Raw genomic sequence first — 288,358 nt, 5'->3', positions numbered from 1 at the left:
CCTCTCCACTGATGTCACAGCATTCCAGGGAGCGGATAAATGAGTTAGTGTTAGGGCAGATGAGCAGCATCGTGAATGCTGCTGGTAATAGTGGGTCGAAGGGCACAAATATAGCAGTGTAACTGTGCAAACACACTCGGCAACACTCTCTAGAACACCTACGCGCCCTCTCCAAGCTCTTTGTTCAGTCTGTGTGAAATATGACACCTTAAAAACGTGATAGCATGTAGATCAGGATTGGATTGTTTTGCACCTCCAGGGTGGTGGGTATGCTTATATTGACACATCATTAGATGACCACAGATAATAATTGGGTGTCTAGTGTTTTATCTAAGCTATACTTTTGTCCTGCCCCTCATATTTGCTATGGAGTTTAAATGGTCATCTAAGCCTGTTTCCTGACCAAGACCATCTCTGTCTGTGTCGATGAATGTGGACCTTGGTGTTAGGAGGACTCACCAAGATATCTCACTTCATTTGTCCTGGGGCAGGAGAAAGGACTATCTTGGCTTACTTAAGATGTTAAGATTGATTTCTCATGACTCATTCTCCCTCATACACTATTCATTTTTTGTCAATGTTTTCCATCATTGGCCTTTAGGTTGCTTGTTAGGTCATCTGCTTGTTGTTCCTCATTGAAATGCATCAGAGACTGGAAGGAAGAGAGTAAAGTTAGAAAATTTAAAGATATTTCAACAAGCCACACTGTAAAGTCTGATTTGTTAGAGTTAGACACACCCGACTCCTAAACCCGCATCAAGAGTTAAATGACCAATTGTAATTAGATAGGGTTTCTCTGAATTTTCAACTGCTCTGCAGCTTTTAGGTCGTTGTTTTCATCGTACAACCCAAATATAGACTGTTCTCATCAAACCCCAATAAATGGCTGTACCCAGCAGAGGCAAGCTGAGTGTACGTTGTCTGCCTGAGAAAAAACGGATGTGGCCGCTGAAGACATTTGAACATCTTGCAAGCTTAAGGCAGATGTTTATTTCGCTGTTGGCGGACAGAGTCAGAGAGAATATTGGACTTGAAATTAAAATTTGTCATTTCGCTAGCAACATGTCTCTCGGTGTTGCTGGTTGGTATTTGCACTTTCATTTTACTACAGTTATTTTTCTTCAACTCAGACCAAAGTTAACTATGTGTCATTGACACATATATTGGCCATGAAGAAGGAACAGAAAGTGCACAGTGATTTAAAACGAGCAGATTTAAGTTGCAACGCATGTGGTCAAAAGCAACAGCAGAACATGTGACTAATGACTAGACAGAAATAACAGCAACAGTAGGAAGGGGCAGCAAATATAAGTTTCCAGTCATTTCTATCTTCTCTGCATTTCTGTTTTTTTACTGGAGGGTGGTACTCTTCAGAATTTTACCAATGACAGAGCCATACAGCGTGACCAATATGGCTCGAATGGAATAGTAATAATCAGCATAGTAAGTGTTATAAAGCTTTTACCGTTTCTTTACAGGTTGTCAACATGCTGCAGTAGAGTGATGCATCGAGTGTTGATATTAATAATGGCCATCTGGGGAGTGGAAGGATGCTCCAATTCGGAGAGCTGCCCGACGCCCACGCCCAATTCCACCAAGGACTACTGTTACTCAGCCCGAATTCGCAGTACTGTACTCCAGGGCTTGCCTTTTGGAGGGGTACCAACCGTCCTTGCCCTTGATTTTATGTGCTTCTTGGTGAGTCTTTGTCTGTGCCCAATGGAGTGCCGAGTTACTCCAGCTGAGGAGTAAATTTTTGCACCATTCATCAAAATATCCTATTCATGATGCAGTGCTAGCCCTTCATTGTTTTGTGTTTTGTGTTATCTTCATTACTCATAGAACTGAGGTGAAATACTTCCAGGAATGTGTTCTTAATTGATAAACACCTTCAAGCAGTTATGTAACCTTTGTTCAGTAGGTTTCTGTAATGTAAATAAAGGAACTGGAGATGTTGACAGCCCTTGTTCTGTACTTATAGGGGCTGCTGTTTGTGTTCTCCATCTTGAGAAAAGTAGCATGGGACTACGGGCGCCTTGCTTTGGTGACCGATGCTGACAGGTAATTAGAACACATTGGTCCAGACTGGAAGGTCCAGTACCAAGGTTTTTTGCCATGTAACAATATGTATGACATGTAACATTATGGCCAACATGCACTGATATATCAATTATGGCTGAAATTTGATATGTTAACATCACAATTTCTTTGTACAAGTAACAAATGTTGAATTCACAGTGATGGTTAATGGTTAGTATTTGGTAGATATCTTTGTCCAAAGTTAATTGTTTGGCTCACAGGCCAAGAGATGCTAACCTAAATTACCTTCCAAAAATATTAATCTGCTAAAATAATCAATTGTAAAGTGTCAATCAGTTATTTGTACTTTGTGTTAACTTAAACTCCAGATGATGTATTAAGGCAAAACAATTCTTTTTAGCAGAGGAAATTACTGTTCAATATAATTGATTACCTCAGCAAGCAGATTGTCCACTCTCCAGTTGGTTAGTTGCAGAAAATATTACGAACAGGGAACAGCAAAGAAGAATTTAACTACACAACAGCTTCTAGCAAAGACAACATTGTCAGTAAGGCTTGAAATTTGTTATCCACGTTGCATTCACCACTGGTGGTTGTGACTAAAAAGACCCAATCAAGAGGCGATATTTCTTTGTCATCGTCTCCAAAAGTCTCCGTCCAGACTAAAATGCAATCCCAGAGTTTTCAAACAGGGTTTCCAGAAGTCTCAGTTTTAGGGGCTGAAAACACCACAGTTGTGTGGATGCCAGGAGTAAACGTAGGAGAGGTGAGAATTTGTAAAACAAAAATGCATTAGCGTGGATGAAACTTTGGAATTTAATGTGATTTGTCTATAGTTATAGAGTGTATGGTGGTCAGTAGGGGCAAAAAACAGCTTACACTAAAGGGTGGCTATGGCAGCCTTGTCAGCATTCAAATGGTAGTGTCTCAGAAGGTACAAGCCATTGTGGCTGTTGACCCTTATTGATTTATCTGCCAAAGATAAGTTTTATCAGTGTCTGGCACTTGGTGGCTGTTCATTCTGGATGTTAGTTAACACTGAAAAAAATCCTGTATTCTTGTTCTGTGGGTGTGTTTCAACAGAAGTAGACATCACAAGGATGGAGCACCAGACAGGAAGTCAGCGTCAGCAGTTTTCCTTTAAATAGCAATAAAGCATACTGACATTTTCATGCATTGTCACAATTGTTTATTCACTTTGAAATAGAAAGGCCAGGCTGCTGTTGGAATAAGTCTGAAATGGAGGAAGAAATGAAGAATGATTAGTAACTTATCAATTATAAATAAAAACCCCATTAGATCCATTTCCCAGACCACTTTAAAACCACTGTCTGCATCTAAACCCCATGCACTGTAGTTCCCCACTAATGTGTGATGATATCCTGCCAGATATATTGGGATAATTTGTGACTGACTACACACTGATCGAATTAAGAGAAAATTTTGGGAGCAGCCCGTTAACAAGGGCTGATTCTTCTGCTCCGTTTTAAAGTGCTACATCATGAGATGAAACAAAAGGACTGATCAAAATTGGGAGAGAGGGAGATGAGACATCGCTACAGACCTATTTGACTGTGAACCCTGAAAAGTACATGACACGGTGCTCCATCACCTACATCCCCCTGCTGTGCTTGTGTGATGTTGCAGCTACACTATTTTTGCAGCTGCATGTGAGCAGAGAGTGGGGTTGCAGCATGGTGGGAGGATGGGAGGGGGGTGGCAGCATGGGACACTTTTGTAACACACAGGAAATGTAGTTTGTTGTCTCATGACCCTGTGCTGACTCGAGATCATTGTCTGTCTTTTAAATTCTTGTAAATTCTGATATGTGAATGTTTCCTTATTTGGAAACACAGTTAATCATCTGAAAATGGGATAAAACTTTGATATGTGTGTGGCTCCAGCTTCATAAGCTTTGACTCTCAACTCAAATGAATAAAGGGGTTATTATCAAATCATAGGCCATAAATGCAATTATCTGGCAGGATAATGTATACCAGAAAGAACAGAAACCTTCATTGGTATGCCTGTAGTGTAATATGCCTCCCCAGATTTTCTTTGAAACAGCACCCGTACTGGCCGACAGGGCCATTTCCTCTTAACTGAGCTGAATGGCTTTGTTTTGCTTCTCTTTTTACCAGACGAATGGATCAACGGTACAGTCGCCTGGATGATCGGGAATAGTATGTTATATCTCCATATTGTAGACTCACTGCCTTTTTCTTCTCTCCTTTCCTCTCTGTAGTTAAGCTAACTCATAACTCTTGTCCACTCTGCCCAGGCCACCATGGTTCTCAGTCTGTTTTTCACTCTTGATGGTTTAGGGTTTTTTTTTCTTCCTTCTCCAGGCGTTTCCCAGTGCCAGACTCCTAATTATTCTCCCTCTCATTGCCACTCTTGTACTTCTGCTGTTGGGTGTCCCTGTCCTCTCTCACTATCCTAATCAGATCTGTGTGTGCTAATCTGTGTATTGACCTCTTTATGAAGCACAGACTTCTTCTTCTGTCTGAGCGCACCCCATGAGCCGCACAGACAGGATGCTTACAGGGAGAGGTAATACTTCCCTGATCTGTGGTTGTTCATAGACAGGCCCTTACATGGTGCACCTACAGTATATCCTGTCTACTAGAGCTGAGATGAGCCCTTCCTCCCCACAGCAATGTGGGAGAGGAGGACTGATGGTGGCTTAGAACCGCAGGTTCTCTCCTCATTCCAGTAAAGATCTCTTAGAGCCCTGGCTGACATCATCCTTTCATGTAGTGTTCAACACTGAACCAATGTTCGAATTCCAGCAGAGCACGGGCCTCTTCATATTTTCCAGTTATGTAGAAATTGAACCGACATGATCTCCCTGAGGTCAAATGTGTATACAGTAAATGATAAGGGCTTGAAGCTGTATTATGTCCAGGAGAACCTGTGGCTCTGCTGGACATTCTCCATAAATCTGCCTCTTGATGACCACTGGGTTTGTGTTGTTTTCTTGGTGAATACTCTTTTGACTAGAGCGCTACCTTCTATCTTTATCACAACCTTTCCCCTGACAGTGATGGTGTAAAGTAGACTCCTTACTCCTAACGCTGCATGAAATGTGGCTGCAGAGAGTGTTCCTACGGTTGACTGGTTTACCAAATCAAATCCTGTGTGGAGCCCACGCCGGGTAAACAGGGGTGACTCTCTTCAGTCCATTTCAGGGCGTGTGTTTGTGTGTGTTTTGTCTTGTCAACTTTCCATACTGTTGGTAATCCCACTGTCATGAAGGGCAAAGAACTAACATCCCCTTGTGGTTCATTCTGATGTTTGGTAGTTGTGTAACATCATGCAAATACAATGTGTTGTGTTTTCTACACACAGTGTGGCCTCTGCCATGACATCAGAGACACCTGAACGCTATGAAAGGCTCACCTCAGTCTCAAGCTCTGTGGACATTGATCAGAGAGACACCGTAAGTGTGTTATTGTTCTTATAGGATAAAATAAGATGTTCTGTCGTGCAGGACATACTGTATGTTGCATGTGAAAACTGGAACAGCACCTTAAGCTCTCTGCTGTCTTCTTTCTCAGGGTTTCTGCTCCTGGCTAACTGCTATCTTCCGCATCAAGTGAGTCAAGTTACTTACACCATGTTGGAAGAAAAGAGAAATTGGTGTAACACTGATTAAAATGGATATTACACTTTTTCTGCTTTGAATTGCTCTTAAATCAGTGACTTTGTTGGTGTGTTCTCTCTGTAGGGATGAGGAGATAAGGGAGAAGTGTGGTGAGGATGCAGTGCATTATTTGTCCTTTCAGCGACACATCATTGGCCTGCTGGTAGTGGTGGGCGTGCTCTCTGTGGGCATCATCTTGCCCGTTAACTTCTCGGGAAACCTGCTTGGTGAGTTGATTGGAATGAACTACCAGTGGATCCTTGTATGTTTGTTTTAGCTTGTTTATATTTTCTTTTTGATGGTCTCTTTTCTTCTTCCTCTTTCCTTCTAATCTGTCTTTGTGCTTTTTCTGTCGGATGAAGAAATCTGCCTTCCCATGTACAGATAATACAAAACTTTGCCATCTACTCTAGCACAAAAAACAGACAAAAAAACATATTATTTATATTATATATAAATTACATATTTATATTATGTACACAACTGTACAGCACCATGCTTTTATTCTGTAAAATAATAAGAACACCAAATAAATATGTTGTAAGAAATATACTTGGATTCAGACAAATCTGAGAATTTTCAAATACAAAGAATTTTCAATTTCCTTTTTTTTTTCCTGTGTGACTAAATGGTTCAACATGGAGCCTGGGTGCCGAACTCCTTCCTGCAGCTGTAATCGAGTTTTTTACTTCCATATAAAATTACCTGCCCTTAAAATGCATAATTTATCATGCCTCTATCATTTATCAGGAATTTATTATTCCTGTCTTTTTTTCTTCGTCTCTTATCTTTTGTCACGAGTTTGCTCTGCCTTCTATGAAAGCATACTTTTCATTTTGTGTAGTTAATGGGGAAATTACTCTACTCTAACAAAATGTCCTTTTACTTCTGTACCAAAATAAACCATGTCCCACATTCCTTGCTGTATTATTTGGAGTGCAGTACAATATAATACGTGGCAATGAATTATTATTAATATTATTATTATTATTATTTTTATACAGAAAACAATGCCTATAGTTTTGGACGAACCACTATAGCAAATTTGAATGCTGAGTAAGTAGCTCTTTTACCTTCACTTTATTTAGCATATACTCTGTTGCTCTGTTGTACTTTCTAATCCTCTGATGAAATTCTGTTTACCCTTTATTTCTCCAGTAATACACTACTGTGGCTACACACCACCTTTGCATTTCTCTACCTGTTACTGACGGTGTATAGCATGAGACGGCACACCTCCAAGATGCACTACAAAGAGGATGACCTGGTGGGTGGCATGCTTTCAGAAAATCCTCCTTTTGGACACATAGTTCTGAATGTTGTTGCTAATTACTTCCCTTTCTTTACTTCCATGCAGGTAAAACGCACTTTATTTGTCAATGGGATCTCCAAATACGCAGAGGAGACTGAGATAAAGCAACACTTTGAGTAAGCACTTGTCACTGGGGTCCTGGCTCCACAGATAATATCTCTCAATGCTTAAATCTGTCTTCTTATAAAAAGGTTACACCGCACTGTCGTCATGGGTTTTAGCTGTGCAGTAACTGTATTAAGGCGTATGAGAGCCATGCCTTTTCTTGTTAAAAGCAGCTGGTTTGTCCTCTTCCTTATGGCTGGGATCAGACAATGACAGGCCTATATGTGTAATTGTCCATAATAGAAGCCAGATGAGCAGGGTTATGCAAGTCATGTGTCGAGACCGAGGAGGGGGTGCTTGGCTCAACTCCTACTCGGCCAAATAGTGTTAACCAAAACCTTATCTTTGGTCCACTGCAAAAGCCCCTCCACGGTTGAGCAACACCCCCTCCACCCACTTCACCATTTTTGGTCTTGCTAATGTTATTATAATATAGTACAGAGATGTCAACTACTGTAAATACACTGCCCTTGATGTCAACAATGTGTAAGTATTGCACTGTACATTTGTACTTCTGTAAATGTATCCGGTCTTTCACCTTCTCCCTCCCTGTCCTTCTCTCAAAGGCATGCATATGAAAACTGTGTTGTACTGGAAGCTCGGATCTGTTACGATGTGGCCAGGCTGATGTATCTTAACTCTGAAAGGTAACAATGTTTCAACCATTAGTGTGTGAATGTGATGTCTTAATGGCTCCAGGACCTGAGCCTGTTTCACTGAAATAGTCCTCCTTCAGTTTGACACAGCTAATGTTTTGTATGCAGGAAGAAAGCAGAGCGCAACAAGAAATTCTTCCTTGACCTTCAGGCCAAGGAGCATATTACCACCATGATCAATCCAAAGCCCTGTGGACACCTCTGCTGTTGCGTCATCAAAGGCTGCGAGCGGGTCAGACTAACATCGTAACTTTATCTCAGAATTACACACTCCTAAAACTTGTTTACAAGCTGATACTAACAGCAAGATAAGGAAGACATCTAGCTGAGTTTTGATTCGTGGAGAAGCAGGGCTAAGCAGGAAAAACAACTGCTCCTACAATAGCCACAAAGATAACATATTTTCAGTAGTAAATATATTTGAAAATGCCAATGCTTACGGGTGTATTAAAAAAAAGAAACATAGGGTAAGGTAATTACCTATGAACAACTGTAACATTAATATAAGTGGTAAATATAATTATTACTCCTATATCAAAATGTTAGTAGCAGATAGTGACAGCCAGGGCAAGTACAACTAAGCTTATGGGTTCTACTCACACCTCCAGTACTAATAACATGTAAGCTGTTAGATTCCTATCATTCCTGTTTAAATAACTCTGGCCATCTCTCCCATATACTGATAACACCCTATTGGGCAAACAACAGCATCATTCAGTTTGACATAAAATATAGGCCATCTCTCTCAAAAACCTTGATGGTAACATCTTACATACATTAACATTGTCAACTTCTCCTTGTTTAGCCATTCAGTATTGTATTCATGTAGGGACCCCATATTTTCCAAAATACAGACTGCCTTTTGTTCAATTTAAAAAATAAATGTTGGTCAATTGTCTCCACCACTGGTTAAATTATATATATGTGTGTATATATATATATATATATATATATATATCATTATACTAACCCTGTGTATTAACTGATATTCACTATAACTGTAATCTAAGGTGATGGCAATGAGGATAAAGTAAAATAAAAACAAACATCACAGAATGATTAAATGTTAATGTCCTTCACAGGAGGAGGCAGTGGGTTACTACACCAAGTTGGATGGACAGCTGAAAGAGGACTACAGGAAAGAGAGAGAGAAGGTCAACAGGAAACCTTTAGGAATGGCCTTTGTCACCTTTCAGAATGAGTCCATTACTGCCATGTAAGTTCATTTACACATGGTAAAATAAGTGAATGTGTGTCCGTGGTATTATTTTTAAATTGACATATTACATTCCTCTTGACCCACCTCAACATGTGTCGTTTGCGTTGATATCTGTTCTCAGAATTTTGAAGGACTTTAATGCTTGCAAGTGTCAGGGTTGTCACTGTCGTCGGGAGCCCAAGAGCTCTCAGTTCAGCACCAAACTGCACACACACAACTGGACTGTCAGCTACGCCCCTGATCCACAAAATGTCTACTGGTAAGAACACATTCAAGTCACATTTTCTTTACTACGTTCTTAATATCACGCTGAGTTATAATTGAACTTCAGTTCACTTTGAAGAGATTTTCTCACACCAGATGAAAAACCGGTTTTTGAGCTGCAGTATCAGTTTACTGGCCAGCTGTATCCATAACTGTGGGTCATCACCCAGTGTCAGTCTAACCGCTACATAACCTTTATCCCACAGGGAGCATCTGTCAGTGGGAGGATTTTCCTGGTGGATCCGCTGCTTGATCATCAACTGTGTCCTGTTCATCCTCCTGTTCTTCCTCACCACCCCAGCCATCATCATCTCCACCATGGACAAGTTCAATGTTACCAAACCAGTGGAGTACCTCAATGTGAGTGTTCAAAGTTCAGTTCAGGCATCTCTGTCATTACCATAATGAAACAGAGGAATTATTTCAAGAGACACTGAAGGAGAAGAACAAAATAAGCTCTAACAGCATTTAAGTCAGAGCTGTCACAAGTCAGCAGGAATTCACCACTCTTGTTTCTTGACACAACATGTCCATGTCTTTCTGATCTGTCCTCCAGAATCCAATCATCACCCAGTTCTTCCCCACCCTCCTTCTGTGGTCCTTTTCTGCCTTACTTCCTACTATTGTCTACTACTCTGCCTTCTTCGAAGCCCACTGGACCCGGTATGAGTCACACTTTCTGCAATCAGTCAGTCACTTTAGCATATTCAGAGTCCTATTGTCTTTATTCCCATTTGATGTTGAGGTTGTTCGAGTGTGTTGTGTCTGTTGTAATGTGTAAATTTCATTTGGTCTTATAGCTCAGGAGAGAACAGGACCACAATGCATAAGTGTTATACTTTCTTGATCTTCATGGTCCTGTTGCTGCCCTCCCTAGGACTCAGCAGGTATAGCACATTTTTTAAATATTACTTTCAATACAATTAAATGTAAATGTATACATCACTTCATTTTCGTCACCCTAAATATACTAGGTGATTCCTCTCTTTTCTTGTATCCTTGCAGTTTGGATGTTTTCTTCCGCTGGCTGTTTGACAAAAGATTCTTGGCAGATGCTAAAGTGAGATTTGAGTAAGTAGCAGATTTTTATGGATGTTGAATACAACTCCATAGCACTTAGCACAAAGCAGAACAGGCTGTAAATATACAGCATTTAAAGTCCAGTTTGTTTGGGACATTATTATAATCAACTCATTTAGAAATACCGCAGCTAGGTCTCATATAGTTAATTTAATGTGGAATTAAATTAGTTTCTGCAGTAATGTGTTTACTTCAGTTTGAGCCTGTCCTTTTCAGTCTCTAGTGATATAGACCTTTTTCTTTGCTCTTTAGGTGTGTGTTCCTTCCTGACAATGGAGCCTTCTTTGTGAACTATGTCATTGCGTCTGCATTCATTGGAAATGCCATGGACCTGCTGAGGATCCCGGGTCTGCTCATGTACATGATCCGCCTCTGCCTGGCTCGCTCTGCAGCTGAGCGGAGGAACGTCAAAAGGGTTAGTCCCTGTTCTTTGCCAAGTTCAAATTATTCATGGGTCCATGTGAAACACATTAGTTCAAAACTTAATAGCAGAATAAGTGATCTCTTACATGAACATCTACTCTGAAACTGAATGAGAAAGTAATGGTTTCGTTGTTGTGTATATGAACATGACAATTAAGCAGATAAAATCACAAAGCCAAGACTTTAATGTCATACAATACATAATAAATGAGAATCTCTGCTGTGATTTTAAGGTGGACTTGTTTTTTACTATGTTAATCAATAGATTTAGAATTTTCTTTAATATCTTGTCATCGTGTCTCCATAGCACCAAGCCTATGAGTTCCAGTTCGGGGCAGCTTATGCTTGGATGATGTGTGTCTTCACTGTGGTTATGACCTATAGCATCACCTGCCCAATCATCGTCCCTTTTGGTGAGTGCTACCATTTAGTATCCCTGCTGGGTTACTGCTGTTTCACATCTTGATAGTGCGCTGATTAAATGACTGCAGGAGGAACATACAGAGGGCAGGCAGTATAGAGTGGTTCTGTTCTTTATACGGAAGCTTATCAGCAGGCCTAATTGGATTACTTCCACTGATTGTCCTGTGTCTGTGCAGGGCTGATGTACATGCTGCTGAAACACCTAGCAGACAGGTACAACATGTACTACGCCTATCTGCCATCCAAACTGGACAAGAAGATCCATTCTGGAGCTGTCAACCAAGTGGTGGCTGCTCCTATTCTCTGTCTCTTTTGGCTTCTGTTCTTCTCCACTGTTCGCTCGGGTAAGAAGAGGACTCCATCTGCAGGCCACTACTGTCCTAACACATGCCCACATTTATTTACAGTATACAAGCCACTCCGACATAAACCACATGTTAAACAAGTGTCCCTCCACTTTTTTTCCCCCAGGGTTTTCAGCCGCAACGTCCATGTTCACGTTCGTAGTTTTGATCATCACAATCATTGTCTGCCTCTCTCACGTCTGCTTTGGACATTTTAAATATCTCAGTGCTCACAACTACAAGGTAATCAAGTATTCATCACTTTTTGTTTTCTGAATTCTTAATGCCAGTATTTCACACAGGCTTTATATTCAGCTGCTTGTGTTAAATGTGTGTTTTCTGTCTCAGATTGACACCCAGGAGATTGATGGATTGGAGAATGGACGTCCAGTGTGCGCTTCTGCCGCTAACAGGGCAGCAGTATGTATTCAGTCATGTTTATATAATATCAGCATGTGCCTCAGCATCAAACAGTGAAAAGAAACATGGCCATGGGGGGGGTGACCATGGGGTCAAAAAGAAAGGAAAACATGGGTTACACACTTTTAGTTCCTATGCAAAAGTGACTTAATTTATCCAAAGTTTTGACTTGAGCTATGTCACAAGGCATGAAGTACAAAGTCAATCAGATGTTCCATATGTACACAAGAACACAAAAACTCTACTAAGACCAAAGATTTGACAGAACAAAGAGATAAACAACCTTTTTTGTAATATGAACTTGCATTCAGACTTTAACATTGTGTTTTATTTCATTTTCTCCCCTACAGCAAATGTACATTGCTCAGGTACTTCAAGACCCAAATTCAGAGGAGGCTGGCTCAGGCAGTGGCGAGGACGATGGCCAGGGGTCCTCGCAGGACGAGGAAATAATCAATGTTGAAAATGGCCTGAATGAGGACTTCCAGTCTGGTGAGGACAGCCTCATTGATAATGAAGTGCATCAGTGATACTGTCCGGACTTTAAAAAATCCCCTAAGTTAACTTGAGGAGTGCACTGAACATGTGAATTAAACTAGGAACTGAACCAACAGTTCTCCAAAGCATCTCAACCTCCATCGAGGGACTTCACACTAACATAAGCACACTGTCTACTAAGGATTTAATGGATTGTTGCTCAAGGACTCTTGCGTTTCCTACACTGGGTCTCATCAAACCACATCTTCTGTGCACCTGCAGAAGGGATGTACTCTTGACAGTGTAAGGGCAGCAACGTCTTTCTGCTCCGATGTAGCTGAGGCACATCCTGAAACACTACACATGGACCCGTGAAAGAAAGACACTAATGCACAAATGAATATTTTTGCCTTGTCATGTAAGGGGAGTATTCTGTCTGTATTTCCTTAACATATTGCACTTCAAAGAGAGGACCTGTCCGATAAGCTCGAGTTTCACCATGGTACTGTAGTACAGCATGCCTTCAATTGCAAAGGGTGGAGGGATTTTCCCATAATCCTTTTGCCAGTATCTCTAATTGTCTGCACTAGATGCTTCCCCTGAATAAGCAGCTTATAAGAGAGGAGAGCAAGAGAAGAGTTTTCCACACGAGCAGGTAGCTTGTTCTGTGCAGATATGGTGGTCTCAAAACTTCTTCCAATTCCATAGAAGCCTTTCAGAAAAAAAAGAAAAAAAATCATTGCTACTAACACTCCTGGACGCTTTGACACTACTGCTACAAAACTCTAGATTTGTGAAATAACCTTGTTTGACATGGTATTTATTTGTAGGCATGGAATTTTAAATGTTAATAAGCTTGATACATCCCTAAACTGTGGAAGAGGCTAATTCATCTCTTGGTACACTACATTGATAATGATAATTTTTGGCATTCAGTCCCTGAGCCTTTGTTGGTACTGCTGTAGGACTGCTGCTACTGATGCTGCCCCCATTAGGGGACAATCCTTGCACGGCTGCTGCAGAAGGACAGGAGGCCAAGACCCTGCTGATTCTTTTGTGTGGCTCAGAGGATGGAGAGAAAGGCCTTTTGGGGGGGTTTTCTGAGTCAGTTTCAGAGATACTCATTGTGACTAGTTCTCTTTATATGTTGTTCTCATTGTTATCTTTTTTTCCCATGTTTACATATGTATGTAGAGATTTTCGAATTAGCATTCAGTTTAGGTGGCTACTGCTAGTTTTATGAATGAGGTAATCCATATCTTACCACTCAGCCCTCTGTCAGGTCCTCTTCAATGTTTTGTGTAGATGCGTCATGGTGTAGGTAGCATACTGTAAGTTCCAGCTGTCATTGAGCATTGTTACGTTTTCCCATTTTGCCAGTACTCAGTGCCGAGTTTTAGATTGGTGAACTCAGCTGCGCCGTTTTTGGGATAACATATCAAATCTTGGGCAAGACCACACAAGAAAGTTTAGCAGTTACACCAGTGGTCCAGTTCTATTTATTGTCATACTCATGTTCAAACCTTAACTGTATGATATTGAACACTGTCGCCACCCCCACTCCCAATCACCCATTGATAACAAAATAGAAAATATATTCATTATGTTGTTTTTATGAAGTACTTACATATCCCCCCACAATTGTACATTCCATTTGCAGATCCACCGACCAGCTCTGTAAGGCCTCTGGCAGAGAAATAGGGATGCACTACAACATTTTCCTGATCTGCCTCAGCCATGTGAAGCAGCTTCTTTTCAGGTTCAACAACATTCAGACACAAATATCTGCTTTAACAGAGCAAACACCAAGTAACAAATTCTCATGTGAAACACAGTGCCCATGCAGTTATTACCTTACTCAGGATTTAAGAAGCCTCTTTTTTCTGTACACTGTGAGCTGCCCCATTAAACATAAAGACGATTGTTGAAAAAGCAAGGCAAAGTGCTGCAGACAAAGAACCACTACAGTCTGTCACTATGGGCCAATTATTATCATTGGTCCATAATATTAAAAAAATGTATTATCCAGCTGCTCAGAGAGCCATTGTGGGAAATGTGCACTAATCTTACTTTCACTTATATGACTGACAGAGAAGGGCACACCCCATATGGGTGTGACAACGACAACGGTGAACCTAAACTGTTTCCATAATTTGTCCATGGGTATTTTAGCACTACATATGGGTATATTATTATGGTAAAAACAAGAGAATTGTCAGACACCATTGACTCTGGTGCTCTTCTGGTCATGATAAGGTGATTTTATTTTTTATACCTCTTCATTTTTATACCTCTGAGATATCTTGAAATCTCTGAATGTGTTCTGTCAAAATAACACATACTGTCCAGCTCCGAGGGAGATGCTTAAAAATCTCATCTTGTCTAACAACTTCAGTTTTTAAAACACTGAATGTACATTAATTCCACAACTTTTTTGGTAAGTTGAAAGTGGCTAAAGTAATAAAAGTGTGATGGCTGTATTTAAACAGCTTCGAAAGGATGGTTCACTAAGATAACCAGAACTTGTTTTATACTACAACAAAACTAACTGGTGTCCTGTCCCATGTTATGGCTTTTCATTTGAGTACAGATCTTCATTTGTCAGTCTGATGGTTGCAATGATTTCCAGGTAGCAGTCTTTTGCTAGTTACGATCCTCGTGATGGATTTTATATTATCTTCATAAGATCTGTATAGACAGCGGGACTAACTGGAAATAGATGCATTGTTTTTTGTCACCAACAGTCAAAGACTATTAATAGAAGTTATCAGCTTGTTTCTACTTTGTGTTAAAAATGGGCAGTAAAACGTTTCTGTGTCTCAAAACTGTGCACAGCTAGAATGTGTTTTTGTGAGCTTTGCTTTTTTTAGTTTTACATTTTTCTAGATAGGAAGAGTAACAATAGCAGATCTCAGCATTTGACTGTCTCATTTTTTCATCCTTTTCAAAGGGCCGTCTGTACAACAGATATATATATGTATATACATATATACTGTATATCTGCTTCCCCCCAGCTCTTTGAACAATAAATCTGTATTTAATCAAGTCTGTCCACTTGAAGAGTTTCAATTCAACAGCAACAACACATTTTCCTTCCCACACACGAAACGTGAAATGAATATATGGAGTAAAAGCTTGTACTGTTGAGTTCAGTACACCCAGAGGTTGTGCAGCTGCAGCCTTACTTGGTCTGGGTTTACTTGGTGCTGCAGATCGGAGGTAGATGATTGGAGGGCCGGAGGCTGGCAGGGGCGGGGATGCAGTTCTCGGTGTCGGACACTGGGTGCTGCTTGGGAGGGAAGTGCAGCTGTGGTGCAGAAGAGCCGAGAGAGCGAGGTGCGACGTGGAAAAGCAGAATGGCTCTTATCTCGTCTATAATCCAACACATAAAACCCACAGTGTCCATGAGAGCAGACTGTCAGATTTCAGCAGGATACAACACTAACATGTAGCACATCGGCAAACCGAGTCACCACTTGTGTTACAAACAGAAGTCGTCGTCATGGACGGAGGGCTGGCTGTTACTTTTATATCGGTTGCGATGTTTGTTGGTTGTTTTTTACTCGGATTCATCCCACTGTTGTTCAGACTGTCTGAGGTAAGAGTCTGCTTTCTTTCATTTCAACTCCTCCTTGCGGAAACGGTCCTGAAATGATTCAGTCTCGATGTCACAGTGACTGGAGGCATCAAACTTTATTTTAATCTGCAGTGTTGATCTTCATGTGTGGCCCCCGATACACCGCAGAATATTATTATTTATATAAAAGAATATACATTTGTTTTTCCTTTATTTTTACCAGGAAGTTCCATTGAGATAAAAAAAAAAAGAGAGACCTGGCCAGGATAGCAGCATAGAACATAAAATACCACATAGATGACATTTGCCTCTTTTCATGGAAATCTGAGAAACGGTTTTGTCTGTGAAATAAATCACTGGTTCACTCTGATCAGCTGGAGTCATGTGTGAATTCTCTAGAAAAGCCTGCAGTTTGTCTCCATCCTGGGGGCAGGACTCCTGTGTGGGACCGCGCTGGCTATCACCATCCCAGAGGGAGTGGGCTTACTGGAGGAGTCATGGAGAGGTGAGCAAATACAAACATGAACATGAGCTGAACCAGGACCCGGCAGCCCCTTTCCTTGGTCGTCTTGCCAACTGATCAATCCACGCCATCCTCATCCACAACATTTACATCCGTGTTTGATTGTAACCCTTTGAAAAGAGTGATGAGGCGTATGGGGATCAAAGGGGCTCACTCATTTAAATGCATGCCTCTCTACCTTGTACTCTTTTATGTGGGGTGAGATCAAATAGCTCACCCTGTCCTTCATCTTCTTTCTGCAGCATCCTCCAACTCCGATGTGCCGCCTGGTCTGAATGGCAGTGAGAAAAATGCAACCTCCACAGAGAGAGGCCTTCCATCCCGCTTCTTCATCGGAGTGGCTTTAACCTTCGGCTTCACATTCATGTTTGTGGTGGATCAGATCGGAAGTTACATCTCCATGCGTGGCAAGTTGGCAGAACTCTAGTACCAGCTTCATTTTTGCAGAATGTCAACTCCACATGTAGACCACCTCCATCTTTCCAGTTATTACTAATGTGTGAGTGTTTCTGAAATTAAAGCACACAACAAGAGAAGGATAAAGATTTTGATGAGGTCATCAACCTGTGTACCTAGCATTCATTTCAAGGCCTCATTTGCCTCCATTGCTGCAGGAAAGCTGTAAATAAACCAATGTCTTAATCCCTGGAAAACATTTTTCAGTTTTGTGGGACCTAAACCTCTTTATATATTTTTTATCTTTTTAGCTAACAGTTTACCTTTGTACCATTTAACGTTATTCACTGGACTTGAACTGTTTAAATTCCTATACAAACTGGAAAAATGTGGGTGTTCTGAAGCTTTTCACTGGTAGTGTTTCGTTATCACCACAACATGTGCAATGTCTCATTTCAGACCAAACGACTCGTTTGCCGAACAGTGCGGGCATCACAGCCACTTTGGGACTGGTTATACACGCTGCAGGTATTTATACAGCAAAATATTTACTTTACATTTTTATAGACTTGTATTTTCCCAAGGTAAACAAAATGTTTCAAGGAATGCCATGCCACAAGCATGGAAAATTCCCAACAAAGCAGTGGAGTTTGTTAAAGTCCTCATGTGACTCAGCATGTGATTCCTTCACTGTTTGAGTCTTTTATGTTTCCAGTGACATGATTTGAGTTGAAATCGTAGCTTGGAGGCTTTTGGAGGCACAGACACCCATGGAGGAAGCAGATTGTTGTGACCACTAACAATGTTTTCATTTACATATAGCTGATGGCTTTGCTCTGGGTGCTGCTGTGGCCACGGGTCAAGTGACAGTGCAAGTCATAGTATTTTTTGCTGTGATTCTACACAAGGTGAGTTTCCCTGAGAGAACGCTGCAGTGAAACATCCAGCAATACTGCTCACAAACAAAATGTAGCAGAGCTGACAAACGTCTTTTCTCCTAGGCGCCTGCAGCTTTCGGTTTGGTCTCCTTTCTGATGCATGCAGGCCTTGAAAAGAAGTACATTCAGGGACATTTGCTGGCCTTTTCAGCCGCATCACCTGTTGTTGCCATCACCACTTACTTCATATTACATGCAGTAAGAGAGCAGCTAAGTATTATACAGTTTCAGTCCAATGGTTTGTTTGGTGTTATTTGATTTGATGTGTTTGTATCTGCAGTCCGGCAGCTCATCTCAGAACCAGCTCAGTGCAACAGGTGTGGGGATGCTCTTCTCAGCTGGGACTTTCCTCTACGTGGCCACAGTGCACGTTCTCCCAGAGATCAGCAGCAGCAGCAGCAGCAGCAGCAGCAGCAGCAGACCAGGCCAGCCATCCTCTGACCTCCAGCAGCACACTGGAGCTGAGACCCACCAGCAGCGACACCTGGGGCTCCTGGAGAGCCTCACTCTCATCCTCGGGGTCGGGCTCCCGATGGTGCTGGCTCTCGGCCTGCATGACGACTGAGAGAGGAACGTCAGGGAAGTTAAATAACTGTGCAAAGATCACGGTGCCACCACACCTGAAAGGACAACTGTGAGCACCTGTATAATACACTCTACAGTGTAAACTACTTGTATGGCACAATGTTTGGAGAGGACAAAAAAAAGCCTTGGAAGAGCAGTTAGCGTGGTGTGTTTTCAGTGAAACTTCCTTTGAATCTAACTATCGTTAGTGTATTAAAAGAGCTTGGCAGGAGGTAAGAATCTGATAGCTAATTTATTGTCCTCAGCGGAGTTTGGCATGGACAGCGGTGAAATCCCTGTAACTGGATAGATTTACAGGAACAGGTTATTCAAACAATAAGAGATCTAGGTCATGCATTTTTTTTGTATAGTCAGGAGCTTGAAAACGGGTCCAGACTTTCAGCTTATTAATGTGCAATAGAACAAATTACCTAGAGAGAGGATGTGAAATATTTGTGTATGACTGGTTTTATAGGTTCGCAGGTGAGACTTTTTACCAGTACAACTGACGAAGCCTCTCGGGTGTGTGGTGGAAGATCTGTAAGAATCCAGCAGCTCTTTACATCTGTTAGATGTTATGTGAGTCAGACAGAAACAAGTACTGTACATAACTGGGATGATCAAGCGGGTTCCTCCAATCACAAATGTCTCACTGAATTTTTGTCATTTCAAAAATTAGGGTAATCTACATTTTGATGATTCCTGTCTGTTCGTTCTTTAGTGATTGCGAATGTTTATATGAAATAAAAACATGTCTGCTCATGTTCTGATGGCTGTTTGCTTAATGTTGTGCTCTTTTCAGTTTTCCCCACACAACACATTTTTTGATGCAGACGTAAACTATCTGATGCTAATCCATATTTAATGGTGAAGTGTCATGTTGCACCTGCCTTTTATCAACCACCTGCCTAGCAGGACTTAGAAGATCCATCAGAGTTAAATACAGACACAGAAACAAAATGTCAAGATTAAGACGTTTTGCACTTTGAAGTTTAATTTATTAAATACTATTAAGTTATAAGAAATAAAGAAATATACATAAAACATCATCTATTCTATACATCATCACACCACTAATGCTTAATTTAATTTCTCTCCATTTGTCATGGTCCAGAACAGAAGAGATTTGAAATCAGGTGCTGAAGCAGTAACAGCTGTTTATATTCTACATTTACAAATATCATTCTACTACAAATCCATCCAGATTCATATGCAAAGTTTGTTTTAAAAAGCTTCTAGTGAGACGTGATATGAATGGACACTGACACAAGTCAGCACAATGGTGAGGAGCTGAACATTAACCAGTGTTGTGGCCTCTTACACCCGCAGCTCGTCCACAGCGCTGCAGCTTGGCTCATCTTCAACCTCCCGAAATTCTTCCATAGGCCCTGCTCTCTTATCTGCACTCCACTGGCTGCTAATGGCTGTTATATCAAACTCAAAACACTGATGTCAGCCCACAAGCACCCCAATGGCTACAGACCACAACTTAACCCCTCGCTCTCTGGTCTGGAGGCTTCACCTGCACTGCTCAGCTTTCCACAGGCTAAAAACTCGACCTTTCCCCCCTGACTACCTGTTGACCTAATAAACCACATCTCACCTGTAAGATAGGACTGTAATACTGCACAGTGTCATGTTGGGTCACTCAATACGAACGGCAGTTAATGGAAAATATAAGGCACAATCGCACTGATTTTGTGAGTCATTACACTCCTAAAATCACTGCTGTTATTCTGCACGTCCCTCATTGAGCTAGAGATGTTGAGCCCTGTGAAAACAGCTCTGACACGATAATGATCCACAGCATGTTGCAGAGCCCCCTGTGCAGCTCGGGGCCCCAACATTTATTCATAGGACCCCGGTTATAACAAATTAACTCGTATGGCACATCCTTCTCACAGTTTTTGCCTGCTGATGTGATGTGATGCTTTAAGTCTTTCTGAAGTCAGAATGGGAGGAAATCTTTCATAGTTTCATGCGGATCATGGAGGCAGCCAGCTGAGCCTCCAGAGCCATCTGATCAAAGGTCCGTCTGTGTATCTGCTGTCTCACTCGCTCCCTCATGTGAAAGGAGGCCCGAGCCAGCGTCTGCGCCTCCTCCTGTATTCTCTCTCGCTGTCTCCGCAGCCTCTCCCTCCTCCACTCCTTCAGGAAGATGCAGCTCTCTCGGACCTTCCTCAATTCTTCCTCCTCTCTCTGCATCCTCTCTCTGAGCCTCTGGTGGCAGATCTGCCTGTGTGTGTTGCGTTGATGTGTCCGCTGAACCCTGTTCCTGAGCTGGGCCGAGGCGTTCAGGGCGGCTCTCTCCATGCGACGCTGGCTCAGCTGGACCAGCATCTGTTTGTGTGTGAGCTGCTGGACGCTCTGCAGCTCGGCCTTCAGCTGCGCTCTCTGAATCTGCTCCCCCTCCCGGGCCCCCCGCTCATGCAGCTCCCTCATCCAATCCTCTACAGCCTGGGCACGCTTCTCACAGGAGTGCTGCAGCTTCTTCTCAAGGGTGCTCTTCATCTGTGCCTCCTCGTCCTCCACCTGCTGCTCCACCTGCTGTTTCAGCAGGATGTGTCGTAGAAGCTCCCTGTGGTTTTCCTCCTGCAGCCTCTTCCTCTCCTTCTTCTCCAGCAGCACTTTGCTCCTCCTGGCCTTCTGCTCCTTATCCACTGCTACCTCTCTCTCCTTCTCTTGCTCCCTTCTCTGCACCTCCTGCCTCTCTCTCAGCAGCTTCTCCTGGTAGCGTTTGCGCCCCTCTGCCTCTTTCTGTGCAGCTTCCATCTTTTCTCTGCGCTGTGCCTCCACCTCCTCTTTCAGCCTCCTCCAGCGGTCTTCTTGCAGCAGCACCTCCTGCTTGAGTTGCCCCACTTTCTCTTCCTCTTGATGCTCCCTCAGCCTCCTGCGGGCCTCCAGCTCTTCATGCCAGTGCTTCATACTCTGTTTCAGTCGTTTCCTCCTCCTTTTCTCTGCCTGAGCCCGCTGGTCCTCTTCCTGTTTTCGGGCCTCCTCTCGTTGCTCTTCCTCCTGCTGACAGAGCTTGAGGCGAGTCTGCTCCTCCTGGTGCTTCACGAGCATGAGAGCTGCTATCTTGCGGTCTCTCTCTGACACTGTGACACACATCTCCTTCTTGATGTCCTTGGTGAGCTTGTCCAGTTTCCTCTCAGTAGCTGAGGAGTGTGTGAGCTCTCCCAGACTGAAGCTGCAGACCGTGCTCCTGTCTGGGTCTCTGTGACTAGCAGCAGAACAGGAGGACATGCTAACAGGTTTCCCTTGAAGGCACAGATCTGCATATGGGATGGACTGTCTCTGCACGGAGTGATCCTTCAGTTTGACTTCCAGGCCTGAGACTTTGTTTCTGCCTGGCCACCTGTCCCCTGTCACCTGGATAATCCTCTCCCTTTCCTCTCGGCACATTTGTAGAAGCTTCATTCTCTCCCTTTCGTAGGATTCATGCATAACTCTCACCGCCTCAAAGGGCGAGTCCTTCTGCTCAGCAATCAACTCGTTTAGTGATTTAATCAGAAGTTGAACAGGTTTGATACCGAGCCGCGCACAGGACTCCAGGGAGCGCGGACTGGTTAACACATACCGACTCCTCTCTGCTTGGGCCAGGTCAAAGTTGTTCAGGTCCAAACGGACCACAGGGGGGGTGGTCCTCGGCTCCGCCATGATCAAACACCGGTTCAATCACCTGTAGAATTCAGGTGCTCAAAGTTTCTCCAGCTCCCGAGCTCCTGCGCAGTCCTTCAGCTTTCCAGCACAGAGAGGTCATGAGGGGATTAAAGCTGCGTCTCAGCTGTGACAGACAGGGAAACCCAGACTTGAAACGTGTCCTTTAATATTATTATTATATTTATACCAACTTGAGACAACGTGAAAGAATTTATAGCAACGTAGAATCCGAACAACTGACTGACCTCATTTGTACTCGTAGCTAAATATGAATTATACTATACTATACTATACTTATATAATTATTATAGCCTACTTTTATAAGTAACTTTGCCATTGGAGCAGCTCTACATGTAGCATATTATAATGCGTAAAATAACAAATACGTATAATAAGATGGGTAATAAATCATATGATGATAGGCTACATAAACAGGAAACCTAAAACAAATGAGACCCCACTAAAAGGGGAAAGTTCAGCAATTTTTACTATGTTAATCTTTAACTTTATAACTTTAATGCAATTTTTTAAATGAAATAATCTCTGTCTGGGTGTGAAAAGTTGTGTTATACTTTCAAGTAATCATGTTTTAACTGCCCTCAATAAAAAAAAATAAATAAATAAAAACGTGGAAAACAAAACAAACAAAAATAAACTACAAAACAACATTAACCATTTTAACCGTGTGCCGATTAAAACGAATCAAAACAGCTGGTATTGACGGGGGGGGGGGGGGGGGGCGCTTCTGATTACCATGACAACAAAACAACGAATATAAACTACAGAGCGGCTCTCCCACGTCATATACTTTCAAACAGTCTTTAGCGCGCCCTCTACCTGTGGGATGATCGTGTCCGCAGCTGACACGCCCTACAGGCTGAGGATGACGACCATCGCTGAAGTTAGTTCCACCTTCGTCAGACGTTTGTAACGGAAGTTCAGAGAAGAAATTTAGATTCGAAGCTTATTAATAAAAAACGAAACAAATAACTAAATAATGCATGTGGTGAGTTGCGATTTTCTGTGTACAAAAGGCAATACATCTTCAGTTGAATATTTACTCTTAGATCATTTGTATTTCAGTTGTCAGTATCTAATAATATGTAGCAAACATTTTAGGCTGGTTCCTATAAATCGGCTATTATTTGAAGGCAGTTTTGTGAGGCAGAGGGATTTAATTATTTCCAAAGACTGACAACATTTTACAGTAACGTACAGTAATGCTGCAAATTTGATTTTAAGAGTGTAAACAGTTCTGTTTGTTTTGTTTTTTTAAATTTATTTTAAAGCACACTAACCCTAATCTGACATGTATTAGCCTACTAAGGGCCCCAAGAAGCCTCTTTAATAAAACAAAAGTATGCCCAACTTTATTGTAAACTATAGTTTAGCTGGTATAATAGGACAAAGACCACACATTATTAAATAATTCCAGATTAGCAGCATATGATACACTACTTAGCTAAACAAAACTATATAGACTTTTTACAATGATCTATTCAGTGTAATAACTGGATGCTTAGCTTTTCTGTGGTGATATATTCATAGTTAATATCCTTACCTTAACAATATAAAACTGTATTTTTTGTAGCACATACTGCCATTTTTTTATTGAGGTTCAGGACATCTTATATTATTATCTGATATACATTTCATTTAACAGTGAGCTTTTAGATAATAATGTCACTTTTTTTTTCTCTTGAAAGTAAAATGAAAGTAAAACAAAACAAAATGTTTATTTCTCATCCAGTAGTGGTTTTATAGGCTCCCAGTTGCCGATTGATACAGTAGTTACTTTAAACGTTTATCTAATTGTCTAGAAATGTGGCAATATAATGACAGTGTTCATCAAACAAGTACTCTGTTGTTTATTCCTTGTTTCTCTTTGCTTATGTTGAATTCATACTTCTGTAATATTTCAATATTCGTTTTATGTATGCATTTTGTTTTTTTATGTATGTTTGTGTGCGTAAGTAACTTGTTTTTTAAAGTATATAATAATAATGAACAACAACAACAACAACAACAACAACAATAATAACAATAATGACAATAACAACTACTCCTACTATTATTATTGTTGTTGTTATCAGTAGTTGTAGAATTGCTGTTGTTGTTATTATTACAATTATTACTATTACAGCTCAGTGGAACTTTCAGTGTCAGTTTACTTTCTCTTCCAAAAGAACGTACCAATACAAAACTAACTTCGTTTTCAACACTTCAACATAAATGAAATCCTCCTGGCGCCTTGTGTTTGTGTGTGAAGCAGGTACGTTAAAGTTACTTGAAGAAAATGCTTAGACTTAGTAGAACAACAATCGGAGCGTACTGTGAGTTTCCTTTAACGTGGCCTTTGCTATGACACGTTCGTAAAAAGTCTTAACGCTCGGTTAGGTTACTAACACAACTGATTTTGCTAGCTAACAGCAGCTAGGTTTAGCTCGGACCAAGGATGCAGGCAACAGAAACGAGATGGTAAACTGTTCAGTACCTCCGTTTCTGTGTTAGCTGCCGGACCCGCAGACGTTTGCTTCTGGTTTTTCTGGTTTGTTATATTTTGTCTATTCTGTTTAGATAGCCTAGCTGCTTTGCAGTGTTTGTTAGCCGCATACTTATGTATTTGCAGTAACCTCAAAGCTGTTGGTTTGAGAATTGATGTAACATCAGCTGAACAGTTAACACTAGCTAAATAGCAACACCGTTTTGCAGTGGCTGTTCTTAGCTGTGGTTAGTTCTCATTTAGCACATATGCAGCAGGACACCAGTAAGTCTAATGCATTATATTTATCGCACTCCGTTACTCGACATTCACTTAATCAGACACGAGCAACAATTTGCGCTTGCCCTGACCTGTAAATGAGCTAGAGTGGCGGATTTTTAGCTTGACTTTTCTAACGTCTTTGGCTAAATTTTAAACAAAACGGGCTGCTAATATTTCAAAATGCAAAATAACGTTCAACAACTTGACAGCTTCATTCAGTATCAGCTTGTATTTATACTCGATGTTGGAGAACAGTTTTGAGGAGGTAGTTAATTAGCTATAACACTGACAAACAGAAACAGACCTTGTTTATATTGGACCTGTTTTGCGTCAGCGTGTTTCCCTCTCACTACACACAGCTCATCCACTCACTGAAGAAAGATGAAAAGAGCCAGAGGCGGCGGTGACGAGGAGGCTCCCCGGCAGAATGGCTCTGCTGGCCGCAGGAAAGGAGACCAACAGCAGAGTGATGGGGACGACGGTGACTCTACCTTCGGGCCAGCTGACCTGCAAGACGATGACAATGACCCGGGCCTCAGGAGAGAAATACGGAGCAAGTACAGAGACCTGATCAACTCCGTGCAACGTGAGTAAGATGGACAGGCAGGGTGAGGTTGTTATTGTTGTCGATTTGTTGACAAGTCTCTGATGTATGTGCTTCTTGTGTGTTTTTCAGAGAATAGAGAAGATATGCTGAGTCCCTCCAACAACAAACTCACAGAAGTTTTAGAACAGGCAAACAAGCTTTTTAAAGATGGTATGTATATTGCAAAAAAAAAAAAATATCACTTTTAATGTGCAGAGCAGCAAATATGAATATAAACACCTTTCAGCTCTAGGCCTTCCTTAACCTTTCTGAAACACATTTGGGTGTGCCATCCTTATTAAACAACGATCACAGACCTGCCTGTGATAAATGATCAGCTGATACAAATCATCCTCATAAGATAAATATTAATGAAGAAAAAAATACAGAAGGACATCAGAAGAGCAAGAGAAAACATGTCACAATATGTTCTTGACACAACCAAATTGATCCAGCTTATGCGCATCTTAATATATGGAAACATATACTTCAATAGTACTTGTGTGTATTCATAAAAAACAAGATATAGACAGCTCTTGATTATAGACCCTATAATGAAGATTTGTCCCAATTTCAGATACTGATCTTATGCTCAGAGTTCAGAAAGGACATTTCAATGGGTAGACCATGTGTGATGCAACCACAGAAATTTTGCATATTGGCTGCAGTCCTGTGATTATGTTTGTAAAGAAGTATAGACAGACCGCAGAGTTCTTCATTCATAGTATACATTCAAGCCATAGTGCTGCACTGCACAGCAAGATATATTTTCTTAAGAAGAGCAGATTCTAAACACCAACATCTCCATTGAAATAAGTATTCTTAGGAGTGGGTATTTGCATGTTCTCCCCATGCCTCCGTTTCCCCTGGGTGCTCTGGTTTTCCTCCCACAGTCCAAAGATATGCAAGTTAGGTTATTAGAGACTTTTATTTGCAAGTTTAAATTGCTAATTTATCGATAGTGTAATTTAGTATTTGTAGTATCCAGAGTAAAGAAATCATACATGAATCACATGAGTCAGTTTGATTTCAATGTGATCCCTTGCAGTCCGGCAGGCGAGGGAAGCAGCTCTGGACGCTCAGCTTCTGGTTGTGGCCACAGACCTGGGAAAGGAGAAAGCGAGCCAACTGTTTGCAGAGGGCACCGCTTTCGATCCCACCGCTTTCGCTGAACATCTTGTGAGTATATTTATCGTGTATACACATTATGTCCATGTGCGTAAAATGTTTCACATTAGCACACAAACATGCTCTATTGAGGTGGCCCAGTGACTGGGGAAGGGGTCCTGTAACTGGAATGAAGACAACCAAGTCATAACAGCTTAGAGTGTATAATATCCAAACTAATATAATAGCTTCACAGTGATTGTTACTCTTATCCTGTATTTTTATCTAAACCAAGGACCATCAATGTGCAAACAGTATAACAGGCAGAGATATTCTCTTAAATAAACAAGAGTCATACAATGTTATAATATTGTAGCTAAAAACACCAAAATAAAAAATATGGCATCAGCACTGTATCATTAGAAGGTATCTCTTTGTTCTAACTTGGGCCTTGGGCCATCTTATTACTTAAAAGAATTGCTTTAATGTCAATTTCCTGAATAATAATTTAAGATATCTTAGAGTATAGGCTTTGTTTCATAGTTACTGTATCTCTTAAATTAGATTTTTGTTGGCTGTTTATATAACCAGATTTGTCTTTATCATATTATACAATGTAATAAAAAATCAGAGTGCATTTGTAATACAAGCACCAGGCCAGCATGTGAAGATGTCTCTGCTTCTCTTGGACAGTTGTCCTTCATGGGTCTCAACCGACTAGAAGACGGGGAGGACGAGCAGAACGGCGTTGACGGCTACCTGCCCCAGGATGCCTGGCACAGAGTGGCCAGGAGGGCAGAGTGCTGCTTCAGGACGGCACCCTCCTTCCATTACATGTGAGTGTCTCAGCACGTTGTAGGCACAGCCACTTAAGATGTTGGCGTCATGATGTCTCCAAGAAAAAACAGCATATTGTTTGTTAATCAAATTCCACAGTTAAGAATCTCAAGAGTGAGTTCACATAAAACTTAAAATTAAAAACTCTTAATCTGTAACAGGTTTATTATTACTATTATTATTTTTAGCTAAATTATTGCATCTTCCCTGCTTCGCTGTCCCTCGGCAGTAATTTCTGTCTCTGATTTATTTTGATCAGGATGGGCTCGTTCCATGCAGAGCCGCCTCCTCCAAAGCAAAGGATTGAACGACAAAGGAAAGCACCCAGCAAGGAAGCCAAGAGGATAATGCCCACTCAGGTACCTAAACTTACACTACCATGCATGTGACTGTGACTTAGCAAACAGTTATGAAGGTGAGCAAAGTCTAATCTAAGATACACTTACATACTGCATCATGCTCATGTTGTCTGTCAGCTGAAGAAAATGGAAGAGTCCCATCAAGAAGCAACGGAGAAAGAGGTGGAAAGGATCCTAGGATACCTGAAGAGTTATTACCAAGATGATCGTGAGTTTAAAGCTGACCTGACAGACATGAACATGTCATAATTGTGTTGTTATTATTATTATTATTATTATTATTATTATTATTTGCTCATGTGTCTCTGTTTTCTACTTCAGCAACATCACCGATATCGTATTACGAGTTTGTCATCGACCCCACCTCGTTTTCCCGGACAGTAGAGAACATTTTCCACACGTCTTTTCTAATCAGGGTGAGCTGCCTCTGCAGTTTGTTTAAACTGAGCTTGTCTGCCCTCTGGTGGCTGTGAGCAGGTATGACAACATTGTCTTTGTGTTTTAGGATGGTTTGGCACGGATGTACTTGGATAATGCGAAACTGCCTTGTATAGGTGAGAAGATGTAACATTTAGGTGAATTATTCTGGCTGGGGAATAACAAGGAAAATGTCTCCATGTAAATTGTTGTGTGTGTTTGTGTCTCAGCACCTGTAGAGGAGGGGGAGGTGGAGGCTGGAGGATCATGCACCCGGAAACAGTGCATCATCTCTATCAGCCCAAAGACATGGAAGGTTAGCAAGTTTGGGCGTGATCACAGAAATCCTAATCTAGCAAGAATACAAGATCTGCTATAAATATTTTTGTTTTATCTCTTTGGTCATTTTATTTTTGTAACTGTTCTTTCCCAGGAGCTCATAGACGCCTTCGACATCAGAGACACAATGATTCACCCTCCAAACACAGAATGAGAGAGGGGCTGCGCCACTTTCTGTTAGCTGAAACTGAAAATTGTTTTTAGGTGTGTCGCTGTTTTATTAACATTTCTAAATAATAAAAACAAATTCTTAGAAATTTTCAAAGAATTTTTGATGTATGTCACCCTTGAGATCATAATTACTCAATTGCACATTTTGTTTTAATTTTTTTTCTACTGTTTTTAATAAGTTTGAATAATAAAAATCAAAGAAAAGAAAGTTGGTACTGTTTTAATTTATTTTAAACATGAATAAATAACAGGAGTTGAATATTATTGATTAATTTCAACATGATATACTGCTTATATTTCTGATATTCTGACTTTAACCTATTGTGTTTTTTAATTGTTAGTAGAAACTGAGTGAATCCTGTCATTGGAATAGTTTCATATGTAGGTAATCGAAGTTACCCAAACTACTGGGTTAACTTGACCTTGTGCATTAAATACAATATTTAAAAGTGATGCATGGTTCAGCTGAAAGACATAGAACAAACAGCATCTGTGTGCATATTAAGTTCATGACTCATGACAGATAGTTAGTGCTGTAATATATAATATTTCTACTTTTAACTTGAGTAAATGACTTACAGAATGACTTTTCTAATCGGTACTATACTTCATTGATAAGCACCATAGGATTTTAAGAGAACAGTTAGAAACTTTATTACATTGGTCATGATTAATCATTTTTAATTGCACACTAAAATCTTACAGCAATGGTCTGATAACTGAGGAGCAGTGAGATGATGAACTGGACAGGAAGGCAGGTAAAATAAATGTACTCTACAGAAGATCATCATTTTAAGGTTTCTCTAACATTTCCTTTTTTCTTAGAAATTACTTGACAATTTACCTCTTCAGATTGCAGGAATGATACAAATAGAGCAGGAGAGGAAAAAATCGCTCTGTGGTTGACCTAGTCATAACATGTATAGCTTTATGTAACTGATGACAGTGGGTAAAGATTGCTTCATTTTACAGGCCCATGGGCATAAAAAATTGGGAACCCCTGCCTTACAGCAACAGCGAGGCACAACTTTAACCATGAGGTTGATTTGAGAGTAGATGATCATAAAATAGCTGCAGCCTGGACTTGACAATGAGTGTGTTTGTGTTCTCGAAACTCTCTGTGTCTTTACCCTAGTTACTGTATGCACTGCAGCATGTTCTGCTCAGGTCTGGGCTTTCTGTTTGGCAGCAGTTTTGTCATTTTTCTGCTCATGAATGGTAATGACAAATAGGTGGGGGGGAGTTTGAAATTATTCATGGTTTCATTTTCATTTCATGATCATGTTTCATTGTTGTAATTTTCCCCTCTGCTCTATTTTGGCTGAGTGAACTTTGATCAGATGTAGTTGGATGAACACACTGGTATCTTGGTGTGTTCTCATCATGACGATGTACCACCATCCTCCATCCTCGCTGTCTCCTTGGTCTTTTAAAGACACAGGCACCCTCTCTGCTGCCTCCCATCTCTTCCTCTCTCTCTCCGAGCATTTCTTCCCTCCGCAGCGCTGCTTCAGTCTGCTCAGCCGTGCAGTGGTCTGAGTCCCAGCTCCCTTTTTTTCCTCTCTCATTTGATTAGGTTGGATTTCTTATGTAATGAAGATTTTTATATAACAATGCCTTGAAAATATATGTCACAGGCGCACCACAGGCAATGCAGTGCAGAGCGTTTGTTAGTCACTGAGGCACACACTCACACAGACACAGAGGCGTGCACACACTCTCTCTGTAGCTCCAGCAGAGATCTGCCTGCTTTGGCGATGCTGAGTCTGACTGATAACGATGCAGTTCTGCAGAAAGGTGCTCTGCCAGCCGTGTAGTGCCAGAGTCACTTCACCAGAGGAGGACATGGAATACAAGATGGGGAGCTGCATCGGAATCTCACACAGCCAGGTAAACAGAGGAGAGGGAGTGTGCTGAACAGAGGCTGTCTGCGGCGTTGCATCAATGCCTGTCTGCCTGAGGGGGGGAGAGTGTGCAGGATAGAGCAGGCTGAGTAGATTTTACTGGTCAAGAGCTCGCAGTGAGAGAGAAGGTGTACTCCAGTGTTTGAGGAGGGGTGACGTCAGCAGGGAGAAGGAGCTGAGGAGAAGCAAAGCAGGGGGTGAGGAAGGGAGGAGCTGAGTATAAAGGGGTGAGAGGGTGACACTGATTGCAGTGGAGGAAGATGGAAGCCACGTTGACAAATCCTGAAGAGAATGGAGAATGCACATGTATTAGATTCATTTAGACAAAAGCCCTGAGTGGCAGCTGAGGAAGGAGGAGGGATGTTTCTGCTGAGAGTGTGCTGTGATGTGTGTCAGAAACAGAGCTGATCAGATCAGTGTTATTTATAGGGATGATAAGCCAGCTCTCTCCTCAGACTCGGCACTCAGCTGAAGGTGGCCTGTGATGATGGCAGATAACAGAGGATCCAAAATACATCTTAAATCTGCAGATTGTGTTCCTGTTTGTGTGGCTGCTTTGTTATTCTATTGTTACAGCAGGTGTGTGCTGAGAGTGCGAGTGTGTTTCTGCCAAATCTACAGAGAAAAAGGGAGGAGGGAGACTTCCCCCATGATGAAGATGAGATGATGAATGCATGTGAAAGGTCTGGAGAGATGTAAAGAAAAAGCTACAGGTGGGATGAATATTAGAACAGAGTGTGCAGCCTTTTCCAGGAGCTAAGAGGCCTGACACCTGGTCCTCCTGTCCATGCAGCGTGCCTGTTTGTTTACAGTGTTGCCTTAGAACTACTGCCCCCTCCAGCTGATTGGCGGGCCTGTCAGAGCAGGTGAAACACCCCCCCCCCCCCACCCCCCCAAACACACACACACACACACACACACACTACGGTACCACCCTGAAACAGACATGGCTTCCCCAGCTCCAGTTCAGTCTCCACCCCTCCCCTCGGTCCTGTCCCCCACTTCTGTTCCTGTCCGGTGTCCACCCGCCGTCCTCTCCTCCCACCCAACGTGCAACGCAAAAATAGCTACAGAGAGACCGGGGCTCCTCAGAAGAGAGAGGACAGAAACAAACATTGGCCTTGGGTCCGACAGTAAACAGATTGGAGGGGGTTTGTCAAAAGCTTGAGGCAGACACTGTGTGTGGAAAAGTCTCTTGTTTGCAGTGGTGAGTAGTTCATGAGCTGCAGCACAGATTTTGGATTGTTTGTTTGGTTTGTAGTCGCCCTTCAGATGGAGGAGAGTCAATTTATGAAAATGGAGGGTAAAAGGTTAAATTGTGGTGACTGTTAAAGCTTGTATTGAAATTTGTCTGACTGTGTTTCGCTTTTGTTAACATTTTGTTTCAATGTAGTGTGACGATTTCAATGTATTTACTATGGTTACCTCGGCCAGGGGGATTCATCCACTGCACAGTATGTTCACCTGCTTTCCTTGCTCTCTTACCCTGCTGAATTATATAATCTATATTATAACTATATTAATGCTATTAAAATTTACATTAAAAATGCAGCATTCGTTTTAGTTTGGAGGTTGTGTTCCTGCTGGGTTCTCATGCCAGTGCAGGGGTCAGATCCCGGGCAGGAAACAGTAACCTCATCCTGTAGGTGTCCAAGCAAAGACACACAGTGCTCATCCAAACCCCAAGGGCTTAAAAGATGGATCATGTTGAGTGATGGACGGGCTGATGATGAGGTGAGAAGAGACCTGGCAACAGTCTAATCATATGATTTGCCCCAGTGCGTTGACTGCTGCCAGTTAAAGTGCACACTCGTCCACAGTGTGCAGGCTGAAATTACACCCCATTCACACAAATAGCAAGCAGGCAGGCACGGGAGATGAGCCGACACACTACAGAATATAAGAGGAAAAACAGATATTTGTTTTCTAATGACCCGACCGTTGAAAATCCTCACAATCTAAAGATAATTCAAGAGTCAAAAAAAAATAAATAAATAAATAATTAGTGGTTCATAAATGGAATATACAGCCTCTACATTTGAAATGAAGTTTGAATGACAAATTGTGCACAACACTGGAATAAAGTCTAACAGCAGTGGACCAGCTAGATCTCTATTTATAAAGTCTCACATATTCAGGTCAGTGCTTTCTGACTAAACACAGTCCCTACAGTCATATGAGGAATGCACACACAGCCTCTCTATGGCGCTGTATGTTTACTGCTCAGCTGCACTGCATTCAAGAAAGAATTGTTCATATGAGAGTTAGAAAGCAGGCTGTTAGTGGTAGGGTCATAAAAGCTGCTGTGCTGTTCTTCAACATCTTTCTAAAATATATATAGAGATGACAAATTGGATTAATTTTATTTTCCCCTGACCCTTCCTCGTGTTCAATAACAGACTGAACACTGCTGGAAGCCAAAAGATACCACAATCTGTCATTTACCCCACGAGGATTATGTTACGGGATTACCCAGCCTCAGTCACTGTGTCAGTATGCTGCAGTCACATCACATGCACAAGCACAAAGTGTCAGACTTCAGGTGTAGATCTTCTTATTCTAGGCCATTCAGACCAGAGGGAGGGTCAGGGGTGGTCATGGTTATGTATGTATTTCAGCAGGAGTTGAATTTATTTAATGTATCATTAAAGTAAACTGCAGAATCCACTTTTATAATCACATATTAGTTATTCTGAAGATGCTGTTTTTCCTGCTTTTAATCCCCAATCAGCAGAGGTACAGCCTGCACTTTGGTCTTGGGGGGGAGGAGGGGGTCTTGCCTCACAGGTCCCTAATCTCCACAACAACACGCACACTTACCATTCTCTCTCCCTGCTAGTTCAACCTCATACCAAAGACCTGTAATCCTGTGGAGCATGAGTCTGTGACTACTGAGGGACCACGGCTCCCCTATTCACTCTGCCCCTCTCTCTCTCTCTGTCTCTCTTTTGTTAAACCCGGGGATGGCTGAATGCTGATGGTCCTTCTGTGCTGGTGTCTTTCAGCCAGCTGATGTGAGGGCCTGTTGCTTTGGGCAGTTGTGGCCCTGCAGGTGTCTGAGCCATGGGGAACGAGAACAGCACGACTGACGCGTTGGTAAGGCCAAGCTTGCTGGCACTGGATTGCTGGGACTGCTACTTGCGGCCCCCCTTGTGTTGCTACGCTCTACATCCCTTGAACTCTTTCATGCACGGACGACTAACAAAACTAACACTTACTCGCATGATTACAAAACTGCTGGCTTCAGTAAAACACATGGGAGCTGCAGACTTTGTGTACATTCCTATGCTTAATTGAGGCTTGTCTAATAAGCATTCAGATAACATGCTTTGTTCTTTTTTATGGTTAATCTGTGTAGACCAGAGTTCAGCATTACATGTTTATGCCATGACTGTGCCACGATCTGTGTTTACTACTCCACACTCTGATACTCCTAAACTTGATTTGTTGCAGCTTATAAAATCCATCATTCCTATGATGGTTGGATGGTCATTCTGTACGCCTCCAGTTTACATGTACAGCGATTGTTGCAATTAACTTGTTTGAAGAATCTTTTTTTTTCTTAAAAAAAAAAGACTTCTATAGAAAACAGTCCACATGTGACTGCAGCAGTGGAATTCAGGATTATCTTAATAGGATTAACATAAACATATGTCTCATGAGCTATACACTCCACAGACCATGCACACTAGAACTCATAAGACATGTTTGCAGTGTGAGGTTTAACATTGTTGCTTTTGCCTCAAAATACAATGGTGATTTGTTTTCAGTTCATTAGTGCATACCACTGCAGGTATATACTTCATGTACAAGAGGTATTTACCCTATAAAGAGCTGTTGTTGAACTCTGTCACTCCCCATCGCAGCCAGAAGAGGGCGCTCCTGAAAATGTTGTTCTATTTCCACCGCAGGAAAATCAAAATGACTCCTTACAGGTACAATATCTGTGTGTGTGCATATGTGTGAGAGTGTGAAAGCTTTTCATAGAAATTATGAAAATACCAAAACTTCCTCCCTGCTTGCTGTTGGTTTTTTGAATCAGAAAATGTGTCTTTAAACTTGTGCAGTGTGGCTGAGGGGCAAAGCGTTATACAGTCAAAATGGACAAATTTCACCTCCACGTTTATCATTATCCCTTCAGGAAACACATTTGTTTGGCTGTAGAGGTGACCAGTTAGATGTGGTTTATTTTTATTCCATTTGACATCATCATCATCATCATCATCAAAAAAAAAAAAATCCATAGAAGATAATGCTAATAAAGTGGATAGTTTAATATCGTGTGAAAATCAGCCACAGATGAACAGTTATGCTTGAGTTTCTTGACTTAGAGCCAGTTAAGAGTAAAGCTGGTTGTTGGAGCTGTCATGTCCATGTGTAGGGTAGAGCTGGGATGGTTGTATCATTGCTCAGTTGTATCTCCAATTTCTCCAATTAGGACCAAGTTATGAATCACCTGATTCACTCTATAGATACTCAATTTAGTCCTTATTCTACATGTGAGGAAGTATAGCACCCTGTGGCAGACAGACAATTTTAGAAGGAAAAAACTAATTTTGAGGTAAGACAGTTTATTTTTTACTTTATATTTTATATTTATTTTTGTAACAGCACTGCCTGCTAGGTCGTTAAACTCCTCAAACTTACACCATGTTTATTGTGCGTCTATGTAGATATCTTTCATGCTAGTTGCCAGTGCTAATGTTTTAGCTGTAAGCTGTAAAGTAAGCTAGGTCGTGGCTACGCGAGTCTGTTTAGTTGTAACAACAATACACACACACACACACACACACACACAAACACATTCACAAATCTGCAATTGTTGAAGCTGGTGCACATTTGCACATTTTGTTCAGCTTTATTATTAAGTTCAAATGTCTTATCACTACTATGACTGACAGTAGCTAACGTACTTGGCTCACACACATATACACACACTATTTATGTTAAAAAGTCAAATAAGTGATGAATTTAAAGCTTTCAATATTAGGTCATAATCCTAAATCATAATGTTGCATGTCACACCAGTGTTTATTATAATGTTACATTTCAGCCCAGGATATGTTAAAGCTAACCTGGAGTGTGCGGTGAGACTAAACCATGCATTTTCTGTTTGTGTTGCAGAGATAACACCTACACCATTTAATAGCACACTTAACTAGTTTAAATTACATTTTGAACACACTGGCTTAAAAAAGCTCAAAGATAGAAACAGAAACGTCAAAAATGTTATGACCATCCCCGGTCTCCCCTGCTGATGAAGACAGTAATGATGTCACACCTCAGTAACAGAGGTCAGAGTCAGATGAGGAAGGTACTTCAATGTTGCAGGAGGATGTTGTGTATCTCTGTGTGCATGTGCCCACGTGTGCCTGTAACCAAAGCTTCCTGGAGTGTAATCTGATCCTCTCTGAGGGGGTCACTGCAGGTCCGACCCTTGGCCTAATTCCCAGCATTCACCTGCAGAGGCACTGTCAGTCAGTGAGTGCGTGCAACCAGGCCAGAAGGCACAGCAGCAAGGGAAGGGGGGAGGAGGCTGGAGCAGAGGTGGATAGGGAAGGGCTGAAGAAAGAAAAGAGGGAAGGGAGATAGAGGAGGAGGAGGAGGAGGGAATAGGGAGAGAGCTGAGTGGAAAGAGTTTACAGGAGAGGGGGAGGAGAATTGTCAGCACTTCCCTGTGGCCAGCCCAGTCAAGTCAGTCAGTCTCAGCAGCACACTGTGTTTGTTAGTGCGTGGTAGTGTAGTGTTTCTAGACTCTACACACACACACACATACACACACACACACACACACACTGCAAAAAACAGGAGGTTCATGGAAATTTAACAGGGGAGCGGCAGCAGCAGAGGACAGGACAGGACTGTGAAGAGGAGGAGGAGGAGGAGGAACTTAGCTGAGTCAGTACAGGAGAGGACGAGGAGCGTCAGCAGCATGTGTTGCAGCATGTTTGTGTCGTCGTCTGCCCCCTTCAAAACACAGAGGCTTCCCGTACACTGAGCAAGGTAGGAGGGTAGCAGAGGAGCTGCAGTGCACTGTGGAGTCACCTTCAGCACAGTGGAGCACACTGCCGGGTAAGTGCAGCACAGAGATGGTGGGACGGAACTTGTAGGGTAGAGATGTGTATTATTTTACACAGGGTAGAGAGAGTGTTTAATGTTTGTGTGTATGTGAGGGCCTGCTCCTGCTTAGCACCGTCCTCTCTCTGTTTACAACGGTCATGTGTAAAGCATTAGAGCTTTGTTAGCACAGTGATACTGACACGTTCAATTAACAGTAAGTATTACTCACTGACAGTTTCCAGGCAACCTCAGTTTGCTTTCTGTTTTGTTCTCGCGGGTTAATTAATAACAGACATTGCTTTCTGTGTGAGGGTCAGAATAACTGAGAAGAAGCCTGAGCTTTTCCACCTCCACATGGTTTTTACAATGACCCTGCTAATGACCTTTTAAAGGGCCAATAATGTGGTGAATGAGTGTTGGCTGTGAACTTGGGCCATGCTTTGCTTACTGTTGTTGCTCCTCATTGTGTAGTGTAGAATTTAGTCTGTTTGCTGTCTGCATCATATTTTTATTCTTTCCTCTCTGACAATGTGAGAGTTCAGGCAGGAAACAGGAAACCTAGATCACGTCTACATACAGCCTTCGTATGATACAACTGCGTTCATCTCTGCATGCATAACTGCTGAGGTGTGGAGGGATTTTTTTTATCTGATTGTGTAACATTAATAGAGAAAATAAACAGTAGGTAGATCACAGGCATCAGAGTGACACTCTTACCTGCAGAAGTTATTTTTTATTGGGTTCTGTTTCTTTCTCTCTGTGGTTCTTAAATGTTTTATGTTTTTTTTTTTCCGCAACCAAATGTGTTGGCAGGTTTCCTTTGAAAGGAAGAATAGCACTAAAATAGTGCCTTTAAAAATAACTTCATGTGGCTTGAGCTTTACAGATGTGAGGAGGGAAGCTGCACATCATTGGCCAACATTTTTTGTAAAGTCAGTCTTGAAGGCCGAGCACACAGTCAAGATGTGAACTGTTTGTTAGTCTTGTGCTCGTGAGAGCAAATGTTCATGTTTGTGAGAAATCAGAGGGAACCTCCATCTGTGTTGAGTGTGTCACACAAAGGAAGCTCTTTGTAGTGGTGACACAGGTGAAGCCAGTGACTCGGAGCCTCCCTGTTATACACACACACACACACACACACACACACACACACACACACACATACACATACACAGCTGTACCTGTTAATCTGCACTCAGTAACTGCACCCTGTAACCACATCACTGAGGTGAAACTGGAGCAAGAGGGGACTATTTGTAGTGACTCCACCATGAGGGAAGAGTAGCTACAACATTTGATTGTTTTTTTCATTTTATCAGTGTGATGCAAATTTGACTTTAAAATATTTTTGTTGCATTAATATAAGAATAATGACTTTAAAATATAAAAATAATATATTAATATATATAAATACATATATTTGATATCTGAGTTAATATTACTATCCACTGGTCATGATAGTCAGCTCTGTATGTGCGCAGCCATGCTGTCTACTACTGGCTCATAAATAATGAATGAACAGATTCAATTCTGAATCTCAGCAGACTCTTGATGGACAACACAGCCGTGTTATATCCCTCTGTGCTCACACACCGCGATTCACTAAAAGCAGGCTCTCTCAGGGCAAAGCAGCTCATACACACATGTTCCAGATGTAATGAATGTTAAAGGGCTGCACGTCTGCATGTGTCCTCACACGTGCAGATGTTTTTGCCCTGCACCTGACACACCTAGGTTTTGTATCTGAGTGGGTGAGTGAGGGTGAAATAAGGGGAAACTTTCCTCCTCTGTAAACTGAGGCAGATCTACAGGTATGTGGAAGAAATTCCATCACATAGAGGGTCCGTGATTGAATGTTGTGTGTTGCTGCAAGATGATGCTTTGGTTTGTTTCGACAGTGAAACAGAAAGAAAAACATGAGATTTTTAGATAGATGAAATCATCTTTTGTGTTTGTTCTTTTCAGGTTGTTTATGAAAGCGACTGAAATAAAGAGCCATGTTATTTATTTAATCCAGATAAAGAAAAGAATTAAAAGACTTAGAATGCCATCAGAATGATCTACTCTAGACAATTATTAAACCACAAGTCTGATTATGCTTGTCACAGTCTGGCAGGACTGGTTTTTCTGTAATGGTTATTTTTACTCGCTGGGTAAAAATGTTTTGACACCCTGACAAGAAACATGATCGCAGAAGTTTCAGGTGGAAAACACCAAAGGGTTGAATTAATTAGCTGCTTTTTTCCCTTCAGAATAGTAGTTATGTGATTCTCAAGGGTAGAGTGCGAACAAAGCTGCAGAGATCAGGCTCATGCAGTGAGCCTGGCATGAATTCTATACGCTGGAAGTAATCCTTTAATTTCAATAACAACATAAGAAAAACAAGTTGAGAGACAGTGATAAGGTGTTTGAGTGGAAGATGCACACTCCAGTCTATATGAGCTATGCATTATAATACAAACAATACTTGACTTGATAGTTGAACACACGGGTGGAGTTATTTTTTCATGATGTTTGGCTTTGACCTTAAAATCTGTCGGTGTTCCCGTGTTTGCCTGCAACATGTCCACACTTGTTTTTAATACACACTCTACCATGCACAGCACAGCAGAGGTTCCCGGCATGTAGCTCACTGTGTTTCACTGTCCCACAGGCTGAAGCTCACGCTGAGAGCTTGACCCAGAGGGACGACAGAGCGCTGCTGACTGCTGACACCTCGACCAGCCAGCAGACTCTGTCGACACAACCGGTTCTCCCAGATGTGCCAGTCATCACGGGAGTGGAGGAGAGCAAAGGTGCAGCTGGAGACCAGGAGGACAAGGAGGAGCTTGAGTTTCCCCATGACCTGCTGCCCAGTCTAGACTTCAGCAGTGAGCTCAACATCTGGGAGTCCTCGCTAGGGTAAGTTTAGAGGTTACACACACACACACACACACACACACACACACACACACATACACACATACGCATGCATTCACAATTGTGCAGGTAATGACAAGTCAAGATGAAACCAACTCGATATCACAGACAGAGGAAAGATGAGTTACTATTTGTCTTTTGGTGGCTCTTAGAGTTCTGAGGAAGTGTGAATCATCTAAACAGCTACAGTTGTTTGCATTCCTTGTCTACTTCCTGAGAAAAGATATAAACAAGGGAGATAAAAACCAGTGTGTTCTTGGATTCTCTATGGTAGATACATAATAAATTTGCTGTCACTGTGTAGCATGACTAATTTGGCTTTGAAAACAAATGTTCTCAATCAGCTTCCTATTATGAGCAATGAGGTTCAACACGAGCCCGCAGTCTCATGAAGGATATCTACGTTTGATTTGTTTGTCCTTGATTTTCTGACTGTTTTAAAGTGGGCAGGGTTCAGCAGGAAAAAAGTGACATTACATAAGTTTAGCGACATATAAATCAAAATGTGATGACAGTTGTCGGGGTTGTTGATTTTTTTGAGTACTAAACTCTTAATAATATCCACAGGGCTTTAACTTTTATTTAATTTAATTTAGTAGAAAATATTAATGTTATAGAGAAATACTCAAGATTTGAAACTGACTGTGGCCTTTGAGTTACAATGTGTCAGAAATCTGTCAGTCAGGCAGATGAATATTTATATTCCCTTTGAAGATTATGGTGGGACTGGAGCCTATTCCAGCATGCATTGGGTGAGAGGCATAATTACAGTGTGATTGTAGCTGTAGTTTCAACTGGCATTCAGAAGTCTAACTTTATTTGATCACATTAAGCACTGTATTATTCTTAATGTTTATATTATCATGTTGGTTATTTTCCAATGTAAAAATTATACTGTAGTAATTAGACACACCATCCATCCATAGCGTTTCATACCAGTATTGCATTACTGTAAAATAATGTCTTGTGTATTTATTTTGTTTGATTTATGACTGTAAGGGAACAGATTTGTACCAGTTACTCAGTCAGGGTGAAAGTGAATCTGATATTGATTTGTTGCATTGTGTGTGAATGTGTGCAGAGCTAAGACTAGCTCAGGTGAGAGGAAATGTGAGCAGGTGAACCCCCTGCTGGCGGGCCTGCAGCATCACATGGAAGTCGGTCGGCCACTGGTGGTCCTAGAGACAAGGTACCACGTGGACTCAGGCCCAGAGCATGGTGGGGGCTGGGGGAACAGCAGGGCGTCTGCTGTGGGCATGTGGTCAGCAGTAGACTGCTCGATAAAGATTAAAACCAGGGAGCATGGAGTGGAACAAAAACCTGACAGGATGATCGAGTGTTTCTAACTTATCCTTGAGTGGGATGAATTTGGAGAAGTTTGGGTGTTGTCTGTCTGAGCACACCTGGCTTGGTCTTTTTGTTTTGTTTGGTTTCATGCTTGGGTGAATTATCTGCAGATTTGCTCTATGTTCTGATGCAAGTGTTGCCTTGTCTTCTGCTTTGTGCGTGTGCTGAGGTTAATTTGTTCTGACATCCTGACTCAGTGCAGACATATAATTATTATTGCTTGTTGTGTAAAACTATGAATTTAAAACAAGTCTTGTAAAAACTTTCACTGCACACATACACTGTCTGCGGTAGATATGATAGGCAACAGCTGGCTGCATAACAAAACTTGCCAGCTTCAAACAGTTAAATCTATTTACTGCTCCACCCTTCAGTAGGGAGTGCCAAGTGAATTAAACACTGCACAGGCTTGAGTGGCAGGTTGGTGAGGTGATAGGTGTAGGTGTTGTAGGTGGAGTTTGTACTTAAAAGGAAATGACAGAGCTTTTATGGAGCAGTCATGTAAGGTCTTTATAAGCCAATCACATGCAGCAATGTTTGTAAAGAGATATTATTTATTTATTTACATCTGGACATGAATCATGACTTTTGTCATAGTGGTTGCTGCATGTATTAGAAAAACAGATGAGGAGATGTGGGTTCCAGATACCAGCTGGTGACTTGAGTAAGAGTGTAGGTTATAAACCTAAATAATGATGATGGATCTATACACTTAATGGGACTTAATGGTTAAGATCACCCCACTTCGTTTCCTGTACTGCAAGCTAATGGCTTAGCAGTGACTCAGCTGAAACGTGAAGAGCTAGCCTGATTGTTAAAGGCATTTATTCCAAGCACTCTAACATTGTGATGCTAACTGTGCACTTCAGGGAGTGTCGTGCAGGGTGATGTCACTGCTTTGATGTCTGATTGTGACGCAGCATTTGTATATTGGGAAAAACAATAAGGCTGTAATTATTTAAACAACGCAGTTCATTTAGCATACACAGTTACAGTTTAATAATCACTATCCTTTAGATCAAATCTGTATTGTAGAATTAAAACCAAAAGAGAATTCATTACTGTGATCAGGATGAAAGAGACAGTATTCTGTATACTGTATACATAATCAGTCAAGACTCTTCATAGCGTGTACTATGTCCATACATACTACAAAGCATAGTTCAGATACATCATTAATCAATCAAATAATTTTAATCAAACTACTTTTTATGGTTTAGCTTTTGGTAGAAATTTAAATTAGAAAGCCTTTATTGTTATTGTAAGCTCTGCATACAATGAAATTAGGAGCGCTGCACCTCATTGATGCATAGGAAAAAAAAACAGACAAGCAACATAAAAAAAACACAAGACACAGATCCTTTATGATAATAAACGTAAGATGAATAATGGTGAAAAATATATTCAAAACACTGAAATATGAGGTTGAGTGTAAAATTATAAATTCAGGCAGTCACATCAAAATGGGGAAATAATATTTCAAGCCTTGTTGCTGAGGAGTTTGCAATAAAAGCTTGAAACTGCAATGTATTGGAAAGATGCATAGGTGCTATAATATGTAGATTAATGCCTTAATAAACCGTGTGTTTTGTTGTGTATGAACAGGCTTGCATGTTCATTAACAACCATATGCTTGGAAACAGCTGGTATTATTTCTTGTAAGGGGGTGCACCCCTCAGAATAGGCATGCTGAGTACAGTTGTGTGATTGCAGTGTGTGGAGCATGGGCCTCTGCTCTGCCAAAGCAGCGCTCTGCGGCATCGTGGAATGACCAGCTGTCTGCCTGCCAGGCCTAACTCCTTTACTCTGTCACCCTACCCTCGTCTCAGGCCTCATGAGACTGACCCAGTTCTCACAGATGCCCGGCCCTCACCTCAGCCCGATGCCACACCTTACCCGGGTGTCCGACCCCTGACGCCTACCCCACTAGGGGTCATAGACCGGGAGCTCCAAGAGGCCTTCCAGGAATGTGAAGAGCAAATGGCCTCATTGGGGATTCTTACTCCCACAGAGAACCACAGCAACAGACACGACATGGTTCATAATGTAGGGAAGAAAACTGGGGATGTGATGGTTAACAAGCCCAGTGAGTCATTGTCACTGCCTCCAGTCGTAGTCCAGCCAGGACATAGCAACGGGGGCCATGGAAACAAGAGTACACACGGAAAGAGTGAGGCAGCAAACAGTCAGAAGGATACAGTTGTGTTTAGTTTCAGGAATTACATACTGGGAAATGAAAATAGTGCCAGAGCAACAGAGAGTGAAATAAAAGCAACACAGAGTCCGGATGAATGTCCAGAGAAGAAGCCAGGGACAGAGACAGATGAACAGAAGGAAACACCCATGCATACAGAATTAGAAACTGCCACAAAGACAGTTTCACCTACAGAAACCTCAAAAGATGCTGCGTTCACCAAACACAAACACAGTCTAAGAGAGGAACATGTTGAATCTCAGGCAGCCTCTGGGGAAAATGGCAGACTAGATTGTAATACAGTTATTAGAGATAAAGGCGGAGAGGCAATAACAGAGACGGCAGACATAAAGAGAGAAAATTATAGTGATGAGTGCAGTATTAATGTTTGCATAGCTGAAACTGAAAAGAAAGGTGATTCAGTTAATGAAGTATCAGGGTGTAATAATGTTCAGTTAAAGGATAAAGATGCATTATCAGAGCCGCAGTCAGGAGCACAGGCAGAAACCGGCAAACACACTGAGGAGAATCAGTCAAAAACAGACAAAGAGATGAATTCAGCAAGTGACAGACAGGCCGGGCAGGACAAAGAGGCAAAGAGGAAAGAAAAAAAGAAACAAAGGAAAAAGAAAAAGATGGAGAGGAAGGCAGAGGCTGAACAGAGAGCGAAGACAGTGGTACAGTCTGAAAGTGATTTACAGGCTGAGTCACTCATAAATGCAGGCATTCACGCAGACTCAGAGGCAAATGTACAATCAGCGTCACAGGCAGACAATCATGCTGTGATTTGTGGGGAACAGCCTGATAATGGGTTCGATTACAAGCGACAGCTGAGTCCCGCGGGAAAGCCCAGCTCCAGCCCCCCGCTATCATCCTCTCAGAGCGGGCAGGATCATCTTACTGCCTCTGCCTGTTCACCTGCGTCCAGCCAGACTCCTACGCAGGGGGCTCATCAGTCAGATAACCACAACCATACAGATGCCCCATGTGGCACGAATGAGCGGAAGCAACAAGCAACCGGAGATGTCATCAATAACCAAAATACACCCATGACATATGTTCAAACTGCAGTTATCAATCCACTTGCTTGTGGTGATCAGAGATCAGATGCACAAACACAGGAGGCTATAGTTACCACAGAGGCAGAGATAAGCACACAGGAGAATCGGAGCCCACTCACCAACAGCCAAACTTGTGTGGGAGAGAGTTGCGTGGAGAGTGCCCTTGAAGAGGCTTTAGTGGTGGTTGCTGTGTTGCCACTGACAACACCCACGATGCCAGAAGTGATAGAAAGCAACGGAGAGGGAGAAAGCGTGAGGTGTGATTCACTGAAGAGAGTAGCTACTGTAGAAACTGAAGAGAGCGAGGAAGCAGCAGGGGAGAAGGGATTGGGAGGAATAGACAAGTGCCTCGGCTCTGCAGACAGAGGGAGAGAAGGACTCCTGGACAGCCCTCCTCAGCTCTCATTAATCTGTTCACAGGGAAAATGCTCACTTGCATTCTCAGCCAAAGAGGGACAGGCTGCGTCTGAGAAAAGCTGCAGCAGCAAAATGCCACACAACTCGGCTGAGACTGAAATGAAGGGACAGAGAGAAACAAGCGTTCACAGTACAAACGCAGAGATCTCACCAGCTGAGGAGGGAGACAGAGAAAAGGAACCACTCCGGTTAGAAGCTTACATCAATACTTCTCCCCTTGGGCTACTCACTGGTCCAGATTGTCAGGCTCATAGTGCTGTGGGATTGGAGGGAGCCGGAGAGGGAGGAGGAGGAGGAGGAGGAGGAGGAGGAGGAGAGGAGGTGGGAGAGAAAGGAAGGCTGGCTACAGAACACAGTTCATTCAGCCAGCCAGAAGGCTCTGTTAGCGGGGTGTCATCAGCTGAGACTGAGACGTGTCCGCCCACCGATGTTGCCGAGTCACAGCTGAAGTCACAGAGCTGGAGTGAGCCGACTGCTACCATCACTGAGAGCATCTGCACTGAACAGGACCGTCTCTCTCACCCCTGCCAGGAGCAGCATGGCGCAGCAATTTCACCTCTCCCCACTCACCCTGAGCAGAGCTCCAGCAATACAAATGGAGGGGTAAGGGCTGATCTCAAACAGAATTTGATTGCAGAGGAGGCACTGTCTCTGGTACACGCTTGCGAGGAGTCATCTATCACAGAGACGGAGAGAAACTACGGCCAAGTCTTGCAGTCTTTAATCAAACCGCAGCCTTTGACTACTTCGCAACAAATCCCAGTCGAGCGACAAGCGAGCAACAATCAACAGGTCCAGCCTGAAAGTAGCACAACAGAAGCCAGGACAGCCGCAAGTGCAGCTGAGATCCAAGTCCAAGCTAAGGCCCAGAGCAACAGTGGTAGCCCTACTATGTCTGGAGTGGGTGTGTATGTACGTGCCAGCAGTGGAGGCAGCAACAGAGTTCACTTTGCAGACACTGTGAAACAAGAGGGCAGTTCCTCTGTGGATCTCAGGAACAGGTCAGTGTCGGCCATGGACTGCGCCTCTTTGCCTCCGCTGATCGTACATGAGAGTTTGCATTATCCTGTTGTTGAGGCCAGCTTCATCTTCCCGGACTTCCTCGGCTCAAAGAAGCTAGGAATCCTCACAAATTCAGCTTCTACCAAGGATGAACCAGCGAAACAGAGCCCAGCTGACTTTCCAAAACCACAGAAAGATGTCCAGGTGGATAGAGGTTTGGAGACTAAGGACACCAAGGAGAACTTTGCCATAGATGAGTCAGGTAATGACAAGTTGGTGACAAACGCTGTGGATTTGCAGCTGGTGAGCGAGGCCTGCACGAACCAGCTTCCCTGTCCCACAGAGAAGAATGAGACTGGTAACAAAGAATGTTTTGACCTTTTACAAACATCAGGAAGTGCCATTTCTGAGGCTGATCGCGCCACAGTTGAACAGGTTGAGCAGGTGATAAAGCAAGAAGAGGCAGAAACAGAGAAGGCTCCCATAAATGTATATTTGGCAAAGGAGGAAGAACTAAATAAGATCCATGCTGAGTCTACAGACTCGGTCAAGTGTGACCAGCCTCAGGAGTCACCTTTAATAAGTGTCGTTCCTGAAGAAAAAGAAGGTAACCAACATCCTCTGTCTTCATCCTCTGTGCCTCCAGCTGATCATGTCACCTGCGAGCCTTTAAGTGATGTCACTGAGTTGCCTGTTGGGCAGCTCTCTGCTGACCTTGACCCCAGTTCAAAACCTGAAACTGTCAACTTGACCCGTACAGCCTCTCTTCAGACAAAGCCTAGTGACCCCGGTTTTCAGCCTCCCACCCAATCAGATCAAACGCTTCCTTGTGGATTAGTTATCACAGATCCCATGAAAGATAGTGAAGAGCCTGGGTCCACAATTCACTCTGCTGATCAGACAGAGGATGAATCAGTGACTTCAGAAGTGACAGCCTCTGACCAGTCGATTCCTGTTATCGAGCAATTTGCCAGTAATCCTACTTTTGTACTGCAGCTTCCTGGACCAATGTTGAGTCACTTGGAGTTCATTACTGACTCTGATATCTCCCCTCCTGAGCAGACAGATAAGCGCTGTGCTGATAGTGATGGCACCAAAGGCTCCGGAGAGCTGGATGGCAACAAGAGCAGGGAAATGACTCAAGTGTTTTCAGCACAGGATCTGGAGCACATTGATGTCAGCGTTAAAGCAGACAAGACCGATCCAAAACGGGAGGAAAGAAATTATGCTAAAGAGTCTGTCATTGAGCTCGAGAAATCTGCGAATAAGAATGAAAATATTACATTTTTACAAGAGGAAAATCTGTCTCCTCCAATTCAGCCTCCTGCTGCGGTGGGTTCACTGGCAAAGGATGAATCCGATGATGCAATTTCCCTATCTCAAACAGAGCCAGACTCTATTACCATTAAACCTGTTATTTGTGAAGCATCCATTAGGGATGGCCTCATAAATGTTAGCTGCCCAGTTAGTTCTGACCTGACTAGCAATGAGGCTTATGATGAAATCAAAAAAGACAATATGACAGAGAAACACAAAACAGAAGATGAGACCTGCATGCAGTTTGAAGAGGATAAGGAACAAGGTGGAGAGGCAACAGTGGATAATGAAAAGAAAACAGCAATCAGCAGCAAGCTGCAGAAAGGAGAGACAGGCACAACACTACAACAGAGTAATGGGCCAGATAAAGTGGCCGTAGGGGAAATTGGAGACCAATCGCAGCCACCACACAAACATAAAGTACAAAAGAGTGAATCACCAACAAGGGATATAAAGGAGGAAGGAGAGAGGAAGAGTGAGATTGCATCTAAAAGTGAGACAGAGACTTCCTCCTTATCTCCCGACAGACCTGCCGGGTCATCTGAGGACATGCTACGCACTGAGTCTGGTACTGAACCTCAGACTGTTTATAATCAGAGTTTGAGCCAAACTTCGACAGCAACATTGGAACGCAGCTCTGACAGCAACACGGCACAAGATTTGAGTGCAGCTCTCAGCCAATCGCTGTCCACACCGGATCCAAACTGTTTTGCTCAGCAACAGGAGCAACAGCAGCAACAGCAGCAGCGTCTGGGATCCAGACATCCCACAGAGGAACTGTCAGGTGGTTGTCTAGAGGGGGTAGAAAAGACCAAAGCACTGGTTCCAGGGGTAAAAGGGGTAGCAGAGGAAGGAGACGGCTCCGTTGGGAGTTTGTGTCAGTCAGCAAGCAGGGATGAGTTGACATGTGATGACAGTGGAGGCAGTGAACGAGTGATAGGTCTGGAGAGAGGAGAGGGAGAGGGAGCACGAGCTGTGAAAGGGGCTGACGGGGTTTATGTGCCGTTTCACTGTGGCACTGATTTAAATGAGAGTGGAAAGGCTGCTGAGAAAAATGCCTCCACTGACATAGTAACAGCTAGCTCTCATGTAGGTGAGACTGGACAGGCGATGGATGAGAATAAAAGCCCCAGGTTAGGGTTTGACGGTTCAGATGCAGATTTAATGCCAGGCACTGAGTTTGCGAGTGATCTAGGTGGTAAAGGTCAGCAAAAAAGCAATCTGTCAGCTGCACGTCAAGACCAACGTGGACAGCAGGAGACGTCAGCGAACACTGCTGCATCTGTTGAGTCGGCATCACAGGAGCATGAGACTTCACCCTCCCAAATCTCTGTTTCATCAAAGGTCAGCACAGATAGTCATGACATTCATACAGAAGTTGTTCCAAGTGCAAACCAGGCTGAAAAAATCCATACAGAAAGAATCAGTACCCTGCCAGATCACATTGGGCAAGCAGACACTGTGGAAAAGGATTTCAGTGCTGCCATGGCTGTGAAAAGCAACAGTAGTGAAACTGAGGAGTGTGAAATTCTGGATACAGTGTGCGAGCCTCTTGAGCTACAAATCCCCAATAAAACCTCAGCCACACAAAGCGGCCCAGCAGTTCATACAGCCATAAAAGGCTCTGATGTAGAGGAGATCACAAGGGAAGATAAAGCAGCTTTAGACCAAGAGAAAGCTAGCAGCCAGGGGAAGGGACAAAGTGAGATAAAAGCGATAAACAGTGAAGCAACAGAAAAGCAGGGGGTTGAAAATCAAACTCTCAGTGGTAAAGACAGTGAAAGCGTTGTGTCACACAGCAGCACTGAGCCGACAGTTGCTCTGTTCAAGGCAACAGACAATGACAGTGATGTAACAGATAGAACAACTCCTGATGTTATCACAGTCCCAGCAGTCGTTTCCTCTACGTTCCCTGAAGATTCAGCATCGCTAGAGAAGCCACATGATGAGGCGTCGTTGTCACAGCCCCTAGATGTTATTGTGGTAAACCCCATTGTTGCTGCTTCCCAGTGTGAAGGGAAACCACTTGATGAAGCTCCTGCCTGCGTCACAGAGAGTCCTGCTCCTGGACTAACAGAACCAGAACCACATACAAACTGGATAAAAGCTCTAAAAGAAGCTGCGTCCCATTCGCAGCGTGATCAAGTGCAGGCAGTGGAGACCTTAAGGTAAACACAAGAGCATGTGTTTGAAGTTATCATATGAGCAAAATGCCTAAAGAACTGTAGATTAGAGGAGCACACACATGCACACGCACGCACACACACACACACACACACACACACACACACACACACACACACACACACACACCACACACACACACACACACACCACACACACACACACACACAAACACATTAAACACAAGACTTCACTGTGATGAAACTATGTTAATGGTAAATAAATGCCTTGCATATGCGTGACTAAAAGGTCAGTGGAGTCATCATGGGCCGCCACCCCTCCTTGTTAATGTGTTTCACAAATTAGCATGTTAGCATGCTGTCACATATTATCTGCTCATAGTAAGTCACATTGAGAGAGTCTCTTGTGTAATCTTCTGTTGTTGTTCTAGGTTCATGTCACCAGCCACAGCAGCCAGAACCACGACTAAGGAATAATGAATAGTGTAGATGAATATCATCGTTTTCATTAGTATTCTAATGGGTTGTGTATCTGTAATGTTCGGCCTATTTACCAGTCGTTTGGTATTCATGGATTTCTACTTACTTTCAACGTAGCTTTCCAGTAACACCGTGTTCAAGACTTGCTAGGAGTGATATTACAGAGAGCTGTGTGACAATGAATATGAATGAGGTAAACACAGAGCTGCACTTTGTATTGACTCGAGCTCTGGTCACATGGCTGTGCCTGTTGAAGTCTAATGGAAGTAATGCAGCCCTTTATATTCAAAGGATGACATCAGCTGTGACATCGTCTCTGCTCTCCAGGGCAAGAATGAGCCTTTTCTTACACAAAACACACAGCTCAACACAATGCAACGACAACACAAACACACACACACACACACACATACAGTACCTACAGTACTTCTACACACAATCACACCTTCTTGTAGGGGGACACAAGCTGCCCTAGCCACAGCAACACAAACATTTGTCATTTGTCAGTCATTCTTGTGCATGTGCTGTAAACTAAACAACAACCCCCTCTTCTCCTGTATTGTTTTTCCAGAGCCTTCCCCTCTCTGGAGTCTCCTCAGCTAGAGTTTCATACTCCGACTGAGGAGATAGCTGCTCCTCTGACACAGGAGGAGATCCCACCAGTGGAGCAGGCAGCAGAGAAGACAACAGAGATCCCAACTCTAAATCTTCTGAAAAAGCCAGTGGATCTTCCTGAACCTTTAAAGAAGTCAGCAGACCTCCCAGAACCAAAGCAGCAGGCGGTAGAGCTTTCCGAACCAACACAGAGCACAAAGGAAGAGCTCTCAGAACCAACCAAGGAAGAGGAAGAGTCTCCAGGAGAACTCCCAGAACCCAAAGGGGAGCCGGTAACTTCTCCAGAGATAGTAGAGGAGCCAGCTGAGCTCCTAGATGCAGCAAAAAGCACAGAAGAGCTCCAAGAAGCGCCGAAACATGAAGAACCAGAACCAACAAAGGTGACAACTGAGCCCCTAGAACCAGCGAAGAAGCTGATCAGTGAGGAGCTGCCGGAAAAACCTGCAGAGACCACACCTGAGGAGCCGTTTAAAGAGCCAGCTGAAGAATTAGTCCAGGATCCTGCTGAGGAGCTACAGGACAGCAGGTGAGTGTCTGTGAAATCATAGGATTCATACGTAATCAATTGCAATGAGTTTTTTTTTTTTTTGATCTGTGAAATAATTACCACAGCAAGCAAGACAAACAAGACCAGCTTCCACTCAGCACTCTGATGGATCATTTGTTATTGTCTTATGGTCAAGGTTGTGACTTAATATCTTTAGTTTCCAGTGAAAGCCTACTTTACCTTTGTGGATGAAGTAAGGTTTCCCTATTAGGCTGCTGCCAAGGGTCTGTTCTCCCTCAGCGCTCAGCCAGAGTCTGGATTAAAAAACATGTCTTTTTAATCCTGAATCCACTAAAATCTAAGGATTATAGCCTTTTACCCTTAAGAACAACAGGTTTACAGGGAGACCGGTAATTTCGTGGCCGATTGGTTTTCCAACAGGAAACCAGACATCAGAATGATTTGTATATGACCTCTTAGACCTGATAGTTTCCTAAAACCTATCATAACATTTCCATTACGGTGATCCATCAGAGACATTTTATTGCAGCTTAGTTATTTGGGGGAATCTCAGGGCAGTGGGGGGGTGGGGGTGGGGGTGGGGGTGGGGTGGGGGGTGGTGGTGGTGGTGGCATGTGCTTTACAGCTCAGCCACTCACACACTGCCCGCCTGACTCACATTTAAAATGGATTTCCATGCACTTAGAGAGTCTCCTTGGTGGCTTTGTTTGCCTTTCAGACACCTCGAGGGCGTCTGGTAGGTTGTTGCTGTCTACAGTGGTTTAACGGTGTCTCATCGGACGAATGAGAAGGAGTCTCACAGATTTGTACCGGTTGATGTAATGGCAGTGAACCCTCTATGTTGTTAAAACTCCCGACTAAGTTAAATACACATAGTAAAGCAGTGTGCAGTTCAGTTCGACCTCCGTGTGGGCATTCAGTGTTTATTTAAGCATTTTAACAGCTTTTTCCACGTATGTCATTCTTTTAGCTTCATATGTCACTGTGTGTCCAAGGATGTGTTGTGAAAGTACGGCGAGTCTCTCCAGACTCTCTCCTGCCGTTTGCCGCATGCCCAGGAGCCATCCCGCATGCCAGAGTAGCACTTGCTGCCTGTCAGTCACAACACTTGTCCCATCACTGCTGTTAGGGACATAAAGGTTTGTTCAGAGTGGGAGAGAGGAGGAGTGACGGTGCTATTTCCACTGTAGGTTTCATCAATAGATAAAATTACACTTGCATATGTGTGGCAGAGACAGAAATGTAGACTGCATGGTCAGTGATGTGTGTGTGTGTATATGTATGTGTGTGTGTGTGTGTGTGTGTGTGTGTGTGTGTTTGTGTGTGTGTACATGTGGTTTTTTCCCCGCCCCCAGAGGCTGTCCTAGCTGTCAGTCCGGCTCAGTCTATGCGGCTTTGTGAACTGAAGCCTGTAGTGGGAGGAATTTGGGCAGGCACTCAGCCCCACTGAAGTCATTTGCACAGACCAGACAGAGTGGAACAAAAGCCAGAGTTCAGAGAAAGACTTGAGCATGTGCTGCGGTGTGTGGAGTGTGTATGACAGAATCAGTAACAGAGAAGGACCGGGACGTACAGTCATTGGCTCTGGTGTTTTTGGATTGCAGCAGTCGCTCATCAGAAGTCATTTCCATCACTTATTGTAGTCACCTCTGAAGTTGTGTGATGGATTCCTCCACGGCTGAAATCTGGGTGAGTTGGCAAGAAGGAGCTGCACTGTTTTGTTTCTGCGTGTCCACAGTAGGTGTTTGTGTTTAAGTCCCTCCAGGTGGATGCAGCAGATGGTCCGTAGGTAACTAGTACTTATTACACTCTGCCTGTGCTGACCTCACCAGATGGGCAGAGGGGAGGGACAGACAGACAGATGAAGGGACAGAAGGTGGAAAATAAGGAGCAAAGTTGCGAAATCAGTAGTGTACTTAAAAAAATGTAACATGTTAGAGCATGTTGAGCTGCCGTCCTCTGTCTGATTGACAAAAACTCTCAGCAGCTGTACAACTAAAGTTAAACTACTGTCCTATAGTTATTTCAAAAATCTTGTTGGCGTGGTAGACTTTAAAAAATAAGGACGTGAATTAATAAATGGGTTGAGGCCTAGCAGGAAATGTAAAGGTCCCCTGACTGACTTGCTATATGAGAGCATATGAGCGTAAACTTGCCATGAAAAATATGTTTTTGAAAATGTTTCACGGCAAGTTTTAATTTAAAAAATCTTGTGTGAAGCCATTTTAGCTCTTAAAGCTTTATGGGAATGACTGTGACTCTTTAGCTTGGTATGTAGGATATTTCTCATGCATGTTTTCAGAGTAAAAGTGAAGCAGGATGTACTATAACCCACATTGTACTGTAAATAGACTAGTTGCCATGGTGATTGTAGTCTCATATGCCTTTGCTGGCTTGAGTGAAGTGGATAATCTCATGTCTGTCATTTATTCAACCACACAACACTGCCTTTAAATAACGATTTGATCTCAGTGGTGGCAGACACAAATGAGTGGGTAATTTATGATGGCTGTGTTTGTAATATATACAAACAATGTTCTTGAATGTGCAGCACATTCACAGCGTGTGTGTCAGGACAGTATAAGTGTGCAGCTGGCTGAGAGACAGAAATGATCCTCTCATCATTACAGCATTTATAAAAAAAACTCTTTCCTCAGTACCTTCAGCTGGTTTTTATTTACCGCTCTCTGTTTATCATTTGACACCCTGCCTGGACTTTCTGTCTTTTGCATCCAGCTGTTTCCTGTAGATTACACTAAGTGTGTGTGTGTGCATGGCTTGATTACAGTTCAGGCAAAGTCACTTTTGTTTACTTAAGACTCAGTCATGAAAGATGAGGTTTGAGAATCAGGTTTGTTATCTTGACTGTGACAGAAAATGACTACTCTGTATCTCTGACTGGCCTTGTAAAATCTGGCTTCGCTCTCTCAAGAACTGCTGCTGAGGTTCCCTTCAGCAATGCCCTGAACTCTGCCGAATTACCAGCAGTAAAACACTGAACTGGACAGCCTCCAGGTGTTAAATAAAAAGTAAAGCTACACTGACATGAGGAGGTGTGTTGCTGAAAATGAACACATGTGCTCACTCCAACTTGCTGCATTCGTCCTGTTATGGTAATAAAGCCTGTGCTAGTTCATACACATCATATCTGGAGGCAGGCAGGAAAGCTCCAGCTGTTAACCTGAGTGGGTCAGCTGACATTAATTCCACAATAAAGGCCACTACACTAGAAAACAGTCTACACTTCCCCAGTGTTTAGGCTAATCTTATTTCCTGCCAATTGTCTCTTCCCTCTTAGCTTGTTTTTGTCCATCTTTGGAGGCAGCACTCAGTCTTCTGACAGTTTCCTCAGACTATGTTGTGACTTGGCTGTTTCTATTTCTAGGCTGCATGTGCCAACTTTGCCACAGATGCTGACATGTGTATAGCTCCGGCCTGCTGGTTTAACTGACTCACTTACTCATTTGTAATGAGAGTAAAGGAAACCAAATAAAAATTCATGTTATTGTGGGATGTTTCTTCTTCATGCACCCACACTGCATCGAAACAATTCTGTAACTTTTATAAAGGAATGGTAGGAACCGGACCCGTGTTAGATGTAAACTAGAACTTGTGACGCCCCTAAGAAAAGCACACGCCCTCATTAAAGGTTATTAAGTTCTGACTTTACTGGAAAGAGAGCGGTGGAGAACAACAGAGCTGACTTTCAGTCTGAAATGAGTTGGAAGAGACGTTTGGAAAGTGCAGATCAGCGGTCAGTTGACTTGATGCTTGACTATTATGAACGTGCTTTAATTGACGCTGGTATTGTAGAAGCTCTGTTCTGCAGAAGAGGCTGCTGGGGTATTTTTAGAGCTAAACAGGAGGCATGCCCCAAGTGGGGAACAGCTGCATGGGCGTCCATCGCATTGCCTGTCAGATTAGAGAGCCTACCACTCCTGATAAGACTGGCCTGGATCGGGGCCAAATCCACTCCACCAGGTGGCCAATGATGACAGAGCCAGACAGCCTCAGACTGGCTACTCCACTGCAGAGGACAAGTAGAGCAAGTCAGGGAAACATGGACTGTCATGTGAGGGGACTGAAGAGTAGAGTGACATTTTCAGTTTTGTGTAATTTAAATGACAAAGCGTTCTTAGGATGGTTGAAGTGAGCATTTTATTTTTCAAGTCACTGCTAGGTTTAGGCTTAGAGCAGAGCGATCCATCCCTCTCTGATCTGAGGTAAGTTTCCTTCATGGTTCATCTGTATTGAGGGAAGTGGATTGTGCCCCCAGAGGGCTTTCTAAATCGCTGTACTTGGCTGCCTTGTTTTCGGTCTGTCTGTTGATGTTCTGCGTTCCCTCCCCTGCAGGCCCCTCCTCGCTGAGCAGGCACAGAGAGGTGACCGTCCCCCTGCCTCTCCCCTACCTCCTACTTCCGAACACCATCTCCTGCCTGCCCCCATTCCTCACCTCCACGAGAGCGTCGAGTTCCCCACTCCTCCTCCCACACCCCCGGAGAGGCACGCACCTGAAGTTCTACCAACCCCACCTGCATCCCCACCCCTTCCTCCACCTCCTCCAGCCCCTACCTCCCCTCCTGCACCTCCTGCTAACCACTGTGAGGACCCCTGCCCTGCTTCTGCACCCCGTCACCCTGCCTTAAGGTATGAACATGAACTCTGTCTGACTGTCTGTGTCTGTTCGATATGTCATTTCCCATTTCACTGTGAAGTGCTCATCATTTGTTATGTTAAAAAACGTGATGTGAATGTGTGTGTACATGTTTGTGATTGTATTGTTGTGTGTCTCTGCTTCATTTGTAAGACCGTACAGTAGATTTATCCAGGGCTGACACTAGTCCTTTTAGCCTCCTTGACGAAAAGTAGCCATGTCTTTATCCTTTCAACCCTAGTTCAGGTCCAATTAAAGCATTAAATTGACATCTGGCACACTGAACTAACCTGTACATGTTGATTCTCAGAGCTACTACTGTACATGTAGTCGTCCATACTGTTTCTTTGTTCTAACTTAAAGGAATAGTTTGATATCTTGGGAAATGAACCCGTTCTCTTTCTTGCTGAGAGTTACATGAGAAGATTGTCACCACTCTCGTTTCTGCACTGTAAATATATAGTTGGGGCAGGCAGGTGGTTAGCTTAGCTTAGCATAAATACTGGAAACAAGGGGAAACAGCTAGCCTGGCTCTGCACCTCCTCACCCTGCACCCTTCATATTTGACATGAGAGTGGTGAATAAGCATATTGTTGAATTATTCCTAATAGGGAATTGTGAAATATAATTCTGACAGTACATCATACAGCTTTCCTGCCACAGTGAAATCCAGAGCAAATGTCTCTGCAGCAGCCCCTCCTATTACCCCACTCACAAAATTACAGATTAGCATTGCTATGTGTGTCTACCACATGAACTCAAAGGAAACAGGATTTGCTAATGTATGAACTTAGTGGTCATGGAAACTCAAGTGTATACTGTATAATTGTGGCTTGTTAATGGTGGATGTAGCAAAAGCATAAGGGTCAAATGTTTATGTGGATCTTTTAGAGGATAAAGTCGAGCACTTACACACCACGCTTTCTCACAAGTACAATCTGCCCTATCATAACCACTTGACATATTATAGCTGTTCGTGCAGCACTCTAATGATGGAGCCACTGTTTCACACAATGATTTTCATTCACAAACTGATGCTGATTACATTTAAATGCTCCTCATTATTTCTGCTATCAGCACAGTTTAACCACTTTTACTACTAAGCTTTCCTCTGCAGTGCTTTTTTGGCTTTGCATTTTATTTCACAGACTTTATTTTATAGGAGGGAATGACTCAGCCACTTTCACAGTGCAGTACTGTGTAAGACCAGCAGAGGGTGTTTTCCCTTTGCAGAGTCCAGTGTTCATGTTTTGCCGTCAGCCCTTGTCTGCGCTCAGCTGTCTGAATGCTGCAGTCACCTGGTGCACACATGAATGAGCACAGGGAGACACACCAGCTCCATTGTAGCACTCTGCATGTATACAGACTCTGTATTGTTTTCTATGTAAAATGAAACATATTTACTTATGACTTGATGCTGTTTGTCTTTCTAACCACCTCCCTTGCTCAGAGAAGACCAGAATTTAGAGAGGGCTTGGCAGTATAGTGGTGTTATATTATTTATGATATCTGAGAGGACTGTCAGACAGCACTGGAGAGGAGTGAAGCAACAACACAGTAACACGGACTGAATGTTCTGATTGGATGTCACAGATTGCCTGCAGACACACGGAGGCTCAACTATATGTGCAGGTAAAAGCTAATACTTTTGATAGTACATTAGTTTGAGTGCGAAGGTCATATGCAATATTAAGAACACTATCAGTCTTTACTGATAATAAAGTGATGATATATATCAGTCCTTGTTGGGACTGAGTAACTCCCTTAAAGCTGTTGGATATTTATGATCTTGCTCAAAGGTGCTTCAGGTTGGCCAAGTCTTGAACGTACCTCCACCAGCTGAGAATTGGCTTCCATCACCATGTGATAATCTCAGTTAGTCATCCAAAGACAAACATGTTTTATGTGTTTTTTCCTGAATGATTCATTGAGAGTTGGATGAGTAATAATTAAATCCTTCTGTGAAAAAAAGAGAGACACAAGGCCGCCTTCCTTTTCTGAATAAATATTTGTTCAAAATAATGAACCCATCAGTGACTCCCACACATTTTTACACTTGCTTTCTGTCACATAGACAATCCCTGACAGCTGAAAAGTGAGGAGTCTTTTGTTAATTTGGATTCCCATAAAAACTGTCAAAGCCATCAGCTCCTGCCCTGTCTACTTAAATTGTGATTATGCTAAGAGCACAGTCTTCCTTCTATTTGAGACTGTAGAGGGAGCCAGATATGAGGCTCTGCATTTTACAAGCTACAGTACTTTAACAGCTCAGCCTTCTCATTCACCTGTGTTTGTGACAATTGTGTTCTCACCACTTTCTTATGCGACCACTACGCTCCTCTGCAGCAGAGATAATGGACCGATAAGCTTTCATTTCACTGGATCTTAATTGTTGAGGTGTCCCATTGGAGTGCTGTGGTTACACCAACCATTGCTTTTGTCATTTTCTTTGACGACAGAAAGAGAAGGGATGCCCCTTAATCTCAAAATATGTTGTAAGAATATATATTATAAATGCAAATTAAATGGGGGAGTAGAGGTTTTGTAGACACTGCCTCAGGAAATCAATTCCATTAGTGATTGTTCATGGGAGCAATGCAGTTTTTTCTTGGCACATGAAAAATAAAAGCTCTAGGCTCTTAACCTGCCTGATCAGCAGCTGTTCAGCAGGATGATCAGAGGAGCTGCACAGATGTCTAAAACCAGGATTCCCCAAAACATGTCTTTGAGCTCCTTATTGAGTATTTCCACCCTGTCGTGTATTTGAACCTTTTTACACACAGGACCAAAGTCTGTTTTTATGTAATTTTATTCTTGAACTCAGAAATAGAGCCACATTTTTAGAACTTTTAAACATCTATTGCATGTTTTTAGTGGCTGTGCTCATCAGAAACTCTCTGTCTTTACACTGTATTTTTCATGAATCATTGTTGTAGTGCATTATTTGCTACTTTGTTATCACCCACTGGGTCAGCACCTATAATTTGCTATAGATGGGGTCCTTCCTGAGATCTTGGGTTGTTAGGAAAAACAAATTATATTGTGTGTTTCCTGTAACAATCTTTGAGACTCTCTGTGATCACACTTACATTGAATTTGCTCGACAATCACAACCCAATTTTTTTCACTTCAACCCTTCTAAAGATTCGTATGAGGCTCCTGTTTGAATTTTGAAATCAAGGCCAGAACAGTTTTGATGAATCTGTGACTGACAACAGCAGAAAGAATTTAAAAAAAAGTCATATTTAAATCTGACCTAACTGTATGTTTTAGATTTGTTAAGCCCAACTAAAACCCGTTTGACACGCAACAAGAGGTTTTCTGTTTTCTACTATTGTCTTCTTAAGTAAAAAGAGGTCTGCAGGCTGCACGTCTGTGGATCGTAGTGACTCTCGAGCGCCGTTATGAATCTTTCAGAAAAACTGCCACAACCATTTCTTCCAGTGCCAGTGCTGAATTTTTTATTTCTTCCGTTTTCTTCAGTCGAGAGTTGAAGCTGCAGTGCAAAGACCAGACTTTAAAGCTGCAACAAAGAGAGGATGTTTATGTTGGTCACTCAATAGAATAGGAACTTGTACTGAACGTGCTTTGCTGCCCTAGATACATCTTTGAGCTGGTATGGAGGGTCTGGACGGTCACAGCAATCAATATTTTTGCTTTAGCAGAGGTCTGTGTCAGGGGGGTGGTGAGTGGGCACATCGATAATTCTTTGTGAACATCAGTTAATGGACTTCATGTTTACATGCAAACACTCCCCCTTTTTAAATGTGGTGTTCGGTTGCACTTGAACAATGGCTTTTGTGGTTTACATTTTGCAGTGGAACTACATTTCATTCAGTCGTTTTGGTCCTTTTAGGCAGAGGTGCGACACCTGAACCCTGCACACAGCGACTTTGTGACCACCAGCGCTGCAGGCTGCAGGAGTGTCTATTGTAGTGACTCCTCATTTCCTCACTTTCCCATGAGTCTACAATAGATTTATTCTTCTCATATTTCCAACAGGGCTCTTTCCCATTGCTCCTTGACAATCAATGGGAAATTTGTAGAACCTGTTCCTGCTCATATTTCCTTCCCACAGGACACATTCTCTGCGTATGTCACACACAGATGACTAAAAAAGAAAAGAGCAAAATTGGAGGACACAGCTAGACAGAATATCATTATTGCTCTTCCGGTATTTGATGCAATTCACGGTTTAGTGAGGGTGCCAGTAAAATACATCACCAGCCCAGTGTGCTGCCAGGGATTCGACACTTCTCATTTGGAAATGTAGAGGAAGAGTATATCCCTGCCTCTTTGTCTCCGAGTCTGAAAAGGGTTTTAAATGTTATGTTTCCTTCTAATTACCGAGAACCATCTTACGATATGCAATGCAACATTTTAAAAGTGTGATTTTTGCCTTTTTTGGTCTTATCGGTTTTGTTAATGCGTGCTGGTGCAGAATGGCTTGACAGAAAGTGAATACAATAGGGTCAGAGTTGAATAATACACAAACATACTAGTTTCTCAGAGTCTATTGTTTACCTTAGACAACACTCTGGTTGGCCACGCTGAGTGCTGGGAGCTTCCATTGTGGGAAACGGAGGCACAAAAAATTACATTTTCACTGTGCAACACGCAGAGTAAGAGAGGGGGGATCCTGGCAGGACAAAGGCAAAGTCGAGAGATACGGTTACTGTGGAAGGGAGGAAGAAGGACACTGACAGAGTGAAAGAGAAAGAGCCTGTTCATCAGTGTGGTTTTGGGGGTCTGCTATTGTTTGGCTCCCCTGCATAGTCGCAGTAGCCGAGAAAAAAGCTGCTTGTCTTTTTAAAGGCGCAGGAGGCTGGTGTCAGGGGAGAGAGTAGAGGAGAGAGGGGGGAGGAGGCAGCGAGAGCAGCAACACAGCTCAGCGATCTCAGCAACCAAACAGAGAGGAGGCACCTCAGACACTCATGCAAGAAAACAAGGAGGCAGGATTATTGTTTCACCCCGCTTGTTTTGGATTATTCTCTTCTTGTCTTGCTCTTGGAGATTTTGTTCCTCCTGGTGTTGCATCATTTTACCACCAGATGAGAGGCAGGAATATTCACAGTCTGGAGAGGAGCGAGAATCAGGGATGCTCTGCATAAAGTGAGGAGCCCTGAATCATCCACAGCTTTGCTCCTGATGCGAGCAGGGCTCGCTCATCCTCTGCACTGCAGCACAGAAAGCTAAGCTCAGCCGCTGGTGCTCACCTCCTCTGACACAGGCTGCCTCCTCTGCAAGGATCAAACCGAAAGGAGAAGCAGCTTTTTGGGGGGAGCAGGTGGATGTGGAGGGTGGCTGGAGAGCAGGAGCAGGCAGGGGGGGCAGGGGGGGCAGATTTAGCTGAGGATGGGAGCCAACGAGTCCATGGAGCAAGGACAGACCCCCTGTCCCTCTCAAGAGCACATGTGAGTTTGACTTAAGCTGCATTCCTGCTCCGTGTTCTGTGTGGAAATGTTCAGAGGTATGATTGAGCAAATTCTGAAGCAGAAGAAAATTACTTTATTAAAAGCTGAAGGTCTGGAGAGAAGCTCTAGCTGCTTCTGCTTTGCTGTTGTATGAGGTGTTTTATTTATTCATGGCTTTCAATTGGCCTCCCATGCAACATAAATGTTTATTATGTGTGCAGGGTGATATATTATGCAGAATGTAATCACCTGTCAGTAATATTATGGGCATGCTTGGCATTTGTGACGCCAGTTCTAAATCCTTACAAACATCTCTGTGAGACATTGTGTTCTATTCTTGCTCGATTTTTGATGCTTTCTTTCTTCTTCGTATTCCGTCTTCATGTCTACTGTCATGAAACCTTTTCACACTATATAATCCAATGCAAGCAACTGAGCACGTCATCTTTGTTGTTTGCTTTTGTGATGTAAATAAGGATGAGAGAATCAGCGCATGTGCGCACATGTGCATCAGTGTGCCTCAACTACAGTACACTACGTATGGATAAACCATAATAGTGCTTCAGGAGAGCCTGTGGGAACCAGAATTAGGCAATGAGTGCAGTAGGTGCCGCTGGGAGGCTGGTGGGGTGATGTTTTGTTCCTGCATGAAGGAGAACGCGTCTGCCGCGCTGGGAGCAGGAGCTGGTGATGGAATCGAAATAGAACACGCTGTGTGGGGGTGGAAGAACATAACTTAGGAATATCAGTAGATGACAGAGAAAGAGAGAGAGAGTTAGAGAGGGGGAGAGATGGAGCAAGAGTGCTCCACTTTACTGTGTTTTATTTATATCTCAGACACACCACTGCACAGGGGAAGAGGGGCCAGGGGAGAAACAGAGGAGAGGGATCAGGGAAATGGAATAAATGCGTGTGTGTATGTGCTGTGTGTAATGCAGAAATGAATGATTTATAGCATAATACAGTCGTTTTTCTTCTCAAAGCTCCACTAAATTCAGAGCTCAGAGGGACTGAATACTTATAAAAATGTCAGCACAGTAAAGGCTCTTATTGCAGGAGGGCTGAGTTAGCAGCTGTTTTCCTACAGGTGTGCAGGACAGAGGCACCGTGCCCACCATTACTAATAAGGCTTTTACCGAGTTCACTCCCACAGTTGTGTAACACAGAAGCACTTACAGTGTAGAAAGCATTCACACCTCGGAGCATCACAGGGCATCTGGAAGTGTTAAGTGTTATAATGGATCAAAATTGTGTTTACACTCGAGGGAATTCTTATTATTTTTCGTTCTCATTTTGTTTCAGTGTGGTCAGTGTGTGTTGTCGTCTGCATTTTTGGGGTGGGGGGGTGGGGATGTCCTTCCTGCAGCGATTTGAATTAACCTAGCGTCTGATCTCATCATCAACACAGAGAGACATTTTAACCCCCGCTCCGCTGGGGCTCTGACTCACAGACCTGGCCTGTTGTTGTTTAATGTGCCATCTGCCTGCAGTCAGATTAGGCTCGATGAGGTATTACACATAGAGATTATCTTAGTCTGACACTCTTATGTCTTTTGTGTCAGTGGCTTCTTTGTTTTGGAGCTGGACTGAGCAGATTTCTTGGACAAAAAGGGATACCAGACTCCAGAGGGGGAGGTGTCTCACTGATTGAAGTTGACATCAGTCTGGATGGAGATGAGAGACGGACTCAGCAAGACATCTGAGGAGAAAAACACAGGTTCTGTTTATATGACCTGCAGAGAGTGCAGAGTAATTCTCCATAAGATTTAATTTCCTGAGATTGAAGAATCATATGCAGAGGACAGAGCTGCTTTGTGCTCTTTCCCCATTACAAAGCCTCTACAAGCTGCTCCCTGCTCACCACATAACATCTGTGTAGGAACTAGTGAGGCTCTTGTAAAATCATAATAGGCTGTTGTGGTGATTCGGGTGATTCACAGGGTGTACAGTGGCTATGATGTAATACTTAATATCCTGACTCTCATTCTTCAGGGGGATAGCAGCACAGGAGCTCCCTCTGTTGGTCCCTTCGGCTCTACCTCATAGAAAACTATAGATTCTATAGAGTGTAATGAAAAACAGACAGAGTACAGCTCTCTCCCCTCTTTTCACAATACCGAACAAAACAGACATTTACCCTCATAAAAAAACATGTATTAATGCAAAGGATGCGACGCAGCATGAAAGCCTATCTTTTCTTTTCTACCTATTCTTTAACAGCAGATCACAGATCAACCTGAAGCCGAAAGCTCTAAAGCAGCTGAGGGAAAAAGGGATCGCTGCATGAGGAGAAGATAAAAAAAAGGGATGATGATGAACTGTAGAGGTATAGCAGGAGATGAGGGAAAGCTAAGGATTTTAAAGGTAAAGGAGGAGTGGGATGGTAAAGAGATAGATGACGGCCGCAGTGTCCAGACAGAGAAGGGTGTTTAAAGCCGTTTGACAGCTGAGAGACGATGGAGACGGAGTGTGCAGCAGCTAATCCATTGAGGCTAATCACACAGCTGCTTGGAGACCAGCAGCCAGCCGCCATTCATCCATCCCTTCTTCATCTTTTTTTCCATCAGCTCTCATTTAATCACAGTCACCTCCGGACCACTCTGTAGAGGTGACGTCAAATTTAGCTTTTTTTTTTTTTTTTTTTTGCAAAGAACAGATCTTGATTTGCAATGCCAACATTTTTTGGACAGGTGGTGTTGGGTTTACATGTCAGTGTAGCCCAGTTTCCCCCTCTTCCCTGTGGCTGGCGGTGGCTCTCCCTCCAGCGCTGTAAAAGCTGTTTATACAGGCTGAGTTGGACTTGGCTTTGGGAACAGAGACATGTCTGGCTGTCTGAAAAGCAGCATCTCCCTGCCTCGCGCTGCAGAGTTCCTGTCTCCAGGCAGTCATTTCAGCCAGTGATAGGCTGCTATTAACTGCTGCTCCCTTTGTTTCTATTCCCCCCCGTACCCCGACTGCTCACCCACACGCTAATTTTCCTCTTTCTATGTTTTGTCTGCTGTGAGGTAACTTACAGTAAGAGCTCCTGACGATGCGACTGCATTTTACACAGAAGCAGCAGATAGATTTTTGTTCACCTTATTCATTTGTTTCATGTCTACTTTCAATTACAATGCTCCATTTAGTGTATGGTTTCATGTCTGTTCACCGTTTGAATTCTGCTTACTTCATTCTGGGAGGATTAAAAGTGTTGAATAAACTAAAAATTATGCTGTTTTTATTTTTGTATTTAAGCCAGTTGTGGAGATGTAAGCAGAATGATGCTGATGCTGCAGCTGCCCGCCTCATGAATTTGCAGTGTGCCTTTATTTGTCCTCTATATCATATAATACACTTCACAGCCTCAGTTGTGTGTGTGTGTGTGTGTATGTGTGTGTTGGACTGTCTGCATCCAGCCACTCCGTTGTTTTTCTTTTTCATCCACCGTAACATATGGTTGGGACAACCTCCAGTTACCATAGCAACATAGTGTTTGCAGTTGCATGAAGAATGTCCTAAACAGAGCACTGATATGAGCCCTAATTATCTTATGTCACTCTTTTTAGAGATTTTTCCATCCATTCTCAAAGAAGCTGCTAATTTGTACGCTTAACACCATAACCATTTATACGCAGCTTTTTTCTTCATAGAATTTGTTGAGTAGTTTAATTTCCACACATTTGCCTTGGCGTGGTTGATGCTTATTTGCTATCCATGTATTACACTATGTGTGAGGGTTCTGTCATTGGAGTAGTGGTCTTACCATCTGACAATATGATCCTGGTACCCGGTGACTGATCCAGATGGATCTCCAGGCAGACCAGTCTTATCCTGCTGGGACACGCAGGGTCCTCACAGAGATTACAGCTCTGGCTCCCTCCTCAGCCATGTGCTGTCTCATCACGCATCACAGCACCCTGAAAGCAATGGGGGTGCTTTTAAGGCTTTTGATCTGAGCACGTAAAACGTAACAAACAGGTATTGCTTATCATTTTATAGCCTATTGGAGCTTTAACATGCTGTCAAATGTTTATGTGTAGCCTGATTTATCAGATTCATCAGTGGAGCAAATTGCTGTGCGAGTAGAGAATGTTACTCCTGCCATATTGTTGGTTTAAAAGACCCTCCCATCTCTGCTGTGATTTAACCCCAGGGACAGTGGACATATTGTTCATCACAGCAAAAAACATTTATTGCCAGTCCCCTCATACTATCTCTGCTCTGAATTTTTGTTGCGTTGGCCATATTGTCTGTATTGATGATACTATATTTTGTGCGTGTCTGTGACAAAGGAGCCCCACAAGATGCTGAATGGCCTCAACATTGCCTTGAGGTGAAGCCCTATAGATTAGCTAGATCAATAAAGTGTATAGACATGGAGTTGTCATTTAACTGTGGGGGTCCACAATAATGGCAGCATTTTCTCATGGCATTGCGTTTTTCCAACACCATTCTTCATTTGACTCATTTCATGATACTGTCCAAAGATGTGTTGTAGAGGCCATATCCTGCACCTGCACACAACCATATCTTTGCATGTATTAGCAAAAGATACTGCATGTTTTTTTCAGTTTCTGTGTGTGTGTGTGTGTGTGTGTGTGTGTGTGTGTGGGGATGTACTTGCGTGCGTGTGTGTGTGCATGTGAATATGACCTGGATATGAGAGCTAAACCTGGGTGTGTCTTTGCATTGACCAAGAAGTGTGTCAGTGATAAGTAATTTATGCAGAGAAGGACGCTACAGTGGAGATTAAGAGGCAGGAAATATATATCAGATGCATTGGTGGTGTGTGTAATGAGTGAGCTTTATGAGCACAGGTTTGGCTTGTGGGCAGCAGACAGATTTTTCTTCGGTGTGGATACAGCAAACTGGTTCAGAAGCAAGGGAGAGAGAGAGAGAGAGGAAGGTAGAGGGAGGGAGAAGAGTAGAGAGAGTAAGGCTGGCAGAGAGAGAGAGAGTGAGGCAGAGTCAGAATATACAGTATGCAGGCGGTGGGCTTCTGCAGCCGGTCTTATTTAGATTGGGAGACATCATTTCCTACTGGGGAGGAGTGGAGACATACTGATATGGATACAGATAACAAAGAGGAGCAGCGGGAAAGGACTGTATATTGGAAACAAAGAGAGCTGGATATTAGGCAGTAGAAAAAGGCGGAGAGAAGGCAGAGGAAAGGAGGGAAGGTTAGATCCCGTGGTCTTAGTCATCAGCTGAGAAAGAGGCGGTGGGCGTCTACCTGTGTGTCAGGCAGTAGCATTGTGGTGCGGAGAGGTGCAGCCCGCCGGCAGCCATGGCAGTGAGTGCGTGGCAGGCGCTGTCTCCACTGCAGTGGGCTCGCTGGGGCTGGGACACACTGCTGGGAGGGGCAGGAGATGGGGACAGCCCAGGCTCGGATCCGGCTCTGGGCCTCCTCCGGCGTCTCTCCTGGGGCTCACGTCATGACAGCATGATCAAGGCTGCCGGGGAGCCGCTCAGACAGAGGTGAGATGGGACGGGGAGTCTGGAGCGACACCGTCACGTAATACACCAATCAATGGAGCGTGGAGCTCTGTGGTCAATCTGTGTGATGAGCTTTGCTACCATATGTATATGTGTGTGCGTATGGCGCTGAGGAAGACAAATCAATATTGTCTCGCTTAGGACGATAACCCTGGGATTTTTATTGCAGCCTGTTGTCATGCAGTAATCAGGCATTTCTCCATTTGTGGCTTGATGTTTTCCGCGGTCAACCTCTGTCTATTTGATGGCTGTGACATCTTTGGATCTTAAGGTGCTCTTGTATAGTGTGTGTATAGGTGTTGGATGTGTGTATGAGTTTTGCAGGGGGATACTGTGTCTCAGATGTGCTGTTATCTGTCACCTCACTGCAGAGCCATTGAAGTCCACTAGAAAATGGAAACCGAAATGCACACACATTAAAAGAAATAGATCTCGTTGCCATTCATACTTGATGTACTGTATACACGTAGCAAAATATTGAGTCATATGATTGATGATGCGATTGATATTTGACGCGCTTACTTGGGAAATAAATGTGTCGTTTGTGAAATGATGTGGAGAGAAGTTCAGCTCAGCTTCATGTGACGTCAGTGACTCTTGCAACTGATTCAGTTGGATTACAAGGTGATGTCAGTCTGATTCACAGCAGCATTGATTTAAGTGTGCCCTTCTCTTTTGTTAAAGGAGCTCAGACTCTGATGGAGCGTTTGAGACCCCTGAATCTACAACTCCAGTGAAGGCTGTTTCTCCTACAGATCCCCAGATCCAGCAACTGACGTCTGAAGACACAGGTACAGTAAGAAGTAGGTCTTCCATGATGTGTGCTTAGCTCAGTATATTACTCTGATACACTATTGTAAGCTGAGCAGTAAGGTATAAAAAAGAACAGGTAAAACAAAGTCTTGCTGTGCCATCTAGTGGAAAGAAGCAGTATTTCACATCTGGCTTTGTTTGCTGAGACAAGCATCTTAACCGCACAAAACTGAGGCTTTTGGGATATCTAGGAAAGGCCGACCAGTCAGTATAGTCCCTCTCTCTCATGTGGTTGTTTTTCAGGAGTTGCTGTCCAGCCGAGATATTCACTGAATTATTTATTGCACATTCATCTCTATAATTGGATCTGTCAGAAACCAGCTGCAGCTTTTATCTCCATACGGGCTTTTTTGTTCACACCCAGACCCACCTTCAAAACAGCTAAAACATATGATCAGTTTCATTTCAGATTTAATTTTGCTTTGATATTGCCTCTTTAACAGCTGGACAAAACTTCTTTACATGTCGTATGTCTCTCCATCCTTTGCAGTAGCAGACATCTCAGTCAGTGATCCTGCCTCTGATTCGACTTCAACTGATCCACCACGCCATTCTCCGTCCGGTACTTTTGATGAAAACAAGCCCATTGCAGCCAGTGGTACATACAACATTGAGCTTTTTGCTCCAGATTCAGCGAGTCACACACTGACTCGTTCCCTCAGCCTCCAGGGAGGAGAACTAGACAGTTCCGGTCTATTAGACGGATCCACAACAGGAGGTTTCCGACCACATTCTGAATCCTTCAGCGTAGGCACTGAGAGTGCCCCAGGCACACTCCACAGGCCCAAGAAAGTCCGTCCAGGGTCTCTGAAGAAGAAACCTCTTCTCAGACAGAACTCCAACCCAGAGAGTCCAAGGCCAGCCTCATCCAGCAGCACCCCGGAGATCAAGAAGCGGGCAAAGCCTCGAACTGGCAGTCCTCTCCAGGCTCAGGAGGAAGCAGAAGCAGGATCTGCAACCCCGAGCCCTGGAGGAACTCTCCGAAGGACCCGGAAGAGCCGTGTCGAAACTCCACCTCCTCTCCCAGAGGAAACCAATCATACCTGCCAAGAGGAGAGCCTTGTTATCGCTGCTTTACCCTTGTGCCACGAGGAGACACCTCTCCCTGGTAGTCCAACTGGCAAAGACGAATCCCCCATCCCTCCTAGTGCCTCCTACAAATGGGATCCAGATAATTTTGAGAATATCGACCCTTTCAAAACTGGAGGTAGTAAAATTGCCAACTCCCCTGTTCTGGGTCGTAAAGATCCTGTATGCGACCCCATTGCTACCCCCATAGAGAGTACACCGGTCCCTGCTGTGGAACCAAGTCACCCCAGTCCTACAGCTCCTCTTGATGAGCCAATCACAGACCCTGAAGAGCAACCGATCATCCCCAAGCGTCAGTCAGTAAGGCTGGAGTTTGACTACTCTGAGGAGAGCAGCGAGGCATCACACCAGGCCTCTCCCCCACCCAAGAAAGTGGGCAAGAAGCCCGGTGCCAAGATGCCTCTGAGGAAACCAAAGCTGGGGCTGAAGAAGGCCCCTCCAGCGCAGACGCAGCAGCTGGACAATGACCCTCCAGCAACCCATAATGGCAACGAGGATGAAATCCCTGTTCCTAAAGTAAACTACAACTTTGAAGCAGACAAGTGGGATGATCCAAATTTCAACCCATTTACTTCTAAGAAAACAATGGCCAGCTCCCCTAAACTGTCCAGGCCGTCTTATAGCTTTGACCCCAATAACTTTGATGACTCCATAGACCCTTTCAAGTCCTCCAATAAGATGGCCAATTCTCCTCCTAAGGCCTCTGCCTCCTTTGATCTGTCATCTAATGACTATGACAATGACAATGACAATGACAACATCGGGGAACTGGAGGACCAAAATCAGAACAAACCTGCCAAGAAGAAGAAAACACCTATCAAATCGTAAGTTGACACAGTATTACCACAGCACCATACCTTTGTGGGAGAGTCGACACGCACTTAAAGGACGGATGTGTAGGAATGTCTGAATCTCTGTCCGTGTGATTTCTTGTGGCTAGTCTGTGTGTTTGTGGTCTACTTGTCTTCTATGCCAGTGTCCTCTGTCTGTCTCTCTGTCACCCGTGTCTGTGTATTCTCGTATGTCACAGGAAGTCCAGGGGTGTGTCCTCTCTTTGTTGTCTGTTGTAAGTACAGGGGCAACACAACCATCCACCCTTTTTGATGACCCTTAACCCATGTGGCTCCTTTTCAGTTGGCATGTTGCCCTGTTGTCCCTCTTCCTATTAACAGAAACATCGCAATCCCTTATACCCACTATCAAACAACGCCATTTAAACTTTCTTAATTCTGGTCAACAGGAGGGCAAATGTGTTATGTACAGTATAATCCTATCTATGAGGGTCCTGAGAAACATTAGTTATTATAGCTATATAATGGTCAGCAGAATGCGAATTATACAATGACAATTGGGGGGGGTTGATTTTTTCTCCAGGGTAAAAGAGAACCCAATACAGTCCAGACAGGTGCTTTGGTGAACTTAAGTGTTACAGTCCTTACAGTAGTCAAGTCAAGTCAGTTTTTATTTGTATAGCGCCAATTCACAAAATAAGTTATCTCAAGGCACTAGACTTCCTCTTTGTATTTACAGAGACCCAACAATTCCCACAAAGAGCAAGCGCTAGGCGACAGGGGCAAGGAAAAACTTCCTTTTAAGCAGAACTGGAGTCAGGGTGGGCGGCCATCTGCCTCGACCGGTTGGGTTGGGAGAGAGAGCGAGAGAGAGAGAGAGACAGCAAGAGAGAGCACAGAGGAAAAGAACAACAACGTGCAATGATAGCAATGATATCTTGCATCTTGCTTACAAATTAAAGTCCAATACATGTAGGAAGTAGGAAGTACAATATTTCCCTAATACTTTGTACTTAATGGCTTTCCACCACTGCTAATTATTTATCCTTCAGCACACATGGATTTTAGTATTGTTCAATGACCCGACCGGGTAAAACTCCTGAATTCCAGAGTGAAAACAGAAGGGGTCACTATTATGGAAGCTATAATCAAACAGGTAAAAGACTAACTAAACCACCACAGCCACACAAAAAACTATTAAAATGAAATAACAAACTCTACATTGATGTCAAAACGTATCTCTATACTATACTATAATTTTAAAAAGGGCTGGAAATTCTACATGTGGAGTCATCTACAGTATACCACACAATATATACATACAGTATACCATCTGCAATACACCACACACATTACATCATGGTTTATATGGTGAGCAGTCTTTAAGACTTAAAACCTTTAACCACTAGAGGTCAGTGCAGCAGTGCTCAATGAGGTGCTGTTGAATGACGAAGAAATTAATGCCAATATGGAGATTGTGTTTGTTGTGTTGTGTTTATGGTTTCTGCCTGAAGTAGTCACTCTTTAGACCATTTTCAGTAGTTTTGTATCAGCATTTTTTCTTTCAAAACAAAAGTATAAATTCTGTTATGGCAACAATATCCCATTAACTTTTCAACTGAAACAGACAAAAAAATCTTTCTTTGTGATAGATGTATTTATTGACATGCCAGTGTATAACAAAGCAGGTGTTTGTATTCCCTCTTGTGCTCATTGTTGGCTATTATTTAAAGAACTAAAGCTTTCTAATAATGGTCATATCTTTATAGAGATATGTAGTTTTCTGGTTGTTGTCCAATTATGTTCATCCAAAATTAATTAAACATTACAACCATGAAACACTTATTTATCAGATATGTCTTTAAGATTAGATTCACAGGATAAAAAAGGATGATTCATCCTTGAAGTTGTTGTGAATTACTATCCAAGGTCTTCCTAACTTATAGAAACACCCACTGAGAATTCATGCATCAAGGGATCTATAAACTGAAAACTGAGGTAATAAAAGTAAATGCCTGCCATTAACAGTTTATCTACAGTAATAGATTATGTTTTTATCAGTGTCCTAACTAACACAGTACATTTCTAAACACATTCCTGCCTGGGATCAGTATTTGTGGAAAGTAAACTATTCACAACATGACATTAATTTACCGCTTCTCTCTGCTCTTCAGTTACTAAACACATTAAACCCTCTTTACAAGCATTTCACTGTTTGGTCATTTCAGCAACACAGACTACAGTAAGTTGTACTATTACACATATGGTAATGCTGCTCTAAGCAAATTAAGCCTTTCATTTTATCCAGAAGTATTCATGTCATTTATAGATGTAACCAACCAGTTTCACATTTTAGAATTTGTGACTATACAAATGTTAGCAAATACAATATACTTGCAGTTAGAGACTGAATATTGTGCACTGAAGATGCTGAGTGACTCTGGATCTTGACTGGAAATTTTTCCTTTTTTCAGTAATACTTTCAGAGTGAAGAGGTCGCCAAAGAAATCACCATTGTCTGACCCATCCCAGGTGCGTATCTAATGCTCCATATGTGTACTCACTCATTTTTTTCCTACTTGTATTTCCTCTTCCCTCACTGCCTCCTCCTTTGTGTTGCAGGATCCTACACCTGCAGATGAACCTCCCTCCCTCCACCCACAGGATGACCACGCCACAGACGAGGAGAAGCTGGCCTCCTCCACCAGTCATAAGTGGGCAGCTCTGCACGACACTGATGCAGATTTAAACTCTGACCAACAAGAATTCCCTCAGCCATGTGACCTGACGTCCTTCGTCAATGAGAACAGTCTTCCTCATCAGACTTTAGGTGAGGCATTACTGTCTGACTTTCGTGGATCCCTCTTTGTGTCTCCAGCCACCTGTGCCCAAGCAAATGCCGACAGAGATCAAAGCATAGCATAGAGAGGCTGTGCTGAAAGGAAATTCAAAGCGTATGTTTGGATAACGCCTCATGTACAGCAATCAGCCACTTTACTCTTTATTCATCTGGCAACATTATTGATTTTTCTCATAGCTGCTGGCCCAGTTCTCTACTGCCCTCTGACCTCTAGAATTACCTCCTCTTCCCAGAGGCTGTCTGGCTCAACCCATCTGGGTCAGAGATGAAAGAGAACAGACAGCCGTGCCTTATCCTCCAATAAAAGCAGTCCAGAGCTCAGCACGGGCTGAAATGTCTCTCCATTTGTTCCTCTGCATCTAAAACTTTGTTTTGTCTCTCTGCTTCAGTGCAAGACTATGAAATTGAGTACATGGAGAAGATTGGCTCCTCTTCACCTGTGAGTATTTGGTATTATTCTGAGATTTTGATTGTTTATCTAATCTTTATTGCTTTGCTTTCTTCACTCATAGCAGCATGTTTTATATGTGGTATGTGATTTTGTTTTACAGCCACTGTCTGTGAAGAAGCCGTCTTTGTATCTGAAGCTGGATTCAGTATCTGACAGTTTAACCAAGAATTCGTGTGCACATGGATCTGAGCCCAGCTCCCCCTGCACAGGGTACAACTCACTCTACTACTACTCTAAGTATTTCATGTGTTGTATGTCCACCGTATAGAAAGACTTACAGAGCAGTCGTCAGAACTTTACCGGTATATCTAGTTTGCTAAGTATAAAGCACAATGATTTAATTACATAATGCATGCAGCTCACTAACCCTGTATTAACATGTGATCTGCCTCTTTCTCCCTCTCTCTCTCCTCTCTCTCGCTCGTTCTGTGCAGGAGTTTCGAGGAGATGGAGGCCCAGATAACTGCAGGTATGAAGACACCAGTGCTGAGCTCTCGGCCTGGTCCTGAGGGCTCAGCTGGGGACAAGGGCAGGAAGAGAGAAAGCGAGTCACTCAGCCGAACACAGAGCACAGAGAGGGACGAGCAGGTGAGCCAAATGCCTTTTTTACAAAGATTCACACCCAGTGGGCAGTTTTCACGTATGTCATTCCTGTGTCTCGTCGCCATCATGTGAAGAGAATCTGTCAATTTTGATTTACATTTACACCATGTCATTGTTTAGTCACAAGGGGGAGACAGAGTGCCACACTACACATGCTTCAATGTAGGCCAAGTCTCCAACATGAACCATGACCATCAGTCATGATTCTCATTAAAGCCACGTCACTGATGACAAATAGCCACACTAAGTCTCCAGCTTGAATTCAGTGACTCAGCTCCCAATGCTGCCACTCAACAAACACTCAACGCTTGCTTTGCCATCCCAACCCCTGCCCTCCTCCCTGCCCTCTGCCTACGCCTCCTGGTGCCCTTGTAGTCCCCTAGCCAGGGCCCCATGGAGGCCCCTGCTCCTGCCCTGGCCATGCCCCTGTTAGACAGGCTGTCTGAGTGTGATGACCCCCTGCAGTACCTGGAGCCTGACCTGGCTGAGACCAACCCCACCGCATTCGCCCAAAAACTACAGGTGTGTTGACAGACCACACATGACCTCTCTTGATAAACCTCATAGGTCTCGCCTTTAGTGGCCCATTCGTGGCCCAGATGTGTGATGGTGTGTGTTTTTGCATGAACATTATTCCCGTTGTGTCACCTTATTACATCCTTCGTATTCATTTTCCCATGTTTTCTCCACCCACAAGTTCTTTAGTGTGTGAAATAGATTGATGGTGTGTGAAATATAGACAGCAGCAAGTGTGTGTGCTCAACTTTCTATATGTTTTCCCTTTGCTCTCTCATCCTTGGGCCGCAACCCCCCTCCCTTACCCCTGAATTCCATCAATACCCCCAACCCCCCATGAATGCGGCCCAGGAGGAGCTGGTACTTGCCGCCCTGAGGATAGAGGCTCTGCAGGTAGCCAAAAACATCTCTCAGTGCCCCTCCCTCTCCACTGTAACCCCCCAGGTACTGCGCTGAGTCAGCCTGCACCTGCTGTATTTGCGTGTGCGTGCCTGTATGTGTGTGAGCGTGTCTGCAAAATCCGAAAGACGCATCTTGAATGAGCGGTTGCATAATAGCAGGTGTGTGTAAAGGCACATGTGTGTGTGGCTGCAGAGTGTGTGCATGAGTGTGTCTCAGCCTGCCTATCCCCTTCCCTAAACATACCATTCTGAGTGTGACTGTGAACCCATGGCCTTATCAACATGGTGGCTGCGCCACTACATCCGCAGTCACTTCTTCAGTCCCTACATGTGAAATCTCTAACATGGCTTAACGCGTCCAGCTCCCATCCCCGACTAGCAGCGAGCTCCCCCAGGTTGACTCCTCAGGAACAGAGTGCTGTGCATTCTTAGTCCCTTGCCTTTATTATGCATGTTGGGCAACATCCATGTTGTCTGTTCATGAGAAACGTACATGAGCATGACTGTGACTGGGAATGTCTCACAGTAGAGTTAATGTTAGCAGGAGTTATACAGATGTAACTCCTCCAGATGTATTTGTTGATGCTTTGCTATCATCACCTTAAATCCCAGTCACATTCTTGCTCTGTGATTGGTTCCTTTTCCCAGACTAACAGCACTAACAAACAGTTACATCAGGTAGGTGCCAGTGTTCATTTTAGATAGAACTTGGGAATTTGCTGGTTGGAAGGTTTGTGTTGAAACAGCATATGTCTGGATATAAGAATAGTGAGAGGTGAGAGTTTTCTTCTTTTCTTTTTGCTTTGCTTACTGATCAGTGGGGAATCTGCAGTATATGGTCAGTGGAAAAACTCTCGTAAGAGCTGGAGCAGGGCAGGCGCTTCCCACTCCTCTTTCCCTCCATGTCTCATGCTGCTGTCCCACACATTTTACAGTCTCGACTCAAGAAACCCAGTACTCGGCGGTGGAATATCAACGGTTCGCCCCTATTCAAAGTAAGAGGAACGTTATACCCGTGTGATCTGTCCGCCTTTTCATCCGATTACAGTGCAGTCCAATAAATTGGTCATGAACACATTTTTCGTTGTTTGTGGCTCAGAGCACACTGGATTTGAAACAACCCTGAGGTTAAAGTTCTGACTTTCAGCTTTAAAGGTGACTGAAGGTGTTCACATCTACACTGGTTAAGAGTGTGAGGATCAGAGCTCTTTAATAGAAAATACCCCCAATTCCTGTACAGTCCAGCAAGTGATAGGGCTCCTTTCCTGCTCTGTTTACCCAGTTTAGATATAAACGTGCAAAAATTAAAGGTGAAATTCAGCACTTTACCCTCCTAGTGCTGGAGTAAAGAGCCAAAGCAACTGTCCAGATACCTACAGACTGCACTGTATACTCTAGCTCCTGTAGACCCCAGACATCCATCATACAGAGAGTCTGAGACCTTTTTTACGGTCTCCCTCCATCTGTTGCCCACCATAGCTGTCCTTTGTCCCTGTGAGCAAGTGTATCCGAGTTGTGTTTCCTGCAGTTGCATTTAGTGTCTCTATTGTAGTGTTTATACATCTACTGGGTTATTTTGATGTTTTGTTTTTGATGTAGTTTTTGTCTTTCTGACATTAAGTAGTTTTTCCTCAAGTCTGTGTGATTTTTCTCTATAGCACTCCTGAAAGTGACGCTAAAATGTTTGCAGTTTACTAGACATGTGATGGGTGCTTTTTGTACAAGGCTTTATCACTAACTGGGCTAAGTACGGAACTGCCCCCAGGGACCAAAGACTCTCAGGTTGTGTCGCAGTTACTTTGTGGTGATTTCATGCATTACAAATTTGTTTGGCAGTATGGCACCACGAAAGCACAGTTCCCCATTGCTCATAGATACGTCTTTGGGATTGTCTCTTTTAAGACGGCGAGTAAACAAGTTATGATTTGCTTAAAGTTTCTTTTTAAACCTCACTGAACTGGGAAGGTAAGCCCAATCAGTACCTGACTTAAAGCAAAAGAGGTCCATGGTTACCTGAACTTGACCAGTGTTTACCCACGGTGGAATAATGGAATTATTGCCCTAGACAGAACAAACACTTCACTCTCTTTTCCACGTATTAGTGGATCTCAATCTCCTTGTCCCCTCTGAGCCCCAACCATTTCATCAAATCCTCCCATAATCCGGCTCTCCCAAGGATGACTAAATCCCTTTCAGAGCAGAGTTTGAGGGGACCGGAAATGGCACCAGAACGAGGATTGTTTTTGCGTTTTGGCATGATGTTTTGTGTGAGGAGCTGTTGACAAGTTGCAACGGTCACATGAACACATGCATATATACGTACATTGGTCTGTAGTGTCTCTCAGTATGCTTCAACAATATATCCAAAGTCTTTCTAATGATAAATCCTGTGAATTCCCTGGTTCACCTCACACCATAGTTATATGTAAAAGAATCAGGCAATGATTCTAACCCCAACAGGTAAGACCAGTTTAGTATGGTGGTGTTTGCTTTAACATGAGACTAACATCTATTTCCCATGCTGCCCAGTTTGCTACCCTATCCACCCTGTCCTGTTTATGATGCAGTCCTTTGCTGTATCAGCTGCTGCCCTCCTTCCCCTCTGCCTTGCCTAGACCCAATCACATTCAAGTTACTGTGATGAGCAGGTAATCATGGCCGCTCAGCTGGGGGCAGCATCAGCCAATCACTTGGCTAATACTGTGGCTATGAAGACTGTTTCATCCAATCATGTGGCAGCTGACCAAGTCTTCAGGAACATCACTACCCTGCCTCATTTACATATTGATTTTGCTGTGTGGTACATTTTAATATAGTTTGTTGCTGCCTTGCGGTTTGGTTCAGGAATCCTGTTGAGAATGTGCGTGGGGGCTCTAGGGTGAGGGTGTCCCGTCTGCAGCTCCGTCCGGTTTGTAACTGGTTATGTTTCCTTTCCTCTCCTTCCTCTCCTTTGCTTCCTGGAAGCAGCACAGAGACCTGTCATCTCCAGTAGAGAGTGCTGTGTCCAAGAGCTCCTTGTACGCCAGGACCACCACCACCAACACCAGCTACATCGAAGGGGAGAGTCCCCACCTGCCCAGGGATCTGGACCACTCGTTGGGAATTGCACGAGAAGAGGTGCCCTTAAAATTCAGTTTATTCTAGAGGTCATAAATACTGTATATGTACTTCAACTTAACATGTCGCACTTGGCTTGATGCTTTTATTACCCTCCTCAGATTGTTTCAAAGGAGAAAGAGGTGCTGGAGTGGCAGAGGAAGTATGAAGACAGCCGACAGGAAGTGGTGGAGATGAGGTAAGAGGTAGCGCCTTGGGTTGTCATTTCCTACATCATAATGAGGTCCCACCCATATAGTACACAGCAGCATGGATTAACACCTTTCTGTGTTTCTGTTAAATGGTACCATGTCATGGCACTTAGTGTCTTTATCCATTATAATCATTTAACTCGTCAATTGGTTTATATGCTTACACTGACAAACAAAGCCATGTTTAACCGCAGAGTGGTGAGCCAGTCAAAGAAGTCCATCTTATTATCGGTATTAGGGGTAGTGGTGGAGAATACAGAAATAGATGTGGTTGATATCTTTTATAGTTTAGTATAGTTTTAAAGAGTTAAAACTTTGATCTCAATGGGATAATATGTTAAGGGGCTTTAAATTGCTGTTGTTTGGATTATACAGCATCAACTGCCTGACAACAGCTCATAACTGGGATTAAATAGACTCACATTTATGACTACAGATGATCTGTCTGACAAATGGCTGTTAGTGACTAATGGGGAATCAAGGAGATATAGATATGCAGCACTGAAACCATGTTCTCTATCAGCAGGTGGTGGGTGCGGGTCCAGCTGGCCACAGCTCAGTTACTGTGGATAAGACAGAGCTTACTTCATTTGACTGATTGGGCTCAGGATAAGGAGGGGCTAAGAGGCTAAGGGGAAGGCATGGCTAATCAATCCTCTTACCTCTGGCAACCCGCTTTTCCCAAAACAAGGCTCCTTATTGGGCCCTGCTGGTCCTTGGCTTGGAGGGGAACAACACAGTGCAGATAAATAAAAGAAAAACAAACAAACTGAAGGCCAATTTTTCACTGAACTTGGACCTTTTGAAGCCTGCAGCATATAAGTGCAATATAAAAATGATGACCAAAAGCATAAATTGTCTGTCTGTTGTGCCACATCCACAGCTATCTGACCAATATCCACCCAATTCTAGCTAAATGTTTTTATTTAGACATCCTGCTAATGAGCAGACAGGCAGACAGACAGATCTCTATACTCATTGGTGTAGGCAAATATATGAATTGCATGATTGTATATTTATACTGATAAAAACCCCTCCATGTACTGATGATGTACAATTTCTCATCCGTAGGAGAATTGTTGCTGAGTATGAGAAGACAATTGCACAGATGATAGGTGAGTTCAACTTTAAAATACAAGTTTTCAGTAGCTTTAAAGACCTAACTACTGATCACAGGTTACTCCACCCTCTGTCTTTTCAGTGCACATAAATTTTATTTTAAATCAATTACTTTTGGTCCCCAACCTCTGCCACAACTTTTTGCTGCACTTGTTTATTTGCAACCTGAGCAAAATATATTTTTAAGAGAGCAAGGAATTTTTTTTAATCCTCTAACACAAGCTAGCTTTGCCGTTTGCTTGCTTTCATGTTTGACTGATGTGAACTGAATCCTGATGTCATTGGAGGGTGAAGTGCTCACCTCTGCCCACTCGTGTCCAGCTTCTCTGGACTCATTAAATTCCACTGCAGGCTGACGTCCCTGCTTTATTCACCTACATCTTCCTCGCCACCTCTGGACATTCTTGAAAATTTGATTTTTGCTGCTGTCTAATTTCATTTTCTATTCTCATTAAAACACTGTCACGAAAAAAGGGAACAATCTGTCTCTGCTCGTGTCTAACACTCGGCTCTGTCACGTGTCTTGCCCTCCCAGCTTGACTTAACACAGTCCCTTCTTTTCTGTTCTGCTCCCATCTTTGCCCCTTACTGTTTGATAACCCTGACAGGCATGCCAGGTGAGTAACAAGGACTTGATCTTCACTTCTTTGTGTCAGCTCACATCTCTCCATCCGTCCGTCAAAGAGGGGGAGCAGCTGTGCTCACTTTCTTCATCTCATCCAGTGACATTTGTTTGTCCATTTTGTTGCATTTCATCCTGTATGTTGAGACATAGTTTTTTTTAATGGGTAAAAAGGACAGAATCCTTTGGCATTTTCTGTTCAGCCAACCTTTACGTGATCTCTCAGCTGCTTATATTCAGTGCAACTTTATACAAAATGTGATCAAAACCTTTAATATTCCCACTGGAAACCTTTACGTGCACGTCTGCACTTGGTTTATCTACTACGGAGGGTTGCGTCATTCATGCAGAATTAGTGAGTTAAGCAGGTTGGACATCTAAGCTTGTCATAGGAAAGGAAAGGGAAAGCTTGGAGGGGGTCGAAATACTGTGGGAGCTTTGTCATATAATACTGAAGGGCGTAGAAGCCGCTCAAAGGAAACCAGCCCCCTGCTCTGTCCCTATAGTCTCTTTAATTCACACATTGATCAGTGTTTTTGTTTGCATGCTACACTGGTTTATCAGAAATACTCATATAGTGTAGTATAAAATGCTATTAAGCCATTTCAATTCACAAATCCATTTTGATATATCATCAAAAATAAAGTGTTTGTTTGTACGTATGTGTTGGTTTTGGTCTTTAAACGGTATATGTGCCCATTACAGTAGACTCTTCAGTTCATAGAAATAATGACCTGATCTACAGTGTGTCTGTGTGTGTCCATCAGAGGATGACCAGAAAGAGAAGTCTCTCTCTCACCACACCATCCAGCAGCTGATCATGGAGAAGGACCAGGCCTTGGCTGACCTCAACTCCGTGGAAAAGTCTCTGGCCGACCTCTTCCGACGTTACGAGAAGATGAAAGATGTGCTGGAGGGCTTCCGCAAGGTGACTACTACACACACACTCACACACACACACACACACACACACACATACACACACTCACACAACTAATTCACAACTAATGAGTGTTTTCAGCATGACCGGCCTTGTAAGTCATCTAAAATTTAGCTTGACAGCCCTATGGCAAGCAATTAAATGATTTCTCACTCTGGTCAGAATGAAGAGGTGCTGAAGAAGTGCGCTCAGGAGTATCTGTCGAGAGTCCATAAGGAGGAACAGCGCTACCAAGCCCTGAAGATTCATGCAGAGGAGAAACTAGACAAGTGAGTCTGTGCATACTCTCTTTATCTCAAGTTTGTTTTACTCTGACTGTGTAGTTTCACCACAGTACGATTCCTACACAATAACTCGATGCCCAGCTGAAATGTTTGGATATAGACCAGTAATGTAAGTAGCTGTTTCTATAGATTGAACAGTATATATTTGAAATTTGTACAGATCGATTCTGTATTGGCTTTACAGATGTGAGGTTGTGCTTTTATAAGACTTCCTAAGCTGATGGGAGTTATGGAAAGGTGCCTTGATTCTCATCATATTACTTGTGTGTTTCCAGGGCCAATGCAGAAATAGCTCAGGTGCGAGCGAAGGCCAGGCAGGAGCAGGCCGCCTACCAGGCCAGTCTGAGGAAGGAGCAGATGAAAGTGGACTCTCTGGAGCGCACTTTGGAGCAAAAGGTCAGTGGTGCGATGAGATGTGAAAAGATATGAAATCAGGGGAAAAAATCCATGTGAACAAGTATATAAACTGTAAAATGAACTTTTGTTTTACAGAACAAAGAGATCGAGGAGTTGACAAAGATCTGTGATGAGCTGATCGCCAAGATGGGGAGGAGTTAGCGGCCACGCCACACCCAGGCCAAATCTGAAAGAAAAGATTTTGTGTTTATAGAAGAACTACTTGGAAAATGAAGCAGATCAGTAATATTTATCACTCTTTCAAGGACTGACGGACATCTGAGGCCAAAGTGGCCTTGGGACTATATTTCCTACTGACTTTGTGTATACAGGATCCACAGGAATGGCTTCCTCTTAATCACTCTGTACATTTTTGATGTGTCAGTGTATCGTACTGTATCGGGGGGGTCTGGTTTAAAGTTTTAGAGAATTTACCATATCACTAATGAGTGTGTCTGTGTGTGTGTGTGTGTGTGTGTGTGGGTGTGTGTATGATAATGAGAAAGTGAGCGCATTGTTAAATTATCTATAATGTTTTTGCCATGACAGCCATTGAGGGAGAAGACTGTTTAACCACTCCTGTTGTTGTCTCCTCTTTATACAAGAGAATGATAGACTTTGAAAAAGAGAACCAGAGAGTTAGATTCATTCATGAAATGTTGATACACCACTAAGAGAACACAAACTTATCACAATAGCTTACTGCATGTGAGAGAGAGAGAAAAGTTGTAATGTTAATGTTTGTATATACTGTAGGAAACTCCAAGTATCTGCATTTTTGATAGTTATTCCGTCATCCTCAGTCCGCTTCCCTCATGTAACCTTGTAGATATTTGTCATACTTGTCATAGCTTTCTCGATGAAATCGTGGGACTTTATTTTTTGGATTTTATTTTGATATAAAGCAAACTAATCGTGACTGTATTCAGTTGTGACTAGGAGTAATTTCATTTTGGATGGATATGTCCTGGTCCTGCTATGGTCGTTGTGTCACACTGAGGAATAACTTCTCTGCACAGCTACTGTACAGCATCTGCTTACAAAGTGCAATAAAAGATGGCAATACAGCAGTCTGGCTTTACTCTGCTTCTTAACCCGCACAACATGTTTTCCCACAATGAGCCCCCATTTGAAACATCACACTCCATGAATTAATGGCATGACCACTGATTAATTGGGATTAAGAGGTGATTATGATTATTTGACAATATCCTGCTTCCAGTCAGTGTCAGGAAACCAGATGCACAAGCACAGGTGATCCTGCTTATGTGTAAATGATGCATCACAAACTTTTATTTTTTAGTTTTTCTTTTCCTCTTCTCTTACTTACTTTCTCCAGTCAGGGGTAGATATACCACAGGAAGTACATTGCAGTTGCCAGATAGTAAAGATGCTAATTTGAAAGAACAGACATGATGATTTAGTAAAATGTACATATTTATCCACATTTTGATGTTCAGGAGGAAATACAAATTGCTGTGAGGCTGATCTTTAGGATATTATATTATAGCCCAGCTACAATAACCCAACTGCACAGGATGTACCTTCACACCAAGTTTTGTGATCGAGAGTGTGTGAAAACTAGTTAGAAAGCAAGAGGATGGAGACATTTTTGTGGAAGTAGCATGAATGCAAACTTCCAGATCAAACCTAAACCAACAATTCCAGGATCACACAGTCTTATATGAAAAAAATTACTGAACGTGTTTCCACTTTTGAATAATAAATAGTGTTAAATGACGTGCAGTTTGAAATCCATCGGACAGAACATATTTAGAACAGGATGAGTGGTGATGAGTGGCATGGATGCCGGGGTACGTTGGCCAAAAAAAAGGTTACGAACCAAAGAAAAATACTTAGAAAAGCAGTATCATTTGGAAAGATGACAGCCATACTGAGATGATTTATTGCAATTCTTGAAACTGTAATGCACAGTCTGATTTGTATCTCTAGATAAAAAAGAGTTAACCTTTCCAAAATCAGACTGAAGTAGCTGCAACATATACCAAGAACATCCCTCTGGAATAATGGCATATCTACATAATTAGCAACAAAATACTGATACAAAATCAAAGGACAGTCATCCTTTGCCAAATGAACGTGGCGCTGAAGAAACTAAATGGACACCTGTGGGGCCAAAGTGTCAGTTAAGTTCAGAGATCAGTTTCATAGTGGTCAGTCGTGGTGCAGCAGGGTGCCGTAAGGGCGTGACCAGGTGGAGACAGGGACAAGAAAAGGGAAGAGCCAGACTCAGGATGGGTGTGGCTACAACACAGTAGTAAGGTGAAAGGTGCAGGATGAATCGTAGTATACGTCTTTTGCTAGAAGAAACAACCACTGACACTCAGCACAGAGCTGTGGGCCCCAGTGGAGGCGCTGGTAATCTCCTGGTTGGTGCAGGAGGGGGATATTAGCTCATCGTATAGCTCAGATTAAGCTCAGGGGGCTTTAGGAGCAAACAACCTGCTTTTCATTGTGTGATCAGGAAGACTGAAGACCACCAGCACCATGAGAGCTGTCCACTACTGTCCGCTGCTCCTGCTTTCCCTGGTCCTGCTAGCAACCAACAGTAAGGACAATATCTATAACCCTTCTTGTTTCGTCTTCCCTTTATCCTTTCCTCCTATTGGATCACTGCTCAACCCTCTGTCCACCTGTCTTTGAACATGGTTGGTGTCTCCCTTCAGGTGCTCCTCTCCCTGGCCACTCTTGACTTTCCAAGAATATTTAACTCTTATTGTCTTTTGTATTTTAGTCTTTTCATGAGAGGCATGAACCTGTTGAATTAAAACTGGTTCTGCTTTCAGACACCAGGAAATGTTGGACAAAACAATGCTACAGCTCTTTATTCCTCAGAAATTGCCTGGCATTTGTAATAACTCCAAAAAGATTATTTTTCACTGACGACTCTATTTATGCCAAGTTTGCTAATTGCTGTTAATTTCTCTGGTAATTCTCCTGCATTTTTCCTCCCTTCAGACTGTAACTAGCATGCAATCCCAGCAGTTAATCTCTTAATAGGCCTGCAGGCTAATACTCATAGCATGTGTGTAGAGCGGCTGTGCTGTGGGGATAGATTGGGGTCAACCTCAAACAGCAGGGGACATTTACATGCCATGTCAACACACAGAAGAGCACACAAGCAGCAAAGAAAATAGACCAACTCGTACAAATGCATAGCAATCTGTACAAAAATGTATGGTTTGCTGTTTGCTTGTTTTTTTTTTTTTGTTTTATTGTGAAAACTATGATTTTGTCAGTGAAAGTCGGACATTCAGTAATTTGATTTGATTTGAGTTGCTGGTATGAGGAGAAAAAATTCACCTGCCTGGTCTATAAGTTTATGGAAAAAACACTTTGTGAGTCTGCGCAACTTTTTTGCCATCATAACTAAATGATAAAAGACACATCCAGTGGGTTAAAGGAGGTTATTCTGATGGCCAAAACAAGAGATGTGCTGCTGTACAGAATGTTTGAAGCGTTCTGTGATTCCTATAAGTCCAGCTCTGTTTGATCCTCTTAAGAAGAAGCATTAAAGGCAGTTTCTGAAGGGCCATTTCAGAATTTAGGAGACGGATAGAGGTTTTCAAAAGGAAGCGTTGAAGTGATATTTCAAAGGTCAGCTACTGCTTCCTCTGGAGAGCTTTAGACAGACATTGAAGTGTTTTATGTGCTGAAGTGCCTTCCTTAAGCTTTAGCTGAAGGTTAGGAACATGTGTCTCTAAATCTAAGGGCACCCGTTTAATTCTTTGCTTTATTTGGGAAGATTTGTGTGAAGAAAGGGAGTAATTAGTTCTCTCTCTTCACTTTACTCTCACTGTTCCTGTTAAACAACATCACACATCAGAGCCAGCCAGATGTGAAGTTACCATTGCCTGTGTGTGCGTGCTCATCAAACCCATAAATCCTGTCTCCATAAAGGAGCTGGGTCTCTGAATTCATGATAAATGGAACTGAGTTACTTTGACTGTGTCACAATGTAATGCTGCTGTTTACCGTGCCTGAGCAGCTGCAGCTGGCTGTCTTAACAATGACCTGCAGCTGACTCTAAATATGGGTTTTTAAAGGACAAACATTGCATCAGCGACATTAGCAGCATTACCTGAAAGAAGAAGTCAAGACATCTGACACAGGACATTTTTTCACTGTCGCCCGCATTAGCGTCATAAACATTTCCCATCAACTGAAGCAATGACATCAGGTCGGTATAAGAAGAACAAAGGAATTTATACGGTTTTATGGGACTTAAAATTATTCACATATGCTTGATCTTTGAGTTTTACATTATTCTTGTACTTTTTAATAAAATAACAATCAAATAAATAAGAAAACAGACAGAATCTTCTTTCATCTTCTATGCTACACGTCTCTAGAACACCAGGATAAAACTAGAGATGCCTACACTGTCTTCTGTCCACATGCCATGGTGTTTGATTGTACTGTTTTAGGCTTTAGTCAGTGCTATAGGAGCATTTCTTCTCTGTTTTCCTTCAGGTGAGGCTCTGCGATGTTATACCTGTATGGGCTCCAATAATGAAGACTGCAACCGACAAGGTTCCAAAGCCTGTCCCAGCTACTCTGATGCCTGCGCTGTGGTGGTGGGCCATGACAGTGAGTCCAACAGTGACAGTGTAGTAGCCTTTTCTTTTAAACTGGTTTACTTTCTGCCTTTTCGCTAGCAACAATAAAGATACAAAAAGCTCTATTTTTACCAGGCTGTGTGGGTGTGTTTGTGTGTGTGTTTAATGGAGGACAGGCTGCCGTCTGGAGACACATCTCAGTCAGTAGGGGGTCTGAAGCTTTTAAGGGAATGAAGAGCTTTGCTACTCCTACTCGATCAATATCCTTAATTAGGACGCCATGTGTTGGTGGCACCAAGACGATTCCTCCTCACAAAATTAAGTTAACTAATTTTCCTAATTTAAACCTGCACAAGGCAGGAGTTTAATATACCTTATTAATAATCAAAAAGTGGGCCAACAGCGGAAACCATCATCCTGTCTGTGAATGACACATCGTGGATGCACCAGTTTCCTCAAATTAAATCCGTGGTGTCAGGTACATCGTGTACGTACAGTTTACTGGACACCCACAGGCAAAGTGTCAAAATCAAAATGAGACTAAAGTGTTATGAATCATTCAGCCGGGGCAGTTTCATTATTTGAACAAGTTTATTTGATGTAAATCAGTAGTTCCGTGTAAGACAGCAGCTAAAACCAGTGTAACTGACTTCTATTTCTGTCTGTTTTGTCAGGTGGGGTGATGAAGTCATGCTCCTACAAGTCTTTCTGCAGTCAGGCCAACAGCCAGGGCTACAGGGCACCAGGTGTCAGAGTTCACTGCTGCTACAGTGACGACTGCAATGTGACAAGCTTCGCCTCCCAGCTGCCAGGACTCAGCTATCTGCTGCTGTTTCTGCCTCTGCTCCTCCACTGCTTGTTCAAGTAGATGCATGGTTCGACTTCATCATGCCAACAAGTATCCACAGCACAAATGCCAACTACTACAACTGCTGTTGTTTTCATTTACTCCAAAAAATGCCAAATAACTCTGCCTAATTCAACACTGCACACTCTTCTACTTTCTACCACTCCACTTTGATTTACCATGTCTATCTAAACATAAACCTCGACATCACTGAGTTACTGTACACAGAGGAGCTTGAGGTGCTAGGTGTGACTATGTGGATTATATGCACCATGTTGGATTCAATCCATTAAGCAGCAACTCAAGTAGATGCGACTTTCAGTGGATTTCACTAAGCCAATAAGTAGGATCCTAAGGGAAGTGCTGAAATAACAGGCAGAGATAATTTATTGTTTGCTTCCTACATTAAAGAGGAAGTGGTGCTGTTTGAGTTTGTTCATTTCACCACGTGTTTGATACTCAGCATACAGTTATTAATTACAGAACAATAGGACAATTTCGTTTTAGTTTTTACTAATAACCTTTCAAGTTACGTTTTACTGAATCTATTGTCTTTTTTTACTTAACACACTTATACGCCTAAGTGTTTCTGCAACAGATGTTACTGTGGCTAAATATGGCACCGAGAGTTCAATCAGCTGGTGCGTGCCATTACGTCATTAGCCTGTCAGTCACACATCTGACAAGCTGAGGTGAGGAAACACTTCTCACACGCTGCAAATCCACATAAACCTTTTATGCGGCCTGGAGCTCTACACCGATGAGGTCAATCCACTGCGTTTGAAGTCACTTAAAGAATTACTGAGTTTCTTAACAGAGTCTGAGCACACCTCGCTGGAGGATGGCCGACTGTGTGAGCAGAGGCTACTGTACATACGGTGTAAAAATAACTGCATGAAAAGCACAAGACGGGTCAACACTGCTTATTGTGTCATGTTTTGGTTGTTGGAACTCATTTTTTTACACGTGCTTTAAATTCATAACACACATTATGTGTGCTTATATTGTAGACATTTGTCACATAAATATATCCATCCCAAAGCTTGTCATTATACATATGTTGATATCATATACAGTGAGTCTGAGACCACTTTCCTAGGATGGGAAGATAGACATGTTTAAAATGAATGTGAAAAACATATAGAATTTTATATGTATGTTGTAATAATAAACTTGCATCTATAAATTGAATATTTATCGTTAACATATAGGGCACCATCACTCTTGATATTGGCACATATATGTCGTACTTAATAATAATTAATTACTCCATACTTTTTCTGTCCTGGGAATTTGAGGTAGACTGTCGAGAGAAGATCTGTAACTTCCTGCATTATGGAGCAGACATATATTAAAAAGATGAACATGTTAAATTATGAGCCATGCTAAATTATTTCACGTATGTGGCACTAACACAAAATACAGATGAAAAGATTATGTGAATCTAGTAAAACACCGGCTGTGTTTGAAGCTATGTGTCTGAATCCCTCCAGTCAATATGCTTATACGCACATTAGCAAAAACGGAGCTCTTGTAGATCATTTAAATGAGCTGGTGCATTTACATGTGTCCCAATATTTACAAGCCAAGAAAAAAACAGCTGGATGTAACAGCTGCTCACAGGCTGAACCATGTTAGCATGTTATAGTCATTCTTGGAGAGGAGAGAAGACTGACGACAATCGCTTCTTACAGAGCAGCTTAGTTTGACACATTAGTGAAGTGGGTAAACAAGTATTGTAATGAATTGAATTGAATTGTAATTAACATGAATATGAGGCTCACAACATTTCAATCACATATAAAATATATTAAACAACATATAGAATAATATACACTGTGTAAAATAAAGCTAAATATGATCAGCATGCAGCTGTATCTGCATCTTTTGCCCTGCAGGTCTCCTTGTAGTTCACACAGCCTCCACTACGAGGCAGTCCAGCCACACTTTTGACTTCAGCAGATGCAGTCAAATCTATAACTGTTGCAATTCATATTGACTAACCACGCCTCATGGGTACTGCTGAGATTGGCTTGAGTCAATAGTGATAATAATTGTACAGTTTTATTAGTGTCTGTTGGGGTTTGTGCTTTATTTAAAAATGTGAAAACCCTCTCCCTCTGCCTCTTTGCTTTGAATGTCTCTCTCTCGCTTTCAGTTCTCTTTCCGGTGATTTCCTGCTGCTCTCTCCTTTGACAGGTAGGTGTGAGAGTGTGAACGGACTGCCCTGGAGGGGGATAGGCACTGACCCCAAACTGTGAGTCTCCAGGCCTGTGCAGCCGGAGCCTGTTCTGGATGCTCACGTCCACAGACAGCCAAGAGAGCGGCCCCACGTCAGCCCTCATCAGCTTTTTTTTTTTGAAGGCTTCTTTCACTTTAATTAGGAAGGGAGGGGAAGTTTTGCCTAAACTTAAAGGGCTTATGGAGGGGTCAATGGGTCAAGGTGCGGCGGAGGTGTAGGTGGGGGTGTCTAAAGTTTGTCTTTTGGGGCTCATAGTTCAATTCAGACTGTTCAACAATGTTACGGTCATGATTCCCTGAAGTGGGACTGTTTGTGCACTGTGCAATTTCCTCGCTGCATGACTGCTGCGTGAAATGTCACCTGCACTTTTCACCAATAGACATATTCTAGGACAGAGTTTATAATTTGATGGAGGATTTGAAAGTGCAATCATGGCCAAAGCTCCCACTCAATTGGAACGTCTCTGGACAATAAAACCAGTCAGTGTATTCTCCACGGGTGCGCCACCTGAGCTAAAACTGAAGGTCATCGCTATGGCAACTTTGCTGTTTAAATTGGAGTATGTTTAATCCCAAACCTCTGGCACCTGAAGACATTATCACCGCAAATCCCACTGTCAGTCATCAAAGGGATGAGCTGGCTGCCCTTTAAGGGAGGCTGCACGGAAGTAACAAGACTGCAAAAAAAAAAACCTCCTGTCTACAGTGGTTTCTAAAGTAAACCAGACAGGTTTCACTCCTCGAGAATGCCACCAAATGTCCCACACACTGACATATCCGTGATTATTATTTTGTGTGTGTGTGTGTGTTTGTGGGTTTGTGTGTGTTTTGCTGTTATCAGAGAGGATTTATCATTTGTTGAGTGTGTTTCTATTTGGCAGTGCCCTGGAAAGATTGACGTCTCTGAGAAACTTGCCTGCCATCACAAGCAATCACACTTCCGTATTTTTCCCGTGGGGTTGTTTGTTAAGGCTTTCGATGCATTTTTTCCAATAATATTTATTTGCCTGGTGTATTGATCGCATGACCTGGTTGTAATGACAGCAGGCTCTAGCAGAACTGATTAGACTGGTCAATATAAGAGGTTACAAGAAATTTGTTGTTCTAATGATCAGCGTTCGCTTGTGCTCAAATCACTTCTACATGGATTAGGATGATGACATCAGGTCAGCTCTGGTTGGAGGCTCCTCCCATCCCCAGGGATGTGAACTTATGAACCATTGGTGGAATCCAGGTCTGGCCCACATAAGCACCATCTAGGACAGCTGCCTCTCTGGAGAAAGAGCAGTTTTCAGTTGTCCCAGGACGGGTCACACTGTCTTGGCAACACTGAGTTTTTGGATGCAGTCCCTCAAAATAACCGAAGAAAAACAACTTAGTGAGTTGTGTGTCGAGGGCAGCGGCCTACCTTTAAACCATCGATCAGCTGCTCTCAGCCAAGTGACAGCCATTACCGCTGCCTCTGATGGACACGATGACAAACAAACACATCCGAGCTAAGAGAACACACGCTGCCCAACATGAAATGCTTGTGCCATTGTGGGGAGGGAACAAAAGCGCTTGGGGGGGAATGAGAGCGTGTGAGACGATGGTTGTGTTTACAAGCGTCCGGGTCCTGGCTGGTCGGCCCGGGTTCACACAGCGGTCACCGGTTCTGAGGTCTCCGGGTCTTGGGTCTTTTTGAAAAAGATCTGTGAAGCAGAATTAAAGTGATCTACCTCCGGACTCCGGACTCCGGACCATGAGGGCTTTTGGTCTTTGAAACAGGGGAGAGGAGAGATACAGAGAGGGATAGAGGGGGGAGAGTTGGGGTCCAGCGGGGTAGGGGAGGTGGGGAGAGGGTGAGAGGAGAAGGAGAATTATGTGTAATGAGTGTGTTCCCCTGCCTGAGCTACTTTGAAATGTGACTAAATGGCCCACCTTCTGTGAGACCGGTCCCCGGCTTGAGGGCAGCGAGGAGCCCACCGAGAGAAGCCTTAAGCTGACAGGAAGCGCGGAGTGTAGACTCCAAAAAGTGTAAATCGTGTTTACACATTTGGATAATACTTTCTCTAATAAAATCTTTTCATAAAATGTAAAACAAAGCAACAAAACATGGAGGGAAAATTATTATCAGTGAAAGAGTTTCTCTGTTGTGTTGCCTTAAGTTCCCGCAGTAATTAACTCATTTCACACGCTGAACCACCGACTTTTAGAATGTCAAAATCGTGCATGATCATTATTTCCAATGAAAGACATTTTTTTAATTGAAATAAAAACAGTAATACAAAGAACACTGTTCTGTTCTGCTGACAGATTTCACGAGCAACGTGAGCAATTTTCCTCATAAACAACATATTTCAGATGTCATGTCTATTCATTAGTGAATAAATTCCAAGTAAACATGCTCTGAGCCAATATACAGCATCGAGCGACACCACCATATGTTCTCTGCAGTTTTCACCTCCTTCTCCATCTCCTCTCTTGAGAAGACAGTGTTTGCACCATTTCTGTTTCATCTATAGCTGTGGTACAGGCTGTCTATTTTTGTGATCCCCCACAGGATGAACAAAGAAGCAGGATTATATAGAGAAAAGGCTCTATGATGAGCTTTTTGTAGAATTACCACAGTTCTGCTAATTCTGTGTCTTATAGGAGGAACAAGATCTGCATGTAGCATACATGTAGCGGCTGGTAAAATGGATAATACGAGAATGACAAGTTTGAAAAAAAATACACAAAAGGTCAACAAATGATGGCGGACGTGCGCAGAGGGAATGGGCTGTACTCAGAAGGTGTAGGGTTGAGTGTGTTGAACGAGCGTAGAGGGAAAGGAGGACAATAAAAGAGAGGAGGGGAAAAGCAGACCTTGGAGCCAAAACCAAATCACATCAGTAACCGCTGCACCCCGGGGTGAGGGCAGGTTCAGTCAGCCGTACCATGCAACTGGGATAATTAGTTTTGGAAAGGAATATCAACTGATATAATTGAGCATTCTCCACTAATGAAGATCCTCTGTGTTGTCACTGGTGAGGCGCTAATTGACGGGAGAGGGATGGGTCGGGTGGATGTAGGGAAGGGGCGGGGGGGTTGAGGGGCTGTGCAGGATATGATGGTGGAAGTGCTCCCAGTGCTGGCAACCAAAAATGTTTCGGGTTCATTGATCTTTATTAGACAAGGTTTTATATAGTAGTCAGTGACTTACCGTCTGCGTTGAAACCGCCTGTTAGTGTGTGTATGACAGGCTCGCTCACCACCCGTTAGCTCCCGTGTTCCCTCTAAAGGTTTGCCAGGAAATGAAAGGAAACGCTCCGCAGCGTTTAGACAGATAAGAGTGGTACAGAAGAGGGCGGGGTCAAACAAAACAAAAAAAATCACAGGAGCCCACAGGATGGGGGTGGAGGGAGTTTAGGGGTTGCACAGGTCGTGTTGGGAGTTTCGATTGAGGGAAACGGAGGGTCGAGGATTTGCGGAGGGAGGGCTGTGAGGAGGGGTCATGGTGGAATCAGTTGAGGGAATAATAGGAAAGCAAATTGGTTTTGACAAGTCTGGGGAGCTGGAAGTAATGCAGTCCTTTTAAAGGGGAGATGAGGGAATATCCAGCAAAACTATGAGATAATCAGGGGTACCATTCAGGAGCGGGGTGAGGGGAAGGACCCGAGCCAGAACACGGGGCCTGCTGATGACCCCGAAGGGCCCGTGGAACAGGGGGCCATGCGCTTGCGCGGCCTACAGGTGGCGACAGGTTGAAAGCAGAGTTGGACATTTATGGAAAAGTGAATGTTGAGCTGAAGCTTTCACAGTTGGTGTAATCCCATAACTTTTCTCCTTTCTGTCATCCAAGAAACAGCCTTCAAAACATTTCCGGAGATGAATTCTGTATTGATTAAGTATATTTTCATTCATGAATAAATCAGCTAAAGAAAAGCTTGCCAAATTGATAATGCTTTTTATCAATATGCTTAAGACAGCCTCGGTAACTCTGATACCAACAGGCAGGCAGACAGGTGCAGAGACAGACCAGAAGATGTGAGCTGTAAAAGACAGACAGACAGATATTCAGAGAGACAGACGGAGAGGAGATGCAGGCAGCAGGGAGGACAGACAGTACCGATCCACTATCCGCTGTCACACATCTTTGGAATCAGGCATCGTCCCCAACAGCAGGCTGCCTGCCAGATCAGCTCCACTGGCAGCCAGCTAGACAGACTGCTCACAGCAGCCAGCACGGAGACAGACTGACGCAGAGCAACCAGCTAAGGTGTTTGAACACAAACAGAGGATTAACAGAGTTCTGGGCATGGAGGTGACGGCAAATAAAACACCAAACAGGCCCACTCCACAGGACAGCAGGTCCAAACAGACAAATGATTTCACACTCATCTCAAATTAATGTCAGTGGATAATGGAGTCACGGTTCAGCTTCATGCTGTCCAATTTGCTGGAGCTGATTTAATATGCAGAGCGAGAAGGAATGCATCCTATTAGGGTTGAGCTTTTAAAAAAGTAAATATTGTACTTTCTCCATCTTGACAGGAAAGGCACAGGATGATCCTTTGTTGGGCTGAAATTGAAAATTCCTGATAGGGTCAACATAGAAGTAAACGGTTGAGATAAAGTCAAATATTCTCCCTGCGCCTGCTGACACCTGCATGACTCTCTTTTCAGATAACATCACATATATACAGCAAGAGAAAAAGACACACGGGTCTGATGCAAAAATGCTGCCTCAACCCTTCAAAACCCTAAGTGTCTGAACCAGAATGCAATTTGCTGCCGTTGTCAACCATGACAACCATGACAAAACAAAGCAACAAATCCACAAGAAAACACACATACACACACACACACACATACTCCTGGATGCGCTCGCACCCACGCACGCATGCATGCACATACACACACACACACACACACACACACCTCCTTAACATCCAGCTTCATCTTCTTCTAGATTCAGTCAAATATTTGCCAAGTGCCATTGATTGAGGCACGCCCCATCCATTTAGTATGCCAGGGAAGTAAGAACAAAAGAGAGGAGTTAATTGAAATTATTTGACCCAGGTCAGCGTTTCAGGCAGCTACTAACAGCTCAATATATTATCACTCAGTTGCAGCCACAATTACAATTTTTTCTTGAAAAGGTACTACCTGACTAAGTCTGGGTTTTTATTTATTTATTTATTTATTTATTATTTTTTACCAGCAGCCAATTCTGAGAATTACAATTCCTTTAAGAGGCGTTTCCATGCCTTTGCAGTTAGGATAGGATATGGTTACTACAGAGCGTTGATACCTTGGCTCTGTAGTCAGGAGATATATGCTCCACACTTTCAGGGCAACAGCCCTCCTTCTCCATGTTTTCCATGTGACTCCATATCCCTTCACATTAGTGCAGTCCGCCGCAAAGTAGCTGCAAGAATCAGCACGCGGTCAACTGTGGCAGGGAAAAAAGAAGGGAAGAAAGAGAAAATATTTAAGGCCTTGCTCCCTCTGTCAGCTTTCACCTCCTTTCCCTCCTTGTTCTTGTTTTCACAGCCCTTAATCCTGGCGGCTCCGATGCGGAGTGGTCACAGGTTTTGACAGCAGACTGTAATGACCTAAACTGTTCTCTGCTGGGGGTGAGGAGGGCAGTTGGGGTAGGTGGTTGGGGAGGGGGAGTGAGGAGGGACAGAGGAATGTTTAATGAGAGGTTATTTGGCATTTATTTTTAGGTGTAATGCAGTTTCATGTCTTGGACACCAGGGGCTCAGCAGATATATGAGTACAAAACTTGACAGAAGACAGTACCGTCCTGGGAATACTCTTTAAAACTCATGGAGTCTACAATCCTCAGGAGGGTATACAACTCATCACCATGATCTGAAGCAAGTCAACACTGACATATTTTATCTTGAGAATCTAATGTTACTGTGCAAGTTAAAGATTAAGGGATATATAGCCTATTAGATGAGTACAGAGCTTTTTCCCATGACCTTTCTGTGCAATCTGTGATCTTGGTGAAGAAAAGGTTGAGACTAAAAAAAGAATTTAAAATGCCATGTTGGAACATGTTAGCATATCCATGTTGACTGGTAAGACTTTTAATTAATGGACTAATAATGAACAAGGCCAATTGTTTATCAACTGCAATTTATTGTGAACCTGATGAGTGTAACTGACACAACAACAGAACAGATGGATAAATGGATTAGATCCAAGTCATTAAAGCTGCATTAGGTTATTTCGGACCACTAGCGGGCAAAAAGACTCCAAAACAATCTCACAGAAACACTGGCGACAGTGATTAAATTGTTAGCAAATGCAACAACTGGCAATGCGCACATTCAGCAGACTACTGGCACCCAATGAAGTCATGTTTTTGGCCACCTGATGAGTGTAAGTCCAGTATTCATCTGGTTTGCTCTGGTTTGATAAACTTACACCTCCGAGGAAAATCTTCACTAGCTGCTTGCTCACCACTTTCTCTGCAGTTTCATATTGGGCAGGTGAAGTATAATCAATGTATCTGAGCCAATTTTCTGGAACAGGTTTCCAGCAGTTTGATATGAGGAGCTGGTGAAAACAGTGAGACGTAAACCATAGTCTGTGTCTGGGCTCGAAAAATCAAGACAGCGACTTAAAAGAGGTAAAAAGTGGTGAAGATCTGCAATGTTGGGGATTAATTCTCAGTGGGTTTAGCACAACTCTCTGATTCAAAGAGTGTTTTGATCCACACTGATTCAGACACTTGATAACCGTCTCTCTTCTAAGACTGTTTCCTTTCAGGAGATGAATATTGCACTTAAGTACTTCTTCAGTCTTGAATAGATCAAATAAAGACAGTCAGCAAAATAAGCACTACTTCTTATAAAGATGTTATAACCATCCGTGTTGACTTGATGTTGGCAGATGGCGAGACATAACAGACGGACGGATATTCAGAAACACAGACAGACAGGCAGGATTTAATTCAGTGTCAATAAAAGAATATAGCTTGAGATTGATTTCTAAGAGATTTCTAATGTTGCACAGTGAGTCTACATATGAAACTTATTTCATCAGAGAGCTGCAAATTGAATAAAGGAAAAATTAAAAAATAAAACATTTAGACACGATTAAAATTACATGTCACAGCACAATTATGATTAACAATTTTTCTCTAATATTTCTATTAAAAGTTCTGTAAACAATCGTGTTTGCAACTAGTGTCACCAGCATCTCAGACCAAAAGAAATGGCTCGTCGGCCGCACCTTCTGCGTCCCTTCACGTCCCTTCACGTCCCCAAACAGACATTTAACATTATGAACCATCAAGTTACTTACACATCAATGGGAAGAAAAGCCAGTTCCGAGCCAAGCTGGAGCCCTTTAGCCGCTCATAGGGTTCTTCATCTCGGTAAAACCAGACCAGTATTGGTTCTGGTCCATGGGCGTACTGGGAAAGAAATTCAGCCTTGGACTTATCCACCGGGACTGGCCGCATGAGTGAAGCTGACAGAGCTGGTAAAGACACTGATGGAGCCACCAAACACTTCAAAAACTTCATGGATGTTTTGACGGTGCACCAGCTGATGGGGATTTGGGCTGGAAGTCCCCATGGCCAGTTCGCCTGTGCTCTGGTTTTATCTCCTCCTTTGTGGCCTTTTTAGACAAAAACTCTTCAGTGAAGATAATTCTGGAAGGTCGCTTCCACCTGAACGCTACTGCACTGTACCATTTGCCTTTATAAACCTGGGGAGGGCCAATGGTTTAACAGGGAAGGACTCACATGCACTAATATCCACACGTACATGCACTACCAAGCATGCACCTTTGGACAGGATACCAAAACAAAGAACAGAGAAGCTATAGCCACTACATCTTTACATAGAAAATAGTTGTTTGCTGCTATATTATTGTTTGAAATCTTGTTTACAGAACTTTTAAGTAACAGAAATGCATTAAACTTTAATTTTTTATGATTTTGTACATGACATTTATTTAAATACTGAACTGCAACTACATGGAGTACAGCAAAAATTGTACATAATACTGAGCCTATTTTTAAACCTTGAAATTACTCAGTTAAGGTAATTCATTTTTCTTGAATCCATGTGCATTGTTAATTGAAAAGGGTTCAAATTAGTTTTAAGTGTCCAACACCAAAGGGAGTCATAAATCCTGTTAGAACTTGGAAATTACTGGTCAAGGCTGTGAACATGTTGGATACAAATTTCTCTTGCTGAAATTAAGGGTTAGAAAATAAATGTCAATGGCAACTTTGACAGCTCACTAGGTGCACAGAGCACTTGGTTGCCATGCAACTGCTAGCCAAGCTAATGATGGTATGGATAATGCTGAACAAAAAAAAAATTAACTGTACCTAAATAACAGAAGGATCCACTTCACAAGCCGTATAAGAATATACAGTTTGGTTTATGTGTTTTTATGTAGAATGAAAAGCTGCTGTTCTGATCCTCTATTTTGTTTTGGAAAAATGTTGCACGTTTGGCCACACTTCAACCAGTCATGTAACAGCAGGTGTTTTCCATCAGCTGTATTTGACAAACACCTGCAGCCTGTGGCCAAAGAAGGAGCATATTTAAAAGTGTCTACCTAAGAGAACAATACAACAGCAGACTCTGCCCTATGGGATTTAATGTTGGTTTAGCCTTTGAAGTTTAACCTTTAAGTTTCTCACCAAGAAAATTAGTTCTATTTTTTCCTCCACGTGACACAGGTGAAGTGTTATAGAGTGTTCAAAGTGGAGGCTGCAGTGATGTGGTCAGGTTACTGTACAGTGGCAAGAAAAAGCCACTGTACAGTGAACCCTTTGGAGTTACATGTGTTGAAGTATAAATTTGTCCTAAAATATGGTCTTCTTCGAACTTACAATTAAGAACAAACAAAATATATTTGAACTAATAACAGTCATTGTATTGTTATGGTCCGCACCGGTACATCATTCAAACATTCATGCTGCATTTAGGTGAATTTCCCCAGTCAGAAACTCATTTTATCGATTATTCTGACACCAAATGAATGCAGGGTTAGAGTGTAGGTTGGAAAAAGTATATGAACCCCTAGGCTAATGACTTTAACATAAGCAAATGGAGTCAGGAGTTATGTCAATGAAATCAGATTGGACGTGGGTTAGAGCTACTTTGACTGAAAATACTCAAACATTTTGAGTTTGCTATTTATAAGAAACGTCTGCTGAGGAACCATGCCCTGCAAAAACGAGATCTCAGAAGACTTACAATCAAGAATTATTGATTTGCATCAAGCTGAAAAGTTTACAAAGTCATCTGAAAGAGTTTAGATAGTCATCAGTCCACAGTCAGACAAACTGTCTCTAATTTATGTCTGTGGGCGTCCAGCTAAGATGACTGCAAAGGCACGACGCAGAATGCTCAGTAGCATAACAAAGAATCTCAGAATGAAAGGCTTAAAGGAATTATTGTAGCTAGATAACATCTCTGTTCATGAGTTTGCATCACGCAAATCATGGTGTGTTTTATGTTTTATGGACTGACAAAACTATGGTCAAATTTTTTGGGGAGAGCATGCAGCACAATGTATGGTGTAAAAAGGGCACTGGATACCAACATGAAAACACCATCCTAAAGGTGAAGTAATGTGGAGGGAGCATTATGATTTGGGGCTTTGTTGCCTCAGGGCCTGGACAGCTCAACATCATCAAGAGGAAAATGAATTTCAAAGTGTATCAAGGTGTCTTACAAGATCGTGCTATGTGATATCATGGGATAACATGCCACTTTTTTCAGACATTTTGTGTGTCATGTCTATGCATTCTAAGCTTTTTCATGTGCCATTAAATGCTGTTTAGTCGCCCTGGACTTCCATTGTGAGCAGATGGCCTATGACAACATCTTCAAATTATATCAGAAAACTTATTCTTGTATTATTTTTTCATTCAGCTCAACTTATGGCAAGATGTTTCACCGGGACATCGGAGCTCACCTGAGTGCCTGCAGCTGGCCTGTCTGTGCGTCTGTGTCGTCCAGGGCAACTACCTGCCTTGTCCTTTCCTCATGTGGACGCATGGGGGATGTGATCATGCACCACAAAACAAAACGTTAAATGTTAATTTAACTTTGAGCACCATGGATAGCACCATTTGGCCAGGGGTGCCAAAACACATATTTAAAAACTTAAATATTTGATAGAAAATTATTTCAAAATGCAACAGCACAATGTGCTGTCAACATAAAAATAAACAGGCTATAGTCACAGGAGGACCAGAGCTGACAGTTAAAGCCCATTTCTGCCTTCACTGTTGTTTGCACTATAGACTGTTTCATTGTTGGACTGGCCATCAGGAGCAGCACGAGAAATCCAAGTGGGCTGCCGCATCGATGGGCTGGTCAAAAAATCAGACACGCTAGCAACCGTAAATGAGACAATACGCTTACTGCAGCACGTCAGCACAGCAATAAAAGCCCTGTTAGGAAATAAAGGGTTTCTGTGCACTGAAACGCTAGAGGGCTTCTAATTTGAGGAAGGCAGGAGCGGATCAAAACGAAGCTTTTTACTAAAATACTGGGGAATTAGAAATACAGGCCTGCCTCAAATAAAGGCCTGTTACCTTTAGAGGCTTGTGTCTGGTCCACCCAAAAATAAGTTGACTAATTTACCTTAAATATTAAAATAAAAAAATTGTTATTGTCTTAATGACCCATATGCAGTAAGAACTCTGCTCTTGATCCACTCATGAAAAGAAGGAGGGAGGCATTTAATAGTAAGTATTTCCTCAGCTAATTTCAAAGAGGATACATGTTTAGCTACAGCACATTCTTCTTCTACATGAGCTGAGCTCAGCAGTTAAGTACAGTTCTTCTTTAAAAAAGGACCTGATTCTTAATTTGCTCCTGTGTGGGGGGTGCTAAGGGTAGGACATGAGCACTGCAACCCCTCGTCTTTGGTCCTTGTTCCGGTCTCCGCAACATGCCACATCAATATAAACGCCATGAAATATCCTTCATCACCACGTGTAAGCGGTTCCACTTTGTAGCACCACGCCCTTCGCTTCAAGATGCTATATTCATCAGTATTCACACACCATAGCTATTAATTTCCCCTCGGGGATTAATAAAGTATTTCTTATTCTGATAAGATGAGGACAAACCTTAAAACTAATTTCATTGGACAGAGCTAAAAGGAGAGTATGTAGTGGACTTAAATTTATCATGATCACTGAAATGAGACAAATGGTTGCTGACACCATTAACCACATCAACTTTAGAAGTTGATAATATGTCAATGTTGAGTTTACAGCTTGTTGCCCTTCCCTCAAGTGGCCAAAGAGGTTAATATTTCTTGAAGTAGTTTGAATTCAGAACTTTTAATGCTATGGTACTGATACTTCAGGAGCAAATGGAGAACTTCTTCCATCAGTGACAAGCTAATTTGCTGAATTTCACAACGTTTCTGCTGCTTTTTGTTTTTTTCTTTTGTTTTGTTTTGTTTTGTTTATGCATTCAGTCATGACAGCTTCTGTAGGAGATTTACATTCTGCAGTAGGGTTTGAGACAATCTGTGACCCACCACTGATGGTCAAGCATGATGGTCAAGCTAAAATAAATTGGGGTGAAATCTGGCAAACTGGTGGAGCAGCAATGTGTGCAAGTCCAGTGACAGTCTGCATAATTTTGTGTACAAGCCCAAAAACATAAGCGGTGACATTTGATGCATATTTTATAGTGATGCTAAAAAATCCAAATGAAAGAAATGCATCATACCTCAACTCCCAAGTGCTGAACAAATATTCCAATATGGAAATCCAGAGTTGTTCACCTTCAAAAGATTTGTTCTTCACTGCTGTTAGTGTAATTGCTTTCTGCCCCCCAGCTACTGATATAAAATGTCCAAGGTAATAAGGCTTGCTTTTTCTTCCGTAGTGTGCTAGTGTGACGGCACTGTGATTCAGTCCCAGACAGATGCATTTTTGCAATATTTCATTCAATAGGCAAAAAACATGAGAATCTTTATCAGGTCTGAATTGCTCTGTTTTGTTTATCATTTTCATTCCACCTTCTGTTCCTCGGTGCTATCTTTACTCCCTCCTCTGTTTCACAAACCTCATCTCATTAGTTTCTATCCCTCCACAGTACGACTGGCTGTCTCAACTCCTTATTATTAAGCCCCTGGCTTACACACCTATGCAAACTATAGCACTCAGTGGGCCTGATGTTCAGATTATAAAGACCTATTCCCTCGGGGCTGAAACCAGTCAAGTCCCAATATGAGATAGAGAATCACAGACTTAACCCTGTCCCTTCTTATATACCAGCCAAGTAGATAAATAAAGGTTTAATTAAGAAATGCTCCTCAACAGGGTTATTAGGCTTGGGGGTTGGTGAGGGGGATATGGAAGGCAATTTGGACATGAGAGGCAATACTCAAGCTTCACCTATGGAATAAAGCACAATAAAGGAATATTTATTAAATATCTGAGGGCCCGCAGGCTATTGAACATCACAGACATCATGGGCCATTCATAATGGAAGAAACTCCATTAAAAAGAAAAAACCATTACAGCTTGGTCATTACAAAAATATATAAAATAATCAATCCAATTATTTTCATTTTATCACCTCTTCCAAAGAGCAGAATGCATCTTATAGGTGAGGCATCAAGATTAATTGCTGTGGAAATTAATTTGCAGAGTAATTCTCATCATAAACAAAATTACATTTTGCTTTATCAGGATGAGTCAGTGCAGCAATGTTTGTTGTGCAGATGTCCTCTCTGTGCTGCTGCTACTACTCTGCGAGCAGAAAGACTCTCAGAGAGAATCCAATCTGTTATAAGCTTGCTATTAGTTTGGATGTTTTGAAATGCCTGGATGAAAAATTCATCTCATTCAGTCAGTCAGAAACATTTAATGAAAAATGCAGAAAAGCAAACAAACTGAAAAAGAAAAAAAAAAAGAATCTTATGTTGACAAGTGGTAAAAACAACAAAAATGTAGGAAGCAAATCAGGCATGTTGTACATGCTCAGCATCCTGCAGGTGATTCCAACTATAACTGGGTATGAAATGAAGTTAGTTTGCATGGCTCCACAAAGTGTTGCTCTCTACTGAGACACTTCTGACACTAACAGAGCCTCTAGACACCATCGTCTGCAATACATTACCTTCATAAACCTATATTTATATAAAATTATTTGATCAAACCTACATCTCTTGTCTCCATAAAACTGTGTCAGGGTTATGTGGCAGATTTCATTATATATTTATTTTTCATGTCCACATGGGTTAGCATGGCAACCATCTTATCAAAACTTAATGGTAGACTTCACCAGCCTCTCCGCCATTATACAGTACTTTCCATAAGTAGAGGCTTTCTGCTCTATTGTGCTCAGTGATTACAGTGCCTGTGCGGTAATGTGCAATTGGGAAGATGTAGTTCTTTTCTACTGATTTAACTATTGACTGTGCCTCAAAATTGCAACAGAAAAGAAAAGACGCTTTTTAAGTGCTGTGTTTTTCTTACAGTCCTCTAACTTGAGTAGAGGACATGCATGTCAGAAGTCTGATGTGCTCAAATCTATGTATCCGAGGTGAAAATAACTGCTCTTGATGTCACACATCTAAGCGTCCTCACCTATTTCCAATCTTGTATAGCTACTGGATAATATACACACCCTTTCTGTCTGTTTTTCTCTCCCTCCATATCTCTCTCACACACACACACACACACACACACACACACACACACACACACACACACACACACACACAGACACACACACACACACATACCCTAACCCCAATGTTTACATTATGGGGATTTGCTTTTTGTCCCCACAAGAGAGACAAAGGGAGACAAGGAAGGCTGAACAATTAATCAAATATTATCGAAATTGCAATATAGCCAAGTGCCAGATCCAGATCAAATGGAGCTGCAATTTTTTTGGATTAAGCTAAAATGTGTCACAACATACCATAAATCCATTGTGGTACTACAGAGATGCCCCAGCCTACAAATCAGCAAAAATCGCATCATCAAAATTATTTTACATTTTTTTCAGGGACAATTTAATACAAAATAAATCCAAATATCTGCCAAAATAATGGCAATATGATTTTTTATTTTTTTTTGCATATTTTTCAGCCCTAGAAATAAGTCCCCGTATAGTGACTGTGTAAACAGATTTAGGTCCCCACAACATGAGTAATACCTAGATCACACACACACATACACACCTACACACACACACACACACCTACACACAGCACGATGCATTCAATCACTCAAATAAGTATTGTGTGGTCAGATCCCACTGCTGTGTGTCACGCAGTTTATGGGTCTGCTAGCTTTTAAGTGGCCTTTTAAGATGTTCTTCTGAGCCATTAGTAGCACTTTACCATAAAACTTCATCATATAGGGAGCTGACTCGCTGAGTTGTGCTTGTGCCCTTAAAGACTGAGGTTACCAGTAGGACTAAAAGTAGGTCTGTCCTTTCTGAAGTAAGTTTGTGCCTTTGCATGCAAACTTGTTTCTGCATGTATGTATATATCTGCTGTGTGTCTATGCTTACAAATGTGTAACAGAGTGGGATATATTTTATTTATATTTTAAAGAGTAGAGGAAGTGAACAAATGGCCTGGCCGGCCTTTGCCTGAGGTAACTATGGACCTCCATATGTAGCATGCCCATCTCCTGGCCCTCAGTCCCCGCATCATCTCCACCAGGGGCCCCTGGGGTCCAACTGACCCACCTCCATCCTCCATCCCTCCATCTCCGTCCACAGCCACGATATGCGTAGCACAGTCCTGCCCCAGGCCATGGCTGACTTTCTCCGTAGTTTTCCATGATGTAGCACGCAGTGCAGACAAGCCCTCTCCTCCTCTCCACCGTCCCCTCAGAGGGTGGGGGAGGGGGGGTGGGGGGAGGGTGTTAAGGTTGACCGATTTAACAGCTGCTGGGTAATACACAGAAAGTCATTTGTTAAAATCTAATTGATCGCTCCATTTCCACCTCTACACTTGGTGGATGTTCTATCCGCTATATGAGCGTGGCTGAACAACAGATGCTGTCTCTCCTATGGAGACGGGAAAGCGTAGCGGCGGCAGGGAAGCAGGAGGAGATGAGATGAGACACTGTGTACATTGTAATCCTGCACGATTTCATAACATCCAGAGCTCGCAAGTATGAGCTTGTTTTTATGAATGCAATAATACAGGTGATGTTGAACAGCTTGCAACAAAATGCTCATATAGGGCCTGGTCTATGTTAAAAACAATAAAATAAAACAATAAAAACAGCAGATTATGATGATTGCACTCGCGTCTGAATCTGAATTTTATCCTGCAATTTCTTGTAGCACTTGATTTTATCTTTCTTTTGCTCTATTCTCTGACATTGAAGAGACATTTCCTTAAGGGACCGAGGAAGTGCCCTTGCTGACCCGTCCTAGAGAGACCTTTTCCCCCTGTTTCATTTTCACCTTCTCTCCAGGACCAGGCCCTTTTATCTAGAGACATTACCCAGAGATGCAACCAGCAGCTGAGTTCTCACCTGCCATAAACACAAGTATGTACCAACAGCTACATTGGCCTCCAGCCCTCTGGACCCTCAGGGAACCAGTGTGGTGCAGCACTGGCTGACCATGTGACAACGAGACCACGGCCGCGCCTGTGGTCCGTGTACGTCAGAGCCACTTTAAACACAATCATTTCACATCAAAGCAATCAGCCACCAGCCTCAGGCACAATTCTCACCCGCTGAGCGGTGAGACGGCGAGCGCTATCTACACACGTTCTCAACCTTGCCCGCCTCCCTCTCTCACCTCGCTCCAGCCTGTCACTGCGACCTCAGTCAACGTATACCTCTGTACACCTTATCATCAGCGGTGGCTTGCACGTAGTGAGTGCCTGCCAACCATACACACTCACAAGGAGGCTCTTGCTCCCTGTACATTAGTGGCAGAGAGCAAGCAGCTAATTATAAAACCACTCTGGGTGCCTGGTTGCTCCTAGGCAAGGCTGCTGTGCTGCTCCATGCAGAGTGGGGAAAATGAGCCTGTCAGCCCAGTCCCAAGGTGCTGTGATGAGTGCAAATGAGGTAAGGCCCTGGGAGCCTCTTAGGGAGTTCCATGAGGGGAGGTGGCACTGAGGGGTGAGTAAATACACACACACACACACACACAGAGCACACACTGATGGTTCTGATTTGTGAGATGTCACGCAAAGTGGGTCAGTATGTGACAAACAAGAGGGACTTTCAGATCCTCATGCCAGCCAGCACAGTGTGATCGACCAACAGGTCCGTGGCACACTGGGGCTGGGTTCAGACACCCAGACACCCACAGAACATCAAGGAGTTTTAGGCTGTAATGAGACACTGTCCCCTCTTCGTCGGAACGTGTGATATTAACATCCCTGCTGAATGCCTCTGCTGTGTTGTGGTAGTTTAAAGAAAGACTGAAAGAACATCACTTTGTCTGAGTTCCTGTGTGAACAGTGGTGTGTAATGATGGTCAGGTGCAGCTTGTCATTATGGACGTACACAGGAAGTTGCAACACTGTCCCACTGTTCAGATGATGAGGAGTGTCCTGGCACCCCAGCCCTTCCTGTCATTAACTCCTGTCAGTATCTGGGCTCATTTCACGCAGACTGCCTGAATGCCTGCCATGATCACAGCCTCACGTGTGCACAGGCCAGTCGGCTTTGATTCCACATTGCTTTCATTTATCCTCTCTATACTCACCTATTCTCGGTCTCTCTTCATCTGCATTCCTCCACTCCTCCCTCTGGCAACGTATTATTAGCGGCCATATAGAATTTTTTATTTCATTTTGGTGACTGACAGCCAAGGTGATACCATCCTTTCATTTGCATATTATGCCGTTTACTCTCTATACCTGCCACTAATGGTGGTGATTCCCAGACTGCCGTTCCTGAATTAGTATGCTCCAGCCTGGGAGTCAGGGCTGCTAATCAGCGGCTGTGGTGAGAGGAGAAGGACGGCTTCAAATTACATCCTTCACAGTCAACAGGAGGTGCACATGAAAGTGCGACGTCCCGCCGTTTTCCTCCGAGTTGAGGAAGTTTGCAGATCGACAGTGACAGCACCCCGCTTACCTCTGAGACACCCACTAGAGCATCTCCAATTAAAAGCCTCCTATGATTTCCTCTATTAATAATAAATGCCTGTGAGCTTGGTGGAGCTGTGATTGGTGCGTGTCTGTGAGGCTTTTTAGTACATGTACACATTTGTGTGAGCAGTATATTTATTCACCACTGTGGCTGCAAGTGTGTGCGTGCCTATTTATTCATTTATTTTCACATGAGCATCCATATGCCGTGCCTTTTCATGTACATTTGCTGCGGTGTTTTGTTTCATGTGGTCTCCACCTCCTATCTGTGGTGGTGGTTACCTCATAATCAGGACTGAAAAGCCATAACGTGCCTCTCTGGAAACTGAAGATGCCACATTGGATTTCAGCAGGAAATCCGAAGAGGTGTCTCTCTCTTCACTGCTGAGGTAGATGCCGGGAAGCCAGAGACAGTTTTCCAGGAAAAATGTGTTGCTGCAAACACTGTCTGTCCCCATGACTTCTGCACAAACATTGATCAGGTTCCAGAACACCTGGAGTGCTGCAGCGCTTTATTAATGGCATGACTGCGCTATTGTTACCGTGATTACAGATTATGGGCTTCATAACCACCTCAGACTTAAATAAAAAGGACATTGTACAGTAGGTGGAAGCGTACTGATAGCTGCAGCGCACCACACCTCATCATAATAACAATAATTGAAGAGACACTGACATCTAACTGGAGGCTGAGCCTTTTTTCAGGGTAATTTGCAAAAATGAAGCGAGCCAATGAAGTGGATAGAAAGTTCCCCATAAATAAGTCTAGAAAATGTTTTCACAGAGGACAATGAGGCCGTCTGGTGAGGGCATGACTTCAAAATGACTCATCCACCTGGTTGCACTGTTTCTCATTTAGCGAGCGCAGTCCATCAGAGTGGTGTATCGTAGCTACTCAGGCTGAAGCTAATGCATCCTGATTGCTGGTTTATTTACATCTCCTATCACTACAGCGCAGCCCTTTGTGTTCAGATGCCTTTAAATGTCTTTCACTCACTGTTGCAGCAGCATTCACACCAGCTCTCCATTCTGCAGATTCAACTGATTTTGCTAATGCCTCCAGGACTTAATCAATATGCATGACTTAAGGTGTCAGTTATCAACACACGAGTGGTTTTTCAGGAAACATTATCCTTCTCCGGCTCCTGATTTGTACCTGAATAATGTCATCTATGGATTGGCGGTGAGTGCATGTGGCGGGTAATCAACACACATTCACTGTGGCTGTCATGCTAAAGGAGAAATTCATCCCAGAGCACAGGGGCAAGATGCACATTCATGACCGTAGCACGCTATAGGACATGGGGACCGCTGTGACAAACACTTGTGATGAATGGAGAGGGTATGACCCTTCTGCCTTTGTTCTTCTCCTCTATACTTTCACCTCTAACACAAACAAATCTGCAACCCAGATAAATAAGACTTCCTTCTTGCTAACATTCACTCTTAGTTTTTCCTATAGATACAATTTGAAAAAATGTGATTTCCCAGACCTCAATTACAGATTGATGTTCAGAGAGTAGGTGGATATAAGCAGAGAAGTGGCGAAATTGCAGATCAGGCTATTGTTGCTTGTGTTTATTACCAGACCGCAGACAGATTTAATCCTGAATGTCACTGTTGATCTGTGTTAACAGGAAAAACGCTCTTAGCAGTGTGATGCCACAGTCAGCTGGGATCTTTGTCTGTGTTGGGCTGGTCAAACTGCCATATGTGGACATTAGACATGGTTGGATTGCAAAGTGGATTGCACAAACAGAATACTGAAGGAACTGTACAGAGTCAACATGAAGGGATAATGTTGGAAGACAAGCTTTAACTCTACAGATTAGATGTTTTCAACAAAGAATTTAAGATCTTAACATGATCAAAATATATCTCCATGGTTAAATTAAAGCCAACATGACGTACATCTCATATTAAGCATGCATTATTCATTAATATCACTCCTCAAAATCTCCTTTTCACTGATGTCAAATGTCTTTCTGCAGCTGTCAACGGCTCACTAATTATGCTCTACTTAAATCATTAGCAATGAGAGTGAACTTGCAGTCTCCATGGTTCTGTTATGGCAGGTATGGTGATGCAAACACACACATGCATGTGCACACACATACACACACGCTTTTTGTAACTGAGGGAGGGAGTACCATTTAACATTAACATCTAACATTAACCAACGGTAGTGCTTTTTAAAAAATGTATAACCAGTGTTTGGCAAGTTACTTGAAAAAATTAATCATATTACTTATTGAGAGTGAACTAACTACTTGTAACTTGTTACATTACTTTTGTTACACAGCACAGCTTCAATAAAGATGCCTCTTAAAAGATCTATTTGTAAGTTTTGCTATCGCTACATAGCCAGCCTTAGCATTAACAGCTGTTTACTTACCAGTCTAGAAAAAACATTGCGAGTTCAACATCAAACTTTGTTCCTTCACTCACAAAGAGCAGTGGAAAGCAACGCCGATGATAACTCTTGTCTCTATCACATCTTTTCTGTTGGAGTATCACTGCCAACTGTAATTACCTAATTTCAAAATGTACAGTATTCACCTTCGCTGGCTGACACTGAAAAAGATTTCTGGGAAATGTCCTCTTCCAGTTTGCATCACCTCCTTGATGCATTGAATTGCACAGTTTAATGGACAAAATCCATACTTACCCTCTTATGTCGATCAGCTAGTTGGCACTGATAGCAATTTTCTTAACTGAAAAACTGGACATTTGTAGCTGATGCACATCACATTAAGATATCTAAGGAGCTTTCAGGTTTAGATGACTGTGCCTGTGAATGAAAGCCACTGTAATTTTCCACAAATTTTCAACAATCACACAGAGAAATAAGGTCTATTGTAGAAGAAGCAGAGATACATTTCCTGAGCTGACAGAGTCTCAATAGACCAGAAACAGTGCAGCCACAGGACATGAGTAAGGGCTCTCACAGCAGCTCTTACTTTGACCTACTCCTGTGCGGAATGCATCAGGTTTCTTGTCAGGGGACTACTGAATATGGTTTTTCCATCACTAGATGGAAAGAAAGAGAAGAGAAGTAAATTTACAACACTAATCATAAAATACAGTATCTCCTGGAATGTACAGAAGTTAAGAAATTGATAACGAGAACAGTATGCAGGACAGACATCCCCTGTAAGTCTATTTGTTAAATTCCACATGCCCCCGTTATTTGGTACTAAAAGCGATTTAGCAATTAAAACTGACAGAGCTTATCTTTTTCCTCCACAACACAACAAAGAAAGAAAAACATCACTGACATAAGAATGCCATAGGTCAACTGACAGTGTTTTCAGTATTAAAACGCACAAACACATCGCCACATATGTAGGCTTTATTTGGTCAAATGAGCCTTTACAATGCTGCTGGGTTCCCACAAGCCACAACAGATTAATTAAATTCATTTCTTTTCTTAATTAGCTCAATTTTTCTCCCTGCTCTGATACACTAATGTAAATGTCAAAAATTAAAGTGTTTAGATTAATCTAATGCCCCTCTGCATCGTACACTAAAATGTTTCAGGCAAATGTGCTTTCATTGACATCATATTAATTAGTCACCTTTACATATGTACCCTGAACAATGACTGACAGTAAACAAACAAACTCATATATACTATATACAACAAAAAAAACAAGTGAGTAGAAACTGATAACACTACTTTCACACATACAAGTTTCTAAGCCTTCTGTTGAAGGATGTGGGAAATTCTAATTTACAGCATGTTACATCATACAGATTTAGAAAATGAGGAAAATTTATAGCATGCTAAATTTGCGTGCCCCCTCAGTCTAAATACTTAGGATGGCATCTTCTGCAATTACATCTTTGAATTTCAAAGTGTTTTTGCAAAGCCGTTAAAAGAAAAATACCAATAGGGATGTTGAAAAGACACGCAGTGGGAGCTGTGATTTTGTCATTTTCAGTAAAAATTGGTAACCCACTGTTCTTTTAAAAGATGTATTGTCATGTACAAGAAAAAAAACCAAAAGAAAAACAAAACAAACAGAAAAACCAATGAACTGAAATCAGAAATAACTGCCACTGAGTGGAACTGAGCAAATTGTAGTCGCTCTAAACGTGATATATAATGGTGTACCTGTGCTGACATTATCTTGTATTTGACAGGTATTCTAAAAAATTGCATAATTTGTTTTCATTCAAGCTGATGTAATTTACCTTCCACAGCAGTGCTGATGATATTTAAAGGCACTGCTGCAGATTGCAGTCAATTGAATTTTATTTATACAGCAGCCAAGACCTAACAATATTATTGATAGAAATCTGACAGTTTCCTCCTTGAGCAAGCATTTGGTGACTGTGGAGAGGAAAACCTTTAAAAGGAAGAAACCTCCAACAGAACCATAAAATGTAAATAAAGATGGACGTAGCCCCAAACCAATCGGTTTCTGAAGAGTGGTTTTGAGGCTCAGAGTGGCCTGCTCTGCCATCGCTATCGTGGCAGTGCCTGACTCTGCCTTACTCCCGGCCTATCCAAAAATGGACAATGCGTGGAGCTGAGACTCTGGTGCAAGTGTACGCTCCTGTTAGCATCGTTAGCACAATTTGGCGTCTTGCTCGGTGGCTAAATCCTGGCTAATTAATTTGCGGCTTTATTTGCTAGTTAACGAACTAAGCTAACATGACAGGTGCAGTGATCGCAGACACCAATAACTGCTAATTAGTGTTAACTTATAATAAAATAATACTACAATTTTTCTCGCCTCAAACCGCACAGCAAGCCATGTTATTTGCCCAATATCTGCATGTAAATTCCTCCAAGCCCAGAGGAGACGTTCAGTGACTTGAATGAGCTGAGGAGATGCTGAGCACAAAGCTAACAGACTGTGATGGCACCCACCTGTCACTCAAAGTGGCCACGCCCTCAATTGTGCATAACTTTAATCCTTAATAAAATGTATATGGATGACTTATATAAAAGTTCACCCCCCTTACAGTTGTCATGAAGGGGGAAATTAGTTACAGAGACTAAAACCGTTTTTGTACCAGGCTGTCAACATTTAAAATGGGGGTCTAGCCTCAAGTGGTCATTCGAGGAACTGCAGTTTTTGGTACTTCCGTGTTGCCTTCATTTCTCAGCCCCAGAAGTTGCCACTTGAACAGAACTGGACTAATAATGGATAATCCTCATCATCATCATCATCATCATCGTCATCATCATCATCATCATCATCATCATCATCATCATCATCATCATCATCATCATCACAAAGTGAAATACTTCACAGGAATTCAGAGCTACCACCGGAGCTGCAGTGATTTTAATCACTTCAGTGGCTGAAGGACAAACCTTTGTATCCACAGAAGTCAGTGTTGAGAAAGCTTGCTGTGAATTTGGTATGACAGCATGTAGTATAATAGAAGTGTCCACTCTTGTGGCCCTTGTTAGATGAAGAATGGTAGCCTCCACACAGAGCCCTTTGCCATCTTTTTGTCTGCAGGAGAGTAGTATGATGTGACCTTTAATGGCTGAGAGCACAGGACTTATAAGAAATGGCAGATCTGAAGCTGACCTTTAAAAAACCTCATATTGCATTAAGACCCTTTGATCACTTGGATTATCCACTGCTGTCTGGGACCTCACTGGATGATTTTGACCAGCCAGACACAAGGTGCTAAGAAATAAGACTATTACATGCATCATAAAAAGGACAAAATCTGTTGTCTAAAGTACCATTTATATTTTATATCACTTATTTATGTTTCTGAAACTATATAAAACTCATAATTTCAAACATTATTATCTATAATCACAAGGACAAACAGTGTCAGACACATCAGCCATGTATTATAACAATTAGAAAGCTTTTGCCATCTCCGGGTAAATGAGCTGTTCCCATGATTAAAGATGATTATTTCAAGATGTTATTGTGTGTCTCTGCTTTTATGAGTCAGTTCAAGTTGTGACAGTTAACACATGATCCAGTCTGATCGTACTTAAACAGCTGTATGAGACTATTATGCAAAAGCAAAGTTAAAAGCCATTCTCAATAACGTTTATGTCAACAACTCAGCTTTATTGTAACTGAATCAATGAACTCCAAATCTGCCCAGTCTCCTTTTATTAGGAGAAAACATGTCAAACTTGACAGTTGTCTCCAGTTGGTGTACCGAAATACATCACATGGATTTTATTTGAAAACCTACACCGTTTCTTCACAATGTACAGAATAAATATAATAAATCTCGGCTCGTTGGAAGAGGAAATGCTACTTAAACGTTTAATTACCAGTGTTATGTTGGGATTAATTACTTACTAATGTATCTTTTCAACAAATAAGAAGCATAAAAGGGTAAAAATTGTTAATCACTTAATTATAGAACTCCACTTATATGTTGAGGATGTGCAATCAGTGGTAATTCTATCAACAGATCCTCAGGTTCCTGCTACCCGGACATGTGCTGTTATTTTGGGTGTCACGTGAATCAAATATCACATATTAGAATAAGACTCTTCACATACGTGTCTAATGACCTAAAATGAAACATGATGACTTTATGATGCACCACCATATGTAACTGCATCATACAGCACACCTTCGTAAATGTGCAATAAATAAAGATTTCTTTGGCCGCGCAGGGTCAGCGGAAACAGACTGTGAACACAACACTGACATTATTACCCATTGATATGGTTGACATACTGCTACAGCAAATATAGAATTACACGATCATTCAATTGGAGTTGTGTTTTTGTTCATGTGATGAATGTAAGTCCAATATTTGCTCTCCTTTTATCTCGCTTCTTGTTTTCCACCAACTCCTGAGGGACCTGGCTGTTTTGCTGCTAAATGCTCCACTCTGTTCACCACTCAGTCTCTAACTTTATTTGTCTGCTGTTTGGTGCTGGTCAGGTGGCATACAGTGCATTTTTAGAGCTTTTTTTCTTTTGCTGAAAACAGCTGCCTGCTGCGGCCTAAAATGACACTATGACAGCATGCGAGCGTCAACCAAAGCATAAAGCTGCGGGCTGGAAAAGCAAAACAGTGAGTGAGTGAAAGATGCTGTGATGAATTTTGGTGATATCTCTTTATAGGTTCATCACTACAAGCGACTCCTTCCGAATTACATACAGTATATCCATTTGATCCACTGTTATCATAAAGATAGTTATTATAGCCACTTTAAATACTAATACTTATCTCAGGCTCTTTAGCTTCAGAGCCTTTTCAGCAACTGATCCCTGATACTCAATGTAAAATATATATATTTTCTTTCATGTCACATATTCTTGTATCATCCTATCTTACAAAAAAGACACTTGAGCATTATGTTTCTTTCACACTGCAGCATGTGAGTATATATTTAAAAAAATTAAACGTAGGTGTCATTTGCTGCCAGACACAACAGTATTTTCAGAGGTGCTATGATGTGAATCTGATGCTAATTATGAGAATCCCTGGGGATGTTCACATTTCTCTTCGGACCAGGTGCTCCATCTTCCATCTCATCTCAACCTGCTACTGCTGCCAAAGCTATCGCAACCAGCGCAGCCCCGAATCAGAGTCAGTCAGGTGTTCATAAGTATAGCCTTGAGGGACACAAGATAGCTCGGGGAGAGCCTTTTGATACAGGCCCTTCACTCGCAACTCCGCCCTTCTTTAATATCCAAATCACTGCTGTCCCATATGGACAAGGTAATTGACTCTGTGATTTAAAGGCAACCTGACCACCTCCATTCTCTCTGCGTGTGACTCAGAGATAAAACATAAAAGATTATTCTGTTAATATGTTCACAGACCTCTTCCATCTCACTGCAGAAGTCCAGCGACCCGTCAGCAATTCTATATCACTGTAATGTGAAAATCTTCCCATCTGCCATAATTACCATGTTACAAAGGGCCGTCTTAAATTACACCAGGAATAATGGCTTTGTGCAGTGGGAGTTACAGCTCCTGTCTGCTACCTGTCCGTGTCCTAATATGTGTGTGTGTTTGTGTGTGTTTCTTTGGTCACGGCCATACATGAGATGCACACAATGATGATTTGGCCAAGATGGATTTAAAATAATTCTTTGGGTTGTTAAAATGTTTGAAAAGGAGAGCACAGACATAACATGTGGGAAGGCTAATAATTTAGTTCATTGCATTCAGAGAAATGATGAATGAAAAGTTCAAATGTGAAAATGTAGTTGCACAATAAGCAAAAGTTATATTAGTTATCACAGGTCTGAAATGCTGAACCACAGCAGAGATGTCTCTAATTTGATTACATTTTTTTTCGTTTTTTTGTAGCGTGATCAACAGCATGTGACGTACTGGGTGTCATTTACAGACACAAAAGCAGCCCTTTAGCTAATAAGACGACTTGTCAAAGTGCAGTTAATTGCATCCAGCCAGGCCTTTGTTTGTGATGGAGAGATAGACGGACAGATGGACAAGAGCTGAGAAGGGCTGATTCACAGTTGTCCATTTAATTATTGGGGGACAATAAGGTTTGTGAAATATGATATATTTCCAAAACACTTAAAGTTAAGAAAATCCTGTCTCATTACTAATGGAAATGCCTTTTGACTGTAAAAGAGTGTCATCTGCCACTCACGACTGTCTAATTTGAATAAAAATCCATTCTTCTACAGCTGAATGCCTGTGATTAGAAAGTCCCTGTCCGTCGTTCATCCTCCTCCAGTGATTTATGTGCTCCACGTTTAATTGCAGGTTTGGGAAATGCCCAGTGCTCGTGGCAATTGGCATATTCTGACCTGGACAGAAATTGCAGCCATTCAAAAGCAATGAATTTCAATCACCTTTCTTGTCTGCTCTCAAGATTGGCTCTGCGTCAAACTGTCATTAAGCTCACCCAAACATTTCACAAAATGTGGGTGTTGATATCATTCATGTGGACACGATTAATCAATCATTTAATACAAGGTGAAATAAAGAGCAGGAGCACAGATACCGATATAGACATGATTTTCTTTGGCGACAAACACACACACACACACACACACACACACACACACACACACACATTTATATATAACATTTAATATACAAACACTGTATATGAGGACACCATATGCATGTATGTGCCTGTGTGTCCACATGCATGTAAGTAAAACATATTTGTAGCAGCGTTTGTAGGTGTTTATCCATCCATGATGCTGTGAAATGGAAAACACAGTTAGAATTTTAAATGACAATAACCTTATGTAATAAATGTATAAGATGATGCAGTGTGATCGTAGCTGTGTGTTGTAGAAATTAAGCAAAGGAAATCACCTTTCTTATTAATTTTTCTTTACTCTGCTCAGTTGATGGTCCAATGAAAACTAATTAAATTATCTAAAACAATCACGATTGCCTTTTTTTCATAGCCTCATAATTATGTACCAGTGTTCAGGAATCATAAAACTAGAATCCGTTGTAAAATGAATTGATTGTAGTATCTTCACTTGACAGTATTAAATGATAAAAGCCCCATGTTTCCACGAGACACGCTGTGGTTTGATTTAGGTGGAGTTACTTTTGCTTTACTCACTGCTTTTCCCTCGCTGTGCAGACTTCATCTCTCTAGTCATCATTCTTTCAACATAAACATGCAGTAAAATCCGACGTGGCTAAAAGCTGTTCTCCTAGGAACTCCAGCTTTGAGGACCATTTTGTTTCAGCTGTCCTAGAAGAAAGGAGTAAATCCTGAGTTGTGACTTCAAATACAAAATCCTCCTTTGTTAAGAAGTTGTGGAAATGAAGTAGAAAGCAGGGTTTAATGTCTGACACAATGAAGTGTGCAGCTTTTGCCGACATCTTTGGGGAACCTGCACTGTGTACAGTATTTGTACTGTATGTCGCACATGCTGAAAAAAAGAGAAAATAATCCATAGCAACCGCGGACACCTCCAGTACTCGCAGGTTTAAATCTGTGACCATTGTGCATCCACTCAGCTTGGTGTCAAGCCTCAAGAAGAAAAGGACAGTGTACCAGCTCCAAACTTGTGTTGTTTATGCTGACCCCCCACTTGTGAGATTCTGCCAAACACAACTGAATAAACCTGGCCCTAAGCTCTTAATATATCTCCCTCCTGCTCACAGATCTATGTGGAAAGAATGACCCTCGGTGCACAGTGGGCAGTAAAGCCAGGAGGGAACCTCTGCCTCGACTGTTAATGACACTGCTTAGATCAGTCCCCTATGGAGTTCTGTGTTTTCCTCCTTCGCTCTATCATTCTATGTTCTCTGTCTGTCTTCTCCTCCTTTCCCTCCCTCACCTGGTTTCTTGTCTATCCAGCAGCTCACTACAAAAATGTGTTCCCACTGAAAATGTCCTGTTGACCTGCGCTGTCCGTTTTGCTGCTTGCAATTCCTTACAATCACACCGGGTCTGTCTCTGTCTCCAGACAAATCGAATGGGCCAGCTTGTCTCTCTGACTGTGTGCAGTGCTGACCGATCGATGGGCATCACAGTTAATACCCTCTCTTGTTTTTGTCGATTTGTGGAATGTTTGGTGCTGTCGGACACGCCCTTCGGCTGCTTTCCTCTCCGACCGATCAAGGCTTTGCTCGGCCTGGGGACGGCTTGTCGATCCCAGGCTGTTCAAAGTGATCAGAGTCACTGTCCACAAAATCAATAGGCTTCTCCTACTCGCCCCGCTTCCCCGTTTACTATCTTCTTACAAGAGTGGACAAAGTTTTCCTGTATGTCTTAATGGAAAGAACATTGGTCGGATCAATAAATCAAATAATCAATGGGCTCAGGGGAGAAGACGGGATAAGGTCCCAATGAGGTTGTGTTTTTGGAAAGACCCCAGGATGGCAGGTCATCAGGGATAACAAGATCACTACTGGCAAGCAGAAATTAAAAAAACAATTTCAAGTTCTTCAATTATTCAAATGGATTAAAAAGAAAGAAAAATAACAACGTCCACACATATCATTTGGGCATTTATTCATATGCCCAAAGACAGACATTATCATTTTTTCTTGAAACAACCATACTAATTTTCACTTCCCAATTTCATATGAATATTTGACAAATCATCTTTACAGGGTTCTAATTAAATTTTTATAGGATAATCCATCATCTTGTGTTGATGTCAACAATATTTGAGCCATGCATTATGTCGGAACGACCGAACCACACAAACACAACGGTTATCTGTTTAGGACGGTGCCAGAGAGGCTGTGAGGCAGGGAGAAATATAATGGCCTGTACAAAAGTGATATCAAACATAAATGGGCAGAGGTGGTGTGACCTCTCCTCTTCCCTGTGGCCCAGCAGCAGGAGATCTACAGCCGTACAGAAGCACTCTCTACAGAGGTGTGACTTTGTTCAAACACTGTAAGCCAATTTGTTGCGCTTAATCTCATTTTGTCTGAAGCCTGGAACGCCTGCAGAGTATCGCAGAGTTGATTGCATTAAGAGTTTATCTTGTGTGTAACCTGTTGCAATAAGTATTTTGTTTAGTTTTCTAATGGACTTGAAATACAGTGAATAGTTGAGCCTGTATGATGTATGTGTTGCATACGAAGCAGAATAGGTTCAATGTGTTAAGTATATTCATTGTTGATCAAAAACAGCAACACCTTGCCGTGCATTTCCTTTGAAATCTGAAGCCCTGTACTTGCAAATCCAGTGTAAATACCTCATAATTAGAAGGCATCTGTAAGGGATATGGGAATTAAAGTGAGAGTTAAGAGTGTGTCAGAGTGTGTATTTATTTAATTGGAAACATGGGGTTATTTGGAATTAGCATCAGGCACCTGTAGCAAACAAAAGCTGATGCGACCCGTGTCTGCGTGTTTTTAACACAAAGGGTTAACTAGGTGACCTTTCAAATGTAAGTACCATTAATAAAGCACTAATAAAGAGCCCCATTAGGACCTGAAAGCTTCCAAATCAATAGATACACACATTTAGGTATTTGGTGAAACACTCAGCAGTCATCACAGGGGGCCAGTGACAGCTCAGCAGAGGAAAGGCGAGCTATTTTTACTCTGAGGAAAGAAAGTATTGTCTTACTAAGGAACTGCCAACAAACTTAAAGTATCCTTGAGCACTGCAGCTTACACTATCAAAAGGTATCTGGAAACTGGGGCGAACTCAGATGAAAAAAGGTCTTGCAGAGTTACTGTACGTTTACAAAACTGAAGAGTTAAAATGGCTAAAGCACTACAGCACTACAGGATGCAGTGTGCTTTATACAATCATTTTGAATCATGGAAAGGGGACCATAAACATGTTCAGTAATTTTAATGCCAATTAACTGAGTAAAAGTTACTATTATCTGGTCCAAGTGGAAACTTAGGCCTGACAGTGATGCCAAAGAAAGAGTCCACAGAAATCAAGAATTAACATTTTGGGTTTTAATATTCTCAGGAAACAAGGTCATGAGTTGCTGGCCTATCTTTGACTAATATGTTGGAAAGATGGATGAAACATGCTGGTATGTCGTTTTCAATTCTTTAATTATTTTTTCAGCACCTTCCTCTTCAGCCTCCCCACCACTAATGGGGCAAAACATGTAGATATTATGAGGAACAACAGTAAACCAAATACACAGGATGTTGTCTGCTGAATGGGCCTCATTAAAGTGATCAATATCTAGGCCATTTCCATACGCAATAAAATAGACAGTCTTTAAGATTTCGCAGTCGACTTATTGAGACAGCCCTCTGTCTGTCTCTGTCTCTGGCTGTGTTGCTGTGCTGTTTGTAGCGACATGGGCGTGGAAACTCAGGTGGCAGGAATGAAACTCAGTGTCAGCTAATATTAAGTGAACAGCAGCAGTTGGCAGGATGTAGAAACTGTAACCTTTCATTACATCTTTCGTCTCACTGTGAAAAGCATTATGAGCACTAATGTTTTGGCAGAAACACCACACAACCTTTTCTGTTTGGATTCAGCAACTACGAGTCATATGTGTTTAGTCTGTTTTGTTTACGACGATGTGGTGTTTTTATCACTTGCCGCAAAGTGCTGTGGATGCACCATAAGCGATGTGTGCTCTTTTGTGCGGTGAATTGAAATGGGGGTGGAAACCACACCCAGGGTTTTAAAGCACAGCCGCTGTCTGCAGGGGACTGGAGGGTGGAGTCAAGGGGTTGTCACAGAGAATCGTGCTTACCTGGTCTGGACAAGTATCTCCTGAGTTCGTGTGCAACAGTCAACAGACATCTTTCTCATTCATTCATTCATTCATTCATTCATGCAGATATCTTTCTTTCCAAAACCTGAATGGGAATAGCCTTTTTACTAAACTGCAAGTATTTAGCACCAAGAGTTGGAAAAAGAGATAATTCTTCATTTTCAACTCAGGTCTTCTTACATGTGACTTTTGCTACACTCCGGTTGTGCCTGGGTTTTTCAAATGCTTGTGGCAATCTTTTTGCATCTGAGGGCTTTCTTTGCCCTGAGCTGCCAGGCTGTTGTGCCCCTGTAGCTGTACAGCCTACGCACAACCAGGCAGAGGAAGCACCTAGTGATTTCAATCGTGATATTGCTGGGTTGTGATTGCAGTTTTGCTGCAGCAAGACAGATCTATGATGACATCTGATTACCTGTTGTAATTACAGGTTACTGTACCTGTAATCAGCAGTAGAAGAGCTTTGTTTAAATAAAATATGAACATAGCTATATGTAAGTTTTTGGGGCCATCTTGTTACTTTCAGGTAACGAGTCAATGTAGCCTCCAGTCTGTCCTGAAGAAGTAGAAGACATGTGCATTATAAACCGCTGGTATTGTAAATGCAACAATGGCTGAAGCTTTTGGCAAGACTGGCAAATAAACATTTGTTAATTCTAACATTGGCTATGTAACAACAGCAAAACTTTAAAATAGCTCCTTTAACCAACGTAGGTTTATGTGTCATCAAGCAGACACAGGTCTAATGTACACCTGCTGGTTAATTGAAAGTCACAGCAACAATCACTTTGCTATTTATGACAACAGCTTATAAAAACTACATTCTGCAGTATATGAATGTGTAAATTAGAACCTACAGTAAATTACATTAGTTTCTTGGATCGCAAAAACAATATCTGTCAATGATTATTAACACCATCCTGTTACAAATTACTTGCTTTCTTACCTTAGAGTTGTCATGGTAATGGTCTCAACATGGAAAAACATCTGTCAACACATGTATGGGTTAATTAGTTATCAGTACAAGTGCAGTATACGAAGCTACCCACTACTCTGGAGTATGTACATCACCTATCTGTTTATTTGTTTTGCACTGTGTATTGCTGATTACATTAAGTGAATAGAGGTGCTGTAATGTAAAGTACTGGATTTAAAAAGTCTTATAAGTCTGCGAGGGTTGACAACAACACAAGACCTCTGTGTACTTATTAAGGATCGCTAATGCATCAGATTAAAGAAACCAGCGGAGCCTGCAAATGCTCAAGGATTTAAGGCACCAACTGAACTTTACTCTGCGAAAACACGTTATACCTCTGCAAACAAACAGTGAAACAACATCATTCACATCACTCTTTCCCACAGGATTTTCTCTGGTAATTCTTCCATCTCTTTATTGGACTTTTACATCTGAGCAACTTCATTTGTAGTGTAAAAAGGAAATCCATCTCTGGTGTTTTGGATGTGAATAGCAATATGGCTCATGCTCACGCAGCTTACCTCGCCTCTACCTTTTCCACAATAAAACATTACTCACGCTAAAAGCAGCTTAGAGAAATTAAATCACCATGTGTCCTGACAGCTCAATAGATTTGCGTCTTCACTTGGATACACAAGAAGACGCGATTAATCCTCTGGTGTTTGGGTGCAGCACAGAACTCTAAATCACAGTAATTACTATCATCTATGCCAATTTACACCACATGACAATAGAAATCTCAAAAAAAAAAAAAATTAAACAAGTCAAGTAATTACACAATAGTCCTATCATGCACACAAGTCCTCAGTGTCCTGTTATATTTTAAAAGTGCTTAAGCTTGTGTTTGAGCCAGATTGCAGACTCTATTACTGTCTGTGGTTGGCTTAGGTTTATGTGTTTGTGTGCATGTGTTTGTTTCTTGTGTGTATGGTCAGTCACCCTCCCTTAGAGGCATTCTCAGTGTCAGTGCTGTAGTCATTCTGGCTACAGGCATCCTGTCGCTGCGGTGGATTTACTGGCAACATGCCCCCCTCCGTCCCCGGCCAGCTCTTTAATTACCCTGGCCTATTGATCCTCCCAGGGACACGGCACTCTGGAGCTGAAGCTGGGCCTGCACCAGTTAATGACTGATTATTCCTTCGTGGGCCCTTGGGAGCAGGCAGCCGGCATGGGGACAGAGCAACGGGCCTGTTCTGCTCTGCAGCAGCATTTGCACTTTTCACCAGCCTGATTCACCTGATTGCAGAACTGGCTCAAAATAACATTTTGTACTTCCTGTCCTGCCAGATTGAGGATTTTTCCAAAGAGGACAAAGGTTTGAGAAAGTTTAGACAATCAGGACAATTTATTTGTGAGTTTTCAGAACTCACCATAATTGTCCCAGTGTGGGAGACACATTTGTTTCTTCAAAGTTTCACCTCACATAAGCTCAAATAACTAACAAATAACGCGTTTTTATATAGCTGCTTTGGTAAAGTTATAAGACAAAGTGATGGCAATAACTCATAAATTTTGCAAAAAACATTTACTTTCCCGAAGTCTGAACGCCTGCTCTATAGTATAAAAACAGACAGTTGTATTTCTGTCGCTGAAGTCTTATAGGGAAACAAGTGAGATGGAAAGACATGGAAGCTGATGATGACGGGCAAACGTGAAAGGAAGTAATTGGGGTTGTGAGACAGTGAGGTGTGGATGTAAACGTAAAGAGTCCATAATGTTAATTAAGTTTTTCCTGATAATCATCTCACATTGTGTTCACACCCTGACACCCTTTCTGTTTGTCTCCCTCCTCAGCATACAGAGTCGCACAAATAGCATTTGAAACCAGGGAGAGAGGACTAATCAAGCATCTTTAACAATCAGCACTATTAAAGGCCTTAACTTTATGTTCACTTACCATTTTCTCCTCTCGACGAGTCGTATCAGCTTGATGTGTCCAGAAATGAGAATAAGTGGCAGAAATGAAAGGACCGTGGTTTTCTTTAATGAGGGTCGATGATGAGTAGTTGATGGGGCTCTGTGTCATTTTGAAACATGTCTTCAGAGGAGACAGTTGTCGGGTCAGGTGAAGTTGACGTTCTACCTTTGTGGTGCTGGGAGAGGAACGTGAGTGAATGACATCTGACTGACAGCACGGACGATAAAGTCCCTCCCTTTTTGCTCTTTTCCTCATCTCTTTCTCATTCTTATTCCTCTCTTTTTTTCCCTCTGAGGCCAACAGCCATCTCTATTTGGCAACTTAGACTCTTTTTTTCCCCTCTGAGAGATCACCTGAGGGGAAATAAGGTAGTGTTCATGAGAAATGATCTTTACCATCACTCCTCTGGGACTGACACATGAGTCAAGAAGATGAAAGGATGAGTGCTGAATATTTTAGAGGAGAAGAAAGAGAAAGTGACATACCTGAGTTAGATGAGGGGAAGGTGGGATGAGCCTGTGAGCTGACCTGATCCCATTCTCTGTAACCCTTGACCACCATTATAATACCAGGGAGTTGAATGCTGGAATGATAAAGCTCCCAGGTGCTTGTTTCAGAGCCTGCATCCCATCATTACTGTGGTACATCCAAAATATGACTTTTAATCGATTTGATTCTTTTTCTCAACCCCATACAGTCAAATGGAAACATGTAAATTTTTGATAATACTGGTAATTTGATCGGTGCTATAGCTTCAACCTATCCAAACTACACTTTTGAGGAGTTGTGCTAAGGTTACAGGTAGGGTGCCGTCTTTAAACACACCTTTCAACACCATGGACGCCATGAACTCAGCATGTTAGGAGCTCTTTAAAAGGGACAGAACGTCTCTTCGGCATTACAGCTGTGACATAATAAATTGCTAATGGTTAAAAGCAAAAAAGTCAAATTTGTTTGCACAAGGCTCAAACAACGTTACAGACAGAGGGATGGATGGACAGACAGACGGACAGACAGACAGACACACTCTTACATTCATACGGACAATTGAGCATGTCCAGTCTAGCTGCATGTATTTGGACTTTGAGAGGAAACCGGACCACAGAAACCAGCAAGACATCACAAAGATATTGATCATGTGTCCTTTATGCTGAGAAGCAACAACACTGACATACAGTATGTTAGACACATCACTTTGAAGTCACAATGAATGATGGTCTCCTGGGGTCTGGATATCATGAGGACATCTAAGTAAACCCAGGTCAACATTGGCAGGGAGCCAGATGAAACTGAAACCATTCACAGCATGAGAAGCCAGAGGGATATCTATCTATCTATCTATCTATCTATCTATCTATCTATCTATCTATCTATCTATCTATCTATCTATCTATCTATCTATCTATCTATCTATCTATCTATCTATCTATCTATCTTGTGAGTATGAACATGAACATGAACATGAATGTTCTGCTTCTTAGCGAGTTGCTGACTTTGTACGACGCTGCCCTTGTTTCGTTGCACCTCCGCTTGTCTGTGACTAAGAAGCAAAAGTGAAGCAGGCATAGCAGCCCGGCGGCACAAACAGAAGGAGAACATTTTGCAAACACATGCATATGATTAATGTTCCCACACATATCATCCATCCCTGCCTCCTGCTGCTGTATGCTATATTACCAAAAAAAAAAAAAAAAAAAACCAAGGCCTCACAAGATGGAGCATTCTGTAGAGGAAATATATCTTTGAGTCGTAGGCTACACTGAGAGAATATTATTTGAGTAAAGAATTAACAACCTTTAAAAATCATTTAAACACTCAAAGATACACAACTTTTTCATTTAGTCTTCATGCACAGGGCTATGAAGTGCATGTTCTTTTCATCAGCCAGCACAGTTTGTTACCACTGCACTGGGTAGCAATATGAATTATGTGATAAGCAAACAATATTTTGCTGTGCTGTTAATTGTTGATTACAAGATATATACTGCTGTGTTAATACAGTTTGTTTGCTCCCATGTCTATGAATTAGTAATTATTGTGCACTGTTCCTAATTATCATTAGTCACAAAAACAAAAATAGAGATTAAATAATTAGCTGTCTAATCTTGCTTTTCTTATCTATCTCCTACTTTCTCTCTTTCACTCCCTCTCCCTCACTCTCTTCTCTTTGCCTCCTCGTTGTATTAAATGTTCATTCAATTCATCTACTATCGGTTCAGCCAACTAATTTAGATGTTTATTCTTTCAAGCCCCTTATTAACGCAACTGCTTCATTTAGCCCTGAGAGCAAAGTGAGTAAAACAGTCGGTGAATTAAACCTGCAGATCAACTTGTTATGACATCTTAGGCTTCGTAACTCTGCAAAATATATTTGCAAGCAAAGAGAAAGTGTCAAAAAGTGGACTATTTAAATTCAAGACCATGTGATAAATCTGTATATATGTGTATAAACAAAGAAAATAATATTTCATTTTATGTTTGTGGCATGCAAACATACATTAGCATACATTAACTAGGTCACATTCTGCACACATTCAAAATAATGAATTTAAATTGGATGTAAAAAAAAACAATCCAAGAGCAGACTCATTGTCAACAGAATAATTCAAATAATTTTAAGAATAAGAAACACAGCAACGAATACAAGCAAATCTAATTACAGTCAAATGATGGTTTAAGAAACTGTGCTGATATAAAATATCAATTCAGTATAAAAAATGGTCTAACCTATGGAGCTCTGCCTGGAGCACTCAGAGGAAAAACAATACAGTAGTGTGTTAAATTTTTGCAGTGTAATTCTCGGTGTCTGCCTCTCTCTCCTTCCTCAGTGATTCACAGTGACCCGTGGGGGAAGCGACAGAGACAGTCTGTGCAGATGGATGGACTTTTAACGATGCTGTGCGTCTGCAGTCTGAGGAATGATGTGCAGCTCGACAGCGTGTGCAGACGACCTTACAGAGACTAACTGGACTGGCCTGGGCCACAATATGTGTCGGTGCTCACTGACGGCTGTCAGCCTGTAGCAGTGCAGCCAGGGGTGTAGAGGAAAGTGGAAGAACTGCATTATGTAAGTAGTTTGTTGTTGTTGTTATGTCTTTCCTGAAACTGAGTGTTTGTATGTGTGCCAATTTTCACATTTACTGCACCAACAAAAACATAGGCTACTTGTCACTTCTCACTTTGTCAGATTTCCGTTTTCGCCCTTCCTTTCACTTGTTTGTCTAACTAGAGAAAATAAGTTTTCTTCGTTTACACTTGAAAGAGGGCGTGCGTCCTGCAGTCTGTACCGCCTGAGCACATTCAGTCCCTGGTTGGTCTGACAAACTCTGCTCCTGCACCAAGCTTAGTGAGAGTTCAGTCGGCAAGCGCATGTCTTCTAAGTCACAAGCACATTTCGCTCTATCTCCAGGATCCACCAGTTCATCTGCGTCTTCATCCAATCACAACCTGACACAGTGGCCTTTAGCCTATCACACGTAAGCTGTAAAACTTTAAAAGTTGTTCTCAATCTCTCTCTGCTGTCATTTCAGACCCACAAAGAATTCCATGACCCACCTCCACCCCTTCACCACCTCACCTGTGGATGCCTGACTATCTCCAATCAAAACCATCCAATCAGGAGTTTTCCTCTCATGAAGATTCATCTAATAGTAAGCACCTTACTCCTATGGACCGTTCCCTATGGTGATCTACTTCCTGCCAGGGTCTAAGCGCCAAAGTCTGTTCCTTCTGTTCACATAAAAAATTTTATTTCAAATTTCTCTTTCTCTTTTGTTCCTCTCATTAATCTCTCCTGATTGAAATAACATTAAATGTGGCTCTGTTCGGTTAAAGCATCCCAATGAGCCAGAATGCACAATACTGAAAACTGAATCACTTAAACAAAATTCAGCCATTGTTAATTTTCTTAATTACATTAATGTGTTTTTCCTACTGGGACATGTCATAATGTCATCTGTGAAGAAGAGTTATTCATCAACATTCAGTTAAGGTTTAATCAAGACTCTTTGCCTCATGAAAACCTTCTTAGATCTCTTCATATGGACATACACAGGTGGGTCAGAAATAGGTGAACTTTGTTTTATCTATTACAGTAAACAATATACTTGGATTGAATTTAATTGAATTTTGTATAATATTAACCGAGCAGACAAGACAGCTGGGAGATTACACAACAGTTTCCTATACATCACATGTTGCTACAGGGTCAAGAGTGTGGGTTTTTCAATATGTGTGGGCCCTGTAATAAACCAAACCAAATCAGTTCATTCATTAAATCAAAGACCGGCTGGGTACAATTACAGAAGCTCAAAGTAATCTTACTTATTACTTAATAAGTAATAAAATCAATACATTACTAAGTGTTATAATATTACTTTTACTTTCATCATGCAGTATCTTAAATAGAACAGCTGTGTAATTTCCTTACAAGATAACAGATTTAATTTAATAAATAGATTATAGGCAAGGACACATAGACAGAATAATATCACAAGAATAACTAAATGATCATTTCAAAGACAAGGGTGAGTCATATTACAGTCAGTTCATTGCCACAGAACAGAACATGCCACCTTAAAATGGAGAATAAGTTGCTAATTGGCTGAATAGTCTGTTAATGAAAAGAAGATTGAAAACAGTGCAATCATTTTGTGTGTCAAGGGAAACTGTCTTCAACAACATTCGGACATTATGCCGACACACAGTGTGAGACTCACCAGCAAAGGTAGGCAGGCGCTTAATAAGATAATTGCTAAACACTGCAGAACTGCAACCTCAAATATTACCACGATATTAAATAAACACAGTTGTGACACAGTGTTCATAAACTGTACATTGGGAGTTTCACAAAGCTGGTATTTCTGGCTGTTAGCAAGCACATCGTATCTGAGGCCAATAAATAAAGGTACATAACCTGCTGTAAAGCTGGACCCTGACACAATATGATCTAATGAGTCATTTTTCACCCTCTTTAGATTCTGAAGAAAGCTAAACGATGCTTTCAACCCACAACGTCTGTTGTCGACTGTTAAACATGGCAGCGGAGCTGTAATGGTAGGGGCAGCAATCTACTGGGGATCATTAGGTCTGATGATTGCTCTGCATGATTGCATAACAGCCAAGGAATATGAAGCCATTTTACAGAGCAAAGTGCACCCTGTGGTGGCAATGCTGTTCCCCTGTGATGGTCCCATATACTAAGATGATAACACCATGTTGCATGCTGCTAAATAAATTAAAAAGTGGTTTCATGAACTCCAGGAAGAAGTCACACATCTTTTAATTTAAAATATCTAAACATCATCGGACCTCTGGTAATTTTGAAGAGCAGTGTGTGAAGTCGATTTTCACCTGCTTTATCCCTCAAAGACTGGATCCTGTCACTCTTGAATAATGGTTTAATATTGCACTGTACACAGTGTATGATGCAGTGTGACACACCTTCAGGGAGGCCTAAAGCTGATCTGAAGGCCGACCTGTTCTCCTTAAAAGGTTCTCTACTTCCGTTTGGTGTTTCATTGATATCATTTCTAGCTTCTATACGTCAGAGGCATGTCGTAAGTTTTAGTCTCTTACTGACGGATGGCAACTTATTCCTCAAACAACTGTTTTCCTACGCTCCCGCGGACTGCGTCTGCCCCCGGAGTCTAAATATGAGAAGGTACCTGTCTGCTATCGGTGCATGATTTATGATAGTGAAGTCTCATTTGTGCTCTCTTTGCAGAACAGGTGTGCTTTGTTTGTACTTCTATACTTTCCTGGACTTGTCACTTGGCAGTTCTATTCTTTCCCTTATTTTCCATTAAGCAACCACGCTGCCTATGGAAAGCTGCAAGTCACCGAGCCGATTCATATTTCTGTCCCTCTCTCTCTCTCTCTCTCTCTCTCTCTCGCTCTCTATCTCAGGATGACGCTCGCGGCTATCATGAGCAAGAGCTCTCAGTTTCATCTTTAACCTGAGTGATTCTGTGAACTCAACCAGCTCTTTAGTTCATTTTATTAATTAATTTTTCACTTCGACGTCTAGTTAGTTACCTGTTTAGATAAATGTTTAAAAGCCATTAAAATAATTTACCACATCTGAAGGATAAATACATGTCTCAGCGACAGCAGCAGCTCAGTTCTCCTGCTGTTTCCATTTGAAAGTGAAGTACGTGTAAAAATCCATCCAACCAATGAAGTGTCTGATGCACAAGTTCTGACTGCTACTATCAATCACTCCCAGCCAGATGTCATGGGGGGATGGCGCTATGGGGGGAATAAGAGATGTGTCATTATTTGTGCTGGTGTGAATTTTTGATACTTCTAGAAATTTCCACAAACAGCAGAGTAATCATTTAAATTTGGATGATTGATACTTCCTAAATTTCTGTTTTTGTGATAGCCAACAAAACCCATGCAGACACCAAAACCCAAAATACAGTTTTTCTCAAAATGTAGAGTCTGTGGCTCTCAGCCCCAAGTTGGCTAATTCGTACTCAGACCTAAATCTTGTCACAAATATATGGTAGTTTCCGAAAGTAGCCGGGCACTGCAGTTTTTTAGGAAATGTTACTCAAACAGGAGTACAGTAAATAGTGCATTTTTTGGGGACTATTTTAAGCAGTGGATTGAAACACGTTTGGTGCTCTATTGAGTATTTACAGTATTTACAGTGTGGTTTGTATGCAGATCAGTGACGCAGAGAAAGAAGCTATGATAAGCTGTGGATACACCGACAATGTGGGTTTGAGATTTTATTTATGGTCGCTTTTGGTCAATGATAATGAATAAAAATATAAAGTATTCACTTAAACTGGTTTGATTGACTGGTTCATGGAATTTAATAAGTGAACGTTATGTGTATTTAATGGGGTTGTATGCCTGCCCCGAGCACCCAGAGGTGAGCTCGTAGCACAGTAACAAACTCCAGAATCTTGAATGTTATATTTATTTTTTTATGTTGCTGTCAGCATTGTGGTAATTGTTACTGAACAGAGAATGCCACAACACTGCTGTCCAGACACGAGGGGCTGCTTTGAAATATGGGACTACATTTTGGAGGTCTGTGCTGCTGTACATTGCAGGGGGCGTGGGCTCTACCATGGCAGCGCTGCCTCTTAACAGGAGCTTATCATGTTCAGACAAAGTGCTGCTGACAGGCAGTTCAGGGTTTAGCAGCAGCCTTGCTGTGCCAGGCCTCCCCTGGGGTATTTCATCAATGCCTCCCATAGAGACACCCAGTGCCACACAGCCGATCCCATACTCTAATGATGGCACAAGCCGCTCTGTGATTGGCCGCAAGGAGGCTGAGGTGAGCTTGCCAAGGTCCAAGATAGAACAGCGTGGGTGCGATATGTGGTATGGAGGGGGAGGGAGGGGGGTGATGTTGGGAGTGGGCATAATTAGACTGTTGGGAGCCATGGTGATAATGGCCGTGCTCAGAGCAAGGGAGCACAGGGAAAGCACTTTAATTGAGATATAAAAGACTTGGTTCCAAGGGCACTTCACAGGAAAGGAGATGCCAGCTACAAATGCTTGCTCAGTATAAATACCGAACAATGACGCACAGCCCTTTGGTCTGTGTTTAGAACACTGTTTACAACACAGTATGTAATTAATTCCTAATTGATGTTAACCACAAATACTAACTTTCTTAATGTTTTAAAAGGAGAAGGAAGCAAACAAAACTGGATTCCGAGACTGTTCGCATATGGACATTTGCCTGCCTTCTTTATCAAAACGATTGCTTCCAGTTGTGTTGCAATCACTCTAACACCCTGCTCTGGATTTCACTGAGGAAGTCATGAACGCGTGGGGTGAACAAGCGTGAGAGGTGAACCAATCGAAGGGAGCATCAATGTGTCTTCTACTGAGGGTGTGCGTTGAGGTGGGCTGTGCCTCGGGCTGCAGGACAATGGGTGGGGTGTGGCACAAACATAGATGCATGTACTTCCCTGTTCCTCCTCCTACAGACACACAACTGCAGTCCATGGCAATGAGCCATGACATGATAGAGGAGACTGAACAACCTTAGGCAGACGCATCTGCGAGCTCAGTTCATCTTTAATTCAAAATACATCCAAAATCAAATGATTTTGCAAATACAAGTGACAAATATTTGCTTGTTTTGTGAGAGATTTTTGTGTTTGTCTTGAGGCTCAGAGAAAAGAATCATTACTATGTCCCTGTTTAACATTTTCTGCATTTGCATACAAATATTGTCTCGTCCTGCCTGGGCACACTTTTTGGTAATCAAAGCCTAATATTACTTAATTCCTGAAATAAATGTAGTCTAATGTATTCCAGCAGACTTAATCTAGGCATCAAAACACAGCAGACAAATACAGCTGAATATAGTGTTAGCTGACAAAAATTTACATGTTGCTTAGATACAAACATGGAGGTTTGGTACATTTTCATATTGATATTACAAGATCAAATCTCATAGGAATTTTATGTTACTGTCTGTACCTGCCTTTCTTTCTCTCTCCCTGTGCACACACACACACACACACACACACATGTGCTGAAAGCCTCGAAAAAACTCAAGCTCTCTTAAACACTCATTAACACATGCAATCACCGCCTCCCGCTTCCTCTCTGTCTTTCTCTCTGCACACACACGCTTACCCTCACTTTATCTCTGAGTCACTTTGGTTCAGGACTTTGTTGTTCCATTGATTGAACAAGGCCATCAATAGCTTTCAAATACAGCAACCTGTGTGAAGAGGAGCTATGAAGCATGAACAGCGACACCTCAAAAGATTTCCTGCTAATACTCTTCTTCCCCGGTTACCAGAGGAGTCCTACTATTATTTCCAGCCTTTTGCCTTTGGCCATTTCTCTCTGTGTTGAGGTGAGTGGGCTTTGTCGCCAACACGAACATGGGGCCACCAAGACACCTCGCGGAGTCAAGGTAGAAATGTTTCCATGGTACCCAGCTCAAGGTCATCTGGACAACGATATAAAATTAGCCCTCCTGGGACTCAACCTCCTCTGACACCTTTGCTTACGAGTCCCATTTTGCCATTTTACCAGTGCTCTTTCACATTTCTCCCGCACACTCAGAAGAGCGGGTTGACTGGATGGATTTTTTTTCCTTGTGCTCCATTGGGATCTAGCTGAGTGGAAGAGTTGGCACCTGCAGGGGGAAGAGAAGAGGGGGTGGTGGTAGCAGAGGTGGGCAGAGTAGTCTGAAGCTTGAAGGAGAGTGGAGCAGCTTGGCAGTGGTGGCTGCACGGGTCTCCCAGGTTTGGTCTAATGGCCCCACTTGGCCCAACCTACTGCTGGTGGTCAGATGGCCTGCTCCACTATGAGGCGACAAGGCCAGGGGCACGCTTTCACATTCACTTCAGCCTGTCTTTGTCAAAGACTCTCAATGACTTTCCAAAAATAGGCAAGTGGGAATTCAACAGAGGGGGGGCAGTGTGTGCAGTAGAGGGAAAAAGGATGAAATAAAAGCCAGTCTTAAGAGTCGAGGTGCAATGGGAGCAGCATATGTTGTTTTAATGTTCTCATTTACAGACCCTCTTTTCTTTCCCCAGTGCCCTCAGAAGGGTCCTTCAATTTACAACAGGCTCCAAAATGACAAAGAGGCCCGGTTTAGTGTGGGCAGCAAAAGGGAGCATTTACCTACAACACTTTCAACAGAAGCATCTGTGACCAGCGCTGTGTCCAAGGATGCCGAATGAAACAAAAGGAGATAAGCAGCAGGGTATCCTTAAGCCAGTCACATGAAACAAAAATAGTCGATGCTATGTCTCAAACTGTGCTTTTTAACTGTGCATTTGAAACATCTGACGGTTTGTAACACATTTGCCTGGCAGGCACTGTTTATCTCAATGTGGCAGACCAGTGCTCAAGATGGAGACATTACCCTCGTGACAACCAATGCCTGGCTACCCCCCTCCTCTGCCTCAGGACCCCCTGTCCCCCATCAGTCCCACATCCCTGGAGTACAAGGCTGATAATTGTCAGAATTCCCAGCAGGCAATGGTGCTGGTTTAATCTAGTGTGGGTGTAATCCTCGTGCCCTATCTGGTACTGAAAGGCCCTCCCCACACCTGGAGCACCCCAGAGCATTCGTGAAGAACCACAGGAGGGAGAAGGCTTTCAAGTCAGACAGGAGTGTGAATCCACTTTGTGTGTGTGTGTGTGTGTGTGTGTGTGTGTGTGTGCGTGCATGCGTGTGTGAGAGAGTGTGCAAACGAGAGAGAGAGAGAGAGCGAGAGAGGAAAATATGGTGATAAATGTAGTCATAACCGGAAAAAGGAGGCGCTGGTGATATGTGGAATTGCAGAAAATGAGGAAACATATTTTGTCTACAGATATGGGAGATGGGATGTGACCTGTGTTAACTCCATATTCCAGCAAGCTTGGAGCCAAGCCTCCCCAGGCTTTGCCCTAAGGGCTGGATAAATGTTGGCTTTTGTGGGCTCAGTGGATAGAATTATCTCGGGTATCACCAGATAATGAGTGACTTGTTAGAATAGCTGCACTTTTTTTTTTTTAACTCTTAACTTACGTATGTCAAATATTCTGGACTTTTCTTGTGTTTGTGTGTGTGTGTGTGTGTGTGTGTGTGTGTGTTTGTTCGCGTCACAGAGCAGGGCCCCTCACTGTGTGGATAAATTGACTGCTGGCATGGAAATCACACAGGCTTCACTTGGATACACATGCATACACAGTCACCTCAATCAGCATGTCTGTTTCCTTCTGCAGTCAAATTCAGTTAGCGTTAACAAGCATGAGGGAACACATGGAAATGGACAGATTTTCACAAGCCGTGATTCGCTATCTGTTACATCCTGCTCTTCTTGTTGACCTTCAAATCTCCTGTGGAGACCCTGCACCATCATTGTGTCAGTGTGGGTAGGCATTAGTTGGACTCTTTCCTGGATCCTGCTTTTCTAATGAGGGATATCAGCACTTTGGCACAGCTTACTGGCAGCATGCATAAAAATGGATGGGGATGGGGTGCAGCTCGACAGACCTGTCCCACAGTCTTGGTCCAAGAAAACGGTGCCCAGAAGGATTGGGTTGCGTTATCAAATTTTAAAATATGCCCATTATTTTCGTAGTTATATTTAATCCAAAAGCACCTTTGGGATCTTGGTTATTTGTAGATAATAGGGGCCACATTGTTTGCAGAGAGGTATTTTTTCCAATGTCATGGTATGCTGTAGGTATCATTTTCTGTTCATTTTTTTTCTCCCCCGTGTTACTAGGTACAGAATATCCACAAATAGCCTCTCTTGGTTTTTGGACATCATCACATCTAAAATAGAGGTGTCTTTGAATGGACATGTGGTGTCAGTGTTCACGGTGAATCTTGAAAAAGAATACGGTAACACTCCTCCACAGAATAGATACACAGGGATAATACACCCATGGGGGATATTTTCAGGGGTGCTACAGACTCATTATCTTGTCACGTATCATAAAAAAGACAACTCTGCGGGTCTCTGTGCATGTGTGTCCGCACTCCCCTGGCTCTTCTTCAGCCAGACTCGGCAACAGCCTCCCTCGCCGCGCATAATGAGAGAGGGCTGTAGACGCACCACCTTAGTGAGCAGTATTGATTGTCTCCCCAGCACCTTCTGCTGAGAGGTCTCATTCTGTCTGTCACACTCCCATACAGACACACACACACACACACACACATAGCAAACCTGCAGATACACACTGTGGGAACACACAGTCAAACACACACAAATGCACACACGTAACTTAGACAACATATGCCACCCTGGAGGGCTCTGCTGTTTGACATCTCGCTCACCGAGTGCTCAATTAAAGTGTGAAAGTGTGGCGTTAATGCCTAAAACCATTAACAACACTAGATTCTGTCAGTGAGGAATCACTCCGCCAACCCCCACTTTCTGTCCTGCATGACTTTGTGAGTGTCTAGCAGGCCTCTCTCTGGTGCCCAATCTTTGTCAACACTGAGGTGGAAGGCCATAAAACACGGTGGCTTTACTGGGCTATGCCACTCAGAGCAAGTGCAAAATATCCCCCTGTTAAACAGAAAAGAATGGAGATGATGGAAAGTTTACCACCCATTTTCTCTCACTCTCATTTCATTGGTCATGGGTCTGTGCATATGCGTAAGGGGGACTCTCAACTGATGACAACTGAATCACTGGGAATATTTTTTTTTTTTTTATTAAATCCTCATTTTACCATTGAGCATTTTTATAGCTTTTACACAGCAACAGTGTAACCTCTCAAATTAAGCTTTTACGGCTTTTGTGGCCTCATAACTCCAAATATGTCACATTGAATAAGTATGAAACGCACACTGCTCTCTTTCTCTGATATACTAATATCCTGCCATGCCATGATTTGCATTTCTCCAATGTGCCCGGGGTAAATCATGCAAAGGGAAGAAATTAACACCTTTATGAATCACTACATAAAGGTACAACATAAACACGTGCATTCAGATCCCAACACATGTGGGGGAAAAGTGTTAATTGACCAACCTGCCAGGCAATTATTGTCGGTTGACCTCATAACCAAAATGTGTTTCTGATTATCATGCTTCAGAGGGTCTGTTGTCAAGGAAGCCATGTTTTAAACTGTTTAGACAGCACCTTCCACAGTCCACAGGGGACTGTTCTCAATCAGGCGAAAATGTAATCTAAGCTGCAAACTAATGAAAAATGAAAATGAATATTTTTTTATGCTTTTTTTAGTATTTGGATTTGATTACTGAATTCTAATTATATAAAGCTCAGGGAATGAAAAAGATGATTTGCATGTAACCAAATCATTTGCCTAGTGGACCACAGACCTCGGCAGGACTCAGAGATATCATGTCATGTAGATTTTCATGCAGAACATTTCCCCAACTGCGAACTGATTATTGAATTTTTCACGAGTCTGTGTAAACGTCTAAACAACGGCATGATAAAAGTGAATGAGATACGACTCGGTCAAGAAATGAAACTGACGGCTCTGTCTTTATACTTTCTGAGGTAATTTATTCCCAGCGTAAAGGAAGGCGTTCGGGGCGGTGGCTCCGCAGCATGAGCAGAAATGTCAGCAGCCAGACAGGCAGGGGTTGAGCTTTGTGAGATGAAGATAGCTCCAGCGGAGTAGGAGGTTACAGTGTGTTTGTCCAGGAGATTATTATCCACACACACACACTCCCCAGGGATAAACACAGCCGTGACAGCGTTCTAATAACGTTTCACTTTTATCAGGATGCACAAATGTGCACTTTGTGTCCATTTGCTTTGCAAAGCACAAGTAACACCACAAACGAAGACAAACATCAAGTGGTGCAGTAAATTGGAAATTCTTTTTTTCCGGTATCTAAATCCTTTGAATTCTCCAGGTCCCAAAAGTAATTAGAGTCTCAGGCGAGTGGGGCTCATAGGGGTGCCCAGGGTCCCTCTACTCAAATAGAGGGAATGCCCTATGCCTGGCCATAAGAAAATAATGTCCCAGCCCTCCTCCATCAATTACCCCCTCACAACTAAAATGTACAGTCCTGTATTTGCCTCTGAGCGTTCACCCAACTCAACAAAATCCATGGTTGTATATTTTAAGATCAACGTCACTTTGCAGATTGTTGATATTTCCTATAACTGACTTGTGCGTAAATGCTGATGATAAGCCTCATACAGCTGTAGGCTCAGAGTGAATGATTCATCCAGACTGGGAAAACAGTCGGGTGTTTAACAGGACCCTGATAGCCTCTCCTCACCTGGCCCGAGGTGCAGTATCAGACTCCCTGTCAAAGGAAGATGGAATCAACACGGGCAGTTTGGCTTGGGTTAATAGCACTAAAAGTGAGGGTCAGGACTTCTATTATGGACTACTACCTTATCAAAGTTAGACTGGTCACCTGCCAATCACCTGACATACCTGCTATCCATCTGACCGAGCCTTCAATTAAGAATGACACATGTTTGAAAAAGGAACAGTGTATCTGCAAAGTGCAGCTGGTCATGTGTCACTGTTTTTTTTAACATTCATACAGATGCAGTGAGGCAAGACAAAGCTGATAGATGAAATGGACAAATTATCAGGGAGAGATGTTTGGCCAACCTTGCCTGAGCAAAAAAAATTAAATGATAAAAATAAAAATAATAAAAAATGTTGAACCATCTTATTTTTCTCTGGAGTCACTGTGGCCTCGGCCACTTCACCCCTCTCATCAGTTTGTTGTTTCTCCATTGATCACACTGTTATTAACTCATTGTCACTTCCTCATGCTTCTTATTATCCCCAGCTGCTTTTTTCTCCATAAGAAAAAGCTCAATGTACATTCAAGTGGACCATGAGCATATTTGCTTTCTTCCACCTCTTTCATCCTTCATCCAATCTCTTTACCCACCCCTCCTCCTTCGCCTCTTTGTTCCTGTTTTCAATTCTTCCCTGGCCCCATGCCTCTTTTCCTATTTTTCTGTCAATGGACTGATTTCTTTTTATCCAGGAGCGCAGCAGATTAACAGATATTGTATCATGGCCAAGACAGGCAAAACCCCTCTCTGTCCCTGACATCTAATTAATGGTAATCCTTTAATCTGCTGCTTGTAGTGCAGACCCCTTGGTTGCTGTCCCATTTGCAGCAGCAGAAGTGAGTCTGAAGAAGGGACAGAGATAGAGTGGGGAGAGAGCGGGTTTGCTCACTCAGCAGGTCGAACTGCTGGGCTGCTTTGGACAAAGACACATGAAACACAATGAGAGACAATGTCTTTTTCATTTCTAGTGATTGCACATATTTCATTTGCACAGTATAACTCAGTAACTGTCTGTTCCAGCAGCTGCTGTGGGAGAAATGTTGCAGCATACACTTCGCGTTGGTGACACTGATATTTAAACCTGTGCACATACACATGCATACTAACATGCACATGCAAACACATGCCGAGCGTAATCTCTAACATTGGCTGTGCACAGATGACATCTGTATTTACGGCATCAACCTTGCGCTGTAGACATAGATGTAATTAACTGCAGGGACGAGGGAAGCAAATCCTTCCATCTCAATTAACTTAATTAATAGATATAAATAATCACCTTCAGCCTGTCTTCATTTGTTAAGCAATAAACCCGGGTATTAAAACCTCATCTTGGTTCTGTCATAAACAATATGCAGCCTCTCTCTCTGATGATGACGCCACAGATGGTGTTTGGATATCATCTAATGAATCTGTAGTGTAGCTTTAATGTGGCGGCACTGTCTTGGACTTCCAAAGAAGATGCCACAGCTCCAAACAGCCATGTGACAAACTTATGTATAACCACAATACAATGAGTAATCAGCTGCAGAGAAGATTCCTTCCAAAATAAATATATAACCCTAGTGCCATCTGCATTGTGTTATTCATTGCTGAGCCAACAGGGCAATCCCCATCCCCTCTAAAATGCAACACAGTTCAGGTTTTTGGTGTTCGCTCATTATCAGCCAGGTTTGATTAATCAATTCACACCTAAAGGTAATTATCAGTAGAGGAACTGATTCTTGTTTTTATGCCAAGTCCAAGCACAGTGTCATTTACTGGCAGAGCCACAAAGGTGGTGGACCATATCCAAGGGCAAACAGGGGAAGGACGGTAGCACCTTCACCACGCATGCCGCGGCTATTTCCCTAACAAATACACACACGTGTTCACACGTGTCCGTCTGGAAACATGACCACACATACGTCCTGTGCATGCCTGCTCACGTACATACACAGCAACAGAGAGGGATCAGATACCCGCAGACAGTGGATGTGATTAATGCGCCAGGCGCGGGGCCCTGCTGTAGTAGGTGTCTGTGTCTTAATCACTCTCTCAGTGTGTTTCATTAGCTCCTGATGGTCTCTGATGAATGGGCTTGCCCTGGGTGTCCCAGCATCTCTGGTGGTGCTGTCACCCAACAGGCTCCACTTCGGAGGGTTTCGATTGATCCTCCCCTTAACCACCCTCCCACACACATCCCATCCCACCCCCGCAGAGACCCCCCGCCACAGATTGGCAGGTGTGTCTGTCAGGTTGTTAAAAGATATGATGCTCATGAGCACAGCTTGCTGCTGAATTCATTAACCTACATTTGAAGGATAATTCAGGCACCGGTCGCTGGCCATATGTGCTTTGATTGCTGGATTCGTTCCCATTGTTGGGATTTAGTGCAAGGCGATGGGCAGTTTAATAACAAATGCAGATGGCCTGTGGTGTTTCTTCATTCTCACTACTAGTCTCTTATCCTCATCTCATGTGGGAATGCTGAACTTATGTTGCACTCTTAAGTAGCTGCACTTGCTTCATCTGTAACATACTGTAAATCCCTGCAAATAAGGCACCAGATATTCTACTAAAGCCCTGCATCCAATTAGCACAGCACATTGTTATGTAATAGGAGTAAAACATCTCACTGATGTGCATAACATGTAAAGAGAGTAGTTTTGAAGGGTGAAATGCATGTACTTTGTCACATTTCATTGTACCTGCATCCTTGTTGAACTCCTTCCTTTCTCTTCCTGATTGTCAACATGGCACCTGAGGACAGTAGAGGCTGTCAGCTGAAACACATAGAGACCCGAGGGGGGCACTGGGTCCTTAATCGCTGGATGACTTAGGTTATTTTGAAATCTGGAAAAAGATAGAAAGAGACGTCGATCTGTTGCATTCAAATGCGCCTACATTATCTGAATAAATGCAGTGTCAGGGTATGTTGTGGGCTATTACCTCCTGTTCTAAATGCTGTTGCGGAGATTGTTGCTGAGACAGGCAGTGCAGTGTTGAAGCTTGGCGGTGGCTTATGGGCGGCAGAGTTTGCCAACTCTTTCTCTCCTACCGCTCTCTCAGTGCATCATGGGGGATGTGAGAAGCCAGAGCAGGGATGGAGGAGACGGGACGCTGCCAGTTGGGGCTACAGGAGACTGTCTGGACTCTTCCAACATGTTTCAAATTAACACAGCTCCACCCTCATCTCGTCCAAACAAACCTCCAAAATCAGACAAGTAGTAAACACACAATTGTAGTGCTCTATGTATCTCCAATTATATCAACTGATTAAGTCATTGTATAAGCTAATTTGGCATCAAGAAATTTCAGTCAGGTAATATGAGATAGCCACTTATTGTCTAGTGGGCACTTCACATTACCTGATCGTACTTTCTTATGGTGATGCTAGCCAGAGCGTCCTTTAAGATGGGTCAAGACACCAGCAGCCCTACAAATTACATTCATATAGAATGATTCTGCACCTCACAGTTTATGAGCAATGCCAAAATTCAGTGGCAATGCAAGAACTACTGCTCCTTTTTTTAGAAAGTGAATATGAAGGTTGTGAGGTTTGAGTATGTAGCCTGCAATGAATAGCTTTTTTCAAACAATGACCACAATGTCTCCCATACCTTAACCAAGCATTTAGTTGCCCAGACTTACTACCATAATCTTAAAGCTGCAATAATCAATTTGTTAAGTTATGAATGGCTACTCGTATGTTAAAGCGGTTGCTTGTAGTGATGAACCCAAAGAGAATATCACACTATTCTGAAGCTCACCTCAACTCTATGGAGCTTTGTAGTGTCTTTTAGCTCATTGTTTTGGTTTTCTTGCTGCAATTTTATTGTTTTGATTCACCGTCACTGTTTCCATATTCATCAGGCTGCTGTTTTCAGATAAAATATTTAGATAAACCCAGTGGACGCTGATTGGCGACAAGCTGGTGAGCATAGAGGAACATTTAGCAGCTAAAGTACCAGATATTTCCCTGGACAGCAAAGTAATGAATGCTAATGTTGCTCCATATCTGCTAGTGATGTGTAAATAAGCATTCTCCATATCAACTTTCCTGTATAAGCTGATGTGTTTACAGCTTGTTTCTTGTCTGAAGTGGCCAACCAAAGCACTTATTGCGGGTTTCATCATGCATTAAGCAGAATTATTCAACCAGTGCCACAATCTTTCCTCAGTATTGACCATACCAAAATTGCCATGTATAGCTGTAACCATATAAAGATGGATGTAACATCTGTGGCGCCACTTATTCCTAGCTAATCCAAAAATGGGCAAAAAGTTGGGCGTGTGGTGCATGCTGGTTTAAAAACTGCAGCAAGAGTATGCCTCCATTAGCATTGTTAGCACTGCTGGGAATCTTGCTCAAAGGCTAACTCAAGGTTAATTAATTTGCTGGCTAATTAGCTAGTTAACAAGATAAGCTAACAAGAGTGTAGTGCGATAATATACAGCAGATAAAATAATGCTAGAATTTCAATCACCTCATAAAACAGGAGCACAGCCTTCAAAAAGGTTCAATGAGTGGCACAGGAAGCCATATGATTTGTCTGATATTTGCATGAAAAACTCTCAAAAAGGCACCAACACCACAAACACAACCAACAGCTCACATTCAGTGACTCGAATTAGCTGAGCTTTTTTGTTCCCATATATTTCCCAGTTTGGTTTGTGGATGAGGAGGCACATGCATGTGCACATAGGTGACGTGATACAGTCCTGCCAGTGGTTTTACATTATTCAAAAGCAAACAAATGTTTTATGAGAAAGGCATTCAACATATTTGTTAGACCTCAAGGACAGAATGAATTTTGGTGAGAAAGGTTTCCTTGGCTGAAGACATGATAAGTGGATACTGTGAAAAATAAATAAATAAATGACAGAATAGTTTGGAGACAAACATATTCTTAAGTGCTTTTAAAAAAAAAAATACGGGTTAAAAATACCAGAAATTGTCATGACAGCACCTCAGGAAAGTACAATACAGGGTACACACACATCCCAATTTTAGGTAGCCAACAGGTTGACAATTTTTGACATCAGTAATTATTGAACAATTACTGAACAGTCAAAAACCTGGAAAGACAAAGGTTGTTTGTTCATGTGAATGTGTCACATTCTCCACCTCTGCCCTGGGTTCTCTTTCACCTGCCTCTTGTTGTTGGTGCCTTTCATTACACCTGTTGTTGCAGGGGTGTCCTGCATCACCTGATCTCTCAACCCACCTGCATGACCATTATGCTCTTATATACGTTTTACACGACCAAATTAGTAGTCATTAGCAGGTTTTTTAAATACTGGTAAACCTGCTAAAAAGGTGATTGACACCTTTTTCACTGCCAGCAGAGTATGCCTTCCTGAGACACACACAACTGCAGGGAGTAATGTCACATCTCGTCACAGTTACAGAGCACACACAAGTGCAGGGGAGAAAGAGTGAGCTGCTAGCTGACGTACAGACTAGTAAATGGAAGTTCTGCTTCTTATCCCCGGGTTGGTGCTCCTGTACAAGTGCCAGAGTCTCCATGTGAGATGCTTCATTGTGTGTTTTTAAAACTTATTTTGGGACTGCAGCTCACTCTTTTATCCCAGTTTCTGGGTTAACAGAACCGTGCTGGGAAGGTGACAGGTCTGTCTACAGTGTTTGAGGTCACTGTAGTCATTTGACCTGCTTGTGAATGCTGATCATACCCTTTTGCATTTCTGACAAAAGCCAGATGTTGGTCTTAGTGGGCTTTTTGACCAATGTAAAAAGGGCTTTAGTTACTAGCCTCTGTTTTTTTGCCAGATTGTCTTCATACTTGAGTAGTCTGGTTATCTTCTGGCCCTGTCTGTTCAGACCTGGTATTAAAGAGGACTTATTATGGCCATTTTTATCATTTCATTCTTGGTGTTGACTAAAAAAGATTTACATGCTTTAATGTTCTGAAAATACTTTTTTTTTTCTGATGTACATTTTATACTGTACTCTCTTCACCCTCTGACTGAAACGCTCTGTTAGAGCTCAGGGCTCTTAAAGGCCCCCCTCCTCCCTCTGGAGCTGGAGCCCAGTGTGCTCTGATTGGTCAGCTTGCCGGCAACTACCATGGCGTTTTGTGTAAACAAACTTCGGATGACAATATTCATAAATTGGACATTTTTTTTTTTTATAAGAAACCCTTTTGGTTTTTTATGTGTGGACACTTCCGGACTAAAAGGATATAAATAAGACAGACAGTCAACAGGTAGGGAGTCTCCACTGCCTTACCTCCTGCTGGTTTACAATGCCGGTAAATCTGAATGAATTCAATGTTAGTCGGCATAGTCAGCAGTTAAACTGTGGATAATTCATCTGAGCTAACGAGGTACAGCATGTCAACACTGACAAGCGTTTAAGCATTTATATCTTTGCTATGCTGCTTGTTACTTACATGATCAGATGTAATAAAATAAGGTTTTATCCATTTGAAATGGTAAAACATTTTCCATTCATTATGAAACTGTGTTTGGACTAATCATAGAGTAGGCGGTCCTTCAGTGTGGCCCAGGATGCATTTGCATTAACACTGCTAAAAGAATATGGACACATATGGCCCAGACCACCTCTGAATGTGGTCTGAGTGATTGGATCTCACATGTGTCCTCATTGCGTCTTGCGTTCACACCTGAACTTAGAGCAGTCCACTTGTGATCAGATCACACAAGACGGATGTTAATTCAGGTCTGAGCAGGGCCATAGTGTAGTACTTTTGCGGCCTGCTTACTAGTTCTTTCCCACCTGATCCTGACCTAGCCTGTATTTCCTTTCCCGACCTGCTCCTTGCGTAATTGGTACTCCTTTTCTGACAGCTTGCCTGTTACCAGCTTTTTTACCAAGTAAAAAACTTGTACGTTTACCTCCGAACTGTGTCAGAATGATGATAATATCAAAAATATCCTCAATTTTTTAAGTCCACGGCCTTTGGCTCTGTTCTTTTTTTTTTTTATTACGAATCAATTTTGCAACAGACCCAGTCATTATGATAATTATGTCAGAATATGAGCGAATGTCACCAATTTCAGCGTCACTGAAATCTGAAAGGATCCATAAATGAAACAACATAAACACTACACAATAAGACGAAGAGAGCAAGAGAGAGAAGTGCTGTATCTTAGAGCACAGCTATACAGAGGGAGGATAGGCTGATTAAAAACAGCCTTGTAAAATGCTCTACCTCACCACTTCCATGTGTCTCCTCCATCTTCTCACCTCCCCCCATGCATTTCATGTTCTCCCCTGCTCTCTCGGCCCCATCACTCCTCCTCTCTGCTCATTTGCTTTCTCCTTCTCTTCCTCCCCTCCCTTCCCCTTCTGTGCGCTCTCTGCTTCTTGGAGTCTCACCAATCCCTCGTGTTGTTTCACACCAGACTGTGTAGAAAAGACTAAAAATATATGTGTTTGGTCGTGGCGTCCCTAAAGGCAACTTTATTGAGAACAAAGGAGATAGCAGGACGGCTCAAATAACTCATGAAGAAGAGAGAGAGGATGCTGCTCCTGGGGCTCTGTTGCCCCACTGAAGAACATTATTACTAGATTATTGATTTACAGCACAAAATGGATGGAACGTAAGTAGGGTTAAGCTCATTAATCCCCCTCCTGCCTCTTTTATGAAAATGGACTTGTTATCAGTGATTATTCTAATGGATTGTTATGATCGAACACTTACTGTACTGTGTGTGCGGCTTCCTTTGCAAAAACTCAAGAGCAGAGAGACAGCAGAGGTGATCGTTGGGGACTTGCAGATAGGATGACAGAGGCAGGCCAGAGGCAAAGAACAGAGGTATCTGCTAAAATGAAAGCGCCAAAATAAAAGCTCAAAACACAGACAGTGGAATTGCTGACATTCTGGTGACATTTGGTGTGTCAGTGGCATTTCACAAGACATACGAGCAGGTAGCTCAGTTCACATCACTCCTAGCACGAGATGGGACCACACATCCTGTGAAATATTCACGCTGCCACACAGAGGTGCTCATCAGCATATCTAAAAAGACTTCTCTTACTTCACACGTTCTGTTCGTACGACAAAACGATCTTCATTATCCATCGTTTTGATATGGCTTTTTCTCTTATGAAGCTCAATGAGTAGTTTAATTTACAGTAATGAAAACTGTAAGACACCCTGACCTCAATCTTTGTGCTACCCACTCTCTTTGCCTCCCTTCCTCTTTCTCTCTCTCCCCTCCCGGGTCCGTGTACATCCATCAGGGAGTGCTCCAATGGAGCACGGCGGGCCCGACGATTGTCCTCATAAATTGTGTGTGTGTCGGGGTGCAGAGGGGCTAAGTGAGCAGTAAATAACAAAGGGTCCTGCCGCCATCCACTCACCATCGCCACGTTTCCGGCCATGCAAGAATACCCAGGATGCCCCTGGAGGGGTGTCTTCTTCTTCTGTGTGATGAATGGACAAGGGGAGGGAGGAACAGGTTTCACCACGCGGCGTCTGACAGAGAAAAGGTGAGGTCCAGGAACCCTGCCGATTTAAATTGATGAGTGTCTTTATTTCGCTGTAAAAAAAAAAAAAAGAAGCTGTTTGTCTCTCTCTTTCTGTAATAACAGATTGCTCGGCAGATATCTTTAACTGCCTCCATTCTTCACTGTCAGTCCCTTTTCTCTCTGTCCCACTCACTTTCTCTTGCTCTCTTGTGTCCTTTTCGATTTTTCCTCCCCTGCCTATTCTCTGTCTCTCTATTGACTGTGCATTCATAACTGCCTGTGGTCACTTATTTCTACTCTGTGTCTCTGTACTTTTCTGCAACCCCACACTATTCTCCATCCCTTCTCCAGGCTCTGATGTTCCTCTTCACTTCTCCTGCTGTAATGGGCCAACAGGCTATCAAAAACGCCATCAAACCTGAGAGTGCCACTCAGTTTTCTTCTATAGATGAAACTCCTTTCTTCTTTCACCTTTGATTTATGTAACTATTCCTCAGGTCCAATCCCTGCATGTTTTTGTTCTCACCTATTATCATGAAGCTATATTTTAAGTAATCACACTTTATTCTGGTAAATCTGTAACTGCTGTTTGACTAGTTCTGGCCTTGGATTCTTCACTCTTTTACCTCACCCTGCATTTTCAAAGTGCTTCTACATGCTGTACCATTCACCTTGACACTCAGTATCATTCCATTCCATTTATCTTGGTCACCCTTTCCTCCCACACTCCCCTTTCTCTCCCAGTTACCAGATTTACACCTGGCAAACTAAAATCTCCATCCTCACCAACACCTGCTTTTGTTTTGTTTGTTTTTTTTCCATTCCCCATTTCCCTGCTAATACAGATTGTGACAGGTTTATTGTATATTTTGTGATTTCGATGCAGCTGCTCCATTTAGTTGAATGGCATGCGACTGGCGTGTGAAAAAGAAGTTAATGTTAGGTTTTGAGATAGTTGGGTTTGATGAGAGAGATGCTTGTATGGCTGCCTCAGCCCCTCAGCTAGAGGAGCTTTCTCTCCAAATGTTGACAGCTGTAAGAAAGGAGATGAAAAGCTTCGAAATGGGATGTTCAGCCTGTTTTCTGAGATATTCTTAACATAGCTTATGTAAGGGCTGAGTTATAGGTAGCCCCGTTAAATGTTGCTCTCCCTCTTCCTGTTTTTGTATGGGAGAGAACATCATGTCAAACTCTGTGCCACAAACGTTAAACTGTCAAATTTTGGCATTGAGTTTGACAGGATGTTCTGAAAAGAGAAAGAGTGGCAGTTATCAAGGCATGTGGCCAACTGAATGAGAATTATTTGCCTCTCTCCCACACCTACTTTGCCATGTGATACCTCAAGAAATCAAAATAATGAGGGATATTTCTTCCTTCTGTGCCACAGGACAAGAGTAACATACCTATGGATTTCTATATAAGCAGTACATATCGCATATGGATCGATAAAGTATTTAATAGTTTGACGTGTAACCTTTTTAAGAATATCGATTTGTGCAGCGTTCTGCATGAGGGCTCAATTTGGAGTGTATTGACTGTGGTGTTGTTGTGATACGGTGAGGAGGGCCTCGGGCTCCGGGCAGACGCTCTCTACGCCACAGTTATTGACCCTCTTGACCTTCTCCCTACTAAGACAATATAGGCCTGTCTATAGTGGTCCCATTATATTGTATCAACACTGCAGTAATATAAACAGAACCAGTCAGTCTACATTTATTAGGAGCTTAAAATGCTTAAAATGTTTCTACTCAGAAGCTCTCGAAGAGCGTTCCCCATAGAGCCGTGTATCTGATACTGTTCCTGTAGCACCACGTATAAAAAACTGTCAAGTATGTATTACACTGACTACTTGCTTAGTTTCTTATTTCTTGTTGTTTACATATTCTTGGAAAAATAACCTGGTTCATGTAAATGGAGGCATCATGCTGTCAGTGGTATAGCCTACTGTGTTTCATTAAAGTGCTTATTGGCTGTACAGGCAAAAAAATGTAACTGTTTTTTCCACACTGAGAAAATCTAAACACAACAGGTTAGAACCATATCACTCCCTGAATGATCTGAATTAAAATTTTAATTTCTTAATAAAATGTATCAATTATGAATGTAAATGCACCTCAGTTTGATGCAGCAAGAAAAATAAAATACAGATTGAGGATTTGAAAAGATAGTTTACTGGATTTACAAACATGCTCTTTTGCTTTCTTGCTACAGTAAAAGTTAGATGAGAAGATTGACACCACTGGCCCTGCGTATGGAGCTAGAGGCAGAGGAGGTGATGAGCTTAGCTTAGCATAAAGACTGGAAGGGAGAGACTTTTAACAGGCGCTATAACATGCATGAGCTGATAGCAGCACCTGCTAGCAGACTAATCTGTCCGCAAATTAACTGTTGGCTGAACACGAGTGGTTGTCTAATAATTGCAACCAAATTGAGATGTGTTTCTCTAGGTTTTCTGAACAGAGCTGCTGGAGGTTTTTAGCTGGACAGCTAACCATTAGTATACTGACAGGATCTGTCATAAAGAGCCACCAGCGTCGTAGCCTATGACACTTGCCTATGACTCATAGGGTGGCAACAACCTTGACAATGATACATTGATTGATTGACACACATACAGACCAATCAATATTGTATTCAGACATTGCATTCATGTCTTTATACTGGGTTAGGTAATAACGAGTGGGAGAGAACATGATAGACGTATATGTAAGTACTGAAAATAAGTGTAATATGGCATTTAATTCGTCTCAAAATATGCAAATTTAAAAAACCATGTGCATTCAAGGGACTCAAGTGCCCAGAACATGTCTGCGAGCAGAAAACCTTCCTTTCATTGGAGCATTTCTGCCCTGCGTGCACATGTGCTCACAACAGCTCAACACTCAGGCCCAATTCCAATCCAGCTCCTACACCTTCCCACTCCGTGACAGAGTGTAACTCTGTGTGTCTCACAGCTGCGGAGGGTCTCTTAAGTGAGGGTGAGGGTATGAATACACCAGGAAGTTTTTTGAAAGTGTCAGCCTAACATTGATGCATACTCCTCTTTCCTCACAATCAAGATTCTAAGCAACTGGAGACAAAACTTTTTGGTACTCCACATAAATAAACCCTTGAAATTGGTTGAGAAATGTAAATGTTGTAGTGATTTTTATCCAGAAAGTGAAAACCAACAAGCATATTTCGGAAAAAAATATTGAACTGTTCCTTTAAACACCGACGTGTTTAAGAAGTTTGGCGTAATGTGTTGAATAAAGCAGAAAGAAAGACATAGTACAAGTATCAAAAAAGCTTTGGTATCAGGTATCTCAGGTACTTTTTGAAAGTTCTCGACCACACCCAGTCCCATCTCCCAATATTACCTTTTAATTTTCCCTATAGAAACTTTGAGGCTCAATTGAAAAGAAAATCCTCACTGTCTGACAATATTGCACATAGTTTTTTTCTGCTTGTTCCAGCACTTCATTGAAGCTGTATTACACTATTGTGCATATTGAGAGATATATTCTGATCAAAGATGACATTTTTATGACTGCGCTGTTATACGAAATGGAAAATCTGAATGTTCTGTGCATTATTCCAGACACATTTCCCTGTAATTTAGCCTGACACTTCTGATATCTTTAGAGACCACGGCTTCTTCCCTGAGCACTGAGGGTTTCAGCAGTGCTTGTCCAAACACCGTAAGGTTGTAATAATGGATCCAACAAGAGGTCTGTGTGGTTAAAAAAAAAAAGAGGCAAATTTCTGATTTTATTTCACCAGCGTACTCTGTGCAGCTGTGAAACCACATAACAATTACTTTCAAAAGATGACCAGCTGGACTAGGTGGGATGGGTGAGCAATATCATATCTCTTCAAATCTCTTATCCCCTCTCCTCCCATCTCTCTCTCTCCCGTCTGTCAGCCTTCACGCTCTCCCTCCGCCCTCCCACTACTGACTTGGGTATCAGTGCAGAGGAAAGCTGCCTCCCTTGGCTAGAGGTGAGCCCCCGGACCCTATTAACATCACACATACTCTGAGTGGCCAAGATACACTCCCTAAATGAACTCTCCTCTCCCCCTCAGCCACCATCGCTGCCGGAGCCCACCACTGGGTGAATTAGATTGCAGGCTTTTTAATATGGCTCTTAATGGTTTATAAATTGCACGTAATGATTCCTCCTTTCCTCTCCCTCGCAGTGCTTTTTATGGCCCCTCGGCTTTCTAAGGGAGTGGGTGGGATTTAATATGAGGTGGAGGAGGCAGAATGAGGAGGTGAAACTAGACCTGCACAGCTCTCTGCCTGCCCTTAACGCTTCCCCTGGCTACGGAGAAGGGAGTCCAGGAAATAATGCCGGACACTGATACTATCTGGCTGTAGCGTATAATGGCTCGGACATGACAATACCGCATGACGAAATGGTCACCAGAGAAGTGCTAATAATCAGGAGATGGGTTTGGTGGAAGGAATGGAGCACGATGAGAGGTGCGATTTGTGGAAGAGGCCTCACCTTAGGGAAAGACAAAAATATGCACATCCCGACTAGATGCAGAACCTGAATATGAAAAAAGGAGGTAGTAGCACACTCACAATATCACCCCAGTGTACATGTTAATGTGTTTTACACCTTGCCAGTGCAGTCCAAACACCTAAAGGCTAAATAAAGTCATCTAATGGTACAAATTCATCTTTTGGCCACATATACGTTTTCTCAGTGATGTACCCAGCGAACCTGGACTCCCTCTTGTACTGAGGTGGGACAGTGGATTTGCTCCAGCTTCACTTTTCCCCCATAGTTTCTTTGCAGTTGCAGCATTTGAAAGTTTACCATGTACTTTTGGCAAGAATGATGGCATGTGGAACTAAAACATTATGAGCTTGAAGAGATAAGAAACATAAAACAGAGTGATCACATTTAAATGAATGAAATATTTATCACATGTATTAAAATAGACAGTGTCTACTAATTGTTAAATTCATTCCAACACGTATCGCCTTTGCTAGCAAACACTCTGCCTCTCAAACAGTCTAGAGACTGGTAATTAGAGCAGTGTGGGAGGTTTTCAATTCCTAATGCAACGCAGTATGAACAGCGGCCAGCATAAGCCCAGTGCCTCACTTGATGGTTCTCTGGCACTAAGTGAAATTACAATTAACTTCCCTAAATGTCTGCAGGGAGTGTTTGTCTGAGAGTGTGGTGAGAATGCAATTTCCATCATGTGCTTGGGCATCATCAGTGTAGTGACCAGCAGCAGCAGCAGCAGCAACAATTTCTAGTGGCTCCACGTCTTATAAAGGTAGTTTTATTTTTTAGTTCTCCACCACTGTGAAAGTGTAAATTAGGCTTATTATACATTCCAATTTGTCCAGAACTGAAGGGGCACAAGAGAAGAATCATTTACATTGAGTGTGGTGAAGCCCTTAAGGTCGCGAGGCTCAGCTAAACTCCCTGTTACAAAGCCATTGTCACATTGAGGTGCAACCTTGGTAACAATGACTTACCACCTAAGAGTCTTTTAGGAAGCTAGGAGCCATGGGTAGTGATGAAAAAACACCCGCTGCCAAACTCTACTATCCAGCTGAGAACAGGTGGGGAGGCAATGCTCTGTCACTGCCCCACGCTGTGCTTTAAAGAACTGTTCAAACAATTTAGTTTGTCAAAGAGGGACTACTGCCCTACTTTCCCCAGCTTTCTGTGAAGCTCCAGCTATTCCCTCTGCTGCCTGCAGACCTTTGCTGGGATGAGAGGATGGCTCCAGAGATGGAGTTTTGTCTATATAAATAAACGTGTTTAAATACCCTGTTGGTTGGCTGATTAGGTAAGAAAAAAATATATTGAATGTGAGTCTCACACTGCTGGTACCACTCGTACAGCCATGGCAGATGTGTGTACAAATCAAAAGAAGGCAGAGGAACAGGAGAAGGATAAAAGCAATGGCAGAAGGGGATGTGGTTTCCTAAGGGCAGACATAGTGGGCAAGGTTAAGGAAAATAAGAAACACATGAACACATAGGTACACACACACACACACACACAGACACACAAAAAAAACAAAAAGCACGAAGAGATAAGGAGTGGTGTAAGAAAATACTGATCCATGGTTCCTGTCTGGGAAGGCAAAACAGAACATTGATTCTGCAAGATCCACAAATGAAAAATCCATGGGGGCAAGGGGATCTTCGGTCCTGCGGCAGAGACAGGGCACCGGCGGTCAAGCTCTCGTATCGCACCTGACACCGAGACCGGGGCCTCTGACTGGGTGGCAGTGGGCAGTGCCGGATAAGCTGGACAAGGGCCAAAACCCACCGAACCAGCAGGAATCTCGCTGAGAACAAGATAGAAAAGGGAACACTTCGTTTTGAAGTTAGAAAAGAAATACGAAAGAGCTTGTCTTTTTTTGTTGGAGTGACACCATAGTGGTCATGTAATTCGGTCAAAATACAACAAAAAAAATTTGACCCTGTTATTTTCTGTTCTTGTTTGGTGGCTTGGCATTTTGATCGCATTAATCCCTAACTGTGCATCTGACCATTGTGACTAAAACTGAAGGAAACGTGGTTACTCCCTCCACCTGTAAAGAACAGATAAAGAAGCCCTGCATCTCTATCTGCGGTTCCATTTGAACTCCCTCTATTAAACCAGGGGATAGGATTTGGGCTGGGGGAGGGAGGTCCCTCTTTTCTCATTACCACCCTGTGTCAGTACATGTACACACCACAGAAGCGCTAATCTGCAACCCCACCCCCCCCCCCCCCCCCCCCCTCCCCACAACTCCACTCCTTTTTAGATGTCAGCCACACCTAAATGCAGGGGTGGGGGGGTGGGGGCGAGAGGAAGTCATTAAAGCATGCCCTGCAGGAGCCTGCCTGGGCCTGGGCCGGGTGAGATGGGTCGGCAGCGGCATCACTTTGGGTGTGTATTCACTGGGGGAAGAGAAAAAGAGTCTCCAGGGAGAGGTAGATCGGTTTGGTCACTGGCTCTACTCTGGTTCCCCCTGGGGTAGTCCCGGTCCCCAGCAGACAGGATAGCAATCAGACATGCAGGGTGTGCAGCAGAAAAAAATATTGCAGTGCCAGTGGTGGGAGTATTTGTGTGTGTGTCTTTGTGTGTCTGTGTGTGTGTGTGTGTGTGTGTGTGTGTGTGTGTGTGTGTGTCTGTGTGTATGCATGTGGATTTGGGAGATTAAAGGTGACAGTCGCTGCTTTGCTTAGACCTGCTCACCTGCCACAATCTGTCAGTAACCAAAGCTGCTCAGTGAAGCGTACTGCACCTGTCATCAGTGAGTGCGTGTCACAGCGAGCGCATGTGCACGTACTTTGTGGGTGCATGTCTCGCTCCTTCTGTCATCTCACCTGCATTTAATATTGATAGATATATATTCTCAAAAGAGGTACTTGTGGCGTCCCTGTGCAGCTTTTTTGGGAAAGCAATCCTCCATCGCCTGCGCTGCTTTTTCCGCCTTACTACCACTAAAAGCAATCACATGCAAGTGTGAATCCCAGCATTATCATTCCAATTCATGTTGTGTTTTGTGGCACTTCAAAACCTAAAGATTAACATACTTTTGAAAAACATGTTCCAACTGGTTATTTATCAGTTTTTGTTTGTGCTTACACACACACACACACACACACACACACACACACACACACACACACTCAATCACACACAAACACACACACCCATACACACATTTGTAGTCACATTTATGTGGGAGCGAGAACAATTGATATTGTTTGCATTGTATTCTTTCCTCACAACTTCAAAAACTGCAGATTAACATAATTCAACATATAAATATACCTATGGTCGGTGTTAGAGTGAGAGATCAAGAGAACAGAAAAAGAATAGAAAATAGACAAAGTCAGACAGACAGCATTTCTCTGCCTGGAGCACCTTAACTGATCATATATGTCTCCTATCAAAAGCTATGAGCTGTTTAATAGTTTGAATATAACCTCTTCATTTGTCACAGGCAATAATCACATTGTAACTCAGCTTTAATGCCGATGTGCAAAACCATAATGAGAAATCATGCTGATTACTGTGTGTGCATGTGTGCGTGCATGCGTGGGTGGGTGAATTTCTGCGAGACAAGGATCTTTGCGCATCCCTTATTAAAACTGGATATTGTGACAACTCCGTTTTTTGACACATATTAAAGACTGTATCTCATCTTTAAAGGCCCTCCGTGTTTTTTGGAGTGTCTTTTCTTGGAATAAAACTCCTGTTTGTAACTATCTTAATCTAAGAAAGGATCCTTAGAGGTGCAAAATTGCAGTCATGAAGACAAAAGGAGAAGAAAAAATGTTTAGATGAAAGCTATGCAATACATTCCAATGAGCTAACAGGGGATGAGCAATGCATTTATATGCCCAGTGCATTCATATCCCTAGCTCATAACTGCATTCGTTGTAAATAAGTATGAGCAATCAGCTAAGAACGGCAATAAAGAGCCCATAAAGAGCTGCAAACAGTGAGATGGGAGGAAATTGCATTTCTGTACAGACGGACAGACAGAGAGAAGAAGGGGGAAGATAAAACATACAAAAGAGAAGGGCTACAATCTTTTTTCTTTGACCTCCAAATCTAAAGACTGGATGGAAGGTCAGGAAAAAATAAAAAGGTCGTGATATTTAGACCATTTGAGCACAACCCTGCTAACAAAGAGCTAACAACAGGCAGCAGTGGTCCTGGAAACAGAGAGAAAGGAGTCAGAGAGAGGTTAAAAAGAAGTGTTGTATCCCCGGCTCCCTCAGCCCTCAGGCGTGGGGTCACCTCAGAGACTGGAGACTGAATTACCCAGCAGCCCCGGCCGCTCGCAGGATCAGGCGGACAAGGGGAAAGGACGAGAGGAGTTAATGAAGGGAAGAGACAGTTCAGGTCCCGCGGGGGCCTCTAGGCACCTGCCTGGCCAGCTCCCACCAGCCCAACCTGCTCTGATTGGCTAATTATCAACATGGATTTAGCCCAGAGTCAAATCACTGATTGATTGGAGTGTTTTAAATCTGTCTTTGGTCTCTCGCTGGTTCTCCTTCCTATCTCGCTCCCTCTCAGTGGAGACTGTCGACCGCGGGAGTCCCGCTGTTGGGACTCGAGCAGTGGCAGCACAGTTACAGCAGGTGACTGGTCCTTCTGCACAGTGTTGACACATGGACTCAACTGTGGTGATTTTGTACCTCAGTGGACATATAATTAATTTCTTACGTGCTCAAAAAGAAATTATTTGACTCTACAGATAGCTACTAATTATAGCCTAATAAGTGACAGAACATTTTTCAAATAGGAACAAGGTAAGAGAGGCCGCGGTCTCACTCATATTGGGTCAACATAATTCCAGTAATAGATGTTATTTGCCACCACTATGGAGGCTGCGGAGGTGTGATTAAATAAGTGTTGCTGTTTGCTCATATTCATTTATCAGTGATTAAGTAGCTCCTGGTCCAGTAGGAATCTGGTGCCTGGTTCATTAGACTTTACATTCAAAGCCAAAGGGAATTAATGCTGTGCAGCTTATGAGTCTTAGCATTAGTCATGCCTGTTAAAGTGACTGTTGTTTCTCTGTACAATCCCTTTTTTCTTTCCCACAGATCGGAGGAAACTTGTTGGATTCAGCTTAATCGTTCTATAGCTGATATGGCTTACACAAATTTCCCCTCTGTTAGAATTAAAAGTCATTAATTCCTACAACATAAGCTGACACAGTTAATATCAAAGCAGTCTAGGAGAGCACAAAATAGGAGTTTAAATTTGGTTTTTGCTGGATATATTCGAGCCGTATTCAAATACATAACAATGTGGGTGTGCATAAGAAAAAGAAAAGCTTTCCTTTTGTTTCCTTATCTGCCTCCAGTTCAAACTGAGTGCATGAGACGGCGTGTTACTCTCACTGAAAGAACAAGAGACGAAGAAGCAGCGAAAACAGGCTGAGCACATGTTGCTTGTAAAAGCATGCAAGTCGGTACGTCTCCCTATTTTTCCAAGTGTCAGATCAGTCAGCACCCGTTCCTTCTCCTCTGGGAGGAAACGCAAGAGGGGTACCGGCGATGAGTGTTTCTCATGGTGGGATGGAAACACTCCTGCCTGCACACAGCCTCAGCTGAGCGCTTTACTGGGACGCTAGAATCCTGGATCTCAACCTACATTGGTGGAAAGAAGGAGAACGAAGAGCGGTCTCCTAAGAGAGCAGATTTAGCTCAATGATGACAGTCCGCACAACTGTTCAGGATGTCTCCCTCTATTTTGCTGCACTGCATCCTGGGACAGGACATCTATAGCAGGCCAGGAAGCCCCAGGGGAGGCTGGGGGATTAGCGCTGGCCTATCTCTTTAGAGTTGGGAATTAATTAAGTAATTATGAAAGCCAGGCGGGGGGATGAAATATGCATGAGCCTTGATTGGGACTTTTGTGATTGTGTAATCTAATTTCAATTGGCGGACCGTCCCTGTCAGCCAGGTAGCACACACACACACACACACACACACACACACACACACACACACACACACACACATACACACACACACACACACTACAATAATGCTTTCCGGGTACACTAAACATAACCAAAGATCACACTCACTGTTGGCAGAAAGGGTACTTTGAGTATTTCATTATGTTAATTAAAATTAGGTAATCAGTATGGATTAATCACCAGAGTAATGAGGATTGAACAGCAGATTATGTCTTCTTACCTAATCCATATAATTGTATTTGTAGAAGCATGAGATTAATATGCTAGCATCCAATTAATGATAAAATGATTGATTAAGCACATGTTTCACTCTGGAATTCTTTTGCCTTGTGAAAAGTGGACTTTTGCTTTTGTCTTAACGTCGTCTTTGTTGTTGAAGGTGTTTCTGGGAGCCACAGGGGTTTTGTGTTTCACTGCTGTTTCCCTCCTGGTCTCTCGTTCTCTTTATTGATGGTCTTGAAGCAAAGAGCTCTCCCCACTCTCCTGAAAAATACTTCCTGCAGAAGACTCTAGCTGAGTCGATAGCAAAGAAGAGCTCAGGAGCCACGAGCTGCACCACAAGAAAGACTGTCACATTCTCAGAACACATGTGCAGCACGGCGGCGCAATATAGGTCTTAAGCGTAACCGCAGACGTGCACTGGATTTAAACACAAACACACACTCACACATGTGCGTGCACGAGGAACAACAAGGCTCCCATTTCCTCTCAATCACCTGCTAGTCTATCGACCCAGGTGCATCCTCCTCTTCCTTTCATTTATTTAGCTTTTTTTTCATGTATTGATTCGCTCATCGGTGTATTTGGAAAGCTGCATCACATAGTGCAGGAATATCAGGTTCTAGGTTTCACCATTTGTGTCCTTTTACATCCATCCAGCTCTCTCCTGCTCTTTAATCGCCTAGTCTTAAAACTTAACATTCAGTGTAACAACAGTGCCTTTAGTATACTTTAATTAAAAGAAGGGGAGACAAGTCATAAAAATGTGAGGCTAGCCTAAAAAAAAGGGGGAGGGATGAGCAAAAACCTGAGCTTTTTATGTTTCACTATATGCTCTACTTCACTGGAGCACTGCAGTGGGAACCTCCAGTATTTAAACTGGTCCCCAGTGTTTGAACTCTGCTCAGAAAGCAGAACATAAAGCAGCGAGATGAGAGGGGAGATACAGAGGGGAGCAGAGATGAAAGGCTGCGGTGTGCCCTCCAAAGGGAATGTGGGAGCCCGGGAGCGCATTTACTCACAGTGTTAGTTGTATGATTGTTCCTTTGTCTCTTTTAGTCGCCGAAGGAGCCGCTTTAAAGCCTGAACACAGGAAATGTGACAGGAGCAGGACTGCAGGTCCGATGCTTCACAAGCTCACATCCCCGCCGCTCGTCACATAGTGGGATTACTTTCTATAGGCATCGTTGAACTTTGTCAGATTGCTCTACAAAGGAGGTCAGGATTCATAGAGATTTTTTTTGCCCAGCTAACACCTGCCGCCTTGTGATCCTTCAAGTCACAATCATGTAGAAGATGAGAGGAGCAGATGTGTCTCTGACACCAGATGTCCACCTTTTCAAACACTGTCTGTTCCCAATAAGGAGGTGTGATACTTGCTCATTAATTTCATCCCAGGTTATGACCTACCTTACAGTATAGTGGCTCCCTATTTGTTCTCCTGTCTGCCTCCTATACACTCTTTCTTTGGAGAGATTTTTTTCTGTATAAGACAGAAAAAAAGACAAACCAAGTACTTAAAGATTTATTGACTCACATTTTGTGACTCTCCGTGTGGCTTTAGAAGTGGCTCATGGTTCATGTTTCAAATCACTGCTGAAATGACCTTTTCCACAGTAACATTTCCACATTAACTTTTCCACAGTCAAATGTCTAAAATTGACTTGAGTTTTTGAGTTATCCCAAATGTTTCCAGCAATTTTCAAACCAAGAGAAATACATGATTTTAATCATGGTAACAGTCCGTTTCATCTGGTCGCCTGTCAATGATGTCATATTTCCCATGCGCATGTGTCAGTGTTGTAGTTGAAGTATCAAAATTGACTTTTCTTCCAGTTTTAGGCCACATTCTTAAAATACACTTTTCACACCTTGGTCGTTTTCTGACTTTAAATGTGAAACTACTTTATTCAGTTTTTTATAATCAGCGGGTCTGTAGATAATATGGTTCCTGGTGAAAACCTGAACGACTGATACTGAAAGAAGCTGATGACAATGGTGATAAGGACAACAACTCCCATGATCACACACTACTTCACGACGTCACCAAACGCCCTCTGTTGTTATTGTTTTGAATGGGTGACCCCGAACAATAGTAAGTTACATACTGTGTGTTTAAAAAGGGGCTAAAAAAAAGATAAGTATCCATAATTTGTCCTTTGGTTGTTTTTAACACACAACTTACCATCACAACAATATAACCTAATGTCATGCTTGCATAATCTCCACTTCCTGATTTGAGGCATCTGTGGATTCAACCTCAACTTACTCCTTTGCATAAATTTGACTGCACCACAAAAAGATTTGCATCCCTCAAAATGAAAAAGTGCCTCAACTGCCAATGCACAAAGGTGAGAGAAGAAAAAAAAACGTATGCATGGAAACAAGATAAACTCATGATTGCCCCTCTGGTTTCTCCAACAGGCCGCCAATACACTGATTATCCCCATTTACAGATGTTCAGTGTAATTTGTGGAAAGGCCAAATACACTGTTCTTTAATTTAATCTAATAACAAACATGACATGTATTATCACTGTCGAGTGCAATCATATTCATCAGAGATTATTCGCACTGGAAAAGTTCTCCCTCCCCTCTTGCCTATTTTCTATCGCTCTCACTCCTCCTCACTTTCCCTCCCTCGCCGTCTCCCCCTCCCTCCCCCCGGTGTTGGCTCCCACCTCCAGAAATGAGGTGATATTGGTATGATGGGAGACCATGTCCAGGCAAACAAAGCACACCCACACCTGAGCTTTTTCTAGGCTAATAAGATGACCACTGGCTGTCTGTACTGTGGGGTCAGCTCCAGTGTTATCCATCCTCTGTCTGCAGAAATCCAACCTATTATTATCAGCTTGATTGGCCATCCAGTCAGACACCTAATAATAGTGTCCGTTCAGCTTGCATGAGGAATATGGAGAAATAGTCACTTTGTGCTATTGACTTTGCTCTGTCTTTGTGCCTGGAAAGGTAAATCATAACATTACATTTATTTATCTGTCTGATATAAACCGTAATGTCACCCTGCTGTGCTGTGCTGCATTGTGGGATGCCACCAAATCCTGTCCAGGCTAGCCAAAGAGCTCATCATGCATTTGGTGGAATAAACTTTCAGTTCAACAATTCATTGCTGTGATATTAGACTGGAGTTGATATTTCCTGTTTTTTTCACCACATCATGCAGGTTTTTTTGTTTTTTTGTTTGAAGTGTGAAACTCTGCTTTTGTTTTGTTGTATAGCTGTTGAAAACCATTCAAATGTGTCAGGGAAAAAAAAAAAAAAGTCAGTTCATTTCACATTCACAAAAACAGCTTTATGAATGTGAATGTTATTGAAACCAGAAATATATTGTTAGGGAGCCCTTATTCCTGCAGTCATGACACTAACATATCAAATCAAACAGTAATTTCTGCAAATATCACACCTCCAAATATTGAGCAGTTCTTGTGCAGCATGCTAACTATAGTCTGCTCTGTCTCACTAGCATTAATCTGCTTGTGCAATTACATTAATCACAAATGACACACATACAGCATCATGACAGGACCGTTTCTTTTTGTTCCTTTCCAGGGGAATGTTTTTCCTCAGTCTCCACCCATTCTCTGTGGCGCGCAGAAGTGTGGTAGTGGCAACTCTTGAGTATTATTTCCATCCAGAGCTGTCAGCGTTTCCCACCAGATCAAGGCTGTGATTAATAAAATGGGCCTCCTGGTCCCCTGTAGCCTACCCTTGCCTCCCCCCTTTACACTACCTTTGCAGCACATGTTTGTCTCCTCGTGTCTGGACCTCAGTCAACTTCTCCCCTCATTCTCATTCTCTCCTTATTCTCATTTTCTCCCCCCCCCCCCCTCGCTGCCTCTCTGGAACTCCTGGTAAATGATGCATGGTCGACTCATGGCCGCTGAGCAATCATTAGTGAGGTGGCACAGGTGAACAGCAGCAATGGATGATGAAGAGAGGGAGGGATGGAGGGAGTAGCAGAGGACAGCAAAAGTCATGTTTCCACCCCGAGGCGTTTCCCTGTATCGTCACAAAACTAGAAGGTGTTTGTGTACAACGCTAGTCGGTGGCATTTCCTATGCCAGTGGTCATTAATCTAGACACATACACACACACACACCTACATGCTCACACACACACAAGTACATACAGAAACTAAGCTATAATGTTGCTTTAAAGTCTGGACATGACTAGTAGCCTATAGTGAATGTGCGGAGCAGCTGATATTATAAAGTGTACATAATGTTTCCCTGAGGAAATATCATGACTCTGCCCTGACGCCCCTCATCATAAACAAAATTTGGGTTTATAGTTCATATCAGGACTAATAAACTGAGACATTACCTGACAGAGGCCCACAGTGGGTAAGAAACTCCCACATGTGAAGCTTATTATTATTATTATTATTATTCCCCTCCAGTCAATCACATAAATGTGGTCTGTTTGATATAATGACAGTAACATTGAAGCTTTTCTAATAGCTGATGATTTGATTGTCAGCTCCAAAGCTGCCACTGTCTCCACTTCCAACACATGTTATGTTTAATTAGTGTTCACACCCACTCTTCATTGCAGCTTCAAGTCTTACCACCTAATAACACTACCATTCACACAGATCTCTCCCTTTCTCAGTTTCTAACAGCTCACACTGTATAAACACTTACAGTGTTTCAAAAAACTTTTCTCTCTCTTTTGTGTGTTTCAAAGACAATAATATGGTGTAAAATAACACACACACACACACACACACACACAAATGATACCACCTGTAGCTGTTAGATCCCGCTGTGTCCTAATGTTTCCTGCTTCTCACTTTCTACTGGAGGAAACCTCCTGTGTGCACCTTGTAGTCGTATCTCTTATCTCGACAGGGTGGAGATACGAAAGAGCTGTATTCTCCTCGGAGTCTGGTCTCTCTTTCTAAACTCGCACAAATGACCATCATGACCATCAGTCTGCTGTTTACGAATGATACTTCAGTCTGACCATGGCCATTAGAGAAAAAGATGAGCATTAAAGTTCCTCTCCAGACATGTTTTAAACTATGTATAAATGCTCTGCTATGATTCATATTTTGTTTAACATGGTTTTCACAAAAAGAAAAAAAAAAAAAAAGGAAAACTGGGGCTGGAAACATCAGATACTCAGCCACACATTTCAGCCTCAGTCAGACCCAGACTCAGGAGTTTGTTGTGCACCAAAATCGGTGACTAGCAGACATATCAGAATGGTTCGCGCAGTTAGCATCTTTTATTTGTTTATGTTGTTTCTTAGCTTGTAACTGGCAGTGGCTGACACAGTGTTAGTGGCTGTGCTAATGTTTGATGAATAAAAAGAAATATGATTTTTTTCATTTGTTTCATATGAGGTCTACTTGTAAGTCACCTGTCCTAGGTTTAAATAAAGTTGGCTGTGACAGAAGTGACCTTTCAGCATATGAAAACCATTTTGATTTGTTTGTCGAGGTGCTGTTTCTGTACCGTGTCGGTAGAGCTAGATGTATATTAAAGCAGCTTGCGGACATATTATCACATTTTCCACATTGTTCTGTCACCTTTAATTTTATTAAACCCCCCCCCCCCCCCCCCCCCCCCCCCCCCCCCCAGAAGCAGAGGGTGAGCAGAGTTTCTAGGACAACAATCAGTGTAATTGTCCTAAGTCTGACACATGCAATCTGCTAAAAGCCCTGACGCCCAAAGGCCCAGGTGTACCCAGGGATTACAATGGTGGAGGACAGGTGAAGTCAATGCACACTGACAGGGACATACACAAATACATGCTGTGTTGCTCTCACACACAAACACACACACACACACACACACGGACAGGCATGGACATATATAGTATGCACACAAACACACCAACAATCTTCAGTATAACCACTCTATGGTCACATGACATCATACACAACTGAATCTTGGCTGGTTTGGTTTTTACAGGATTAACAAAGCACCACTCGCCTATGTGAAAATACTCTGACATTCAAAATCCTACTGGACTAAAAGTACAGAAGTGTTATCAGCAAAGTATCTACAGTAAAAGTACTTGTCATTTTTATTGTAAGATTATCATATATACTGTATATTGTGTCACTGTATTATTATTCATTAATGTGCAAACAGCTTTTTCTGTTGCAGCTTGTGAGGATATATAATATTTTATAAGCTAATAATGTTTTTGTTTGTAAAATATTCATATATAAAGTAACTGCAGTTGTCTTAGAAAATTAGTGAAGTGAAAACTTTTCCCATCCTACGTAGTGAAGTACCGTGAAGTGATAAAACATTAAAGCACAAGTAAATCAAAGTACAGTACAACCGTAAATGCACATAGTAACTTTCCACCAGTGATCCGGAGTAACAATGATACTGCTTTTTGAAACACATTTTTTCAAGCAGCACAAAGGAAATTTCATCCACCTCAGTTCCACAGTGGTGAGGGGAGATTTCTCAAATGCTTGGCACATAAATCAGAAACTTTTTGCACAGCTTATAGGAATTAAGTAAGAAAATAAGGGGATTTTTATGTGATTTGGATGACCTGAAAATATTCCAAAGAAACTGACAGACACCACTCTTAAAAGATAAATCTGTGATCATCCCCCCAACACCCAACTGTAATGACTGGTATTATTCATTCCTCCATGGATGATGTTTTCTTGGTGAGCACAAAGCCTGTAGATTGCCTTATTCACTGCTACCAAATTCTATTAAACAAGTTCTCCTCTGGCCTGCAAGAAATAATTAGTCTACTGGATAGGTCAACTTAATCATTCCTGAAAATAATATTCAATTATCTCCACAGCAACTTCTAGAGCATGCCTCCTATTTTTAGCCCCCCTCTGTTTTACAGAGATAGGCAGCTTGATCCTTTTTATGTCACGCCTGCAACACAATGCAGCGGAGAGTCAGCGGCGCTAAACAGTCCTCGGCGGATAACCTATTATGCCTTAATAATAGCCCTGGCTTTCTCATTGTCTCTGCCTCTGTATGGTGCACCACATATGAGTTCCATCCCACTTGATTATGGTTCTCCTCTCCCCCAGCTTTCCTCTCTAGTTTTCCACTGGGTGCCCTTGACTTATATCTTCAATTAGTCTTAGCAAAGGGCAGAACAAAATAATAACTAATGGCAAGTTCAACGTTGTCATCAGCTCAGTAATAATTGGGGAGAAGGGAAGAGAGGGTAAATTGTGTAATTAGAGCTTGCAGTGTTTACATCCTGTGTGACCTCATCAAGGTAGATGTGTCGCCAAAGTCAGTCACATAACAACTGTCGAACAAGCTCCTCACTTCAAAGTGCATCGAATTACTGCTAAGTGACAAGATTTGAAAACGACTGGGGATAATATTGTATAAGTGTAGACTCGATAGAGTTATAATGTTGAGTACAGGGCTATTATATGAAAGAAGGGACAAGTAAAAAATGGAACAGAAACACAATCAGAAAGTACGGCATGCACAGACATGTAAACAGAAAATGCATTTGCAGCTTCAGAAGGCAAATCTGTCTCAAACACAACCTGCGAACTTCATTTCACGCATAACCTCTCTCGCTCTCACTGTCTCCATCAGTGTCCCTCTTCTCTGTCACTCTCCTCCCACCTCTGCTGCTCTCTCTCACCAGTCACAATAAAGACTTGGAGAATAAATAAATAATCCTGAACGTATTCTGTGCACCAGGAAACAGCGTAATTGTCATCAGAGGAGGGAGGCACTGGGAGTCATCACTTGTCCGGACGGATTATGACCTTTGAAGTTGGATTTGAGCAAAGTACAGCAATGCTGTTCTGTTGCCAGATACTGTCACATCTTAGAGAAGGGCCTCGCTCTGGGCTCAGCAGCATGCGTGCGTACATACTGGCTTTCTGACAGCCTCGCCCCATGCTTAAAACTCTGGGCTTCACTCTGTTTTACTCTAAAGTCTCTTATTTAATCTCAAACAGTTTACACATGTGTTAATCCAAACTCAAGGTGCAAGTCATGCAAGAATAAACCCTTTCCGCACTGACCAACAAAGTGACTCAGCAACAGAAGAAATAAATGTTACACTCAGTATGAGTCAGAGTGATAATGCCCATAGAGAGTAGTGTTGTAGAAAGGCAGAAAGTAATAATCTGTGATATTTTCATAGAAATAAATGTCTGGTTTTATTCTTGTCATCATTCAATAATATAGTTTATAGAGGTGACAAATAAAGGAAAAACCAACATTAAAGGTCCCATACTTTACACTTTGTTTTATTTTTTATATTTTTTATATTTCTGGTTCTAACAACCAAAAACAATCTCAATGTATGTATCTCAGACTTCTCTCTAGAGCTCTTGCAACAAAATCCAGTCATTGTTTTTTTGAGTGATTGGATAAAAATATAACAGATATCAGGTAAACACCACCAACCCCATCCTGCAGGGTTGGTTGGTGTGTCTGGGTGGGGCAGGGCTTGGGGCACGGCTGAGAGTGGTGACTGTATAGTTGTGACATCACAAAGTTAAGGAAGTCCTGACGGCTCGTTTTAAGGCTCAATTTCTGAATACAGGCTGTGTGCATTTCTCTGTGGACTGACACAAGTATAGAAGCTGTATATTCAAAAAAGACATGGAAATCTCACTTCATACAATATGGGACCTTTAAGTTTCCAAAACAAGATCAATGCTCTTTGGCAAAGATTCTCAGAGTCTTTGCTCCAACAGACGGATGAACACCAAAAAATATTATATCTTTTGGTGTTTTGATGATGGTATTGGAGCGCACTGTTTCAAGATCTCCCATAGTTGTTCAACTGGGTTGAGGTCTTGCGACTGTGAAGGCTTACCATTTGCATCATCATACAATTTTAATGAGCTCTCGTGCGCCACGTGGAGGCATTTGTACTTGTTATGATTCTCCATCCATTTATTTTTTCTTTTAATTTCTCACCCATCTATACATCATATGCCCAGTTAGTGAACACATTTGCATAGATTTGTTGCTCTATATAATCCAGTGTTGTGTAGGTGTCTCACAGGGAAATCTTAGGGGCAAAGAAACTGACATGTTCCCAGCTTATAGATGAGTGTTGGTAATAAACTGTAGAAGAAATAAGAAGAGGAAGATGAGGAGACTCCACTACATCAAATTCATACAGGCCTTGTTTTAAATAACAGCTGATCTGTGCAGCAACTGAAAGCCTTTGTCATCATTAGAAATAAACTATCTCCATACCAACACAAGACTGATGGGAAGCTGAAGTCTTTAGCTGTACTTTCCTGCCCAATCACTGTTTGGAAAAAAGAATAATCCACATTAAAGCCTCCAAAGCTGTGCCCCCCCCCCCCCCCCCCCCAAATGTGGTGTCCATGCAGTCACCAATCAGACACCATCAGCACTGTCCAGTCACACAGGGGAAACAACTTCAATAATGAAGAGTAGAGGCAGAAAATCCAGTCAGCTCTCGTCCTCATACATTGGAGACAAGGCTCGTTTATGAAAGGGTGCTCTCTTGTGGCCACCCGGAGGAAAATGTGATCCAGGGATGCAGGAAGGATGGATTGACAGGAAATAATATGCTCTCATAAACCAGGATTGGTGCCACTGGACTCCTTTTATAGAGTCAAGACTGCTATCCACAGACTGTTCATATTTACAGCAAAAGAAGGGGAATTGTCAGTCATTGCATTTGAAGATAGACAGATAGATAGATAGATAGATAGATAGATAGATAGATAGATAGATAGATAGATAGATAGATAGATAGATAGATAGATAGATAGATAGATAGATAGATAGATAGATTGATTCTCATAAAATAAACTCATGAACTCAACCTCATTTGTCTGCAGCTGAAGCTTGGTTGTTCCTGCTGAATCCAGAGCGGTGCTGTTCGCTCTAGGGTCCGGGTTTTCTGTCTCTCCCCTCCCATCTATTTCCTCCTCGCTTGCTACTAGTTTACCTTCACTTGTTCAGCCTTCACTCTGAGAGGAGGAGGAGGATGGTGTATGATTGGCCAGGCGGGGACTGGTAGTCCGGAGGCTGGCGTTGAGCTCCGCGTTGATCCCCGTGTTCTTGTTTACACCTTGCGGACAGGGACAAGACAAGACGCCCAGGAGGGGGGGGGGAGTCCAGTGTGCGACTATCTGACAGCATCGTCCCGTGGTCCTTATTTTGTATGGTCGCAAACCAAGTTTCTGTTTGCTGGGAAATCGGACTCTCTCTCTCTCTCTCTCTCTCTCTCTCTCTCTCTCGTCTGATCCACGTCTCTCCATACACAGCAGCGATGCGTCAAACTTTCTGGTGACTTTTGTGGCACCGCTGCTCTGATGGCTCCGGGTACAAGTAGACCTGGAAATGAAATCCACCAGGAATAGACCCGATCAATTGTTTCTTTACGTCCACAGGGTGTGATATCTACGGAGCTCCTCAAACTTTGATTCCGGACGGAAATTACACCCTTTCAATCTTCCTCAGACATCCACACGCTGCTGGGTGATGGATGTGTTTTGAGCTTTGTAGCCTGTTTGCGTCAAGAGTGAACTATTTACCAACACAACGGCACCTAACATCAGTTACTGGACTTGTTAGTATTTCCTGAGAAATCTATCACCGTCTAAAAGACTTTGCTGGTACAAGAGCCACTTGGTGTGTCAAGAGCACCGCAGGTTACCCCTGTGTGGACGACGAGGTTTCGCAACGGCGTAGCCGGAAAAGATGCTCTCTGTTCGGACGCAGCGTGACCAAGGTCTCGGTCCTCTGGTTCTTCTCCTCCTGTTTGGGGGATATGTCGTGTCTGGCACTGGTAAGTCCTGATATTAAACATCTGTTCGGACTCTAATCATTGTCAAGTACTGTGCACATGTGATATGGCACAGTATTCCCAAAACACACACTCACATGTGGCACAAAACACACACACAGTTAGATTTTTTATTAATTAGACCAGATAAAGTTTAATAGCAAAAAAAAATGTTCAGACTATCTACTTTTACTAAAAGTACCTCGGACTCACCTCCAGACCACAACCTTTGGTTCCATGTGAATAAAAAAAAACTGTCTTGGATCACAGCTTACTTGTAACAGTGCAGGGGTCTGGGGTCTGGGGTGGCGTGCTGACCAGCATTTTTTTTTTTTTTTTTACCCTCAGCAAAGTCTTCAGCTTTAGACCCGAGCTCAGAGCACTCTTTTCTACTTGGAGCGGAAAAATCAAACTCCCCCGGTGAGCAGGGAGTAATTAAAGTTTTGCTCCATGCCTTCTTGGCCTCTCCTAAAAGAAGCAGCAAAAAGAAGCAGCAAAGCCCTGTGAAAAGTAAGACGGAGCACTTCAAGTGCTCCGGGGGAAGAGAAAGAGAGAGAGTCGTCTCTTTTTTTTTTCTCATTGCAAGATACAGCATCTAAATATAGTGACACTTGTTTTAAGCTGGGGTGTAGAAGTTGTTTTTGAGACACTGAAGTCACTCAGCTGAGCATGAACCATTAATACTTTTTGAATCATTATTTTCTTCGGTGTAGTATTGCAGTGTGAACAGAGCAGGCTTTGATCAGTGGATTGCCCTGTGTTAATGCCATCAAAGAGTGCAGGCCAGCTCTCAGAGAGATGAAATCACTTGGCACACAGGGCAGGTCACTGTCACTGAGCTGATGGGACAAGACCTGACCACCAAGGTGACTCTGTCCGTCTCCAGTGTTCGATTAATGGTTGCCCCTCAGTGTGGCCTGTTGGTAGCCTGGACGTTTTTCCTCCCCTCCCCTTTTTCCAGATCAGATTGAAATACAAGGCAGAAATCTGAGGGTTTAGTGGATTGTGGATTAAGCTCGGTTTACAGTGGGGAAAAAAAGAACAATGTGGACAACAATGAGTGCAGAATCTACACAAGCTTTGCTAACAGACCACTCCAATAAATAAATCTGACCGTCTGCTGAAGAAGTCAGTTTTTTTTGGTTTGTTTTTTTTTAACTTAATGACAGCTGTAATCTTCTGAGGGACACACTGACTGTCTGTCCAGGTCTGTTGCAACTTCTTTGAATGCCAATAAGAATCCCCGCTGTACCTCCCAAGGTCCTGTGCATGTATTATTCTCCGAACAGTCAGAGCAGAAAAGCAGCTTACGTTTATTAAAATTGTGGACCGTTGTGAAATCCTTGCATGAGAAATGAGAAACGTTGATATAAACAGTGGTGGATTGCAGGGCTGGGAGGAAGAGAGGGGTGGGGGCACTAGGGGACAATAGCTCAGTGTGCCCCAGTAAAGTTTCTGTCTGGGAGAGAAGATATATTTAGAGAATACATGATGGGACAGACAGATTGCATTTATCTTCTCTCCTGTTGTGTGTATGCCCCCCCCTCCCCTCCCCTCCACACACACACACACACACACACACACACACACCTCAGCCCTCCTGGCCCTGCCCGTATTCTGGATGTGCTGAGCTCACGTTTCTGCTGTGGAGCTCCTCTTTCTGTGTTGACATACACATTAATTACCAGGACTGCCAGGAACACTTGTCTGGAGTAACCACCCTGCTGTCCACTGTCTCTCTCAGCATGTGTCATTATTAATGACTTCATCAGATTTAGAAAACCGACATACGGCAAGTGTGTTTGCGCGCTGTTTGTGACACATCAGGATTAAATGGAGACGACCAGGTGCCCAGTAAATCTTTTGAAGGGTGGGGAGGGGCCCGGGACTGGTGTCCAGACCGAGGAGGTCAAAGACGGGAGGAGAGCGAGGGTGAGGGTAGCGAAAGGGCAGTCGAGTGTTCAGAGTTAGGGAGCGTAGCATGTCAGACACTCCCAGAGAGGACGGGATGAATAGTGACACTCTTTTAGGATGTGCTGTCTCGTTTGTGTTAAGTGTGGGAATCCTCTTGCTCCTGAATGACAGTGCGGCGGATGCAAGAAGACTCGCGTTCTTTAATATTATATGTGTGCAAGTAAAAGGCTGCTGAAATATTTGTCACCCTTGCGACACAGTTTGGCCACAATTCTGCAATTTTGCCACAGCTTAGATATGAATTTCTTTTTCAATGCACGGAAAGAAAGGAATGTAGCAACAAAGCGAACCTCAAACAAACACCAAAGTAGATTTGGCTTCAAAGACACTCAACAGATTGAGATGTCAGATTAGATTAAAGTGTCTCTGAAACATGTAGTCATAACAAAAGTGCTGCCAGGCTGTTGCATCTGCAAAGATTTAGACAGGTGGTTGGGCACCATGATAAATAAACAGACAGACAGCTCTCTTTGGGCCAGGCCAGAGGCCAGACTAGTTCTTCAGGCAAGTCCTGCTGGCAGACCCGAGCAGGCCACATTCTGTCCTGGAGCAGTGCATTAGTTTTATGGCCGTCAGGCGGCAGGGGATGGGATCGCTGGCCAGCCACGGCCCTCTCTGCTGTATTATTCATATGTGCAAAGTGGTCTTTGTTAATATTTAAAATGTGCTTATGATGCTCAAATTCTCAAGGAGAAAGAGGTGGGAGGGGAGCAGCTGCTCAGCTCTTATTGGCGTAACTGACCCGGGTGGCTACAGGGGGTAGTGAAGGATTTTAGGATACCAATAGGCATTTATAGACTAGATAAAAGAGTGGCAGTTCGAGCAAGTGTGCCAATTGCAGTCGGGGGGGCTGTGGCTGAGGATGTGTGTGAACCAAACAAGGAGAGGGGTTACGCGGGGTAACGCTATCCATCTGAAACTGAGGAGGAAAAAACAGAAAGAGGAGATGGAAGAGAAATGAATCCGTGAGAGACACATTGAGATAGATTGATCTCAGGGCATGGCTTTTAAATATCCTTTATGAGAAAAGAGTGGAGAAGAAAACTCCATAGCAGTGGCATTCAAGCGTCATTAAACCTCTGGCACAGGCCACAGAATGAGGCGGCGCATGTGGAGAGGGGGAGAGAAATAGGTGGAAAAGAGTTAGAGGAAGGCAGGTGATGTGCAGCAGCACCAGGTTAAAGCCGGCAAAGCCGCAGAAGAAACAGTGGTTAAGAGAGGAGGATATTGTCGAGGTGGAGGGTGGAAAGTGAAGAAGAGACACAAATCCACCAGGGGGATGTTTTTATTAAGGCTCTTATCGATGGAGAGAGCTCACAGTATTAAGAGTAGACATGTTTAATGCTTTACCAATACTGTGCATGTTAGATTGGACCATAAATCTGCAGCAAACAGCAAGGGCTCTGTAGGAGGGCAAAACAGCGAGGTAAATGGAGGAGGGCGCTGACTATAAAGAATGGAAAACGGAATTAGTAGCAGAGGAAAGTTTCAAGCAGAGATTGGCAGACCTGAGATGAATATAGTTTTAAGCACAGGTCATTATTTTGCCCTGCAAAGAAAATATGCTCCCACGTTATTTAGAATGTGGGGTGATAATGATATAATCAATATTATAGAGCATGCCAAGTAATTAAAACTGTGTGTGATTCAAAAAGCTCGCAGGAATCCTGTACATAATTATCATCAAGTGAAGCTATTTAAATATCTCATGTAATGCCTTCTTGGATTCTGGTTAAAAATGTCTTGTTTATCTCACACCAGATGGTCTCTCTCCTACCTGCGCACGTTCATAGAAACAAATGATGAAATACGGGAATGTTTCAATTTATTCCAAACATTTAAAGCAATTGATGTTTGGAATTTAAAAAATGTTTTTGATCGGGCTGTTTATCCCAAGGTCGGACGAGTCTTTTTATTAATGGCAATCATGAAATGCATTTTATTCTTTCAATGACGTTTGAATTTGCTTCTAAATAAAACATAAGATATTTTGGCGTGGGTCTTGAAATGGCCAATGAGTGGAGTAAAGAAAAGAAAAAAGTTGAGTGAGAGTGGAGCGAGAGAGGGGGATGGATGGATGGATGCAAAGGGTGGAGGAGGGAGAGTTTCGGTGGCAGATGGGAGCTGAAGTTGCTGCTGGGCCGGCAGGACAGGGTAGTACCCCCTGCCCCTCCATCCTGCCCCGTGGGGGGAGATGGGTGGGGCAGACAGGGAAACAGGAAGAAAACCTCTGTGGGGTTCCATTGTGCTTTAGATGAATAGGAGACTCCAGAGAGCTTTTTCTGCCCCTTTGTGTGGGGTAAAGGGGGTCAGCAGCAGAACACACACACACACACACACACACACACACACACACACACACACACACACACTCATTTAGAACTTCAGCAGGAGCTATGCTTGCATGAGTGTGTGTGCATGCTTCTTTAGAGGAGGTGTGTTACTGTTGCATAACCTCTCATGCACAGGAAAACACTACATCTGCTTGTTTCAGCTAAAAAAAAAAAAAAGAACACTGACGCACTTAATGATTGATATGCTAAGACATGCTCAGTGACATCTGACATCAAAAGGACAGCACACACCCACCCACCCACACACACATACACACACACACACACACACACACACACACACACACCCACAAACACACACACACACACACCCACACACACACACACATATGCAAAATGGAGCCACATCCTCCGATGAAGAGGTAGCATTTACGTGTATAATGGTGGGAGACCTGCTGGGTCACTCGGGAGGAGTGAGTGAGTGAGTGCAGGAATTTTCATTTAAGATCTCAGCAGCACTCTGAGCATCGTGACCAATAGGATCAGGATTCACTACGGGGGGTCGCGTCAGATCCCGAATAAACCCCCTTCACCCTAAGATACACAAGCACACACACACAGACACACACACACATACAGCCTAGACACACACTTGGTAAAAGTGGTTGCGCTGAGGACCATAGATCATAGGCAGTGTCAGCATTTGATTGGCTGTGCTGTGGTCCAGCACTCTGCGTGTGTCCTCATCTAAAAAAAGAAAAAAAAAAAGGGTTTTCAGGGCATGTAGATTTCCCTCATCTTCTTAGCAGAGGCTTTTTTGTCTTCAAGAGGCAGTTGAGTCAAGTCCACTCAGAGCTTAGACCACAGCCAATCTGTTAATGCTTGTGTTTGTGTCTGTTTGTATCTGAGAGTGTCATGTGGGTTTGACTAACTGGAGGAAAATTACGCTTAAAGGGTGTTAATAATGCACTTTCTCTCATCAGGGGAAACGTGCTGCATAAGAAAAAGGCAATGGCAGTTAGTTTTCTTCGGACTCCCTCTTTATGAATTTGGCATACGACGCCACATTCCCCCACATGCACGTTAATAAATTGCCCTCACTTGTCGTCATTTCCCCTTTCCTCTTCCTTCAATCTCCTGATAGTCTCATCAGCCGTATTTATAGCTTTATAGTCTCACATATACCAACCTCTGTCATCCATATCTCACTCACTCCGTCTTTTTTTTTTTTTTTTTTTCCAGCCAGCTCTCTTGTGGAGTTTGGAAATTGCTCTTTAGAAGGCAGTGTGAAGAATCCCATTTCTCTGAGCGTAACGCTTATTAGGGTCCCATCTGCCCTCGGGGTACTTACGAATGTAGGGGGTGGGGGTGCGGGGTGTTTGGGTTGTCGTGGGTAGGTAAAGGAGGGGAGCGAGGGGAGCTTTGTCATGCCTTCGTGTAAGTGGATGTGGGTGCCACTGGGGGCTGGTGCGAGGTGGGAAGGGGCTCTTAACACCGCAGAGCACACACTGAGCAGCTGGTGTGTCTAAAGTGGGGGAATGACACACAGACCTCCCTGGAGAAGCGGGCGTATCAAGCGTATGTGCACATATCGCCGGCTGAGGGAGGCGACGGAAATGATCCTGCGTCCTTCTGTCTGCATTGCGTGCAGCTAGGCAACAGCAGGACTTTCAAACAACTTACAGTGCCCCCCCCTTGTGTTTTAAATCAAGGCGAATGATGCTTAATGAGTGTGTTTGTGAGCGTGTGTCGGATGCAGGGAGTGGGGCTTATGTGATTGGCTGCATGTCAGCAGTGTGATGCTGTGTTATTTAATGTAGTGACTGTCGTAGAGTTAAATCACCATGTTTGTCTCTCAAGCTCATTGCCGCTGTCTGTAATGGAGAGTGATTGGCCACTTAATCAGAGGTTAACAAGGGCACACCCAGACCCCTCCTTTCTGTTCCTTGTCTTTCCTTTCCTCGACTCCTTTCTCCTTTCCTTGTCTCTCATTTCCTTTTCTTTCTCTTCTTTCTCCTCTTGTCAGTTTGAGCTTTAAAGATTGTGCTTAAGGAAAAGGTCTGCTGTGCCGTATCTAGCTTCATCCCCAAAACATATGCAGACACATACAAACACGCGCAGTAGGGGATATAATCCCTGTTTCTGCTCAGACACTCTTGGATCACAACCACAGCAAAGAGAAGAGTGTAAGAATGAGATCTGCCCTCATCCACCCTTTAATTCCTCCACCCGTCTCCAGCTCCAGGACTTAATTCTTATTTCTCCTCCAGAGGCTTTGACTGGGAGCCTCCGAGCGCACAGTAAAGATTCTGTTCTCGCCTTTAGATGCAGGTCTTAATCAAGGACTGACAGGCTCCTCTTGGCGCCGTTTGTGTGTTTGGCATGGGTGTTTATGTGCGGTGGGTGCACGCTGATGGGAAGTCAGACGTATTGCTTCGCTTTTACTCCCTTTTCTGCATGGGTCAGAGTGGGGTCACACTCCCAGCCTCAATCAGCACACAGCTCTCGTACACACCCCATCTCTCGCGCTCTGGCAGCCGTTCTGATTGCACAGGAGGAGACCTGGTTTGTCTCCTCCCGGTGCATTCACCACGCCAGGTGTACACGGTGTGCGCTGCGGAATGCCGCCAGATATCAGTTGCGGAAGAGTTAGGAATCGTTTTAAATGAGCGCCATGTGCGAAGGAGTGATGGGACGACGTCTGCTCTAATGTGGCAGATGTACCTGCATGTAATTAAGGTTAGATTTAAGTGTATGAGCTCACACATGCATGAAGTGTGTCAGTGGGTGTGTGTTTCAAGCCTCTTACCTGCTGCTGACCAGATGGGCTCAACAGCCGACCTCACGCTTACCTCTCCCCGCCATTCCGCTTAGATTAGCTGGTGAGCTGAGCTAAGGCACACAGCCATTATAATGGACACATCAGCACCCCCCCCCCCCCCCCCACACACACACACACACACACCCCTTACAACGCCCGATCCTGCACACACACATACAGATAGACACACATAAAGCACATGTACACAGTCCTCATTCTTCACGTAGGATATTTAGGATGACGATACACTGTGTGTGTGTGTGTGTGTGTGTGTGTGTGTGTGGTGTGTGTGTGTGTGTGTGTGTGTGTGTGTGTGTGTGTGTGTGTGGCTGGCTGGCTGGCTGGCTGGGCAGCACCCGTGGCCTGCTGTTTATAGGGATTATGAAAGCAGATGGACAGCCATGCTGACTGGTGAGGGTTCATTAACTCTGGGAGTCTCTGCTCTGACTCTGCCGCTGCTGTTGCACAGCTTCACTTGTCTCCAATCCTCTCAGCAACAAGCCATGCTGTGTGTGTTTCTGTGTGTGTGTGTGTGTGTGTGTGTGTGTTTGTGTGTGTGTGTGTGTGTGTGTGTGTGTGTGTGTGTGTAGGTACAGCAGCTAGAGAAAGCACCTTGCACGGGCAAAGGAAAGCCACATAGATGTTTATCGATCGGGAATGGATGAGAGCTGAAAATTTGTGCGTGATTGGTTTACATGGAGCCGATGCAGCGGCCGCCACTTTTTGGTTGTTGCGCTCTCTGGTGTCATTATGTTAAACTGCTTCTAGATTAACGTCATTTGTATTGAAACATTCTTTGTGACACTTTGTGTCAAAGAGTTTTTTTTTGTGCATCAAAGGAAACAGGAGAAACATGTTTCATGTAATCTAGTTTCCAGCAAGGAGACATCTGAAGACTTATGATTTAGCGTGATGCAATATCTTCAGCAGAGGACCATTTCCATGACATTTCACTGCTCTGCCAGGGGAGATGAATAGGTATAGTTATAGTGGGTCATTAAACACTGAGCGGTGTCTCTCTGTCTATAGCTTCAACCTTCACGCTGCAGCCAGCTCCTGCCCTCCTCTTCCACGGCTTAATAAAGGAAACATGGATCACGTAGGGACAGACAGACATACCTGTGGAGAGCCAGACAGGCCGACAGACGGACTGGCAGATTCCTGGGCAGATGGGTTGTTTGGAGCCCCCCTCCCGAAGGGCCTTGGTGCCATCAGACAGACAGAGGAGTAGTTTGTCACTAGGGATGGGAAAGGAGAACGGGTTACAGTCCAGAACCAGGAATCGTATCGGAATCTCCCAGCTTATCATTGGCATGTTTTTCTGCTGCTGGAGACTTGCAACAAGGAGTAATCACGGTGAAGATGAAGAGACGGTCCAAAGCATGGCTTCATTTCCCGAAGGAGTAAAAAAAAAAAAGATCATTTCAAGTGAGCCAGCAACATGCTGAAACATCTTTCTACACAACATGGGCTCAAACTCCAGGAGTGCCGTGTATTTGACACGCTATGCGCCGCTTCCCAAGCCGCACGTCCACAGCATTTCCCATACACAGGCTCTACCCAAGCAGATTAACTCACTCAGTTTCAGCTGAGGTAAATCTTCCATTAGAACGCCTTATTTCACATCATTTTTAGCCACACACCTGTCTGAGCTGTGTGCGCTGCAGTAACTCAGTGAGGAGTAGAGGCTTCTCTGTGTGCAGCCGCCAGCTATAGCCTGAATAACTGAGGGTAAATATCCTACGTTATAATAACAGTAGCTCCATGCTGGCAGGGTTTGCAGAATTTGACTAAGAAAACCTAAATGAAAACAGCAGTGAAACAGTGGAGCACCTGAGTCATACTGTTTACACTGTGTTCAGACTCAGAGATGATAAAACAGTTGCACTGATGCTGAAAACCTGCGCACAGGCCTACTTTTTTCCCACACAGAAAATTGATCAGGAATCATTAAGGGAATCAATAAAGACTCACACTGATAAGCAGAATTGATAATGGCATTGGGATCAATAAAATCCCATCCCTATCAATCACCCAGGGTCATGGCGGCTTAGCAGGGATGTGACCGGGACTATGAAAACAAAATCTTTGAAAACAGTAAGAATATAGTAACTAATGATTGTTTTCATTATCAATTATGATGCTGATTATTATTATTATAGTTTATTAAATGTCAGATAATAGTGAGAAATTCTCATTAATATTTCCCAGAGCTCTTTAAATTGTTTGTTTCATTCAAAATCAAAGATATTTAATGTATCATGGCAAGAAACAAAGAAAAGCAAAAAACTTCCTCGTCAAATTCTAAACTTTAAAAAAGAAAACAAGAAAAAAACCACACAGATAAAACAACAACACAAAGATTACCAACTCAACAGACCCTCAGAAACAAAAGGATATCTTTCTGGTGTTTTGCCCCCAGTGCTCTGGGTAAATAACGCCAGTAACTGAAAAATATTGGAGTTTTGCAGTCAAACAGCAACAGATTGTAACTTCACTGCAGCTCTTGAAGCCTTTGTGATGAGGTAAGGGAGGCTTTGTGTTCGATTTAGGCCAGGAGAGTATGAATGGAAAAAAAAACACACACACACACACACACACAAAAACAAACAAAAAAAACAGAACATTTTCGTGTGCATGTCAATGTCCACCTACGCCTCTGTCAGTACCAGTGTGTGTGTGCATGACTTCATATGCGCGTGCGCGGTCTGATGAGTGTGTGTGTGTGCTGAGATGCTGTCGCTCATGGCATCCCTCTTCATGCTCTTGTGAGCGTGAGTTTGTGAGTGACAGTTATACAGTGGCGAGGAGTGTGTAAATCTCCTTCCCTCTAAAGCGCTCAGCAGTGGGCCTTACATTAGCACAACAATTTACACATCTGTCCTGAGGCGAAGAACAGGCAACTCTGAGAATAATGAAATAGAGACTGTGTGTGTGCATATGTGTGTGTGTGTGTGTGTGTGTGTGTGTGTGTGTGTGTGTGTGTGTGTGTGTGTGTGTGAGAGAGAGAGAGAGAGAGAGAGAGAGAGAGAGAGAGAGAGAGAGAGAGAGAGAGAGAGAGAGAGAGAGAGAGAGAGAGAGAGAGAGAGAGAGAGAGAGAGAGAGAGAGAGAGAGATATCAGTAGAGGTAGGAGAGACTCTGTAAACAAGAGACAGAGGAGGTTTATTAAAACCCCACCACCACTCACCATCCTTTTGTCCTTCCTTTCTCTGTGTCCTTCACCTCCTCTCCCCCTCTTTCAGTCAGAGGAGCGATTACATGCCTCTGTCTCTCTTGTCTTTCATCTCTCTCCGTGAAGAGGAGAGGAATGAAGGTCTTCTGTGGCGTGTAATTACACAGAGACATCCTGGATGAGGGCGTCTGTCTCCACAAACAAAAAAGAGCACCCCCCCCCCCCCCCTCCTAAATACCTTTTGATAGGGGGTGATCTAAAAAGAGACATTTAAGTGCCTTTGATCCACCACAGGGCCCTTGTCTTTACCTGCCACTTATGGACGCCTAATAAGTACTATCACAAGTCTATTTATTTCATTATAAGCACTGACACTAACATATGCGTGGCTCGGCTCCAGCACCATGGGAATGATGTACACAGCTCCTCCATTCATTTTAAGCACATAGTCATAATCATGACACATTTACTGGACGCTGTTCCGATCTTGTCCATGAGTCATATTGCTGAATGATTATGGAAGGACGGATTTTTACAGGCTTACATTGGTATTGGCTCATCCTTTAATTGGCCCAAAGCACATTTGCATTCCAGGAAGGTAATAATGAGGCTCTTTGGAGGCACTTTAAATGAGAAAGTCATTGCACTCTGACTTAACTCAGCTCATAGATGTGATGATGCCTCCAGATGGCTTTTTTACTGAGTGTGATATGGCCATTTCGTGTACATGATCATACACTTACCCAACACTTTGGAAATAGCTAACTTCCTAGCAGGGCCACTGGTCTCTTGTTGCCCATTTTTGCATTATAGAATTTTTAATTGCTTTGTATTTCGTACTCGCAACAGAAGAGAAATGCAAATAGAGCAGAAATATAAAAGCCTGTCTGTGTTGACGCTAATTGTTGTTCATCATGAATCTAGTGGCCGAGTGTTGTATGCAATTAAATATTTTATTTTATTTTTTTGTCCCTCCTTCTTCAGCACCTTTTTTCTGTTTGTATCAAAATGTACGTTTGAGTGTTGAGTGGGAAGCAAGCAGAGGTCATACAGTGTGGTTTGACATTCCGCAGAGGTCGCCGAGGTCAAGCAGCTCTCTGTTCGAGAGATGGAGTCGGACTGAATGTGTTTAACGTGTCTTTTTTACTTGTGTAAATCCGCCCCCATTCACGGAGACTTAACTGTTTCTCTGAACTCGCTGGGAGATGAAGTGAGTGCTCTGGTGCAGCTCAAACAGACTTGGCGTCAGACAATAGACCAGGGTCTTCTATTGCACTTAGCTGAAGCTGCTGAATAGACTCTGAATAGACCTGCAGTGGTGTGGCCATGCAGCTGCTGGACAATAGCCTGCTCAGCAGAAAGGCAGCCGGTGACCTCGAGGTCTGCTCCGGCCCTGTCCACTCTGATCCCTGAACCCTCAGCAGATAGTCAGCACCACAGCAGAGACCCTGCAGTAAACGGAGCAAATCAACCGCAATCACAGTTTGGAGCTGTAAACATATGCAGTACAGCCTCAGGTCTTTCACAATTAAGGAACAGGGCATGCTCTTTTTTTGTGAAGAGTTAGATGAGATCAATACCCCTCTCATATCTGTCGCTACTCTTAATATGCAGCCTTGTTAGCTAAGCTTAGCAAAAATACTGGAAGCAGGGGGAAGTAGTTAGCATGGTTTAGTCCAAATATTAAAAAAGGGTTTAAATGTTACTACTTAACACATGATATCTTTCTTGTTTAATCCACACACAAACAGAAATGCAATAGTGAAAAGTTGTGGTTTTATGGGAAGTTACATACTGGAATTGGAATTTCTTGGCCAGATGCACTGACTTCCTGATGACACCGTGAAGTTGTCAGACATCCAGAAGCTCTTCCAAAAGGTCAAACTATTCTTTAACTTTTGACTTAGACTGCATGTTTTTTTTGTTTGTTTTTTTTTGTTTTAAGTTCATACATATAAGGGCAGCATGGTGGTGCAGGGGGTAGCACTGTCGCCTCACAGCGAGAAGGTTCTGGGTTCCCGGGCCTGGGGCCTTTCTGTGTGGAGTTTGAATGTTCTCTCCGGGAACTCCGGCTTCCTCCAACTGTCCAAAAACATGCACATTAGGTTAATTAGTGACTGTAAAAGTGCCCATAGGTGTGAATGTGAGTATGAGTTATTTATCTCTATATGTCAGCCTTGTGATGGACTGGCGGCCTGTCCAGGATGTTCCCCCGTCCTCACCCAGTGTGAGCTGGGATTGGCTCCAGTGCCCCTGTGACCCTATAAGGATAAGCGGTATGGATGGATGGATGGATGGATGCACACATGATCAGTGTGACTCTGCTACATGTGCTAATGTCTTGTCCAGTTCTCCTAGCGACACTGAAATCAGTGATGATGAGGTGCTTATTTTGCGTTTGGCAGTGCACTCAGAAAATTTTAAGATGTGAGTTCTTAGTAAAAACAGGCAAACTGAAATCACAGACACACACTTTTACTGACCCGCTCATCTTTCTTTTTTCAAGCAGACTAGTGGCAGATAAGTGTTTCACACACTTAAAACTATGTAGCTGCACCTAAAATGGATAATGGCTTATAGGTTTTTGTCTAACTGGGTGGGGATTTATTTTAAGATATGTGGATCCCATTTGGAAATGAATTCACTCCGTTTGGCTTCAGGAATCCATCAGACTGAGGGAATCACTCTTTCTGTTTGAGCAGGAATAGGAAGCATTTTATTCTGCTTTAATAATAGCAACTCTTTGAGCCTCAGACATACTCTCATTTCCTAAAATAAACACCATCGCCACTCTTACACTCAAAATCAAACACAACTTCACACAAATTCCACTATCAGGAATAAAAACATCCACAGACGCACAAAGCGACGCAGCGTTTGATCACAAGCGGCCTCCCCTCCTCCCCATTTGTGTTTATTCTGGGGATTATTCTGACCTAATCTCTTTAGAGCATAATTCAGATTAGATTTTGTGTTATTATTATTGCTATGTCCATTCCCTACTGTCCTGCTGGGATTTCCTGACTGCCGTAGTGCTCCTGTGTTTGGAAAATTGATTAAAACTGCTGACCACTGCCCTAGATAGCGTAGGCTCCAGAAAAAGTGGATGAAAAAAATAAAAGCGAACACAAATGATACACTGCTGCATTTTCTAAAAAACATGTATTCTCAAACAGAACTGTGGGAGTACATGCTGAGCACAGAGGCAACCAAATGTAGAAATCCCCCCTTTGATTCAATTATCCTGCATCGATCTACAGTGAAGCAGCAGGGATAATCTTATTCATAAATGTTTAACAGTACACTAAAATGCAACTTTTGCCTTGACCAACCAGTTACTGGGAGTTTGCTTTGAATTTAAAATAACCATAACGAGAGCAAGAAAAAAACAGCAAGAAAAAAAACAAACCCTAAATCCTCTTCTAATTACCTGAAGCAAACGTCTGTATGTGCGCAGTTAAAGATGGAGCTCCATCTGTATTTGAGCTTCCCAAAAGTCGCTCCACAATTTGATATTCAGACGTCATGTTGCATTTTCAAGATAAAGTTGCCATCTGCCTTTTATCTGTCTCTAAGCTCGGAATCTGAACAAGTGAAGCCTTGAATAAATTACAGTATATTCGCAAAAATCACAGTGAGTGCAGAAAATAAAAATACATTCCCTGTCCTTCATTAGCACTGAAGGTCCAAACTTTTGTCTCTATTTTCTTGCCAAAAATACCTTCATAAAAACCGTGCAAGAGTAAGATTTTTCTGCAATAATTGAGCCAAATGACAGTGAATCATTGCATAAAAGTACTCCTTTGTATATGTATGCTTCCTTCTCCCATGATTATTTTTTCAGCTTCATTAGACAAAAATCCATTTAAGTAACTTTTGCACAAAAAAAAAAAAACAGTAAATACATTTCTGCAACAGTAAGTACCGACATTCACCTTTCACAGACACATACACTAGTTCCCTCAGGCCCAGAAATACGCAACCTGCACTTTCGTCTTTCCATTGCTCCCCTTTGCTTACTTGTTTTTCTCAATTAAGATGAATTATAGAATTGCATTGGGGAGCAGGGACAAGGAGCGGTTAGCCCAGAGGCACTCAGTCAATGAGTTGGAGAGAGAGAAACAGAGTGCTGTGGATATTTTGGTCTGTGCGCCTCACACCCCTCAGATTCCTAATGGACCACACGATATGCAGCGTCCGCCAAACATATGAGAGCCCGTGCATGTGCGTAAGCAGGAGAGAGAGAGGGCGGGAGGAAGAGGAGGTGAAGCTCGGGTTTATTGCTCATATGTGGAGATGGAGGAGATGAAGGCAGTGAGGCTGGGGGGGGGCGCGGGGGCTGTGTTTGTGCTGGCTGTTGGGGACTAGCAGAAAGACTGGACTGCAGTGTATATTTCATTAGTCTTTTCTCCTTCAGAGGCCCAGGTGTGTGTCACAGCTCCTTCTGTTGGCAGCCGAGCACCAGATGATTAGATGAGCTGCACCTCAGTAAATGGATACTATTGATCTCCACACCTTGTTATATGGAACACCTCAGAACATGATGAGTCTAAGACAAGACGGCATGATGAATCTCACGCTGTCCAAAATTGCCTCTTCTGCTCAGCTAACTTTCTCTCTTTTTCATCTTCACCCTCCTTAAGTACACAGGTAGCTTCACTTCATCCCATCCACGTTGCTTCCCCGTGTCTTTCTATCCCTCTTTCCTTCTTTTTTTTAATTTGCCCTACTGATTGCTTTCAGTGTCTCACCAGCCATTAAAATGACTGCAGACTGTGTAATGTATATTAATGTAATGTGCTTGTACTTTTAGAGTAGTTTTGCTGTCCATGCTATAATTTTTCATGGGGAGAAAACACAGTAGGGAGCCCCTGTGTCAGGCAATTAAATTGAGATTGTAATGCGTTGTTTTCCCACATACTATACGTGTGCAGAGTAGTCATGCTGTCTGTGGCTCAGAGCGGGGGCCACCTAAGGGGAGCCTATCACAGATAGAGATGACAGGTCAAGGGTCACAGAAAGGTGAGGCCAAAGCACAGGCATGTGCATGAAGCCCTGATTTTTGTTTTTTTATCAGTTGTTATGCAGCAGAACCATGACGGTACTATAATATTGAGCAATGAAGCCTGGGATGTAGAATTATCAGAGGGCTGTGACATCTGACCTACAGATTTTCCGTGGATAAATTGCAGTGTTGCAGTGTTGTAGGTTATGAGGGCACCAGTGTGATATGAATCCTGAATGTTATGAACTAGCTGCTGTGTGCTGCCGACTTGATAGTCTGTCATAAATTTCACTTAATGCATATTTACACAGAAGCTGCATGCACACAGCGTCTCATTTCATTCACATCAATCATTTGCTGTTTGCTCTTTGGTGTGTAACTAGCGTGTTAACTATTCAAACAGGCCTAATGTTATTATTGCGCATGTGATGTAACTCACAATACTGACAGAATAGCGTTGTATATCTCGCATGGGTTCTGTAATCTCAACTACAAACATGGCTCACCTGAATGTTCTCCAGCCGCACATCCTCAACACTCTCTTGCACACAGCAAAAGCTGGTTCTTTGTTGTTGGGGAAAATAGAAGTTGTGAAGTCAGTCATGCTGAATAGATTGTAAATTGTGGGAAAGATATAAACACCTTTATGTTTGCAGCGTGCCATTGTGCCTCACAAATGACCCGACTGACCGCAGCCATATGAGGGTCAAGCAGTTCTATTCTTAAGCTTTCCAGCACAGTATGACCATTCAAGAGCTGCACTGTTGTTGCTCTATGGACCATCAGTATTAGGGGTTTTCTATCCCGAGACATCTGGCGAGAGAAAATAGAAAGTTTAGAATTGGTACTGTCACAGCACCTGCATACTCTATACTGAGCCTGTAAAACACTTTATCTGTTTAACACTCCTATAATCAATATTTTTGTATTGATAGAGGATCAGATGACTATTTGTTAAGTCAAAGGGGTCACTCGTGCAGTCTCCTTTAGCTCTACAGAGCATTTTAACATCTTTAAACTTTGTGTTTTGGTTTTCTGGCCCACAACTTCAATTCTCTGGCTCGGTGTCAATGCTCTCACCGGTGTCGTTTTCAGCTGTAGGAGTAAGCTGCTTTCATCAAGTCCCCACTGTGTGCTACATGCTCAGCACCAAACCCCAGGAAGGTGTTAGCCACTAGCTAGCGAACATAGTGGAACATTTAGCAGCTAAGAGCCATCAGTTTTCCCTCAGGAGTTGGTGGAAACCAAAGAAGAGCTAAAAGGAGAGTTCTTTTTTGGATTATTATTATTATCAATAAAAAACTGTTTGCTAACTGTTTGCTATATCATCTTAAAAGGTAATAATAGTGGTATGTCAGTCTTGTGTTTACAACTTGTTAGTAGTAGCCAAAGTGGCCAAAAATAATCAATTTAATCTATTTATGTACACTGCTGTTCACTGTCAGGAAGTGGTTTGTCTATTGTCTCTGTCAGTTTTGGGATAGGAGCAGAAGCGCTGGTTCTGTAAAGCTCTTTTGGATTTAAGTGTCCACCACATACCACAAATTTAACATTAATGTTATGTGGAGCTGAACAGAGCGTTTGCTACTGTTTGGCTGGAGCTCATGTCTTACCTGTGTTTTCGTTTTATTGTATTGTGAGTCTTTGATGCGGGATCTTTGGGTGGCGTCAGTGCTCTGAGCTCAGAATTCCCAAAGCGATTATACAAAATTAATCTATGTGAAGCAGAATAATCCAGACTACTAAAGGGGAGATGGGCCTCTGTGGTGTGTGTGTGTGTGTGTGTAAGAATGTGTGTGTTTGTGTGGTTTTAAACCCCCCATATATCATCTATAAACATTCCATACATAGAACCATAAATCCCACAGGATAGATTCTAGTCAGATCATATGCTGCGAGTGTGCTCTTGTTAATGCTGTTTGTGTGTGGATCCAGCGTACACACAAATAGTTCCAGTCCCTACCTGTCACACTCTGTTATCCATCATAGCCGTGGATTAAGCAGCTGACTTGCTTCCACCTTGTCAGATTTCAGACAAAGCAGCTTCAATAGTTATATTCTTCATGCGTACCATTTTTTTGTTACTTTCACCCACTTCTTTCTTTCCAGGTCTGTGCGTGCGAGTTTTTTATCTGCTCTCAAAGCAGAGCTCTTTCTTCGGCTTTTTCATCCTTAAGTAATCAATACTGGTCCTATGAATCCAGGTCATCTTGGCTCCTGTGGCTTCTCTGTCTCTCGCTCCGTCTTTATTAATCTCTGTCTCTCTCACTCCCTCTTTTCCTCTCTCTCGTACGCTCTCTCCATCTTTGTCTTGTCCCTCTCTATTCTTGTCTCTTTTTTCCTCTTCCGTCCTCACGTTCTGTCTTCTTCCTCCCACTCTCCCCCTCCTGAAAAATTACTTTGCCCATCTGGACGGAGCCCTGCGCGGCCGTTACACTATTAGTCCTCGTTTGGCAGTGATTAAAAATAGATCGGAGTAGCGAGTCAGAATTAGTCAAGACTTTTCTTCCTCTCCAGCCCTCTTTTGTCTCCACTCGTACAATGAACTCTATTGGCTACTGTTAAAAATGGATCTCAGATTGAAAGTGAAAAGTTAGCAAGAAAGTGTGTGTGTGTGTGTGTGTGTGTGTGTGTGTGTGTGTGTGTGGTGTGTGTGTGTGTGTGTTGTGTGTGTGTGTGTATGTGTGTGTATGTGAGCAGCTGTGTGTGTTTGTCAGTGAGTATGTGTACCGCCTGCGGACCTCTTCGCTGGGTGCTGTCTCACGCCGAGCGGTGTGTTTGAGAGGCTTGTCGAGGTAAAGCTCCTGTCAGCGCCTGGCCAGAGGGAGTGTACTGATGAAAGGCCTCTTCATCATCCTAATGGGATACACAAACCTCTTAACCAGCACTGCTGCCATGGCTTCGGCTGGGTGAAGCTGAACAGAGAGATAGAGAGAGAGAGAGAGCAAGAGGGGAAGAGGGAGCACTGAGTAACTAGCTGGGCCACACACATACACACACACACACACACCAAGGACCACACTGAAAACATACACAAGTGCACCGGTCATAAAAATAAAAATGTACAGTGTAAACAAAACAATGCTGTTGGGAGTCAGAGCAGAGGAGGAGTCGTGGCTCTGTGCGGCCTCTGGTTTGTGAGAGGTTCAGTGGGCCATGGCCATTAGGATCCGGGACAGAGAGTTAATGCCCTTCTGTCCACTGGAACCACGGCCATGCCCCCCCCCCCCACTGGCATAGATCCAGGGTGATGGGACAAGGACCAGAAAAACGTCAGATTATACTTTTGATCATGTCAGTCCATTTTATTTCTTTGCACACATGAATTTAACGTGCAAGGAAAACCAAATAGCAAATAACAGAATTACCACCTGCTGTTGTATTCCTCTGCCAACCAACCAGGTTGCTGGAAATATGATCACAATCTCCCCTTCCTGAGTTACAGCACTGAATAATGGCCATGGTGTTTTTGCAGAACATTACGATGTCACAGAGATGTTGACCTTTGACTATTTGGATATAAAATGCCATCACTCCATCACTGTATCCTTTTAGACATTTGTAATAAATTGTATCATAATTAATGTATGAATTCTTGAGTTATGATGAGTGTTTTGTGAGGTCACAGTGACCTTGACCTTTGACCTTTGACCACCAAATTCTAATCGGTTCATCCTTAAATCCAAGTTTGCACCAAATTTGAAGAAGTTGAGTTCACACACTCATGAGGATGAGGTGTAATAACCAGTAAACACTTACTATCAATAAATGATCCATTGTTTTTGTTAATGACCAAATACGTGTAAAACTAGACATTCTCCTTTTACCTGATGAACATCGGCATGTTAGCATTGTCATTGTGAGCGTGTTGCTGATGTTAGCATTTAGCTCAAAGCACTGCTGTGCTTCAGTGTAGCCTCACACAGCCGGTAGCGTGGCTATGTGACACTTAGGCTTGTTAGATAAATGATAATGTGCTGGAACCTGCTCACACGTCTTCTGTTTCTGCCAGTCAAAAGCCCCAAAAGCCCAAAAAGCTTCCCCTCAAAATTTCTTCAGTTTTTCAATGTTTTGTATTTTGCTCATGAGAATGGAAAAAAAAAACTTTTTGGAGTCTTTTTCTGTGGAGTGGGGTTTGTAGGATCTGGAGACTTTGCTGCGTGCTGCAGTTTGACCCCGGCCAGAGGAGAACACAGAGTCCGGGGTGTGGCTCAAAGCGTGAGCTTGCTGCAGGGGGTGACAGACAGAGGAGAGAGGAAGAGAAGAAGAAGAAGAAGACGAAGCCAGTGAGAGATCAGGAAAGAGTCTCTCATCATTATTGTCACAGTGTTGCACACTCTGGCCACTCAGTGTCACCATCAGTCTGTGCTGGCCCTGGGCGTCTGGTTGGTGACACTCTGCCTCTCCTTCCATCCATCTCTCCCTCTTTCAGCTTGTGCACACACACACACACACACAAGCACACTTTCTCTCCCATTCACAGCCGACTGTTTTATTTGTCTATGCCAAGGGGATTTTGTCATGCTCTCTTCATCACCGCTCTCCATCACGGCCATTCCTGCCAGTCCAGTCATACTGGTCCTGGCCCGAGGCTCAGGGATGTCCTCATTTCCGCTCCAGCCCAGTCCCCCGTCCTGTCCCTGGGTCAAGGACACGTTCCAGTAGCTGCACTGAAGAGCAGCGAAAAACTTTTGACATCAGACAGGAACCATAGCCTCATGAATGATTGATGCGCAAAATGCTGACTCATCACACTGGGGACAGAACCGATATTTTGACCTGAAACATAACAAGATTTACATTTGTAGTGTAGAGCAGAGACACACACGGGCTGTCCAGGTTGCAGATAACTTAGCAGCGATGCTACCAGCCCCTTTGTGCGATGAAGAGTCTTCAATTCTCAGTGTTTCACAATCTGTTAGCGGCTGAGATTGCCAGATATGGAGAAGCTGGCCTGGCCTCAAGTGATAGTCTGTGAGATGCTTGTGCTTTAGTTATTACTTCTATGTTTTGGTGCTGCACTGCGCTGAGATTACCTGGCAGTCAGTGTGGTATGTTTTTCCCTTTGTATCTTGAACTGCACATTTCCATCTGAAGTTTGACTTCCTCTGGGTTTAGATTTTTTCCTTTCCTTTCCTTTTTTTTCTTTCCCTTGGTTTGGAAAAACAAAAAGTGCCACGATAACTTTTTCAATATTTTTTTTTCTTTTTTCTTTCTTCTTGAAAATCTAAGGAATAATGACTTAAGATCAAAATAGGGCAACAAACGTGCAGCGTAGACCCAGATTTGGTTCACTGAAACAAAAGGTCTGGGTGGAAAACTCGTCTTTCTCCTTTTCTCCTTTGGCCTGATTTGAGCGAGCGTGTCTGAGTTGAGGCAGGGAGGGAAATATATTTTGAGAGAATGATGAAGTGAGGTACAAAGGGAGTGAAGGAAAAAAGATCAAAAGGATAAAACAGACATTTGCTTCTGCACAGCACTACTTTTGCTTACAAGCCCCCCACATTCTGCAGGGTGAGGAGGTTGAATTGCTCCTCTATCTTCTTCCGTCCCATTTGTCCTCCCTGCTATCGCCACATCACCTCACATCATCTATCCCCTCCAACATGGATTTTCTTCCTATTAGTGCCCTAATCTTTTCTGTTCCTTGCCTACCTCTCTCGCTCTGCCTTGCCATCTGTCTATTTCTATCTTCATCTTTCTCATTTTTATTTTAATATCTTGTTAAAATCGGACTTATTTTTAAAGAGTTCTTGTTAATAATGTTATCCAAGCCTTCTTGTGCTATCCAGCAATTTGATATTATTGTATATATTTAATTTTTAATCGTCAAGTAAGTTTTGCCAATGTCTTTGCTTGTAGCCTGTTTACATTGACTGGTACATTTCACAAATTTCCAAAGCTCACAAACCATATCTCCCTCACACACACACACATACACACACACACACACACACACACATACACACACAGAGGCTAGCCCACAGCATGTTGCTTGTTGTGCACCGCATATCTAGGGATTTCTCTGATGCAAGGGGACGCAATGAAGGAACAGAGTGACGCCAACCCCGCTGTGTTTGTGTGTGGTGTGATCATGCATCTGTGCATGTACATGAGTGGTTTTTTTTTGTTTTTTTTTCATCTCACTTTGTTTTTCAATGTGTTGTCACCTCTGTCACAATCACTCGGTAACTAGTTATTTGTGAGTGGAGATGTCTGCATCATTTTGTCATGTGGTGTACACATTCATGACAGCAAGGTCTGCTCGTGTCTTCGTATATACCGTCTAACCCTCTGTTTGTGTGTTTGTGTGTATATGTGTGTGAGAATTCATGTGCACGGCCCGTCGATCCGCTGTCAATCCGGCTCATCTCCTCATCTGTTCATTAGCATGACAGAGGAGCTCTTCTGCCAAAGCAGTTAGTCACAAGAATCAGCCCCTGTCACAACACATTACAGCAGCAGGCATCTCTAATAGCACTGGCAATCGTGGCAACCATAGCCAATGCCCACAGTATACACACACACACACACACACACACACACACACACACACACACACACACACACACACACACACACACACACACGCACACACGCACGCACGCACGCACGCACGCACGCACTCACTCACTCACTCACTCACACCAATCAAGAGTTGCACTTGATCTGCACCCAGGGAGTGTTTCTGAGTCTCTCTCCATCTCTTCCTCCCTTGCTCTTTCCGTCCACACACCCTCCCTCCTTCCCTCCCTCCCCTTACAGCAAAGCTCCCAGCCTCACCCCCTCTCTCCCTCCACCACCACCTTACATTAGCTAGGTTACCTGTACTTACTTTCGTGTCCTTCCCCTGAAGTTCTCCCCCCGACTAGCTCTATTTCTGTCTCCCTTCCTCCTGCTCTCTGTCTTCGAAATGCTCCAAGAGAAGGAGACGTTTCATTTTTAATCCAGCCGCCCCGTGATGTTTTAGTTCTCTCTCTCCAGCTCACCCCCCCACTCCCCATCAGTCTCCTCTCTCTTCATTATCACCTGCTCAGGGTGTCTGATGTGATTTGTAAAGGAAGTTTGATCGGGTCGTCTTCCTATCTCAAGGGAGCTGAGTTGTCATATCAAATAATAAAAAACACATATGTTGTGACGCCTTTTGCCGACTATTCTCACGATCACAGTCCATGCCCCTGATTTAACACACGGACACGTGACCGTGCCCCTTGACAACATCTCAAACATAAACCAAAAACATTGAGGATCTTGAAACTCTGAGAGCTTTTTAATTAACAAACTGTAAATGAGTTCCTCGCTGAATATGTGCTTGAACACAAATGAAAGGGTAGCAGGAACTGAAGGCTGTTGTGCTGGTGCAACAATTGAGGGGTGTTTGGGTGAGGCACATGTAATTTGACTGTCTGTGTGTCTCCAGTCTTACCGGAATCCCCGACTGGGATGGACTTACTGGTTTTGTTGTGGTTTGTGTTTGTGTGAGGTCATGTGCACCACCCCACCCATACTGTGTGTGTATATGTCTGTGAGGGAGACAAAAGGTGGGTGAGACAGAGCATGGATTTACCTGTAAGGCAGGAGCTGTCAAGTCCTGTCTTAAAGCGTAGCCATGAGACAAGAGTGACCGGCATTTGACAGCAGCCGCCTCGTCTGTGCACACAGAAACAGGCCTGGAGTCGGGGCAGCAGCAGTAGTAGAATTAGTTTTCATTAAGAACTGACAAATATGGCTCTTTGTGAGAAGTACACTATTTATATGCATAATGCAGGATCCTGTCTCCTATTTTCAGAAATGCAAGAAAAGATGCTGAGTGGTCTCTTAGTGTTTTTGTGTGTGTGTGTGTGTGTGTGTGTAGGTGTATATGTGTGTGTGTATGTGCATGAGTGAGTAGTAATCAGTTCGAGGAGCAACGAGAGAGGACAGAGGAGTGACCTGGTGAGGGGAAGGAGAGGTGGAGTGTTGCAGGAGTTGGGAGAGAGTTGAATCAGAGGACCGGAATGGTGGTGGTGATGGTGGTTGGGGAAGGGGTGTGTGAACTTGCTTGTAGCCCCGCGGAGGCTGAGCAGAGACGATGCAAGTACAGTGGGATGGAGGGTGAGGCACGGGGGGGGGGGGGGGTAATTACAGGGGCCCAGAGAGGAGAGGCCTGTAATCAGCCTGCCCTCGGAAAGGAATGCAGCTCATCTTCTCATGTAATTACTGCCATTTAAACGGCCCCAGCTTCCAAACACTCATCCCACTGTACTGCTCACCTATTCACTATATGTACGCGCACACAAAGACACACACACACTTAGAAACACTTATTTCAACAAGACTTCCAAATGGAAGGCGTGAGGTGGCAAAAGAAAGAGCGATGGAGAGACAGAGACAGACTACAGACAATATGTGTGTGTGGGTCTAGCTGTAGTGTGTGCACCATAGTTAATGGCTGTGTAGACTGCAGGCCTCTAGAGGAGCCGGCTCCATGTGAATAACAACCATGGCAACCAGCCACTCTGGGTAGATTTGCGCAACTCTCATGTAGCAGCTGTACAGTGGTGGAGCAGACAAGCAGTGGCGCCTTACACTCAACACATACAGTTATGTCTACACACACACACACACACACACACACACACACATACACACACACACACACACACACACACACACACACACACACACACACAAAGTCTCATTCTACCATATGAGTTTGACCTCCTCCAAGTAATAGTTGTGACATTGGTCTGTAATTTCGAGAGGATAATAGGGAAACAACATTGTCTCACCCACTCTGTCTCCTCTCCTTCCCTCCCTCCCTCCCTCCCTTACTGTTTCCTCACCCCTCTCTCTCCCTCTCTCCACCTCTGATAGTGATTGATAGTGGTGCTTGTGTGCGCCTGTGTTCCCATGCAGTAGGTGGTCGTCAGGGCACACACAAACAGCACAGGGCCACTTTTTGATGGGCCATGATTAATGAGCGCCGTGGGGGGGTGGCGCCCCCTAGCTGTGACAGAGCACACGTTCAGCCACGATGTAGCCCCCACCCCCCAACCCCCCCTCTATCTATTCAAATGCACCAGTAGCAGCAGTGGGATCACAGCTACAACACAAGCGCAAATCCTCTTAGTGCTCCCACTCTCGCAGTCACACTCACCCACACATCCAAAAACACAGTCAAAGAATCTTACTCAGAGTAGGCTGTCCCTTGGATACACAGTGGGTAAATATAATCCATAGTCTGTTACAAACACGCCCGCCCTACCTCTCACATACACAGTTTGAATAGTGTGGGTCCATGTGAAACAGCCACAAAATTCTCCACTATTCACCCAGTTATCAGTAAAAAAACACTGCTGACTCTCACCCTGTCACTGGGCCTTACTTACTGTCTGGAACCACGTACTTGGATAACATGTTCACATGTGTGTGTGTGTGTGTGTGTGTGTGTGTGTGCGTGTGTGTGTGTGTTTCCCCCCTGGCATACCCTACAACAGGCCTGATTAAATGTCATTATGACACCAAGGGCTTATGGGAAAAAAAGAGACAGAAGATGAGTCCTTTGAAAAAGGGCAGGTCACACTTCATTTACAATTAGAGGGTTGCAGGGTAACACACCTTGCAGCTAAGAGTGTGGGATAACACTCTATTTACAAGCAGATCTGTAAAACAGGCCTTCTAAGCCTCTGCATTTGTTGTGTGTGCACATGTGTGTGTGTGCATGTGTGTTACCATGTCCTCAGGCTTGCTTTCTCTCCTGTCGCCCGGACATGCTGGATGGACAAGCAAAGCATTTCTGTCACTCCGCATCTCCATCACCGGCTTGGACTTCTCCCTCTGCCAATCTGTTTTCCAGCCTCCTGTCACCTCCTTCTTTCTCATATACACTCACACACACATATGCCCGCGCACACACACACACAAACTTACACTTTTTCTGTGCCGTTTTCTGCAGTTTCTCTGGCTCACACAGATTCCATCTTTCTTATTCACTCATACAATCAATTATACACTCTTGTTCATATGTTGATGTAACAGAGGAGCCTTCACACTCCATAGAAATAGCCACTCCGCAGGCGTCCTCATTAACGTTGGAACCAATCAAGGGTGTGATATTTCCACTGCTATCATGAACTTCCAAATCAGTTGCAGCTCACAAGTTCCCGTAACAAACATGATTACATGTATGTGACTCTTGACAGTATTTGGCTAGGATAATAGGGAAAGAGTAGAAAAGCAACATGTGTTTGTGCCCTGCTGTGCCTGAAGTCATTGTCGGGAAGTCAACACTTTCACACGTATTTCCAATAAAACAAATGGTCTTGGACGTGTCCACCTAACATGGTCCATATGTGAGAGGAAGATAGCAGCTAGCATAGCTCATAGTATCTTATTTTTCGTGTTATGTAATTAACACATATTTAAAATAATACAAAAAATAGTGCAGATGTTTTGTGTATTGACGAACTAGCTTCATACAGCAGCATCTGTTGCACTTGCTAGCTAATGACCAGAGGTTAATTAAGTAAAGAAATGCAGCAGCTCCACGATAACATACTTTTGAGATGTACAACAGATTCTTCAGGAAAAAGATTAAAAAGTGTAACTAACTCTTAATTACAAAAGATAACGTGTTGAGTTTTTTCTTAGTTGCATTTCTCTTGTTTTCACTATTTGTGTTAAGCTAGGCTAACACGTCTTGGACTTGTTGCTGTGCTGAAAACACAAAGATGAAACTGATATTGTTTGATATCATTTGGTCTTCTCAGTCTGCAGCTTATGGGTCTTGTTTAAAAAATAAGAAGCCTTGGCAGTTGCTAGTAAGAGTGAATAAAAAAACTTAAAGAGCCACTGGCAGAGAAAGAAGGTAAGTAAGAATCAAGGAGGACCAGAAGAGGAATGTGTGTGCCTGTCTGTATGAGAGATAAAGTCTGTTAGTTAGAGAGTCACCATGGTGAGTACAAAGAAACAGGCTGCAGAGCCATGTGGAGCCGCTGCAGGTGCACATCTTGGTGGTAGGATCAAAATATCCAAACAAGAACTTTCAAGGCCGACGTGTCGAAGGCTTTATGAGAGAGCACACAGAGTCGGATCTGTGTCCCTCTTAGCGGGACATCAAATTCTGCTTCCTGCCTCCTGTCGCCTCACAGCTACCACAAAGAAATGAAAATAATGGTGTTTGTTAGTCACTGGTGAATTAACGACATTCCCTATTAAAAGATGACCAATTTTACCCCCGTCTGGGCTCAAAAAGGTCGCTACTGTAAGTGTCTGCTCCAGTGTGTGTGTGTGTGTGTGTGTGTGTGTGTGTATGTGTGTGTGTGTGTGTGTGTGTGTGTGTGTGTTCAGTCAGATGGGTGAACTGCATGACTCCTCACACTCCGTCTGCCTTTGTTGATGAGAGAAGTGTCGCTCCAACCTGCATTCATGTCGCCTCATGCCCTGCCTGATGCCAGCACAGGCACACACACACATACACACACACACACACACACGCACTGTCCTGCTCACACATTCAATGATTTTCCATCAAACGTCGAAATCGCACGTCTCTGCACTTCATCTTTTCCGTCACTCGCCTGGTTCTTCTCTCTCCTCGTGTAGCGAGTTGTTTTCAGGCTGATGAGGATGAGGTCAGTCTGAATATCAATCACTCAATGTAATTGTCCTTTAAGGAAGGCAAGGAGAGACTGTCTCCCTCCATCCATCTCTGTCTCTTTCGACCTGGCTCTGTGTGTGTGTGCGTGGCGTGCGCAACTCCACCCCGGGGCTTCCTCGCAAGAATGATGATAATGAGGTAAATTGGGTGAGGATGATGGATATATGGTAAGCCAGTCAATGTTGCATAATGGCTGCTGATCACTCTATTTATTGGCCTTGTTTCCTCTACCAACGGCATTGTCATATTTGACTGTCTGTCCTCACAGCTGTTTGTCCTTAGTGGGCGCAGCAAGCCGGTTGTGCTTCATAGCTCTGGGCCATAGCTCTTTCTCTATGCGTGTATGTTTGCATTTAAGGCTGGATGTCATTTGAAGTCGACCGGAGCTGCACAAAGTGCTTTGAATCTAGCAGGCAGGAGGATTGGAGTCAGGGGAGGGCAAGAAGAAAAGCACTCCCATGTCAGACACCAAACTGGAAAGCGGATGGGAGGAGGTGGGACGCTGGGCTGTTATTTGTTTGTTTTTGACCTCATAGGACGCAGAAAAAAGAAAGAAAGAAAAAAAAAAGAGATTCCTGATCTTGCCAAACACAGCTCGTCCCCGTGTCTCTTACAGTGATTCTCTGTTGTTTGGCTGCTTAAAAGTATTCTTCCTCTTTCTATGCATTATTCTCTCTTGCTCTTTTCTCTCCCACTTCTGAGAGCAGTGTTGGGATAGTGAGGGCACTGGAGGGGACAGTAATGACTAACTCTGTAAAGGTAATGATAAAGTACAGACGCTTTAGACTCTGCTCAGGCTGGAGGCGCTGGGGCTAAGAAAATTACAGTTGTCCGTGTGTGTGTGTGTGTGTGTGTGTGTGTGTGTGTGTGTGTGTGTGTGTGTGTGTGTGTAAAAGAGAAAGAATGAGAGGCAAGAGAAAACAGAGGGTGGAGACAGACAGGTCACCGAAAGAATAACAGAGACAGTTTCAGTCACACTTGAGACAGACAGACATTGCTGTGATTTATGTTCCTCACCAATTATAGCAGTCCGGTATTATGTGTGTGTGTGTGTGTGTGTGTCTGTGTGTGCGTGTGTGTGTGTGTGTGTGTGTGTGTGCACTTTGTGTCTACTGCGTCATCTCTCTCGTCTCCAAGTGTCTCTTGACCTGTCTTTGGCCAGCGCTTCTGTCTTCCCATCTTGTCACCTTTGTCCAGCTTCCCTCTCTCCCTCTCTCTCTCTCCCACGCATTATTGCCTTCTAGTGTGGCCTCGCTCCACCACTGTCACTCTGACTCTCAGTTACACTGTAGTGAGCCTACTCCTACTCCAGCCGCACAGTCACCGACGGAGGGATCTCCTTCAGTTACACCATTTGAATTTAGCATACATGAAAAAAAGAGTCGGTGAGAACGTACTGTATAAGCATAGGTTGTCATCTCTTGTCTGGGTCTATGTGCGTGTGTGTGTGTGTGTGTGTTCATGCGATTGTATGCTCCACAAAAGAATACCCAGAAGCTTGTGTTTGCTTTCTAGCTGTCTGCTGTCTATCATTAGAGTAATAAAAGACTTGCTGTGCTGCACGGCGAGGAGTTCTTGTCTCTGAGGCTCCTCCATTCTGCACAAATTGCCAGCTGCTGAGTTCTGATGGATGTTTGTACGCTGGCCCAAAAACACAGGTTCCACTTTAAACCCCCAGCTCCATTATCTCAGAGGGAGATGGGGAAGGGGGGTGGGGGGTGGGGGATGAGGGGGGTCTGTCTGTTTGTCTCCTACCTCTGTCATGCAAAAGTGTTTTAATTAAATTGCACAGGCCCCAGAACACATACGCACACATACACACACACTCTGCACAGAGAGAGAGAGGTTTACCCAAATATGCAGGGCTCTCCTCCCATTCTGTCTCCGTCTGAAGCGTCTCTGCTGCCATTCCTCCTCTGCCTTCCTTCCTTCCCTCTCTCTCTCTCTCTCTCTCTCTCTCTGTGCCCCCCTCTCATCGTGCCTGAAGAGTGACAGGCTGTGTTTTTCAGCCGATGTTTGAACACCGAGCGATCAATACCGGACAAAGGGAAAGAGCGGGGGTGAGGGGTGGGGAGGGGCAACACAATTGGTTATTGACAGAGAATTCAAAGTCTGAAAGACTGGAGGCGACAGCTTCGTAAGAGGAGGGTAAGGGGATGTGAGGAGAGAGAAAAACACAAGACGGGGAGGAGAGGATTGTGAGAGAGGCACGACGATGAATGCGATTCATGCTCATGGTTAAGCATGACTTTGAGATGTGTTAACTTTCATTATTCATACTTGCTTGTCTTTACCTGCGTGAGTACCCACTTACAGTGTAGTAGGTGGTTAATTGAGTGTGTGTAAGTGACATAAAGTGAGGATCCTGACAGGGTGTGACCTGTGGGTGCAGGAACAAGTGTGTGTACGTTGTGAGTGTGTATGCATGGATTCATGTGCATGTTTTTGTGTTTATTATTGTTCTGTTGTCCTGCTCTGAGCTCTCCCTGTGTTTCTCATGTGTGTCAGTGACAGAATTTAGCATGATGTTGTCCTCGTGTTTGCAAGGTGTAGAGCAAAAGTAAAATTTAAGTTTTTTTTAGTTCATCCATCAAAACAGAGACAAATACAGCATTTTATAATATACAGAACCCCCATGTAAAACAAATGCAATCAGAGAGATCACAGGAATTTAAGACGGGACCGGTGTGACAACTACTGTCAGTTTTAGAAAGGCTGCACAGTTAATTACAGAAAATCATGTGTCACGCGAACGTTTCCACAATTTCTGAAAGTGTGACCTTGTCATATTAAATGTTAGTATACTTGAGATTCCCCTGAAATTCCCAGTGTGATATATCACAACATTCACTGTGTAAAGTGATATGTTGAGGTGGAGAAGCCAGGGAATAAAACATCGCACGGCACCGTCTTTAACAAAAAAGGCAGTTAGACAGGGGCAGAGTGTCATAACTTTAGATTTGATCGTCTTCTGTCACTGGTTTATCCAGCTGATGAGAAATGATTTGCTTTTGTAACTGGGTAAGTTTGTTTTTTGCATCTATTTTTGCTGCATATCTATCAGAAATCCAACAATGGAAAGGAGAAGGGAGGAGGTGGGAGGTGAAAAACAGTAAACCCTCCCAGTGTAAGAAAAATAACTTTCTTTTCTGAAATTTACAAGATTCTTATATCTATAATCATCACCAAAAGAAGTTTTTCTTTACTGCACAGCGTAGGTGGAGGGGGGGAGCGTGCAGCGTTGAGGGTTCAGTTAGGGGTCACGGGTTAGTGAATAAATGTAGTCGACGGTAGGAGAAGTGACTGCAGAAGAACAAGGATGCATGTGTGAGAGTGACGGACTGGAGGGAGGCAGAAACAGACAGAGGGTGACAGGTCCGTCCAGGATTGCTGTTGGGCCTGGAGCAGCTGTTGCCCTTTCTGTCTGTCCTGTAGCCACAGCGCTACCAGGCTCTGAGCTGTGGGCAGTGCTGCCTCAGACTCGTCTGTCCCCGCTGGCCCTTTCGTGGTGGAGGAGGTTTGGGTCAAGAGATACCCACACCTGAAGACGGTACGGGCCTCTTGAATTTCTACTGGTTTGAATCCTGCCACAACTTTCTCTCCCACTTCCTTCATGCTTCTGTGTTCCTCTTTGCTTTCCCCTAATGTCTCAGACAGAATCTGTCAAGGGGAACAGCGGGATGGGGGGTGGGGTGGGGAAGTGCTCGTGTTCCTAAAATAGGAGATGGTATCTTTCTAAGTAGTTTCTCTTGTTCCCTGGTTGTGGCATAAATGATCAAGTTGGGCTCGATTCATTTTGAAGACTGAACACTGCAAATTAGCCCGGTTTAAATCTCGTCGTGGAAAAGCCGCTGCTCCTGCCCTCAAATCTCTTTTTTCTTTACCCACTGAATGTAGAGAGTGAGATTTAAAAACTGTAGCACTGTGAGACTGCTGTGTAAGAAAAGCACAATTACCCATGAGCTGTGTTCAACTGTGTGTGTGTGCGCGTGTGTGTGTGTGTGTGTGTGTGTGTGTGTGTGTGTGTGTGTGTGTGTGTGTGTGTGTGTGTGTGTGTGTGTGTGAAGGGAGGAAAGTGCACTGGGCTGGATATGCCCTTACCGTTTTGGCATCTCCTGACTGGAGCCAAGTCGACCCCGTCAATCCCCTGCACTCCGCTCCAGTCTTCCATTTAATGCATATTGAATTCAGATCATTTTCGTAAGCAGAACAAAGTTTTCTATTGGAAGGTCAGACCCATTAACAATTTATAAGAACCTGAATTTACCTGAAAGAGAAAGTCAGAAAGTGATTATAAGAGTTTGATAGTTGCACTGCAAACAAAGAGAGAGAACATTTAATTTATTGGTTTTTGTAACACACCTTAACAAGGTGTGCTTGATAGATGTGTCAGGATTCGGGCCGGTCATTATATCTACACTGTGGACAATGTTTATTCTTAGTCTGCCTGTGCTTCAGTGTTTGTGCCCCAGTACACAATGATACGATCCAGCTGATGGACATACACGAGTTGTGGCTGAGCTTGCATCATAGTCTGCCGCCCTGCAGCCCTGTAAACAGACGAGTCTGACTGACACAGAATGTTTGAGTCCGACGCCAGCACCAACAGCTGGAGAAAATGATTAACGATAGGTGATGTTATGTGTTTGACAGTTGAAGTCGTTATATCATTTAACATCATTATAATACGCTTGAAACTGTCAAGTCAGTTTTATTTACACAGACCAAAATCACACATTTGTCTCAAGTGTGTACAGGAAATGTGCTGACCCAGGAATTTTTAAAAAACAATGTAGTACATAGCTAAGGTATCATTGCAGACACATAAATCTGTCCACTGCTAGGAAAGAAGTGGTAACCAATAACATTGCAGGATTGATGTACTGCCTGAGATCTATCCGTCACTATCAGAGTAACAAGTCCGAGTGAAGAGGTCACAAATATCGTGTCCTTCCTGCCAGGAGAAGCTCTTTGCAGCATTGCCAGGAGGGATGTGTCACATCGGAAATGTCAGGGGATAATGTGCGATCAACGGGACCTGTCCGTGGAAGGTCAGCAGCTCTCCTCCCAGCTGAGAGGCATGGACTCATCCAGGGAGACCAGAGCAGGAGGCTTGCATTGACCAGATTACTGGCAATAATGTCACGGTGACACTCCATTTATAGTTCGAGCTGTCAGCACCTTAAATGTCTTGGTGAAATACACTAACAGGGCTGCCTTAATGTAAACAGTCAAACAGACAGAATTGTGTTGACAGAATTGTCCATACATGCCCCAAAGGTGGATTGAGACAAGCTGTCACACACACACATGTAATCCCTCTAGTTATGTGATAGCTTATTGATCCCCATGGGATGAATTTGTCATTTTGTTTATTTCTTACCTCCCCGACAGGGAGGTCAGAGTGGAGGATCTCCCCAAAAACTGATGGAAACTTTGCAACGCTCCGGTAGCAGGGAGGCGCTTTAACTCAGGTCAATCACTTGAATCACTCCTGTGTTCTGTGTTTTCAGAGAGCAGCGACTACAGCGAGGCCGAGGTCCTCCCCGACTCCTTCCCGTCAGCGCCGGCAGAGCCTCTCCCAGAATTCCTGCTGGAACCGGAGGACGCTTTTATCGTAAAGAATCGGCCGGTCCAGCTGCGGTGCCGGGCGTCACCGGCCACGCAGATCTACTTCAAATGCAACGGAGAATGGGTCAATCAGAACGATCACATCACCAGAGAGAGCCTGGACCAGATCACAGGTAATACATACACACAGAGAGATGCACTGGGAACTACACACACACACACACACACACACACACACACAGTAATGTCACCTTGTATTTCACAAACATAAACATCATACTCAATTAGAAGCATAATTTTCAACTACATAATCCATTAGCTCCTATAGGGTTTTTATTTGCACATTAACTGCTTTTGGCCTGCAGCCAATGCATTGTTTTTATGCACTGTGAAAAATATGCCTCACTCCTCTCTCTCTCTCTCTCTCTCTCTCTCTCTCTCTGTCTCTCTTGCTCCCTCTCTCTCTCTGCACAGGTCTGGTGGTGAGGGAGGTGGACATCTCGGTGTCGAGGACCCAGGTGGAGGAGCTGTTTGGGCTGGAGGACTACTGGTGCCAGTGTGTGGCCTGGAGCTCGGCTGGCACCACCAAGAGCAACCGTGCCTACGTTCGCATCGCATGTCAGTATCAAGGCCGTGTGCATGTGCGAGCGCGTGTGTGTGTTCGTGTGACAGAGAGAGAGAGAGAGAGAGAGAGAGAGAGAGAGAGAGAAAGAGAGAGACTGAAAGCAAGGAAGAAAGAGAGACAGCAGAAGGGCAAATGTCTCTGACTTTTTTTCTTGTCACATGTGTCAGCTTAAGTATATATGCAAATACATTTTGCTGTAGCACTCCATCTCAGTCCCCTGTGGTAATGTGTGGCATAGTGTGATTGACACTGTGCATGTTTATGAGGATATGAAGGGAAAAAAAAAAAAAAAACGACAGAGTGACAGAGGCTTTTTGGGGCTTTGTCTGGTGCGTGTGTGTGCGTGTGTGTGCGTGTGTGTGCGTGTGTGTGCGTGTGTGTGTTTGTGTTTGTGTGTGTGTCTCTGTGTTTTTGTGACAACCAGTGTCACTAAGATAAACAGGGTGTCACTCTGCTGTCATGAGGCAGCCTTCACTAATTGCTGACTACATCTGTGTCACCCACTGTAGACCTGAGGAAAAACTTTGAGCAGGAGCCGCTGGGGCGGGAGGTGCGACTCGAGCAGGAAGTGCTGCTGCAGTGCCGCCCCCCGGAGGGCATGCCCGCCGCTGAGGTAGATCTCGCTCTCATTACCCGACCATCTCCTGTGATAGTCTTTCCTCCGGGGTTAAAATTGTGTTCTTGATTTCTGAAGGGTAATAAATAGTTCTAATACGTTTAGTTTTTGTGGTGTGTCGCAAGTCCACGAGACAGCAGAGATCTAACTGATCAATAATCAATCATACAAATTTACGCTCTACAGTCTGCAACAACATAAAGAAAAAGGGAGCAAAGTAAAGGGCAAGACACTGAAGTTTGAGAGATTTAAGTCTCTTCAGCTACGTGGCACCATCAAAGAATGATCAGTAATAATGTTCTTGGTTATTTAAGCAACAAAGCCAAAAAAAAAAGGCTGCACTTAAATCCACTTAATGTCATGATTTCACACTGAGCTGCTCTAACTGTACGACACTGCATCAGACAGTTTTACTTCTCTCATAAAACAGCAGTGCAACAATATATTAAAAAAGAAAACAAATTATTCAGAAATGTGTGATTTTTATGACTTTGTAAATATTTATGTTCTGCCTTTTTAGTGGCTTAATAGCAGAGTTATTATGGGAGATAAAAAGTACATAGTGTGAAAGCGTAAAAGCATGATATGTGATCACAGGAGAGCATTTAGTTGCACAGTAAATCCTCATTGTATTATTTGTGGTTGTTTGATATGTTATGTTGTGTCCTTCAGTGATGAAGAGGATATGTCAATAATAAAAGTGAGTTTGGCCAAAAGAAGCCACAGATGATATTTTTCGAACCTGAGAAAGATCAAATATTGACAATGTCTGATCAATAGCGAAGTCACTGTGTGAAGCGTGTTGCTATGGCTTAATATTCTGCAGGTTTATAGTGTTTGCTGAAAGGGTCTGTGTGTGGCGTGCTGACTCATGTTTATGCATACACACCTGCTGATTTGTACGATGATTTATGTGAAGAAATATCTGCCAAAAGAATTAAAGGGAGTGAGAGTTTTAAATTAAATTCTTTTAACAAAGTTCTTGATTTTTTATACCAGTGGGGTGTGTGTGTGTGTGTGTGTGTGTGTGTGTGTGTGTGTGTGTGTGTGTGTGTGTGTGTGTGTGTGTGTCTGTGTGTGTCTGTGTGTGTGTGTGTGTGTGTGTGTGTGTGTGTGTGTGTTGTCTATTCCCACTTCTCCGCAGGTGGACTGGCTGAAAAACGAGGATGTCATCGATCCGTCACAGGATTCCAACTTCCTGATCACCATCGATCATGATCTGATTATCAAACAGGCCAGACTCTTAGACACCGCCAACTACACCTGTGTGGCTCGTAACGTGGTGGCCAAAAGACGCAGCAGCACCGCCACACTCATTGTTTATGGTAACACACGTGTTTCTTCCTCACAGCTCACTCGTGAAGCTAAACCTCCTGCTATTCATGACAGATGTTTGCTATGATGCAGAACTATGAAGTGTTGGTTTCTGGGAGATTTTGATGGATTGGTCTATTAATCTTTGCCCATCTGTCTCTCTGTCAGTGAGCGGAGGTTGGTCTTCTTGGACTGAATGGTCAGAGTGTAACGCTCAATGCGGGCGGGGTTGGCAGCGACGAACACGCAGCTGCACCAATCCCGCCCCTCTGAATGGAGGAGCCTTCTGCGAGGGTCCGCCCTTCCAGAGAGTGACCTGCACCACACTGTGCCCAGGTGAACATCTGTATTATTTACATGTTCAGATGAAGCACACATGCACTGGAATATCGGGAGATTCCCCAAACGGACCGTTTTGCAGGAGCAGAATTTTAAAACTGAAGCCAGGACAGAATAACATATGGTCATTTCATCATGTAACTGTGAAGTTGTGTACATCAGGAACACAGTTATGATTTACTGTCACACACTGTTCTGGGTCTTCCTGCCTCACAGACCAGGTGTCAGACCATCCTGACTCCAAAGTTATTTAAACTCCTCAAATTTCAGAATGTATTTTGCAAATTGCAAAATCATGCACCTCAAGCCATTACATACAGTATGCATCATGCTGCCTTATAATGCCATACCCAGTTCCCTTCTACCTGGAATGATGCAAGTATTGAGCTATAAAATGACTCACATCTCCGCTGTCTCGTTCCAGTGGATGGAGGCTGGACAGAGTGGGCAAAGTGGTCTGCCTGCGGGACAGAGTGCACCCACTGGCGCAGTCGCGAGTGCCAAGCCCCCCCACCCAGGAACGGAGGAAAGCACTGCAGCGGCAGCATGATGGAGAGCAAAAACTGCACTGAAGGGCTGTGTACACGAAGTAAGTCACAAGATCAATGTATTTGAGCTGGGGTGGTTGTTAAATGTCAAAAGTGAGTAAATATTTGGCTGATTTATATTTCCTGATGTAATGCATCCTAATTCTTCACTTGGTCAGTACAGATCAGCATCTGTGAGATTTAGTTCACCAGTGCAGATAGTTGAGCCGTCTAATATCTGAAGGAAAGTGGTGTTTCTGAGGTTTCTATAGGGGTCAGTTCCCTAACAGCCTATTTGCTGCCTCAGGTGGTTTTGGAATTGATAATAGCAAACCTTGCCGTCAGAGATTTCTTTGCTCGTTGCTCATTTTTATAGGGTGTATTTTATTTCAAAGCCATTGTACAGAACTATATTTCAAGGGTGTTTAGCCATTGTAGCTTGATGAGAGCGCAAATGACATAGAGAGAGCTGAAAAGAACATCTCGGACAGATGTTTCATGAGGGAGAATTTAGGTTCACAAAGAGAGAAGGCAAGTGATCCACATCTTTAAAAGCACAGATGGAGAGAGAGAGGAATACAGATAGAAGCAAGTGCACGCTAGGGGAGTGCATGGAGTGGGAAGTAAGCATGACACGGCCAAGTTGAAAAATTAGCACAGAGAAGAGCATATGAGAGTGAGTCAGACTCGCACTGACACCCAGTGTGCAGCCCGTGATGAGCTGGGAGGAATCCAGCTGACAGCGCATTAGAATCTTAGAGACGCACATCCACAGAGGCAGCGAGATACGTTCAAGTGCACACATAAAAAAAAAAAAAAAAAAAAAAAAAACACACACACACGCACACAAGGCACAAAGCAACACACCCAAGCATACAGACAAGCCTCGTAAATGCAAGTGCGGGGGGAGGGGGGGGGGGGTGGTAATCATATCCACATTAAGTGCAGTGCTGTGCTTCAACTCTATCAGACCTACACACGAATCTTGACATAAACAGGCTTCCACGGAGCAGCCAGATTAGACAAATACACTGTCTGATTTGGCTGTGGAGAGCTGAGCGTTCTCAGGAGGCCGTCAGCAAAACATGCACTCAAGTCGCTCTGACAGAGGAGGGAAGATGGGAAGCACTGTGCTGGAGAAAATCTGTGAAGGTGTCATTTGGCAAACTGCAGGAGACTGACTGACTTATTTATTTTCCCACCATGTTGATATGATTATTCCGTGGTCACAAGTATCATGATGACATTATGACTCCTTTCATTCCTCACATCAGACAACAGATGCTCGCTCATTGTTAATCCCTCTGAGGATCGGCTAAATACCCCAGTCATAAATGTGAAATGCTCGGAGACATCACAAACCATCATCCTCACTGCATCGTGGGAGATTCTAATAGCCACTGGCTGAACGGGAGACTCGAGAAGACCATTTGGTGTTTTGATGAAGCTGGGGAGAGATGAGGGCTGTTTGGTTTGAGATGTAGTAGGAGACACAGTCCTGAAAGATGGTCTCGAAATTCATCAGCTCACTCAGTGACACCACACAACACCTGCATCCTTTACCTTGTGCAGACGATTATGCTGAACCTGATTCCTGACACATTTCCAGAAGAGACGCTATTGTTGTTTAGATGTTATGTATTTATTCTTTATCACAGTTCGCCTTTTATGTTTACATTCACATTTTTCAAATTGATGAGCTATTGTTTACTTTGCTTTGTATTATGTTGTTGCATCTTTCATTTGCATAACGAGTAGTCCATCCATTTTTATGTTTTGTGTTTTTTTTTTTTTCTTCTTCTCTTGTTTTGTCTCCTGTTCAAACAGATAAAAAGATTTCTATTGAACATGCAAGCCATCGTAAGTTCACCTTCCCATGACTTCACTCCTTCACTGCATCATACTGTTTGTGTTGTATGTGTGTGTGTGTGTGTCTGTTTGTGTGCTCATACAGGTTAGGAGTCCGAACATCTGTGTTGGCACGTGGATTTGAATGTGTGCAGTGTTTTGTGTTGAGTCTGTCTGTCCACACCTTGTTGTCATCTCAGATCGAGTCCAGTGAAGTCTTGGCTCACCTTCTTGTCCAGCTGGCTCATGACTGTTGTTGTCCCATCCTGTCTGTTGTGTTGACTAAGTGTAGCGTGGCTTCCTGAGCCAGCTTCATGTTAGCACACTGTAACCTTTACACAGCAGCTTGCTGCAATTGTAGATTGAAAAAAAAGATATAATTACAAGCAGAGCCCAACTGATGGGGCAGATGCCGATACCTTAAAAAATTTTTGATGTCGGTATATTGGCCGATATACGTATATAAACACTATGTAATGAAAGCAGGATATTTTACAGTTTAACAATGACATCAGTGCACTGAAATAGTAAACTTAACTGGGAATTAAATAAAATAACAATAAAAATAAATAATTTCATATAAATAATTAATATATATACACTATATAAACTGTTGCCCATAAAGTTGGAATCATTTTGTTTTCAGACACAACCCTCTGTTTATTCCTATTTAAATGCATCATTAATCACTTTTGACCAGGTGCAATGATTACATTGTGATCGCATTGTCACAATCATTTCATGGAAAGAGGTAAAAAATATTTTCCAACTTCATGAGCAACAGTGTATATATCTGTGATAGGCCAATATCGGCCAATAAAATAGGCCGATCGATAAATCGGTTGGACTCTAATTACAAGAAACAGATTAATAAATTGCAATTCAGCAAACTGACCAAAAACAGTTGATCTGGCTCTGACCCAATATGACAGAGAGGAAAATCTGCAGGCTCTGTCATGGAGGGAGCAGAATAACATGTCTCTAAACTGAAACTCTTTGATCCACTGGCTGTGCAGGGGAAGCTCCAGCACTTGCTGGAGAAAAACAGTTGATTTCTGTATGACTTTCAGTTAATCTGTGATATAGTTTACATTTGAAGTGATGGTAATTCCTCTAGCTCAATGTGACGTGGGCTCAGGGGAGAGCAGCCACGGTAATGCACCTAATTCGCTATTGTTCCGTTTCTGGTAATAAGTGCGGACGGCTGTCGGATTCGGTTCCATCGCGCCACGTGAGCATGGGAGCTCTCCTCTGCCAGCCTGTCTGCCTCCGGCTTTCCTCTCCACCCTTTCTTACTCTCTCACTGCTGCTCTGTAGTGTCTGTGGTTCCTTCCAACTTCTTCCCCACTCTGTTTCTCTCCTGCTCTTTTAACATGGGCCCTCTCCTCAAGCACTGCTATCCTTATCTCTCCTCCTCACCACACTTATAATCCCTCTGTCCTCTCAACAAATCACAACCTTATCTAGCTTCTTCCTCTCGCTTTTTTCCAAATTGCCTCTCCTGTAGCTCTCTTCTCGTTCGTTTATCCCGCCTGTCTACTCCCTCTTCTTTTTCGCTGCTATTTGTCTCCCGCCAAACGTCGCCGCTCGCCTTCCCTCTCGTTTCTGCTGCTGTGTGACTGGCTCATGTGTCCGGGTTGGGTCTGGCTCTGCTAGTGTTGGGGAGTCAGGGCTAAGCAGGCTTTGTCGGGCCTGCTGACCAGTCACAACCAATCAGGGGAAAAGAGAGGGAGGCCAACGGGGAGCAGGTGAATTTAAGGTCAACCTCCGACCCCAACCCCACGCCCCCCTAGGAGTTGTTTATTACAGTTTTTCACATTTGTTTTCACATTTGTCTCAATACCATGTCCACTTTTCAAAACTCTTCAGTGTGCTTTTGAAGCGTGCACCTGAGCACATCAGTTAACCTCACCCTGCGAAACACTTTGTGTGACTCATGCTGCCGTAACTCCCATAAGACTACTTTGTCACTCAATTTACAATGAACTAAAAAACTACTCGGGGCATCGCAAAATACATATATCATGTGTTTCCCTATCCTCTATTTTTACATCCACAAGCAGCTAAAGAAACCTTTGATCTGTTTATTTGCCTCTCACAGCAGACGTCATGACCTGAGTGTGGCAAATTTAACTCAATGAATACATTTTTTATTGTATCAGAAACCAAGAATAACAACTTTTCCTGTGTAATGATAAAAAGCAACAGTATTCTTCAGTGGGCTTTACTGTGTTTTGCCATTTGTTCTCACAGTGCAATACACTGTGGTTCAGAAGATACAGTCAGCTAATCAAAATACATAACGATCAATGAAAAACTACATCTATATTATATTATATCTATATACTATACATACACATTTTTATATATATATATACATATATATATATATATGTATATATATCAGGATAATACCAGAACAATTTTATTCATTTATTTTTATTAATGATCATTTTATTTCAAGTATGAAGTTTCATTTGTCTGTGAAAGTTGTTAGCACATTTCCATCCACAGTCATCTGAATTACATCAGGTTTTAAACTGAGGGTTTGAAAGTGTCTGCAAAATCTGCTGTGGTTATAGATTTTTGCTGGTGGTGAACACTGATCGAGAGAGGTGTTCATGAATTTAAGTGGTGATTGAATACCTTTTGATACTACTGATAAGTTGAATTTGTTAAGTGTATTTAATTATTGAGACAAGTGTATAAACAATTGTTAAAAAAAAAAAAAAAAAAACTTGGTTGTGGTTGGTCTCTTTCAAACAAAAAGATGTAGCTGTGGCTGAACAACCGGTATATCCTGCAAGCGTTTTAGTCTTTGCACTCACATACTCACAAGTTCACTGAGAGAGTTATCGTCACTGTGATCATGTCTCCTTTTTCATACTAGCAGTGACGTGATCCCCTTCCTAATGCAATTCCAGTGTAACAGCTGTGGGACACAGTCCACAGTCCTCGCTCTGTGTAAAATGCACGATAAGGTTCAGCTGAAGCTCATTTTATAGCCGATCCACCCTTCTCTCTCCTGATACCACTGCCAATACCTCCAAGTCTACAGATGCACAACTTTTAACAATTGTACACCTCACTGCGTGAGACTCGTTGGCATAATTTTTATGTCTGTAACTTTGGAAGATACACGCCTCAGCGAATGCACTTTTGCACAGAACAAGGACTGTGGATTTGTCCCCCCATCTGTTCCACTGGAATCACGTTGTGGAGGGATGTCTTCAAGCCCAGTATGGACATGAGGAGAAATTAAGGCAACCAGTATATCATTAAATGAACAAATGGGCATGTCAGTATTGTTTTAAGATAGACATAAATATAAACCTATACTTGAAGATATAAATCGCAACTGTGAATAATTTCCATCACTGATGAATTGGTTGATTATTCTTTTTGATTAATCGGGCAGTCAGACATGCCTGTGTTAGAATCTACAGTCAAAAGTTGCATTATAAGTCCCAGAGCTCGAGGGGACGCTGCTTGTTTAGTTCGATCAATAATCCAAATCCCAAAGATATTGAATTTACAGTCACACAATGATGTGAGAATTCTCTCGTTGTAGTAGCTGGAGAAAGATGATTTGATCATCAGAAATTATGGGCATTTAATGAATTAATCGACTAATCTTTTAAGCACTAACATAGACTGCAATAACCGATTTATACTACTTCCTGCTGCAGTGGGTGTGTAGTAAATCAGATGCTGTCTCATCAATATATTATATATATATATTTTCTTTCACCCCTGTGTTTCCCTTGCGTTTGTGTCTGTATGTGTGTCTCTTTATAATGTCTGTTGTTGTGTCCTTCTTTCAGCACTGGCCCCAGGTATGGGTGTAGCGGTCTACGCCGGTCTGGTGGTGGCCCTGCTGCTGTGTGTGATCCTGGCGCTGTGCGTGGGAGGCCTCGCATATCGCCGCAGACGCCGCCATCTCCACGGAGATATCACCGATTCTTCGTCTGCTCTCACCACCGCCTTCCACCCTGGCAACTACAAGCCTCCCAGACAGGGTGAGTCACACACATACTTCCAGTCACACATACACATTATTCAATACACATTTGGATTCTCTTTTTTTATCATTGTTTTCACAACTTTTCCTGTTTTTAGTCATCCTCATAGGAGAACTTCTTCACAATTCATGTCATTATCACATTGCTATTTATAACATCATATAAATTAATTGTCTTTATACTGTTATCTCCTCTCGCTTAGTCAGTTCTCTGTTCTTAGCTGCATCACATTTTTTTCTTCATTTTAAGCATTTGTTATGCTATTCCTTTCTCTTGTTCTTGCCATCAAATTTTAATTAGCAACATTAATCCATTTCACTCGCGTCACTTTTAGCACTCTCAGCGCGGCGTGTGTCATTTCTGGTGATAAGAGAACAGCTCCTCTCTTCTCCTGTGTCTGCAGATAACCCTCACCCTCTGCATCCCTCAGCTCCTCCCGATCTCACAGCCACAGCGGGGGCTTTCCGCGGACCCCTCTTCTCGCTGCAGCACGGGGTCAACGACAGCCCCCACAAAATCCCCATGACCACCTCTCCCCTGCTGGACCCCTTGCCCAGCCTCAAAATCAAGGTGTACAACTCCTCCACTCTTTCCTCCCTGGAGCTCCCTGCTGACATGGTCTCAGGAGACGGGGAGATCCTCAGCCTGAAGTCGGTAGGCACCGTGGGTAGAGAGCGGGAGTATCATAGTCACACCCTGTCCAGAGAGCCCGGGCTGAGCACCAGCGCCACCCTGGGTAACCTGGGAGGACGCCTCACCATCCCCAACACAGGTAATAACACCCCCAACTCTCTTTTTATGCACAAATGGAAAGATTTGTATTCTAACACTGTGAAGCAATGGCGTGCTCAGTTAATCACACAGAAGACAAGATTAAGTCGTGATGCCTTCGCCCTCAGGTGTGAGCCTGCTGGTCCCCCCTGGCACAATCCCCCAGGGGAAGTTCTACGAGATGTACCTCATTATTAACAAGTGGGACAAAACAACGTGAGTGCCTTATCCCTCGATTTCACTCATCTCCTTTGCAGCCACGTAGCAGAACAGACCTTATTCTCACCTCAATCAGAAATGTTCCCATGCAAGGCTCACCTACTGCGAATCACTTGAAGGTTATTAGGCGGCTCTATCACTTTTTCTTAAGATAAAAAATTTATCAACTTGACTCAAGTTCCACACGAATATTGGAGTGGATTAATTTCTTGCCAATTTTCTGGAAGTCTGATATTCACTTCGCCTGAAACACATCAATACCAGGATGTTCCCGACCTGGTACTGATGTGTCGTGGCCATGATGTTTTTCTATAGTGTGTGTGATGTTTCAGCAACTGTTGTAAATGTGTATGTGTGTGTGACATTTTACAGGCTACCCTCTGAGGGCAGTCAGACTGTGTTAAGTCCTGTGGTGAGCTGTGGCCCGTCTGGTATGCTACTGAACCGTCCTGTGGTCCTCACATTGCCCCACTGTGCCCAGCTAGACACACCTACACCCGACTGGACCCTCACACTCAAGACTCAGACACACCAGGGGGCCTGGGAGGTCAGACAGTCACACAACTAGGTATCGAAATAATGGAGAGCTTGTTGTTGCCGATGCGGCATCACTGAACCCTGCCTCCACCTTTTTTTCAGGAGGTGCTGACGGTGGGCGAGGAGACTTTGTCGTCTCCGTGCTACCTGCAGCTGGAGGAGGAGTGTTGTCACGTTCTCATGGAGCAGCTGGGAACGTACGGCCTGGTGGGCCAGTCCTGCCCCCCGCAGCCGGCCTGCAAACGCCTGCAGCTGGCCCTGTTCGCCCCCCGAGCACCCTGCCTCTCCCTTGACTACAGCCTCCGGATCTACTGTATCCATGACACCCCACATGCCCTCAAGGTGTTTATTCTGTTCATCGATCTCTTTTGTCTGCGTGTGCATCAATGTCTATATCTGAACTTGTGTCAGTTTGTTCAGCTGCTTACTTTCATTCGTCTCGTGTCTCTGTTTTCACTTCTATTGACTTGTTTACTTCTTTTTCTTTGACTGGCAACGCTAGTTTAAATATTAAAAGAGCACTCCACTGATTGAACATTGCACTGCTATAACACTGCTGGACACAAACAAAGAGTCAGAATCAATGCAGCGGTGCCAGCGATATTGCCTGCTTTATTCCACACAATTTTCCACCTCGTCAAAACCTACTTTACCCACAATGCATCTCACCTGCCGACAGTATTGTTGGAGATTTGGGTGTGTTATGCTAGTGGCAGCTAATGTAGCTTTGAGGAGCTAGCCTCAAGCAGAGATGAGGAGCTCACTTCCTGTCCTGACTCACACTCTTCAGTCCCAACCGCCGCTGACTCGAATGACATCAGTTGAGACAATTTATCAGGTTTTGTGCAGCGCCCTCTGCAGCCCCCAAAAAACATTATGCATCTTTTCTCACGAATGCACCAGACACTCCCAAGGAACTGTAAACACACTTGAGATCTCCTTTAATAAGTGCAGTACTAGTAATTTATTTAAGTATTTTCTTTTAAATGAAAAATTCATCCATCATATCAGCTGCAGTTGTAAAGTATCTCTGTAGCAGAGATTGGTTTGGTTTTGGTTTGGGTTTATGTCATAAACAACCAGTGCCATCTGTTTATTTGTTTGTTTGTTTGTTGATATGATACACAATGTAAACATGCGCAATCGTGGCAAAAATTATAATTTGCATCCATAGTCCCTGGGCAGGTACCGTAAAACAAAAAACATTACAAGTAACATAAATACAATTATGAAATACACAAATAAAAATAATTACAATTTGCAGCGCACCGAGTTAAAAGTGATCGCAGATGTGGTTTGACTTAATGTTTGAGATATGTCATGGAGGCGGGACGTGTAGGACACTCCTCTAATACAAGTGGTAAGGCTTTCCAATATTTACTTCCCTTTACTGATCCCTAGCGCCAGTTCCACTCTCAGCCCTCTGTTTAATGAGTCCATGCAAAAACATATACATACATAGCATATTTAAATTTTTCCAGTATATTGTGATTATGCTGTTTCTTGTTTTTTTTTTTAATCTAAAACTTTCATAGCTTTCATAACAAGTGTTTCTATTATCATTTACATTTACTTAGGAACCACCTGTAAATGACCAGCTGGTAAAATAATAATCGATGTGTGAAAAAAATCACTGAGTGTAAAAACATCCTATCTAAATAGTCCGTTTAAAAAAAGAAGAAAACCAAAATAAAAGACAGATTAAATCATGCAGAAGATCTGAACTTGCAAAATCAAAAAGCAAAGCATGAAATGAAATAAAAAGGTATAAATATAAATAGAGCATAACACAAACAAGGTGTTGTGAAGGATGATAACAATAAGAGGATAATAAGGATTGGAGGGCAATAGAGGAGTACCGTCCTCTCTGAACTGACCCTGCAGATCCACCCTGTTTTGTCAGATTACATTCTGGAGGCGCTGCTTCTGTTCCACTAGCAGCCATGCCTCAAAATAGTACGGCACAATACAAGCTCCCTACTAAACAGCGAGTGAGCAGAGCGTCCAGAGAAAGTTGGACTCACTCACTGACGTTAAATATTTTCCCTCCCTCGGTCCCTTGTTGTATGTTTGCAAGTGTTCGCAGAGCAGCCAGGGCGGTAAACATGAGCGTGCTGTGTGCAGTTTACTGGCAGCACATTACATGATTTCTGGCTGCTAAAGTTCAGTCAGCTTTCAACCCAGGCAGCTCTAACACATTTCCATTTGGAGACATTGTCTAAGAGAATGCACAACACATTTTAATTAAGGATTTTCGAAGGTGCGCTCTCGAAATGTGTCATAATTATAAACCTGTAACGATCGAATGAAGGTGTTCCTGAGCCCGTCTTCTCTCTGCCTCTGTGCAGGAGGTGCTGGATCTGGAGAGGAGTCTAGGCGGAGTTTTGCTGGAGGATCCCAAGCCGCTGCTCTTCAAAGACAGCTACCACAACCTGCGCCTGTCCATCCACGACATTCCTCACACTCACTGGAGAAGCAAACTTCTGGCCAAGTACCAGGTGACATAATGCAGCAGACGATATACTAGCCTGTTTATTTGCATGTAGGTCTAGAAGAGAGAAGTCTGTCTGCATCTGAACACAGGAGAAATCATCAGAAGCTTACAAATAGTATTGTTACTTTGATTAATAAGCAATACCTCATAAGCAAACGCCACGGTCTGACAAACTCTTCAGACTTCAGTAGGATGTTTAGGATGAGAATACAGACAGTAGATTTTATAGTATCCACTGCTGTTGTAAACACCAAAACTGTCTGCTGCATTCTCTTGGCGGCAGCAACCGAAATTGCAGTCTGAACCTCCTCTGAATAAACAAACAGGAAATCTGATAGTGCTTCTAATTTATGGACAGTGCGCTTTAGAAAACAATTGTGCTGCAACACACGCAGACCCACTTGGTTGGAATCAAAATAACATATATTGCACAACCCTTGAATGGAAACTTGTGTTCTAGATCATTCCTGACTGTGCTGCTCAGGACAAAGAGACTTTTAATCCAGCTCTTTTTGTTTGACTGTTTTTCTTTGTGTGGCAGGAGATCCCGTTCTATCACATTTGGAGCGGCAGTCAGAGACCACTGCACTGCACCTTCAGCCTGGAGAGAGGCAGCCTGGCCGTGTCGCAGCTCACCTGTAAGATCTGTGTCCGACAGGTGGAAGGGGAGGGACAGATATTCCAGCTGCATACAGATATTCAGGAGGTAATGGCGACAGCTAAAAACAGGCTCGTGCACACATTGATAATAGCGATATGGAAGCCACAGAGGCATGCTAAAAAAAAAAAAGAAAAAAAATCACAAAATGTCCGTCTCTGTCATTCCAGACTCTACCACCGCACTCGCCCCTCCCCTCAGGAGGCACCTGCCTGCCTTCCTCTCAAGTGGGACCCTATGCCTTTCGCTTGCCTGACTCCATCCGCCAGAAGATCTGTGCCAGTTTGGATGCACCCAGCGCTCGTGGGTGTGACTGGAGGCTACTGGCACGCAGTCTGGGCTTTGACAGGTCAGATCAGCCTCACATGTTAATGTGTGAACAGCAGCTTGGCCGCACATTGATAATAGCGTAGTTGTGGAGTCCAGCGCTGATACTCAGGTGCTTAGTTCATACTGTGGAGTGATGAATTTGGGGTTGTAATTTAAAAAGGGCTTAGAGTTCAGTGTGGGTTTAGGTTATGTGTGACACTATGAACACAAATTTAAACAGAAAAACAGGGTTGTATCCTGTTCGTACTGAACAGGATCATTAAAACATGACTTGAATATTAAGTTAAGGAATATGATTATTATGCATGTTGTATATTTCATCTTGCTAACTACCTAGTCCTGCTCTGTGAAATATGATAGTTAGTTGGGCATCAATACAGGACTGTCATAATGAAGTGTTACCAGCAGCATTTGCAACATAAAGTATTAATGACTTTAAGTGTTCGTAATTAATAATGCAGCGCTTCCTTCACTCTCTCCTCTTCTGTTGAGAATAAACTTACCTCGTCTCTCTTCCCCTCAGGTACTTGAACTACTTTGCAACAAAGCCCAGCCCCACAGGTGTTCTGCTGGACTTATGGGAAGCCTGTCACCAAGGTGACGCAGACCTGGTCTCTCTGGCGACCGCGCTGGAAGAGATGGGCAAAAGTGAGGTGCTAGTTGTCATGACAACTGATGGGGATTGTTGATTGGTCAAGGAACAATAGAGCAAGCCAGACATTTTTTCCCCCACCGTGATGAAAATAAGGATACCTGCCTATGAATATGCACCCTGGCACACATCATAAGCCCACAGAGCATTTTGGTTCTCTCACATGCACTGTATTACCTCTGCCTCATCTCACTTCTCACCGGCCCGCTGTAGCTACATCCACCATAACCTGTCTCCCTGCGAGCCATCTTATGACAACTGCTAACCTGATTCAGCTTGAATCCTCCAAAGCAATGTTGCATCTGCAAGATGTGAAAGCATTTTAAGGGTAACGAAGATATAAAGTGTGTGTGCTAATGACTGTCTTCTTCAACGATTGAAAATGATGCTATTCTTGTACATAAATGACAACGCTTTGGAACAAACAACAACAACAAAAAATAAAAAAAATCCATGTATTCAGCGCACTCAAGCACGCACAATAACACAGACACACAAAGGCAAACACCATGTTTACCCATGTTTCAGTAGCAGCATGAAAGTGCATGATTTAACATCATCTCACCTCATGGCAGGGGCTTTTGTTTCCTCCATTGTCATTCTGTGTGGGAAGTGACAGGCAGCACAAACCTGTCTGCGCCCTCCTCAGGCTACAGACACACTCCAACACACACGCGGACAAACTGGTCATTAATCGGCTCTGAATCAGACAGGCTAGGATTTCTTGTGTAACTGCTTTGACTGCCAGCAAATCGTATGAGGACCCAACTCTTAAGGTTTCAGGGCTTGAGCTTATCGCTTTGGGCTGAGAAAAAAAAAAAAAAAAAAAAAAGGAATAGAAAGAATCAAAAAGCTGCCTCTTCTTTGTGGTGGGAGGGTGAATTGTGAAGTTTGTTTCAGAATTGGTGGATAACTACACCAACTGACTCTTTATATTGTACCAACAAATGCCTCAAAGCCTTGGCATATCTTTCCGACTCACAGGGGTTTTTCTCTTTCATCTCTCCTCACATTCCTCTATCGCTCCGCCACACTCCTCCGATCTGTTGAGCATAAACTGCAGGAGAGCTTTCTGGTCATCCCTTAAAAGTTTCCTTTGGGGAACGCTCTTTAAGTTATTATCCATATTTGTGGATCTTTTTTTTTTTTCTCTCTCTCTCTTTTCATTGTCATTGCTGTTACGATCATATAGAACCAGCTTTATCATCTGTGCTTGTTTAGGCCGCTGAGCTGCTGTGTATTATTTCTGATTCTAGTAGAGCAGGCCAAATGGGAGGCTTAGGTGCACAGCGGCTGTCTCAGCTGCGAATAACAAAACCATGTTTGTTTGTTATTCTTAATATTGTGTATCTATTCGAAATGTAAAATATGAACTGTACAACATGATTAGAGGTGGTCAGACGTCCAGGTGAATATGCTGTACGCTGTGTTTCATAGGCATTTTTTTTTCTTTGCTGTAAGTGAGGGCAGTTCCCACTGTTCAGAATAGATTAGCCTTGTCTTGAATCAACTAGGCAGCAAGGGACCATCAAATTTACCTCAACACTAACTGCATTATGTTTCGATCTCTTCGTTGTCCACCACTGTCTGTCCATCAGCGTGAAACTCATTACTTCTCCCTCCTCTCAGTTTGATAACATATTGTTTTTACTAAGCCGCCTGCTTTGTGGTCAGGGTTCCTCAAGCTATTTGCATTATCAATATTGTTCTGTCGGTTATTGTTAGACGGGAATTGAAATGCTGTCATCTGTAACATTGTCTTTACTTAATTTTCTGTGTGTCATTGAGTCTTTTCCTCCCTCAAAAGCAAAAACAAAGTGTTCATATCTTCAAACCACAAAAAAAAAAAAAAAAAAAACCAAAACACAGGCAGTATCCCTCCTCTTCAGCAGTGAGTCATGTCACTGTTTTGTGTGAATGAACTCAAACTCTGTGTGTGTGGGTGTGGGTGTGTGGGGGTGTGTGGGTGTGTGTGTGCGTGTGCGAGTGGGTATGTGGGTGTGCAAATAGAGTATGTGCACACGCTTAAGGTCTGTCATTTCTCTTTGTAAGTGCTATGCAAGTACAAAAGAAAAGCAAAGCATTTTTTGACTTCTTTTGTTTCCTGGAAGAGTAATTCTATTTTTTCAGACCAGGGCATTGACAGGGTTCTGATTTTGTATCCTAAAGTGGTTAAAGAGAGGTGACGGTAGTGGGAATCCTCCATTTGGATCAGAGGGATTGGATCAGTAAACAAGGAAGCGACAACTGAAAAAGCACACGTGGAAGAGGAAAACAAAATTTGGTGCAATGGCTACAATACTGGTTGTGACTAACATTATGAAACTCGTGCCCTGCAGATCTTTTGCGTGTGAGGAAATATCAACTGAACATGACCGGTCCAGTACTTTGGATCCCTAAACACTGCAGGACTATTTTCTTTCCTCGAATCTCGTGACAGAGACTGGCTAGCTGTAGACTACAGTGTTCATTTGTCCAGATTTCTCGAGTGTCTGTTGGATCTTTGGCCATAGCTCTGGATCATTCGTGCTGGAACTGGACAGGATTCTACCTTGCTCCCATCAAAGAGAAAACAATTAGCCTTTTGTTCAAGAAGTCAGACATTTTTACAGAAAAACAAAACAAAAAACCAACAAACAAAGAAAACAAAACTGATTCAGTGACATTATTTTATCTCTGTAAAGTACCAATTGTAAATAAACGTCTAGCCTTCTTACCTGTAACTAAATATAATTTTTATGCAATAAATTATATTTCTTAGTTTAACTGCAGTGTTTGTGTTGTTTGTTCTGTTATTATTGAGTTAAAAATTTGTTATTACAAAACCAAACGGGGTAGAAGCAGCTTCCATTAAATCCATAGACCAAATTACAGGCTTCTCTGGAGCTCCTTGGCAGGACAAAGTCACTGTTAAATGGAATAGGTTCTTTATCAATTACACCTTATTTTCACAGAAAACAGAGCTACTCAACCTGTCCCTCTCTTCCTCACACTTCAATGGGAAATTCCCTTTAGGTCCATTTAGTTTTGAAAGCTTTTAACAGTCCAGCGTCCAAATTAACGAGGTTTTAGAGGCACTAATAGTGGCCTTTAAGGATCGACTATGGGCCTTTAGATCTAACCTCAGCTTTTTTATGAGTGCAGGATGTGTGGGGATTCATCAGATTAGGCTCTTATATGGAGGACAAATATCCCAGTGAGTCATCTGTAGTGAGTATGTGCTGCACTATGGTCTTAATGGCAGGCAACACTTTGCACCTGTTTCATTAGATGCACTGCTAATTGAGGACTGATATGCCACCCTTCAGTGCATGAGTTAATTGAACCTTTTATAATGCATAAAGTGCTGGTATAAAAGCTGGCTGCAGCATCAGCCTCACACAGGATGTTTTGTTGCTTTTTAGTGAATGAATCAGCAGTGAGAATAATATTATTCTTAAGGTGCGTAGAGACTATTCTGACAACATACACATACATACGTGGCATATGGCATTTACTACATATATTCTTCTGCATTATGAAATGATTGTAGTCATTTTTGAGCTCGCCTAACAGAAATTAAAAGGAATATATAAGAATCTGCATTGAGACATGGAGTGTAAGGTGTACAATGAACTGCTGTGGAATCCTTTTCTGAAAGTATACAGGCCCATGCGCCTTCATAGAGAGAAAATGAGAAAATGGGAATCTAATCAGTGCTTAGGTTTATATTGTACTGTAAGTACAAGGCTCATTGTGGAAAGAAAAAAAACATTTCAGATTATTTGTGCACTGGCACAGTTCGATCTGTTGTTGCCAGGGGGAAACAGCAGTTCAGGAGCTGTGAGTTGGATAGGCTCCACATTTGAGCAGTGATTCATTTGATAGTGATTTGTTTAGTCCACTGGTGTCCACTCATGTGTCACGCAGGGCTAAGAGTCTGCAGGTGGTCACTCCAGTCAGAGACACAAAATCACCTGGTGTCATCATGTTTGACAGTGAAGAGGCCTTTTAGTCTCTTTTCTCCACACAGGTACTGTAATTGCTTGTATATCCCAGTGAGGTGCACTGACACACGACTGAACACACTGTCCCCTGGTGCCCTCTAATGGCAGATGTTATGAGTACTCCACACTTTTCAACATGTACTGTGTTCAAAAGCCAGTTCACAATAGTACAATATATTCAAAACTGATTCTGGCATTTTTTTTTACTAAGCAGGGAATATTTGCAATGTGAGTGAATATTATATTTAATTAATCATCCCTGAATAAGCACTTTCTACATTTCACTGTGGTTTTAATCAGATTACTAAACGTGAAGCATGAGTGTTGTTAGTGCCAAAATGATATATAAAATAATATATCAATGGAAATTTGCTGATACATTTCCTATTAACAAACATAAATTATGTTACTACTGTTGAGTGTAGTAAAACTGTTGTAATGATCTAACTAATGATCAAGTACTAATGATAAATCCACAACAGCACAGACAGTCTGTTGCTGGTGTAATGATTTCCAGGTGATATATTTAAGGTTAGGTTCATTTTTATTAATGAGTGCTACAAATTGTATGATGGTATATTTCGTAAGCTTGAGCAAGAAAATGTTATTAATAGACTAAGGTTGCCTATACTGCACTGAAGCTTTAATGTTGTAGCTAATTCAAGTCACTTTGGATAAAAGCATCTGCCAAATGAGTTCATGTAAATGAAATGTAAATGTTAATAATATTTTAGTGCAATTACTCAGACATTTCTGAGTTTTTTTAAACCTAGTTTTTCATAATTCACGGAACATTTATCAGAAATATTTGTAATTAATCTCCAAAAACATAATGCTCTACATTTTGCTCTAAATCTGCTTCGGATTTGTATCTCACGAACCAACCTTTAGAGATATCAGATTTCTCAATGACAGCAAGGGGTTTATAACAGTATTCAAAATTCCCCCCCCCCCCCCAAAAAAAAAAAAAAAAACTATGTTTGACTTTCTGTTTTTTATGTCATTTACATCTGTACCTTTCAAAATATTTAGTAAATTACGAAAACAATTTTTTAAACAACATTCAAGTATTGCAAATTAGTAGCAATTGTTAGACATTTGTTGAACTTGGTTTTACTCTATTTCGGTTTTACTGAATACGTACTTTTATTTTATTTATTTTTTTAAAGCTGTACCGGAAAACAAGTAGAAATTATTTCCCACAATAACAGGACTTCAGGTATGTGGGTCTGACTATCAGAATAATAGCGTGAGTTGCGTTTTACTTTTATTTTATTTCAATGTTCAGAACACACTTTGAATGAATCGAGAGTTAGAGGAAGTATTGGAAAAGTTAAATTTACATCCCCATTCTGCGAAATATACGTCTTGATTCAGTCTGGTATAGATAACCTGTCGATAACAGTTTTATTTTGAAAGATTCGTGCCGGATGTGTTATTGTTGTAGCTGGCCGTAGTCAACAGGCAGGGGAATGCGGTTTATCAGCTGACCAAAAAAGAAGTTTGCTGTGAAATGGATTTGTGTGTGAGTGTAACTCCTGAAGAAACGACAGAAGCAACAGCCAGGGAGTCTCTCACAGTGAGGTACGTTTATGTTTTATTCGTGGGCCGCGGGTTGAGTAGCTATGTTTGTGCATACGTCGTTCAATGCTGGGATACCCACTTAGCTAGCTCCTGATTAGTTAGCTAGTTTACGTGCTTGCATATATATATACCGGTGTCCAGATTAAACAATAAAACTTGACCTGTATTTTTTTCGCCTGAAGAGCAGAATATTTTTGCAGTGAATAGTGGAAAGAACCAGCTGTCTGCAGTGACACACTTCCTTGAATGAAACATCTGGTGTAGTCTGAAGTTTCAGCTCGTGTAATTTTGTTTTTTCTCGGGTCAGCATCATGTGAATACTGGTTCCTCATTAGTGACACACAATATGCTTTAGGGTGCAAGGCCAGCGTTTATAGCTGTCACGTGTGTCTTACTTTTATCTCTTTTAATTAGTTAAAGTGACCGCCTTCAAGGAAGTGTTTCTATTGAAGACTTGTTTTCCTGTTTATGTCAATGGTTTTCACTTCACTATGCAGCTTTGCTCCTGTTTCATGCACCACTCACTATTTCTTTTTGACATGTGAGATTGGAGTTTGCACAACACGTGCAGATGTGAGATAAAACTGTAGTGTGTGCTGAAAGTCAATATAAGGAATTAAACAATCACATGTCCTCAGAAGACACATGTGGTAATATGCTGAGTTTAATCTGATGGAGCATTTAACTTAAAAGAAACCCACTGTGTGTGGGAATGGCTGAGCCGTGACTCTAGTTACTTCAGGCAAGGAGTGATTCCTTCTTTGGGAGAGCAGCCAGTTCACATCAACACACTCCTGCCAAATAGTGATGAAGGCACAGTGAGAAAAGGGCAATGTGTTCACACCATCTGAGTCATAATGATGATGAGTCATAGTTTAGCTGTGCACCTTTCTGATCCCCACTGAGGTACCAGTTTGTAATGATCATTGTTTTGAGCTGAACTTGACAGGTCTTGCATTATCTTACTTGTCTTGGGATAGATTTGTATAACACCTGTTAATATGCCCAGCATTTAGTGATCATTCTCAGGGTTAAATTTGACTCCTTCCTCTGCAGCATCACAGGATCTTGATGATTGGACTGATCTCTACCAACTACAGCACAGAGATCTCTCCAGACTATGGCTTCAGAACAAACACACTCTGTTTTTTCCTTTCTGAACTAGCACAAGTAAACGTAAGCCTCAGCCAAACCCCACTTATTGTAATAACATTATAGTGTTGTTGTGACTTTTTTTTAACTCATTTTTATTCTCTTCCACAGCTTTCTGTTTAACACCTCCTGTCTTAGTGTTCTTTTACGCCCTCAACCTTCCCTGTTTTCTCTCATCTTTACTTTGTGAGTAGCCTGTCTGTCTGTTAAAATGGATGGCACAGAGCCTGTGCAGCCTAGTGTCAACTCTTCCTATGTTCCGAATGCTTTTGGCAACCACGATGCATCAGAGGATGAGGAGAACGAGGACGAGAGTCCCTCTGCGTCCCTCCTGCCCAAGCATTCCTCAGTGCCTCTGGCTGTACGCCACAGTCCAGAGGACTCTTACAATTTGGTGTACATCATCTTTTTTCTGATGGGCATCGGCTCCCTGCTGCCCTGGAACTTCTTCATAACAGCCAAACACTACTGGCTCTACAAACTGAGTAACAACACTCATCACAGCGGCAATGAGGATCAACGATCAGATCTCAGTGTGAGTGAGAGGGACCCTTAATACAATGCTATGATTATTGTTTGTGTGTGTTACACGGGAAGATGCACATTTATGCCGTTCTGCATGCCTTTCGTGGGACTGGTGATCCTGTGACAGATGTGAGGACTGAGTGTCCTTTCACATCTGACAGAAATCCATTGTAACACAATTATACAATTAGAAATGCCAAAGGCCTGTTGAGGACAGCAAAGTTAAAGTCAAAGAAGGTAAGAGAAAATATTCAGGGTGGTAAACACAGTGTAGTTAATTTAGACTCTGCTATAAAACTGTGTGGGGTTATGTACTACTTTCACATATCAAAGTGGACATAACTGTCATGGTTACTATAGAAATGTCTGTCACATTTGTGTAGTACACTGAAAGAATCACTCAACTTCAGAGAGACAGAGCGATGGTCTTAGATATATTCAAAGTTGAACCATTAGTTCTCGAAATTATTATTATAATATATTATTATATTATTATTATATCTGTTTCACTGTATAATCCACCTACTAAAGCTTTCATTTCCTGATGGGATGCACAAATAAAAAAAATCATGATGACATGTAGCACGTTGTAATGGTTGAGCAAATCACATAAAATGTATTTTCAAAAGAATCTCAGTCAAGATTGCCCTTTATTTGTAAAACAAATAAACAAAACAAAAACACAAATCAATTAATAGAAGCTTGTTATTTTAGATCTAAACAGCTGTTAGATCAGTGAGCTCTGTAGATTTCTACTTTTCTGAGATTAATGCTTGACTTGACTAAGAAACCAAAGCAAAAATATATAAGGAAGAAAATTTGATAGATTTTTATATTTCTCCTTTCACTTCCTCTTACTTTGAGAAGCTGTGTGGTTGCATGAGTGCCTGCTCTCACTTACATTCAAGCAAATACTTTTTTTTATATTCACAGGACTACTTTGAAAGTTATCTGGCCATTGCCTCCACGGTGCCCTCTGTGCTGTGTCTGATACTCAACTACGTCCTAGTGAACAGGTTAAGACCCCACACACACACACACACACACACACGCACACGCACAGACACAGACACAGCAACAGCATGCTCTTTCACTGACTTTTTCCTTCCTTAGTCTCTGTGTTCACCACGATAGACAGTGTAAAGTACATTTATCGCAGTTTCACATGTTCTGTGTTGATATATCTGTCAGTGTTTGGAAGTTACAGTGGGACATTTGTCCTGTGTAAGGGCTAACAGATTACAGTAATGTAATTTACCACAGGATTTTGAATGCTGTGTGTGTCTTTACATTCTCCCTGGACTAGGATCAGTCTGTTCTGGTTTGAGATAAGGGGGGAAAAAGGGGCTGTTTTGTCACAGCTGTGCAGCAGAAGACATTTTATATTTATCATCTGTGTGTGTAACTAATAGCTTGCTGTCTCACATTTGTGTACAGTCAGTGTTGTTTGCATATTTATGTTGTACACAGACTGTACAGTTTCTGACTTGCTCCAACAGCACAGCATAAATATCTGCATTTTTTTCTGTTTATGTTGATCAGATCCTCGTTAATAAAACTGCCTAATCCCAATAAATCTGTCTGTGCTCCATGTTGGTAGATTGTCTTCGAACGTCCGGATCCTGTTGTCTCTCTTTGTGATCCTGCTGGTGTTTGTGGTGACCACAGTGATGGTGAAGGTGGACGTGTCAGACTGCAGTGTGGAGTTCTTCATCGGCACGTTGGCCAGCGTGGCTGTCGTCAGTGGAGCCTCCAACCTCTTCTCTGGCAGTGTGTTCGGGATCAGTGGGCATTTCCCCATGAGGATCTCTCAGGCCCTATTATCAGGTACTGACGTCATTCACATCAGGAAGGTCTCTCGTTTACACGATTTCCTTAACATGTAAACTTTGATATCCAGAGTATGTACTATTTAGCACTGGTGAACACAACAACAATACAAGATAGAATACGCTTGAGAAATGGTATACTTACATGAAGCACTCCCACTATAGAACAAATGATCCTGTCTTTGGACCTCATTTTGGAGCACTTTGTTGCATCGATTAGCACATTAATGAATAAACACTTATGTTGCTAAAAATACTTTAGATCTCTAATGCCTTAAACTTAAATATTATTTACTATATTTGTATTATGTAAGACCAATATAGTGACATGGATACTTCCAATTAATTAATGGGTTTAAATTATTGACTTTATTAACATAACTGGTTATAATGAGGCCTCTTGTCCAGTGCAGAACAGAAATGAACTGGTACATAAATTGGTTGAGCATATGAGGCATCGTGAAGGGCGAGGAATGTGGGACGCTGACCATAATCATAGCATTCATTGGGGTCACCTCTGGGGGACCTTTGTTGCACGTCATTATCCTCTCACCCTCATTTCCTGTCAACTCTCTGCTGCACTCTCTAATAAAAGCAAAAAAAAAAAAAGGATTTATAGTTATATTTAACAAATTGTAATTAAGGTGGGACATTTGGCAGTTCAAAGGTCTCTTCTTAACAGACTGCACAATAAGCCCTTTTTTTGTCTCAGGCCAGGCTATGGGAGGCACGCTGAGTGCAGTGGCATCAGTACTAGACCTGGCAGTCGCGAAGGATGTGACAAACAGCGCTCTGGCTTATTTCCTGACAGCCGACGTCTTCATTCTGCTCTGCATCATCACGTACCTGCTGCTGCCCAAGCTGGCATATTCAAGGTCAGAGGCCGACAAAGATGTTCTGATTCCCATATAGATACATACACTAGCCAACAAACTTGTATCTTAACCTACGGATAAATGTGATGATAACACTGTCACTGTTCTTTCATCTGAATCTGGATGATAAAATGACAGAGACTGTAGTTAAGTAGTGAGCATTATCTGCCACAGTGTCATTCTGCATGCTACCACCAGATGGTGCCAATGCAAGAAATGTTGAAATCCCACACATACTTGCTCCAGTTATTTTGCATGAGCATTTTAAATAGGCTGTTATTTTTTGATTTAGGTCAGTCCACATAAATAATCAAATCATTATTTTATCCCTTTCAATGCATTTAACAAATTCGACTAATAACATTAGAATCATTTTTGGGCTTTACCTGCCCCTAAAGAATGCATCATGACAGTCTAATGATAAAACTAATGTTTAGGGGACAGGTTCAATACATCTTGTTAAAGTGGAGATATGTTACAAAATAAGACAATTTGATCATTACACCGAGAGCAATCAAAGCTGCAGTATGTATATTAATGCAGTTCAGACTTCAAATAAAAATTCATAAAAACCTATATATTTCTTAAATAGTAGATGTACCAGCTGTTCTAAAACATGCTGCGTTGTGCTTCTCTTCTTTAGACACTACATGCTGGCAGCAACATGCACCAGTGCTGCAGTGATGAGCGAAGGTGGAGACGCTGCAGGCACAGCGAGCAGAGTCTCTGTCCCACCACTCCAGCCCATCCTCAGGAAGACGTGGGTGCTCGGTCTGAGTGTATTCTATGTCTTCTGCATCTCTATCATGGTGTTCCCCGCAGTATCCTCAGGGATCCAATCTGTCCACAAAGACAGTGTCAGCCCCTGGACAACCACTTACTTTGTGCCCCTCACCAGTTTCCTCCTGTACAATGTAGCAGACTTCTGTGGCAGGCAGGCCACAGCTTGGCTGCAGGTCCCGGGCCCCACCAGCCGAGTCCTGCCGGCACTGGTGCTGTGTCGCTCCATCATGGTCCCACTTTTTATGTTCTCTAACTACCAGCCGAGAGACCACCTCCACTCAGTGCTATTCACACATGATGTATACCCTGTGGTCTTTAACTGCCTGCTAGGCCTCTCTAATGGCTACCTAGGCACTCTACCAATGATCTATGGTCCAAAGGTGGTACCTCGGGAGCTGGCAGAGGCCACAGGAGTGGTCATGTCCTTCTTCCTCACTCTGGGACTGGCTGTTGGATCTGCATTCTCTGTGCTTATTGTGCACTGTATCTGATCAGGCTGTTAGGTAATAACCTAGTCATGTACAGTGGCATAGTGGAGCTGGACAGTCAGTGCACCTGCTGCTGATGAATATCAGAACCTCAAAGCACTGTGATGCAAAGTGCATCAGGAAAGACAGTTTTTCTGGTATGAGCGAAAGTCCTGATAAGCTCATTGCCACTCTTGACCAAAAGGCTTCATACCTCACGTGAATATGTATTATGTTTACACTGATGTGGCTCATGATTGTGATGAGTCTTAGAGCTGTGTCCACCAGAGCTTAGTCTCTACATATTTGAAAGGTGGAAGTGATTCAGTGGCTTTGAGCAACATTTGCAATCAGTGCAATCCATAAGGGACAATTCATTAGACAAAGCTTTATTTTAATCATTTCATATTACACAAATTTATTTCAAGAGGGGAAAACTTGGGGTATACAAGCTGATATGCAGAGGGTGTTAAATTTTATTTTGGTTCAACTTGAATGAAATATGCAGATTGCAAAGAAGCTCCACATCTTACTGAGGGATATGGTTAGAAGAATCTGGCAAATTGTCAATAAACAGGTTGTAATTTACATTTGTAAGCGTTATCAATGAATTCGTTCAGTTTATAAAGTGTGATCATTTCCCATAACAACTTATAGATTTCAGTCATCATTTTAAAAGTTCACTTGAGCTGCAAGTTCCAAATAGTGTATTTTTAACTTAGAATAACCAAGTACTTTTAACCTGTGAAATGGAGGAAAGCAAATGTCTCCTTGGAGAAATTGATCTAGAGACCTGTTGCAGGCTGTCATAAGGAAAATGATCAGCTGTAACAGTTTATGAACCAAAAACCAGTATTCTTTTCAAAATGTAAGTGTATTGACTAGAGTTCTTGTTTAAATGATCTGGATATGACTGCACATATGACTCCTGGTTTGAAGAAATGGCCTACCTGTTATAGTCAGTCATTTTCCTGGGAAGAATACTAAGCTTAATTCAGTTTACAGCAAATGGAAAAAAAAAAATAAACAGTGGATTGGGATCACTTTAATTGTTAAAAATTTACAGATCAACTGACAGTTGGCTCACACGTTGAAGCAGACAATTGAATGCTTTTTAAATGTTAGAAACAGTGATGTACAAACAGTAGGAAGAGTGCAAACAATGGGAGGTGAGTGGGAGGTACACTCGCAGACCAATTACCTCCATATCAGCTCCTTGAAACAAAACAAGCTTTCTGTCTACAAAATAGAAATTTGTTTAAAGGATCAGACATACTGATAAAAGCAATGCCAGTCATTCTTAACACACTGAGCTGTGTCTCTTTTCAGGACAGCAGCTATCTGACACTGTGTCAGCATTATACCACATGTGAATCTTGAATTTGTGTTGTTACACACACACATATGCACACACACCACACCCTGCTAGCAATATTGGGAAACAACCCAAATGATGCAAATCTGTAAAGCCCAACAGTGAAGCTTTGTGACTTCTGCTCAGTGAAGCAGCAACAGGCTGAGTTGCAGGCCACTATACACGTAATCACTCCTTCCCTGCCCCCCCTCCCACCCAAGAAAAAAACAAAACAAAAAAAAAGTCCAGTCCCTTTCCACCATGACTTCAATGAAAATATCAAAGTTAATTTAAACATAAATTGCAGTCATTTAAGTCTACTAAAAAAAAGGAAAACAGGACAACAATTAAAAGTGGGAAGCAGCACTATGTAGTTCTTTTAATTCCCTACAGGTCAGTTTGTGCTGGTCTTCCTCTATACCCACACATGGCGTTTGCAGTGAGCCACAGCCTAAAAGACAAACAAGTGGTTAGACAGGCTGTCAAAGCATGTTAAAAAACAGTTTACATCATCAGTTACAGTTAAAGGGGAATCATCTATTAGGCAGCATCAGACATTGCAGTTTATCAATGATGACTTTTCACTGAAGATTCGTAGCTTTAAAAGATAGAGCCTGTTCTGTGAATATGAACTAAGAGTTCCACTCTGGAGACACATTCAAAATGGCACTTAATTACTCACATTGCATCGAGTTGCTGTCTCCATGTTCTTGCACCAGAATGCAGGTCCCCAGCTGCACTGCTCTGTTCCCAGCAGCCTGCGCACAGCTTCAGGACAGGCTCCCACTTTCTGTTACACACACACACAAACAAACAAACAAAGCTCAAATACTAAACTGAACTGCAGGTGCAAGCTAAATATCCCACTTAATACCCATTCCCAACTATTCATGGAAAAAAAACCCATCAACTGTAAAGACAAGAATGAACTTTTCAGTTATTTTTGTTATGAATTAATAAAGTTTATTCTTTACCATGCACACAAAGTCTGGGTCCAGCATCTGGAGCAGCAGCTGGACAAGCATTGGCTCATACTGTTGAATCATCTGGTCACACTGTTGACAGACACACAGGGGTTAATGTAAGGCTGTCACATGAAGATGGGTAAAAGTTACACAAACTAAGAAGATGAAATGACTCACCTCAGTCTGGAGAGAGTCAGGAAGGAAGCTGCATGCTTTCCTCACAGCCTCCTCAATCTGTGCCTCGGTAGCGTTCTTCTCCAGAATCCTGTCGATGTAAGTAACTGCCATCTTGCACACGTCGCAGTAGCCACCGGCCTTGAAGCGAGCCTGATCGAGTGCAGCTGAAAAGAATTAGAACAGAAATCAGTGTCATGACTGATATGTGGAAATGCATGATAAGACATCATACCTTCAACATCTCTGCTCTAAGCAAAACTAACATTTGTATTCAGTGTGTGCCTTAAAGAGTGAGGACTTACGGACATATGCACGGCTGGCATCATTGCAGAGTGCCAGTACTGTGCAGACAGTCTTGGGGTCAGCCTGCTGCACCAGCAGCTCAATGATGGCTTGGCCATAGGTCTCTATCAGGTCCTTACACTGGGCAGTCAGACTGGAAGGCAGAAATGTGCACACCTTCTCCACAGCTTGAATCACCTCCTCCTGAGACAGAGACGGATGAGTTTGACACCAGTGCTGAGTGTAACTAACTACACCAAGAGTACATTGGCAGCAGTTTTCTAGAGCTTATTTTTATGGCAAGAGTGGATACATCTAGTAGCACACATCCCACCTCTGTTGTCTGATCCTCCAACATACTCTCCAGCTGCTTCATCACAAACTCACAGATGGCACATGTTGGGGAATCACGGACACGCACCATGGGCTGGAACACAATGAGGAAATGTCTCACGTGCGTGTGCAGAACAGATTTTTTATCTTGTATCAATATCAAATGCAAAGTAGTCACTGCCACCACGACTTACCTTAGCAGACTCCATCTTGGTGGCAGGGAAAAGCTTGAGAGCAGGTACGGCCTTGGCAGCGGGCACAGTCTTGGCAGCCTGCAGCATCATCATGGGAATGGACTTCTTCATAGCAGCAGCACAGAAGCCAGCGTGGACACAGATATCCTTGGGTTGCTGAGGATAGAAACATGTACTTTAGGATACAAAGCTTAATGTTGACAATAAACCTGCCACACTGCATGCTGTTAGCATAAACCATGTGTTTCTAATCAGCATACCATTCCACAGCATGACCACCCATGCAAGTTTCTGTTAAACCCCCCCCCCCCTCAAAGAAAACCCATCTACTGCAGTTTTCTTTTACCAGTGCCAAACACAGAACACCACCACACACACACATACTGGCAGTTTCTTTTTACATCTGCAGCTCTGAACTTTGTGTTTAAGAACAAAAACCATCCATGTAGAGATCAATAAAGATTGTGCTTTTTGGAGGGGGTTAGCCACATCAATGTTATTGGAGACCAGTGCATTTTTCAGTTGCCTTGTTCATGCACTAAGTCACAAGATCCAAGCACACATCACAACATCCAGGCATACTTTAAATATGCCAGCACTGTATGTTCATTTGATGTGAAGAAACAGCAAAGGATCTTAATGTGGCCCTTTGCTGCAGAGTCCCAACAGCCACTTAAGTGTAAAGTCATTAACCAAACAAGCTTAGTGTTGGAGTTACGTGAAGTAGTCTCACTCATAATTAGATCATAATTTAACATGTGTCTCTACAGTGTCAGGTGAGTAGCTCTAGTGGAGTAGACGGCACAAAAAGCAGGAGCTACGGGTTAAAAGGCTACAGGCTGAACACAGAGAGACCTACCTGTTCCTGGGGAGCAGCACACAAAACCCAGAGCGGGGGGAAAACAGAGCAAGACAACATGAATGGAGGGGAGAAAGTAAAGAAGAAACACAGACGAACAAGACAACAGAAATTAAGAAAATAAAAAGAAAGTAAGCGATTCAAGGATATGAATAAATTCAGTCAGCATGCCAGTGGGTGCCGGTATGGGCTTAGCACCACCAGAACTTACAAATTATCACAGTCATCATTGAATATTAGAATATAATGGCGATTCATGTTATAATATGGCTTATGTATGCAAAACACAGAAACTTAAGAGAAGCACATGAAGGGGAAAAGTTAGAATATTCACCATGGACATGAGTTGCTCAACAACGAGGGTACCATACTGGCCCACATACTGCTTGCACTGCAATGAGGGGAAAAAAAAATGCATTTCATATTCAACTATTTCAGAAAAGAACAATATGTATTTAGAATAAAAACTCCTCCACTTGTGGGAGTCTCACCATTGAAGCCAAGCCTGGCCCTAGCAGGTCACACTGGTTCTCAATATTCTCAATGAGAGAATCAATAAATGAGGCGTTGGCTTTGGCTTCGGCTTGAGCATCAGTGAGGAACTTGATGCAGTCCTGGCACACCTCATCACCTTCCTACAGGGAAAGTAAGATTCAGGGAAAAATGAAGACAATACTCAACAACCTGAGGAGAAGATAATGCTGTGCATGTTAAACAGAGCACCTGCTTTGGAGTCTCCTCTTTGGGGGCCTCCTGCTTGGGACTCTGAGGATAGAGGAGCTCGGGCACGTTGAGGAGGAAAGGAGCCACTTGCTGGGAAAGGTCGACCTGAGGGATTTCATTGGACATGAGCTGCTCCTTGGCCTCCGCCTGAGCCAGGGCGACCTGCTGAGACGTACACAGCCCCATGGCACCACACACCACGCTGGGATCCTCCTTAAAAAAACAAAACAAAACAAAACAAAACAAAACAAAAAAAAAAAAAAAAACTTTAAGTTACTTCAAAAACCAGCACATTTCACATCATAGTGAAGTGCTTCATTTAAAAGCTTTAAAACGGTGTATGTTAGCTGTAAGCAGCAGGAGATATATAACAAATAACTATCTAATCCTATCTGTATAGCTGCACAATCAAATGAGTTTAAACAGACACTCAACCTGCAGCTGATAACTAGAAAAAGTCATGTTTTGTTGGTATATGACCTGTAAAGAACCGTCTCTTTTGTTCTCACAGTTGCTGTAGCAGGTGAGAGTTGAAACAAAGAAACCTACACCAAACGCTCTCCCAGTCACGAGGTTTAGTGTTACACAATGACTACTCTGTTCCCATTTAGACTGGGACTCACTTCCTCATCAATGGCTCTTATTTAGCTTCCTGCACTTTGCTCACAGACGCTTCTGTTTTCTCTTTTCCGACACACAGGGGCAGATGGACCATTTTAAGAGTCTTAGATGAAGCTGAATAATAAACTGACAGACAAACCAAACTCAAATAAGCTTTAATAAGATCTTTGTTTACATCTGAAAACTCCAATATGGTTCTAAATGCAGATCTTGATTGCCTGGTAATGGTTAAATTGAAAAGGCTAATTTGTGGTGGCCCTAGACTAATGTTATTTCAGCTAACTGTTATGTCTCTGGACCTTTCACCACTGAATCTGTAGTTAAACTGTTCATGCGGGCCTTAGCCCATCTTTTCCTTTTTAACAGTGCTCACCAGTTCTCCAGTAATGATTCCCATGAGGATGGGGTAGTATTCATCCACCATCTCCTTGCACTCTGCTGTCAAACTTTGATCAGGGATGAGCTGGCAGGCCTTCTCCAGGTACCCAAGAACCTCACCCTGCAGTCACGGAAATAACCAGATATAAGTCTTTCAAATGGATTAGTCACATGCAACTAATTTGCTTATCTCACAGGGATTGTTTTAAAAATCTTACCTCAGTGGCATTGTCTTTCAGAACCTGCTCCACCACCATCAACACCTCTTTACATAAATCACATGGCACTGTTTTCTGAAACCAGATATATGGATGTGTCAAATAAAAATGCATTTGTCTCAAGTGTACAGAATAAATAAAAGAAAAAGTATATGAATGGAACTTGTCACTTTCATATATATATATATATATATATATATATATACTTAAAGAAAAAAAGCTGTCTCACCATCTGGGGCTTGTTCCACACATTCTGCTGACAGTGAGTCACAGCTCCACACAGAGACGCCGTCTTTACATTCTTACACCAGTAGGGGGGGCCACGAGCACACTGCTCAGTGCCCAGCAGTGGGGTTGCTACAGCTGCGAAGTAGACAACAGTCAAATTTTTACTATAGAAATCAGAAAGCAGACGCATGGCAAAGCCATATTCCTCAATATGTTATCCCTGCTTAATGAGGAAAAAAGGCACAAGTAGAAATGGTCTCCCATTTCCTGACTGAAAATGTCAGTTTCCTCCTTTAAGAGGTACTGCAACTATCAGGTTTTGGTTGAACTCACTCTCAATCGGTCTACAATAGACTAGACACACATTTTAACAAGTCATCCAGCTTGTACATGATCATAGACGTGAAGCAAGCAACATCCTCTTACTGAATTGAAGTCTAGTTTAGCTAAAAGTAGAAATTATCTTTTACCTTATCTTTTGTCAATATGTCTGAGTATGTATCTTTTTTTTTTTTTTTAAATCAGCAAAGTTCAAACTTCCTGAAAACATTACAGACAATGCTCCTGCTTGGCTGATTGGTTTTTAAAAAAAAAAAAAAAAAAAAAAAAAAAAAAATAGCTGTAGAGAAAGACTGCAACAAGCAGTGTTGTGTGTTATATTTAAACTGAACTTAATACCTTGGAAGCTACCAAGTCTGATAAAGATGAAATACTTGAATTTGGCAGGGAAGATCCCAAATATAGTGAAACTGACTCAGCATAGCTAAAGTCTTTTTCAGAACTGCAGCCATTTCCAGTTCAGAAATGATTTATTTTGGCCTTTCAGTAAAGAAGCACACTTGCTCAGTCACCTGTTAGTTAAAAGACAGATTCAATCATCTGCCCTATCAGTTTGGTCCAGCCTCCCTTAACCAATCAAATGCAATTAAGTCCTGTTAGGTGAGCCGACAAAAATCAGTGTGCTTGCTCGATGAAGCTAGAACTCCCTCAAACACTGAGCACTGCGGGTAAACAGCCTGCTTAACTGTTTTATAACTGCCATTAAGGAAAAACTCACTAAATCCTTTTAGTTCAAATTGCTAAGTCGCATTAACATACGCTTTTAAATCTGACATAATTTCCCACCACAAGCTAGACTGAGACCACCAGTCAGAAAGCAACAGACCAAGAAGATGTGCCATAAGGGGAATTTATTATTTACATTTACATGTCCATGACAGTTGCAGAAGTTACTTATTAGTGGTTATGCATATAATAAAAATATATTTTAGGCCAATGCAAAACACATTTACTGAAGTGAAAAAGTGACAAGGGGAAGTACCTAATACTTCACAGTACTGTTCCTGGTTTCCTCTACTACTTTCTAAACCCTGCTAAAAAAAAAAAAAAAAAAAAAAAAAAAAAAAAAAAAAGAAAGGAGGAAAATAGTATCATCTCCATGTCAGAGAAACAATATTTGGAAATATGACTAAAATGCTTTTTAGATGTCTAAACACAAGTGTTCTTAGAATATAATCTGATCAGTATGCCAGTGCTGTGAGTGAGCAGCCTGTGGTGATAATGGCCAAGAATTGGCACAGCAGGTGAGGCTGCACTGACAAACCTTCAATCACCCTCCACTGTAAAAAAACCCCTCTCACTCAGCATTCAAAACAGTGGAGCTACAGTGGAGTTACAGGCAGCGTACTCCCGCCCTCCACTTGAGTCACATGAGCAGTCAAAGAAAATAACAAGCTGTTCTCTGGCAGACAGTCTGTACCAATGAGGAAGACATCTTTGAATTCAACCTCAAAACTGCAGTAAACCATTTACAGTTAAGAGCAGGAGAAAATGCGTGCTCTATATTTCTGTTGTCTTTATGTCATCACCTACAGCAGATAAACAGGTCGCAGGTCAAGAGTCTAAGTTTTATGAGGTCAGCAAAAAAAAAAAAAAGAAAAAAAAAAAAGCCTGTGGCACATTTTTGACTCACGTTCTGTGACCATGACTCTGAAACAAACTCATCATAATGTGAGTGAGTCAACATCACATGACACAGACACAGCAAAGTGCAAAAGGTTTTTACACAGGATTCAGACTGTATTGTTCAACAACAGCAAGTGATCTGTGAAACGGTTTCAGTGAACCAGGCTACACATCAATTTGACCCAACAACCAAAGATTAGATTAGAAAGTATGCGTACCACTTGTTGAACAATATGATTGAGCCCTAAAGTTTATGACATGGACCACCAAGGAATGTCTGCAGCGAACACATGCAAAAATGTGGAAGTGCAAAGACAGCATTATATAAAATCAATTTTTGAACCACAAGTCAAATTTAAGATAAGCACTGAACACACAAAGCACTATGACTTGAAGGAACCAATATTGCCAGTGGGCTGCAAGAAACAGTTTCTACTCTGATAAGAAGTAAGCAAATGGCAGTCATTTCAAATCCATATTCCAAATGCCTCAAAACCAAGCCAAATAACCAAGGTGTTTATGCACAACATTGCAGCAATAATTCAAATGTTTATTTCACTGACCCAGATTTGCCAGCACATAAAGATAAGCTTCCAAGGTTATTACTGACTAAAGGGGCACATGAAGACAAGTACAGGTGTCATAGCATAACAGAAAACAACCAAGAGGAACAAGAAAATCCGAAAACAAAACTTCTTAAGTAACTGACATTATACTAAAAAAAGCTGAAATGAAAGTTGCTGGTTAAGAGGATTTATCTAAACTTCCTCGTAGAACCAGGGTTCAACAAAGGACCACATACAGTCCATTATCTGTCCCCAGCAAGTAGGGCGGATCAGCGCCGACTGAGTTTCTGTTTTATTGAGAAACATTAACCTATACCGACATAAAACACCACGAATATAAAGTGTCAGTTAGCTAGCTGATCGGGTAACTAGCTTCGTTGTAATGTCCCAACATGTCTACAAAAACAAACACTGAGCTAAGGCTAATGCTGTATTGGTGTTTAGCTATCCAATCAACTGACCCAAGGCTAGCTACGTTAGCCTGCCGTTAGCCGAGCAGCTACTAACTGACGCCAGTGGGCCAACAACAACGTTTCAACCTCAAAGGCAAACAGTCGAGATTCACTTAACACGACTTCTTTACATATTTTACGTGTGTAGCGGATTAATCTGAAAAGAACAAACAGACACTTGATGTTTATAAAAAAATCATATGTAGCACAAGATAAAGTTAACATTAGCTAATTTGCCACTGTTTACCCAAGCTAACGCTACTTGAGACGTTTCCGCCTTTTGATGCTGAAACGCACTTCGTTACACAACCTCAGACCTTTCATTGTGAACCGACAACTGTCTGAACAAAATCACCGACCATGTACAAAACACTATTCATTTCTTATTAGCGTGCTGACGTTACCTGATGATACGAAAAGCAGAGTTAAAAGCAGCATGACTGCGCTGTTTTCCTGCTCCGGCTCGTCTGTTTCTCTGGTGGGTGAAGTACACAGTAGAGTGGCGAGCACTGCAATGCAGACTGTGGGGCTTGTTGATGCCTTTATGATGTCTCGCTGTCAGCTGACTACTGAGCAAGACTCAATAAGACATGTGACTCTGCCTCTGCCGTGCTGTCTGATGTGATCATTTAGTATCGAACATCAAGAGTCTTTCACCCAGAATTTCTTTGTTTGTTTCAAATAATGTGTGAGATGTGTTTCTGAAGGTGTTAACAAGTTAGGTTGAATAAGTTTTTTGTAAAATACAGGCTAAATGTTGACCTTTCGTTTAAACAACTCATTTTTTGAGAGTGTACCTTTGGTGGCATGACCTTAATCTTTTTTAAATACAAAAACAGATATTTAACTCACTTATTATCACTTGTACACTTATACACATATTTATTGAACTGTCAGTCAAGAAAATATATGTTATTGATCTTATTTCTTTATTAGCAAAATTCCAGACCCAACCACTGTTTTCATGTTATACTTGAATTGTAACTGGACAAAATACTGCACAAACTCTAAAGCTGTGAAAACTTGAGCCTTATGTAATAATTAAAAAAAGATTTCTTATTTATTTAATTTAGCTTTGTTTATTTTTTCTTTCTTTCTGTATGTATGTATTTTTCATGCATAATGGTCTTTGCACTACTCCAAACATACATTGCCTCGCTAGAATTGTTGGAATGGTAAACCTGTTGTACATACATCAAGATATAGCTGTAGTTACAGCATATATGCAGTGGCAGTTGCCCCTTTTAGTTACCAGGTATGTAGGCTGCAATCTGAAGCGTGACCAAAGTAATTCAAGTATGTGGTAATGTATGTTATGGCCATACTGTACCCTGCAATAATAGAAAAGGTATAGTTAAAATGATGACTACAGTACAAATTCTCTCTAAATTCCTCCCAAAAATCCAGATTATTGCTCAGTGAGTTATACTGTAGGCTACCCTTTAATAAAAGAATATGTACCCATGAGTAACTACAGTGTAAGTTCTTTGTAATACCCTGAAATGTTACCCCGTTATTCCATAATTTCACATCTTGTTCCTCAGTGGGCTGGTACACTGTTACAAAAATACAATACAAAAGATTACACTGTAACTCCACAGTATTTATGCTGTACATTGCAGGCTGTAATCTAATGCAATACCTAATGTCTACCAATTTGTTAAAAACTGTAAAAAATGTCCAAGTCCACAGTGTGGTGTTTACTGTATGTTTGGATAAAGCATGGCCAAGCACAGGAGGACTTACACAACATGCCATCCCAGCCAACTAATAAAATTTAACAAGCCTCAGAACGTCCTTGAAAAACACAGTAAAATCATGATCTTAAAATCATGCGGGGCTGTTTTATTTAAATCAGGTGAGGACAACACACTCAAATTTGGAAGCTCATTGTGTCAGACAGATCCGTCTCAGTCAGTGATCAAGGCTGGATAGCTTTTAACACAATATTAGGCACGTGGAGTTTCTATTTGAACTTGAGAACTCAAAATAGATATAGACTCAAAGTCAAGTTTTTTTCAAATTGCAGAACTTGAAATTCAGACAACATGAATTTAGAGAGAGGGTTATCAAAATCACATATAAACAGTATTTAAACTTCAACACTAAGTATTCAGTAGTAATTCAAATTCAAAATGTGGTATTCAGTTGCTAATATAATCATTGTTATACCAGTTACATTTTTCAGAGCTAAGTAAACCATCTCTAAGACTGGAATGAAAATGAGAAGTGAAACTGCCATCACATCACTGAATATCATGTGAAGCACAATGTTTGAACAGGAAGTTGAGAAAAACCTGCAACTAAAAGGTAGTTTATTATGACATAACATCCAAATTCAGGCCAACAACTGTGGAAAAGGTTTAAAGACAGAAACCTCACGGTTGATATGAGTTGTGAAAACCTGTAAAACAACCGTTAGGGTTCAGTTACAGCACAGTCAGCACAGCATGATCTCCATAAACAGAAAGTAAAGGACGCTGAGTGCATGAACACATTTAATGAAGTCATTGACCATATTTTAAAGTCTGGCTGATACTAAATTTTTGAAGACAATACCAAAAGTAGGCCAATGTGGTAATTTATGTTATGGTCATTCTCTAGCCTGGAATAATAGAATAAGTAGCTAGTAGTTTGTTGTAATATCCACTTCCCCTTATTGTTACCCCCTTAATCAATAACTTCATCTTGTTCAGTACAAAACATTACAAAAGATTACACCGTAACTCTGCAGTAATTGCATTGTACATCTTAGTGTGTAATCTAAAGCATTATCAAAAAGTTTTGGAATAACTTTGGACATGTGGTATAGTTTGCTGGAAAAAAATCAGGGATTTCACACATGCTGATTCTACTAACATCTAGTGTGACATGATTTCCTGTGCTGCCCATGTTGTTCTGGCACAAAGGCCCTTTCTCTCACCACCTGCAAGAGCTGACTTCGTGTAGTCTATCTTAGTGTAATTACTGCTCCAGGTTAGTTGTCACTGCTTCTACTTGCAATATAAAAACAAAAAAAGCTGCAGAGGATCATGACAACAGACTTGATAGGCCTTTTTCACAGAAGACATTTTGATGTGCGAATAATAAAATGAATCATGGTTCACTGTTACGTTCTCCTTATATACGGGAGCACTTCAATGCAACACAGCCTTTGTTAATGACATTAGTAACATCTGGGCTTTTCCTACTATGACAAGTCAAATGGTCTGCTGTGAAAAGATCTTTGGCTTAATAGAAATGAAAAAGGTAATGACTCTCCCACTTTACAATGAACTGGAAGAGGTCTGCAGATATAAAAGTCATGAAAGTGTTTTTATGCTAAAATAATTCATCAAGTCAGGTATGATCTGCTCCCATGGAGGCTCATATTTATCTCAAGTCAAAAGTTTACATATGGGCCAAAATTGATAATCCCCACATCCTTCCCTCAATGTATTTTCACATACCTGGAGCAGACACACAGATACACTACACATACTATACTTCATTATTTAACCTCACACTCAGAAACCAACCAGTACTCCCATACTAGACTGTCAGGCTCCAGGTTTGATTGTGATAATTTAATCAATCACAACTTTATTTATCTGTTATTTATGCGCTAAGGATCCCAATACAAACTAAAACAATAAAGATATTAAAACTAGATTTTTGCCCTGGGCTTCTCTGAAAGTCAATAAAGGCTAGTTAGTTATGCTATGTAATTTAAACTTTGCTTTTTATTTTCTCTTTTATATCAATGATGAGAAATTAAAAAGAGGAGCACTCAGGAAAAGGATGATAAACTATTTGTCTTTATCAAAATAAAGTTTTATCACTGCTCAAAGACTGAGCAGCCTTTAATGCTGCAGCTGCAGTTTGTTTCTGTCGCTAGATGCCGCTGGAGCCTGCTACCTGATGGCGTCACCATTGTGAAACCCCAACACCTCTATGAATGAAGCATCCATCGCCGGGTGCGGTGGCGCGCGCCTGTAATCCAAGTCACTGGGAGGCTGAGGCTGGCGGAGCGTTTGAGCTCAGGAGCTCTGAGCTGCAGTGGACTGTGCTGATCGGGTGTCCGCGCTAAGTTCGGTATCGATATGGTGCTCCTGGGGGAGCCCGGGACCACCAGGTCGTCTAAGGAGGGGTGCACCGGTCCAGGTCGGAGACGGAGCAGGTCAAAGCCCCCGTGCCGCTCCGTAGTGGGATCGCGCCCGTGAATAGACGCTGTAGTTCAGCCTGAGTGATACAGCGGGACCCAGTCTTTTTATACACGTAGACAACACAAACAGTCAAACATCATGTCTCTATGTGCTACAACAGCTCCATCATTGTTTCTTTATCTTATTATTTCCATGGAAAACCTTCAGAAACCAGTGGTGTTTGTTGGTGCCACAGCGCCTCCATCTGGAGGAGAGAAGCAACGACCATCAATCACACCAGTCAATGCAACACACAGTAAACTCAGCTTTTTCTTTACATGACTGAATGAACCTGATGGAGAGAAAAGAAATCTCAGAGCACTGTCTACACATTTGCCTGTTTTATTTTTCAAATAAAATAACTGTATCCACATTAAGTAAATCTGTATCATTAACACTGTTGTTATTCTACCTTGTTGTAAGGTTGTTTTTGTTGTTGTTGAGTGAGTCATATCAGCATAAAATATGAACAGTAGGGAGGAAACAACAGGCTACAGTCCAGGGCCGTACAGAGACCTTTAGAGGGGCATCATTTGACATCTGGGGCCCCTCTATCTAGGGGACTGGGAGCATGTGGGGGTCAAGCCTCTCTGAGCCACAAGCTCAAGCCTTGTGATGAGGCCCTCACCTGCTCACAGCTCCCAGTGGCTTTGGGATTTTCTAGCTTGTGCTGAAGCTCCAGAAAATGTCAAAATAAAAGCCTTGAAATTTTAAAATGTTATTGAGTTATTCATTATATATGTTTTAACCTCTGAAAATGTAAAAATACTTTCATTAATTTGTTAGGAGTGGATTCTTTTTTCAAACTGTTTTAAATTGCCTAATCACAGTCACCAAAAACATTGAATAAAGAAACACATGTATCTCTGTTTAATTTCTCACATCTGATTTCATGTCAAATTATTATATGTTGTGAGAACTATTAAAAGCATTAAAGACAGTTCTTTTGAAATCCTCCATGCTGTTGAGGGGAAACAATGCCATTTTATTGTGAAGATCAAACTGACTGGCAATATCTTTCAATAGAATTAATTATCTAAAGCTCTTCAATGATTACGGCTTCAAGTAATCAGTGTCATGAATGTTCATGCAGGCCTGGATTTCTTAAACTCACCTTATCACTTAGATGTATTTTATTCAGTCAGTCAGTCAGTCAGTCAGTCAGTCAGTCCACTGGCTCCCACAGAGGACTGGAAGCCCTAAAGGTCCAGTGCAGGCTACAGTCGGCTCCTTTCAGTTTGATGATACAGCGGCCTACATCATGCAAATAATGAGATCTCTTAAATAAAGTGTCCTTTTGTTTATCAAGCAAATGTGAATCTAAATACAATGAAAGTAGAAATGAAAAAGACTAAGAATGTTTTTATGAAGCTAAAGAACAAATGTTGTCTGAACATGACAGGAGAAAACACCTCAGTTGGCTACAAAACCCGTTTTAATCATCTTCCTCTCACACACTGGTTTTAGATTTGTTGAGTAGAAGATTCATCTGAGAAATCCACCTTCTGCCACTTTTCCAGCGTCCATCCTTTTAGCAGGCTGTGGACCATGGCAAATGCCACACGTTTTTTTTAATTGCCTTTTGTTTAGTGCTGGTTTCTGGGCACTGATTCGACCATGGAGGCCATTTCGAGACAGAATTCTACAAACTGTCCTGGTTGACACGGGGACTTGAGGTGACCAGGCCTGGTGGAGCTCTGCTGCAGTGGAAAAGGGGCTGGCCTTGGATTTTCGACCCAACAAATGGTCCTCCCGAGCAGTTGTCTTGCGGGGTCTGCCGAACCTGGGCTTGTCAAAAACATCTCCAGTCTCTTCAAATCTTTTTCTTATTCTTTGTACTTGACGCTGAGACACATTGAAGGTGTCAGCCACCTCAGCAGTGGATCTGGTCTTCAGCCTCTTGATAATCAACGCTTTGGTCTCAGGGTGAATCTTAGGCATGTTGTCAGAGGTCAAGTTGCAGTTGATGTGAAGGTCTGGTGTGCTGGGGTTCTTTTTATACACACCCACTAATTGATTGATCAATTATTGATCACAGGTGAGGCTGTAATCTAGGATTGGGTACATCATATGACAAGGCGACAAGACTTTTGTCTTTGCAAAAACTGACTCAGTGGGCTTTACCAAGCTGCAAACGTTAGAATGCTTTTCAGCAGTTTCATTTGGCACCAAAACATTATTTCAAAAGCTGTTGGGATTGAAATTAGCCATTTCTTGTAAAAAAAATTGATTACAAATATATTTGAGGGGCACTTAAGGTCAACTTGTACCCAGGCGACAAGACTTTTGTCAGGGACTGTATTCTCATAGTTTTGTATTGCAACATATTGTGGTCTGATTGATACAACTCCACTGAACATGTAGGATCAAATTGTGAATGATAGCAATACAATGACTGATTATTGTTTGTCAGGTGAGGAACCAACTTGTTTGGAGATTTGTTTTTCTCACCAATGCTTTGTAATTTCAACTGTGCTTTTTATTTTCTCTTTTATATCAATTATGAGAAATTAAAAAGAGGAGCACTCAGGAAAAGAATGATAAACTATTTGTCTTTATCAAAATAAGGTTTTATCACTGCTCAAAGACTGAGCAGCCTTTAATGCTGCAGCTGCAGTTTGTTTCTGTCGCTAGATGCCGCTGGAGCCTGCTACCTGATGACGTCACCATTGTGAAACCCCAACACCTCTATGAATGAAGCATCCATCGCCGGGTGCGGTGGCGCGCGCCTGTAATCCAAGTCACTGGGAGGCTGAGGCTGGCGGAGCGTTTGAGCTCAGGAGCTCTGAGCTGCAGTGGACTGTGCCGATCGGGTGTCCGCGCTAAGTTCGGTATCGATATGGTGCTCCTGGGGGAGCCCGGGACCACCAGGTCGTCTAAGGAGGGGTGCACCGGTCCAGGTCGGAGACGGAGCAGGTCAAAGCCCCCGTGCCGCTCAGTAGTGGGATCGCGCCCGTGAATAGACGCTGTAGTTCAGCCTGAGTGATACAGCGGGACCCAGTCTTTTTATACACGTAGACAACACAAACAGTCAAACATCATGTCTCTATGTGCTACAACAGCTCCATCATTGTTTCTTTATCTTATTATTTCCATGGAAAACCTTCAGAAACCAGTGGTGTTTGTTGGTGCTACAGCGCCTCCACCTGGAGGAGAGAAGCAACGACCATCAATCACACCAGTCAATGCAACACACAGTAAACTCAGCTTTTTCTTTACATGACTGAATGAACCTGATGGAGAGAAAAGAAATCTCAGAGCACTGTCTACACATTTGTCTATGTGTCAAGTGTCTCAGGTTTGTGGAAGATAACTCATTGGCAAATAGCAATTTCCAAACACTCAACATTAGATTTAAAATAATAATATTAATAATATAACAATACATATAGCCCTAATATATTCCTATTTCTATTAACATCGTATCAAAATTAATATAGTAGTTGTTAATATCTTACTGTGCACATTAACACTGCTCTGCATGTCTAGATGCTGCATGGTGACTAGGGATAGTTTTCATTATGTTATTGCATCAATGTTTTGCTGCTTCCTGTCGCTGTGGCTCTGAACAATGCTGATTTGCTGCTGTTGACTCTTCAGTGTCTAGTGTCACTGTCCTTGTGTTTTTATTAATGACTCAGTTACTTAATGGGACTTTTTCATTTCATTGAAGATATTTCGACATGTCACTGTAGGAAAATCACAGGTATGAATAATGGAAATGATGGCTGAATTCCATTTAGCTGCTTCAGTTTCAGGGTCCTGGTTTTGCACATGCTGGCTCACCGTCACACTTCCACAATCTTGCCACTGTTTACTAGCTGCTCTGGAATTTTCAGTTCAGTGTCAGTCTATGCTTTTCTTAGTTTAGTTTGTACAGTAGTCATGGAATTGTAGATCTCTAAATTTAATTTTTTGGATCAAGATCTTGTTGGTTTAAAGGTTGAATTTTTATTGTATTCTCTAATTATTGTTTATTTATTATTAATATCAACAGTGAGTTAATGGACACATGAATTTCCCCAAGGGATAAATATATAGTATATATCTAATTTCATTCTTGATCCCTGAAACAGCACCTGATAAAACAATACTATTAAGACCACTTTAGTAGACTGATTAAATGTTCACAATAGTTCCAGTTGTCATGTCATTTTTCATTTCTAATGGGCAAACTGACACCAAGTCATCAAGACTTTTCCAGGAAAACAAGGTACACAGGTCATGAAAACCCTTCCCAATACTACAGCACTTAAAAATATATGTAACAAAAAAAAAAAAAAAAGAAAAAAAAAAAAGACACCATAGTTTTTAGGGGTTTAATTGGTGTACAGATTCATTTAAAGGAAGTGATAAACACATACAAAAATACCCTTTCAATACATTTTAGAAACAAACATCTAAATGACCTGTTTTGTTAAATGTTTCTGAACAGCAAAACATGAGTTGTCTGAAACAGAGTGGTGCAGATTTCATTCAAAAAAGACCTACCTGCTATGAATGCTATTAAAAAAAAGATCACATGGTACAAATATGCAAATATAAATAAAGTGATAAGAAAACCCCCAATAATGAAGAATATGCCTTTTGAAAAAAATGTTCTCTGTACATATAGTTGGGGAAACTGATGCTGGAAAAAGAGCCTGTGTCCCAACTCTCTACCTGCTCCGATGAAGAGGGCGCTTCTCTAGCATCACTTTACACTTTGTTGTATACATAGAACCTCTGTGCTGAAGACCAACACAAACAAACCCAGCTTCAGATCATAAAGATGGAGGGCTGGGGCCAAAGGCAGGAAAAAGTTGTCTCCCGACCCCCCACCCGTGGCCCTAGGAGATGCCTTTTAAGAACCTCCACAGGAGGCGCAGAGGGTTAAACACCCAAAACGAAGGGAATTCCGTCTCTCTCCAGCACATAAACCATCTATGCATGCACGCTCACACACAGTCAACCACATACGCATGCATACACACACAAACCAGCACAACTCGTCAAAAAGCTTCGAACCATTTTTCACAAAAGCACCACTAACTCTTTCATGGACACTGAACACGAAAACAGCCAGGACTTCGCTTCGTCAGGATCGAGCCTCACTAGCAAACAGACCACGTTGAAGTGGTGGCGGCGGTGGTGGTGGTGGGGGGGTCAAACAGTATCCTGTTATTTAGCTTTCCTGATGGATTAGAGGATAGTTTTTAGGTGTCAGACAATCTGTCAATCACAGGTACATACACAAAACCAATGTTTAAACACTTACTTGCGACAGCTTTCTTGTGACCTGTCACACTCACTTTTTTGTGTCAACCACACTTATCCGACATCGGGCTTAAACACACTATGAAAAGTAAGCAGAAAACTCATCAACCTTTTCTTTTAATCCAAGACGAACGGTTGGCGTGACACAGAGACACTGAAGCTACTGAACAGAAGGATTAGCGTAGCATCTTGATATGGTTCTTCCAATGTTTTTGAACTAATCCTTCAAAAGAGCTAAACAATGACTGAAAAGCTTCAGACCCATTTCATCACTTCCAGAAAATGCTTGACGTTTCCTGTTGTTGTGAGGTTGATTTTCTTGCTCTTACTGGCACCTGAGAAGCACTGATGTCACCGGGCGTCTACGATCACCTACACACTGCAGGTCCGATACTACCCTGGAGTCCTCTTTGGGTAGTCATGGTGGCCCAAAGAGTTGTGGTTGTGATTTCCGTCATAAGCAAACCCTCAATAAATCCTCCCTGCAAGTATCCAAACCTATACAATGTTTACAAAAGATATCCAGGGCTGGAGACACATTTGTTGGACAAGCAGTAGAGAAAAACAAGAAATTACAATTTTTTAAACATTTTTTTTCTTTTTAGATAAAACTACAATAGAATGGTCAAAAGACTTTAACAGTGATCTTTTGCTTCTTTTTTTAAGACAAAAAAGTTATGTACATCAACATTTACTGTACAGGTTTCTGTTTGGGAAAAAAGAGAAAAAAAAGAAAAAAGAAAAAAAGAAAAAAAAAGAAAATCAGCATACACCAGAAGTGTGTGTAGCAAGCGTCGATAAACGTTTTGGGCTGTTTTAAAACATGTTAACTGGAAAAGAAAAAAGGGAAAACAAAAAGAAGAACAGCTCATTTTCCGTCATTGCTGTGTGCATTTTCAAACACTGAGGGACAAGATGAGTAAAAAAACTGTTGCTTTAGTTCGCATGTCAGATATCTCCATAAAGTTGTGTTAAATGCCCTCTGGTTGTGAGTGTGCCAGAGGGCGCAGACAACATTGACCAAATCACCTATCCACTGGCAAATCTGGAATCTCTGAAGATTTGAGTTGAGGCGTCCGTCCCGCTGCTTCACTCGAGACCGAACACACTCCCTGTCCCCGTGTGAAGTCATCGTCTCGGTGTTTGACTTAAATGTAAAGCTCCCACCTCTGTGTGGATGAATCCAGTCTATCAGTCGTGTGTTCAAGCTATGTGGATTCTGGCCTTCTCTGTTTCTTTCAGCCTCTTGGCCTGCTCTTCCAGAGAGGGGGAGTGGGGTCTCTTGGAGGCTGCTCCGTTCAGTGGGTCAGCTCCTCTGCTCACTAATGTGGGGATGGAGCTGCCGACAGGAGGCGCCACGTGTTTGGATGCCACATGTTCTACAGAGAGAAACAGAGAGGACAAAAACTTTGTTCATCTTGACTCCTGATTTGGATTTAGTTTTAGTGTTTCTATTCCAATTTTTGGTTGGACCACAAAAGTGATGTCAACCCCAGAAAAGCAAATAACCATGACTTGTTATCAATGGTTATGTTTTATTTAGTTTTAGTCTTATTTTCACCTTGAAAAAAAGGCTGTCAACAAATATTTCTTGTTCTTGTTTTTGTCAAGGAATATTTTTCACTAGTTTTACTTGATAAAATTAACAACAGTACTGAGCACCTTGATGACTTCAAGAGCTGATGGTGAAAATACTGATACTCACTTGAGCCAATGACAGGAATGGACATGCCCTTCTCTTCGCTGGCAGGAGGAGTGTCAGTGGTGAGGGTCCCCTCAAATACTGGGGGCTTGGGAGGTGTGATGCTGCATGACATCGGAATGTACAATTTAATTAAACAAAGTAAACATTTTAGAAAGACGATTAAATATCATCATCTATTGCTGCTGGAATAATAACTGAAGCTCACTTGTGGCGATTGAGGGCCAGTTTAATTGAATTCTTCACAACACGACAACTGTTGCTGGCTGGGAGAGGCGAGGAGGCGTCTGGCAGCTCCATGCTGGGAAGTCTCTGAGGTAGGGACAAAACGACATGAATCAATACACATGCACATGATTTAGTAGCTGCTTCAACAAAAGTCCATCACATAGTCTAACGTTGATTAAAGTCAAACCACTCAGGTATTAAATAGAGCTCATGGTTCACAAAGAAAACCTTACCTGTGTTCTTGAGGTATCAATGGTTGGAATGGGCTTAGCCTTTGATCCAGAAATAGGGGTCTAATGGTGAAGAGACAAAAATTGAAAATGTAAATAAATTTTTTTTGTCTGGTTTTATAAAAACTGTTTATGAAAGCAGATGGAGTAGACAACACCTACAATATTAGGTCCTTCTCCAGGCGGTAAGGAGTCAGAGGATGGTGGATATGGCTCTTTAAATATAGAGTCATCGTTGGACACCACCTGCAGCAAAAACACAACTTTTACTCTGCATGACAGTTACAGTAAATCTCATTAAATATGCCCTTAAGTTTAAATCTATGTATTCAAAACTCATCCATTCTGTAACTCCTGCCCTTAACTGGGAATAACCTCCTTACCTCTGCATCTTTGAGCCTCTTGGCCAGGTCCTCTTGTGTAGGTGAGTGTGGTCTCTTGGCGGGAGCTCCATTGACAGAGTCCTCCAGGCCGTTGGGCTCCTCTCTGGGGCTGCTGGTGGCATTGGGCTTAACACTGCCGCTCGGCACTGGGGTGACAGAGCTGCTGGCTGGTGGGGAAGGAGGCTTAACTTTAACTGGAGGCTCTTCAGAGTGAGAAAGTACAGATGTGACGAAAGTAGATCAGGATATATCCAAATCTCTCTCACACACTTTCAACATTTCCAGTATCAACATGCCCTTTGTTCACTGAGACGGTTCTCTAGATTTAAAGATTTTGGTTGATATTTATTACAGCATATCAAAATATAATTGAAATCACAATACGGCCAAGAGCAATATCCAAATCCCAGGAGCGTTGTGGTGCTATGGAGATGCCCCGGCCTACAAATTATGTTCTCCAGATGTAAGGGAACATGCTTCTTTGGCAACAAGCACCAACAAAGGTCACACACACATGACTTTTCCATACTGAACATAACATCCATGCATTAGTCACTGGAAAACTCACTTGAGCCAATGACAGGGATAGACATGCCTTGGTCTTTAGCAGCTGGTGCTGCATTGGGTGATGGGGAGCCTTCCACGAAAAGCTGCTTGGGAGGGCTGGCACTGAAAAATACAGAGAAGAACGAACACATTTACTCAACATGGTTATTGTAGATTTGAGCCCAGTCATTGTGATGACTCATCAAACATGAGAAAGAAAACAGGAACTAGAACAGAAACAAAGTAGCAGGTAAGAGTTAGAAACATACAAATGCAAAATATGAAATTGCACCAGTTAAAACTAGAGCTGCAGAATAACAGCAGTGAAGAAGAACACGAATGACAAGTATATCATACCCATCATCTGTGTCCGATGCAGGCTTGGAGGGTTTGTTGGCTGGGGAGCTGAAGGGAGTCCCCGAGTCTGTGTCTCTGGAGCTGTCCAGATGACTGCTGTCCAGAGAGATCCGCTTAGAGCTTCCGCCATTAGAGCTACGGTTCAACTCTGCTATGCTCTGCAGAAAAGACAAGAGGGGGAAAATAAACTGTGTGGCAACTGACAAAGACAATATTCATAATGCATCTGAAAATGATAGAGGATTTGTCCCATCATGCACAGGAAGATATCGTACCCTCTTCTTTTTCTGCACCAGTTCAGGAGGAAGATACTGATGGAGCTGTTTCTTCTTTACATGTGTTGCTTCAATCTTCATCCCATCCTTCAGCATGTTGATGTTGTTGGCTTGTCTGTACACTGCAGAGACATGGCATGTTAAGGTTCACTGACCACTGGTCTGAATGTTTACATATCAGGCTATATAGCTATACTTTATAGCACAGTCCGAGTGGGTGCTGGACATTTCTTCTATTTTGACTCCTTAGAACTCAAACACTTCATCTTTCTGAATTAGTATTTTTCTACACTCTGACACCTGCCACTGTCTTTTCTGTCCTGTCTTCAACACAAAGTGAATTCTGCTATAAGTCCAGTAACTAAACCTGATGTGTTGAGGCTATTTTATGTAGAGCCAATGCAAAGTTCCTGCTACTGCAGGTTTCCTCTAAGTACCATTTTCCTACAGAAAATTCTGTTAAAGATTATTGCATGTTAAATTGCCACTCAGATTACATTTGGAAGTTAAGAGTACATTTCAATTTAAATATCAAAAAATGCTGGGGAAAAAAAAAATCATCTCCGTGTCACTTTTAATAAAAGTACAAACGTCTTAGAATGCTTATTTTCTCAATTACTACAAGCAAAAAATATTATAATGCATGTGATTGGATAAAAGTGTGGAATAATTATGATTCATCTTGTGGTTGTCAGGAAAACACAAAGGCAGAAATTGTCCCTGAACACACTCATTCATCAAAATTTATTTTAAATGGATATTTACCCCACTAATTAGGCTTTTGTAGCCATTTATACACTTGCAGTGCACAGCACATGCTGGTATACGCTGTAGCCTATTTGGTCTTATTGTATGTTTGACTAGGTCGTTCCACTACTGGCCATGGAAAATGCTAAGGGATATGACAGGACTTACCAGTGTCTGTGAAGGACTGGATGTCATATGTCAGGTCAATGTTCACACTCTCTGCATTCTCCACTTTCTTGAAGATAATCCCAATGAACCACATGGACACAAAGTCGTTCCTGTTGCAGAAACAGACAAGATTCAAAATGAAAATGATCATTAACTCATGTTTGATTTATGCTCACTGCACAATTTTCAAAAGTAATTAACGTGTTTGTGATGTTCAAGCAAGTAAGGATGAGAAAATGAATACACTTATTTTACTGTCAAAACTGCAGTGAACCAATCCAATGTGCTGCCTAATAACTAACTTGACCTTAGCAAACAATGGATTTCAGGACTCACCGACTTGCACAAGCAGTAAACACATTGACGAGTTACTCAAATGAAACAAACAAAACAAAACAAAAAAAAAAGCATACTACTACTACTACTACTACTAATAGTAATAATAATAATAATAATAATAACAACAACAACAACAACAACAATAACAATAATAATCATCATAATCATCATCATAATGAAAATGTGTAGACTGATCTTAGAATAAATGTTTGATTAATGATTAGCAGAATTTGACCTCATTAATCCAGAACTTCCTCAGTCAGCTGTTTGTACAAACAGATAAAACTAGACTCACTCGTTCCGGTTCTCTTTGGACCCGGGGAAGGACTGGGGGTTGACATGAGCCAGGGTGATGTACTCGTTCCTCTCCAGGTTTCCCACAAGAACGCGGATCTTTGACTCCACCAGACCGATCCTGAAGGAGAACATCAGGATGTAGTCACAGGAGTGCCAATAATACAAGTTAACTTCACAGCATTTCTGTACAGTTTCATGGCTCCAGGACTTATTTATTCAGTTGTATTTGTTTCTGTGTTACATTGTGAGCAGGATCTGTTACACATTAATGTTAATACAATTAAATAAATTCACTCTGGAATGGTGCACAGCTGCGCCTGTTGCATCAGTTAAAAGTCCCAATGCAATTTAAATCACGTGAAGGGTGAAAGAAATCCAGTTCTGTGGCACTCACCATTCCAAGTGGTTTTCTTCTGTGGACGCACTGGCAGTCAAAACTATATAATGCCTGAAGCACAAAAAACAAACAAAACAAAAAAAAAAAAAAGCATACTACTACTACTACTAATAGTAATAATAATAATAATAATAATAATAATAATAATAACAACAACAACAACAACAATAACAATAATAATCATCATAATCATCATCATAATGAAAATGTGTAGACTGATCTTAGAATAAATGTTTGATTAATGATTAGCAGAATTTGACCTCATTAATCCAGAACTTCCTCAGTCAGCTGTTTGTACAAACAGATAAAACTAGACTCACTCGTTCCGGTTCTCTTTGGACCCGGGGAAGGACTGGGGGTTGACATGAGCCAGGGTGATGTACTCGTTCCTCTCCAGGTTTCCCACAAGAACGCGGATCTTTGACTCCACCAGACCGATCCTGAAGGAGAACATCAGGATGTAGTCACAGGAGTGCCAATAATACAAGTTAACTTCACAGCATTTCTGTACAGTTTCATGGCTCCAGGACTTATTTATTCAGTTGTATTTGTTTCTGTGTTACATTGTGAGCAGGATCTGTTACACATTAATGTTAATACAATTAAATAAATTCACTCTGGAATGGTGCACAGCTGCGCCTGTTGCATCAGTTAAAAGTCCCAATGCAATTTAAATCACGTGAAGGGTGAAAGAAATCCAGTTCTGTGGCACTCACCATTCCAAGTGGTTTTCTTCTGTGGACGCACTGGCAGTCAAAACTATATAATGCCTGAAGCACAAAAAACAAACAAACAAAACATTTAATGTTTCCTACCCATGTGTATTTATGAGGAAAAACAGCTTCAAGGCCATTTAACAGAGTGACCAGCCCCTTTACATCTTTACTGGGCTGTATGATTTGTCATTTTTGATTGTAGTGAATATTAATCATCAAATGGGGGGATTCTGCAGCTTTTTCAATAAAAGGTTGGTTTCTTGTGCTACACAGCGGCACAGTGTAGTAGGAGGAGAACCTGGCAGAAAACTCAGTTTCTGTACTTGAACTGTGTGGGAGGAAATTCCAGAAACAAAATGAATCGACCCAAATCTACTGACCACAGTTAGGACGAGTCACATCTGCCCAATCTTCAAAAGGTAAAAACAATATGTTGGTCAAAAGAAATGCACTGGCATCATCCAGTTTTAGTTTCAGTTCCAGTAATACAGTCTGTGGGGTCTACCAAAACTGTAAGTTTACACAAGCAGCTTGTTTCCACATATCCTTATATAATTTTTAAAATAAGTAAATACAAGAGAATCATGCAGCTCTACACGTTTTATTTGTCTTGCTTTGGTCAATAAAATGTTCCAGCCATCATTCCTTTATCCAGCAAATTCGATACCTACTTGTACTTTTGGAAAAAGCTGGGCGGCTCAAAGAGTTTGGACCATTCTGCTTTTCCCTGAAGAATCTCATCTGTGACGCTGAGCCCTGTCCATGACAGACACACAAAGACAAAGATGTAACAATTCCATACTTAAAGTGACACGTATATTACTAAGAGGAACAAAAATGTACTGTTATCACTGCCTTCAGCAAACCTAGACAATGTTTTTCAGAACTTTAAGAACCAGGTTAACAGAACTCATTTTCTTTGCAGTGTTGGTTCACTTGTGTATTCTGTATTACCATATTTGAACTCTTCGCTCATGATTGTGCGTGTTGATGTGGAGACGTTGTAGGTGGAGTTCTGCTGGGGATAGGCAGGTGTGATGATGGGCATCAAGTGGTATCTGTCAGACGGGTTCACCTAAAAACACAGCACAGGGGACCAAGATTGGTTTCACAGGAGGAATCAGCCTTCACTGACCCCAAAGCAAGCACACTCCACACAAAAAACTAAATGAGTAGAGCAACTTCACACCCACACACTGAAAGGCACCATGACACCAAGTGCACACATCCCCCACACACACACACACACACACACACACACACACACACACACATCTCAATTCACTTTGTTTCCCTCATTTGCATTTTTTCCCAAAAGTGATGCAAGGGAGGAGGAATCAAAGACGTGCTTCCCTCTCAAAATCATCTGAAATTACTGATGAAGGCTGCCCAGCTTGATCACCTGTTTGTGGATTGTGACTGATCTTTAGGATGCTCCCTTATAGTTTGTAATTAAATAATGTGAAGTACCCAAACACTAAGTGCACAATCTCCAGTGTTTGTGCCATTAATTTTAACTATTTAACATAACTTGAACTATAACGTGTAATATCAAGTGGTTGACAGGTATCAACGCATGTGTACAGACAGATCTGTCAAACCACAAGTGAATTTTTACATCATTTGTTTGAAAATGCTTTTATTGTCTATTTTATGATGATAATTTCTCACAGTAAACAGAAATAATTAAGTAGCCTAAACGTTCTGGAAATTATAAAATGATATCTACTTTCTGCCCAATGCACAGTGATAGTTGGCCCTACTGTGTCGGAACGGAAACAACAACAATAGACGATTAAAATGTGTTTATTGCTGATAGGACACAACAAACATGACAGAAATTTCAACGGCTAGAATGTTGTCAGTTAATGCAATAGACAAATTAGTTTGGGAGACGTTAAATTTATGATATTATTATGAAAAACGAGTAAAAACAAAGTTTAAGTCAAAATCATTATTTCGAAAGCTTGGCTTTGAGGAAAAAAAAAAACATTCAAATGGATAGCCTGTCCTATTCCTGGACTACAAGCACATTACAACGCAAAATTTTACTGGTGTGATTTCTACACAAATGTCAGATCTGTCATGTTATTCAATTGCTAATGCATTTTTACTGAAGGGATGCGTCTGTCTGATAAAGGATGTCCACGTAGGGATTCTTCCTTGCTCCAAGCTGCTCTGGGAAGCCTCCTCCGAGCAGAGTTAAGAGCATTGGAACTCATGATGGGCGACCCGATCAATGTCGTGGTCACATACAGACAGAGGAGCGAGGAGACATGAAATAAGAGACAATAAATGTACCTGTTCTATATCTGTTGAGCTGACTGTAAAATACCAAACAATCTCTTCACAACTCAGTAGATTAACTCCTGTCCAGATAGTGTTTCCTGTGTCTGCACAGCAATACACATAATAAACAGGGGCATAACAACATGATAAAGAAATGGAAATACAACGCTGGTGTCATACTCACTCTAGGATCCCACACGGGTAAATTCAGATTACTGTCCTCAGGCTGTTTCAGTAACACAGGATTTGGCCACTCCCTGTAGAATAGAAAGACAAATTTAGTCAATAAATGTTTTGAATACCGAAATACAATAACTGGCATTTGTACAGCGCTGTGAAATACTGCCATCAAGTGGAACAGGATAAAAACAACATTCTAGTTGCAGAGCCAGATACTCACCATTTAGAGAAAACCAAGAAGAACTTGTGGACGAGTGTGGCAGCTACAGCGTTTGGGTAGAGCTGACAGGTCCTGGCCACCAGCATGGCCCATGACACTCCACCCAGAAACCCCAGCATGTTGGAGTAGATCCCACGACCTGCAGTCACAGGACACATTACCAAAATTTCGTAAAAAACTCAGAGACACATGTAGGAGGTAAAAATATCTTGAATTCTACACAAACTTGTTACTGTTACGTCAATGTTTTATATATCGTCTCTTAACTTGTGACAACTGTGTGTATTTCTCTGTTTTGATGGGCAATACTGCTGATGGGCCAAAGTGTATATGCTCATGATACATTGAATATGACCCATAGATGCAATAAAAGCAGATACACAAAAAATACACCTAAAAGTGTGTTTGAAAGTCCACTTACGTTTTGCCCACAGTTTGATGGCTCTCAGTGTCAACCTGAAGTTTTCTTTGTTTGGCACCAGGTACAAAATTTCATCAGTCACTCGACAGCCTGTAATAAGACAAAACATCATAAATCTCAAACACTGTCAGACCAGCATCACACTAACAGTCTGTGTGTGAATTCACAAAAAGGTTTACGTTTCAAAAACTTGTGTTATTTACAGTCATACCTGCAAAATATGATATACCAAAAGCTTATTCTATTGTTGTAATTATTAAATGTCACTTTGGAAAACAGTACCAGCAACAGTATCAGGCCTCAAGTCAAGTCAATCAAAAAAAAAAAAAAGAAGTCAATATTGACTTCTCTACTGCCTCTGCACAATCCAATTGAAGCCATGAAGTGTACCATTAAGGCTGCGGATACACCGAATGTCCAAGTTTCTCAGGATGGAGTCTCCCCTCAGGTCCAGGTTGTCTGGAATGGATTGTAAGGCCAGTCTGGCAAAAAGCAGGTCAATCTGCTCAGACAGACAGAAAAGCAGGACAGAAGGTAGATATTAAAAAGAGTACACAAAATCCATTGTCTACCCCCGTTAACCTTGTTCAGAGTTGCAGGGGGCACACATTTCTGAACTTGGAGGTTCTCTGGAACAAATACACAGCGGACTGAGGTGAAACTTCTCAAGTAAAAAAGTTTAAGTACTAAAATACTGGACACAATAAATAGTTGTGTCTAATATTTTAAAGTTTACTTTTTAGAAAGTCATAAATAGGTAGACGAGGGCTGCTTAAAATCACTTTTCTTGTGGGAATGGTGAACAAGTCCAAAGCAATACAGCACAGTTGGATGATGGGAAGTGCACATCAACTATAAAATGTCTCAATGTCATAAAAACCACATAATTTGTTATTACGATTTTCAACAGCTATGAGCTTTTAAATGATAATATTTCAATTCCTTTGTTTACAAATTTCATTGAGCCATGGTGCAAGACTTAAAATGGCAACTAAAACATGCACACAGGTTTCAAACATAGGAAGATACTGGAACAGTTATGTTGATGCTCATCTGTCACATTATCTCATATCTGCAAGGTTTTCATAGACCTGAACTACAAGCTGGGCCACCAACTCGTGTCATGAAGTTTCTTCAAGGTTTTTTGTTGTATTAGACAATAACAGCTGAAGTAAAGTCAACTCTAGAATCACAGTCCCAACTACACCACAAACTACAAAGACAGTGCCTATAAAATCCAGCAAAGCAAGAGTTGTGTCATTAATGAGTAGTCTGTTTATTTATCCACTAGGCAACATCCCTGGTGGTACTTCGTCAGACCCAGTAACTGAGAACTTATGTAGAAGACAACACAGATCACTTGGATCTCAATAACTTACCTCTATTCCATCAAATTTGAATTTTATCACAGGTACAAAAGCATCCTCAACAGCCTTGAGGAAAAAAAAAGACAGAGACAATGTCAAAACCAAATCTGGGACAGTACAAAGTCACAAGGCTGACTGACATTATCATGGAATTAAATTAGCTCCAAATGAACAAGAGGTGTGAACCAAGGTGGAGTTTGATTCCAGCATAGTACTTTGTATATTTGTAGTTTGAGGGCACAGCGTGGGTTCAAATTCAAGAAACAACATAATGTAGAATATGAGTGTCACTTTGGAGTACAGGGTTTCAAAATTCAACTGAAAAAATACATGGACATTCTCCTCTTACAGCAGTCAATAAGCATAGTTACTCTCACTATCGTTAATCCACCAGTAAAGTGCCCTCAGCCATGCCACTGAAAGTACTACTGAACATTTCAACAAATATCAGCTAATTAAGTTATTTTATTTCAAGAATATGTAGAGTCACGACAATAAAACTTAAGAGATGTACACACTCTTTCATCAAGTGTATTAGTGTTAATATATACACACATCTTAGGAAATTAATAATGCTTTCCAGCAGACCTAACAACACCACAGGCAATGCTCCTGAGTATTGCTCATTTCCTGAGAGGTACTACATTATTACTCTGTGCTTTTTAAAATCTCTACCTACTCAGCAAAAGCAAAGTTAAGCCTCAACCATACAGATGTAATCCAGCAATCAATACCAGTGATACATACAGTTCTGCATTCCCAGTACAGTGAACTCAGCTCTCCTAGAGAAAGGCGTTCTCCCCAAGGAGCAGTGATGAAAGAGGTCTGCTACTCTTGCATCTTCTACACTGAAAACCCTTCGATTTGACATGACTGTGACTTTTCAAGGCTCAAGAATAAAACAAGAGATTTCTTCATTGGGAAATATCTAAACATCGTGGTTCCCCTATAAATGTCATGTTGTTTAACCCTGAAGCCTACAGATAAGCTTGTTTGTTGCTTATATATTGTGAAATGCAACAGACTTACCCTCAAGTCTTTGATCTCTTCATGCTGTTTCAATTTCTCAAAGAAAGACTGGAAAAAGTCACTTCTCTCTACATGACGTGGAGCCACACATAAGGCATCAATATCAGCTCCTGTAACAAACAGTTACTTTGATCAGTGTAATCTGTGTTGCTCAGTAGGTTAAATGGTTGATGACTTCAATAACAATCTGATAAGTAGGCTGAACAAAGTTTCTGCATTCAAGGTTAAAGAGAGTGTAATAAAACACTGTGAGTAAACAACTTTGACACTGAGCTCAAGTAGGGCAAAGTGAAGCACAGAATCTTTTGAATAGTTTTTTCTCCAATGATCCATCCAATTCATCCTGCTTTGGACAATCTCAGCCTATGAAATATAAAAGGACTAGATATTTTTAACAGACAAAACTACACACATGCCCTGCTTTTGCTAGACATTGATGACCTTTTGTGAACTCTGTAAGGGGCGAGAAGAATTTAAAAAAAAGTTTCTGAGACTAGAGGTGAGTGTAACTCTTGCATTTGTTGTTTGATTTCTGACATCATATGCATCCGTCCATACTAATGTTGAACTCTTCCACAAAAACTAAATCCTGTGAGGCTTGAATTATACCCAATATCTTCAAAATGTATTATCTCCAAGTATTAGTTTTCAGTATTTTTCAAGTCCCATCAAAGATATGTTTTATTCTACAATAAATTGGAAATTATGAAATGCTGCAAATCTTTATGGTACTGTTGTGACCCAGGATAGTTAGCGAGTGAGACTCTCACAGCGAATCTAAAGATCATGCTTATGAGATGGACAGAATGAAAAAAAGACACTGTACAGTGATCTGAGCTCTGTTTGTGTTTGTTGAAGAGCTATTATCTCCGGCTAAAAGATGTGAAACAACAGACGCCAACTGAACAGTGTGTGGATTTTACTTTTTTTAGTCTGTCTTTGCTTCTAACAGCTTTCTAAAGATATCAGGCTGGAAACAGTGCAAATGAATTAATGAGCAGTCTTTCAGTTTTTGCCATGTCTCTGCTCGAAGTGATGGTTAAAGTGGATGTGCTGTACCTGCTACAGACAGCCCGTGTCTAGTTGTATGGAATTGCATTTATTTTTTAAAAATACACATAATGATGCCCCTGTAAGTGGTGCATGAGTTTTATTGTTCTTGCTCAACTGTTTTGCATGTAAGCCTAAAGAAAATACAGATGTGTTGTCATGTCATGTTTTTTTTGCATTTGACAAATTAAAAAAAATCCTTGATCCAAAGTTTTATAACCAAGAAATGTGCACTTTACACAATTTCATATTCAAGGAAACAACAGAGTTTCTCACTTGTTGAATGTATGAGAAATTTAAGTTCCCAGGATAAATTCTGCAAAGCACTTTGGACAACACTGGTGTTTATCTGATGTAACTAAATTATCAAAAACCAATTCTGGGCTTTGTGAACTGTAATCAAATTGAATCTGGATATCAATGCTGATACCCACCCCTAGCCAGCAGTCATTCCCAAGCTGCTGTGCTGCAGTGATACAATAATTATTTACAATTGTGATGTCATCTGACAGAATCGATGTAAATCTAGGTTTATGACAACAGCTCTTCTGTGTATTTGGCTATAATGGCATTTAAAATGAACAATCAACATGAAAGTTAAAGGCGCTTAAAGGTTGTCTTGATGTTACTGCCACACAGCCCCTGACCCTCCCTGCACTGGCTGAGGTTAACATTCTGGGAACGCTCAGTTTACCCTGTACACACTGAAACACCAAGCTGTTTTGGAAAAGTTCTGTTTTGGGGTGAGAAAAACACAGTTCTAATCTGGATGGTGAGCTAAAACAGACAGAAAAAAGACGTGTTTACACGTTGTATCAGGTCTGGCTGTACTCTTTTGAGTTCTGACACACCGATTGGAAAAATACAGATTCATCAAACTCCCACGCTAATGAATCTGTTTACTTTTCTCTCTCTACCTTTTTGAAAAGAATAGCTCTATGTAAGACATTTACATAGCAGCTTCTCATTTTTACATGGTTTTAACTGCTTTTTAAAGACCAGCACTTCAACAGTAAAAATGACAAATTTTTCTAGCAGCTGGACATATAAGCTGTAATTAATGGTAATTCTGTGAGTAACTTGCTAACACGCTCAAAATAAACTTGTCTGTTGTCTGGTTTGTGTGCCCGCCAACAGCTGGTGTTTGTACTAAGGCAAGGATGATTTATGACTGAAGAAACTCTATAACACCACTGTGCAATCAGAGAGGACTGAGTGTTAAGTTCTATGTTAGGTCATTTTCAGTTTGGAGCTTCAGTGTGGACTGTGTCACTAAGAAAAGTGTCAGATTAGATTCAGTATGAGCAGATTCTCGGTATTTAAGTAGTCTTGAAGAAAAACTATTTGATCAGTACATCCCTAAAATAAGTCAATTCAACTGAGATGTCCTGTTGTGACAGGATGTTTGGGAAGGACGAGGACAGACTCTCTATTTGCAGCATGAACAAAATACAGACTTTCAAATGCAGTTTTCAAAAAACAGCAGCAATTTAGAGATGTGGTGCACCTGTGAAACATTGCTGAAATTGGCTGCACTCAATATGATGGCCTATGCATGGTGACACTTGTTGTCTCAGAAGATATCATGCAATGAAACCTAAGATGCTTTTCTTTTGTTTACTTTCCCCTGCAGATCACATTCTCACAATGTGATAGGAATAGGTTCAGCCATTTTAATAGGACACAGGTATTTCTCACATCTGAGTTATCCATACGTGCAACTGGCTACAATAAACAAAGCATCAGACAACTTTACTCATTCAGATTAATAGAGAATGCTGTAAAGTGTGACAAAAAAAAAAAAGGAAAATAAAAAACCTCAACTTTGTTGCACAACAAAAAGTAAAACGCTGCAATACTGTTGTATGTGTTTTGCATCATTTTTACCTTTTCATCTCAATTTTTTGTGCTTGTTAATAGCAAGGAGGTGTGCACATCAATGCCTTTAGCCTATAGTAAGCCAATGTTTGCCCAGCTTTCAAACCCCAAAACTGGTCTTTTCAAAAACACTCAATAGCAGATGAATATGACAATGCCAGCCTCATGCTTTAGTGTGGTCAGGGTGAACTAAGCTTTTCAAAAGCAATGACGCATGTCTGCTTAGACAGGGTTGAGTGCTGTGTGGCAGTAATGTCTAGGTACCTCTGTCTCTCTTTGCTCCTTTTGAGGACCAATATAGCCAGTCATACACTACATGGTGTTGTTATTAAAGTTTAATGTTGCCAGACAATTTCCCAGCATAAAACAAGGATTTGATTGATGTCACTGCATTGAATGAATGAATATAATATCAAAATAAATAGTAACCATACCTTTTGTGTGCACCCCAAGGCGGTACGAACCAAATGTAAATATCTTGCCCCCAACACAGCTAATAGCTGATGGTGGTAGATTCTGTGGAGAAGAGAAGCAATTACAATTAAGTCAGTATGACTTTTCCCACTTTCAATTGGATGAGTCTCAGATTTGATATTTCCCGTTAATGACTCCACAATGCATCATACATCATTGCTTAAATGTAGAATGCAGACAACAGAACATACCTTTAATTCACTGATCTCTGCAATCCATTCTTTAACAAAGTTATTCAACTTCCCAAGAACTGCAAGTCTGAAAGGAGATACAACTTTTAGCAGGTGCTTCTTCCATACTCCACCCCTTTGACTATACATACAGCAAGACTGAAATGATACAATAAATACACTATACATAATTATATGTTCAGTTGTCTTAAATATAAATTAAGGGAGAAAGGAAAATACATTTAGTTACCACAATAACATGAACAGGTGTAAATACAATGCAGTAGGACACAACAGACTCACAATAAATACTATTTACAAGTTGCTTTTCATTTTTGTTGAGACTACTAGAGAAGTCCTGGTGCATTATATTACAGGTGTTTTTTTAATGAACTCTTAAGTGTAGTTGAGACTGCTGCAATGAAAGGTATGCAGTCAAAATATCCACTATTTGTGTCATGTCAAATATTCCTCACCTATGATTCAATTCCTCTTCGTCTTCAAATACCCCAAAAGGTTTCATAGCATCACAGAGTTTCTTGGTGTACTGGTGGTCTATTTCTCGTGGAGGTGCAAGGCTAATGGCAGAGGTGATGCCATAGTGTTTCTGAGGCTGCTGCCCACCAGGCATGGTGCTGCGAGGGAACATGACATGTGAACACGACACAATACATGGAGTGACAGCTACTATACAATACCGCTTAACGTTACTGTGGTCACTGTTTCATGTCATGATTTACCAAACCTAAACAATGAACATGATGTGAAATGGCAATTCGTTACCAAGTTACTGCTAAGGCTTTTATCAGCAACAGCCAAATGTGGAAGATGTCACTGTTAAGTAGTTTCTGTTTTTCTCCTTTCCAATTACCGCGAACCCATGTGTAAACACTTAGCTAAACGTTGAGAGCAATGTCCTTAAGTTACATCTGTAAAGCAAAAAGCGTGTTACTGACTCCATAGTTGTGTACAAATCCAATCCGAAAAATGAATTTACCAAAATTGCATTAATGTGTATGAAATGTGCCACTTTTCTACCTCAGCTGGCGGCGATTGAATGTTAGCTGAGATGCCAGAAACAGGCTGGACGCGCTAACAAATTAGCTAATTTAGCAAAGTTAGCAAACGTTAGCTGGTTGTCACGGAAGAATTGGTTTCATTAATGATCGTGTCAGACCTATTTAAGAGTTGACTTTTAAAACAAAAAACCACGAGTGAAATTTGTTCATTTTGTCAGGCACATTTGCACTATGGTTACCCAACAACATACAAACGAGCTAGCCAACAAACGATGGCTGCAGGCCTTGTTTGGTTGTTGTGACAGTTTGGCTAACGTTAGCTTTTAGCCTATTCTTTAGGACTATCTTAACCGCGCACAAAAATGTTCATAAGTGGAAAATGTGCTATATGCATGACTTACCTTGACATTTCTTTCATGACACTCTTAAAAGCTTGCCCTGTGTTCAGCTGTAAACCGGTAAAAAACTATAAGAGTCCGCAAGTGGAAATGATAACAGCCTCGACCTGATTACAACAATGGTCACTTTCCAGAGAACCGTTCAAACCTTCCCACTGAACCGGAATCACTTCTTATAAGATAACGTACAAGTTCGTAACCCTGAAAGAATATTCATATCTAATTCGTTTACAAATCCCACGGGATTTTTTGGATGCCAGCAGCTAAACACGCGTTTAATAGCTGTTAGGACCTTTTTTAAATTCAAAACTACAAATGTAACGGCGTTTGTCGGGACAACGTCTGCGTGCAGCACGCTCAGCAACCATCGTCAGGAAGCACCTCCTCACTGAGGCCACAAATCACGTGACCACCGAGGAGGCCTGATGCTACCGAGTGTAACACTATGTAGCACAGCTAGCTGCAACATGTCACCCACACCTGTTACACAAGGTAGGTATGAAGGAGTAAAATACGAGATATATCAACGCATTCTTAACTGTATAGTCTGGAAATGAAGTAGCAAAAAAGCTAAGGTGTAATGTTTAAGAGATGCAATACGTCGGCCAAACTTATGTAAACTAATATTGGCTATTTTTGTTAGCCTGTTATGTCACAAATTCATACAGCATTATTTAAACTTGTTGAACTTCAGTTTTTCTCTTCAGAACAAACTAAATTGTAAGCCACTATTACAGGAGGACATTTACGAATTCACCTTAATGTTTCCGTCAATTTAATAGTTGTATTTGCCAACGTAATAGCTGTATTTGTAGGCCTATTTGTCCAATAAAAATAGCAACTCTGTACACAACTTGTGAGACTATGACATTCTTTGTTTTAGGATTGTTTAGACAAATAAATTAATGTAAAAAAGTGCATTTCATTAATGCACAGTGCCTTTCTGTATGAAAAATAAAACCTTCACGTCTGTAAAGTGAACTGTTGATTTGTGTTTATTGTTGCGGTGTACTGTTGTGCCCACCAGGGAGCACCTCTTCACAGAAAAACAAGATGGATGGAAGGAAGCACACGATAAGGGCATAACATTAATTACTAACTAATAACTAGATGAGTGAATGACAGATGTACCAATATGTAATTTCAAAAACGATAACAGATAATAATTGTGTGTTTGTTGGGACTGATACGGACTTAATAACTGACAGATACTGTTTTAACTGTGAAAATCAAATAGGGGAATACAGTTTTTATATTTTAACCAGTTTATTTTCCCAGTCAATAAAATTGTACTTAACACAAGAAATGCTATTTTTGCTGACATTCATCTTTATTTTGCTCTCCTTTAAAGAGACAGCAATGCAATTAAAATAAATGCTTGTGACATTATTATATCCTGGGGTAGACCCAGAATTTGCTGGAGGGATTACATATCCCATCTGGCCGGGGAACACCTCGGGATCCCAAAGGAGGAGCAGGAAAGCATTGCTTGGGAGAGGGATGTCTGGAATAATCTGGAGTAGCTGCAGCCTTTGGGGGATTCATGACTCACTACCGTGAACACAGCTTTTAACTTATCTCACCATGTTAAACAGCTCTGTCTGGTGGACAGTTTAACTCATTACATGTGGTGTAAAATCTCGACCTCAGTGTGAGCAGTGAATGACCACCAACTGGTTACATTCCCTGTCAAAACTGCAGATTTTGGTCCTGCAGACATCACGATGCAGGCATGTGAAATTACACAGCATTATTTGCCATTTTGCAATTTCAGTTAACTTTTTTGTGGAGTAAAGTCTTTGTAAGGCAATCCATTTTAGTAGTATGTATGTTGATAAATACAAAAGACACTCAGTAAAAACAATACTAGATATGATTGCTAAGCACGACAAGAGGTATAACTAACTTGACTATTACATGTAGTATGTATGTAGGGGCAAATTATCAGCCTAAAACAACATTGGTTTTAATTGTTCAGTGTACTTTTTTTCTTGTAGGCCAAGTAAAAAAACAATGTGGAAATGAAACTTGTTTTAAACATATACGGTAATACCTACCTATTCTCCGCTATTTAAGCATTTTTCTGTGTTCAGTGTTGAAGCTCTAATATTAGTGTGCTCTTATCTCACAGGGATCTGTCAGTCAAATTATGCATTGACTTTCAAGGAGAGATCTAATACATATGCACAATGTCTGCAATTTGCTAGTTTGACTTCATGAGAGTTGAAATGGTTTTCAGTAGAGTCACAGCAGGTCAAATACTATGTTACTTGTTAAGAATGTGCAAGCAACCTTTCACCTGTCTGGGGAGCAGAGCTCCTCCCCACTCGGCCTACACCCACTTCTGCATTTTGGACTTTCAGTCTTAGTCACATTGTTTAAACTACCCAGACTAGCAGACTGGTCAGAGACATTTAACACTACAGAACAAAGCCCAATCAGTTTAAAACATGAGTAACAGTTCTCTTCTTGTGAATGTGGAAGACTGGATAGCAGAGAACCAGAATGCTTTTGTGCCACCAGTGTGCAACAAGCTCATGTGAGTAATACATTTTTCATATTCGCCACATTGTTACATATGTCTGTAATTACTGTCAATTCCTCTTTGCAACAACTTGTTGGATTACATGATATGATGAGCAATGTGTAATTCAAATCACAATAAGTTTAGTTACGGTGCAATGACGAATGAACAACTAACTTCCATTAGAGGACGTGATGAGTCAATGATTGTCTTCAATTCCTCAGGCACTTTTTCCAGTTGAATGTCATGTTTGTTGGAGGTTCAAACACCAGGAAGGATTATCATATTGAGGAAGGGGAGGAGGTAAGAGAATAGTACTGATTTGTTTTTGTATGAAGTCTTAATTCACGACAGACACACACGTAATTAAACCAGGAGAAACTACACTCTGATTTTTAAATGCCGACTTGGAGTTTACCATAAACTATAGAAATACAAATCACTTACTTGAGTGTAACTTTTTCCATTGATTGCACATCAGGGACACTAAATTCCTGCTTGCCTTTAATTGTTTCACATTTACAGTTAGCTCCCTACTTTCTACATAATAACTGCCTCTTAAAAATCTACTATTCCCCCCGCTATTCCACCCCAGTGTTGCAATGCTTGGTCAAATCATTTTGGCTGGCTGCTGCTACTTGCATTTCATTGCTGTTGTTATAGGCATCCTTTGCTGTCAGGCATTTTGAAGAGTCAAAGTGTAGAGTGTGGTCAGGTGGCAGTACATGGAATGTGTAACATGCAATAAGCTGTTACATATTGCAATGTGTAACTCTTTAGAGCTGTTTTTCTGCACTATGCTAAATATATCTTTAATCACCATATTGTCAGTTACCCAAAAGAGTACTCCACCAGTTTAGCATTGCACTCCTACAACACTGTTGGACAGTTAAAAAAAAAAAAAAAAGGATTGATGCAGCAGAAGAAAAGATATCATCTCTCTTATTCCACACATTCTTCTCTCTTGTCAAAACCTGGCACCTGCCTTACCCACAATGCAACTCGACCACTGACAGTTCAGTCAGAGATTAAGGTGAAATATGATAGTATGCTGATGTGAAAAACATTGGAGTTCCCCTTTAATCCAGATCTATTCTTCCTTTGTCTCCCACTCCCTATTTTAAATAGTTGTTCTACCAGCTGAAGGGAGACATGTGTCTGAAGGTGATTGAAAATGGCAAACACAAAGATGTGCACATCAGAGAGGGAGAGGTGAGCAATATGTTTATGTATGAATTTAGTTCTTCTTTGCCACAGCTCTTTATTCTACATAGTAAGTCAATGTAACATATTATTACTTTATATGGAGTCTAACTTTAAAGCAGTATTCCATTGATTTCTTCCCCATTGGTAGATGTTCCTGCTGCCAGCTCGGATCCCCCACTCCCCACAGAGGCAGGCCAACACAGTGGGACTGGTGGTCGAGAGGAGACGGCTGCTGACTGAGACCGACTGCTTGAGGTTAACTCCTCTCTTCTCTCCTCTCCTCTCCTCTCCTCTCCTCTCCTCTCCTCTCCTCTCCTCTCCTCCTCTCTTGTCCTCTAAAATCAGTGTGTGTTGGTGCTTTCAGGTACTATGTGGACAACACTATTGATATCCTGTTTGAGAAATGGTTCTACTGTGAGAATCTAGGAACCCAACTGGTGCCAATAATCAAAGAGTAAGACATCTTCCCTCCTTCAATGTTATCTGTACGCTTACAGTCTCCATCACACCAGGATATCTGTTTGACTACAGCAGATGTTGGCTGACTTGTCACTTGCAGGTTCATGGCATCAAAGCAGTGCAAAACAGGGAAACCTGACCCAAGTGAGTTGTTCTGATATTTCTTGTGATTCCTGAAAAATCAAGATATTGAGTCTGATCCCTGTAAATTTTTAACTGGGTTCACCGCTGTCCTTTGATGAACAGATGATGTCTTCAGAGAGCCTCCGTTCCAGATGAACACCATGAACATGATGTCTCCCTTCTCCTTCAAAGACTGGCTGGATAAACAGAGGCCTTCTCTGGCCAGTGGCAGGCCCGTCGACATGTTCGGAGCTCAGTTTGAGACAGAGGTGCTGGGAATAGAGGTTTTTTTTTTTTTAAGTTATCAGTTTTAGTATAGAATACAGAGCATTAAATACTGTCCACTACTGAGCTGGCATCAACTTCTTTGTCAGAGTTTTAATCATGTTTACTTCTTTTTTCATCAGATAGATGCTTTAAATTTAAATTGTAATTTTGCTTATTTTAGACTATTTTATTCAGGCTCTTTTATCACTACTTGTGTTAAAGCAATGTTTAACATTTAAGAGGAATGGAAAAGAAAAATAGCTTTTGTAGAAAAACATGCTTATATTTCTTGAAGTAAGGTATGAGAAAAATATTCATTAGCAAAACTCAGGTATCATATTTTCAGTAATAAACAAAATATTTTAAACAATACATGTCCCTTATAAAACTTAATAATACAGCAAGTGATTTCCATCCATCATCAAAATATATCCTGTTAGGTATGGTGAAAGAAAACATGACCATTGAGAGTAAAGGGCAAAAGTATTTGATTTCATCCATTACTTCAAGGAACAGCAATTACACTGCAGGTGGTCCAAAGCCCTTTTACTGGAAGTCCTCTCACTGACATTCTGCTCAACACTTTACTGATATCCTTAAACCAAAGGGTTTGGTAAAGTGAGACTGAAACAAGAGTAGATCCCAGGCAATTTTTGGCATTTTTCCGCTTGTGGAAATCCCTTATGACTGTATTACAGTATAGATGAAAACATGCCACAGAGTGTTTCATTGTAAACTCATAAGAACGAGACAGAAGATTGAAAATGCTATAATACTCTTTCTTATGACTCCAACAGGTGATGGTGTTTGGCCCTGGGCTCACAGAGACAACAGCACCACAAAGTGATGTGTGGATTTGGCAGCTGGTATGTTCACTCTGTCGCTTCAACAGTCTGTCAGTGCTGCCTAGATGCTGCTGTCCATGTGACGTATCTGTGTCTGACCCTTTGTTCATAATCTCATTTTGTCCATCTTTTTCTGATCATTGTCTTCTCTCATCACCTTCTCCCTCTGTCTCTCAGGAGGGATCCTCAAGAGTAACGATGAATGAGCAGGAGTTCGCTCTTTCTGCAGGAGACAGTTTACTGATCCCTGAACAGAGCCAGTGAGTCATTATTAACAGTTAATGGCAAACTTATCAGGGCACACATAACTAGATAAAGAGAATTTTACAGGAAGTGATTTGGCAGTAATGACTTGAGATGCTATACAAATTGATAAATGTCTTCTTCCTCTGTAGGTACCGGTGGCAGAGAGATGAGAGGACTGTCGCCCTGTTTGTGGTTCAAAACCCTGAGAGGAAGAGACCATGACCAGGACCTGCCTATTGACCTGCCCCTGTTCCTCACAAATACAAGTATACAAGCTGACATGTAGGCTACTACAGTATCAGTCAATGAGCAGCATTGAAAAGTAGATTGTGTATCATCACATACAATAATATAAATCATGACCTCATACATGCTATAAGCTTCTGTTATTTGTTAATGAAAGTGGACTTTGACTCATTTCAGTATTAATGGGCACAAGAAGTTATTGAAACTGAAACTGTAAATTGCACTTTGTTGTAGTTACATACACCAGACCAGTGGTGTACATTAATTATATCAATACATTTTATGTTAACATCTTTATTGTTGAGAGAAAATGAAGACATAAATGTGGATAGAAAAAAAACAAACTTTGTGACGTGATTATTTGTCTTAACACACACTCTTCCTCGACAGTTGCTTTTATTTCCTCATTATTAAATTTCTTCTCCTTTTTTTTGTTCCTGCTGCAGTGGTTACACTTTACAAAGGGGGCAGGGCTTTTCCAGAGAAACACAGAACTGACTGGTCATGAATCCTGTTACCTGTGACTCTGAGAAAATGATTGCACTTTCCCAGTGATACAACAGTCTTCCAGTAATGGGTGCAACTATTGTTGAGACATAGGTGTGATTTTGTTCTGAATCCCACTTTTTTACATGGCTGGAAAGTCTATTTGAAGTTAAACAGTAAAACTCTTTTCTTCTCTCTTTTCAGTATCAAATACTGTTTTTACCTCCTGTAATTTATAGCTGCATTTTCCTCCTTTATATAGCAGTGATGAAGATAGAAAAGCTGATGGACAGCATAGAAGTGGACTTTGATGCAAGAGGGATTATTAAGGTTTTTTTTTTTAACTTTTGTTGTTGTTGGGGTTTTTAACACAAATATTTCTGAGACAATTTATAAGAGAAGATAAATCAGAATTATAGATATTTAAAAAATGTTGGTAATTTGCAAATGATCACTAGTGCTAGGATTCACTATTTAATTTCAAAAAAACTTAAAAGGACTAACCACACTGCACACAGCAGATTTCCAGTTGTATCTGTGGTGGCGTTTTTCAGTCACTGTTATCTGAACTTGTTGAGTGTCTAAGTGACAGACATGACTTTAACTTTGATGTTACAACTATCTCCAAGTCTGACATTAGCCCGTATTTGACTTTCTTTACACTTTCACTTTACACTTTCTGATAATTTAATTCTATGACTACACTGTTCAAATCTGAGCCGATTCAAACATTCCCATTTTTAAAACAACAGTCTCACATTTTGGAAAATAAACTTATTTATTTCCTTGAAAATGGTTGAATTTCAGATAAGAAAGTTATTATCACTCTCAAGTTTGTGCGTTATGTAGAGAGTCGATCTCAGTATTCGATTAGCTTAGCTTAGCATAAAGACTGGGAGCAGGGGGAAACAGCCTCTGTCCAAAATTTTAAAAAACGCCTAAAGCTCACTAATGAACCTATAGTAAGTTTGAATCATACACAAACAGAAATGTTAAAATGACAAGGTGTACAGAGTTAGGTGCTGGGACTATTTCTCGGTGAGTAGCAGATGGGTGTGGCAAATTCCTGGAGTCATGTCAATACTGTGGCTTTGCCAAGGAACCAGCAGACACTCACAAGTTCAAAACAATCCAACACAAAATCTATAAAACCACAACCTGGGGTTTTTCCACCTTGATTTTTGTCAAAGCTGGCTCTCTTTCCTGCTTTATCAGAACTATGCTAGCCATCCCCCGCCTTTACTTTCATATTTCACTGACAGTTATGAGCGCGATGTCATTCTCTATGTCTTACTCTTGGGAAGAAAGCACATGAGCTGAAGGCCAAACTATTCCTTTGACGCTGTCATTCAGTCGGTTACATTAGCTTGCCAAACCATTTGTCCTAACATAATAGTTTTGTCTTCAGACTGCAGGTGAGAAAGAAATGCTCTGAGATTGAACAGAAAAACATAACAGAGAGACGCAGCATATGAACCAACTTTTTATTATTAAAATGTCAAACACTCACAGTAGTGTGGTATCCTAAACATTGTCCGTAGATATTTTGTGGCTGTTTTTTGGAAGCACATTATTCCAGATTGATATCAGTTCAATTGTGCAGTCTTATCCTCAGAGTGTTCCTGATCACATGCTGCTCTGCTATAAGTGCTGCCACAGTCCAGGGTACTGCGTACTCCAGAGTCACCAATCCTCCCAGGTTGTACCTATAACCTGAATAGTCCCAGGGACAGGCCTGCAGCAGCATCAGCCCTGCCCCCCAGCTGAATTCCCATAGGTAAATGAACAAGGTGTAGGCTGTCAGACGGACAGGCAGCGGCTGATGCTGGGCCAGCAGCCACGCTCTTAGGCTCTCCATGAGGTAGATTGCGGTGGCGTACATGGGCAGCGCCCACAGGCTGCTGTGACCTTCCAGCCTCCTGTCTTGGGTACTGCACCAGTCCCACACTGCAGTGAAGGCCACCTCACATAGGCAGCCGTGCAGTGCATACACATAGAGACGAACTACAGCAGAGAGAGGACGACCCGAGCTGCTGCCTTGTGGTTCTGCTGGAGCGTCCTTTTCAACACTGCTCCCTGTCACAAAGAAAACGAAATGAATGTACTGTACGTTTTTGGTGCAACTTTTTCAAATATTCTCTATAGTTATCCTGAAAAGTTCAATTTAAAGCATGTAAACCTAATCCATAGAGTAAAAAAGAAAAATAGCCAAGAAGTGAACCTTTTGGTTTTACAAGAAGTTATGTGCCAGACCTTTAGAAGAGCTGAATTTCTTTTCACATGCCAGGTTAGCTGTTTTCTTCTGTTGCCAGTCTTTGTGCTAAACTAAGCTAATCAGCTGCTGGCACCAGTTACATATTAAGTGCACAGACACAAAAGAGCGTCTCGTCTCCCCAAATATTAAACTATTTCTAAGTAAAATCACAAGTAAACTTATGAAGTAAAAGTAAAATTACTGACTACTACAAGAAATGGAAAACAAAGTGCTCAGTCAGTCAACTTTTTTTTTCATATACATTTGAAATACATTTACACACGTTGAAAAGTTATACATGAAAGAGAGAAGGTGTGTGTTTCTCTGACCATAATTCACATTACAGGCTGTTTTTGTGCTTTGTTTACGTGGCTGATACAGCTTCAGAAAACAGTAATGACAGATTTACATTAGCTGTTGCCTGTTTTCAGTCCCTGTAGGGTGACACTACCTTTAGTCAATAGACATTTTACTTTTATTCTTTTTCAACATATTTCTTCTTTGGAATTATCTAGAATCATCATTTCACTCTGGTAATCATGAAATTCTCCTGTATAATGAAACTTCAGTGTGACGCTGCTTCCCTGTGAATCTGATATCTGTTTCTACCATGGTCTTCAAATTAAACAAAGGTATATTAAGACTGTATACATTTTTTTGTTCTTCTTGCATTTTCTATTTAGTGTGTTTAGAGTCCTGTTTTGTCCCTCCTCCACAGGGCACACAGCATAGTATAGCCTACATGCTCTAATGTGGATTAACAGGCTACTAGCCCGGCTTAGCAAATTAAAGGTTCAGAAAATCTTCAACAGGTTTTCACCATGCACTAGAAAATAATACATTTTTTAGTGCAAGTCTATCAACTAGGCGACTGTCATTGTCAATTATTTCTCCTTGAAGTTCAACACAATCAACAACAGTTTCACAAAAGCTTTGAATCCAACTCCATCATTTCACTCACTACAACTGAGATAAAGATGCAGTGACAAAAAAGTCAGTCACATGAAGCCTCAAAGTGTCCTTCTGCAGTCATTAAAAATTAGGTTGGAATGCAATAAACAGTATTCTCACCTTGGTCATAACTATCTTGTGTTCTCCTTGTATTTAGTTTCCTCGTCTCCATCCCTGGGCAGCATATGGGTCTCTGTGCCTTTGTAATCCCTCTGCTTCCCTATGTGTGTGTGCGTGCATTTGTGTCACTGTGTGTGTGTGCGTGTGTGTGTGTGTGTGTGTGTGTGTGTGCAGATCCAGGGCTAAACATTAAGCTGCCCCATGTTGTCAGAGTGAGACAGTGATGTCTCTGTCACAGGCTAAGGTTGTGAAACCTGGACCACCTGAGGAAAAATGTGTGTGTGTGTGTGTGTGTGTGTGTGTGTGTGTGTGTGTGTGTGTGTGTGTGTGTGTGTGTGTGTGTGTGTGTGTGTGTGTGTGTGTGTGTGTGTGTTAGTGCATGTGCGTATGCACATGTCTACAGTATGTGCACTACCAGTTCTAGTATTGATCCCACACTGGCTGCTTGAATCTTATCTTTTAAGCATACAGTAAATGTGCAAATAATTGTATTGATGTGTCTGTATCACACAGAAGCTCCATATAATGCTGTATTTCCTGATTCCATTTTTGTAGGCCAGCTTTGGGGTTATCAGTGAATCACATTAGCTGGCTGTGTCAGAAAACCTGCTCAAAATTATACACATATTATACACATATTAATATACTGAAGAGGACCTATTTAGAAATTATACAATAATACATCCACGGATAGCGATGTTGCCCTGTCTATCAGTCCGCTTCTGTGGTCCAAACCAAACCACTTGATGGATTGGCATGAGATTTCTACAAAAATTCACGGAAATGAGATTTGCTACAGACATTGGTCCCAACAGAATGAATATGTGAGCCCCACACTTTTCCTCTAGTTCCCAATGTGGTTGTGGTTATGAGTATCTTGACAACAGCCCTGAAATTTAATGCACGCATTAATTTCCCCCCTCACTCACTAAGCACTCACTTTCACCACACATTTACACATACTATATAAATATGGACACAGAGCTCTACCAGTTTCACACATGTACAGCATACAGTGTAACCATAAAGTGTCAGTGAGAGCAGATGTCAGTCTTGACATGGTGCCACTGCTGGGTTCTGTGTGTTTGTTTTGTGTGTACTCTAATAAAACAGTTAGATGAATGGTGGACCTCTAGATCAGAGTCCAGTGGATCTAGCAAACACACTTTTAGGGCTGTGAAGGGGGACTATGCTGCTGTATGGGAGTCAGTGACCATAAAGTTATTGAACTGAAAAAGGTCGGACTCTTCACACAGTGGTGAACTGAGGCTGACTCTATGTGTGCATTTATTGTATTGATGTGTAATGAGCCAGAAAAAGTTTGGTTAGGGAAATTAGCATTGACGCTCTGAGAAAACAAAGAGCGACTTCACCTGTTTCTCTCTGCAAGTCAGTTATTGTCAGTGTTGGATCAGTCTGGTACACTGAACTGAATGTACTCAAATTTGATTTAAAATAAATTGAGAGCAAAAGGAGTAGATGACATGAAATGAAATTGGATATAAATAAGAAATAATTAAAGGCGAGACAAGATGAGATGAGATGTAATGAGGCAAGATGAGATGAGATGAAATAAAATAGATGAGATACAGTGAGGGTATACGGGATGCAATACAATAAGGTGAAACGAGATACCATGAGATGAGATGAAATGTGATGCAATAACATGAGATTAAACGGAATGAGGTTTAGTAAAATGAGATGCAATGAGGCAGGATGAGATGAGATTAAACGAAATGAGATACAGTGAGGGTGTACAGGATGCAATGCAATGGGGTGAAATGAAATAAAATGAGACATATAAATTAATCTGGAGAGAAAATGAGAGTTGAAATTAGATGGGATGATGTAATGCAGGAGATGACATGACGTGGGTGTGGATGACAATTTGAGGTTAAAGTAGGATGACGATAAGAGGAAGATGAGATGAAATAACAGTCAAGAAGAGGTAATGAGACAAGATGAGATGACAATGGATAAGAAGAGGTTTGGTGGGATTAGGGGAAAACTGAGATGTTGAGGAGTTGAGTTTCACTGGTGTGTCAAGGACCGAGCACACAGAACAGAGAGACACAGGTTCTTGGAAGAATAATGTCAATTTTTTATTTAAAAAAAGCCAAGAAGTCAATGCAACAGAACTAAAGTCAAGTACTAACAGAAGTGAACTTAACAGCACAAACTGACCTTCCTGACTGAAACACAGGGGAGACATATGTAGTGGCTGATCAGGCCATTCAGACACATAAGGGGGTAGACTAAAACATAACCATTTAAACAAACCACAATAACCACAAAACATGTCAGTATAGTGCTACACCATGTTAACTGAGGTTGCAGTCACCACTATTTAAGCAGGCCTAATGGAGCTGGGACTCCCTTTGAGTTCCAACTCCAGCAGCAAACCCCAGGAACTGGTAAGTCAAAGAAAGCTTAATTAATTTCATGAAAAACAACTTAAATGTATGAAACTTATATAGCTAACTAAATGTGTTCACTTCAAATAGATAACTATACTGTCAAATGTTGCTAATAAAACTGTATGTTTTATCAAACCAAAACCTCTGCGTAATTATTTATATTTTTTATATGTGAATTTTAAGTGTCACACTAAGAAAGAAAGACTCTTTAAGTAAATAAACAGATCAAAGAGTTACCACCGTTCCTCTGTTCAAGGTGTGGCTGCTGGTGCGGCCATCACTTGGTGTGATAAGCCAAGGTGAGATGAAACGGGATGAGATGAGATATTGTAGAAGAGCTGACGTGCTGCTGATATAAATCAAGGTGAAGTAAGATGAATCTAAATGAAATGAAATTAGATTAAATCAAAAGATCAAGATGATATCAGGGGTTAAATACAGTTAGTCTAAGGCAAAATGAATTCAAATGAAATGAGATGATTCATGACGAAGAAAAATGTAATGAAATCAGTTCATATTTTGCAAAATGACACCTAGATGACATTTAATAGGTGAGATGAAATTGTTTGACACAGACAAGGACCAGAATACATCATAATAGCACAAAGTTAATACAGAACATTTTACAAAATATATGCAGGTATTTAAACGACGCATAGTAGCACAAATTACTGCAATGAAAGTGTGCGATTGACAGTAGCTACTACAGTGTATCAATAGATTTACACCTATGTACATACAAGTACTGAATCACTGTATAATATTAACACATATTGTACAGTAGATACAAATATATCATTGAAGTGAAATGTGCGATGAGGATATGAATTATAAACCAAAAGGCACAGAGGATTCTGTTATTCAATATTTATACTCTGTTTTCAATGAGTAAACATAAATCAAAGTATTCATGCAAGTTTATTGATGTGTATTTGCATCATCACTATCCACAAGATCTGATCTCTCATACCAGCAGTCATTTTTTCTCATCAAGCTCTTTTCACTGGAACCAATATAGCCCTCATGTTATGACTAGCCCACTAGAGGAACTTGATTTTATTCAGGGCATGCTTCAACCCTTTTGTGTTACTGAATCACTTCCTCTATATAAGGGGTTGTCTACATCTGCTGAAAGCGCTGCTGAAACAACTCCTCTGAAAATGAAGATTGTTGGGTCTTGTTGAGGGAATGAAAGAGTTCAGTGTTGAATGCCGGTGAGTACAGATATATAAACTTTATCTGTATTCTGTATAAAGACTGATAGCTTGCATGACAGCGTTTACTATTACTGGTGTATCTCATTACTAAGAATGCAATATGAAGAAAGTTGAACTAAACAATGTATTGGAAGATATAAATTGATAAGCACAGAGTTTTACACATTTAATGAATCATAGTTGTGCTGGTAGGTGGATCGTGTTATCTTTGTACAGAGCTAAGCTAGCTGACTAACTAGCTGCTGGCTGTACCTTTCTATCAACCATACAGACATGAGAGTGCTATCAACTTATCATGTTACTCTCTGCAAGAAAGTGAATAGTGTATTTACTTAAACGTTTATTATGAAAGATGTTTTTGTTCAAAGCAATGTATAAATGTGGTACAATCCAAGCAGCAGTAGTACAAGATTAAGCCTTCAAGAATACGTGTTTTTGCTTTATCTATTTGATCCATGAAATACTGAGGTCTAAAACACTTTTCTCTCTTCTTCCCTCCTCTTTGGAAATTTCGGGAACATAAAAGCTGCTGAAAATAAGAAACAGTTGAAAAATTGGAGAGATCCGACCACAGTCACAGCTGAAATGGCTTTGGTGAACTGTACTCCTGAGGCAATAAATGAAACTAACATTATCATGCACTGCCAAATCCCCCAAAATCATGGATCTTTGTTCTGGCAATTTGTCATGATCATTGAGATGATTGTGGGCCTGCCAGGAAACACAGTAGCCATGTGGATTTTCTGTTTCCGCATGAAGTTCTGGAAACCCCACGCTCTTTTCCTTTTTAACATGGTTATAGCTGACTTCCTGCTTATCATCAGCGTGCCCTTCCGCATCGACACAAGCCTGCGAGGGGATTACTGGGTGTTTGGACAATACTGGTGCCGCATCAACCTCTTCATGCTGTCGGTCAATCGCTCTGCCAGTATTGCATTCATGACAGCTGTGACAGTGGATCGCTACTTTAAAGTGGTCCATCCACATCACCGCGTCAGCCGTATGACTTTAACTCAGGCGGGTTGGCTCGTAGGCCTGTTGTGGACTGTTGTAATTGCCCTTCGGATTCCGCTGTTGACCACCAATCTCCTCTACCAGGATGGCAACGTCTCCCTGTGTCGAAGCTTCAACTCCTATAAGAGAACCCCTTCGGCGATAAAGGTACACTATGGGGTCTTCATTGCAGAGTTCTTCCTGCCGTGGTTCTTGTTGCTGTTCTGCTCAGCCCGTATAGCCTGCTCCCTGCACCAACGGTGGATATACAGGCGGAATATGGTGTGGAAGGCCACCCGAGCGGTAGTATTGATCAGTTTGGTGTTCACTATCTGCTTCATGCCAGGTGTCATCACAGGTCTGAGGGGGATGTACATCAAGCAGTTCCACCCAGACGACTGTGCATCCTACAATCAGATCATCAAGTTCTTTATGCTGAGCATTCCCTTCACCTACCTCAACAGCTCTTTGGACCCTGTCATCTACTGTTTCTCCAGCTCCATGTTTCATGATGCCCTCAAGAACTCCATCAGCCACCTGGGCTTTGTGAAGAAGAATGTCAGGCCAGCCAATAGCACAGCCAGTAACAGCTAAAGGCAAACACAACATTTTATATTACAATATACTGTATATCTATGTATATAGGCCTGAACATGTTGCTCTTACAATAGTTGTAAGGATACTCTTTGACATAACGCATCCCCTCACTAAAACTGTAATTGTCAAACCCCAACAGTAACCTAAACCTAATTGCAATCTTAAACTCAAGTCTTAGCCCTGAAAGAAGCCATTTAAACTTGTAAGGTTCAGCATTTTAGTCCCCACAGAGCTGTCGGCCTCTACAAGTGGGCTCCAGGTTTTCAGACGCCTCATTATTTATTTGCATACTGGATAAAATGTATAAATACAAGCAATAAAATGTGAGTGTGTGTAGTCATTTGTTGGTATTCATTGCATCTATTTCTTTGCACAGAATGTCTACTTGTGTTTAAGCTTTAAAACTATGGTGACTATGCAATTTCTTTTCATTATTTGTTTATTATTTGATGTATTTTATATATATATACATACATATATAACATGTATACATGCTCACTTCCTGATTGTGTCCTATGTATGAATGTATACCATTACTATAAAATGAAAGCCAACACTGATGAAAACAATACATTATACATCAGACATGGTACTTAAGGTAGGACAGTCTGTACAATGAATATGCAAAATGTTTGAAATGGACCAATGATAGATAGATAGATAGATAGATAGATAGATAGATAGATAGATAGATAGATTTTAGAAAACAACAGTAACATTCAAGAACACTAAAATGTATTTTCAATAAAATGATATACCTTCAACAAATAATATTTCAGACTAATTTATCATCATCTTACTTCAAGCATGCCCATGGTGGATTATCTGCTGTGTCTTTGAGATTTTTTGTACTTTGAAATTGTTGACTGTGTGTAACTACTTCCCCGTGCGTCACAGTAGCTACTACAGGCATGACATCACTGACCCATCGCTATAGGAGAGACGACACGACACGACAAGCAACTAATGACATATAATCATCGTAATCAAAGTTTCAGTCTGTTTTATTTTCGCTCCTATTTTGCTGACCATACATTGGCCTGTAGTGAGAGGGTTGTCGTTTTATTTAACGTTATGTGGAGAGGGTATTTGTAATAAGCTATATTTACTTATTTAAAAATATTAACAAAGACCGAAATAAAATTGAATTGAAGTGAAATCTAAAATTGGGTCTACGAAGGCACTGCTCGTATCACATATGTTCAATGTTTCTGACCGGTAACCGTGTTTACGCGTTTGATACATAACACAATACTAATACAAAATACTTTTGATTTCACCATTTTCAATGAGTCCACCACTTTGTTGTTGTAGTTTGATCTGAAAGGGAAACGTCTACATGGAACTGATGCAGCAGCGTTACACAATTAAAAAAAGGACACAACATTTACACCGGTGTCAAGCTGTGTTATGCTTATAAACCCAACTACGGCTCAGAAACAGTGAGCTCCAGTGGCGCAATCGGTTAGCGCGCGGTACTTATATGACAGTACACTGTAGAGCAATGCCGAGGTTGTGAGTTCGAGCCTCACCTGGAGCAGCCTTTTGATACTAATCCACTGTAAATTTTAAGTGAATGCACTTTTCTTTTGGATTACAAATACTAGAAATGTGGTTATGTAGTGTCAAAATGAGCCTATAACGACAAAATGTATAGTTATACAGCCTACAAGGTCACTCTTACAAATGAATTACAAATCTGTAGGATTATTATAGTAATAAAATAAAAACCATATCAAATGTGATAATACAGGCAACAGAAAGTGTCCCTTAAATTCACTTACTATAGACACAAAGTCAGTCGCCTTCATAGAAATTTTAAACATAAGAGGCAATGGAACATATAAATATTTCCATATTGAAAACCCACATTTTTAACATGAATTACAAATCATTCATTATTTATATTTTTTGTGACACACCCAAAAGCAAAACCATCATATTGTAGAAACATGACATGCAAGTTGAGTAAAAGTATTTTTTTTTTAATAATACAAGCAGTAGTTCAGATATGCTGTCAACAGGGGGCAGTATCACTCCATCTTTGCAAATATCAAGCCAAAACTTTTGAAAAAAGAAGTGACTCATGTACTTGCAGTACTTTATATTCTGACTCCATATTTGTAGTAATCATTTATAAATAGTTTATAATGTATGTCAAAACTGTAATGGATGTCAGATCCCACAGTGCAGGGTATTATATCCATTCACAAATAGTTAAAATGGATATCAAATCTCATGCCCAAAAATAATATTTGAAGAAAATACTACTTCAAGTTATATTCAGTTTAGATAGTTGTGTCATTGTATTGTAAATCCGATATAGACAGAGTTCAGTCCAAATCTGCCTTTTTTTTCTGGCTTCATTCAGTTTTCTGGACCAATTTGCTCCATTAAAAAGTGAAGTGTATAATCACATTTCTATTATAAACATCATAACATGATTTAAAGCTCCTGGGAGAAATGCAAATATTAATTTTCATCGATAACTGTGCTAAATAAACTCTTATTGACTTGACATGACAGCTCACTTTTCTTCCACTGGGGGTCAGTGTTGCCCACTTTTTGGTTGTGCTGCTCCTTGTTTTGCCCCCCCCCCCCCCCCCCGCTGCCGATGTGATGCTTGAATATGACTGGCTGTGTCTAGTGTTTGAATGAAAACAGTTGGTCCAGTTTTGCTCTTCCCCCTTCTGCACTCTATGTATTCTGGGTGTGTGTGTTCTCATCTCTCTGTACAATTCACTCAAGCTGACTTTATTATCTAGTGAGAACTGCAGCATGACCTGCACATATAGATGTCTGGATAGGTTGTTTTTTTTAATGTGTGTTGATGAAAATGTGCCATTTGAGTACTAGCTGGTTGCTTCTGCATATTTAAGTCAAACAGGCTGTCATTTTTCATCTTGCCATGCTGCCCACTAACATACCTAAGAGTGGTGAAGGAGGAAAGCTGTGGAGATATGATTGGGGTTACGTATGCATGAATAGAAGGTGGATAGTTTAGGTAGAACTGATATGGTTAAACCTCAATACAACACACACAAGACACTGGTTACAAAAATTTAACCCTGAGGTTGATGTGTATTATTGACTGTCACAGGCTCAAGAACGGGGCTGATGTAGAAAACATGGTGTGCTGAGAGACTTCAACTTGCTCCATTGAAATCAGGCCAGATGCAGTGAGCATGAGATCACCATATTGCAAAAAAAGTCAGGGGTGTATTCTTGTAAAGAGTACTTGATTATCCACTTAAACAAGCAGCATTCACAATAAGTATGGGGTGGGAAAATGTCACCAAAACTACTCAAGAAGTTACCAAGTCTCATCTGATCCAGTAAACACATTTTTTTCTTACATTTCATCACAGTCCCTATCACCATACTTGCCTGTACAAACATTTGCAGGAGTCTTTTCATTCTGCCAGTGTTATTTTTTCTCCCTCTCCTCCCACAGCTGATTTCTCTCCTCTCACTTAGCTTTCAGTGTAAACCAGTCGTCTCCTCTCAAGATTACTTTATTTGTGTGCATGTTAGAATAAATATGACAGTGCACTGTAAGTAAAATGGTGAGTAAAGTATGAATTTCTTTTAGGTATTATTATAAAATAACATCCTTTAACATGCAGCTTAAGATGTGAAAGAGGAATTGTGATGCAGAGAAAATGAGGAAAAAGACAGTGTTAAAGCTAAATGCTAAGTCATTTTAAATTAAGCTTATCACTCAGAATAGTGTATATAAAAATGTTAACATGATGATTATGATGATGATGATGATGATGATGATAATGATGATGAACAGTGATAGCTTAAGTGTTTGCATGGAGTCTATTGTCTGTTGTGTTTTCAAAATGTTAGCATAGAGTTTACTGTTTCTCAAAGCTAATGCTAAAGTGTTAGCATGGTGTCTTTAGCATGGAGTCTTCTTTGTCAGTATAGTAATATAGGCAAAGGTATTATGATGGTGTTTATGGGCTCTCAACATAGCATGCTAAAGTATTACCACATAGCCTACTACATCTTAACATAGCATTTGCTAAAGTTTTAGCATGGTATCTATTGTTTTTCAAGCCAACAAAAATATTATAGTCTATTTTCTGCCAATGTAGTGTGTCAAAAGAGTCAGCATAGAGCAAATACTGTCTCTGAATATAGCTGTGTGTTAGCACTGTTAGGATTGAACCTACTATAGCTCTATAAAGTGCTGAAATAAAAGCATAGCATCAACATAGTGTGTATTAAAGTTTAAGCATGCAGCCTTGACTCTCATTTTAGTGTATGCTAAACCTTCAAGCACTGCAACCTAGCAAAACCTGTTTCCTTCATGTGACAGGATTTTTTCAAATCAGATTTTGTCTCAAATCCAAACAATGTCTTGATGACATTGGTGCCTCACATAAAATGTAATATGACAGTGCACAGTGTACTAGCAGCAGTCTACCAATATACATACATTGTACACATTTTTTGTTTGGTTTCCATTATGTCAGAACAACCTGTGCAGTATTATTAGATCATGGGTTTGTATTGGTTATATAGTAGGTTCATATCAACCAACACATTCCACTTGAGACACATTTTGTCTGTGTGAGCAGGATGTGGGTCATCCTGTCTTTAGTTGTACAATAGCTTTGGTTTGTTATGATTTGAATATACAGCTTGGAGATCCATTTCATTGTAACAACGAGTTTGTGTGCATGAGTATGAGTGATAATGTAATTAAAAGTGAACTGATTGGACACTGATTGGACAAACTGTTTGATGAGAAAAGAGGAGCGGGAGAGTGTGTGATGATGAAACCACACAGAGTGATGAAGAGGAGACTTGAGAATAAACAGAACCTGAAGGCACCATAAACTGCAAGTTTGTAGGTGTTGTGGCATGGCCTGTGCTCATATCTTTGCCCTAATCTGGCCTGCAGCATTAATCACTCACACACACACACACACACACACACACACACACACACACACACACACACACCACACACACACAGTTGAATGTGCACACACTACTACAAAGACTGCAAATCATTGTAGCCTAATCTTTTTCAATTAAAATATCAAATTAACTGCCAATGCTTTTAATAAATAAATGATAAAAACACTTGTCATGAATGTCAGTGCCTGATTCCGCCTATTTTTAAATTAAAAAATGGGCAAAGATGCGGCGTGTCCGTCAAAGTCAACTCAAAGTAGCATGCCCTCAATTATGCATAACTTTAAGCCTTAATAAAATGTAAACGGGTGATTTACATAACTCTGTTATCACTCCTGTTCAGAGGGAAATTACCGATACAGACTAAAACCGTTGCACCAGGCTGTAAACATGTTTATTTCTGTTGTAAAGTTGTTCATTTTAACACTGGAGTCTGTGGATATTGACTCACTTTTGGTGTCAGTCTCAAGTGGCCATTCGTGTAACTGCAGATTGGCACATAGGTGTTGGCTTCATTTTACAGCCCCAGAGGTTGGCGCTTGGTTATAATGATGATGTTAGGACTACCAACTTTAGGATAATTGCTTCACACAAGAACACCAAAAGAGTTGTGGGAAAATATACATTATACATTGAAATCTATTCAAAATTTTGCAAAAGCCTAGATATTGAAATAACTTCTCACCCATAACGTCAAACTTTCATTTCAGTGTTTTGAAAGGCGTTTTGCCACAGTATATTAAGATATCTAGATCCAAACCTGCCCCCAACCCATTACTAACCACACAGCTATGTGTCACAAGCTATAACTCACATGTGTGTTTGATTAGCACTGAGTGTTCACTCACTATCTAGCTGTCTGACAGCTCCCAGGCCCAGCTGTTATATATTGTGGCCCATGGGCTCTGCTCATTACGTGTGAAGGTATAATTATTATCATTATTGTTTTTTTCTTCCACTTCTTCTCTCAAGCCTTGAGCAACTTCACTGATGAAGAGTCTGTCAAGCTGCCAAAAGGAAGTGATGTCATTTTGCCTGGCTGCACACCAGCAAACTCTGAGGTCAGAGGTGTGTCTTGTCAGAGGGGGAGATGTGTGGGTGTGTTGGATATAACCTACAGCCAGGGAGGGTGAATGAGTTTTGAGGAAGACATGAGATAATGTTTTGTTTCTAGGAAGCCAATTATGTGACTGTTCTTCATGGGAAGTGTGTGAATTTTCAAGGTCATCCGGTGAAGAATTCCCAGATGTGCCATTTACATTTTTTAACCTGCACTTTCACAAGGTAAACTGTGAATGTCTCTCCCACTTCATCATCATCATCATCTTTTGAGAGTGTTGTGTAAGTGTGCTTTCAGACTGAAAGTACCTCTACAGCAAAGCAGCACAAGGGGCGGCAGACAAAATACAATCCAGGGAGTCCATTAAATGACTATTAGATACAACAACGTTTATACTCCTTCAACAAAAGACTGTACAACTCTGGAAAGTTTTCTGTTTCTCCTAAAATCAGAAATGAATTTATAGTGAAAATAAGCCAGTAAACTGTGCTTTGTAGAAAGATAGCTGGTAGTTGCAGCGACGAACATACACAAGCATGCAGTACACAAAAAGTACAGAATAAAACGACTGTTACAGTAATGACAGTAAATGTAACTCAGTACTTCCATCCCAATCAATCAATCAATCAATCAATCAATCAATCCTTGATAAAATGTGCATTAAAAAGTGGCTTCAAAGTGGATAAAATGACCACTTTATAACAGAGCTTCTGGTGGACAAACACAACACCAACAGATGCACTAACACAGTCTTGTTTTGTAATCTGAATGTGACTGAGAGAGGTAGAGTTAATTTCAGTGTCATTGTAGTCACCTTAACTTCCACTATCACAAAGGACAGTCTCTGCAGATGTAGCTACACTAGAGAGGAGTAAGATATATCCATGTGCCGTCTTTGAACAAACTGTCTCTGGATTTGGAGCTCTCTGTGTCAGGATCCTGCAGTGCCTCACTGACATGAATGACAAGGCTTTATTTTGAGGTGAGGAACTATTTCGCCGATGAGCACTGATTTACCAATCCAAGTCAAGAGCTACTGCCAACGTGCCTCAAGGCAAGGTTTTTATGTTGGACGATGTGTGTGTGCTTACCTCTACCATGGTAAAGTGAAGTATACAGTGCATGTTCAAATACTGAGGGATAAGTAAAGGTCAAAAGTAAATCATTTTTCTACATTTCCATATTTGCTTTGTCAATTTCTACATCCATCCATCCATTTTCTACCGCTTATCCTCTAGTAGGGGCGCGGGGGGGGGCTGGAGCCTATCCCAGCATCCTTTCGGGCGAGAGGCGGGGTACCTGGACAGGTCGCCAGTCCATCGCAGAGCACACAGAGACAAACAACCATTCACTCTCACATTCATACCTATGGTCAATTTTTGGAGTAACCAATTAGCCTAGTCCCCATTTGCATGTCTTTGGACTGTGGGAGGAAGCCGGAGTACCCGGAGAGAACCCACACAAGCACGGGGAGAACATGCAAACTCCACACAGAAAGACCCCGCGTCTGAGCCGGGACTCGAACCCGGAATCTTCGTGCTGTGAGGCGACAGCGCTAACCACTGCACCACCGTGCCGCCTCAATTTCTACAGACGTTAAAAATAAATGAAAGGTTGCAGGTTACTCAAAGTTGTGCTGTGCGTTCTCACTCAGGAGTAATGAAAAGTGAGTACAGCAGCAGGTGGCAGCTGGAAACTTGCACAGTTTTCCAAGTTTTGCGTGTACAGAGCCAGAGGAGCCAGATACACTTGAGAGGTGAGTGTCTACGAGTGTGTGTGTGTGTGTGTGTGTGTGTCGGGGACAAGGGTGTGTAGGGCCAGTTGGCTGTCTTGCCTGCTGCACCTCCTTAACCTAATTAAACATCTCTCCAAGAGCCTGTCTTCTTTGCCAACTCCAATCACACACACATACGTACTCATATACACACACACCATCTTCCTGGAAATGACAGTGGTTTTAAAGGATTTGCAGCACTTCACTCTTCATTTACGGTCACTTGGGTCAAATGTGTGACATTTTGTATGAATTGGTGTTTGTGTGGGAGTATAGGTGCACATGAACATACTAATTCTCTTGTTTTATATCCAGGAAACCTGTACTTAAACCTTTACAACAAATTATTGCTGCGTCACATAACTTCCAGGAAACTTTGGACTTGAAACTCTTCAACTTCTGCAACTTCCTATATCTTCCCAGCAAGGTTTAAGGCTTTCATTTGGAAAAAATAGCATGGGGAGTATTATCATCCCAGCCAGGGATTTGTTTGTATTCCAGCCTCCGCCCCACTCCCCTGGCCCAGGACTCTGGCCTGGCGGGGCCTGGTAAACGACCACATCCTCTACAATGCGTCTGCCCATCCAGATAGATGTCACAAATAATGGGGAGAGCGCTGGGAGTGTGTTTGATTTATGTGTGTGCAGAGCCCTCTGGAAGAGGAAGAGTGTGTGACCTGATGGAGGGCCAGAATCCCTAAAAGGGTCCTTCCTGAGAGTTTGAGCCAGGCAGCGCTCTTGGATGGACTGACCTGAACTCATCACAGGGAGAGAGAGAGGAGAGTTTTCATATGCTGTTAATATGAATATATATTTGTCTTGCTTTCACAGTTGTCTCTCTGACTGTTGCTCTGTCTTTTCCCATGAACAGTTTGCATATGTAGATAAACACACACACACAAGTTCAACATCTTTCTTTCTTTAAAACATCTGCTTCTGCCACAACAGACATTGAAATAAACACACATTCATACAAATACACACACATGCACTTCCCTCCGGTCACCATGACTTGTGTATTTACTGCTTTGTTGCTAACAAACACCATAATCTTCATTTTGGCATGAGCCAGGTGTGTTTCATCAGTCCTCTAAATACTTTGTATGGACTCAATGATTTATAAGGCTTCCATTGTGTCTGTTTTGCTCACTGTGTAGCAATCACAGTATGAGTCAGACATGGATGGTATAAATAACAGAATGATGACCTGTGATAGAGGAAACGAACTGTCTGATCCTGTGCCAGCGTGATTGTGTACTCTATCTACAGACCAGCTTTAACCTCACCATGGCCGGAAAAGGAGGGAAGGATGCCTGATTAGAGTGTTTGTATATTGACTGTAGGTGTGTATGAGAGGGAAAGTGTACATGTGTATCTATGCCTACACGTATTTGGCAAGGCAAAGACGCTTGATGTGTTTGTACATACTGTAATTCAATACAGTTTTATAAATTACTGCATAATCCTAGTTTTCTCTAATGTTTATGTGTTTTGTATGTTTGTGTACAGCTTATCTCTCGCTAAAAACCTTCCTGTTGAATATAATATCCTGGCAGGATTATCTGGGTCAAATGGGCCAATTAGTATTTTTCCACTGTTTCTAACTGTGAACTTATTGAAGGCTACAAAATTCTGATATGAGAATTTATATAAGCCATATTAAATGGCTTGTTTTGCTTTTCATTAAATTAAACAAATGAGAGTGCAGTATTTTGCTTTAAGTTCACTTTAAAAAACCTGAATATGTATTAAAGCTCAGATTTTGTGATAGCTACATCACTTTTATACCTAAAATAAGCTTTGTATTATTATATTCAAAACATGTTTTTTTTAAAGCTGAAGATATCAGATACTACTACTATCTTCTAAAGCTCCTTTCACATTGGTCAAAACACCTGTTAAGACCAGCTAACATCAGGCTTTTGTCCACAAAGTAGAAGAGTACAACTGGCATTCACTCCTGGGTCAAATGACTCTGTAGTAATTGTGGATATTTATTGGTTCCAGCTCTGATCAGCAATGATGTAAACACGATACCCAGGTGAACACGCAACCTTTTGTCCCTTTTCTGTGCTGTGATGAAAGGCAAGCTCCTCTAGCAGTAAGAAAAGAGTTTCCTGTGTTTATAAAACCTCATTATACATGCTAATTTTGGTGTAAAGAAGGTATAAATCCATGGTTACAGTTCTTATCACCCTTTAGCTGCTTAGCTAACATTAGCTAATGTTATAGTTTAATGGACTGATAATTAATGTTTAATAAATGTATCATAAAAAAATCAGTGAAAGCAATGTGAAAAGTCATTTGTACCTCCTCTTGGCTTTTCAAAGCTTTATAGTGAATTTCAGCTCATTGCTTAGCTGTCTGGGCCGCATCTTTACTGCTGTCGTTCACTTTTACCGCTGTCATAGTGTTGTTTTCAACCACAGCAGGCAGCTGTATTCAGTGAAAAAGTCGAAGAGCCCACTGCTCACTAACTGCTCAGCATGTAACACAGTTAGCAACTAAGCATTTAATAGCTAAAGAACCAGATATGGCCTTCATTAGTTAGTAGAGACCAAGTCAGATGGCCATGAACACAGCTTTAAATGAATGATGTTGCTCATAATCAAATGTGCTAATTGCTAATATAGTTGTTAGCAAATTTACCAGATCAACTTAAAACGTGATGATAGATTGATAGGTACCTTATTCATCCCCTTGGAGAAATTCAAATTGTTCAGCAGTCTGCACATATCTGCAGTTTAGATTCATAGTCCAGGTCATGAGTGACTGCCTTTGGTTAAGGTGCTATGTACAACCTAATGGCAGTGGGGAGAATGTTGTATTTGCAAGTGGCTATAACATCAGTCACTGCAGATTCAAAGTGTAGCTAAGGGAGTTTTATTTAGTACCTCAGCTAGTGTTAGCTGTCGATAGTACTCAAATGCTCTCTGTCAAGAATGTATAACAATCAGCTGATGCTACATTGTTCACTAACCAGCAGGCTCACTCTGTCTGTCTTTTTGAACAGCAAAAACACAAACTATTTCAAATATGAAACTGAGTGGCATCAACAGGAAAAACCTACAGAGTCACTTAAATTGTTGTTGTTGATTGCTTATTCATACAATCTTTGCAAATGAGCAAACAAGCTGCTAGCCAGACACACCCATGATGTCCCATGATTTGTTTGCTTGCAGTGGAATATTATAATATATAACAATAATATGCAACAAACCATCTTTGCTCAAGCTAGCAGACACTGTTAAATTAATGTTTACTAATCAACAGCCAAAAGTTTAATTTTACAGCATTGACACAACTTATTAAATGCCAACTTTGGCTCAAACACTGTGTTGGTAACTGAATGCATGCTAAATGCAGTAATACAGCCAATGGTACATATTCCTCTTCCCTCTCTCTGTCTAATGAATACTGCACATGTCTGCATCAGCGTCTCCTGTAGGCAGACAGGGCACAACCAAGCACATGTGTTTATAGATGTGTGTGTGTGTGCATGCGTGTGTGCGTGCGTGTGTGCATTTGTTCTGGGTGTTGTGTGGATCTGTCTGCGACCAGCCTATCGCTCCCCATGGGCACATGAAGGGCGGTGTGGTGGCGGGGGGCTGGGAGCTGCTGACATGACTGCCCAGTTCAAAGAGATTGAGCACGAGATGCAGGCAGAGAGCGAACAGAGCTGCCTTTATACGCACCTTGGCCGAGCCTGGGAAAACTCTGCAGTCCTCTGTCCTCGCCTGTGGTTACAGGCAGGGAGGCAAGTGGACTTACAGGTGCTGCATAGTGCTCAGGCTCCGTGATATCCCAGAACCTATGATCTGTTGAAAAAACTCACAGTATCCCATGTATTTCAATGAGAGCTAGGTGTTGATGGACAACACAGTGCAGTGTGATGTTTTGTAGTGAAGTGTATGAAAATATCACAAGCCAGTCTGTCAAAAATCTTCCCATCAGAGTCAGTGCTGATGCTGTTCTGTTTTATAAGAGGCTGAAAACTCACTTATGACTCCACCTCAACAGCTGACTTCTGACCGCCATCCCTGCAATATCACAGACTGTGTTTCAGGCTTGTTTACATACTGTACAGCTGCAATTACTCTATGTGCACATTGAAAATGGTGGAATGGTTTATATAACCAGGGTAAAAGTCAGCAGCCATCAGATACAGGACTGATCAAAAGTCTGCAGTAGTACAAGTCAATGGCTGACTTGTGAGGTTGATACGAACACAGCAGTGAGTGAGAAATGGCAAAGGCAATATTGCCAGATCTGTTAGCTTCCAAAGCATCAACATAACTGCATGGGACCATCATGCATTGCTGAGCCATGTTTTCTTCACCTGGAACTTTGGTTCCAGTCACAACGTAGTTTAACCGGGGTGATAATATACTGTAAATCATTTTATTGCTTTTGTTCAACACATTTGAAAATGTAAGATGAAATTCTAATATGAAGTGAAAAATACAAGTTGTAATACGTGATGAAAATGTGATGAAATATATAAGCACATTGAAAAACTGCAAAGGAACAAATCTTGCAGCACCTGTAGCCAGGCCATATGATGCTGATGTAGCACTGTTGGAACAACTGGTGTTTAATATCCGAGTCCTCATCATCCTGTTCATTCTCTGACACCCTTTACCTCTTCACCATCATCATCTGCACATCAACATCATCCTTCTTTTCTACTTCTGCCTCCTCTCCTCTCAGTCTGGCACCTTCACTAGCATGGCACAGCTTTATTTTCCACTGGCTCCATGCAGCAGCTCACTAAAGTGCTCCCACTGGTATTATTCCATTGGCTCTTTATGTAGCACCATTCTTCTCTGCCCTAAATACAGGCTGGCTATCACCTCCGACACTCCATGCTTGGTGTTTATAACCTGCAGTCCATGCACTCACACCTGGCTGTAGATTCTGTTATACTTGTTGCTCTGCCATCTTGCCCTGCCTCCAAGCTACAGTACGGCCATCCTCCCCCAGCTTCACACAAATTGCCCTCCAGGATCCATATTTTTAAACTCTAACATATTTTTTATGACACCTTCCTTAGGGCTGACTATGATAACACTTGTTACTGGAGCGGGCTTAAGTGTACATTGGCAGGGCCAGGCAGGTGTCACTCAGCAGGCCCTTGCTGTTTTGTTAATAGTGTTTTATGTTTCTCTGCAGACAGCTATGAATGTGGCTATTCAGCAGAGGGTGCGAGGAAAGGTTGGAGAGTGAAGCGACAGAAGCTGTGTGTGTGTAAGGACTGGCTAAGTTAGGCTGGTATGCTGTGCCAGTGTCTGATGTGAGCGATCCAGGGGGTGTCAGTTGTTTGTGTGTGTGTGTGTGTGTGAGAAGGGAGGGGAGAGGCTGACATCACTCCTTCCAGTGCTGAGGGGGTTGTTATTGTTGCCATTCTCAGCTTAGAAGAGCCACAACTACAGCAAACACTTCTATGGGACTTCACATCACAGGGGCTCTGTCATTTCCTTATACACTCATGCACACGCAAGCAGATAAACACACTGACAGAGACACAAGCGTACACACGCTACGAAGCATTCACACCGACTGGTGCACATTCTCACACATACGTACGTAAGCATGAAAAAAAGACCAGCTTACAATCACACACACAAACACACGAGAGTAGCAGATCATTTCCAGTGTAATTACAGAGTGCGACTGACACCACTGCATTATCACTCCTGGTGAAACTGCCAATTACGGCTCCACATCAGCTGTAAATCTGCCCATCTTAATAAGCTAAAGCTAGGCGGGGGGTGATGGCTACAGCTCTGTGTGTGTGGATGGGTGCAAGTAGGTACTTGTTTGCACATGTTGCCCAGACTCAGGGCTTAAACACATTAGGCTGCATGCAAAGAACATGCTTTCAGGGGGAATTTATTAAGCTTGACAGCACAGTGCGAGTGAAGCAGTAATTTTCACTGAATGGAGTTTAAAGGTGCAATCTGGAATTTATTTTACTATCCATACTCACATGTGCATTAAAAAAGTTTGACTTTGGGAAATGGCTGATGGGAAATAAGCCTTCTCAAAAATTTGTAAAGTCACAGTAACTCGATACAAATGTTGGATTTATGAACAGAGCTTTGATGCACTTTATCGCTCTTGTTTTGGCCTTGTATGAAGAGCACATTTAAAAGTGGTGAATAAGGGGGCGTCGTGTAGCGTAGTGGTTTAAGCAGGCGCCCCATGTGTAGAGGCTACAGTCCTCGCTGCAGTCGGCCCCGGTTCGAATCCTGCATCGGACGGCCTTTCACTGCATGTCATTCCCCCTCTCTCTGCCTCCCCGTTTCCTGTCACTCTCCACTGTGCTGTCCATTAAAGGCATAAAAGCCCAAAAAAATATACTTTAAAAAAAAAAAAAAAGTGGTGAATAAGTATGACTTTAAAAAAACACTGTAACCAAAGCAGTGTGACACCGATTCAGAGGAGAAACAAAAGGATAATTATAGATTTGACAACTTGCAGAGTAAGATAGTTAAGAGTACAGTGAAATTCAGAGGATATTTTATTTGAAATAATGCAGAGAACCAAGTTTAAATCCTTCAGCCTTTCATTATAGAAAACATATTCTTTTATACATGGACTTAAACAGTAGACAAACGTACAAAAATACCAGCAACTCACTTTGTCAC

The 288,358-nt window shown here is 42.1% G+C and overlaps 13 protein-coding genes, 1 long non-coding RNA gene and 1 other non-coding gene across 27 annotated transcripts in view; 10 read left to right on the top strand and 5 right to left on the bottom strand.

Annotated features, from left to right (window-relative positions):
- Positions 1–15,454, top strand: part of tmem63ba (transmembrane protein 63Ba) — a 19,861-nt gene extending 4,407 nt beyond the window's left edge. Inside the window, exons 2-24 of one of the 2 annotated variants that reach the window (XM_056396304.1) lie at positions 1,479–1,698; positions 1,982–2,061; positions 4,182–4,223; positions 5,392–5,482; positions 5,601–5,638; positions 5,771–5,913; positions 6,691–6,742; positions 6,845–6,953; positions 7,044–7,114; positions 7,670–7,750; positions 7,868–7,991; positions 8,842–8,975; positions 9,100–9,237; positions 9,449–9,602; positions 9,799–9,905; positions 10,043–10,129; positions 10,248–10,313; positions 10,575–10,737; positions 11,053–11,158; positions 11,345–11,512; positions 11,640–11,755; positions 11,861–11,932; positions 12,283–15,454. In XM_056396304.1, the coding sequence (XP_056252279.1) occupies positions 1,504–1,698; positions 1,982–2,061; positions 4,182–4,223; positions 5,392–5,482; positions 5,601–5,638; positions 5,771–5,913; positions 6,691–6,742; positions 6,845–6,953; positions 7,044–7,114; positions 7,670–7,750; positions 7,868–7,991; positions 8,842–8,975; positions 9,100–9,237; positions 9,449–9,602; positions 9,799–9,905; positions 10,043–10,129; positions 10,248–10,313; positions 10,575–10,737; positions 11,053–11,158; positions 11,345–11,512; positions 11,640–11,755; positions 11,861–11,932; positions 12,283–12,462 (2,517 nt within the window). In that variant the 5' untranslated portion in view covers positions 1,479–1,503 and the 3' untranslated portion in view covers positions 12,463–15,454. The remainder of the gene's footprint in view (positions 1–1,478; positions 1,699–1,981; positions 2,062–4,181; positions 4,224–5,391; positions 5,483–5,600; positions 5,639–5,770; positions 5,914–6,690; positions 6,743–6,844; positions 6,954–7,043; positions 7,115–7,669; positions 7,751–7,867; positions 7,992–8,841; positions 8,976–9,099; positions 9,238–9,448; positions 9,603–9,798; positions 9,906–10,042; positions 10,130–10,247; positions 10,314–10,574; positions 10,738–11,052; positions 11,159–11,344; positions 11,513–11,639; positions 11,756–11,860; positions 11,933–12,282) is intronic. The other variant, XM_056396305.1, reaches the window with a different exon arrangement.
- A 103-nt stretch (positions 15,455–15,557) lies between these two features.
- Positions 15,558–19,175, top strand: LOC130181847 (zinc transporter ZIP9). The gene is made up of 7 exons (XM_056396306.1): positions 15,558–16,007; positions 16,386–16,491; positions 16,752–16,916; positions 17,365–17,433; positions 17,728–17,813; positions 17,907–18,041; positions 18,124–19,175. Exons 1-7 carry the CDS (start codon positions 15,912–15,914, stop codon positions 18,406–18,408), a joined length of 942 nt encoding a protein of 313 aa, XP_056252281.1. The 5' UTR covers positions 15,558–15,911; the 3' UTR covers positions 18,409–19,175.
- Positions 19,176–19,449: 274 nt separating this feature from the next.
- On the bottom strand, positions 19,450–22,976 carry LOC130181828 (coiled-coil domain-containing protein 177). Its single transcript, XM_056396278.1, has one exon. The coding sequence runs from the start codon at positions 22,065–22,067 to the stop codon at positions 20,376–20,378; it is 1,692 nt and encodes a 563-aa protein (XP_056252253.1). The 5' UTR covers positions 22,068–22,976; the 3' UTR covers positions 19,450–20,375.
- A 1,286-nt stretch (positions 22,977–24,262) lies between these two features.
- Positions 24,263–28,858, top strand: nsmce4a (NSE4 homolog A, SMC5-SMC6 complex component). Of its 2 annotated transcripts, none has more exons than XM_056396281.1 (11): positions 24,263–24,342; positions 25,194–25,420; positions 25,511–25,591; positions 26,469–26,599; positions 27,221–27,363; positions 27,624–27,723; positions 27,841–27,931; positions 28,045–28,139; positions 28,229–28,277; positions 28,371–28,456; positions 28,574–28,858. In XM_056396281.1, the coding sequence occupies exons 2-11, from the start codon at positions 25,216–25,218 to the stop codon at positions 28,631–28,633; spliced, it is 1,041 nt and encodes a 346-aa protein (XP_056252256.1). In that variant the 5' UTR covers positions 24,263–24,342; positions 25,194–25,215; the 3' UTR covers positions 28,634–28,858. The 2 variants fall into 2 exon arrangements, with proteins under 2 accessions (XP_056252256.1, XP_056252254.1); XM_056396279.1 differs by lacking the exon at positions 24,263–24,342 and adding an exon at positions 24,371–24,618.
- A 1,248-nt stretch (positions 28,859–30,106) lies between these two features.
- tacc2 (transforming, acidic coiled-coil containing protein 2) lies at positions 30,107–81,424 on the top strand. 8 transcript variants are annotated; one of them, XM_056396275.1, is made up of 25 exons: positions 31,666–31,761; positions 33,560–33,650; positions 34,466–34,489; positions 39,268–39,515; positions 40,615–40,722; positions 42,710–49,039; positions 50,067–50,636; positions 54,972–55,265; positions 66,846–66,964; positions 67,465–68,887; positions 69,094–69,129; positions 71,329–71,386; positions 71,477–71,684; positions 72,104–72,153; positions 72,266–72,375; positions 72,600–72,753; positions 73,144–73,290; positions 73,636–73,728; positions 76,653–76,802; positions 76,904–76,980; positions 78,065–78,108; positions 79,502–79,662; positions 79,837–79,943; positions 80,234–80,354; positions 80,451–81,424. In XM_056396275.1, the coding sequence occupies exons 2-25, from the start codon at positions 33,618–33,620 to the stop codon at positions 80,514–80,516; spliced, it is 10,731 nt and encodes a 3,576-aa protein (XP_056252250.1). In that variant the 5' UTR covers positions 31,666–31,761; positions 33,560–33,617; the 3' UTR covers positions 80,517–81,424. The 8 variants fall into 8 exon arrangements, with proteins under 8 accessions (XP_056252248.1, XP_056252245.1, XP_056252251.1 ...); XM_056396271.1 differs by having other exon boundaries at positions 34,421–34,489; XM_056396273.1 differs by lacking the exons at positions 31,666–31,761; positions 33,560–33,650; positions 34,466–34,489 and adding an exon at positions 30,107–30,540 and having other exon boundaries at positions 66,846–66,952; positions 67,468–68,887.
- Positions 81,425–82,862: 1,438 nt separating this feature from the next.
- Positions 82,863–85,802, top strand: ly6pge (lymphocyte antigen 6 family member pge). The gene is made up of 3 exons (XM_056396028.1): positions 82,863–82,923; positions 84,849–84,965; positions 85,609–85,802. Exons 1-3 carry the CDS (start codon positions 82,863–82,865, stop codon positions 85,800–85,802), a joined length of 372 nt encoding a protein of 123 aa, XP_056252003.1.
- Positions 85,803–163,895: 78,093 nt separating this feature from the next.
- Positions 163,896–214,919, top strand: unc5b (unc-5 netrin receptor B). 3 transcript variants are annotated; one of them, XM_056396146.1, is made up of 17 exons: positions 163,896–164,725; positions 197,144–197,374; positions 197,676–197,819; positions 198,336–198,439; positions 199,587–199,767; positions 199,925–200,092; positions 200,520–200,684; positions 202,450–202,482; positions 206,295–206,489; positions 206,923–207,264; positions 207,392–207,479; positions 207,855–208,029; positions 208,122–208,361; positions 210,368–210,517; positions 211,055–211,219; positions 211,342–211,520; positions 212,025–214,919. In XM_056396146.1, the coding sequence occupies exons 1-17, from the start codon at positions 164,638–164,640 to the stop codon at positions 212,188–212,190; spliced, it is 2,814 nt and encodes a 937-aa protein (XP_056252121.1). In that variant the 5' UTR covers positions 163,896–164,637; the 3' UTR covers positions 212,191–214,919. The 3 variants fall into 3 exon arrangements, with proteins under 3 accessions (XP_056252121.1, XP_056252120.1, XP_056252122.1); XM_056396145.1 differs by having other exon boundaries at positions 163,898–164,725; positions 206,896–207,264; XM_056396147.1 differs by lacking the exon at positions 202,450–202,482 and having other exon boundaries at positions 163,898–164,725; positions 206,896–207,264.
- A 2,644-nt stretch (positions 214,920–217,563) lies between these two features.
- slc29a3 (solute carrier family 29 member 3) lies at positions 217,564–223,942 on the top strand. The gene is made up of 7 exons (XM_056395415.1): positions 217,564–217,723; positions 218,780–218,899; positions 218,987–219,410; positions 220,334–220,416; positions 221,001–221,227; positions 221,942–222,104; positions 222,748–223,942. The coding sequence occupies exons 3-7, from the start codon at positions 219,087–219,089 to the stop codon at positions 223,376–223,378; spliced, it is 1,428 nt and encodes a 475-aa protein (XP_056251390.1). The 5' UTR covers positions 217,564–217,723; positions 218,780–218,899; positions 218,987–219,086; the 3' UTR covers positions 223,379–223,942.
- Positions 223,943–224,383: 441 nt separating this feature from the next.
- Positions 224,384–233,233, bottom strand: psap (prosaposin). The gene is made up of 14 exons (XM_056395414.1): positions 233,074–233,233; positions 229,688–229,821; positions 229,459–229,533; positions 229,236–229,361; positions 228,242–228,454; positions 228,010–228,153; positions 227,853–227,909; positions 226,660–226,815; positions 226,467–226,559; positions 226,153–226,336; positions 225,851–226,014; positions 225,683–225,763; positions 225,391–225,498; positions 224,384–225,159 (listed from the first exon to the last, which is right to left on the bottom strand). Exons 1-14 carry the CDS (start codon positions 233,105–233,107, stop codon positions 225,124–225,126), a joined length of 1,605 nt encoding a protein of 534 aa, XP_056251389.1. The 5' UTR covers positions 233,108–233,233; the 3' UTR covers positions 224,384–225,123.
- Positions 233,234–241,158: 7,925 nt separating this feature from the next.
- On the bottom strand, positions 241,159–259,329 carry papolg (poly(A) polymerase gamma). Its single transcript, XM_056395782.1, has 24 exons — positions 258,993–259,329; positions 258,049–258,207; positions 257,594–257,660; positions 257,363–257,444; positions 254,001–254,110; positions 252,984–253,037; positions 251,995–252,106; positions 251,605–251,694; positions 251,184–251,322; positions 250,968–251,040; positions 249,449–249,569; positions 249,166–249,250; positions 248,495–248,548; positions 248,099–248,218; positions 246,746–246,855; positions 245,831–245,952; positions 245,556–245,713; positions 245,221–245,321; positions 244,653–244,855; positions 244,432–244,515; positions 244,273–244,332; positions 244,020–244,123; positions 243,815–243,915; positions 241,159–243,488 (listed from the first exon to the last, which is right to left on the bottom strand). Exons 1-24 carry the CDS (start codon positions 259,007–259,009, stop codon positions 243,313–243,315), a joined length of 2,502 nt encoding a protein of 833 aa, XP_056251757.1. The 5' UTR covers positions 259,010–259,329; the 3' UTR covers positions 241,159–243,312.
- Positions 259,330–261,356: 2,027 nt separating this feature from the next.
- On the top strand, positions 261,357–265,249 carry haao (3-hydroxyanthranilate 3,4-dioxygenase). 2 transcript variants are annotated; one of them, XM_056394682.1, is made up of 10 exons: positions 261,357–261,528; positions 261,738–261,816; positions 262,642–262,725; positions 262,868–262,974; positions 263,084–263,173; positions 263,279–263,322; positions 263,425–263,585; positions 264,366–264,434; positions 264,591–264,673; positions 264,809–265,249. In XM_056394682.1, exons 1-10 carry the CDS (start codon positions 261,440–261,442, stop codon positions 264,879–264,881), a joined length of 879 nt encoding a protein of 292 aa, XP_056250657.1. In that variant the 5' UTR covers positions 261,357–261,439; the 3' UTR covers positions 264,882–265,249. The 2 variants fall into 2 exon arrangements, with proteins under 2 accessions (XP_056250657.1, XP_056250658.1); XM_056394683.1 differs by having other exon boundaries at positions 261,360–261,528; positions 263,425–263,570.
- Positions 265,250–266,861: 1,612 nt separating this feature from the next.
- Positions 266,862–268,870, bottom strand: LOC130181595 (transmembrane protein 229B-like). The gene is made up of 2 exons (XM_056395911.1): positions 268,717–268,870; positions 266,862–267,467 (listed from the first exon to the last, which is right to left on the bottom strand). Exons 1-2 carry the CDS (start codon positions 268,766–268,768, stop codon positions 266,983–266,985), a joined length of 537 nt encoding a protein of 178 aa, XP_056251886.1. The 5' UTR covers positions 268,769–268,870; the 3' UTR covers positions 266,862–266,982.
- A 1,943-nt stretch (positions 268,871–270,813) lies between these two features.
- LOC130181045 (uncharacterized) lies at positions 270,814–275,179 on the bottom strand. The gene is made up of 3 exons (XR_008829515.1): positions 274,741–275,179; positions 273,800–273,933; positions 270,814–271,513 (listed from the first exon to the last, which is right to left on the bottom strand). It is a non-coding gene; the product is annotated as an uncharacterized LOC130181045 (long non-coding RNA).
- Positions 271,539–274,280, top strand: LOC130181509 (hydroxycarboxylic acid receptor 2-like). The gene is made up of 2 exons (XM_056395775.1): positions 271,539–272,347; positions 272,877–274,280. The coding sequence occupies exon 2, from the start codon at positions 272,936–272,938 to the stop codon at positions 273,935–273,937; it is 1,002 nt and encodes a 333-aa protein (XP_056251750.1). The 5' UTR covers positions 271,539–272,347; positions 272,877–272,935; the 3' UTR covers positions 273,938–274,280.
- Positions 275,180–275,386: 207 nt separating the features above from the next.
- trnai-uau (transfer RNA isoleucine (anticodon UAU)) lies at positions 275,387–275,480 on the top strand. Its single transcript has 2 exons — positions 275,387–275,424; positions 275,445–275,480. It is a non-coding gene; the product is annotated as a tRNA-Ile (tRNA).
- Positions 275,481–288,358: the final 12,878 nt, after the last annotated feature.

Source organism: Seriola aureovittata, chromosome 14 (assembly GCF_021018895.1).
Source record: "Seriola aureovittata isolate HTS-2021-v1 ecotype China chromosome 14, ASM2101889v1, whole genome shotgun sequence".
Classification (NCBI taxonomy): domain Eukaryota; kingdom Metazoa; phylum Chordata; class Actinopteri; order Carangiformes; family Carangidae; genus Seriola; species Seriola aureovittata.
Note: the sequence above shows the minus strand (reverse complement) of the source record. Positions and strands in the feature narration are given on the sequence as shown.

Excerpts from the sequence above, each read along its gene's own strand:
- LOC130181847 (XM_056396306.1), top strand. The coding sequence starts at position 15,912 with ATGGACGGAGGGCTGGCTGTTACTTTTATATCGGTTGCGATGTTTGTT. Across the intron at positions 17,814-17,906 it reads TTGCTGTGATTCTACACAAG|GCGCCTGCAGCTTTCGGTTT; the intron begins GTGAGTTTCCCT and ends CTTTTCTCCTAG. Across the intron at positions 18,042-18,123 it reads CTTACTTCATATTACATGCA|TCCGGCAGCTCATCTCAGAA; the intron begins GTAAGAGAGCAG and ends TTGTATCTGCAG.
- LOC130181828 (XM_056396278.1), bottom strand. The coding sequence starts at position 22,067 with ATGGCGGAGCCGAGGACCACCCCCCCTGTGGTCCGTTTGGACCTGAAC.
- nsmce4a (XM_056396281.1), top strand. The coding sequence starts at position 25,216 with ATGAAAAGAGCCAGAGGCGGCGGTGACGAGGAGGCTCCCCGGCAGAAT. Across the intron at positions 28,140-28,228 it reads ACACGTCTTTTCTAATCAGG|GATGGTTTGGCACGGATGTA; the intron begins GTGAGCTGCCTC and ends TTTGTGTTTTAG. Across the intron at positions 28,457-28,573 it reads TCAGCCCAAAGACATGGAAG|GAGCTCATAGACGCCTTCGA; the intron begins GTTAGCAAGTTT and ends GTTCTTTCCCAG.
- tacc2 (XM_056396270.1), top strand. The coding sequence starts at position 30,430 with ATGCAGTTCTGCAGAAAGGTGCTCTGCCAGCCGTGTAGTGCCAGAGTC. Across the intron at positions 72,754-73,143 it reads GCACAGAGAGGGACGAGCAG|TCCCCTAGCCAGGGCCCCAT; the intron begins GTGAGCCAAATG and ends GTGCCCTTGTAG. Across the intron at positions 79,944-80,233 it reads GCAGAGGAGAAACTAGACAA|GGCCAATGCAGAAATAGCTC; the intron begins GTGAGTCTGTGC and ends GTGTGTTTCCAG.
- ly6pge (XM_056396028.1), top strand. The coding sequence starts at position 82,863 with ATGAGAGCTGTCCACTACTGTCCGCTGCTCCTGCTTTCCCTGGTCCTG. Across the intron at positions 82,924-84,848 it reads GGTCCTGCTAGCAACCAACA|GTGAGGCTCTGCGATGTTAT; the intron begins GTAAGGACAATA and ends GTTTTCCTTCAG. Across the intron at positions 84,966-85,608 it reads TGTGGTGGTGGGCCATGACA|GTGGGGTGATGAAGTCATGC; the intron begins GTGAGTCCAACA and ends CTGTTTTGTCAG.
- unc5b (XM_056396145.1), top strand. The coding sequence starts at position 164,638 with ATGCTCTCTGTTCGGACGCAGCGTGACCAAGGTCTCGGTCCTCTGGTT. Across the intron at positions 197,820-198,335 it reads TGCCTACGTTCGCATCGCAT|ACCTGAGGAAAAACTTTGAG; the intron begins GTCAGTATCAAG and ends CACCCACTGTAG. Across the intron at positions 208,362-210,367 it reads ACACCCCACATGCCCTCAAG|GAGGTGCTGGATCTGGAGAG; the intron begins GTGTTTATTCTG and ends GCCTCTGTGCAG.
- slc29a3 (XM_056395415.1), top strand. The coding sequence starts at position 219,087 with ATGGATGGCACAGAGCCTGTGCAGCCTAGTGTCAACTCTTCCTATGTT. Across the intron at positions 220,417-221,000 it reads AACTACGTCCTAGTGAACAG|ATTGTCTTCGAACGTCCGGA; the intron begins GTTAAGACCCCA and ends CCATGTTGGTAG. Across the intron at positions 222,105-222,747 it reads CCCAAGCTGGCATATTCAAG|ACACTACATGCTGGCAGCAA; the intron begins GTCAGAGGCCGA and ends TCTCTTCTTTAG.
- psap (XM_056395414.1), bottom strand. The coding sequence starts at position 233,107 with ATGCTGCTTTTAACTCTGCTTTTCGTATCATCAG. Across the intron at positions 227,910-228,009 it reads GGCCAGGCTTGGCTTCAATG|TGCAAGCAGTATGTGGGCCA; the intron begins GTGAGACTCCCA and ends CCCTCATTGCAG. Across the intron at positions 225,499-225,682 it reads ACCCAGACTTTGTGTGCATG|AAAGTGGGAGCCTGTCCTGA; the intron begins GTAAAGAATAAA and ends TGTGTGTAACAG.
- papolg (XM_056395782.1), bottom strand. Across the intron at positions 251,695-251,994 it reads GTGTATCCGCAGCCTTAATG|GCTGTCGAGTGACTGATGAA; the intron begins GTACACTTCATG and ends GTCTTATTACAG. Across the intron at positions 245,714-245,830 it reads TGGTGCAGAAAAAGAAGAGG|AGCATAGCAGAGTTGAACCG; the intron begins GTACGATATCTT and ends TCTTTTCTGCAG.
- haao (XM_056394682.1), top strand. The coding sequence starts at position 261,440 with ATGAGTAACAGTTCTCTTCTTGTGAATGTGGAAGACTGGATAGCAGAG. Across the intron at positions 263,323-263,424 it reads AACAGGGAAACCTGACCCAA|ATGATGTCTTCAGAGAGCCT; the intron begins GTGAGTTGTTCT and ends TTTGATGAACAG. Across the intron at positions 263,586-264,365 it reads CAGAGGTGCTGGGAATAGAG|GTGATGGTGTTTGGCCCTGG; the intron begins GTTTTTTTTTTT and ends TGACTCCAACAG.
- LOC130181595 (XM_056395911.1), bottom strand. The coding sequence starts at position 268,768 with ATGGAGACGAGGAAACTAAATACAAGGAGAACACAAGATAGTTATGAC. Across the intron at positions 267,468-268,716 it reads ACAAGATAGTTATGACCAAG|GGAGCAGTGTTGAAAAGGAC; the intron begins GTGAGAATACTG and ends TCTTTGTGACAG.
- LOC130181509 (XM_056395775.1), top strand. The coding sequence starts at position 272,936 with ATGGCTTTGGTGAACTGTACTCCTGAGGCAATAAATGAAACTAACATT.